The 288,358-nt window shown below is 39.3% G+C and overlaps 6 protein-coding genes across 9 annotated transcripts; 2 read left to right on the forward strand and 4 right to left on the reverse strand.

Annotated features, from left to right (window-relative positions):
- Positions 1–17,316: 17,316 nt before the first annotated feature.
- MSANTD1 (Myb/SANT DNA binding domain containing 1) lies at positions 17,317–43,728 on the reverse strand (the record flags this gene model as incomplete). Its single annotated transcript, XM_079535066.1, is given in 5 exon segments — positions 17,317–17,557; positions 20,927–21,211; positions 29,840–30,104; positions 43,453–43,635; positions 43,638–43,728. Coding segments are annotated over 5 exon segments (1,065 nt in total).
- A 28,146-nt stretch (positions 43,729–71,874) lies between these two features.
- Positions 71,875–146,754, reverse strand: HTT (huntingtin; the record flags this gene model as incomplete). The annotated part of the gene is made up of 67 exons (XM_079535092.1): positions 71,875–72,088; positions 72,830–72,990; positions 73,616–73,778; positions 75,848–75,953; positions 76,112–76,325; positions 76,550–76,664; positions 77,457–77,647; positions 79,027–79,182; positions 79,941–80,070; positions 80,265–80,395; positions 81,223–81,305; positions 81,460–81,599; positions 81,968–82,122; positions 82,809–82,909; positions 83,339–83,465; positions 84,642–84,829; positions 85,697–85,792; positions 86,086–86,263; positions 86,780–86,925; positions 87,137–87,350; positions 88,775–88,897; positions 90,245–90,383; positions 91,543–91,619; positions 91,836–92,012; positions 93,448–93,627; positions 95,000–95,141; positions 96,296–96,503; positions 98,959–99,101; positions 100,304–100,542; positions 101,117–101,239; positions 103,001–103,117; positions 105,013–105,149; positions 105,640–105,788; positions 106,438–106,493; positions 107,438–107,599; positions 107,748–107,826; positions 108,399–108,622; positions 109,245–109,322; positions 109,838–109,948; positions 110,750–110,877; positions 111,331–111,457; positions 112,159–112,361; positions 114,053–114,204; positions 116,906–116,982; positions 117,162–117,282; positions 118,227–118,373; positions 119,149–119,249; positions 119,660–119,723; positions 120,243–120,382; positions 121,891–121,988; positions 122,080–122,238; positions 123,086–123,226; positions 124,547–124,658; positions 125,901–126,019; positions 126,288–126,411; positions 128,265–128,629; positions 128,990–129,070; positions 132,189–132,236; positions 133,093–133,297; positions 133,789–133,967; positions 135,050–135,191; positions 135,424–135,562; positions 135,991–136,070; positions 137,747–137,806; positions 140,708–140,828; positions 141,306–141,389; positions 146,654–146,754. 67 exons carry the CDS (start codon positions 146,752–146,754, stop codon positions 71,875–71,877), a joined length of 9,291 nt encoding a protein of 3,096 aa, XP_079391218.1.
- A 7,406-nt stretch (positions 146,755–154,160) lies between these two features.
- GRK4 (G protein-coupled receptor kinase 4) lies at positions 154,161–184,148 on the reverse strand (the record flags this gene model as incomplete). Its single annotated transcript, XM_079534531.1, has 16 exons — positions 154,161–154,214; positions 155,545–155,667; positions 156,539–156,676; positions 157,219–157,356; positions 158,126–158,334; positions 158,718–158,807; positions 160,738–160,775; positions 164,804–164,994; positions 165,365–165,505; positions 166,229–166,292; positions 166,798–166,890; positions 168,195–168,295; positions 169,422–169,499; positions 173,264–173,376; positions 173,969–174,055; positions 184,097–184,148. 16 exons carry the CDS (start codon positions 184,146–184,148, stop codon positions 154,161–154,163), a joined length of 1,710 nt encoding a protein of 569 aa, XP_079390657.1.
- Positions 184,149–184,868: 720 nt separating this feature from the next.
- On the forward strand, positions 184,869–206,671 carry NOP14 (NOP14 nucleolar protein; the record flags this gene model as incomplete). Its single annotated transcript, XM_079534340.1, has 18 exons — positions 184,869–185,066; positions 187,758–187,892; positions 188,729–188,870; positions 189,395–189,540; positions 189,993–190,130; positions 191,527–191,649; positions 192,791–192,922; positions 194,155–194,485; positions 195,789–195,919; positions 196,160–196,245; positions 197,838–197,973; positions 199,113–199,214; positions 200,066–200,219; positions 202,911–203,070; positions 203,811–203,958; positions 204,795–204,913; positions 206,070–206,225; positions 206,572–206,671. 18 exons carry the CDS (start codon positions 184,869–184,871, stop codon positions 206,669–206,671), a joined length of 2,637 nt encoding a protein of 878 aa, XP_079390466.1.
- Positions 206,672–213,657: 6,986 nt separating this feature from the next.
- On the forward strand, positions 213,658–234,784 carry MFSD10 (major facilitator superfamily domain containing 10; the record flags this gene model as incomplete). The annotated part of the gene is made up of 12 exons (XM_079534735.1): positions 213,658–213,828; positions 215,949–216,045; positions 219,463–219,566; positions 220,505–220,663; positions 222,800–222,988; positions 227,400–227,508; positions 228,298–228,409; positions 229,755–229,863; positions 231,481–231,571; positions 233,004–233,051; positions 233,861–233,950; positions 234,678–234,784. 12 exons carry the CDS (start codon positions 213,658–213,660, stop codon positions 234,782–234,784), a joined length of 1,386 nt encoding a protein of 461 aa, XP_079390861.1.
- A 3,287-nt stretch (positions 234,785–238,071) lies between these two features.
- On the reverse strand, positions 238,072–265,255 carry ADD1 (adducin 1; the record flags this gene model as incomplete). 4 transcript variants are annotated; one of them, XM_079534271.1, is made up of 16 exons in its annotated part: positions 238,072–238,424; positions 242,349–242,444; positions 243,179–243,361; positions 244,111–244,267; positions 249,399–249,491; positions 250,347–250,436; positions 251,808–251,909; positions 254,882–255,226; positions 256,994–257,170; positions 257,537–257,635; positions 257,766–257,909; positions 258,156–258,305; positions 259,366–259,446; positions 262,550–262,701; positions 263,814–263,976; positions 265,061–265,255. In XM_079534271.1, 16 exons carry the CDS (start codon positions 265,253–265,255, stop codon positions 238,072–238,074), a joined length of 2,580 nt encoding a protein of 859 aa, XP_079390397.1. The 4 variants fall into 4 exon arrangements, with proteins under 4 accessions (XP_079390397.1, XP_079390398.1, XP_079390399.1 ...); XM_079534272.1 differs by lacking the exon at positions 249,399–249,491 and having other exon boundaries at positions 243,179–243,279; positions 244,083–244,267; XM_079534273.1 differs by lacking the exon at positions 243,179–243,361.
- Between the last annotated feature and the right edge of the window lie 23,103 nt (positions 265,256–288,358).

Genomic DNA, 288,358 nt, shown 5'->3' on the forward strand with positions numbered 1-288,358 from the left:
CAGTTCTTAATGTAGCATGGTTTCTGCAAATTGTTATAATACACCAATTATCCAGTTTCAATGACCATGGTTCCTCTCTAATTTAAGAAAATAGCTTTAAAAAGCAATGAAACTTCACACTTAACCTTCAGACAGAAATCATAACATAAGAAATGCTTTGAAAACATTTCAGCAGACTCAAACATCAGGAGAGCCCTCTCAACTCACATCCAGCCTCGTGTCTTAAAAACAGGTTCACCTCTTCCTGCTGAGGCAAAACTTTGGACCTCAGAGACCACTGTGCATATAGCTGTCTGCACTTAGGTCTGGCACAGAGTGTAATCATTCAACACCAACGCACCTTTGCGAGAAATATTTCTTCAACAACAACAAAAATAACCAACGATAACAACAAATGCCCAGCCATAAATATATATTAGCTAGCAAGAAGCATGAATATAAACATGTTCTCATTTGTCTTTCAATGAAAATCTCTGTTCCTGATTGTCTGGAAAATACCCTCGTGTTTCCCTTGGGTACAACACAGCACTGGGCTGCTACACTGGTTAACAGGAAGCACTGTAATTTCTGGCACCTAGACGTGTGTACTGGTCTGAAGAGGAAAGGAAAGAATTAAAAGAAAATTAGATTATAGATAATCTGATCAAAAATGTAATAAAAAGCAGGAGCTGCAACAAAAAAATCAGTCGTGTAATACTAAAGCAACCGATTTTGTCTTTCTAATAAATAAAAAACTATTGTAAATATGACTGAAAAAAAGACAACGTAGTTAGTCCTGCACTTGCTATGTGAGGATTTCATTTAACTCTACTCACAAGTCAATCTGTCTGCCCTCCTAACCTGTGCCACCTACACATCAGGTTTTTATTCCAGATGATACATGCTGATAGGGAAGATCATTCCAAAATCTATGACCATCGTAAGAACAAAACAGCAGGCTGCTTTTACTATGTCACTTTTCTCTAATGATGATGTTCCAGAGCTGGGAACAACTACAAATTTAATTGTGTGATTTTGCATGTGTAAAGTTGAAAATTCAACATTAAAGGACTTTTCACTCCTAATATATATAGATATCTCTATATACACATGCACACTAAAAGGCATTGATAGACTGTGTTACATAATTGGAAAAGCCATCATTTCCTTACCTCGGTAGCTGAACACTATTGTGCATTAAATATTTGTGCCTATCACATCCACAGAAATAGCAGCTCACCAAATTTATCTAGGAAACTTCAGGACAAATGTGGTTCTTCTGCAAGAACCCACAGCACTGAAATATGCTCTGCTACAACAATGGCATCACAGGCAAATGGAAAAATTACAGAACTGATGTTTTTCATAACCAGACTCTAAGAGAGATTATTAACAAAGGAGTTATAAAAATATACACATCTTACAGCCTGATTTCAAACCTAAATTACCTAATTATCTCATTGCCTAAGCTTTCTTTTTAGTTCTTCACAGACTTGAAACCTGGTGCTAAGGAGGGATGGCATAAAAATGACACAGACTGCCACAGTTTCAAAGCAATTATATCTGAGTATTATTTTACTAGAATAACTTATAAAATGCGTAGCATGTACAGTGAAATAGAGTCATTTTCCTGGTCCTGACAGAAAGCTTTGCATATTTGCATGTTTACCAAAACATGAAATTGGTAGTGAATGACATAACCTGTGATAATCGTCATGAGTAACCAAAGATAAAATGGTCTGAGCTGTTGATTTTCAGTACAAACCAAACACTGAATCTTAACAAGCCTATCAGCAATACACTGCTGTAATTACTTCTCATAGTAATGGCCCTGAATTTTATTAATTTGATAGCATAGCTACATACTGCGATTCAATCAAATACAGTAGGTTGGAAAAAACAGTTTACACCATGACACAACACGTGGGCAGGCTTACTTTGACCTTCTTCTATTGCTAAGGATGATAAAGCCGTCTTCTTAAAAAAGAAAAGCACGTCCATACAATGGCAAAATACATTAGCAAATATCAGCCAGGAAGATATATGCAATTTAAATGAGAAATGGGCCAAAAAAACCCCACCAGAATAATACACACTAATGAAGTCTCAAGCAAACAACTCAGCTTTGTGAAGCACTGAATGTACAGAATTACTGCTATCATTTGAAAAACACTGAAAACAAAATTACTACGATCTGAGAAAGTCTAGCAAAGTTTGCACCACACCAACACAGAACAAAGAGAGTTTAGTAACTATAAAAGATTTCAAAGGACATTTCAGACAGAAACACCAACCCATACCAATAAAGAGTTGTCCACATATGTGGAATGACATAACCTGCCCATATACCTCATCTTTATCACACAAAACAAACTTTCTTTTGAAGCTTTCTGCCAGCATCACACCAGTCTTCCATTTCAATCAATTGTTTTCAAGGTAGAAAACACCAAAAATACCCATTACTGTTGAGTTATATTTTACCCCACAAATGCAGCATTTCTTTATGCCGTGTTTTCATATACCCACACCAGCTTTCATGTCATTTCTGAAACCCCTCTACCACAGAGAAAGCAGTACTTATTTTCAAAGCAGAGAGGCAGTTTGCTTCCTGCTCTTGTTAACTCATGGCAACAGAAAGTGCAAACAGACAGAGGAGATACACTCCTAGGCTAGACTTTAACCTTAACAGAAGTTAAAGCAGCAACATGAGGGAATGTGTGGCAGTGACACAACACTGCTGACCATCAAACCATGTAGGAAAGCCTTTGACAATGAGCTCAGCACCACGATACCCATGTTAATATGCTTTCTGTGGTCAGGGGTTTTGGAAAGGCAGAGAACTGGTTGGCTCCGTTCTGTTTTTCAGCGTGAAGGCTGCTGGAGGATAAACCATGGAAAGCAGAAACAGAGGAGAGAGACTACCCAAGTCCCAAAGTAATGCAAAAGACTCCTCAGCACCTTCCTCCACTCACTGCCACTCATTAGGGCAGAGCTGACTTTAACAAACGATGCCACCGCAAAGATCAAATGGAGTTATGCCATTTGAATGCCACTCACTATTAAAATGGGGTAGGTGCTTATAGACAGGTTACACAAGAAATGTAACAGGACAAGCTGTGGAAGACGGCTACCAGTTGTGCGGGAACTTGGGTGGGACGGTGTTTTGATAGAACAAAACCACCAGCGTTCCAGATTTGACCAAACACACCATTATGTCTCCTGTACAGACAGCAACTGCGGGGTGTACAAAATATTTCTCAGTAAGAGCAGCAGGGTACGAAATATTTGTTCATAGAAACTCTCCGCAGTGTAGGGAGCATAAGGAACACAACGCAACATTTGCTGCTCTGTTTGACAACATTCACGCGACCGAGGACAAAGTTTGCTAAAGCTGTTGTATAAACAGCCGCGTGTTTACAATCCAGACTCATTTATTTGTTGCATGGAAGGAGGCAAAAAGCTGCCGTCGGTAGCCGGGCTTCTTATTCTTAATTCTTTTCAACAAAACACGTTCCAGAAGCGGTGGGGAGCGCTGCGCTCCAGCCTGAGGCAGCTGCGCTGTGCCACAAAACGCCCGGCACAACTTCGCCTCAGGGCACTTCGCCTCCGGGCGGATCCCAGCGGGGCGCCGCTCGAGCCCCGTCCCGCCGCGCGCTCCAGGTGCTGCCTTCAGCCCCCGGCCGGGCCCCGCCGCCCCGCGGAGGCCGCTCGAAGACCCGAGCAACGGTCCCGGAGGGGCGGAGCAGCACCTGAGCCCGCAGCGACGGTTCGAAGCGCAGCGAGCGGTAACGGGACGCTCCCGGTCCCCCTCCCCCTCCGCCGCGCCCCCCCCCCCCCGCTCCGTTCGCCGCCCCTCCGCCCGCCGCAGCCCCAGCGGGGTCCCGGGCGCCGAGGGGGAGGGGAGAGGCGGGCGGCAGGAGGCGGCGGATCCCCCCGCCCAGAGCCACTCACCTCCGTCCCCCAGGACTCCGGCTACTCCGCAGAGGCACCGGCTCCCCCGGTCACCGAGGAGACGAGCGCCGGGCTCCGCCACACCGCGCGGCGGCCACTGGCTGCGTGGAGCTGTCACTCAGCGCACTCACCCGGCAGGGGTGGCGGTCGGGTTCCCGGACAGAGAAAGGGGAGAGACAATACCCAGCGACAAAGAACTACAACTCCCGGCGTGCTCCGCGCGCGGTCGGTTCCCTGCGGCCGTACGGAGCGGGCCGCGCGGGGCATGCCGGGAGTGGTAGTTCTTTCCCCTTCCCGAGCCGCCTCGCCTCCAGAGAAGGAGCGCAGCGCGCAGGCGCGGAGTGCCGGCGCCCTTTCGAATGGAACTGAGGCGTTCTGTCCAGAATGGAGCGTCCAAAGTGCAGAACTGTGGATGGTTTTGTACGTTAGTTGTAATTTTCTACCTTGCAGGAAGCTGCGCCGTCCAGACAGAACGTGGCACGAGTGACAAATTCTCAGAATAGGGGATTTACTCATTTCCATGTCTATCTCTAAGCAAAGGAAGCCTAATATAGAACTGAACCTGTCAGTCAAAAGCTGAAAGACAGCACTAATCTTTCCTTCCTGTATTTTTCCCCAGAGTAGCACATATATATCCTACAGCTTGCTGCTGGCTTCTCTGTAAGAAAAACTGTGGCTTGGTGGTTTCGCTTCAGTATTTCCTCTAATTTTTATCTTGTCTAGAAAGCTTTCACAGTCTCTCCTGCCCCCACATAAACATTCACTACATGCTGCAGTGGAGGCTTTAGAGGTTAAAAATAAATAAATAAGTATTAAAAACAGGCCAAGAGAAAAATCTCACTAAAAAGATAAAGCTCTTCCACTCCTGCCTCCTTCATTGTGCTGTTATTTTCTTCTTAAGTCCATCCCAAGCTGATTTCTACCAACATAAAACATTTCAGAGCAATAGATTCCAGTTGTATTCCATCTCTCACCAGTTTTTATAAGCTTCAAGGGGGAAAAATAATTGAATAAAATAAGCATTATTTCTTTTCCTCAACCTTACAGATGTTGTGGCAGATGAGTGTAAAATTACAGATGACAGACCTGCTGCCAGACACACTATTTTCTATAAAAGTAATTACTCATCCTTTAAAGATGGTAAGAATTCAAAACGTTGAAAAGAAAAATGATTTTACACCTCAGATGAAGGTACAATACTCATTAAACTCTTTGCTCAAAATATTCTTTAGAGATATTTGGATTTGCCCCAAAAATAAGATATTTCATAGAATAGAACCATAGAATGACCAAAGTTGGAAAAGACCTCCAAGAACATCTAGTCCAACTGTCCACTAACCAGCAATATTTCACCACTAAACCACGTCCCTTAGTACAACATACAAACATATCTTGAACCTCCAGGGATGCTGACTCACCCACCTCCCTGGCAGCTTGTTCTAGCGCATGACCACTCTTTCAGAGAAGTATTTCCTAATATCCAACCTGAACCTTTCCTGGCACAACTTGATGCCATTCTGTCTAGTTCTATCGCTAGTTAAATGGGAGAAAATGCCGACCCCCCCACCTTTCCACAACCTCTTTCTAGGGAGTTGAAGAGAGCAACAAGGTCTCCCCTGAGCCTTCTGTTCATCAAGCTGAACAATCCCAGATCCCTCAATCACTCCACATTAGACTTGTGTTCCAGACCCCTCACAGCTTTGTTGCCCTTCTCCAGATACACTCCAGGGCCTTGTGCCTCTCTTGTAGAGGGGGGCCCAAAACTGAACAGGGTACTCGAGTACTCAACCTTAGTACATGAAGACAACCACCTCCCTTCTCTTGCTGGCAAAGCTGTTTCTGCTAAAAGTCAGGATACTATTGGCCTTTTGGCTACCTGGGCACACTGCTGGCTCCTGTTCAGCCGAGAGTCAACCAACAGTCCCAGGTCCATTTCCTCCATACAGTCCTCCAGCCACTCAGCTCCAATCCTGTAATGTTGCCTGGGGTTGTTGAGGCCAAAGTGAAGGACCCAGCACTTGGTCTTGTTGAACTTCATCCTTGTCTAGATCCCACCAAAGGGCCTTCCTACCCCCCAGGCAGATCGACACTTCCTAGCATCTTGGTGTTATCTGCAAACTGTCTGAGGGTGCACACAGTCCCCTCATACAGGTCATTAATAAAGATGTCAAACAGGCCAGGTCCCACTGCCGACCTCTGGAGAACATCATGATCAGTCACCAGCTGGATTTAACCCAATTCACCACCACTCTCCTGACTTAGACTTCCAGCCAGTTCTCACAGCCTGCCTGTAGTCAGAAACACTCAACTAACTCATGAACGAATATTGTGCTTTTCTTCAGCATGTGTGGAAACGATGACTATGCTGACAGCAACACAGGTGAAAAAAGTGACTAATGGCCCTTCAAAAATCCACACAAAGTTTCAGCTATAATTTCCTTACTGCTTTGAAGACAATACAGAAAGGAGTGTGAAACAAATAAGGATTTGTGCCTTTTGGGCTTTAAAAGCTTTAGCTTGCAAGCCTAAGTAGCTTACTGTTAAGTGTAGAGACATCTCTATGTTAACTGATAGTGACTGTCACAATATCGTGTGTCAGACTTGATTTGGAGTGATTGACAACACACACTTTAATGAAGTATGGTTATTGCTGTCACAGACACCAGGTGAGCAGTCAGAAAATAAAACTAAGTCCAGCATCTGATCCAAAGTCTCTGCTTCTAATTACCATTGTTTAATTGCCTTTGTTAAATGAACAAAGGTGATGATTGCACCAAAAATGATTTACCTTAGACATACAGAAATATCCTTGCACAACTGTCATTTTTTTTTCATCTGATGCTTTCAACATATTCAAAATAATAAAACAATATACAAATGTCATCATTAAGTGTTCCTTCATTATATAAACATCAAACTGATTTTCCTAGCTTAATTTTGTTCTTAACAGCAGGGAAGATTATATATAAAATACAGTTATCGTTAGCTTCGTGTTGACAATTTCACATGCAGTTCAGAGCTAAATTTTCACTAAATAACTTATTTTCTAAATCAGAAAATCTAGTCCCTCTTCAATCAACAGAGTCCAATCCAGAGGATCACTGAAGGCCATGTTCCTCACACTGCGCACATTGCAAAATGAGCACATTACCATCAATATCTCCCTTGTTTTACTAGTTAACCCAATCTTTTAATGTGCCTTTTTCTTCCTTCTGAGTACAGTTTTCTCCCCAGTGGGAGATGCTTTTGCTAGTGAGGAAATGGTGAAAATATTTTTATATAAAAACAAAATGATTTGGATTATCGCGTTTCCCATCCTAGCACAATGGTGTAAATAAGTCTGTACAAGGAGGTGTGAAGTAGTAGAGCTAAACAGAGATACTGATCTTGTTAAATCTTGATGGGACAGTAGGGGCTCTATCCTCTCAAATCCTATTTAGACATAAAAGGATTGATTTATATACCACTTACTTGGCTTTGTGAATGTGTCCTTATCTACAGTGTTATTTAATTAAACATTATAACATAGTTTTTTTCTTAAAAATTGAATTGAAAGATTCTTGTGTGCACTTAGATGTGTGAATAATACTACTTGCAAAACAGAAGGTTTACAATGGTAACAGGCTGGAACATCTATGTGGAAACAGGCACAGGGTACTGACTGAATGCTCCTTTGGATAGCATTGAAATGTAAAAGAAACATCCAGTATTTTAAGTCATCCAGTATTGTAATGTCATTACAACAGAATGTGCTCTATTTGTTTGTCCAAATTCATGAATATAGAATAAACATTTGTTGTACACAAAAACTGAAAACAAAAATCATTTCTCATTGAGCTCCAGTTTTCTTCCCTTACTGATGACTAGATATGAGTAAAGTTGATGTCTTTCTATATATACAACCAAAAAATAACTACTTCAAGCAAACATAAATCACATACCTTTGCCAAGTACTGGAGACCCAAGAAGTGGTTTGGGTGTTCCTGGGGTCACTGGAAGCATACAAACCTCTACCCCAGCATTTCTTGAAGGCAAGCGGGAAGCACGTACCCTGCATTCCTCAGGTATTGAGGAATACCCTGCTGAGCCAGAGTATCATGCAATGGCTGACATTTGTTCTGAAGAAGCACTGTATGTTTTTGTTATTATAAGGAAAAGAGAAGCATTCCTTGTGATTTTAAGTACCTTGCCAAAAAGTCATCATCTCATACAGCAACAACTTCGGCAAAAAGTGAGCAAGCACTGTGCACTGGTGACCTATCAGAACTCTGCTGGCTAAATTTATTACTAAGCACATTTTCTAAGCAAAGAGGCAGCACAAATCTCAGTATGAATGTGTCACTTTTATCCCTAAATCCAGGATAAACATGCTTAGAGCTCCTACATGCTTCCAATGAAAAGAAACCAAAAAGAAAACAAGAGCCTGAAGCACTATTTAATACATCCCCTGATAAAAGACCTTGACTCCACGAAAAATGATGTAGGATGCAGCATTAAAATGAGGAGGGATCCTCTCCTCCCTGTTGTTAACCCTAGAATCAGAGAACATTTTATTAGCCTCTCCCCAGTTAGGATGTGGCAGAGTCAAATTCAAGGACTTTCCTCATATGATCTCTTAATCACCAAAATTTGGGGACCAACTGGGTTGGGGTTCCTTTGAACCAAGTTCACATTGCCTTCGGGATCCCCAGTAGAGATACTGCCCTGCCCACAGCGATCTCCTGAGGTTCAGACAGAAAGGCATAACATTATCAATAACACTTAGGTCCACCCTGCTGAGGCTTTCTTAGTGCTAAGATTTCCATGCAGAATTATACGATTGTGCTCTGTCTCAAATCTGACTTACACCAGACTGACTTCAGCTTTTTCTGCTTCATAACTAGATTCTGAACAACTTTTAAAAGTACAAGACAACCCTCATTCTGAGTAAAAATCATGATTATTAGCATTAAAAAAAAAATTAAGATACACGTACATAAAGTTGAATATTTTTTATGCTCCACCAAAATTTTGGTTTCATTTTATATTATGCTGCCAGTTACTACAGAGCTTTAGGAATGCAAAGAGACCATTAAATGCATTTTTGAGAGTTGTTTTGGCCTTGGCAGCATGTATAGAAGTCTTCTTAGCACCTTCAACATTGTTTTTCGAGGTTCTTCTAAGAACTAGGCTAAGGTCTCGCTGCCTACCAAAATTTCTATTCCACAATAAAACTTGAGTCCTATACTAACATATTTGACAGATTAATTCTTTGAATCTGTAGCAGACAACTTCCTTCTTTATGTTTTAAGTGTACAGCATCTCTGGTGGTTACTGCAAGAGCCAGCTGATCCACGTGGATCCTGCTATAATCCAGAAGTCCTGTGTATGGCCATATAGAAACAGATGACTGTCAGAGAGGAATTTTATTCATGCACAGAACAGTGTACCTGCATTCAAGAAGCTTAACACTGGGCACCATGCCACTCATGTTGAAACATTGGCTGCCTGTCTTCATGTAAAGACCTTCAGTAAAAAAGCCTACTACGTACATGGGAAGTTGCATGGAGCAGCCTACTCACACAAGAATGTGCACACCAGAAGTTCTTGCCAGTAAGGAGACATGAAAGAAACACAGAATCAGTGCAATCTGTTTTACGCTGTTTCAGTTGTGGTGAAATTGTTGGCCAACATGAGCCAGCTCTAAAAAGGCTGAAATCCTTGCATACAGGTGAGATGCACAGATAAAGCTCTGTGTGGATAGCTTTATTTTTTGAGAAAGACTTACTAGTAATGCACTTCATTTTCATCTGGTGACGTAACAAGCTAAGCTAACTGAAAAAGAAGTATTTAAAATCTTATTCATAACAGTTTAAAGAAAGCATGCTGCTAACGTTAGCGCTGCACAAGTTCATGTGGACAGCTTTTATGTGGCTATATAGCAGAATGAATTTGATCTAATTATATTAAATGAAATATAAATTACAGTTAAGTCTGTGGGGCTGATGAATGAGGCTCAGGGAGAGTTTTTAAGTAGTTTTAATTACTTTTCTAAATATATTTGCTTTGTAGTTCATAAAAAATTGATATTCTTGTAGCTTCCCTCACTGACACAAGCCTACTTCAAGCTGTGATAAATACTCCTCTATGTTTAAGTAAGTAGAAAATGTTATAGCTTCAATTCTATGCACCAATTCACTCCTTACAACTCACAGCATTGCAGAACTTATCCCTAAGATCACAACATATGATTGGGATATAATCCAAACTCGGATTCTTATTCTTAACATTTTAAATACTTCAAGAATTATTTGCCAAATTCTTAGAACGTAGTTAAAGAAACATATTTTAAGAAAACAGAATTTGTATAGTTATAATAATGATTGATTTTCAGACGACTTTCCTTTTGAAAGATACTTCTGCATGAGCTATTTTTTGTTTCTTTAGAAAAATGTTTCAATACCGGATAAAAGATTTTGAATACAAGCAGCACCTTTCACTACACAGCAGATATTTTACAAAGACACAGCCTTCAGCTGGGATCAAACTAAAATCTAATTTGTAATAATTAGCCAACTCTAGATAACTGGGTGTTGTTCACTGCAGATGACCAGCTGTTGCTCAAAAAGAATACTGGAAAGTGTTCATTCTCATTTAAAACGTGCTTCAAAAATATGCTTTAAAACAAAATAACCTGTAGGAGAATTAAATGTTTCTACTAGGATACAAACAATATTTCACCCCAAATTGCCAAAGTATTTGTTTTTTGTTAAAACACTAGAAAAGAGCAATTCAAAAGTTTAATGATGCAGTTTCAAGCATGCAGACACAGGAAGCATGCTACCCGTAGAATGACGGGGAAAAGATTAGCAATCTAGAGACCAGATGGTTGGTATTTACTTGCTGACATAACATTGCCAAATGTTCTGAAGTTTCTTTTTCAAATTTGCCTTTCACATTACATTATCGGCATAGGAGCTGATCCTGGAAATACATACATACACAGATCGTTACACTTACTCATCCAAGTGGTCCCATTGATGCTACTACTGCTAGAGACTTCATTCACAGTAGCAGGGTGTCAGCTTAGAGTAAGGCTACAGAGAGCTGTAAGCTCTTTTTGCCCACACTGAATTGGGCAGGCAGTCTGGAAAAGAAATAAAAACTCCGGGTGCGTTTTCCTGCTGGTTTTGTACTCTGCAAAAGATACGATAGCCACTTATGGAGAAAACACGAAAGAGATTCCACATCCATAAGCACATTGCCTGCTTTTGTGGATAACGAAGTTGGCAAGGCCTGAAATAAACTGAAATCTTAAACTGATAGGAAATCAAGGAGAAAAAAGAATACAATTAATTACAAACTGTATTAAATAGCAAATGGTTACTACCAACGTATGAAAATGCTGTTCAGTTATAACAGAATCCTCTTACAAATTATTTAACTTCTCTGTTTTGTGAATAATATATTTGCTTCCAAATACTTGTCCAGAGACTTATATATCTTTTGTGAGAAAAAAATGTCACTCCTTACCATACGCTATTTTTTACTTGACTAACTTATCTGTAGATGCCTACTAAAAACACAGAAATTCACTGTTAGCTCTTACAATTTTCTTCTTCAACACTGATTTTCCTTTCATTTTCATTTTCCTGTTTTTCCCATAATTAGTACTCTTGTTTTGAGACATTTGCTTTGCCCCTCTACCCAACATATATTTTCCACCCTTCATCACAATCCCCTTCTACTCAATTCCTTGCATGTTTCCCACTGCCTCCACAGGTTCATTTTCGTTCTATTTTTATATCTCTTACAAAGTCACCTGCCTCCAGGCAGTGTTTTTCCTCCCATATTTATGTTTTATATCTGCACCATCTGTAGGAGTGTATGTAATACACGTACTTCACTTTGTGAAAATGATATCATGCTGTGTTGACCCCATTACTGCCCTAAAAATAACAAAGTTGTTTTCCTGCACTACAGTTTATTTGTTGATCACACTTCTAGAAACCATGAGGGAGTTCCCTTAATGTCACAGTCGCAATGCTAAACTCAAGTAACCCCTCACGTTCTCTCCTTCAGTGCTTATTACACTCTCAGCTCCCTACTCATACAGATCCAGAACAAAACTGGAAATTCCAACAACCATTTCAATCCTAAGTCTTTCAACTTATAATTGGTTTGAATATCTCAAATATTCAGTTTATCTATACCCGCAGCAAACTGTCCCACCTAGATGAGAAATCTGTGCATATCTTCAAAAAAAGGACCATAAAAATCACCCCAGCCTAATTTTTCCAGTCAATGTTCAGTCATTCCTAAAACAAAAGAAACAAAAGCAGCAAAAAATGAACAGTGTACATAGGGAATTTTTAACTTATTAACTTATAACAGAAAGAGAATGAGAAAGTAATTATATGGAACTACTCATACTAGCCTGCAGCACTGCCGCGTTCAATCTCTGGATAAAAATGGGGGAAATTTGGATAATCTGAAAGGATGAAAATAAAGCATTTTGCTAAAGAAATGGTTAAAAAAAGAAAAAGGAACTGCTTTAAAAATGATCACAGAATCACAGAATCACAGAACTGTAGGGGTTGGAAGGGACCTCCTGAGATCATCGAGTCCAACCCCCCTGCCAAAGCAGGTTCCCTACGCCAGGTCGCACAGGTCGGCATCCAGGCAGGTCTTCTAAAATAAAAAGGGGGGAATTTTGATTGTAAAAAAGCAATCCTTCAGATCAATTATTAACAGATGCCATGACTCCGGGACCATCAATGGGTTTGGCAATCCCGGTTGCAATGCCCCCATTGCTTGCATTTGATTATTAATAGCACGCAGATCATGTAGCAGCCGATATTTCCCTGATTTTTTCTTAATCACAAAAATAGGAGTATTCCAAGGGCTGGTAGAAGGCACGATATGCCCTTGCTGCAATTGCTCTTGTACCAACTGACTGGCATACTGCAGGCTTTCCTGTTTCAACGGCCACTGATCAATCCAAATGGGATGATCAGAAATCCATCGCAATCGGATCGGGAAAGCCCATGCAGTGGCCGTTAGGGAAAACCCGAAGACTCTGAATTGGTGAGGATAACACCCAGCTGGTCCAGTACGTCTCGGCCGACTAGTGCTGAAACACCCACCGGGAGGGGCATTACTGTAATTTTGCATTGCGCAGAGCGGTTTTCTAATGTCACTGTAATTGGATCCAAGCTGTGAGACACCGAAATAGGCTATGAAAAATCATAGAATCATAGAATCATAGAATCACTAAGGTTGGAAAAGACCTAAAAGATCACCCAGTCCAACCGTTCACCTATTCCCAATAGCTCCTACTAAACCATGTCCCTCAACGCAACATCCAGTCTTTCCTTGAACACCCCCAGGGTCGGTGATTCCACCACCTCCCTGGGCAGTCCATTCCAGTGCCTGACCACCCTTTCTGAAAAGTAATACTTCCTCATGTCCAGCCTGAATTTCCCCTGGCGTAGCTTGAAACCATTCCCCCTGGTCCTATCACTAATGACACGAGAGAAGAGGCCGACCCCCAGCTCACTACAACCTCCCTTCAGGAAGTTATAGAGAGCAATGAGGTCTCCCCTGAGCCTCCTCTTCTCCAGGCTGAACATTCCCAGCTCCTTCAGCCTCTCCTCATATGGCCTGTGCTCCAGACCCCTCACCAGCTTCGTTGCCCTTCTTTGAACACGCTCCAGGGCCTCAATATCTTTCTTGCAGTGAGGGGCCCAAAACTGGACACAGTACTCGAGGTGCGGCCTGACGAGTGCTGAATATAGGGGAACAAATGATGCTTTATACAAAAATAAAATCTCTCCAATAAACATTATTTCCTTCAATACATTTATATCACAGAATCACAGAATCACAGAACTGTAGGGGTTGGAAGGGACCTCCTGAGATCATCGAGTCCAACCCCCCTGCCAAAGCAGGTTCCCTACATCAGGTAGCACAGGTAGGCATCCAGGCAGGTCTTGAACATCTCCAGAGAAGGAGACTCCACCACCTCCCTGGGCAGCCTGTTCCAGTGCTCCGTCACCTCACTGTAAAGAAGTTCTTGCGCATGTTTGTGCGGAACTTCCTATGCTCCAGTTTCCGGCCATTTCCCCTTGTCCTGTCTCCACTCACCACTGAAAAGAGTCCGGCCTCGCCATTCTGCCCCCCACACCTTAGATATTTATAGACCAGGATCAGGTCCCCTCTCAGTCTCCTTTTCTCAAGGCTGAACAGACCCAGTTCACTCAGCCTTTCCTCATAGGGGAGATGCTCCAGGCCCTTCACCATCTTCGTGGCCCTCCGCTGGACTCTTTCCAAGATATCCCTGTCTTTTTTGTACTGGGGAGCCCAGAACTGGACGCAGTACTCCAGATGAGGTCTTACCAGGGCAGAGTAGAGGGGGAGGATCACCTCCTTTGACCTGCTGGCCACGCTCTTTTTAATGCACCCCAGTAAGCCATTGGCCTTTTTGGCCACAAGGGCACACTGCTGGCTCATGGCCAACCTGTCGTCCACCAGGACACCCAGGTCCCTTTCCGCAGAGCTCCCCTCCAGCAGCTCATCCCCCAACCTGTACTGGTGCATGGAATTATTCCTCCCCAGATGCAAGACTCTACACTTGCTTTTGTTAAACCTCATCCGGTTTTTTTCTGCCCAGCTCTCCAGCCTATCCAGGTCTTGCTGAATGGCAACACAGCCTTCAGGCGTGTCAGCCAATCCTCCCAACTTCGTATCATCGGCAAACTTGCTGAGGGTGGCCATTATCCCCTCGTCAAGGTCATTGATGAAGATGTTGAACAATGTTGAACAATATAAGACAAGTTTGAGAGTTTCGTCTTGAATTCTCAATGTCGTTCAGCTCATTCATTTTAAAAAGGATGAACTCAAAAAAAAAAAAAATAGGAAAACAGTCATCAAAATAATCCACACTTTATGAAGAAAAGAGCATTATACTTCTGGAGGACCACACATGATTCGACCATTTGCTTTCAGGAGTAATTATTGAAGCAGCAGCAAAATCACTGCATCAACACAAGAAGAAATAGATTCCTGAACCAGAAATAATCTCAGAAGCAATCTTCTAAATTGCAGCTCACCAATCAGTTATGTGGTTCTTCTATAATTCTAGAGGCAAGACCCAAACTCATTTAAGGTACAGCTCCATGCATTCACAAAAAGGATTATGTGACATGGTTGCTCATGGTAGCAGGCAAGGAATCAGATTTCCTTCATTCCTGTGTTCCTACGGTTCTGGAATTATAATTCTCATAGCCTGCAGGGAGACAGGCTGAGTACTCCAGGGTGCAAAGTTCAAATATGCTGCCACTGGCATGGCTGTTTAATTGGATTTAATTACTATATGGTTTGTGCAAATAATACCAGTAAATACTATTAACTCCTTGGGAGTCAAGGGAGAGTTTCTTTCAATCTTATTGTAAACAAGTGTTGGAAAGCACTACAGCACAGATACATCAGCTTATGTGAATCTGTAATGCATCTATGTTTGGAATGTGCAAAAGCATGACAAAGCACAAAGTACATTTTCCCTCACACATATGCATGTAGGGCAATACTCTTGCAAGTGTTCTAAGCACCTATACAGCAATAGGAATAGCCCTGATTTCAAAGTGGCTGTGCAGGCAGACGTATTATAAGGTTTCATGTTTCTCTTTCAGAGCAAACCAGTTCAGGGACTCCAAAACATTTGCTGCATATAGCATACTTTTGCTGTACAATGCTGTATAATTTCACCCTGTGAGAAATCCATCCTGAAGAATCCAGCCAGACATTTGCCCTTTTTCCAGTCATCCGATCACTGTAGCAGAGGTGTGAAGGAAAGCTGCTTCATTTATCCTTGGAGAGCCAATGTTTGCTGCAGGTGTGGTCAATTACTGTGGCATTTGCATTATCCTGTTACAAATTAAGCTCCATAGGAATAGGCCACATTTACATACAGTAATCATATTTTAGAGCTGCATCATCCTTAACTGTCACACCTACTGGATCCTTTAAGAACTACTTCCATATATTATTAATTTGTTGAGTATAACCTTTATCTTGTTCACCAGGCTTAGTTACAGATTAACTGGTTGGGTCTGGGTCCAGAAATAGTTTAGATAATATTAGTGTAGCTAAAAATATGTTAAATTATATAGCAAAAAGCAAACAACTTCAAAAACAAAATTTCAATGGAAGACATTATTTATTACTGGGAATGGAAGGTGGCCTTGGTTTCCAGTACTGACATTAATCCTGTACCTCTATATCTGAATCTGACCTTGGATACTCATTCTTGCAAATGCAGAAGTATGCTTTTCAAGGAGAAAACAGAAAGAAATGTAGAAAGGAAACGCAATCCCTTATGCCTTCGGCTCCCTCTTGTGGTGTGTCGATGCTGATCTGCATTACGTCTGCTTGCATATATATTATAGTTGTGTCACCAGCAAACGCTGAGGAAGAGTTACTGAATATTCTGTAGGAGTTCCATGAATATATGCACCAGCAGAGGAGATCTTTACCCAGTAGTTAAGAATTAAAAGCTTTTGACTGTGATAGCCTTTTCACCAACGCAAAGCGTATTATCTATCCAGCAAGAAGTACGTTTCTTCTTTTCCTTTATTTCATTTGATAGATATATATTTGTATATACATACAGTACAATATTTTTCTTTTGTGATAGAGAAGAAATGATAGTTTTCATTGCTGGTCGCTCATTAAGTCAACAGATTCCAGTTAATAATGAAAAAAATTAAACATTTAATATCAAAAGCACCTTCAAGTATCGTCTATACATTTTAGTATCCAGTATATAGTAAGGATTTGTTTGTATTTTATGAAAACTGTATTTGAATAGACTATTTTTACTCTCATACATTAGAGTACTATTCATATCAGGCATGGAGTTTAAAAGGACATCTTGAGGTCCCTAGTAGCTCTTCACAAGAACCACGCATAGGTCACTTGCACAATCACTGTGTATGTTTCAAACCAGGGCTTAATCATCAGCAAAGTCAAGATGCAATTAGCATGTTTAAGAACACATTACTTTGTTCTTCAACAACAGGTCAGGGTATGGTCCTTGATGTGAAGAAATACATAACATCTTTGTAAAACAATATCTGACCTAGGCGTAATAGTATTGAAATTCCTAGAGCTATTCATCCCTTAATCTTTCTGTATAAAAATAATTCAGTTTAGGCATATATTGCACTATTTTTCTCATGCCAGATAGCTCTCACCCTGCATTATCTGTTCTTTTTGCTTATCTAAGAATACACTAAGATTTTAATTTCCATGGAAAACCTAGGAATAGGGCAACAAACACACATAAGGTGTGCAGTAAGGGGATGTCTATAATATCAATGATAATCTCAGAGGCATTCACAAAGGAAACTACACATTGGATTTGGAAATCATTTTCTCCAGTAGATTCATCATTCTCTCCTGTAGCTGTAAGCTTTGAACTTGAATGATGTTTTGCTGATCCAGAATCCTGCGTACTTCTCTACAGGTTTCTTCCATAGCTCTGCTCAACTTCTTTTGTTCTTCCAACATAGCCTCCATTAATTTTAGCTTCTTCTTTTGAAAGCTGCAGCTTTGCATTTTCCTTTTCTTAACTGGCCTTTCTTCAGTTCTGAAACAAGAAGATTTGTTTACAATTAAAATCACATTTATGGAAAAGGAAAAAAAACCAAAAAGCTACGTTAGGACCTAGGACAAGCTATAACTAAGTTCAATTAATAAAAAATGTTCTCCAATAAATTCACTCTCAGAATTGTGCCAAAACAAAAGTATTTATTCCATTGTTTTATAACATTACTGACTGTAAAAATAGGTTTTAAAATCTCATCATTTTTAACAAGATTTTTTTCCCACAGAATCCTAGGTATAACATTGTCTTTTTATCTTGCTTTTTACGTGCTGAGTTTCTAAACTGTGCTGGGGGAGTCTTTTTGCTCACATGGTCATTATATCTATTGTAGTTCAAGCTGTGAGTGAACTACTCATCTGAAAAACTTCCAGTTACACATGGGCAACTTCCTTTCAATCTTAGCATGACAGTCTATGTATCTAGAGTCCCCAGCATCAAAGTTATCCAATGATGGGTCTCAAATTCCCTTTACACAAACAGCAATCTCAGCTGTATTCTGCCAAACACTGCATTCTTTCCAGGGGAAATCCAGTAAAAGCACAGTTTTGAGCAGAATGCCATGTCAACAACTTGTAGATTTCAAGACAACCTTGAATGAGGACATCAACCTAGCACTAGAGGAATGTTTTTACTGATGTGAAGAAGGAGAGTCGGGAGGGAGGTCACTCAGCTGTGACAACTCTGTATTACATTTCCATATATGTTCTTATCCTACTTGACATTCAGTTCTCTCTGCAATAAAAATAAACAGACCTAAGAACCTGGAAGACTTGCTGCAAATATAACAAAAAGACACAATTCCCTTGATATTTCCGGGTGTAGTAAAACACAGAGGGTGAAGCCTATGAAAAGAAATAAGTGGATTGTGTTAAATGTTATTAAAATCTTAGAGGAAGAAGAATAGAATAGATCTTGAAGGAAGCTACTTCACTACTGCTTGGTCATACATCCTCCTCTGCACAGGTAAGAAACCATGACTGCTATGTACCAATCTGAATAATAACCCATTTTTAATGAAAAAGAACTATCAGTGACCTGAAAATAAATATTAGTATTAGAAATGGAAGATCTTCATTGTTTGAGGACTGAGAATCAGAACAACTATGCCTTCTGATAAACACAGGCTCATTCAAATACAGTCAAATGCATCCATGAATTAATGAGACTCATCCTTGAATTGAAGAGTACAACCACAAAAAGGTCTGATCTTACTCTTTTGGTGTGTAAGCCTTGTGTACCAGTCAATTTACCTTTCAGAAATTGAAGAATAGCAAAGATGGAATGAACGCAATACACAGCTACTTCAAGGAAACAAGCAAAAAACACTGGGAGGGCCTCAAAATCAAAGCTTAACTCACTATTTTCCAACTAGAACCATGACACTGGTTTAAACAAGGAACAGATTATTACAGTGAAGAATGAATTCCCCATCTTCTGCATATATCAGTACTAGGCTGGATGTGTAGTGAAAAATTTCTAAGAGTAAAACCATAACAAAGAGGCAACAGAGATATGAAGCTCTGAGTCAGAAGTCACTGCTGTGGGGAACCATGCCACAGAATGCCCTCCATAACACCTTCGGGCTCCACATAAGAATAACTGAATTTAAATACATGGATGGTGTTTTTTAACAGGCAGCTGCTCCAGCTGGCATTGAGGTTTTATTATAGTCTATTAACCTATGAATGTAAATTATTTTCTGTCCCATTTTCAGCATGGTAGAAATGGCAAAACTGATGAGGTCTGAACCCCAGTCACAACCTGTATAATTATATTTTGTCATTATTTCAACAATAAAGAAACAAGGCTATAAGTTAGACCATGGGATGAAAAAACACTGTTTTCAATTAGATAAAAAGTCATTCATGAGTGTTGTTAGAAATTCTGATTTTAGAAGCTTAAGTTGCAGTACAAGACTCCATCACTTTGAATTATCCAACAATAACTCTATTATTGTCAGATGCTTTATTGACATTGCAATACAATATAAGCTTGTAAAATACTGAGCAAATACCAGGCATCACATTAAAAAAAAGTAGAAATTTCAAAGATTTTTCTGACCTTTGAATTGCAACAAAAATAGGAATTAATATGATCCCATGGTTAGGGAATCATCCCTGATAGGAACAAATCTAACATCTTGCAACAAAAAATACATCTTTATGTTATCAGATAGTCTAGTGTATGAAATACACCTCATTGTTTTAGATAAGCAACCTCTTAACTATTAAAAAAATATTAGAAACCAATTTAAGAATTGGTGAAGGAGTTCTTGCATGAGAGATGTCTTTCCATTCACAGATACTAAACCATGAGAGGTTGTTTATCAGGGGATATCAAGCCATTACAATGAACTGTGATGTAAAAAAATTATTGCCTGTGAACAAGACGACTGTTACAGGTCAGGATTTATAACTAGTTTTTAATATAGTCAGCTATTCAAGGACCATTTGCTTGAATGATTGAGTGGACTTATCCTAGTTTTACCCATCCAAGAGTAGGCCTGGAAACAATAATCCAAACTTGTTAGGTTGATTCTTCTTCCAGCATTACACCCTCTCAGTTGCGTGACTGACAGATAATTTTATTGTTGCAGTTAAACCCTCACAAACTCGTGATAAGATCTGCAGGACCAACTTTTTCCTGCCAGAAAACTGTAATCAACTCTTATTTCACACCACTCTGGATGAAAAATGAGACCGGCGAAGTCTAAAGTACATAGCCTGCCTTCTGCTAAAATGCTGCCTTCCAGACAACTCCAATCTTATCAGAAAAGGAAACACATTTGCATTCTCAACCAAGCATTTACTTTGAAAAAATGCCATTCTTCATTTTATATAATGTACGCAATGTTCTTTCAAACTGCATGACCAGCATTTCAGTGTCCACGGCAATATTTACTTTGCAACTTTTCACCATTTTAATAATAGCTGAAGCAAGGGAAATCTCATACCATTACTCCTACCAAAAAAACAAAACAACAAAAAACCTAGAGCAAGCCAAAAATCATCTAAGCAAAATGTGGTAAGAGATACAACGCTGCAGCACTATCATGAACATGCCTGTACTCCTATCACAAACACACTACCTCCTATGAGCACAGACATACATGCTGAATTTTGGCAATACTAAATGACTTTTTGCCCAGTCCTCCTATTCCCTTCCAATCTCTCGTGAAAAAAGGAAGAAATTGCCCAAATTCAGCAGAATGGGAAACGTAATCCAATTTGTGATTTACAGGAAAGCTGCAAGAGCCATTGAAGAAAAATGTTCCAGGATTTCCCTTTTGAGATAACAGATCCCATTAATTCTGTGAAATATTAGAAGGCGGGCAAAAAAATTAGATGCTACCTCAGCTTATAAGAAAGTAAGCTTGATGAGCTCTCTGAATGTTCATCTTCAAAGCACTCTTCCCTTCCTTCGTATGTAAACTGATTATATGGCAAATACAGAGGTGTAGACTTAGCTGATGGTGACTGCGAGGCCTCTGTCTGTGACGTAGAAGGACCTGGTTGCTGATTTTCATGCATTTTCACATCACTGTGGTCTGTCACTTTGGATAAGATCCTATCAATGGTTTTGTAGTAAGGCCAGTCTGGTGCAACAGTTTCACTGTCAGTCATGCATTTTAATTTCCTGCAAGAAAAGGCATACAGCATTAGAGCTTGTTTTCTTTTTTAAGTACTCTTCATACATATCTTCTATATGAGTATTTCCCATTATGAGTATCAATGTCTACAAATATCATTCATATTCTCCTCCTCACTTTGACTAAAAGGTCAACATCACCCGTTAGAACATTCCAGTAACAACAATAAGATATGGATGCCTGCTTATCTGTTATAGGGTAAAGATCAGTATGGGAAGAAATATAGCTTCATTTATTTAAAATAATAATAATAAAGCAGTTAATAATGCATTATAAACAGTAAACAAAAAGATTACAGTTGAAGAACTGTCAGCCATGACCTTGTCCCTCACATAAGTTTTGTTATAAGCTTTATCATTGAGTCCTAATGTGAAGTTCACCCATTCAACATCCACTGTTATTTTATTCACTTTTTAAAAAAAATATTTTATTGAGAAATAAAAAACCTGAGGTGAACAGACACATGTCAAAGACACTCCACTGGCCAGCTAATATCTCAGAATTTCCTCCTGTTTGCTTTTTGCCTTTCCCAGATGGGATCTTTAAGTTAGTCTAACCAAAAGTTCATCAAAGGAAGAAAACAGGGAAGGCAAGATTGATGGCGAAAGCTCCATTTTCATGAACCAGGTTTCATTTACATTAAAAAAAAAGAAAAAAAAAAAGAAGAAGAAGAAGAAAAAAAAAAAAAAAGAAACAAATCCAAATCCAATTCTCCCAGCTATGAAGAGGTTTCAATTTGCAGGGGAAAAAAAAAAAAAAAAAAGATGAAAACAATTCCTGGACACCTGGCCCAGCCTTTTTTCTTGAAGCCTTCCACATTTTCCCTCCTCTTAATCCATCCTGCCCACATCAGTCCCAGAAAGGATAGAATTAAGTAACAACATGTAAACACAATAAAAATGCTGCCAAACTTAAAAGTGGGAACTTGAAGTTCTTCCTTTTAGACACCACTGAGCTTAGGCTAAGGGGAAATCCACCAGTGAGAAAAGAAGGCAGAAAGATTTGCTTAGATTTTGCAGACATTTAAGGATTCTTCTTTTTTTTCTTGTCCTTGCAAGGTCTGATGAGCTTTCCCGGCTTTTTGGGAAAGTCTTTCATAGCAAAGCCTCCACAGCTGTCTGTTTTTTTCATGCCCTCTATGCATTCAAAATTTTAATTTCATACATGTTTCGCAACCTGCTGCTGCAATTTCATAGTCAGAGAATATCTAGCACAACTTACAAACTCATCTATATCCGTCAAGTACAGACACAGAATAGCAAAATATGGGGCTCAAAGCAACCATCATTTGATATTATTTTTGTCTAATTGTTCAGACTATTTGTATGCCAAACATATCAATTATGCCACTATAAGCTTCTAACTGGGTCTACATTTCCCATTTTCTTGTCCATGTTAAAACCTTCAGTCCATTTAAGCATTTTACAGTATCATCCTCAGATACTCGTTGAATGCATTCGCCATGGTCTGTCATCCTCATGGATAAGACAGCAAAAAGCCATGCATGAGCACATCCCTGTCATGTCAGAGCAGTCCCACAGTTGGATTAAGATATCACCAGACATGGTTTGAGCCTTCAGAATGGCAAAACATTCTCCCAAAAAAGACAAGAAATCTCAGATGTGGTATTCTGCCAACTTTGTTCCGGGGCAGGCAGAGGACTCGTGTTAAGCCTGGTGTCAGCCAGCTCCCCCATGTCCATGTGCAGAACTGCTGCCCAGTCAGTCCACCTTCAATCTGTGCAGAGGATTCAGTTGTCCCTGGGACAGGATTTGGGGCACCATAATATAAAAAGGACATAAAACTACTACAGAGCATCCAAAGGAGGGATATGAAGATGGTTATGGGTCTAGAGAGCAAGATGTAGGAGGAGCAGCTGAGGTCCCTTGGCTCGTTCAGCTCACAGCAGAAAAGGCTGAGGGAATGCCTCTATTTGGTCTAAGCTCAAAGAAGGCAGCTCCATCCAGCATTATTTTGCCTTGAATCAGTGTTCTGATGACTATTCTGAATACATAAACTTCCAAGCACTATTATGTTTATCACTATTCTTCCTTTATTTTTATTATATCATCCTGAACTAAATGTTAATTTCCTTACTTCAGCAAAACTTCTCAGGAGCAGGTATTTTACCAAGTTATATCAGAACTTTGGTTTCTTGTGTTTGAGCTCAGCTATGTGCCTAGACCCCATTTTTGCTAACGCTCAGGATTTTGAAGGACAGCTGTAGTTTGTTACCTGCCCACACAGTTCTAGGACTGCAGCTATACAAATCTAGGTATTTCTATGGCTCTGACTGCACTGGATGGGTACAGATTCTTCTACTTCTGTCTATTTAACATAGCTCTCGGCTAAAAGAAATAAGAAAGTTATCATTATCAGAAGGTTGACATGAGAATTTCATTAGCTTAAAAGCAGCACCAGCAGCAACCAACTACCTGTATGGAGTCTGGCTCATATACAAAGGAAAAAAGATGAAATAGATAAAGAGATGAGAAGATAATGGGCAAGGGAGCGTCTACTCCAGAAAACAGGTAAGGAATACTGTGAGCGGTGGAGGAAAACAGGGAGAACAAATCAAATAGATAACTTGGCAACATTAAGATCAAGCTTCAGGACTCACTGATTATTTTGAAACAAACCAGAAAACTGAGAGAGACAGCTGAGAGCTTCCTCCTGCACCAAGATAAGTAACCCTGGCAGAACTGAAGTCTAAGGCAAAGATGCATTTGCTGCTCCCAGTCAATCATTATCATAAATAATCACAACAGGTTGTAGTTGCATCCAAAATGTAAAGCTGCTTTTCTCTCTGTTTTGCTTTTGTGTGGCTTTGTTTCATGTTTCTTGTTGGTTTTGTTTTTTTCTTGAAAAGTGAAGAAGTTAGAAAGAAATAGGACAACATTTTTCAACTCTCTGAAAAGGTAGATAATAACAGGACAAGGGGAAATGGTTTTAAGTTGAAGGAGGGAAGATTTAGGTTGGATATCAGGGGGAAGTTCTTTATTATGAGAGTGGTGAGGTGCTGGAACAGGCTGTGGATGCCCCGTCCTTAGAGACATTCAAGGCCGGGTTGTACGGGGTGCTGGGCAGCCTGGTCCAGTATTAAATGTGGAGGTTGGCTGCCCTGCATGCAGCAGGGGGGTTGGAACTTGATGATCCTTGAGGTCCTTCTAACCTAAACCATTCTATGCTTTACACTGGGATGCAGCACTTTGGAAAAGAGAGGAAGACAAGCCAAACATTCAACACTTTGAAAACATAAATTGGGCAAATCATTGCCTGAGTGAGTGAGCAAGGCAGAACAATAAGGTAGGAGTAAGTGAGAAAGTGAACAGAGTTTGCAAAATAAATTCCTGCTGAGTTTATCTGGACCTGTCACAGTTTCATGAGGCTCTATTAAAATCCAGCTGAGAGCAGAGGCAATGGAGAGCTCTCTCCAAAAACTGGCATCAAAGTTGAGTTTCCAGGGGACAAATTTCTGAAGTATGAAAAATACTGTTACCCAGTTAATCTGAAAGATGGCTGTGAGTCTTACTGGAGGGAAGTGAACAAATTAATGGGTTTTGAAGTCCTACTGCCAAAACATTCCTCAGAATGGACTGCAACACCAGCTGAGTAATTTGTGCTGCCGTTGACCTTCCTTCAGACTTTGTTCTCTGTGCCTATTATCTGCCTTCTAAAGTAGAACTATTACAATATTATTACAATATTACATTGTAGAGAGTTTTTAAAAATCATTAAATCATTATGTCATCAGTACAGACGACAATTTGCTTTTTTTTTTTTTTTTTTTTTTTTTTTGCTTTTTTCACTCTCTGCTCAACACGCTATTGCTTTTTTATTATTATTACGGTATTTGATATTACTGCTTGCCTTAAGGAATGGATACAAGATTCATCTCTTGGGGTTTCTGTGAAAAGCTTTCGAAATAAATAATAAATAGCAACTGTTCATGAGCTAGTCAGTGGGGGAGGGAAAGAAAGATGTATGAAAGTACAGTACTTAAGTTGTGCATCTGCTATAAATTATCAAAATTAAAGAGAAAGCTGGTAAAATATTCAAATTTAACTTTCTGCATTAAATTTGATTCACTTACATTTCATCATTTGCTGTAGCACAGGTCAAATATTTTACTTGCTTAATGTCACAGAGGATAGCAACGAATTACACAAGCAACAATAATTAATTGCTATCATGTACACATGAAAACAAAAAAATAAACTGATCACATATTCAAATCGTGAGACTGATTCAAATTTACCAATCACTAACATTAATTGACTGTGATTCAAATCAAACAGCAACAGCTGCATCCTATTTCCTAGGCTTTGGGAGGGTGATGTTACTGAAAACAATAAATTTGCATTCACACAGCTCTTATTTTTAAACATCAGAGGGAATCAGTCAAAACTGAGAATGACTGTACAAGCTTTCCAAACCCTGTTTTGTTTCTATAAGCCAGAGCATGCTATGCCAGTAGTAGTACAAGAGCAGATACAGTGCATTAAGTGCAGTATATTAGCACTGATGAGGAAGTTCTTTCTTTCAGAATGACTAATGTCAGGGTTCTATGTGCTGAATGCCCCAAGTAGCCTATATAATAGAAAGAATTCAGCAAATACTCTAAGTGATGCTGAAGTGCAAGTAATGGCATACTAATCCCAGCAAAACTTCTGATACTCAGCACATCTGAAAGACAACTTGAATTCCAGCAGGCCTGGCTCAGCCCCTTGTCCCTCCTGACAGACACAGTGGGACGTTCATGCATCTTACTCCCCAGGTGATTTTAAAAATCAAGTTTAAAACCTGTTGGTTGCTCTGCCCACAGGAAGCATTTCAGCTTCAGGTGCGATTCCTAAAAGCAGAATTTCACCCAGATGTACCTGCAAAAGTTTTCCTTCTGGATGTGCAAAATTTTCCACTTAGACAAGCTAACTATACATTAAATCCCACAGTGGATTTAATTTTTCCTTAATATATGGAAACTACAGCAAGGATTACTTCTGGATAAGGTTGCAATTCCTCCAAATGCACTTGGGCTACCATAATGCAGAGGAGTGCAGATCATCATCATACTGCCTCCATTCTGACAAAGGTCCGTATGAAATTCTTGAAGAAACATGTTGATATTTTGGGGGGGGGGAAATTCAACTGGAACAGTACTTGTTTCCTTTTCCATTGACAGCAATATTCTGACATCCACTATCTTTTATGACTCTAATTAGAAGACAAATGATACCTGTATTTTTATTTAATAAATCTGATCTTTCATGAGAATAATAAAACAACCTACCACTCCGTTGGTCTTGGTGACTGTCAGTGGTAATGAGTTCCACATGCTCATTATGCAGCGTATTACAAACTTATATGGCTTTTCAACTAATTTTACATTTCTTACCTTGCAGTTTCAACAACTTCTTGTATTATGGTAAAAGAAGTGCCTGCTTTGTATTCTCAAAAATTGTGCAGTATGTTTTCACACACCTCTACAACTCGTTTCTGATTTTGGGGTTTTTTTCCAAGCAAATCACAGACTTTCCCATTTCTCTTAATGAAGAAAGCTTTCCACATCTTATCCCAATCATGTTTTCTAAACAGCTTCCCATTCACTTGTCACCTTGTTGAAATGTAGGGCATTCAGAAATAAGCATAATTCCAGGAGGGAATAATGAGTATGATAGATTTATATAATGGCATTGTAACATTTGCATGATGTTTTTACTACAGACTTGGAGGAATGAGATACGATAGCCCTAAAATTGTGTTAGTGCTCAGAAGCTCACATGCTCTGAGCTACCCCTGAACTAACTTTGTCAGCACAGCATTCCACATGGGATAAAAAGATGCAGCCAGGAACCCGGGCGAACACCTGGGCTGTTAGCTCAGCCCAAGCTCCAGGCCACCATTGGCACTGATGTATTTGCATTAGCTGCAGCTTATGCAATACCTGCTGGATAAATGCTCCTCCCCTACTTACGTATATGTTTGTCTCACTTCGGCTTTTTCAGCACTGTGAGTAATGGCTTTCATTGGGCAAAACAAGCAAAACAATATAGAACTGGATCAGAAGTCTAGGGGATCCTCAGAGTGGAAAACAACATTATGTCTTCACCATTATTAATGTGTTTACTATTTTAGATCCTTTAATATTTCAGAGAATTAATAATTGTTTCAGAGAGGTCCCAGGATGTGACTTGGCAGCAAGAACACTTACCACTGAACTTTGCTAACAGCTAGGAAAAGTACTCCTATTCCTGCTAAAGGAAGAATACACATAGATGTGTATACTCTTACATATATGTATGCGCTCATAAGTAGTTTGCAGGGCAAAAAAAAACATTTGCCTTTATGAAATTATGTCACAACACTATGTAACGCTATTTTCTGATTAATTATTCCACTCTTGTTCATTTCTGACTATCAAAGTAGAGACCATAGCAACTTTATGACACTACAGTTGCCTGATGCAGTGGGAAGAAATCACCACTTGGTGCAGGACAAAGCTGAGGCTTTGCTATTGGTGCTACATTCCCACATTGGGCTTGCTAACTCTACGTCATAATTATAGACTTTCTCAGATGACTTTACCCACTTTCAGGATATTTTTTCTTCATTGCAGAGTGCAGCCGTGATGTGTGGAAACACACAAAGATAAAGCACTTTAAGTACACTTTTCAGGTGCCTCAAAGCAAAGCCAGCAGTCAGTGGTAACTAACATAATTTGGTTTCACCACAATGTTTTCTTTTCTCACATGCCAACAAAAAGCCTCCAGAAAACGATGAATTTTAAGTCATATCTTATATTTGTCCCTGGGTTTTCTATCACCTCCCCTTGAAAGCAAAGCAAACAAACCTGCGTTGGATAGAAACAAACAGTATAGGAGATGCATTTCAAGTCCAAGAGCCCCGTGATGGTGCAAGGCAGTTTTATAACTCTCATAAATTAGCATCTTAATCAATGAGCGGGGAGCCGCAATGCACTGCAAAACAGAGCAGCAGTACGACAACACGCAGCTGAAGCAATCTCAGAAGTTCACAGAGACATAAGATTTTTTTTAAGCACTGCGTTTCCACACACGCGCACACACACACACAGACTGCATGGGTGTAAGGGGTTCATTTCTTCCCTTCCCCCACTGCAACTTTAAAGGAAAAACATTAATTAGAAAAGCTGAGACGGTCTGACTGATGATAACACTGAAAATTTAGAACAAAGGCTGACAGAGATAGCCTATTGTGCTTGGCAATTACGGCACTTCAATATTGCGCGGTGTTGCTAGCTAGACACCTGTAAAATCCTGGTGCTGCGAGCTGTGCTGCTCAGCAGGAAGGCTGCAGATCTAGCAGGCTAAGCAGGGGCCTGCAAGCCAGCAGCTCCCAGCTCTGCAGCTGAGTGGCAACTGCTGGGCGATTCAGGGCAAAAATGGATCGTGCTTCCAGCCTTCTCACTCAGTTTGGGAGAAGAAAATTACAAGGATTACCACAGGGTTAGTCAAACATTTTAGAGGCATTAGCATCTGCTGGAAAACGTGGATTTAATATTATGGAAAATGATGTTAAACATTGTGCTCGTGGGTCTTACAAATGCAGGAGGACACTTAAAGTTAAGGGGTTTACAGGATTCTCCCTAGTTTTCTATGTGATGAGCAGTGTCTGCATTAAGTACAGGAGGATGCCTTACAGAGAAGCAAGCAGTTTTAACATGGTTGCCTGCTGTAATAACCTTTTTTATTATTAATATGAGCTTTGAGGAGAGATTAAATAAAAGAGTCACATATTTGATTTTCTTGCATTACAAGCACACGGCTGAAATCACCACTCAGGATTTCCAGTATGAGGCAGTTTGTGCCTCACAGAGATAAAAATTTTAGAAAAAGAGAAAAGAAAAAAAAAGAGAAAGAGAAGCATTTGTTTCTGCTAAATTCCAATTCCTTTTCCCCTCAAAGCAACAAACGTCTCTCGTTTTCCAAGCCAACTTCCCCTCCTGCTCCATCTCATCTCCTCGCAGCCACCTCCGCCCTCCCCCAGCTCCTCGGGAGCGGTATTGACGGTGCACATCGATCCCCTCCCTGCAGATATAGCAGCGCTGCCTATAATTACAGCAATGTGTGTCACTCAGCAATAAGGCATTCCATTATTCCCGGCCCCTTGAAGTGTAACCCTTCAACTCACACGAATAAAACCCAGGAGCTTCGTTCCCCAAAAGCATTATTCAGTATTTATTATAAAGCAAGCAAAACTTTGCCTTGTCACACCGACCCTCTCTGGCCACTTCTAGCTGCAGGAGTTTCCTTGCAAGCAGCTGCTGCCAGGCTGACACAATCAGCAAAGAGAAAAAAAAAATCTGCTTTCCCACTAACTGCATTTCCGTCCCTCTACATCATAACACCGCGAGTTAATTACGACGCGACAAAGTTGTCCCGGAGTTTGCAATGAAATGGGGGAAAAATGAAGCATGACGTAACAGCGATGGCGAGAGAGAATTTTAAAAGCGATACGAACAATCTTTAATCTCTTATCTACACATTTGCTGAAGGATACTTCTTTCTGAAAGGCAAACAGCGCAGCCTTGCCCCTGCTAACATCTCTTAAAATAAAAAGAATTAACTGAAGCTTACCTGTACTGGAATGTCATATTTGTAATTTTTATCTTTATTTCCTCTCCGTGGCGAATTTCTCCCGTCATTTCAAAGAGTTTGTTAGCCATTTTCTCATAAACTTTGGCATTCCTTTTAGTTTGTTTCAGTTCATCAAAAAATTCTTCCCAGACCAGCATTAAACCTCTCATTTCTGCATCAGTCCAGTTTCTGGCCCTCCTGTGTTTCTCAGTCTGAGAAGAGACAATGTAACTGGGAATTTCTGCTGCAGCCATTGCTGACTGACCTAAAAGGGTTTTAAAAGAGGACACTTAATATAGATTGAGTTTTTAGCTTAGGTTTTTGTAGTGCAAGACATGCATATGTGGATAAAGAATTTGAATGACAACAGAACATATGAAACCTTTTTGCAACAGCTTGAAGCTTGAGTGCACAAAATGGGGCCTACATCTGACAGGCAGGAATTTAGTTAAAAGCTTTTAAACAGAGAAACGTCATTTTGATGTCACGTTTCCATAGCAACAGAGCAACTGCATAAGCTACAACAACAAAAACCTTTTAACTGAAAGCCAAAGAATCAGGACAAAGTTGACAGGCCATCAATATTAAAGCTTTTAAACACTTTAGGTTTAACAAAAAAAAAAAAAAAAAAAAAAAAAAGAGAGAGAGAGAGAGAGATCTATGCAGCCTTTCAGAAGCTACTTTTAAGTTTCTACTTCTTTTTCAGCTTTCCCTTACCTTTTAGGCAGACAATCTGCTGGCGGGGGGTCATGGTCGCCTGAACGAGCTTTTAAGTTGCGCCTTGACAGCCTCTCTGGGAGGCTGCAAGGACTGAGGCCATGTACACACACACACACACACACACACACACACAAAAAAAAAAAAAAAAAAAAAAAGCTTTTTTCTTTTTTGCAAAGATACTCTGCAAAAAGAAAAAAAAAAAAAAAAAAAGCATCAGCCAGCTTCATGGCAACTATACATCTCCCAGCTAATCAATGTTGGAGCGGGCAGCCTCATTAAAAGGGTGCCTGCGTCTGTTTTTAAGCACATGCACAAAATACCGTTTAAGTGTTTAAATATAGAGAGAAATGCATATGCAATTTTAATACAAAGCCACTTTTTTTTTTTTTTCTTTTTCTCCCTGAGATGTTGTGCTGCTGATAAGCGTGTACTGCAGTCCTGTCAGGATGAATTTGCCTTTGTAGGTATGTATTACTCTGTGTATTTTGTATTCTGGCAATTTAGATGCTATTTATGCAGCCTGTGTTCTGCCTTAGGACTGCAGCAGAAGCATTTCACCTGCTTTACGGGGAACCTAAAAGGATTATTCAACGAGTTAAAAAAAAAAAAAAAAAAAAAAAAAAAAAAAAAAAAGCTGCAAGATGCTTAGAACTGTGAATAAATTGCTTTGCTGTAAAACAAGCATTCTGAGCTGGGTTTTATACAGGGCTGAATTCTGCCAGCAGTTATACTGGAAAAGCACCACCTATTCATCATATTAAACAGAGTGTACCACGAGCCAGAGGGCCACATCCTGCCCCACGTACATCTGTGCAGGCAGTGCCTTTCCCAAAGCAGTGAGATGCCTGAAAGCATTAATTGGAGCAGCACGAGCAGCTAGAGAGAAAGATGTTAATTCCCTGCAGTCCAAATACCGCTGCGTTATGTAAAATATAAATAAATAAAGCACGGACCTTTCTTCTTATTATTCTCTCTTTCAGCATATAACAGCAATAGGGACCTCACTGCAGGGCACTTCCTGAAGATTAATGGCAGGCAGGGGTTAATGGCCTGAGGCTCACCCAGTCAGTCGTTAATCCCCAGGAAATGTTCTGTGCCTCAATCCTTAATGCTTAAGTATCCTATAAATTGTAAGTCTTCTCATAACCACATCCTTGATCTTAACAATAGTTTAAAAATGCACAGCTTGGTTTGCATCCTGGGCATGGCAAGGAGACCACATCATGTTCCTAAAGGTACACTATTAAAATCTGTGATGTTTTTTTTCCTTCTTTGCATTTCACGTTTTCTGCTGTTTATCACAAAACCAAGGAATAAGGTGGGAGATCACACATACTGCACACACGAAAACTTCTACTGATCCAGCCCTCGCCGATCTCTGTTAGAAATATACCTGCTGAGTCACTGCCTTCCTCAAAGAAAAGGGGAAAAAACCACCTAGCTTCCAAATAACTCCTTTTAACTAGTGATAGGACAGCCTAGCAACTATTACCTTTAAAATGTGTAAATAGCAGCATATGTTGTTGATCTTGCATGGTTTGTCTCTTGGGTGGCCAGCTGGGAGACATCACATGATCAGGGGACAGATGGTGGTCAGAAGAGGATCAGCTGGTGACACAATCATTTTATTAATTTATCGTTTTGTTTTGAAATTCCCATCACTTAACCTTGGGCTCTGTGCAGCTCTATCAGTACAATCGTACCAAATTCTGTTGACTACATCCATAGCCAGGACAAGTTGAAGAAATAAATATGGTGTTGAAGACGAAAACACCGTGGGTCTCTTTTAAGAGAGACTGGGGCTGTTCAGGGGCTGATGTACACTACTGTCAAGAAAAGGTTGCTTTTCAGCTTTTAATATTCTATTAGAGGTTTGTTTGTCTCCTCCAGTTCTTAATCCACCTGGACTGTGAAAACAGTGATAAACACTGCTGTGGGGGGAAAGTTATGCATGGTCTCTCCTTTAAAGATTTTTTTAATCCAGTTTCTAGCTCAGCCATCAGAACATGATGGGACAGAAAGCCTGTCCAGCAGCAGCCAGTTTGTTCTGTGTTGGTCCACAGACATTCCTCTTCTCATCTACATGTGCTGGGCACATGTGGGACTGTTCCTTCCACATAGCCCTGCCTGCGGGGCTGTGCCCCCATGGAAGGGAGGCCACAATTGCCCTGAATACACATTTCTTACTTCTATGCTGTTTCCTATTAGGGTTAATTGACAGATTGATATAGTGGCATAGTGCTATTTAACATCTGTTAAATAAAAGAAATGCTTTCAAATAATGCCTCCCTTATTCCCCTCCCTTCAGCACCAGAAGGGAATCTAAGTTTCCAACACTCAAGTTTTTAACCCGTCCTCTGAGAAAGTTATCACTATTAATTATAGAGACTCTGCCTCCTCTGCATTGCTGAAGGGCACGTGCCCAGTGGTTGGTGTAGTGCCTGTTTGCCAATGGGGACCTGAAAACAAGAAAAGGGATCTTTTTACCCCAGAAATCCTCCCTAAACTTCTCCCAAGAGCCGAGGAAAGAAAAAAATACCTCTCTATGAAACGCACCTATCTGCTGACCGCTCTGCAGATCTGCTGTTAACCCCTATCCTGGACACTGAGACTAGGGGAACAAACATGAGAGGAAAGACATCCTGTAATGGGAGAGTTCTCAGTCCCTAGAGTTGAGGGACTTGGGGAAGGAGCTCTAATAGCAACTTTAATCCACCAGCCAGATAAGATTGGTCATCTACCTCGGGACTGGTTGTTCACCAATCCAAGCATAACTGCTAGCCAGATGAGCTGCTCCTCTGCCAAACCCAATGCACTGATGCACATCACTCACATGCTCCACCTGGCTAGCTCCAATGACCCTACAGCCCTCCAGCACCAGCCTGGCACCAAATACCCACACTAAAGCGGTTGCTGTTCTCATAGCAAGGATGCTTTTCCTCTTAGAAGCTGTATGGGAACTGCTGAATCACAGCCTAAACCTCTGATTGATCACCTGAGGAAAGCAATGGGTCAGCCACCTCTTCTAGACCCATTTAAGAGCTGACTACCAGTGGGACAGAACCTCTTCTGGAGATCCCTCCTCTGGAGTTTTGCAGCGAGCCCAGGATGCAGGTAAGCTTTCTATCTATTCTCTTTTTGTTATTATAATCTGTTTTGCCAAACTCTCTTGTTTATTTTGTAATTATAACATCTTCATATTCATTGAATATACAGAAGCCAATGAAATAAATACCAGAGCTACTGAGTACCCTCTGTAAATAACCTCCCTCTATAGCTGAATGCCTTCTCCATTCTCGTCTTCACAATCCCTCTCTTTGTGCAGTGACAAATACAGAAGAACATTCACCTCAGTGCACCTGAAGATCTCATTCACGCCCTTTCTTTCAGCACACTCCTGTTCCTAAGACAAGAAATCATGAACCTAATGATCTTCTCCACAAACTGTCTAAACCTGCTGCCTTTTTTGCAATCATATATTAGCTTGAGTAACATCTCTCACAGCTGCTCCACCTTTCATGGTAATATTAAAGATAATGTCAGCCAATATCGGGACACCAAGTGTGTGACAAGAATAATTTAAGACAGGTCAGAGATAAGCTTAATTAACTATGATCATAATAAGAGAGCATACAGACAGCATCTCCCCTTGGTTCTCCGCCTAGTAATCGCAGAGACCCAATTGCTTCAGAAGTAAAAAAGGAAGAAGTGAAAGAAAACAACCATTTCAAGGTTACCAAGGCCAGATATCCATCCCTGGGAGAGATGGACTCAGGTAGCTTGCTAACTGCCACAATTCTAAGAAGGAAAGGAACCAAACAGTAAGTGTGGGATGATTTGAGGAGATGGATGATGGAGGAGCCTGTAGGAGTGGCACACCCAGTATTATCTGAGCTCAGAGGTAAGAGCTGGAAACAACCAGAAACTGCTACCTTCTGATACAAAGGTTTGCTCTTTTAGTTGGGATTGATTTCTTAGCCAGACATCTCAAATCTTAAACAATTTTGCCACCACGTTAACAAAATCCAAGTGCCCAAAAGGGCAGATGGGGATCTAATGAAGTTCACCTATAGATGTTTCTACCACAGTGTTCAGCTTCTTAAATCCTAACGTATCTGTTGACAGATACATTTAGGTCGGACATCAGGGGGAAGTTCTCTGCCCAGAGAGGTTGTTGATGCCCCGTCCTTGGAGATGTTCAAATCCAGGTTGGATGGGGCCCTGGGCAGCCTGGTTTAGCATTTAATGTGGTGGTTGGTGGCCCTGCATGTGGCAGGGGGGGTTGGAGATTCATGATCCTTGAGGTCCCTTCCAACCCTGGCCATTCTGTGATTCTGTGACAGTACTTCAGTGATCTGCACTGACTGCATACACAGCCCTCAGCTTTGCAAGTGTGGGATAATGCATGCCAAATGAAACTTCCTTTCACCAAACTTTGGGGTAAGGATTTTTTCTCTTGCATTTGCAGGGAGATAACAGTTATTAGTCAACCATCAGAGCTCAGCCCACAAACCCTCAGTCATTAAATAGTGACTACATAAGAGCATGTCTGATCCTGATGTTAAGGACTGTGGTAGAAGTTGGGCAGCAACCCCATGGCAAGATAGAATTTATTCTATGACAGCCTAAGATATTTCTCCAATTTATTTCTGATATCCAGAAGGATGGCTGCCTCTACAGAGGTGCTGACACAGGAAGCTGCCTATTTGGATTTCAGAAATGAAAGTGCATTACTTTGGGTTATTTTTAAGTCAGCCATGACTTTAAGATCTGAACCCAGTTTAAGCAACACTGTCAGCAAATGCCTTTTTAGGCTGTTCAGGCTCAAAGCCTCTGAGCAGTGCTGCTGGGAGGAAAAGGTCCCTGCTGGAGGGTGCATGGCTATTTCAGTAGGATGTCCTGTAATGTCACATATAAATCTAATAGCAAGCTTGTTTGCACCCTTCTGTGTTTTGGGCAAGATGTAGAAAGAAAGGTTGCTTAAGGCACAGGCCTGTCAATGCTCCATGAGCTCTTCAGTGTGGCTCATGAGGAGAGTAACACAAGCAAGCAATAACTAAACCTTGAAACAGGATTGTCACTGCAGAGCATATGTATGTTCATCCTCTGGTTACTTCAGTGCAGACACGTATAAAAGTATTCACCTGCTTAAAAACAAAAGCAGTTGTTGGTGCTTACACAGCAGTGGAATACTGAGTTTTAGGCTCAAAAAAAGCTGTCTGCACATTTTAGGATGCTCCTGGAGAGATCTCATTGTGTCCTTCCAATACTTGAAGGGAGCTTATAAGCAGGAAAGAGAGCAACCAGACCATGGCAGGGGGTCAGATCTTGATGATCTTTAAGGTCCTGTTGCAAAGACAAAATTAATTTATTCAGACTGAGGAACTACAGTATGCATCTCACAGTACATTAAAAGGATAGTCCACTTTGTCAGAAGGTCTACAAACTAATAGGGGCCCACCACAAAGGAAACAATAGAGTGGGAACAGGATAGACCTGGACAGACAAGTGACAGCAATACATTACAGAGCAAAGGTCACTGAATGGTTGAAAAGCTTTTATGTACGTCTAAAATAAATGTTTTATGCCTGCAAAGAAGCCTGACAACAGTAATGAGTGCTCTGAAGGAAGATACACAGGGCTGAGAAAAGCAAGCCTTCTTTGCAGAGAAGACCTTGATGATTTAAAACTTAGAACAAAAGAAGAGGAAAAAGGAACATTTCCACACAAACACTCCACTACTGAGCTTCGGGGCAGGTTTTCCTGCTGTCAAAGCAGGCAGCCCAGAAGGACAGTTATCTATGAGTTGGAAGAAGCTGGAAAGGTCTTTGATTTCATTTTGATAGGCCACATTCCTGCTTGAATTTCACTTTAATCAGAATCACTTCCCAAAAACAATTTGATCTTGCTGAACTGACAGATTCAGACCAAAATAATCTCCTTTGCCTATTTTAGTAGTAACCATGGAAGCCAGCTTTGCACGGATATTCAGTCAGAGGGAAGGATGGAGAGAGGCAGCAGGGTGAATACAAGGTGGGAAATGGGGCTTCAACATTTTCACGGTGAGACCAGTCAGACTAGGAATCATTAGCAACAGGGGGAATCAGAAGTATGTGGAACTTCAGAAGGAAAATCTCATAGGATGAAGGGAACCCAGGGAATTCACTGCTTGGAGAAACCAGGTATATATAGGTATGCTGGTAGTAATTAGATCAAAAGTTATGGTACTAAGTTTTTGTTTCATCTTACAGTTTTTCAGGGACTTGTGCTTCAGATCCCAGTCTCCCCTCCTCTGGACTGAACAAACCAAGGGACATCAGCCACTCCTCACACACCTTGCCTCTACACCTTTCCCCATCTCCACAGCCCTCCTTTGGATGCTCTCTAATAGTTTTATGCCCTTCCTACACTTTGGTGCCCAAAACAGCATGCAGTGCTTGACTAGAGGCCACACAGCAGAAAGCAGAGCGGGCAGAACCCAGCACTTATTATTGTTAAACTTCATCTGATTGGTAATTGCTCAGCTCCCCAGTACAGGGAGCAAAGACCGGCTCTATGCCTCACACTCCCAGTTCAACTAATGGCAAGCTGAGTGTTTCTGAGATTTGCTTGCCCTTCAGAAATCATTTGCAGTTTCTTAGCACATGGAGCAACCCTGCAAGATGTAGTAACAGACATGCTCCTTTTCTGAAAGGGAAGCAACAAATCAGATTACAAAGAAAAATCACTCTGTTCCCAATGAATGGTTTCCTGAATCCCTCTGAAAAGAAATTATTTTGGTCCTGCTTACATTCAGAGGTTAGTCAATAAGCTCACTTGCCCATGTTTGGTTGCTAGCACGCAGCACAATAAAATGTGCTAGAAAGCATCTTGTTCATTAAAACTGCTCCTAAAACACTATGCAAATATTTCTCTTTCAGAAGTAAATTCCTCTGAGAACTTATTCTAAACAGTGCATTTCAGATGTGGCCTTTAATCTGCTGCAGTTTGGATCTGACATGTTTTGCAGAGGAAAAATAAAAAAATCCTTGTTGCGCAGAAGTCTGTCCTTTGCTTTGCACTGAGCAACTTTTCTGCAGCTCAGCAGAAAAGCAGCCAAGCCATGAAAAACCAGACGATAGTGGGTTTTGTCCATGATTCTGCTGCCCACGGTCTCCTTTCTTCCCCAGAGAAAGAATTAATATCGCCGTTGTAATCCCTTTCTAACAGAAGCACAAAGGCAGCAATTGTGAAAAATAAATACTTCAGGAGGTTATCAATCCATTAGAGAGATGCTCAGCCCCCAGGTTTAAACAGATGAGATCTGGCCAAGTGTAAAGCACTTGGGATTCACACAGGATTCCCGCTAAGCAAGTTTTTACTTCGTTTTGGTAGCTAGCATCACAGCTGTGTTGAATAAATGGGTTCTAGCCTGCTGCTCTTCCAGAAAGGAGAGTGGTTTGGGCCCTTTTCCAGTAACCACCGGCCTTGGAGAATCTGCAGAGCAAGTCACTGGCAAGCCCCTGCCAAAAGCCCAGCCTCACTGCTCAGGGCTTGCTACCGGCTTGGCAGCCTGCTGCATCCACCTAGCAGCCGTCTGCATCCCCTCGCCATCCTCCTGACTTCCTGCCAAAGCCCGCAATGGGAGCAGAGCATGGGGAGGCTCTCAGCCCCAAGTTTTGAAAAAGAAAAAAGAGCATACAATCAAAGATATCTGCCAAGCTGAGGAACGCAGGAGCATCTCCAGCTCTCCTAGGTTTCTGCTCGATGTACCCAGGCTATCCCTGCTCTTTTCCCCTTGCAAAGTTTTGCTCAGCTATGCAGACCCGCAGAGGAAGGTTTACAGGATTAAAGAAATATTTCAGATAAAATATTTAGGGCACCGGAGATTTCCATATCAAGTCATAAAAGATTAAATACTAAAATGTAAATGGTGTTTAGGGTATTATTGCAAGGCAGCTTCAGGAATGGAAATCTTAGAAAAGTGTTTAAATCCATGAAGTTCAAATGTTACTTGTAAAAGACTGGCCTGATCCGAGAGCTGCCAAAAACGTAAGTAAAACCAAGCTCACACACACCACTAAGCTTATCAGCTGAGGTAGTTGCTAGTGGAAGTTGAGGTCTTACAAGAGGTAGCTGCAATTCCTGGGACAGACTGCCAAGCACTGCCAGTCATCCCTAAAGGGTTTTGGTGTCCTTTTATGAAAATTGATCACGGTTTTCAAGGAGATCCAACTGCTCAACTGGAATCATCATAGCAAGTAGTGCTTGGTCTTGACTTTATTCCCAATGCCGTGCTCTGAGTTTTTCAGGAAAGTTCAGTTCCTCAGTAAGAAACTCTGTGGGAAAGCCAAAAACATTCTGGGTTTCCAGCAGAAGTACGTGTTTCCGTGTCACCCAACAGAGGCCATGCAGCCATGTGGCCAGTGAAGTCTCGTACTGTCTGCATTTGCAAATGCAGGTTCAGATGATCTACACAAATTCTTCAGCTACCAACGCAGTGGATCAGATCTCCAAGATGAGCACAACTGGCAACTGAAGTGCTAGCTCTCACGCCTTGTGACATGCAGGATGAGGTGTCATCTCAACATAAAAGGTGTATCGTGATACACATATAATGCTGCTCCTTTTAAGTGGCTTGCCAGTATTTGGAGTCTTGTGAGCTTCTCCATTATGAGAAGACATTTGAGCCACTTTTTTTGCTAGGATGTTCCAGTTTTGCTCTCTGGACATTCTGGTTTGCTCTCTGGCCATTTCCGTCTTTTGCACCCATCTTTTGCTCCTCCAGCCTGCCTTCTGCCTGGAGACACCACATCTCCTCTTGCTGCTTTCTTCATAAGCTTGGATTGAAATTGCTTGCGTGTTTCCCATCGACTCCTGGCTTTTTCCAGCTGTTTTCCTTCTGTGTGGCTATCCTCTGTTTATCACACACGGTTCCATTCCAGTCACTCTCTAGCCACCAGGGTTCAGTTTATATTTCAGCTTTAACACACTCCTCTGATTTGTGTATCAGCTTCTATTGTTTCAGCTATCACTAAACAAAGGAGAGTGTGCTCGCTTCCTTCCACAGCCTCAGTGAAAGACAAGAAACTCATTGGTCCGTGGATGAAAGAAATATTTTCTAGCAGTTGCACCCAGAAGTATTCCTTCCAGCCTTACAGCTTAGAGTCCAAGGACATCACTCTGCCTCCTTTCATAAATTCTCCTGAACAAATGCAAACCCACAAACCGCTTGTGGATGCAAATTCCTCTACCTCCAACACTAGCTGTCCACTGCCACCAGTGATTTTAAAATCCTCCCCAGAGTTTTTCATTCAACACAGCATTTGGTTTTGTAAGCCAGAGGATATGCCTTGAATAAATATACATCTGCACAGAGAAAAGAAACATGATTTGCGTGCATAAAAATGCCTACTGCAATTTAAGTATTCAGATGCAGAGGCATGCAATGCTGATACTATACCAAAAGCAGCAGCTTTTGTATATTGGTACCTACCACCAGCCATTCCCCAGCTGAGCAGACCATCAAGCGAGTCACAGAATATCTCTAGTTGCGAGGGATCCACAGGGATCACTGAGTTCAATAGGACTATTTTAAATGTGGCAGAGTCATCATCCATGGAGGTTTTTGAGAAAAGGGTGGACGTCACACTGAGTGATGTGGTCACTCTGATGGTTGGACTGGAAGATCTCGTTGGTCATTCCAACCTTAATGATTCTATTGGTACTATGGCCCTGATTGCTGATAGATTAGTGAGCACTCAATGTTTTTTGCAGCAAAGCTACTCCAGTAGGTGAGAAAATAAGAAAACTGAGGGGCTACAGATCCAGTTTTCAGTAGTGCAGAGCCTACCTATTTCCTGCCAAACTCCACAAGAGTTGTTCACACGCAGCATAAATAAGAAACCTAATCCTGATGTTTCAAGGTGGGGGAGGGGGGGCTTAAAACATATGGAACCTAAAACAACACAGATGTAAGTGACAATCCATTCTGAAGATGTAAATAGAGAGAGTCTGCGGCAGATGTGAATGGCACAAGAGAACTCTTATCGTTTCATTCCTAAACATTCAATTGACAGACTTCTGCATAGCCAGAAGTAGATTGTTGGATCCCCATCTTCTAAGCAAATTTTCAATTGCTCAGGAATTTGGGATTATTTGATTATAAAAAATAGCTTTAATGACCGTAGGGCCAGAGATACTTTTAACCAAAGTAGTAACAAACCACCATCTGATAGCAGAGAGATCAAGACTAAACAATTTGGATAAAACCAAGTCAGCTCACAAGGCATTATCTCATTCTCTTAAATTATAGAAGTGGTCAGAGTTTTTCATTTGCTGTGCAAACAGAAAGTAATAGTGCATTTCCCACGGGAGGCACTCTTGTGCAACTATTTACTAGAAGCAATCAGGCAGCTCAAAAGGACTTATGGAGGTCAGTTCTCTTCACCTCCTACTTCACTGTAAAAGAGTAAAAACTACCTGGCTGTAGCTCCTGTTTTGCTGAGGGTTTCCAAAGAGCTCAGCAGCCTGATCAGCCAACCTTCTCATCTAAGGGCATAACAAGTATGACTGCTTTTTGTCAGCCTCTCATAAGCCACAAAAATGAAAATATTCTTTTTCTTTAATATACAGCAGCTTTAACCTAACAGCAATAGTTTTCAGGTTTGTGCAACATATTTTGTGCTCTTTTTCCCAAACTGTCTATAATGCCCTGTACCCATATTCCAGTGGCTGAAGCCACTCAAGGAGACCAACAATGCATAACAGTTGTCTAAAATATTCAATCCTAATGTCATGATTTTCTTCACTTGCAACATCTTTCCTCTCTGCACACTTTGCTTCACGACAGCTGTAAAGGCAGATTATATTAAAGCTCATGTCTACCTTTTCAAATGATTTCTCATCAAGTCTCAGTGGGAAATAATTGAAGATTAAGCTAATCATTCCTTGAGGCCACTTATGGAGTATTTCATCACTTCTTGTGAATACATTACAAGGAATTTCAGTGAAGTGCTCATCTGCCAGGACCACTGAACACATGAGCTGTGACGGCTGGATGGCCCAGCACACACCTGGGAAATGAGGATTTGGGTCAACTCCAGTACATGGGACAAGACAAAACCCTATCCATTTCTTCTGGCAACAGTAAACACTTCCAGAATATCACCCCACCTCTCTGAAAGCAAAACAGCAAGTCTGACACGAGCTGTTCAACATGACATCACATACTCCCAACTAACTTTCTGATCTTCACTGTCACCTAAAACCTGTACGATACCACATGGCCATGCCAAAGTGCAGCTACCATAACTTTTGATCCCTGCTGTAACCAGCTGCCACAATAAGCAAGTTCTTTCATCAACCAGTCTGCAGATCCTTTCTTGATCTCAGTGCCTCTCTGAGCATTGTATGCAGTTATCAGATAACTACAACTGACATCCAGACTCCCACCAGCCACTGGGTAAAAGCCAAAACATTGAGCCACAACAGATCCCAAGACAAAAATTAATATGCTTTTTCTGTCTTGCAGGAGTCAGTTAACCAGAGATGAAAGCCAAAAGAAAGGTCCAAAAAGGTTTTGAAGCAGTGCAAAATACCCCCTCGGAATGCGGGAATAAGATAATTCTTTCAGTAGTGAAGGTCCTTAAAGCAGAATCAGACACAACCTTATTAATGTTTGCTTTGACAGAAATAAACATTTTCAGTTTCCTTCTGCAGATTCTTCTGCTATGAGGAAAAAGAGAATCCATTAGAATGGTCACTACTAATATAGGGAATATTCTTGGAGTGTTTTACGCAGCTCAATACTTTAAACATATTGGAAACTCTATTCTACTCTGCCTCCATATGAGGTTTTTATCTTACAAACAAGAAATCCTTCAGGCAGGCAAGTTCCTGCCTCAGCATTTAAAATACTGCTGGCATTACCAGTTATCAGTCTTAAAGCTACTGGAGTCACTTTCACTTGTAAGATAATTTAGATTTTTCCCCACTGCTTTTGACATGACAGTAAGGGAAAGCAAGATCAACTTTAGTTCAGATTATGAACATGATGTAATATTGATATTATTCTGCATCCAAAAATGTTCCAGTCAATTCTCTTTCATTCCCAAATGCTCAATCCTGTATGAAACAGTAGTAAAACAGTAAGTAGATCTTTTGACTGAGATTTCTGTTTATATTTGACTAATGTTAATTATCTTCAGAGAACCAATATCTGTGCTGCTTCATACAGCACAATACATACGCATACATCTGTTACTTTACTTGGCTCTTTTCTAACAGGAACTATGCTAGCACAGGTAATGGCTGAGAAAATGAGGGGATAACTAAAGGGGGAATGAGCCATTGCCTCGCAGCAGAACCCCTCAGAAGGTAAAAGTGTTTTATTTTCCCTCCAAAATCCAGAAACATTTTGCATGTCCCTCCAGACTCTGCACCATCTTGGGACAAAACTGAGATTGTTAAAAATCAAAACCATTTTTGGATGCCATGAGCTGATTTTCTACATGCTATAATTTTGCATAAGAACCAATAAAAAGAGAAAATATTTTGTCTTTCTTTAAGCAATGTTCTTGTAGCAGGAAGGAGCTCGGGGCATCAATGAGATTACATTTCACTACACGACCATAAGAAGACATGTCCACCACAGGGCACCAAAATGTTGGAATCTCAAGACCATGAAAAAAAATGTTAAAAGCCCACAGCTCTAAAATATATCCCTCACTCTGTTGGTTAATATCTCTGATACATCCACTCACACAGCAATGTCTGAGCGAGTGCATCAAAGGAAAGCAAACAGGTTTCAAGGATAAAACATCAGTCAATTAAAGCCTATAAAAACCCAAATCAGCAATCACCACAAAAAGCAGGTATTATAATGTGAACTCCCCTAGTCACAACGTACAAACCTGTGAAGCAAATCTTTGCAAGGGTCTGCAACTGCGATGGCCTTGACCTCCTCCAGCTGAAGAGGAGACAACACAGCAACTTCTCCACGCACAGAAATTGCTGCCCCAAAACACTCTTCTGCGTTCCTTTGCCCTGATTTTCAGAGGTGGAGCAGTACAGAGGCACGGGCTTGGGAAACAGGCTGCACACACCTGCACATTTATAGCTTTGGGGTTTTTCACATTGTGGAAGAAAATCTTTGGTACCTGCTGTCCTGGGAATAGAAGATCCTCCATGAGCCTTGAAGTCAATGCAGGACTCGTCACAGCAGATCAACGACCCACAGCAGAACTTCGGATCTGGGGGGGAGAGAGATCAACAGAACAAGATATTATGCAGGGAGGGAAATGAAGAGGAAAGCAAGAGGATTTCAAGCAATCAAGGAGAAAAGTCAGCTGTCCTTTGGCAAGGTTGTCTTATAAAGTTCTAGATGAAGAGGGTCCAGTTCAGTTTGCAAACACCAGCCTTTGAAACAGCATGGAGACATACATTCCCTATGCAGTGCAGTCCCACCATCAACAGCTTGAATAGGTCCAGAAGCTTTCAACAACATAATTCCTCCATGAAAACTACTCAACCTTAAGCCAAACAGTATGACAGACATTCTTATCTGAACATCTTTGCTGCCAGAAGAAGTTCTCTCTCTTAAAAGGGATACCAACCCCATCCAGTCAAATAAAGGATACATTTTTTTCCCGCTTTTCTCTCATCTGCCAAGTATTTCCATTACCGTTCAGTCCTTTGTCCTTCAGAGGATCATAAATCATTTTGTAAACGCTGTGGGTCCTGAGGGTATCATTTGATTTACACAAGGAGAGCCCACAGATAACAAGAAAAAAAATTCAGAAGTTTCTAAATGACAGTGAAACTGAAGTAATTTTAAACAGACAACTGGACATTCCAAAGCTGAAGTCAAACCTGTGCATCCTTCTGTCACGTCTCAAAATAAAGCTGCTCTTAATTCACTCTGAGGCAAGGTCAAAGCCACAGTAGTACCTACAGTATTACAATGGGAAAAAATTTCCAAGTCTAAGACTCCAAATTAACTACAACTTCTCCCCTGCTCCGAGAAAATAACTGTTTAGGTGCCTGAGAGTCCACAGGCACCCAGATTTTTCACCAGAAGAAGGTATTTGTGTACCTCAGGTTTTTCTTACTCCATGCTGAGATCTCACCATTTTGGCTGAGCTGAACATCTTACCACTCAGGCACACAAAAGCCCACTTGAAACTGACAAGTCCTGAGCACAGCTAAGACTCCTCAACATGGCTCTGGAGTCAGTTTGAGAGCGCAGCCACCCCAGCTTTCATTTAAAGACATGGCTGGAGGAGGAGGGAGTGGTTGGGGTGGCATGAAAACAGCACCTGCCGCCAGGGCAACGCGGTTTCAACTTCTCCCTGCTCAGATAGGTGCTGGGTTTGGACTCTGCCTCCAGGGCTAGTTTTGATTTTTATCCAGAGATGTTTTTACACAAAATGTTTAGTAAGCAGGTTTGGGAATGGTGCCAGATACCTGCTCCCCACCTCTGTTCAGGGGAGGTCCCTACTGGTAAGCTGCAGTCAGGCTCCCACTTGCTTCTCCTTTCTGGCTGCATGAATCCTCTCAGCACAACTGAAGTGGCACAACTTCAATAGGAAGGGCTGAGAGGTTGCCTACAGCCTGGGAAGGGGCAGGTGGATTTGAATATCCCTCAGGAGAAAGAGAACCCAAACCCAAATTCAACCACTTCTGAGAGAAGTATTACAACCACTACGTTATTATACAAAAACCACCACACCAATCATTTGTATCTTAAGCAGCGAGCACACGGCTGTGAGCTGAGGCTTTGGCAACAGGGCAGGTTTGACTCCCCGGGCTGGGTTTAGAGCTTGTAAGTGTGGGACCTGCTCGTGGGATGCAGCAAGAAAGCTGGAACAGGGAAGGGGTGGAAGAAAGGTACCCAGGAACAACAATAGATAGCAGCACAGAGAGGTCAGCGGACAAGTTTCACGGAGGGAACAAGATCTGGAAGCAAGCACAGAAGGAATTGCAGGGATTAGTGTCTGGAGGGTGGAAGCTGTTAGCTGGCAGCAGACACAAAAACAGATATACTGGCTCAAATGCTAAGAGCCTGGCAAATGATAATCGGTGACCAAGGCAGTCACTTTCATCTCTACAGTTCCTGCAGGAGCTCAGGGGATGCAAAATTTTCCATGTCAATGCAAGAGCCAGGCAGATTTGGGTATGTTGAAGAGGCAAGCCTGGAATTTTGGTCAAAGGAAAGGAGTGGGCCCACAATTGTAGCCTAAGACACATAACCAAGTTTTTAGGGTTGCGTGGCAAGTCAGTGCTCTAAAGACAAGGAAACACAGCTGTGCAGTTAAGCTGAACATCTCGTTATTTTACAGTGAATTAAACTCAGGCTTTTCTTTTGCATAACCTGATGGGACAGATGTTCATCTGATATAAGTCAGTGTTACTCTCCTGAAATCATCAGGGATGCATCAGTTCTGATCACTTGAAGTTTTAAATAACTCCTTACTTAGGTTAAAAAGTCAAACCAAATCTCTAATATCATCATCAAGGTCCTTTTACCTTGAATTTTTCTTTGTTTAAGCTGAGACTAAAAACAGGCTGGACTCCTCAACTGTTAAACAGATTAAGATTCCATAATGCAACACTGTTGAAAATTTCTGCAGTTTTACAACCCATTCTGCCCTCTGTCTAGCTTCCTGCACCCCCTTCGTCCTCAAACAAAAAGCGTTTAGCTGCAAAATCATAATTAAAAGATTTCTTACAGGAATTTTTAAAGTAGCTGTTGGTCAACGTGTTTTCATCACAAACCAACACAGTTTAAGTAACAGCTCCCTCTAAGATTAATTAGTAAAAAAGAGCACGTTTATTATTAAAGAGCATGCATACACACGTGCTTCTAAATACGCTGAGCTTGATTTTCTTCAATTTTGTTGTTTCTTCCAATTCTTCAAATATGTGTTTGAGAAAAGCAGGGGACAAGAAGCATTTATTTGGAGATGGCAGGTTAGCCATTTGAGAAAATGTGCACATTTTAATCTCATCAAAATATACTAACCTTAAAAATAGAAGCTATGTGGTAGAAAAGCGACACTTTTGATGAAATAGGAAGGTATTTGGCTCTAAAACAGGACAGATGAGCAGGCTGGGTAAATGGCAATATTTGCAATTCATTTTAGATATTTGTCAAGATAATTTTGTAGTTAGGTGTGGATAAGAGCTGCAGGATTTGTTTCAGGCCCATTTAGGAAAGAAAAAAAAAAAACAAAGGCCAACACAAGATTTTGATTTAAATTCAGGCTGATCTCAGCGACACAATTATTAGCTTATCAACAGCATTAAAAGTGAGCAGCAAGTTCCACTAAACCTCCTCCCACAAAAGAAGAAAGCGACAGCTAACATTCAGCACTGCTCCACACCAGTGACTTTTAGACAGAGTTTCCACTCACCTTAAGAAAGTGATAATTTAGAAATCTCTGCCAATGAATACAACCTTCTCACTGGACTCCCACAGCTCTGAAGACACCTGGTGGTGGAGTTTAATATCCTATAATCTAGAGCATCAGAAAATGGCTGGGGAAACTTGTATTAGGAAGAAGTACACAGCTGAACAGAAATTAAATTAGACTATAATTAAAATATAGAATATTTAGAATATTCTAAATATATATAAATATATATATATTTATAAATATATAAATATATAGAATATATAGAATAGAATTAAATAGACTATAGACTGTATCTTCATTGACTTGCAGCCATTTTTTCCCATATTTTCCATATTTGCAGTGGTTTGGGATCCTTACAAAGTTTAGCATTGCTTTTGCTGTTTGGAAAACAATGCTGACCAATCCTGCTTGCACCACACATATTATTTAATTAAGTATCCAGAAATTAATTACGCCATATGCCAATACACAGTGTGCTCTTCCAGCAACACCTGCTACCCAATCCCAAAACTGGTACAGTACCACCACCCTCACTCCTTTATTCAGTGGCAAACATGCTAGCATTGTCCTATATCCCTCCTGTTTTGGCTCAGCATTAAGTCTTAACACTTTGGTGTAATCTGTGTTCTCAGACCCATGGCTGTCATTTAAATAAACAAACAATGAAGCAAAGATCTGTAAGAAAATCTACCCTCCTGTATAGCATTCCTACAACACCCACCATCCTGTACCTTCATGCCATCCTACATCCTCAAACACTCAGGCCCCAGCTCTTAGGGGATATATTCTTGGTGAGACATCCATTCACATCAGCAATGAGAACTCCTTCATCAATAAGCCAGTCACTTCTGTGGTGGCAAGTTACAAACAAAATCTGAAGAAATACCCCCTTTAGTTTACATTTCTATCCAGATCAGTAATCAAAGGTGCTCCACACATGCTAGAGAACAGGTGTTGGCTGCAGACCTCAAAAAGCTGACAGTCCCTAGTCAGGAAATAGACTCAGGATATGAGCCCAGCCTCTGAAACTAATGCATCAAATTAAACATTTGCTTTGATTCAAATAGGTATCTTTTCTGGGACTGGGAATCTCCAAGATAAATGTGTGCTTCAAAGAAGAAACATCAGAGCTGACAGCGTTTTCTCCACAGTTTCTCCGTGGGTCACGGCAGTATTTCTGTAAGGAAAACCAATCAATCCAACAAAAGAACACTTAACTATCATTACAGGAGTTTTCTTTTGTTGTTTTTTTTTTTTTGTTTGTTTGTTTGTTTGCTTAGTTATTCCATGACAGAAATTAACTATGAATCATTTAATTCCTCTCTCCCAACAATTATAGGTCATAGAAACAAATGAAGAGCAGCTACCTACTGAAGATTTAGCAGAACTGGACAAGTTTGTTGCATTCAAATCAGAATCCTATGGCAACATTTGATAAAGATATAGAAATACATATATATGACAGTGCCAGTGGTAGACAGGACTGGACACTATGACCACACAGGTCCTTTCCAACCCTGTGTTTAAGTTCTCCAGACAGGAAGCCACTCTGTATCTATGACCATTCTTACAGTTTTTCTGTGTACCATTTCTACTTTGACTGTATTCATGATAGCTCTCACATGCTTGGGCTTATCATGGATTCACACAGTCTGATTTTTTGTGTGAGTGTGAAGTCTTTAACATCCCATGTATCTTCATGATCACTACTAATGATTGAGTTCATACTTTCAAAGAACAATTCACAGTAACACCAATATATTTTTCCTGAGTGCCTTCATCTCCATGGATGCATAGGTTCAGTTTCCCTCTTGTGTGCTACTTCGCAGTTTTCTAGCTTGAGTGAGAAAATGGAGAATATTCAGTCATTTTCACAGAAATTTTTACTTCTAACTACCGTAAATAATTCTTGCAGGTAACATTTTTCTCTCTCCTTTCTTTTTTAAAGCATGGGTAGATAATGTAATGGTAAAGGTACCAACAAGGATTTTTGTAGCTAGAGACTTCCCTGCATTTGGAAAACTGATGACTCATTTCCTTCCCTCTGGGCTTGTTTATTTCATTTCTAGCTAATTAGAACCATAACCAGATCAACACTGCATGACAACTTTCCCTTTTTGAGAACACAGCAGGTTTGATGGTCATTGGTAAGGAACTTTGCAAGTGCAACTATACCTTACCAACCAAATCACCCCTACCCATGGGCACCAAAATACACAGATCTGTGACAGCTTCCTTCTACAAAATCTATTTTGACATTTATCCAATATGTCATAGTTACTCTGCAAATTCCAGACTTCATTTAAGCTTCCATAAATTTGCCCAAGGAAGGTTAGATTTACCAGTGTACAGAGCTCCATAAGCATCACATTTGCCATCATCACTTGCCACAATAATTATTTAATTCATATTAAAAAAAAAAACTGTTTGACAACTCTTCATTTGGGAGCCTTGGGTGGCAACCATGGGTACCACCTATTTTTATCAATAGTGTTATGCATTTTGCAGTTTGTTCTAAACTTGTCCTGTTGCTACTTTGATTTAAAACAGTTCTTTAGACTCTTCCAGATACAAAAGCTTCAGAAAAGAAGGCTCTGTGAGTTCCTTCATAATGATCAGTAAAGCAAAGATTTATTTAGCCTTTACGTAACAGTCCGATGTTCTTTGAGTGTTCTTATTACACTGCAATCATTTACCAAGCCAACAGATTGACAGGTTTCTACTCTTGTGTATTTGAGGAAGTTCTGTTTCTGAGTATGGCAAGTTGTTCCTCAAAATCGATTTTACCTGCCTTGTTTAACTTGCCTTGTTTAACTTGCCAGAATGTATGCTCTTTTCTGTTTTCTCTGTTCAGACTTGATCTCCACTTTCTGAAAATATGTTTTTACTCCTAACATCTCTCTGCTCTTCTATTTAACAATACCAGCTCAAGCCTTTTAACAGAAGCAAAATAATTCTTTGAGCTCCTATAATAACGTCCTCAGTTTCTCTGCCAGTACCTCACTCTTTCAGCCTGTTAACTACAGTTAAGTAGTTAACTTCAGTTCCTTTTAACTACAAAATCGTAAGAATCATTTCTGTACATTCTGCAATCATTTCACTGAACAGATTTTTTTCTTAGCATGAGAAAACTGTGTTGGTCCCGATCACCACACATCGCTCTTGGTTAAAATGGATGTTGTCTTTTTCCTGTTAAACAATCTGTTTCGCACTCATCCATCACTTTCTCTGCTGCCCCTTACATCAAATTCAGTCCCCTCCTCTTATGACCCTACTGTTTCTGTCGTTGCCATTTCTCCTTCCGTTATGCAGGCAAAGGTCCTTTCTTTCCTTGGACTAAATAAACTCCTGATAGAAATATGTCTCAGACAAATACAAAGCTCTCTTCCAAATAAAACTGTTGCACTTGCCAAGAAAGGAAGAGTCCATATTTCCAAAACAGAGTCCTCTGTTTTGATACAGAGAATTTTCCAGATGGCTTTAGACTATGTTTCAGTCATCACTCTGCAATAATACTAATTATGAGCTCATTCACCACCAATATCAACACACCCACCTCCACATCTCTTAGAGATAAGAAATGGACTCTCTTAACCGTATTCTTTCCTTGTTTCCCAATTCCGTGGAAGGACAATTTCCTGACACCTCTGATACACTTTGGATGACAAGTGTAAGAAGCTTAGTTTCTGTCACAGTTTTTAAAACCACCGTAAGAAGAATCAGTGACACAGATGACTGATTTTCATCCAGGAGATTCTAGCATTGTTCCAGTATCTCATGCATTTATTAGGAATTCATTTCCTTCTGGAGCCTCAAGGGAAATTTCTTAATCAGCACACCTGGTATGTATAGTATAAATAATTAAGGGGATGCCCTCTCTAACAATCTATGCAGAAAGGAAGTTCTGCTGTAAGAAATGGCCTGGATCACAGACTCGTTAGAAGAAGGAATTAGGGTTTTGAAATCCCCTCCGTTTTCAGATTCAAAAATCTCATGAACATTTACTTAATTTGGGGGGAGTCAGGGCTCTATCTGGTCCATGTAGGAACCTACTCAACCAGTTTGTTTATGAGTTATTTCAGCGTTATTCTTTCTACACTGTCAGCACAGATGGTGCTTTATCATCATTTTTCTATGCCAGAATATAATTTATTGCTTGCCTTAACAAAAAGTTCACGACACCAATTAAGCTAACAGTCAAACTAAGAAAAATAATTGTCACTTTTGACAATAGGCAAGTCACATATAAGCTGCTTTGATGACACAAAATACTCAAGGCAAACCATATTCAAAAGGACAGAGATCATGAGAAGTCCTACATGTTCAGTTTTACAAATTAAAAATTTTTGAGGACAGTAGAGCAGCTACAGCACAATCTCAAGTCTTCTGAGGAGTCTTTATCTGGAACATGAAGAATGCTGAAACCCTCACAAATGGGGCCTCCTAAAAAGCACAAAATACATAGGTCGCTCTGAAATTAATGCCTCCTATACATTTCCATGGAAACTACAGAGATGAAGAGCACAATAACACTATTTGATAGAGCAAATTCTCAGCTGCAAAACTGTTATTCAGCATAGTCACCACCATTAGCTGCGCATTTTCACCAGCAATGAAGAAGAGTCTGCATGCCACGCTCGTAAAAATCTGCACCTGCGGAGATGACACACAGTTTCACAGCTCCTGTGTCAGTGCCATTGCTGGGAAATTGTTGGCCACACACCCCTTTCATTGGTTTGAACTGACAGAAGTCAGAAGGCACCAATCCTGGACTACATGGTGGTTGTTGCAGGACAGTCCAGCCAAGATGGGTGGTGTGCTCCACACTGAGCACTCCTGGGACCCAGCCGACACAAACTTTGAGACATTTCAGCATGTTGAAGCCAATCATCAGCATAAGGTAATATTGATGGGGAGGTCCAAACTCTGCTGCTATCCCCGCACCATCTGCCTCTGACATTGTGAGCCGGCAGAATAAAATAGGAGGCTTTACTTTTGGAGCAGCCCTTATGTGTGTTCTGCAGTAAAATATATTGATTGTCTGATGACTCACAGGAACACATGGGTAGCATCTGCAGAATTTTGATCTAAAATAGGGGTTTTGTTCCTTTTTGAGGGCAGAGTCCCCCAGTGTCTGGACAACCATGCATCCACCAGCTTTATCTTAAATGCTTTGCATCTTTCTCTCCTTTACCATTAGAACACGTTGTTCTGATTTCTTTCTGCTGCCTTTGATTAATTCCCTGCCTTAATTTGTATTTAATACATAAACTACAGATTCCTCACTTGAAATCTCTTTTTTCTCCAATACTCAAGTTCTGCTTTAAAGCTTCTAAAACAAGCTCAGTCAAGGGAGGGTGCTTCACTTGAGGCCGCCATCTGCAAGTAGCAATGTTAAAGAACTGCGCAGCAAATGGCATACTTGTGATTTGGAATTCAGTCTGGCAGATAAAAGAGGTTAGACAGTTCATTTAAATATGCTTCTTTACTAAGTAGCTGAAATTAATTCAAACACTGAGATTTGCTCACCATCATTTCTTCTATTTCCCAACACATTAGCTGGATGTAAGCAGCTGGATCAAGGAAATCAGCTTCTCATAAAGGGCTTTGTTCTAAATTCTGGTCACTTTTTTCAGCTAAAAAAAACTAATGAGTAATTTATGTCCAAAAGTTTGAATCTTAAATGAACAAAAGCAAATGAACATGCAACTGTCATTATGTAAACATATTCCCCATCCCTTTGACTTGCTCAGGCCCATCAAAGTGTTTGCACTTTTTTCTAAAGCGATTAAATTTGAAAGACCTAGGTCTAATTAAATCTATTGCTATTAATGTCAGCAATGTGTTTCAATGGGTTATAAAGTAAAGCACTGTAATTAGCAGGATTTCTCCCTTAAGCCCTGGGCAGCTCTTGTGTCTGTTCACCGCTTTAAAAGGACTCTGTTGGGCTGCAAGGATGTTCTTGCACAGGTCCTCTAGAACCAGAGTTTGGTGAAACATCACAGGGTTACATGAGTTCTCTTAAAAATGCTAAAAAAAAAAAAGAACAGAGAGACCTTATTCCTCAGTTTAGAAAACAAAAAGCAGGAAACAGTTACCAAAACAGATGGATCCGCACACCCTACACTAAAATTGAGATTTATTTCACACTGCCCTCCTGTCCTACCTGAATCAGATTCATAGAAACATTAAGGCTGGAAAGACCAATAACATCATCCAGTTCAACTGCCAGCCTGTGCCTGTGACCACTCTAGACCACATCCCTCAGTGCCACATTTCTTGAACACCTCCAGGGATGGTGACCCCACCACGTCCCTTGGGCAATCTGTTCCAATACTGTACCACTCTTTCTGAGGAGAAGTTTTCCTTATTATCCAATGCAAACCTCCCCGGCACAACTTAAGGCCATTATCTCATGTTTTATCACTTACTTAAACCAAATTTAGAATCCTGAGAAAAAAGCAGGTTTCCATTGAGAAAAAGTGGTAACAGAAGGTCTCTGAAAATGCCTGAAGGAGAAGCCCACTGGTGAAGATTCACAAACAGCAATACTTTCTCCCCTATTTGGGAAACTATGTGATTTGGAAGCTTGCAGAGAGTAGATATATTTGGTGGGACTGCGAATGGATAACTCCAGGCATTTGGTGAAACTTGTAGGACGTATCTCTCCTCATCTGCATGCTTCATCCTGCTCTAGTGGAACCCTGTGCCCCCACACCCTGCTGAGCACATCAGCCTGCTACAGAGCTGCAGAGTGCTGCTTCCACACAGCGTGCTCTTGGTATTCCCCAGCTGCAGGCACTGAGGGGTTAATGCAACCCACAGCATACATTAAACCGTGCTAAGAGCATTTCACAGAAATACCATCCTGATGCCAGCAGCCAGAAGGAATAGCTAACCTCACATACGCTCTGTCGGGGCAACACACAAATACACTTGCTTTCTAAGCTCAGCATCAACGAGGCGCTTTGCAGGGCACTGGCAAATGCATGGAAACCCACGGACACAGAAACGCAGCACTTGTGTGGACAGCTGCACCAGAAATTGGAAAGCGATTCCTACAGCGTTAGCTGTGAAAGTTGTGGTCTGCTTTAAGCAGACTCATTTAAGATCGCACCACCGGTCTAAGAGAAGACATTTCCTATTGCATTTTAAAAGCTCTGCCTCTCCTGTTTGTGTGATCATACCATGTAGACACACACGTACAGGCAGATAAGAAATCCACAGCTGCAACCCTGGGTACTGATCTGTATCGGGCTGTATAAAACAGCACTGCAAGCAGTCTCTTTTTGCTGTAAAAGCAGTTAGAACTACAATTAACAACAGCACATCTCGGGATAGGGAAAGACGCATAACTAGAAGCTAATTAGGAGGGCAAACACTGAAGCTTGTTAGCCGAGATGCTAATGAGAATTATACTTGAGTGGCAGCAGCCTAGCTATTCAGAGTTAATTAGAAACCTCAGCTGATAGCGTACTGCTCTTAAGAGCTTTCAAAACAAACAACTTGGAAAAACTGTCCTGCAGCTCAGGATCCTGCACACCACATTGGGTGACTCGTGGGCACGAGGAACAATACTCAGCCCCCATGGTAAGTCAGCAGGATATGGGAAGGGAAAGGCTTTGGTGGGAGGTGTGTGTCCCCATGGCTTTGCTGCCATGAGGACTGCCATTGCCAGAGCTGCTCGCCCTGTGTTGCTGCCCCCAGGCACTGAGCAGAGTGTTGGGCTCTGCTCCACTTTGTGCAGAGAGGAGGCAAAAAACATATACATAATAGTAAATCAAGGCACTTTGAGGGAATAATCTTTCAGACATGGCAACGTGGCAGCAATGCAGATTGTGAAGCGGGGCCTTACCTGGGCTGAGCTGCATGGCTGAATCCTGCTCTGAGCAGAGCCAGGGAGGCAAGGCAGAGGGGCTGCGTGTTTAAATGTTTCCTCTGTGCCTGATTGGAAGCGCAGGAGCCAGTCAGGGACAGGGGAGAGGCTGCTAAACTCAAAGGAGGTTGATTGTTTCAGGAAAGAGTGGATACTGGAGAACCTGCAGACTGGTTCATTGTGAGTTGAAATACAGGAAAAGGTTCAAGTGTCGCACAGGAGGGAAATGCAGAGGAACTGAGGGAATTTGCAGGCTTGCCGAGGCCCTGTTTGCATTAAAATTTGCTGCAATTTCAGCAAAATCTGGTTTTAATTCCATTTATTGAAACCAATTGCAAACCCATGTGGACACCCTTTGACAGACTCAGCTTTGCAAAAGAATATCAGTGTAATTCAGGTCTCAGTTAAAACAGAGAGAAGAGTCTCCAACAATGATTTTAAAGCACCGTAATTAAACAGATTTCAAAGTATAACTTCAGCCAAAGAAATGCAACTTTAATTGCAGATGTGACCCAGCAGCCAGTAGCTGATGTTGAGAATGGATGGGAAACTGCATGTGCTAAAGTCTTCAGTATTTGTAATACAGCCCCACGTGAGGTTCCCATTGCAGCAGAAGGGTGTGAGTACAGAGCAGTAAGAGAGGACACTAGGAACTACAGCCCACAAACCCATCCTCTTCTAAAGCCAAAAATCTGCGTAAGCAGTATTCTGAAGAGAGAAATCTATCACATATCAGCTTTGGGAACCATTCTTTTCTCCTGATGCTTTCGAAGCAGAGTCAGGGATTGCAGTGATTCAGGTCTAACAGGACTTGTGAACACTGATTGAAGCCAGAGGCAAAATTCCCCAGACTCCAAAGCAACGTTGCTCTGGGTTTGACCGCACAGCTCACATGAGGACTGTCCCAACCACAAGCAGCATGCCTCAGCTCAGCCGGCAGCAGCCCACCAGTGACTCAGGACCCAAGAGAGGTTGGACTTATGCAAACCCAACCCAACCCCGCTTGTGATTTGTGCCCCAGTCCCTGGGTCACCATCTGGGAGTCTCGCCGCTCAGCAGCAAGGTTAGCTGCTCCGAGCACAGAGTACTGGAAGCCACTAGGCAACTCAAACCAGGCTAAATAAAAGAAAACAGAATGTAAATGGGAGAAACTTGAATTAATCCTGTGGGCAAGATTTGCTTGTGGGCAACTAAGAATATAGATAGCAATACCTGGCAGACAACCCTTGCAAACTGGCTCAGGTCCTAGAAAGAAGCCAGCCGGCACAGAGATCAAAGGGTTCTGCCTTCATCTAATTCTTGGGTCTTATTCCCTCTGCCACCTCTCTCCCACCACTTAGTACTCCTGGTAGGTTTTCCCCATATCAAAGAGTACTCGTATCAAAGAATTTTACAACAGCAGCCTTCCCAGAGCTGCAGCGCCAGCTGGAAACAAGTGGGGGCAAGGCCCAAGGCGTTGCCAGGGCTGGCTTTGCTGACAGCAAGCAGAGGAGACCATGAGCCTGAGCTGGGGATTGGTCATACATTTATATCTTCTCTGTGACTGCCCCAGTGTCAGTGCAAAGTGTGGTGTCAGACAGTGTGGTTTGCAGGGAATGGCATCTCCAAGGAGTGCTGTGTGGTAATTCCATTGCATGAGATGACAAAGCATGTAACCATATTTTCATCTCCAAACTAAGAAGCCAGAAGAGATTCTGCCACTTGCACAGCAGCTCTATTGGAAGGGACCCGTGAAGATCATTGAGTCCAACTCCTGGCTCCATACAGGACTAACCAAAACTTGTGTCTGAAAGCATTGTTCAAATGCTCCTTGAGCTCCAACAGCTCGGGGCTGTGTCCACTGCCCTGGGCAGCCTGTTCCATGCCCACTGCCCTCTGGTGCAGGCCCTTTCCCTAACCCCCAATTCATCTGGCTGGAGCCAAACCCTGATGCTGTATCTTCCCCCATGTGCTCAGCTCTAAGCACTTTGTTTCCCAGAGCAGCAAGTCTACTCACTGTGTCTTTCAGCCTCTGGGAAAAATACAGCAAAGCTGGGTTCTCTGGATGCATTACTGAGTGATCTCTTTTTTCTCCTAATGCAGCATTCACTTCACTTCCCCCATCAGTTCAGGAGGGCAACATACAGCTTTTTAATGTCTTAACAACCGTATGCTATTCCCAACTTGTTACATATACGTAGTTCACATCTTCCCTCTGCAGGGATAAGTGTGCAGCTCCAACACTGAATTTCATCTGTTTATCTTCTCCTGACTGCGTTTCTCTTCCAGTATTTCTAGCTTCACGCTGACTTACGCACAGCATCCAACTCAACAGGAGCTCAGTTCCCCTTTCAGGCTGATGATTCCCTGCTGCAGCAGTAGCAGCTCCTTCTGTGAAGGATTCCTGTGAGCTGTCCCTCCTCTCCTGGCCCACGCTGCACACCTGCCTGCAAAATGGCATCATCTGTTACGTATTTTACCTGCATCCCCCCCAGAACAAGGCTGCTGCTTCATTTTCAATGCCAATTGATCTCCCTGGGGATGATTGTTTAGCTCTGCAGGACACACTGCCCCAGGTCTCTGGCTTGTAATGAATTTAATTTTTTTATCATGCTCAGAGCACTGCCTGCTGTCTCTATGTTATCATACACACTGGGAATTTCCTTTGCTTGGCAAATGTTCATGGTTTTATCAAGGATTATATCTGGCTTTTCTATTAATGGCTTTTCTAGTAATGCCTCTGAGCTCACTTTTTTCTAATTTATAGGCTGATCTCTCACAACTGACATAATGCCCCCAAACTGCAATGCTGCATCTTTAATCTTAGATCACTCACCAGTCCTCACTTCTTCCAGAAGGAAAAAGGAAAAAGAAGAAAACAGTATCAGGAGCAGAAGTCTCTCCTTTGCTGAAGACTTAAGCCTTGGCTCAAGAAGGCTTTCATGGGAAGTCCCGCAGTTCCCTGGAGGACTTACCTCCATCCTCCCTTGCTGCTGCCACCTTTACTCTGCCTTTCAAAAGCAGTGACCACAGCTCATTTTCTCTGTACTTCGTCCTTCCATGTTTAATTTCTTGGTAACCAAGCATAGCATCCCATGGGTATAGAGTAAAGAAACTTTTACTCTGAAGGAACTATTGTGCCTATCATGCTGTTTTCCCTATTCTATGGGTTATTTGAGTTTGTTTCGTTTGTACATCTACTATCTAAGCAATCTGTACATTTTATTGGGAAGGCTCAGCTTGCACGTATACTAAGTAGTTCTGTGTTTAACATGTTATCTATAATACAAGCATGCTTGCTTTTCCAGGACCCCTGTGTACCATTTACTTTGTCCTTGCCATATGACAATCACACCTTCATTCAGCTTCTGTTTGGCATGACTTTCAGGGAGTTTATTCTTTTCTCTCACATCACAGGGAGGATGCCTCCATAGCCCCACTTGGACATTATCTTAGTGCAGCACTGAACACCTCCATATACATTCTCTGCCTGCTGATTTTGCTATGATTCTAGTACTGCACTTTCGCAGAACATGAATCTTCTTGTTGCATTTTGTCTTCTCCTTTGCATCTTTGCATTTTAGTTTTGCACAAACATAGGAGGATTTTTCAGTGTGCTTTGCAGTACACCCCAAATTTTCTTCGCCTGGTGAAGAAAATCTGGTGCTATAGAGGCTCCCATCTCTCAGGTTACTCTTGAACAAATGCAGCCTGAGTCTGCCAGGGAGCAGGACAAAGGCTGGTGAGCCAACACCACGTTCAAGTATTCTTCAGCATCTTCACTCCACTTTTTGTTCTGTTTCTCAACGTTACTGAGTTCATCTCTGAAGATTTCCAAGCATCAGCCATTTTGCACAGTTTGGCCATGAAACCAGCTGTGATTTTTTACTGTTTCCTGGTAACACTTGTCAGTAGTTCTCCTATCAATCCTATTCCTAATTTTGCTACAGAATGTGCATTGCTCATTGTTCTCAATAACACATCTACTTTTTCCTTTTTATGCACGACTGGCAGTTTTGTAGCTTTCCTCTTGTAAGCTAAATAAAGCCCAGATTCTGTACCCGTTTCATTCTGCACCCACCTCTTTCCAGCAAGGGTGAAAGCCCAGGGGCCTCCCCATTCCTCTGCTCACAGAACGGTTCTTAATTTCAGGTGGCCTTGATCTGCCACAGGCAGCTCATGTCCGCCTCTGGGCGCAAGCACAGAAAGGTGTCTGCTGCAGGACAGCTCTGCAGTCTTCTTCTTTTGTCTCAGTGTGCTCATCTCCTCAACCATGCCCTGAAAGCAGGCTGCTCCCTCCCCAGTACCTACATCCTGTTGCAGCCTCCTAAAAACTTCTGCCTTTCACCTGCAAGATATCCCATGTTGGGAAAACAAACAAACCAAAAAAAACCCACACTGCAGAATGTACGTGGGCACCCACAAAAGGCTCTGTATACACTTAATAACAAATTACCCATTTCACATTCAAACCCAGACCAAAGGACAGAAAACAAGAGCTGATAACAGCTCGGATATTGCTGATACAGCCTGTTAAGATGGTGATTGCTTTTTTCCCTCAGCTATTCTAAATATAAGCCTATATTTCAGGTTAAAAAAAAAAAAATCACAAGGAATTTTATAATAATTGGAAAAGCTTTCATGTCCCATCTGAAAGAGCTCCTTGAAAGAGATTTAAAAAAAAAGAAACATCAAGGAAGACATTAGCACTGTACCTCGCTCTTTCATCAGTATATATAGTACATAATGCACATCAGGTGCCACAGGAACTGCTGCTTAAGGTCAAAGCAAGGTCCTTATGAAAGGGACAATTACTCTCCAGTGACAGATAAGGAGAAGAAAGTGAAAGCTAAACACTGAGAGAGGAAAGGCAGGAGTGCTCAAAGTCAAGTGAAAGAGCTACAAAAGCCTTTACATGAGGAAGAGATCAGTTCAGAACCTGGCTGTGAATTGAGGCTTTACCTGCTAGGAAGGGTCCCCCAACCACATTTCCCTCCTCGCATCTGAAGGTAGCAGTGGTACAAGCGCTAACGAGCGCAGTGCGGGGCCAACCTCACACCTAGGAGCTGGGTCAGATGGCAGCAGGTCATCCTGCTCCTATTGCCCACGGGGATGGGGTGAGGGTTCACCTCACGTTGCCATTCAAAGAGCCTGGATTCAGCATCTTCACTGCACTAAAACTCAATTAACTTGCATTTTAGAACAGTGAATGATAATTGAAGCAGAGATCCAAACCAGCAGCACATGTGGTGGAAAACAGTGCTACATTTGGATGGCTGCAAAGTTATTCTAACATCATTTCGTTCAGAGTTGATGTTAAAACACTTGAAAGCTCATGGCAAAACCCTTACTATACCTCCCTACATATGGATATATATATACACACACATATAGAATCATAGAATCACCAAGGTTGGAAAAGACTTAAAAGATCATCCAGTCCAACCGTTCACCTGTTACCAATAGCTCCCACTAAACCATGCCTCTCAACACAACATCCAGCCTTTCCTTGAACACCCCCAGGCTCGGTGACTCCACCACCTCCCTTGGCAGTCCTTTCCAGTGCCTGACCACCCTTTCTGAAAAGTAATACTTCCTAATGTCCAGCCTGAATCTCCCCTGCCGTAGCTTGAAACCATTCCCTCTGGTCCTATTGCTAATGACACGAGATAAATATGTTCTGGCATACCCTGATTTGCATTGCAGTTGATCTCCAGAATCTTTCTAGAAACCCAAAGTTCTTACAGGACTGGGAAGACAGGAGAAAAAAGATGCGTATGTTTCATTTTGTCATACAGACGCATTAGGCCAGCATACAAGTGAATGCTTACAATGGCATTGAAAACTTCTGTTCTTTGAAGAAACAGCTAAATTTTCAACTCAAGCATGAATCTAGATGTAGCTGTAAGATTATATATTTTTTTCTTTATGCATGAAAGCTCCATGTCTTACCCCAGAACATTCTCTTAAAAAGTCATTCTGTAATTCTCCACTAATGCTGTTGTCTTGCGTTGTTTCCTGTCTGCTACAGTTCACAGATCTAGATACACCAGCAACTGTTCTCTCATAGAAGCAACCCCACACAGGCAGTTCAACATGTATGTTTCTCAAAGAAATAAGTTAGGTCAGCAAAAATAAATAAGTAAATACAAAGTTTTGCTTCTGCAGATAAGCTTTCTAGCAAGCACAGATGTATGTCGATTTTCTCTCCCTCTTTACCAGCTGACAAAGATGAAATGGCCAAATTTAAGTTCACTTAAGTCATGTGCAGAAGAATTGCTCATATGTGAAGGGGCCTGAAACTTCTCTAGGCAACAGTAGTACTGCCTCTGTCTCTGGCCAAGATATGCTTGCTGTAGAGGTATAAGTACATAAGTCAAAAGCCAAAGGAGGGAACGAGATTATTTCAATTTCGAAAGTAAAAGGAACGAAGAACTGGAAGGAGCTTCTGCGATATCCAAACTTGCACTCTCCATTCAGCACGAAGGAATCAGATGTTACTTTGTCAGAAAGAGTCAGGTTCAGTGTCCTGTCTCTAACAAATGCTGAAAGCAGTCACCTGGAGATGTATATAAGAACAGAAGAAGCATATCAGAGAATTTCCCAAAGTAATCTCTTGGCCTTCAGCCATTCATTGCCCAGGGACTTCCAAAGACAGATGTGTTTCCTGTGTGTTTAATAATCTGCAGTATTGTACTCTTTGATCTTGTCTGGTCTCCTTTTGAAGCTCTCTGAACCCTTAGTATTCCAACAGCCACAATTTTGGCAAAGAGCGCTGTAGCTTAACTACTTGCAGAGTAAAAAACATCTCCTTTCGCTCGTTTTCAATAAAATTCATGTGACTTCAGATACGCAAATCTGGATTTAGATGCTCTGTTGCAGCCAACCTGTCCAAGCATGTAGCGATCAACTTAGGAAAGCTAAGCTGGAGTTAAACCTAGACCTCTTACTAGCAAGACATATCTGGGGAACTACAGGCTCAGCCTTACCTCGATCCCTGGGAATATGATAGAGCAAACAATCATGGAAACCTTTTTCAAACTGTCACAAGTCCACAGGGCCAGATGGGATCTGCCTGAGAGTGCTGAGGGGGCTGCTAGGTGTGACTGTCAAACCACTTTCCACTTATCTATCTGTTCCTAGTCAACTGGAGAGGTTCCAGGTACTGACAATGTGATTCCCATCTACAAGTAGGGCTGTGAGGAGGATCTGAGGAACTACGGGCCTGTCAGCCTGACCTTGGTGCCAGGGTAGATTATGGAACAGATCATTTTGAGTGAGCTCATATGGTATGCATGGGACAACCAGGAGATCAGGCCTAGCCAGCACCAGTCCACAAAAATCAGGCCCTGCTTGACTAACCTGATCTCCTTCAATGATCAAGTGTCCAGGTGGACAAGGGAAGGCTGTTGATGTAGTCCTTCTAGACTTCAGCAAAGCCTTTGACGCTGTCTCCCACAGTACTCTCTTGTAGAAGCTTGCAGTCCGTGGCTTGGACAAGTACACTGTTTGCTGGGTAAAGAGCTGGCTGAAGTTCCTAATGGGATGAAGTTCCACAAGACCAAGTGCCAGGTCCTGCACTTTGTCCAGAACAACACCCGAAAACATTACAGGCTTGAACACAGTGACTAGAAGTCTGTGCAGAGGAAAAGGATTTTGGGGCGTTTGTTGGCGCCTGGCTGAACACAAGCTAAGCAGTGTTTCCAGGTGGCCAAGAAGCCCAACGGCACCTTGGCTTGTATCAGAAATAGTGTTGCCAGCAGGAGCAGGAAAGCGTCCCTCTGTACAGGACAATAGGACAAGAGGGAGTGGCCTCAAATTGTGTCAGGGGGTCTCCTGCTGGATATTAAGAATTTCTTCTTATAAGAGTGGTGAGGGATTGGAACAGGCTGCCCAGGAAGGCGGTGGAGGCACTGTCCCTGGAGGTGTTTAAGGGAAGGGTAGATGAACTAATTAGGGACACAGTTTAATGGGCAATATTGGTGGCAGGTGAATGGTTGGACTAGATGATCTTAGAGGCCTTTTCCAACCTTAATGATTCTGTTATGCACATTTAGGATTTCAGGGATGAGCCTGGAGATGAACTGAGCTGCACAAGTTTACACTATGAAGGAAGAGTGAAGAAAAGATGGCAATGCACAGAGAAAGCAACTCTCAGAGCTGTGTTCAACTTTTGTATGACTGCATTTTTATGGGGCTGAGACACAAAAAAAGACTGGACAAGTCCAATTTGTACCAGAACTAAGAGACTATCCCTTTTCCAGAAAGCATTCTTCAACCTTTCTTCAACCCAGCAAAACTCTTTCCTAATAATTTCCCTGACAGCAGGGTTGCTAAGCACAACCCTACACATGTATTTTGGCTATGCCAGTACTTACAACTGATCTCTGATCAAATATATCTATAAATCATTAGATCAATACGTCAGAGTGCAAAACCAGAAATCACCAGGCTCTACTAAGAGAATATTGCATATGATGGATGCTGGTACATCACAATGTTACAAATTAAAAATAACATATTTACAGAGAAATAACATAACTGGAATGCAATCGAGAAACAAAATAATGCAAAATATTTTTATCCGAAAACCCAAAACATCAGATTATCCCTAGAGAAAATGCAGTAATGTGAATGGAAGCAACTAAAACTAGATAAAGCAGATTTACTTACTTATTTTGCTTTTATGATTGTCAGGAGAAGGGAAAAAAACACAAAAAACAACCCCAAAAACCAACTTGCTTGACATAGTTACATGAAAGGCACCAGTACAGAGATCATTCTGGCTGACTCTGGAGTAGTAATTCACAGGGAAAAAACTCTAGTTCAAAGCACAAATGAAGTATGTATTCCTTTTATAAACCAATATAAAGAAACACTCAAAGTCTAATTTATATGGGTAACAACACTACTCAGAAGCAGTTTAAGGTTCTGCAGCCTTCCTCATCTTGCCACAGCTCTCCAACTTAAAAATGCTTTTCCTTTCCTTGCTGCTCAGTAAATACCCATGCAGCCAAAGAACTAAACAGGACTGGAAGCAAAGTGGAAAAATACTCAGGACACATTTTCAGGCATAATACAGAGCCGTTGATGATGATGATACTAAATAGAACAAACAGGGTCTAGCCATTTGCCCAGTACTAAAGCTGCTCACATGCTCTGACTCACCTCTTCCTACTGTTCCTTCATCCCTGGGCTGTACCTTGCAGCCAGATGACACAAAACCATTTCCTGCTCTCCCTTCAGCTGAGGGCTTTCAGGCACTTTCTCACCAGCCAGGGCACTGTCAGCCTGGCTCTGTCCTACCACATCCCCAGAAGTGCCATCAGTGACCCTGTCCTGGGGTGTACCACAGCCCCTTGGTCTCAAGGACTGTTCATATTTGAAGTCCACAAATTGCCCCAATCATTTATACCCACCTGAAAGCTGCACACAGGAAAAGTAATGATTTCCCATAGGCGTCAATGCACTATTTAATTGCTTAGGGCTAGGGATTGCTTTTTGATTATTTTCATCTTAAATATACATTGATACTTTAAGTATCTGTAGCTGGTCATCAGCAGACAAGAAGGACCTTTGTTCAACTCTTGATCATTGTCATTTGAACGATGCCCAGCTTTTGTAACAGGCTTTGAAGTGCTCTTCAATATTATCTCATTTAGGGGTAAATTCATGTTTATGGCATTCAACTTCCAAAGTTATTCTGCATCCATGAGATTTTGTAGTCAGCAAAGCCTGAGTGAAATCAGATTTGCTCCCTGATTCCGAGATTTTTTTCAGGTAATAAAGCTGCAGAGTACAATACAGTTAAAAATCATTAATTTAGGATTGAGCATTTACGTTTCATCTCGAGTTAATGTAGTCAAACTGAGAATAAAAGCAGTGTATACAAAGGGGAGCCAGACTTCACTAAGAAGTTAATAATTAATAAGCACTTTGATGGTATTTACCCCATCAGCAAAAATGCAAAACAACCCCTTAAACGCTATAAATCTTTCTGCAACAAACTGTTTGTATTTTCAGTAGTAGATATAGCCCAGCAATCTTTTCTAACACAACATGACAGCTCAGCATGACTTCTTGCAGCATTCCACCATCACCACAATTAATTTCAAAGGTACAATACCACAGTTGGGATTTTTATGGCTTAAGAAACTTAGTTTGCTTAAACCAGTTAGCTGAGACCGATCAACTCAAACCAATTTAGGTTTGTGTAATTTCTCCCACAGAGGGATACTCTCAAACCTCATGGGCCAATGGTAGAAATGGAAAAATAACCTGTCAGCAGAATACAAGCTTCTGCTGTGCCATCGCTAATGTAACCTGGTGCCACACAAGGCTGTCTGAAGCAGCAGGTTCCTTTCACTTGCGCTGCTCGTGCTGCCTGCAGGTTTCCCAGCTGCCAGCTCACGTTCCTCACATTTCTTATGCTTTCAGATCACAGCACAATGGAAACGCGCTGTAGATCCACAGCCTCACATTCAAGTAACTCTGCAGCATATAAACATGTTTCTGTAGTGAGAGCAGGTGGAACCAAAAAGCAATGAAGTAAAAAGAACCACTTTTGAAAGCATTTGGGTACTGATTAAGAAACATCTTTTTAGATTACTACTGTCAGTATTTAAAAATAACAGCTTTATACACCTCCATTCTAGAGATTAGCTTCTTCAGGATCCAAAATTCATCCAAAAACACCAGGTACTTTGGATCACTCCATCTTACCTTTCATTACACAGGAATAACATAAAACTTTTATTATAAAGCATCAGCATGGTGAAATATTTACTTCAGGGGTCAAGGAAGAGGAAAGAAGGGGGGAGGAGAAGGAATAAGAGACGTAAAGATCAGGAGCCTTGAAATGCTTAGGAAAAAAAAAAAAAACCTCCCACTTCTCAAGGATTAACTTTCAGTTGAAATCAAAAACTGCTGGTTTAAAGCAGTTATGAAGGCAAAGAGAAATTCTGAACAAAGAACAACTGAAGGAATATCTGTCCTAACTTGCCTGAAACAAAAAGTTAGAAGACAAATTGTGTTCTTGCAGATGCAAACATAAACGCTGAAGATGGTATATGAAACATCAACACTAAGACACTTCAAGAAAGTTTTTAGCAAGGTTTCCACTTGCATTTCCATTGGATGATCAGGCAAATCGTTCAATATTCGAGTCACCCAACGGAAAGATCGTGCTGAAAGCCCACTTACTCCCTTTTCCTTAAGGGGAACTAAGAGGTACAACAGATCTCCATCTGGGGACTTATTTCAAGTTAGTGAAACACCGAAATGAATCAGAAGTTTTACAGGGCATGTAATTCAAGATGAGCTAGATTAGCAGAAACATACTATTTAAATGGTTTAACTTCACCTGGCTCAAATCTGCACGCAAGCTTCTGTGGTAGAGTCAAACCCAGCCCTCAGGGATGCATTTTGCTCGGAGCCCAAACACTGCAGCCTGGCTGAAAGAACTCCAGAATGTAAATAATGAGGGAAAACAATCAGGTTGCACTCGATCAAAATCTACCCATGGCATTTGCAATTGGAAGGATATGAAAACAGCACCTGGGGTGAGGATTATGATGCTATAACTTGGATGTATATGCCATGGGAAAGAACAGAAACAGAATTCATGTAGAATTATGGCTACAGTGGAAGAACAGGAGGTTTGGCTTAGAAGATATTCTATATAATGTATAAACCTTTTCATGCTTTACTTCCAACAATCCTAGAAATCACAAATCTTTTCATCTCTTCTAGCAGTTATGCAAAAGTTATGGTATAATTACGGTATAATTGCACATGCAATCAAAGCTTTTCATCTCCTAACTGGGGCAGAGCCAAGCCAGTTCCAAAGGATGGCTGCAACAGTCCGATAGCTGCGCTGACTCAAAAGGGGCAAAGCAGTATTTACATGGGACAGGAGAGGCAGTGGAGAAAATTGTTAGAGAGAACTGAAGAATTCCACTCTTAGAAGTGCAGTGCTTCATTTTCCTGCGTACATTAAACCACCTTCTCTCTTTTCAAAACTTAAGCTGCTGCTCTTCTCCAAGTGAAGAACAAAAGCTGAAGACTATCATTCAACTAAAACAAATGGTGACAGGAGCAGCTGTTCCTACCAGCTAGCAACGCTGACAAGGAAAAACGTGCGAAAAAGTTATTTTGACCAAGAATGAAACCAGCACGTGCTTGGTACATTAAGCTACTGCTTTAAAGCTTATTCCAGAATTTCCAAAGAACAGCCAAGAGCTGCAAAGTTAATCAAAACAAGATGTCTCAAACAGTCAAGTTCAGCAAGAGATCCTCCAGTGCTCGGCAGCAGGACCACCCAGAAACATCTTTTAAGATGGAGGCCCAATGGAAAGCCTAACAGCTGGGCAATCAAGCTTAGGCAAGTTAAACCATTTTTTCTCCAGCGTAACATAATCTCCCCCATAGGACTGCTGCAGATAAAAACATCCTCATCCAAAGAATACAGCTGTATGCTTCAATTTTGCATTTTCTGATCTCAAAGTTTTGGTAAGGGTGACTATATAAAGCTCAGTTGTAATACTTTTTTATTGCAAACAGCACTGAAATTCTGAAGCATACCTACAACCGCAGGTAGTTCGAGTATTCTTGCATAATGTTAAAACACTCCATATTTGATAGCTGCTGAAAAGAAGACACTGAGGAAAAATATAGTGAGAATGCAACAAGGTTGTTTTTTTGTTTTTGTTTTTTTTTTAAATAAACAGAGAAAAATGTCTTACAGCAATAGTTGTATTTTATTTTCTCTTTTAGCTTCAAATTGCAGTATTTTCAGCATTTCTTTAAACTTAAACAGACATCTAAAATTATATGCTTTCCTTTTATTTTGAGTACAATTGTTCTTTGGGTTGGGGCTCCAAGCTTTCGCTCATCACTGCCCTCGAGCTCTATAAGACAGCAGCACAGGGTGCTGTACATCACATGCCTTGGCCTTGTCCTTCGTCAGGTTGACCCAACTTGATGGTATGTGTACACAGACTGGTGGGAATGATAAGCTCACACAAATGCACATGACAAAGCAGCGCATGCTTCACAAATGCTCTGCAGCATTCATACCCAGTCAACAGGAACGCAACTAAAACCTGGCATGCTACAGAAGCTCTCCTGGCCATGACTGTGGGATTCTCAAGATTTTTCAATGGATGCTTCAAAGTAGCATGCACAAAGAGTTCACCTGAAATCTCAATATAAGAGTAGCATATTGAACTTCCCAGTAATTTTGCTACATTGCTTACTCTGGTTCTTACAGCAGCTTGCCTTTTTTTTTTTTTTTTTTAAACTTTAAAATAAGGAAACTATCTAAATTAAAGTACCGAAGTACTTTGCTCCTTTATAACTTTTATCATCTGTATCTCTGTAAACAGAACTTTTTTAAAAATAAAAGAGCAAAGAACTTACCACTGTCACATAGTTATTTCTATCATTAGTGCAAATTTTACTTGGGACTGTACATGGAAAGTCTGTTTTATGCAATGAATGTACTTGAACCAACACCTTTTCCTCCCACCTCATCCCTTCCAACCACTGGGTAAGATTCTGAATGACCAAATCTAATTAGACTGCTTATTGCTATATTTATTGCTCATTATAATCTAAAAATTTCTTTTATTTAGGAAGCGTAAATGCTTAGGTATGACAGCTCCACCAACGTGTAAGACAAAAAAATACGTCTGCTGCTCTTGGAGAACTGTCTTTGCAGTGCTTTGACACAACCTCCTTATCTGCTTTATGAAGTTAACAGCCATTTGTAAAGGAGAACGGGAAGACAGAACGCTCTTAAGGTAAATCTATTAAGTATGAATCCGAAAGCTTCCACTCATTCCCCACTTCATTTATCTAAATCTGTTCTATCATTACTTAATGCTTAAGGAATGCTCTATTTTTTAAGAAACAAAGCTTCTTGGTACTGAGAAGGCATTCCTACCGAAGCAGGAGTACTGCTCAATCACTTACTTTGGGGAAGAAATGACATCTGAGTATACGCTCAAGAGAAGATTTAAATACACTCACAATTTCAAATGGCAAAATGCATAAGTAGAAAAGAAAATACTCTGAATACAAAATACTCTGAATGCTTTCAATAATAAATTATTTTAAATGTTTTGCATTTTTTTTCTTTAAATCCAATATCAGGATTTCTTGGTGACCACTGTTCTGTTTTGTTCTGTTGTTGCAGTCCCCATCACAGACATCTTGATTCTTGTCACTACAAGCAGAAAGGAGTGACTTCAAGTACAATTTCACCCCAAAAGAAGGGAGAATGGAGAAAGCAAGTACAGGAAGAGGACAGCAAAGTGTGCTGCAGGTGACATGTTAGATTTGAAGCACTACTTGTGTGCCTGTTTCCACACTAGGAGGGCCCTTCTTCCCTACAGGTCACTGAGAACTTCTTAAAAGGAGCTGCTGTTCTTTAGAAGTTCCAGAAACGTGTTTCAGGAGGTATATAAATACTATGACAAATCTCCAAGAGAAGTCCAAGCAGATGGAGTAATTACTAGCAGTGAATCCACAAGTGTAAAACTGACTGCATCTGCTCTAAAGCTTGCCCAAAACTGAGTAATGGAAGTATTTGCTTAAAGGTCATTTGAGAGAAAGGGGCGTTGTCACATCAGGTGCTTCTCATCCAGCCATGCTGACTGCTTGGTTCAATAGACTCCTTTCAGTGGTTGGAAAGATTCTATGGCAAGTCCCAAATCGGTTGGTTTGGAAAGTTTCATAAAGGGACTAGCTCCTGTTTTCCCAAGATAAAGTAACCAACCATGTTAATCATGAGGAGCTTAAAATGACGAAGAATTTAACAGTTTGTAACACAACGTATACTGTTGGTGAGAATATGACTAACCTGATGCTTAAAAAATATATTAAAATCTATTTTAAAATTTGGAAAATAGCTTACAAAAATATCTTCACTTAAACTATATATCATACAAAAACTGACTGGTGTGTGGGTTTACAGTACAAAACGATTATTGGTGGTTACAAAAGGGAAGAGTGATCTATACTACCCTTAACGAATGCACAGGGCATTATATCTCACTGCCTTGAATTATTCTCTTGTCAGAATTAAGATAATTTCGATGCAACTCAAAACTTTCAAACAGTATCTATTAAATCATTTTCTGAACTCCTATTCAGCTTCTTTTAAAAATCACCACAGTGCTGTGGCCCAAGAAATAAGAGTAACCCAACTAAGGGCAGAAATAATTGCTCTAGATAGTAAGATCTGTAGAGAGCTAAATACAGCAATGTCTACAGTTGTTTCTACTGCCCATATTATCAGTTCTGCCTTTTCAAGAGGAAGTGACAGCAGTGGACAGTTCCTTTTAAATCAATTTATGGGCAGGAGTAACAATTTTTGGTCTAGATTGGAATTAGTTTAAATACATGGGTTTAATAAATACAAATATACATATCTGTATACATTAAATGTTGTCACGTGTATAATTTCCACATATACATTATATACAGAAATACATACAAGTACATGCTCCTCCTGACAACACTATCTCATTTTTCCAAGTGTCACCAAAAGGTGTAATAAGGAGTTGAAGAGAGGTTAAATATAGGACGTGACTGAAAACCCAGCTATCATTTTCCTATAATTAAAAAATGAGAACAAATATAACTGAGGATGAACGCTATGCTCTCCCCATGCAACTCACAAATCAATGGGGTTTTTTGGGTGGTAAGTAAAAGCTAAATCTGCCTTGTGTAGTGCTATAACATTGTGTGTCTAAAGCATTGTGTATGGCAGGTAATAAAAGCAGTTGTGTAATCTAACACTTTACCAGTCCCAAAGTAGACCACAGCAGCCTTCTGATTCTCAACTGCTAGTATAAATTTGTTCAAAGCGAGAAGCGGTTTGAATCCAGTTGACCCCATGGTCTCAGTTAGGAAAGGTCAAATGGTTACTGACTACTGGGGAGCTTGCACTATTGTCTCTTAAACGCTGTGCAACAGATAAGAGCCATTTCTTAAGTATACAAAAAGCTGATCCAAAACAACTAGTCCTCTCTTTTACCATAACATCTCAAAATAAAGGAATTCAAAAGCTACAAGTGGACCACAAGAATGCCTCCTTAATACAGTCACTCAAGACACATTAAATCAACATATTCCAGTTTTAAAGCGCTTTAAGAAAAAGTGAGATGCAAAACAAGATGTAATCTGTACATTAAGATGGAGTTTCAAAAAGAACATAAATTTGAGCACAAGGAAAAATGAGGACAATACAGATGTCAAGACATTCAGTAGCGTGGCTTCTGTTCACCTCAAATTACAGCACAGCTCATGCATCACACATCTTACAATTTTACATACTGTACATGATATAGAAATAGAAATATTTAAGTTAAAATTTCTTTTACTGATATACTGTACTCAAATTTTGAATCCTGAGAGGAAAAAAACAGAAAAAAAAAGTGTGGTTACGTATGTGCACCACATCTCCAATACCACCAACACGTGCACCACAGGATATAAGAAAGTCTGGAGAGGAATTACATGCTGGAAGTGTAACTCACGAAAGCCACCTTCTGTTGTCCTCGTTTGGGAGAGACAATTCAATTCAGCAATCTCTGTTTTGTACTACACAACAGTACATACATGTACATAAAAAACTAGGAAGTTTTCTAATGAATGCAACTTGCAATAACAGAGTGTTTCTGTCGGTTTCTTACCAGCTGCAACACAGTGGCTTCAGCTGAACGTTAGGAAGAAGAGCAACACCAGCTATCTTGCATGTAGCACTTGCTCATAGTTTACAGTTAGTAAATCCTGTCTCAGGTTAGTCCCAAACATCACTTGTAGAACGTGGACAACTCCACCCATAGGTGCCTCGTGTCAAGAACAAAAAAACTACGCTAGATTTTTCAGGTGATTTCAGTGCTGCAAAACACTTCTCCATGCATTCTGGAAGAAAATAAGTGGCAGGTCCAAGTTTATCACAAATGCAACCGCAGATACTTCCTCGATCTCACATTTCCTACAGTTTGTATCAGATTCCAACGCTAGTCATGCAATTTCATTATGCATCAGGACATTCAGCATGCTGTGACCTTGTGGACATTTTGCAAACAAGTTAGGAGGCGATGATATGGAGTTCCTGGAGATGCTACCACCTCAAACACTGACTGAAAAGCCCTCCGATCTAATTCTTCATCAATCTGATGTCGGTAAAAGTCCATGGCCACCAAACAGAAGATGTTAACATCCACTTGCTCCAGTTTTCCCATTCTGCTGATAATATGTGGAAGACTGAGATACAAGTTAAGGTCATAAATGACAGAATTTAAATATATTTGGTTTACTACATTAAACACTGCTCTCCAATGAAGTGGTGTATATTTGAGCTCACTAACAACGTGAAAAACACTTTCATGTATTCACTGAACTGCTCCTACAGGAATCCTATTTCTTCAGTAGCTTATCACAATTTTTTATTTCCAGAAACTTACTTTAACCTAGCAGCCGTTTTTACCTAATGGAGGAAATGGTGCAATTAGTCTGAACTGCCCACAGCCAAGGAGCAGTGCTGTCATGAGGAATCATTAGATTTCAGACATGATGACATTTGTTTATTTCCTGCCCAGTCATGAAAGGCAGCTTTTTTTTTTTTTTATTTAATATTTTGTAGGAGGAATACAAGACAAAGAATTTAGAAGTGACTGCAAACATATCCAATGAAGCTTTTTTAAAGCCTCTTAACCATAATGAATTTCCAAATCAACCTGAACAGTCACAAGGAACAGGAATTTAAAAAATAGTTTTAGGTAACTGTATTCTCAAAAATCTGTTTAGAAGTTCTTTCTTCCTGAAACCTGAGGTACCAAAAGGACAATATCAAGCACAGTACAGATAGAATAAAAGTTTGTTATTCTGGTTAAGGTTTCTTTTGTGTGTGTACTACATTGTGTATTAAGCTCTCCTAAACTACCAGTGTCCTTTACAGAATCACATTTACCCAGAAGTGACACACATTCAGTCTGTTTAGGATACATTGCTGAAATCCATTGACTGGTGGAAGCACTGACAAAAAAACAGGAAAGACTCCACACTGCCATTGCCACAGGTGTTCTCTGTGTGAAATTAGAGAGAGACAGCATCACCCAGTCACGGACCATTGAGGACTGTCCAGTGGTATGCAGTGTCTGGAATACCTGCAAAAATATTTCATGTAGGAATAAAGACAAGACACACAGACACGGGAAGGAGTTTAGTTTCTCTTTTAAAGGTTTACCTCATCTACAAAGCTCTGAGATTCACAGAATTGTTGGAGACAACTCTGACTAAGTGATTCTGCAGACTGGACTCAAGACACCTGTGGCAAATTGAAGTGAGTACACAAAAAGCAAGACCTGCATTGCATCTCTGTTTTTAAAACATGAAGGGAGGTGCATACATGCACTCTTAAGCAATGCACGAGTTCAATACGTAGGTGATGAAACACAGGATACCAAGAAGCCCAACTATGTCTGCCAGAAGCTTGGCTGGTTTCATAGAACCATATGACCTGGAGTGCCTCCTCAAGACCAGAAAAATCTGAGCAGCAGAATCCCCGCTATTAATTTTCTCATTATTTTTCCTTTATCAAGGTGATTCTAGATCCTCCATTCCCCCCACAACACAACGTTCACAGCAGTACACCTCAAACACTGCTGAATAGCTTTTTAGATCTAGTGAAAATTATATTTGCCCCTTGTATTCAAGTACTGAAGACTGAAGAGCTGTCACTTACTTAACAGTTCTCTGAAATACGTAAGGAAAAAGGTAGATATACATTACCTTATAAACTACTGTTGCCATAAATTGTGGATAAGGCTGCTGATTGGAGAGAAATTCTCCAATAACTTTATTCATTACATCTTGTGGAGGAAAAAAGTCATCAAGGAACTGTGGAAGGATTCGGGCCACTACTCTAGCTTCAAAAGGAAATCCCTTCCTGATCCTAAAAAGAATAGAAAAATAACATTTTATTATTTAACTCCAGTGATCATCTTGTTGTTTTCAAATTAATCGCAATATGAAGAATACTTTATTTTCATCTTTACATAGGCAAGTCTTAAACAAGAATCAAGACTTCACCTCATCTTACACTAACAGTCTAGCCTAAGAAATCTAACAAAGCTATAATAAATTCTATAGAAATTATTCCCTCACCTGCCCCTCCCCAACTTTTTTTCCCGCTTCCTTTCTCAAGTAGCCAACATTTTTAAAGTACCGGTTTAGAAACAAGATTTCACAATACAATTGCTGAAGAAGTTAAATGAGAATTAAAAAAAAGATAGGGAGATCACTACTACTAATTATCAGAAAAAAGATCATTCTCTTCAACATCTTTTTCAATGACCTGTAAAGTGGGACTGAGCACACCCTCAGTAAGTTTGCAGACGACACTAAGCTGAGTGAAGCCGACATAACAGAAGGAAGAGCTGCCATCCAGAGACAAGCTTGCAAAGTGGACCCACAAGAACCTAATGAGGTTCACCAGCGTCCAGCACAAGGTTTGTGTAGACCAGGAGAAGAAGAAATTGAGACCAGCACTGCAAAGGACTTTGGGGTTCTGATGAACAGATAGACGTGAGTGTGTGCTTGCAGCCAGGAGGGTCAATTGTATCCTGGGCTGCATCAAAAGAGGCGTGCAAGGTGAGGGAGGGGACTGTGCCTCTCTGCTCTTGTGAGGCCCCATCTGCAGTACTGCATCCAGGCCTGGGGCCAACAGCACAAAAAGAACATGGTTGGAGCAGGTTCAAAGGAGGCTACAAAGGCTGGAGCACCTCTCCTATGCAGAAAGGTTGAGGGAACCGTGATTGTTCAATTTGGAGAAGAGGAGGCTTTGGGGAGACCTCACTGCGGATTTCCAGTACTTAAAGGGTGCTTATAAACAGGAGAGAGACTTACTTTTTACTGATAGTGACAGGACAAGGAGAAATGGTTTTAAATTAAAAGATGGGACATTTAGATAATAGGAAGAAATTCCGTACTCAGAGGGTGGTAAGGCACTGGAACAGGCTGTCCAGAGAAGCTGTGGATGCCCCATCCCTGGAGGCGTTTGAGGCCATGATTTTCATTCATAACATCTTTGCATATTTTTCAATCAACACCAGAATGACTAATATAAAAACCGAGAAAAGCACTGTAAAGAGGGAGAAATCTTCAATTTACAGACTATCTTATTTAATGAAGACTGACTGGAACATCTTCCTAATAAATGCTGCATCTGTCAATGTGCTAAGATCAAGTCAGTAACTGTTGTAGGGAATAATCATAAGAAATTTTCTGCTTCTAGTATTCTTGTTTGTTTTACTAACTCTTAGGAGTGACTTTTTCCAGCACTGCTCCAGCTCTGTTCTCACTGAGTGCAGAACTGAAACCCTCATCCAGTTTTATGGAAAAACCACTGAACCCGCACAAAAAAAAAGCCAGCCATTATGCCACAAGCTACTATGCAAAATCTAACATGCTATGCTCACTTAACACAGCTTGAGATTGTCAGATCAGAACAGGGGTTATGAAATACTTCCATTAAATGAGTTCCATGTGAATACAGAAATGCTTTGTACCCTTCCACTGCAGTTACTTAACAGCCTTGGAAAGAGCAACATGTGGGTGGGGGAAGGGGAAAAGAGGTTTTAAACTCTTAAGGATGGTTTCAAAGATTATTTCCCGTAAACTAGGATTTATATCCTTGATTACACAGAAGACATCCTGAAAAGCACTTAAGAGTTTGACCTGAAGGAAGCTGGAAATACATTTATAAAGAATTACAGTTTGTGCAACACTGAGGATCAGTTAGGACATGTCTGTTTTCCATTTACATTCCTGTACATTTGAGCTGTGTTCAGCAATTCCATCAGTGTTACTGTGTATACTACAAGTATCAATTTTAAGCAACAGTAAGCAGAGAAATAACATTAATTAAATATTAGAACTGTCAGAGAAGTGAGGAGACAGTGCCAAAGAATCATTTCCCCATCGGTGCCCCACGACACATTTTACCAGGTTTCATCCTCTCACCTATCAAAAAGAACAGATACTCGTTCCATAGCCACGATCACAGATTCACTGTCGGGGGCTGCAGGATTTGCATCTGTGGAACGACTGGGGCTGACTTTTTCCTTTCCTAAACCAAAATAATTTGTTACAAATTTACTGCAAATGCCAGAATAAGACCTTTTTATCCTTGCTAGCAAGAACAATTGAAAAAAAAAAATTAAAATTAGCACTGTTAGTAAGCTAGTCTTTCAGCACATCAAAAGGTATTTAAAAAACATAAGATACCTGTGTACATGCAAGTCAGCATTAGCCCAAGAGCTGCCATGGCTCTGTGGGGGCTCTGCACATTCACTCTGTCGACACTCAGTTTAACCAGAGATTCACTATCCAGCCTGGAAAGCTGCTCTGAAAGGAGGAGTCGTTCTAATCCCCTCAGGACACAGTGGTAAATAATGGATGGTGTTGATTCATCACTTCCAGACACCATGACTCCGCACATCTGAAATACAGAAAAAAAGCCATCTGCTTGTTTTTTTGAGGTCACCTTCTAGCAGCGTGCTTTTACAACTCTTCTGTGAGGAACTGCATGTAGGACTGCTGTTTAAAGGAAGCCTGATGAAAATAAAACTTCCGTCACAAAAATTAAGTCAAGAGTTAAAGATATCATATGGTGGGTGATCCCAAGTTACATAATTAGCTGTGATTGTGGGAATTTCAACATACCTGTATAATTCCTGCAGAGAATTCAGGTCCTACATCAAGTGGATAGTTCTCTATCAAATAGAATGCAGCTGCACACATTACTAAGATATGCTGTTGGTTATGGACAGTCACACAACTGTAAATAAGAAAAAACACTAGTAGTTACTTACATAAGTTATCGAGGTCAGGAATTGAGACAATACAAACAAGCCCTAGAAATAGCAGGTATTTTTTCCACATCAAATTTATGCCGTTTTTAAACTGTAAACTGCACAATGCATCTCCAAGTGATTTGCACAAACTTGTCACATACTATAAGGAGCAATAGTTTTCATGGAAAGTCAGTGCAACATTCCCAAATATTTTTTCAGCAATATAATTTCAAACTATCAGCGCTTCACTTGTTTAGATGAAATTTATTCCATTACTGATCCTGCAAAGGTCAGTCAAGAAGTATGACTTTGACAGAAAAGTAACAAAAGGTTTAGGGAGCACAATTTACCAGAGACAAGAGTCTGAGAAAACAGCTTTCTCACTCTCAAGTAACTAAAAAAGTTCTGTAAATAAAATCTTAAGCTGGCTAATTTTCATTTGTAAAGTTTCAAAGAAAATGACAAGAACTTGAGCTGTCTGAAACAATAACCTGCTCTAAAAAGGAGTGAACATGGCAAACCATAAAGGAGCATGCAGCACATCAGCATGGAACAGATCCAGTCAGATGCAGAAAGAGTGGCACTGCAAGAAAAGCTATTCCTAGCTTTTCCTAGTTCCAATAAAGCAAGCCTAAAAATCTTAATAAACTTTTTTTTTTTGTTAGTTTTTAAAAGTCAGACTAAAGTAAGCTAGTTTACTTACACATGTATTCTTTCACTTAAACAAAACCTCTCACTTATATTAAGAAGATGGTGGGAGGAGAGAAAAGTCTTACTGTGCTACTGCTCTCAAATTGGAGAGTAAATACTCGCAGATGATTGGAATGAGTTGCTTTGCTGTCTCATCGAGGAGGTCACACTCAAGGATATAAAGAATTCCATGCAGAGCCCCGATTCGACTGGGCATATGAGTGCTTCTTAAGGTAGATTCCAGCAGTCGACTCACTGGTTCAGCCACAGCTTTATCCTAAAACATTCAAAAGAAGTACTTATTACAAATAAAAACTGATAAATGTTGCCGTTTGGAAATACCTGGAAAAATTAAAGATTAGCAAAACAGAGACTGGCTTAAAATAGTACTTTGAATCAATGTCACAGGGTAATACATCAGATAAGAGATGATTTGCAGATTAACTGACTGAATTTATGCTATCAAAATAATCTGCTACAAATAATACACGCTATCCCGTAATTTATAACCAACAAAGTGTGCATAGTTATACATGCTATTAGGGATTCACTGCTTATAGATCTTGGGCTGGAAACCGTCAGAATTATAGAATAGCTTGTGTTGGAAGGGACTTCAAGAATCATCAAGCTCCTAAACTGTTTTAAAAGCTGGTAAGTGTAACAGCCTGTGTACAAACAAATACTCTGCCATCTACTCAACTAATCGTAGGGTGCTTCCACTTACTTTTTTTCCCCAAAACCAATGGCACCTAGTTCTACACATCTTTCTGTCCAACACTCCTACATTTAGCTAGTATAGTATGCTTTACCAAAATACAACAGCCTACTAGAATACCTAAAAAACATCCTGTACTGCTAGATTTGAACAGTGAAGTCTTATTTTTCTTGCAATGTATTCTAAGTATTTAGTAGAAATTATTTATTTTACTTTATTTTGGTATTTGTGAAGCATCTAAGATACAGGCCAGTTTTAAAACATGTGATCTTAGTTGCTCTTTTTAAGCAAGTTTTGAACATGACAGAGCATGGGACAGCACGCAGCCCTCGACTGGAATTAACCTTTTATTTTCTCCCACTTACAGAGATATGCAGCTGTTCACTTGTGAGAAAGTGTCATTAACTCACTGAGTGGGTATTTGCAGCGCAGTCAGAACAAGATGATCTCTGCAACTCCTTTAGTATGTCTGGCATCATTTCCACAGCACTCCCAGTACAGGTGCTGCAGCAGTAGCTACTCAAACTACTGTCCCAAAACATTTCAAAACATTTCTTATCACTATTATCAATACAGTTTTATGTTAGTTTCATATGGAGTTTATAGAAGCATTAGCTCAAAAAGTATCATTTTTTTTTCAGAAGTAGTACTCTCTGAAATGTCCATTGAAAGATACTATTCTTCTCTGGCATACATAGTTAAAGAGAGTAACATTAATCTGCATTGCTAAATGTCCATTCCCTACATATGGAATGACACAACAGAAGTAAAAAAAAAATAAAAAGAGCAAGGGAAAGAAAAGAGATACAGGACTATCAAGTCAAGTGTCTTTGTATCTTAAAACAAGAAGGATCAACAACTGTCAGATTTTGCAGTGGAAGATAAGGACTAGTACACCTACACTCATCAACTTGAAATAAGTTTCCATGAGAATTTCTTACCATCCCAAGAACAGCTGCAGCCTTACAAGTAGCTGGTATCAAATATTGTATAAGAATCTCATCTTCTGATGGATGCACCTTTCGCAATTCTGTCAACGTTGTATACATCATCTCAAACTGATTTCTTTCTGTAAATAAGTCCGACACTGCCAGGAGCTACGCACAAATTAAAATTGAACACACAAAAAGCCCTTTAGTAGTCCCTTAGAAGAGGCATCTCCTTTAATTGCTAGCAAATATCCTTTAATTGACCAGATGTTTGGAAAAACAACTACTAACTGGTGCAGAATTCTACCATCCATCCCAGTAAAATATTACCTCAAAATGATCTTTTTTTTCCCCACAAAGTTTACAAAATCAAATCCACTACAGTAAGTAATTCTGTAAAACGAATGAATGCTGCCACTTACAGTGTGTTAGAACTCCCAAAACTACACAATAGATAATCTGCAAAGACAGTTTAATCTAGGCCTCCTTATCAGCACATAATGCCTATCAAAACACATTCTTTAGTCTTGCTTGTATACTTTGTCACTTTAGTCCTTCAATACATTGTTTTTTGACTTTTTTTTTAGGGAGAAAGAATAGGCAGAACCCTGAAATATGTTTATTGTAAACAATCAATTTTAAAAGGACTGTCACATGACATTAGGATGTCTGTAATGCAGTAGCAAAATACTCAAATTCAGGTGCTTACATTGTTTCAAATGTTGTAATGTTACAATTGCACAAGTTGTATTTCCACACTAACCATGTAATATCAATGCCAAGAAAAAACCTTCTCTCTTTTTTTTTTTAAAAAAAAAAAAAAAGTCAGCATTTCTTACATATTAAAAGATCCTTTACAAATGATGTTTAACTCCGAAGATTTGTTAACATACACTCAACAATTCAGAACAATATTTTAGACTTACTGATCGCACAACTTCACTGATCAATATGACTGGCGTTCTCTTGTTAGGGTTTGATGGCAATATCCACTGACTATACAGTTCAAGTAAGAACTGAGAACAAGAATGTATATCTACACCAGCCCGATGCTTCCTGCAAAGCACGATAAGCAAAGGTTAAAATGGCTGTTTTTAAGTTCTGTCAAAATGCTCAGGTTAAAAAAGGTTTTAGTACTTACATTTTTATCTTATTTGCATCCAGTGTCCAATTAAAAAAGCTGTTTTACTCAACTCTGAATTTTGATTATATAAAAGGTTATTTGATAAGTTAAAGGAGAAACAACATACCTGGTGTTAATAGGAGAGGTTGGTGGTGAGGAAGGAACAGGTACATCATTCTCATCTTCCTCATCCTCACCCCACTCTTCTTCTCTCAATGGAGTGATATTATTTCCTAACCATATGGAATGTATAGAGACCTTACAGCAAGATTAAAAAAAAAAAAAAAGGGAATTCATCAATGTCCTCAGTCAGATTAGTAAAATTCCAGAAGTCCAGTATGTTTTTCATTTAAATTACAGCACGTGAACATAGCTTCAAACATCATCTACATGAACTGCACATCACAATTTTTTTAAACCTTTTTCAATGTTTTAGTTGAACTTGATGATAGTTGAACTTGAACTACGATGTGCACACATCATTCAAAGTTAACACATTAGATCCTAAATCTGAAGCAAAGTGAATGTATTCGCAATTCATACTGAGCAAGAGAATAATTAAGAACAGTAATGACTGCAACTCAAACTAATTGCAATTTAACCTTTCTTCTGAAACGAGAACAGAATGCAATGTTAATTACTTTCACTCAGGCTATCTATAAAGAAAGCCTCTATGTTCCTCAGGTTTTCTTTATAAAATTTAAGAAAATCCCTCTGCATTTAAAGTTAAAACAACACTGCACAGTTGTCCAGTAATTTCTCTTTTCCTAAGAACAGCTGTATGCTTGCAATAGCAAATTAAAATCCAAAAGCTGAAGTTAAGCCTAATACCACATGGGCTTTTTAACACATAGGGCTGAAGAGTAGAATAATTCCATAACTGGCTCAAAGGCCGAGCACACACACAAAAGCAAAACTTCTGAGAGGTGGATTAACTGGCTGAGAGGAATCATGCAATTATTATCTACTCTTAATGTCAGAGGCCTTCATTTAAACTTGATGTTAAGCAACATTTCTCATCTGGATTTTCAAGAATTAGAAGAAAATGTAATAAAAGTCAAGTTCAAAGTTAAGTTTTAACAAACCTGCCCCAGTTTATAATCCATATCTCCTATTTCTCGTTCAGTATTGATTTGCAATAAGAGTTTTTCATGGCTGATAAGAGCACCTAAAGCAAAACAGAAGGCAATTTAAAAATATATATATATCTTAAAATGGCTTATTTACTTGCAAAGTGGGTTTCAAATTCCTAACAGTATCATTTCTACTTTTTAAATCGAAGAGAAGTTTACTCACTCCCTCACTCCAACAAAGGCACCTACCTGTGCTAACAGGAGAAAGTGATGGAACAGGGTCCCAAGCTTGATATAAGTGATGAGTAGCAATATTATCTCTCTTAGATACCATTGCTTGAATTTCTTGTTCAACAATTCCCCTGATAACACTTAGCTTCCTCCCAAACCTGAAAACCCAACAGAAATTGATTAAAGCAGATTTTCCCGTTAACAATTTTGTGCAAGTCTGACTAGCTTACTCTACAATGTTGCGCATCTACGCTTACTGGCATTTTAAGGGATCCTAAAACTGAGAAATGTTTAGAGATACATTCTGCACACTGTTGACTAGATTTTACATTCATTGTCTTCTTCCAGATACTGTCTTTTTACTCAGCAAGTTTATGCGACTTCTGTGCAAACAGATCCACCTTTATACACACATTAAAAAAATACAGTCTGTGCATTTTTGCTATAGCTAGATTAAGCTAAATGTAACTACATATTACTCACAAGTATAAATTCACACACTTCAAAGTAAGTGGAAAAAAAATACCTTGTGTCCAGAGCTTTTAAAGCTTTGTTGCGAGGCTGCTGTTCCAAACAACTGACTGCTGGATTGCCTGCAACAGGTATTGTCATTGCACTCAGCACCAAGGAAGTTATGGCTTGTACTGCAAGAACATTAATTTGGGTCCTCTCTGTATCTTCCTGTAAAATGAACTTACTGTAATTTGAATCGGAAAAAAAAAAAGAGTCCTGAAAACCCTGAATATAAATTACCATTAACAAGCCTGGCTACTAGACTTCCTCCTAGCCAGATATCTAGCTATCTAGCTGACACTGACAGGCGCAATGCATGCAATGCACAGCAACTAGATGGAGAGGCAATCCTTCCATCACTGAAATTCTACATGGACACTCTTATCCTAACAGCATTAAAACCTCAAGGTGTCCATTTCAGAGCGTTCAAATTGTATATTTTTCTTGTTTGAACCAATCCATTAGTTTCCTGTTGAAACAAAGCATCAAATGAGACCAAATCTGAGTTGGATAGCTTCTGAAGTTTCCACATTAGCTAATTTTATTCACAACACTTTTAGGAAAACAACTCAAACTGATCACTGATTTTTCAGCAGCATTTTTCTGGGTATCTTTAACTAGATACAGTCATTACTCTAATGCTGCTTTCAAACCACAATGCTACAGATTCAGTAATTTAGCACCACTGATTGACAGGCCTAAACTCACATGGACATGCAGACAAGGAACTAAAACCAGAAGTAGTCTCTCCATTTTGGTCACTACTTTTCTGTTTGACAGACTTATTAACAGAAACAGCTTTCCTTAGTTCCAATTAAAATTTAATTTAAAAAGCACTCAGTGAGCAACATTACCTCTTGTTGGTTCTCTTCTTGGTCCATTACAATAGGCTGAGTCACAAGTACACCAAGTAAAGTAGCCCAAGTCTCTTCAAACTGGGTACGGCTGATCCATCCTAAGAAAACACAGCAAAAGCCATTTATGTCTTAATACAAAACTAAACATGAAACATTAAACCTGTGGAAACAATGTGCTATTTCACACCGCTTCCTCTTCAACTGATAATTTTTGTAATCATTACAAATTAATTATAAACTGTTCTATTTCAGAAAATAAAAAATTGGAAGGGCTCTGAACAATATCATCTTCATATCAGGTTCTTTTTTTTTCTCCTCTTTCCTATTTTTACCATACATATAGATAATTTGACTGTCCAGTGTTAAAAAGTATGGCATCTATCAGGTTTTCAAAATAGAGAAGCATCCAAAAGCTGGACTTTCTTTGAGGACTAATGTAGCACCAAACTCAGTCATCTGCTAACTTCACAGCACAGGCAAAATGCTCAGTAAGAGCCAACTGCATTCAATTTTAATTTTGTACATACCTAGTGTGTTAATGCGATAGATGAACTCTTTAAAGATTTCTTTTTCTTGAAGAAATTCTACTGGGATTTCAGGAAAAACTGTGCCAAAGTCACCTGCAGGCTTTGGCGACCAGCCTAATTTCCAGACCTGAAATACAAAGTAAGAAAGATTATTACTGTTCGAAAACAGTAACAGCACTAACATGACAATAATACTTGCATATAACACTATTCAAATGCAATGAGACACAAATCAGTAAAATAATTCTCCAAATAAAAAGACATACAGAAAGATTACATAGCTAATGCAAGTAGCACATTTTGCACTTTCTCTCTGCATATTTCTCACTATGAATTAATTATTTAATCCTACCTTCTGAGCTAAAGCATTAAAGAAAATGTTGCTGTCACATATTACAGTTTAAAACTTAAGTTATGCTAAGTACCAGGTAACACCTGGATTGAGTACAGTAATACAAGGATAACAAATAACAGATGGCTAAAGAAGCATAAAAATGCATCTGAGAGTGGCCAAAGAAGTCTTCATGTATGAAATTAGTATCTTTTGCCATCCCCTCATAAACACAGTGCTGAGAAACTCTACATAGGGATCAGGAAATCCACTTCTGCTTTACCTCATAAGAACTTAGATACATTTCAGATGATTGTTTTTTAATATATCAACTTGAAATCATTTCACAACATTAACAATACTTTTGAGGTAATCATGAAGTGTTATTAAATCCACATCATGTCTGCCAAAAAGGAGAGACTGAAATACTTTGTCCAAAGGATCTACGGTAACTTAGGAAAAATGCACAATCTAGAAGTACCTGCATGGGATGCCATGGTACCACCACTGAACACCTCACTTAGTTTAGACACTGGGACCACCTCAGCATCCTGCACCACTTTGGCATTTACTTAGCATGCTATCAAATGAACTTGTGAATCAATGTCAAAGACATCCATGTATATTTTGCACTCTTCCCAGGTTAAACAATTTTGCAGAACAGAAGGAAATATTAAACCCTATAAAAAATCCCAAATCCTTGCCTAATTTTCTTTCAATTACTGCCTGGACATTCATCCAAGAATGTAAGGAGCAAATTACACCCCTTTCTAGTTAGAATTCTTACTTCATAACTTTGTTTCACATCTTTACAATGTTTTACTATTTAGAGTTTCAAAACCTAAACTGGGTGATCAAACCACATACTGCTTGAGTCCTAATAATATATAAGTTAAGATGCCATCTGGTTTGTTTATGCAAAAAGTTCTCCAGAAGCTTTTAGAGCCTGAAAATTAAACATAACAAACATACCAAGGGAGGCACTCTTGTGTAACTGTTCACTAGAGGCAGCCTTGCTAAACTGATGATGATATTCTTGAGAACAGGAGTAAGAAATGCTGGGATACCGCTGTTTCTATGATGACCCAAAGCCAGAGCAGTCTGCAAACATTCCACCATCTCAGCTATCATTTCACAAGCTGCAGTAATGTGTTTCACTTCTTTTGGGGGAGAAAAAGAAATTTATTTTTATGAATCTATTTCAAAACACACCAGTTAAATTCATATAAAAAGAAGTATAAAAGCTTAATTAAAATATATGCTAAGCAGTACAAAACCATGCTAAGGACATAGACAAAAAAATGTTCTATAGCAGTTAACGAGTTAAAAAAAAATACTACCACCACCTCCCCTGCAATTCTTTGTATTGCTTGCCAGTCTCAGGGCTAGAGAATATCAATAGCTGAGATCCGCCAGAAAAACATGCAAGAAAAGCAGAAAATATGCAAGTTTGCTAACCCCAGCAAGAGCAAGCCACATTGAACAGAGCTTTTCTTACAATGTAAAGTGATGAAACTCACTTATCTCATAAGAAAGCACTTTCATAGCTGGCTCTGAGCTAGATCTGATAAACAGGTCCATTCTCTACATGGAAATGAAATCTTACACTAAACAACCACAGCTGGATATAGAAGACAATGCTGACCATTCTAGAGGACTTGACTTTCACCCAGTACTGTACTCCCATTAGAGCAGAAAGACAGAAAATGAATCTGTCATTTGTTTTTAAAGATAAGTTAATTTTCAGATTCTACCCTCATGGGAAATTTAAAAATCCTACAGCATTTTAAAAAGCTCAGTCTGCACAATGCTGCACAGCTGACAAAACTGCCCAAAGAAAAATCTCCATTAACGTTTCAAGCTTTCAAGTAAAAAATACATGTATGAAAACTGTCAATCTATACCTGATAAGCATTTATCAAATAGAAGCTTTCAGATGAAATCTTGTTAAAAAAAAAAATAATCAGTAACTGAAATTTTTCTTTTGTGAAAATCTAAAACAAACGTGGAATTCAATGTTTACTTACTGTGCATGTTTGAATCAACTTCATTCTCATTTAAGCCTTTTGAAACATTCTTCTTTCTTTCTGGACTAAGAAGTTGATTTCCAGGTTCAACTGCAACTGAATTTAGAGAAAAATATATATAATGGTAGTATCTTTTAAATATCATACACTTTTTTTTTTTTTTTTTTTTTTTTTTTTTTAATACTTACAGCAGTAAAAAATTTACATTTCCAAGGCACTTGCTGAGATCAAAAATATACACAAAGCTTTAAGTGTTAAATTAAAACACTCAAAATAAAGCATCACAGAAGTGACTGGAAAGGACTCACAGGATATACTGCAAACACCTAGCATTGAATCAGTGGAACTATTAAGAATTTTTGTTTCATAGCTGTTCAAATGAGACTCACCTGCTTCTATGATAAACTTAATGCAATTAATTAAGGAGCAAGCATATGTCACATTAACTGCAGAAGCCAGCAAATTCCAGAGGCCAGGCTGCTGTAAAGTCAGACAGCAACAATCCAGAGCAGCTTGCAGATCTATACTTATTGGAAGTCGGTCATGTATTAAATGCCATGATAATGCCTATGAAAAAATAAACAATTGCTATTGGAACAAGATTCTCAAAGCATATTACTTGATAGTTGAAGGTTTTTGTTGGCTTTTGGTGTTTTTGTTTGTTTCCAGCGATACATAATATATATATTTTTAATAAGTAAGCTGTACAGAAAAAATGATTTTGTTTCTTGAGAAAACAAGAAAATGAAGAGCATTATACAGAGGGAAAAAAAGAAAGCAAAACAAAAATTAAACAAACAAACAAACCCTTGTATATCCAATGTCCCAGAAACAGTGCAGGGCATTTTTCCAAAATGTCAAGATCACTGTATCTTTCAGCCAATTTCTTTTTGTAAAAAGCTACCCTCGTCCAATAAGCCCACCTGATTTTCTGGCACAGATCAAGTAAAAGAAACACTGAATAAACTTCTGCAGTAAGACAAGTAGCCTAGATTAAAATTCATTCCATGGTGATCAATTTAAGTCAAAGTTGGTTCCCTCCCAATATTTCATCACATCTTTATTTACGCTTTAGTTTCTTACCTCTATTGACATCACGACAAATTTCAGGATGTCATCCTCTTTGTCAGGAGGAACACGGAGAGTAGTTGGTAGTTTGGAGAGTAACAACAAGTACTGAGCGAGTGCACGACAAAGCGTCATCGCAGACTGATACATCATCTCATCACCTACAAGAGAAGACAGGATGGAATCTACAAGTTTGAGTTTTTTCTGTCAATAAATGTTTTTTTAGAATTATTTCATAGACATTTTTAAGCCAAACATCTTGACTTTTTTTTTTTTTTTTTTTTAAATAGTAAGTTCATGCATTGACAGGCCATCTGGAAACCACCTTTGTAAAGGAGAGAATAAACTTAAAGAGACCATTATTTCTATTACCAAAGATATCGTTTAGTTTTTTCCAGTAGGCTGATGGCTCAGTTGGCAAAAGCGGTTGGAAAACCTGGTGGCTGGCAGGAAGGTTTAGTACAGTGGCAGACACATGATCCAGTGTTACCCTCCGAGCTGCTTCAAAAAGGCTACTCTTCTGGTCTCGTGAGATTTCATGCATGCCAAGGCTTAAACAAGGTGCTAACAAGCTCAGGTTGAATTCCTGAAATTAAACAGTAAGTACAAAGTAAATAAACTGCTTTTAAAGACATGCAAGCATTTGACAGAACTGCTCTCCCAATTAATATAATGGTAAATTAACAGTTTATTAATTTACAAGACCTCCATTCTACTATGGTGTAACAACACCATAACTTAGATCACATTTGTCTTCAGTTTAAATTCTGAACATCAATATCCTGGTCTGGAAGGAAAAATCAATATGGCCAGTACAATTTTTCAGAACAGAATATGAATAAAGCTGCTGAAATGCATACAAAGAATCTTCAACAAGTAAGATTTATTTGTTGATAAACTGATGTTAAAAAGATTTCATCATAAATTAGTGCAAATTTCTCAGTGGGGAGAACAAGAAAACTTCTGCTGTATACTTCCCAGATAAGTTATATCCCTGTTACGCAAATAAAACAGCTCTGTGCATTCTGCCTGAAAACTTAATGCATTTCCCTTTTTTCTTTTTCCCTAACCTTATGCTCAGAAGTTATTTAAAAACACTTTTGCTGAAACTTTCCAAAGACATATCAAGGAAAACAAACAGCAATTCAGCCCAAAATATTAAAATTTTAGAAATATTAGTTAACAGAGGGTTGAAAAGTACAAGTTCTACCAGTTATTTGGTATGCATGCTCGGACAAGTCACTCTCCGAAAAACGACAGAAAAACTACCACCACCATCATGACCCATTTCACAAACATCACAGGAATTTTTATCCTCTTAAAGAAAAAACAGTAGAAAAAAAAAAGTTTGAAAATAAAACTATAAGCTCAACTTTGCTTAAATTTAAATTCTGCCTTCTCCAAAAGTACCTCTAGTAAATTGAATCTTAAATTCTAAGAAGTCTGAAAGGCATTGTGACTCCACAGGATCTATATTTGAACACTACTCGCTTCTCCTCAAAATGAGAAACTATAAAATACCTTTAGTTTCCTATTATCATTTCAGCATGCCAACAATAAACGTACTGTAGAGAATTTGAGCAAATTATGCTCTTAATAAACGCAGCTGTGCCTCACTGCAGATTCACCATTTGTGTCACATGAGAGCTATATTAGAAGTAAACTAGTATAGATGATCAAAAGTTTCAGAATCATCTGGTCTTGTAAAAGGCTGTACAACAAAATTATGTAAAATGATAGAACTGTGGATATGTGAACTTCCTCTTCACTTCCACTCCATACACACAATCTGTACTATTAGAAAACTATTAGCACCATTGCTAGACAGAGCCAAAAAACATTCAGCATTTCCCAAACCTAATGAAATCCAACAGGTGAAGACCTAGCATTACGTAAATCTGAAAGGTATGCGTTTAAGGATCTAATCTATTAATACTACCAACTAGAATATCCGAAACAATTTGATACAACATCTTCAGCTGATACTGTTCCATCAGACAAAAAAGTTACCTTGCTGTTCATGAAGGAGTTCAGGTCAGGCTGAGGAATTCTGTTTAACAGTTCTGCACCTTCTAGTAATGCTGAGTCAGACTTGATGCAGCACTGAGACCTCACCAGTGACATATACCAGTCCTTTAATAATTGAAGAAAACAAGTTCATTACAGATTTTATTTTCACAAAATTAAAATGATTTCAGGGGTGGAGGGAGAACTGCTTAATGTCATTTAATTGTGGTTCTTTTAAGAGATCTCCAGGCCACATTAACGTCAACAACAAGAACAAAAAAGAAACTGCAAAAAAAAAAACAGCCATGAGAAAATGCAAAATAGATGACTGATGAACAGACCATCTTCAAGTAAGATAAATAGACAAGTTGTCTATTTCCATGGAGTCTGGACAGGAAACAAAGCCAAAAAAGCTTAGCATATGGCATAGGTATATTAGGATTGAAAAGCTGATGACAGCATTTAGAAAACCTGGAATATTTGGTAATCAAGTATAATAAAAGGAAAAAAATACGTTAACAAGGAAAGAAAAGTCTTCAGAATCAGTGCTCTATCATATCAGATGAAGACAGCATCTACACTGAAAGATGCACTGAAACAAATTAAGACTTACTCCTTACATTTATAGTGCTGAGCCTAGAGGAATAAGTTAAAAACATAACTAATTTAACTGAAGAATATTAAGAGCCAATTTTTTTGTTTCCTTTATCAATTAATGAACATCTGATACTAATGAACAGCTGATACTAATTAGAATCCAACTGTGGAGGAAGCATATGAGAACTTCCTTTGTGCAAGACTTGAAGTTACACAGAGGAAGAAGACAGAAATCCACAGGCAAATGGTTTCTGGGCACAGCCTTTCCTCTTACTATCTAAGTTGTTCTCAGTCCTTCTATTAAGTCAGTGTGTTCCACAACTCACTTGGACAGCTCTAAATTATCAGCTAGTCAGTAATTTTTGCCATCTCTATTAAACACGTTTAAAGTTTCTATGCATCACTATAGAACATGAAGTAATGAAAAGGAGAAATGAACTGTTATGGGACAAACTGGAAAGAAAGGAAGACAAAGACCTCAAAATCCTCTTAGCCTTCCATCCTGCACTGAGGTAAATGTATCTAATTACATGTCAAACAGAAGTTCAAAAAGAGAAAGCCAGCTATTTTCAGCCAACTAATTAATAGAGAAAGAAAACAGATGACAGCATACGTCTGTATGAACCCTCTTGTAAATCTTTTGTGTAATTTTATGGAGAGAAAAAAAACTTGATAGTTTTTCATGGCACCATATATGTAAGAAATATGCATGCACATTTTAATTATTAATATTTGGCCTAACTATCACATGAAATCATTCACTGATCCCTATTTGAGATTGATAATTTTAAGAGCATAGTAAAAATAAGCTGTTATCAAATATGTCATAATGAGTAGAATACTTTTTGAGCAAGGCATTTCTAAACAGAATCTTACTTTATCTAGAATTACATTCTCTAAACCCGGTTGGTCTTCTCCATCTAGTGGGTGCAAGGTAACCAGAGGTGAAGGACTAGTTGTGTCTGGTGCCACCATAAGACGAAATCTATCCAAGAGTGAGTAAAGTCTTTGGTGTCTGAAAATAAAAACAAGCATCAGCAAAGAGCTAACTTAGTTTCATAAAGCATTTAAAAAAAGATACTCATCCAGTGAACTAATGCTCATAACTGGGACAGAAAAGCACTAGCATCATGAGATTTTTGCTGGATCATCCACATGATGTAAAACTGCAAAATTCATCAGCTACCAATAGACACAAAAAATCAATCCTGTACCGCCAACACTCAGGATTTGATTTAGACTTTGAGCTTGTACTTTGTACTTATGCATAAAATGCAAGCTGCTCAATTTCTCTAAGTAGCATCCCTTTTTAGTGAATAAGAATAAAATTTAACGCACAGACTTGACTGCATATGAACACATTCCATCAGACACCAAACGAGAATCCACTTTAAGAAAACGAAGTAAAAGTAAACTGATATTTAAGATGAAGAATTTATCTGTGGATTTAAAAGATACTGCAATCAATGTTTTTTTTTTGTTTCTTTTTCTCATTCCAGTACTGTACTGGTACTGTAAAAGTCATTTGGAGAATTCTGACTAGTATTATATTCCTAAGTTAAATCTCATAAGTGCAGGCACATTGCTATTAATCTACTGCTGTCTTAGGCTTCATGTTCTTTGCTCCTGCTTCTATTTCCTATTTCAGTCAATAGATATCAACCTCAGATAGCAATGACATCAGGAGAAATAAATTACTCTTTTCATCATTGAGTAAGGCTTTTGAAAGGATTGAATGCTTTGTTCCTTTTATAATAGTAGTTTACATATAAACAACAGGAAGATTAAACCAGTGAATAAAAAAAACAACAGCTGGAACAGACAAAATCTGACAAAACAAGTCTGAGGAAAACAAAGTTGTTTTCACAGCAATGTAGTTTGTGATTTTTGCCAAAATTAATTTCGGCTAACTTTAGAAGTTAAATACTTTTAAGGTCTGGGATAGAGTCTGATGTCTCCTAGCCTTTGGCTTTCTTGAAGTTGCAAAATGCATTTAAGAAGTAAACTCATCCAAGCAACTGTCTTCAAGTTACAGTAAGCATGCACCTTACATGATGCTTCACTCATTTCACCTCTTAACAGGATTTGCTATCTTAGCTTAAAAAAACTCAAACCTATCATAACTACTACTACAAAATTCCTTAACTTGATATTTTAACAGGTACCGGTATTACCTCGTTGCTAATCCACTGTTTTGAAGGTATTCCTGAATTCTATCCAGTTCTTCAACTGGTAACTGAGTAATGCTGTTCTATAGGAGTCACAAGAAAACAAGTAAAATACACATATGTACTTAGAACAAATTATGAGATTTATATGCAGATAAAGTGAAATGCAATCATTCATATCTATATACAATATAAAGTGTTATTTTTCCATAGAAATAACTTTAATTTAAACACTTACATTTGATTGTTATTGCTAGCACTAGTCAAACTGATTTGCAGATAAACGTATTTATCTTTACCTGTAAAGTTGCAGCCAAAAGCATTTCTACCCGACGGCAAGCCAGTGTGTCAACCATGCGCGCAAGCACACGGAATGGAGTACAAAGAAGCTTATCAACATACAATGTCAAGACTGCTCCAGACTGGCTGAGATGTATCCCCTCTAAGCACTGTAAAGTCTTCTTCAGAGTCGTAGGCTAAACATTGAAAGAACACAAAAAGGGAAAATTACATGTCTAACACTGATGGCAGCAGGGTTAAATAGGAGGGTGTTGAAACAAAATAAGTCAATTGATTGGAATAACAAAGAGCTTAAAGGAAAAGGTACTTATAAAAACACTACAGCAGACAACAAACTGACCAATATAATCATCTGTACGCTAATAAGTCCGAGTTACTGAGTTAATTTATATGAACACTGGTTTGCTTGGTGATTAACTGTAAGAACAGCAAGTACAAAAAAGAGGAAGAAATTAAATTAAGGAAAAAAACAGAAGTCTTAAGCAAAATCACAGAATGATTTGAACGCTGATAAACTTGAGCCAGAGTCCAGACATGAGCGTAAGGGTCAAGAAAAGCATAAGGGATATTTGGAGCTCGTAATCATAGAAACAGTGATGCATGATTATAAAGGAGCACAAGGAAATTCATATACACATGTTTTCAAGATGCATTCTAAAGGGGAAAAAAAAGACAAAACAGTGACTTATGGAATTTTTTTATTTTTTTTTTTTAAGAGCAGACTGTGAACATTATCTGTTTTAATTTTACTAATTTGACTGATAAATTACCAGTATTTCACCAAAATACAGCTTCCATTCAAACACGTGCAGTCAATTTTACCTATTCTCAGACAAGCATACTATAACTCAGACTTATCTCAGCTTAAAAGCATTTTACTCAGACACTTAGGGCACTACAGCAGTTGCAGTGGACTTGTCCATAGACAATAATGAGAGAGAGGAAATTTTACCAGGTTGCTCAGGGTGTGGGAGCATCTCTCACCATTACCTCTAAAAGAAACCCAGTAAATAACTTTCTCACTGAGCTAGTTCCCAAGCTTGAGAGGGATGAGTACAATCCTACATCCCTACAATTAATCATCCACTCCTTTTAATCTGGAAATTACAATAACCAACAGAAATCATAAGCTGAATTTCTGAAGCTTATAAAGAGTCCAGCGTCAAGACCCTGTAACTTCTGCACCAGATTAATGAGGGGCAACTTGAGCTTGCAATTGATTTTCATGCTGCTAGGGCCTATGAAAATGGATTAGCTCCTGTTCCCAGCTTTGTGGTTAGTAGTAGTCACCAAGGTACTGAAATTGAAGTTGGAAGTTAAAGCTTTACTTCAACTCTCATATCTACTATGTAGAATAATAAAAAAGGAAGAACAGCAGCTTAATCAACTCTAATTGAATTTACAGATTTGATGAAATGGAACACACCTGATACTGAAGTTGCCAATATATTATAAGGTTCATTTCTTGCTGTTTTTTTCTTTCTAAGCGTCTTCAAAAATAACATTACAATTTGATAGATGACACAGAAATGTTAGAATTTGCATACTTACTGGTTATAATTATACTAGAATCTAAGTGATTTCTTTCTTAAAAAATTAAGTTAGACTTACAGCTGCAAGATTCTCACACCGTGATTGAATGGCCTGGATGAAGAGACCACTGGCTGCTGAATTTCTGTGAACAGCACTAATGAAGTCTTGCACTGGAGGCTCATGGGATAGATTAATCAAGTCTTGAACATGATTCACAATAAGCCAAGTCAAGTGTTCTGAATCATGTAGGTTTTGACACTGAAAGGGAAAAAAGTAACATGCATAGTAAGTATCTAGTTACTAAACACGATCTGACACATGAAGACTTTTATACATAATTTCAGTAATTTTAAAATAATGGTACAAACTGTCCGTATTTTAGTACTGCCACCATTACTTTTGGATTAGTTTTTTCATGTGCTTTTGAGCGTGTTCAAATTAAAAGTCATAATGAATTTGTGACCAGCTTTTTCAGTATCATTACACCATGATATGAAAAGGGAACACTTTGAAGCTGTATCATGGGAGAGTCACACTGGATAATAGACAAAGGTGAGACAGTAGTTAAGCACTGGAACAGGAATTCCAGAGCAGTGGTCAGAGCACTGAACCTGCCAGAGTTCTAGGAGCGTTTGGGCAACGCTCTCAGACACAGTGTCTGTTTTTCAGGTGGTCCTGTGAGGAGCTAGGAGTTGGATTCGATGATCCTTGTGGGTCCCTTCCAACATGACAGAAGTAAATTGAGAAGGACATTTCAGAGACATTGCTTTTAACAAAATACTGTTTGAAAGAAGCACACATACAGTCATCTTGTAGAGGATGATTTTCATTTAGGCTTCCCTTTAAAGATTTCATACTACTATTTGCCCTAAACACCAGATAAGTGGAAAACATATCCAAAGAGATCTTTCAGTAATTTTAAGCCTACAGAGGCTACCCATATAACAACAAGGAATGCAACACAACAGACCTGTAGAACTAACCACACGATGCCAAAAAGCCAACACTTCTCAGTAAAGAGGTTTTGAAGAGTATTAACTTGGACTAGGCTCAAATCTGACCATAGTGACTCAAAGCCCATTGGGGGTTGAAGTGCTTTTTAAGCATAGCTTTTGGCCTAGTTGAATCTGAGAGGATTGAGATTGCTTCCCCAAAAGTGCTTTGCAATGCAAACTGAAGTGCGATACTAAGTATTACAGGAAGCTTCACTTCAAAGGTATGATTCCAATGAACTAAAATGCTAATACTGTGGCTTCAGCCTTTTCATGCCTCAGAAATTGTTCTTGTTAGAGAACCAAAAATGGAAGTGAAATGTTAATGTAAAACCTTTTATTTTATTTATTTTACTTATTATTACTGATGATGGAAAATCCAGCACTTAGTACACTGGTAGCAACACACAAATAAAGGATATAATATCTAGCAGATTATTCTATTACCTACCAGGTACCCTCAGACATGCCAAGAGAACTAGTTCAGAATAGAAAAAATGCAAAATGAAGTTGTACATAAGTGTCCCCTAGAAAGAAAATGGTCAGTTTCACATTAGTCCTCAATTCTCGCTTTTGAACCGGTAACTTAAGAAAACAACTCAGAACCACAGTTAGAAAATCCCTAATTCAAAACTTACCACATAGTCACAAAAAAGAATGAGTGCTCCTCTTCTCACTATCTCTCGATTGCACATGCCACGTTTAGATTCTGAATCTGATTCATCAGTGTCTCCAGATATCTGAGGGCTAAGTAATTTAGTAGTAGAAAGACTGTGTCTCCTGCAAGAAGTACATTATATTTTATTACCATGTAGAAACATCAAAAATCAAATTGCTTGGAACATTCTACTCACTGTAAGTCTTTCTATTAGAAACTTCATTTAAACATTATACTGCTCTGAAATAGACACCTCGCTTTCCATCAGCTTTCTAGCAACAGTCATATTACTTTTTGTTCAATGTTTATTTTTTCTTCATGCTGTCTAAGGAAACAAACTGGTTATTTACAAGAAAAAACCTTGGGCTATTGCGTCGTAAGTAATAACAGAACCTAATTCCGTGTTTTTTCAAACCATGAGACTGAATTAAGGCAACAGTCTCACATCTGAGTGCGTATCTAAGTATTGATCCACACATTTTAGAGCACAATTAGTCTTCACATTCACTGTGCAAGTATCAGAAATTTCTCTTAAGTCAGCTGTTACTCTTCCTCTACAGTTGGCTACCCATCCCACACAGTGGAGTATCTTTCACACCTGCAGACGACATCATCCTAATGGCAGGTGTGTCTGACAGGTGGGTTGACCCATTCACAGACCAGGAGTTAGCTCAGTTTAGAAACAATTTTTGAATTTCAGACAGCTAATATTGATATTACTAACATCTACTTTGACTACTGCTAATGAACCAGCGTGGTGCTTTGACAGCATTTAGTAGGAGACCCACTGACAAGTGATCACAGATGTACCTGCATCTTACTGATCAGACCATATTTCCATAAACACTAAGTGTAAATCACCTGCACTAGCTGCTTATCTGCTAGAAAGTGAAATAAGAAGTCCCCATACAAACAGCTATAGCTTTTTCTATAATTTTTCATTTTTAGAAGGACAAAGAAGGAATTTATTGTCTTCAAAGTATAGAGATTTACCCAACAGTTCTTTCGAGGAACAACTGAGCACTGGGTGTGCTTCCTTAGTTTGAAAGGCATACTAACATCAGAACAGACAGTATACACACAAACACACGCACACACACAAAACCATACACACAAAATAAATGCAGAACTATCTATTTCAGAACCTAAGCAGTATTATTCAACAGCTGGCAGCTCTGAAGATTAAAAGTTGTTTGGTTTTTTTTTTTTCATATAGCTGTACCAAATACAACTGGGAGACATGGTAGTACTACTAGGGATCAAAAACAAACCTTACTTTGGAGTTTGATGCACTTCTGACCACCAGTTGTAGTTTGTGTAATTAACAAGAAGCAGGATCTGACACCAGAGGAGAACTAAGGAAGGATGTGTGGGAACCATGGACTGAACAAGGTCACTCAGACTTTCAAGGGTATAGAAACTACCATCAGATCCATCTCCTGTAAAAAGCCTGGTGGCTGCAGCTGTGATTCTTCTAAACATCCCTGAAAAATATGAAAGCATATTAGAGAAACTATGTTCTGCATGGAATTCTGAAGTTTCAAAATAATCCTGGGTACCCCAAAAAATACAGAAGTTCGCTCATAAGTCAGTACAATTCCTGAAATAAAGGCATATTCTTTGTATTTTATTTTAAATGTAAAGCAAGTCATGCATTTTTACAAAGTGTAGTGTGTAAATCAGTAGTAACAAGCTCTCAGCTCAATGAACAATATTTTAGATCAGATCAGAACTGTAATGACACCTAACTTTTCCTCTGTCATCCATTAAATAGTTACCTAATACATGAAAACTTTAATCAATTTTCAAATTGTTAATTATAGATGAGGATATTTTTCTTTTTGAAGTATATCACAGAAGTTCTAAATAAAAACCATGCAGTAACTGCTATTCTATACACTATTAAGACAACTCACAAGTCTCCTACCACGGGTACCAAATATATTTAGTTGAAAATAAACTGAAACTATTCCATCCAAATTCTGAAGTATGTGCACGAAGGACATTATTTTAAGTGACAAAAAGTCATTGCCCAGCACACTGAACACTCAGCACAAAAGCTGAATTTTGCTTTCAGACTTGCTACTTACACATTCATGTAACAAAAAGAACAGAAGGAAAACAAGGAAAATGGAGAAACTTAAAGTTGTCTAAATTTACAGGACCAACTTTTCAGTTTATCCATCCCTTTTATTTCCATTCTGTTTCAAAGTAGCACATTGTAAATCTTCATTTCTAATCTGGTAGTTTTCCATAATTGAACATACAGGAGTTAGCACTGTTTATGTTCTGACAAAATCTATAATGGGTGAGAAGATAAGACACCCGTGTTGAATAGTGGTTAAAAATGAGAGAAGATCACAGCCTGTGTTCCCAAACACAATTCAGAATTAAGGTGCAGTTGTAGTAAAGATGAAATAACTTAAAGAGATGCAAAATTATGAAGATTTTCACTGAACAAGCAGCATAAAACCACATAATTAAATCTATGCCTAAACCTGAAAGGAAATGCTAAAACATGAAAACACAACTCACACATTTGAAGAACTTTACTTCTACTCTGTAACACCATATATGGCAACTACATTACTATTAGTCCTTAAAATGGATTTGTAGTGATTTTGAGAGATCTTGCAGTACATGTATCCCAGTGCTTTGCATGAATGTTTTAATATTTATTTTTTATTCAGTATGACAGTTTCTACATAGCTTTTGCCAAGACAAATGCATCTTGGAAGCCAGCTGCTGCAGAAGAACTAGTTGGAGCCTTCCCTTTCCTCTGTCAAAAGCTCTGGCTGAAGTTACCCACTTCCCTGATTTCAGTCACCAGCTTAATTGACTAATTTCATTGGTCTTGGCTCAATTCCATTTAATCACTTACTCCAAATCATTTTGGCAAAGGTTATTTTTCATAATTTGTATTGGAAATTTTTGCTCAATAACAGCAATTAACAGCATACATATGTGCCTGTCACAGCAGTAGAGCAATAGTACTGGGCACGTGGAAATACAGAATGATCACTAACTACATCCAGAGCTGCAAGAAGCAGCTGCTAGCAACGACAGCAGCAGAATGAAGATTTTTGTCAAGAAAGGACTTCATAATTGACATCTGCAGGAAGAGCTTAAAAAGATTAAAGAGTGTTGGACACAAAACAGAATCATGCTAAAAATTTAGAAGCAGTGTTTGATATTCACTTTTTTGTTAATCACATCTACTAAGGAAGTGCTGTATAACTTCTGTTCTACAGACGGGGCTGTAGAAGGAAGAATTACTTGTCTGATTTCTAACATACAAAAGAGGAAAGAACTTTTTGAGAAGGAGATGGCTAGGACAGTGACACAAAAAGATCTGCTTAACTTACTGGGGAAGAACACTATTCCAGGTTACTCCCTTAGATAACTAGTAAGAATAGAATAGTAAGACTGCCAGCCAGAGAATGGAGTGGGTATACATGCACAAACCCCATAAACCTTAAGAACAGTGCACAATGCTAGTTAGCAGAAATAGTACCATTTTGACTTTCCTGGTTCTTTGTTGTTGTTGTTGTTTTTAATTATGATAAAGAACAGAAACCTACCTTGTCATGAAACTGCCCCCAGGGTTCAGTAACTCAGTAATTTGAGTATTTTGATTTTGAGCTACCAACCTCCAAATTAAGATTAACTACAGAAAATGCAGCCATAGATTTGGAACCCCTTGCATTTGTAAACTCTAAAGTATTAGACAGTTAAAAGGAATGATGAAAAGTCACTACATTTTTTACATAAGTAAAAGAAATATGAAAAGTGGGCCCTGTATTCATGAGGATAAAATTTCAAAGGTTCTTCACAGCATGTAGGATAGAATGTCTTATGCACCTACACACTGCTTCTCATTAGTTCTTTTACTCAAAAATCCTTGCCACAGCAAACAGCATTCACTGCTTCAAGTATTACCTGATTTGAAGATATGTATTAAGCACATAAGCAAAGTGCCCAGCTCCTGGCAATAGAAAGTGTGTTGCTGCTCATTCATGTCCACTTTCACTTGTTTGGTAACAATATCTTCGAGTAGAATTCCAACCAGCTGTAACAAGAACCTTGAAAACAGAAGGATACAGTCAATAGGGAAACCATCACTGCAACCTATTTCAGAACAACATGATGTCTGCCTATAAAACTCGTTAAGTTTAAAATCAAAACAAAAAATTACTCTACTTTCATCCTAAATAAAATGGTGAATTACATGCTATATTAAAGGTTTACCTAAAACATGATGTTATTGCTATGGCCAGGTAATCACAAGTATTGAACAATTACACAATGGAGCTGTGTTACCTACTCGCCAGCCCACCACAACTTCCACAGCAAACATTCAAATTGACATGGCGTCTTTGTAGTGATTTGCAATGAGTTAAACACACTCTACAGCTCAGCTGAGGAAGGAGCAACTCAGTAAGTCACAGTAATTCAGCTGTTTGCGTTCTCATTTGCTCTCATTCACTCTACAACTGTACCAAACCCTCAGCCAGGTAAAAAGACCAAAACAAAACACCAAAAGAGTGTCTGCAATGAGCAATCCTTGCTCCCAGCCATGATCATCCTCCAACTCACTCCTGTTGGACATAAGATCATTTTAAGGAATCCAGATGTCCCTTTTCCTTCTACCCATCACCCTCACAGTAAGCTGAATGATAAACAGGTGAATTTTCTTTTTACCTGGAATTCCACACTCAAGTAAAACTTTTTAGTTTTTCAAAGGAACAGCTCTTTCAAAGGCTTCCCACCACGTCAAGATGGGATATCTTAATGATAAACATTTTGTAAACATAATAAAAGCACTAATCCTCCATGCTTCTTTTGCTTGTCTTTCTTGGACAACTTAAGAACGGGAAGCTAACTAGACAAAGCTAGCCCTCAAGAAGTAGAAAACAAAAAGCAGGACTAATTTAACCACTTTGAATCTTATTTGCAGGCAAAATCCTAGTTCAGAACACAGGCTTCTATTATCGGGTACATTGGAGTTGATTCAACTTTTAGGACCCACAAAAAAGGATGGAATCAGTTAAAGCTTTGGACCCGATTTTAATAAGGTCAGAATTCACCCATCTTCATGGCTGTGGTAGGTCTTTCACTTGGCTTAAGAAGAGGCACCAGAATACTGCAAAGTCCCTACTAAAAACTCATCCAAACTTACTAAAAACTCAACTTATTAACAATTATGTATGTATGCATACACATTTCATATTCTTGATGTCTCAGAAACCTTAATCGTTCCCTTAACTGACCCAAGACATCATACCTAGAAAATGTCTCTTCAGGCAGATATTTAGTCTGTTTAACCTCAGTGTGATCCTCTTGTGCAGGTATGTTATTTTCACCATGCCTCAGTCTATTAATTGCTTGACGTGAAATCAAATACGGTGAGAAAGAAAGCTCTTGAACACGAGATAGAACTATGTCTTCTGTGGATTGTGAAATGAGAACTCTAAGGATTGCTAAAATTCCAGAAATCCATAGCTGGACAGTGCTCACCGATGCCTAACAAACAAATGAACAAACACAGATTGTTAGACTGGATAGGCTTGACCATTACTATGAAAACAATGTTTTGAAGACACAAATATAAAAGGTTTTTCTGCTTGCTCCATTCTCGTATGTCTGATTTTATACAACTTCACATGTATTCAACATAGCATTGGAATGTATTCAAATCTACTAAAGCAAGTCTTCAAAGAGATTAAAAATCTCAATTGTCAAAATAGTACCAACGCTGGCTTAAGAAAAATGTGATTTACCTATTATACATTGCATTCTCCAATTTATTATAACTATGTTTCTCTACATTTCTGATCCTAAAAATACGAAATGAAAGTAACCTATCAGCAGAAGATTTCTGTATAAAATGCACCCAGATGGTAAATTATATTAATTGTCATGAATTCTTTCCTAAAAGCTTCAGCTACTTCAGCATCACATTGCAAAATAAAAAGATAGAAATACATACTGTTTTGTTTTGCATTAAAGACACAAGAACCTCTCTTCTCTTTAAAATCCACTTTTACTACTTATCTAGAAATATTTTACTTGCATTATCAGGTTCCTGCTTGCTTACCATTGTTTTAGGAGTAACAAACATACTTCTTAAAAGCATGTCAACGGGGCGAAGGGAAGAAGGAGCCAAAATTTCAAACAGAGTATTCAGTACTCCCAAAGCATCATGAGAATCTATGTGCATCTGTAAGAGAAAACCACAAAACTAATCTATAACTATCACTACCTCTAAACGCACTACAATATTATCATCTCAAGTTTTAAACATTTCTATTACAACTTGAACATAATAAGGTTGTCCTTTATAAAATTTATATCAGTAAAAATCTATGAAAAATATAAAAATGCTTCATCGCAAGCCTTTCTACATAGGAAGGTTGACAATATGGATAAAAATCTATCACAAGAAATTCAACATATGTACAACTTTATTTTAGGAGAAATATGTTGTATGTAGAGAATGAGAGCAAAAGTCTGACTGTCACAAAATTTAGAAACTTATCTCTTCCCTGCACATCCTACCAGGCATATTTATAGACAGAAGTGCTGGGACAAAAACAACAGAATGCTTTGGTCATGACTAAGCTGAAGGAGATAACTAGGAGGAAAAAAAAAATCCCAACCCTCAGAGAAGTGAACAGCTACAATGGAATTACACTGCAGAAACTGAAGTAGGACCTCAACTGTTCAGCTATAAAACAGCTGATCACAAAAAGCAAGGGTCTGAACTCAAAATCTGGGTGACTTCTTGCCAATTTAATTTGACAGTTGATTTGATAGTTGAAGCACATGCACAGATTCATACAAAAAAAGAACAAAAGCAACTTAATTCGTCAGCATTTTAGCTTCTCTCAAAAACTACTGTCTAATCCTCATTACTGCCCATTCTTCCCCACCATATAATCTTCTCATAGGAAGGAGAATCTGCCATCAAAGAGCGAAGAACATCTTAAGGGCAGAATTTCATGGCTTTACTTTGTATTCTGGAATTAGAAATACATACTTCAAAGAAAGCTGTATGGTAAGACAAACACTCTGCTGCTTAGGAAGCAGAAAGGAAAAAATTTCCCCTCAAAGAAATAGTGTCTTCTTCCCAGATACAAAAGGTCTACTCTTTAACTCCTAGCTTGCAGTCCAGTTCTGGGCTCTCCATTAAGACAGACATATGCACACACTAGAACAAGCCCAGCAAAGCACCACACAGATTATTAAGGGCATCTGTCATACAAGGGGAGACTGGAGAAGGCTCAGTGGGAATCTTAACAGTGTGTACAATTATCTGACCACCGGGAGACAAAAGTAGTGAAGACACAAGTAGCTAGAATCTGCTCAGTACTACCTAGTGATGAAAAGCAACATACAGAAGTTGAAATAAAGAAAGCCCCATTTAAATACAATTTCTTTCTCCCACCTCTTTTTTTTTTTTTTTTTTCAGCTCCCTATGAGGACGTTCTAACACTGGAAGAGGTTGGAAGTAATGAAGTCAAAATCTGACTGCACATGTTCCTAAGCAGTCTACTCCAGTAGACAGTGCTTTGAGAAGACAACAAATCTCTAGAAGACTGCTTCAGCTTCAAATACTCTGTAATTCAGAGATTAATAAATGCAGTTTTGGGTGATGCTATTTCATTCTCTTCACTAAAACAAATTCCATTAGACCCACTGCAGTTAAGAAAAAGTAATTTTTACATTCTGTAACAGAGAGAGAATCTTCACACCATTATTAAGTGCTCTGACTGTGTACAGAAAGTAGTAAGAACTTTACCTATGAACAGTCTAAAAGGTGCTGCACGTTTTCAACAACTTAATCTACGGTAATTATCTTCCAGGTAAGGTGGCCACACTTTAAAGAAAATACAGAAATCACAATACTCAAAGCTGTAATTACAGCAATTACTGTAATGATGAGTTGGGATGTTTATAGTTTAAAAAAAATACACATTACCTGTTGTTTTGCAAGCATTGGGAGAATAATGTCAGCGATTTGCCGAGATAATCTTTTCCATTTGTCTTCATTTTCTTTATGACACTGTTGCAATACTAAGATAAACATTTCCAACACCTGAGGAAAAGTCCAAAAGAACACAAGTAAATACCCATACTATCAGGAAACATTCAAGTAATACAGTAATATGGAAAATATTTACTGCTTTATCAGTTTGCCAAAAAACAAAGAAAACAAAATTTGCATGAGAAACCAGACAATATTTTAAAATTTAATTTTCAGATTTAAATTTTGTTCTTAGTTGCAGGGCTCTTTTTTGTTTGTTTTTCACTTCTTTTAAAAATAATTTCCCAGGTTTTTTTTCTACAAACTTGAAATAAAATGCTTTCTAGTCCTTCTTAAACTGCATTTGTCAAAATACTGTGAATGGAAAAAAAGGCAGTAAAGCTGAGTGCTGCATCACATACTCAACAAAAGGGGAGAGGAGAGAAGAAAGCGATTTTCCACATTTATAGTCTTTCTTATAGAACTTATTTATCTTAGATAAATAGCTTTCAAATAAAATTTTAAAAGAAAGTCTTTAATTTAGCACACTCAATTAGTGTGGCAAGGATCACATTCTCTAGCTGAATGTATTTCTGGCTTGAGGGTTATGGAGACAATACTTTCAAAGGGAGCCAGGCCAAAACCAGAGCAGGCAGGAATGTTAATGCAATGACTGGGAAGTGGGACACAAGAATCTGGTTCAGAAAATTAGTTAGGCAGAGCAGTTATAAAACATAATCAAGTAGTCCAGCATCAGAAACATAGCCAATAAAAAACACCAGGTGAATTTCTTTCCAAGAGCTTTCTTGTGAAAAAGGTGATAGGAGCAATCCTGGGCTGAATTACTGTAACTCTCTATCTCCAGCTCCGTGGATGGTAGTTAAGCAGTTCTAAAAGAACAAAAAGGATGAAGAAGTGTTCTGTAGTGGAGAACATCCCTAGCACAGCCAAAGACCTGCCCAGAGGTCAGCTTATACACACAGTATGAACAGAACAGGAGTAGTAACTACAAATAGAATGGTGAGGGATGAAGAGCGATGCAGAGGTGATCTTTAACAGATTAAGTGTGTCAGAAGAGGATTTGCAAGCAAGTGCAGTACCCTTTGTAACATAAAAGTTATTCACCGTTTCACATCATGTGTCCAGAGTGTCATTTCATTTAAATGTTAGCCATTTTATGATTATAAAACTACAAATTCAAAAGAGAATGTGGATACACAAAATTATCCCAAGAACATGCAGTTCTAACACATTATTTTGACAAACTGTACTGCCTTTTTCCAACTATTCTCAGAAAACACATTGCATATGCCAGAATTTCCATTCATCGTGTGAAAAGGCAAAGTATGTTAAGTTTTATCATCAGCTGAAATAGCAATAAGATCTCATGGTAATTAAGTCACTTCTCTTAAAATTACTTCTTTGGTTTTATTGTAAAGGGCGAGTATTGAAGAAAGTAATTCTAACACTCCCTCATAACATAAAATTTTCCAAATCCATGAGATCTGGGTGGTAAGTAGTAACAACTGTGTAGCTATCAGTCTCAATGTCTTATTAACATATATTTGAGAATTTTAACATGAAGATATTACAGGAACATTTGGATAATCACTAAGCAGCATATTTCCTACTTCTAATCCTACTTCTCTTCAACTTTCCACCCCATTCTTTCAAATTTCTTGAATCACAATTGCAACACTTCACTAGAGCTTCTCAGGGCTTTGGTACCTAGGTTTGTCTGAGATCTAACAGACATTTATTTGACTCGCAACACTGATTTGTGGTGCAGAAGCCTCTTCCTACTCCAAAAATCTTTGCATACTCTCCACATAATGATCACACACAGAGTCTGTCTGTTCAAGATCTGTGTAAAAAGATCACCAGCATGGCCTGATACCTTTTGAACTATCAAAACAATGTTAACGTTACCAGAGAACACAAACAGGGATATCAGCATCCTCTTTTACCTGATGGTACTGAATAAGTCTCAGCAGCATTGACACCACCACCTCCTTCTGGGTTTCCAACTCTTTTCCAGCATCAGCTTTATTTGTTCCTCTTAACACAAACAGATCGTGAACGATGGGCTGCAGAGCTGGTATTGCTAAAATGAGATTTTTTTGTTGCTTTAGCATGAGGCAAGCCATTCTTGAGCAGCACGTAACAACTACTAAAAGTAAACTGCACTTTTTGTTTTTTCTTTCCCTTCTCCACAAAAAAAAAAAAGCTTCTGACACAGAAAAAAAAACAAAAAAGGATTTTTCAAAAAGGTTTTCCAGCAGAATCACTGGTAAGTATAACATGGATGAATACTTAAAAGATGAAAGTAGAGGAAAGGAAAGAAGACTAAGAATCAAAATCACGGTCTTCAAAATATTGCTTAGAAATACTGTTGTGGACTAACGTTATTAGGATATAACAAACTTCCTGAAGAATTCAAATGAAAATTATTTCATGTATTAAAATTGAAAAGCTAGCATTTTCTGATACAATCAGTATGATCTCCATTCTCTACAGCTTAGTACTCAGTAGTGATTTTAATTTATTGCTAAACTCTCACTAATTTTGCAGAGTTGTCTTGTTTTTTAAATTACCATGTGTAACAGCTTTCCTCCCACTGGCCATGATGCCATCACACAGCTGAATGATCTTTGGAATTCCAATTATCTGTCTGGAATGATACCGCTCGTAAGACAGCAACACCAGAAAAAAGAAGATATTTGGAATAACTGCTTCCGATTCTCTGAAAATAAAAAAATGTCAAGCTTGAATTGCACAACTCTGTTTAGTAGAAATGAATCTGTTTACACTAAGAATCTTTTAAACAAATGTGGTTTTTTTTCTGCTTTTACACAGTATTTCAGTAATTTGTGCCTCATTCTTTAGTACGATTTTTTCCAAAGGACTTCATTTGTTTCAAATTTTGACAACTGCTCAGTTACTAAATTACAGCATATTAACTAATGCACACAATAACAGAAATGGTTAACAAAACTTCCATCGCACTGCTTATGATGATAGGTGCAACAAAACAAAGAATAGCAGATGTGCAGAATACAAAATGGATTCATCCCGAGTCCACAGTAGTTCTCCCTTCAGCAGGTGAATCTTATCAAGAGCTGATTTCTGAAAGCAAAACCTTGGCAGATTTCCCAAATACATAATTTTAAAATACCGAATTGAGAAACAGCACAACATAGCTTCTTCAACCACAGGGAATCTAAATCTTCGGAAAGGTCTACAACTGGAGGCAGAAAATACACACATTCATTGCCTAGAATGCAACTACTTTTTCTCATAAAGCAGAAATAACTAGCAAATCTAATCACTGCACGCTTCAGAGTAAGAAATGTTAATTCCCACTGTTCAAAGGATCTTTTCTAATTTCGTACCTGAATTGTCCTACTTCAATGTATTCAAACTGCTTTAGCACAAATCCAATGAACACCTGAAGAGAATGAAGAGTTAAAACTCAACAGAAACAAACAAATTCACATTTGAAATTGTTTTGACAGAGTTACAGAGGTGTGAGCTTTGGCAGGAGAAAAAGAATAGGCATACACTGAAAATCATTCATATTTACAGTTCACAGGTATTTTAAGAAATGCTTCCTCTAGAGTTACAAAAGATCCTGAGAATCTCATTGGTGGTAATGACTACTGCTATGCTCATTACAGTTTACATGAACTTAGGCTGAATTTTAGCTGTAAATGTTGTATATTTAATAATATAATTTTATCTCTCACTCTTGTAACATGATATTTGAGGCATTAACGTCAAAAAGCCAGGAATCAATCAAAAAGCCTAAGATCCAGCATTCATGTATTGCGAATCTGTGCAATAATTTACAAGAAAGTTACAACTGCAACTCATACTTGTTTATAAAAATACTAAAAATACTGTAGTGAATAAAAATTAAAACTTCACTGTTACAAATTCACTGTTTTTATGGACAATCACAAATACTTTGGTATTTACCTCTACATTCTCCCTCGCCATCAAAATCAAATAATGTCTATCAACCACAATGCTCATTACCAGTCCATGCTCTTAATGTAGGATATTTCCATTTTACTATTTGTAAATAAACTTTTAATTAAATATTATTAAGTAAAACAATACTAGTTGTATCATCCACATCATCTTATTTCTATAGTCAAACTGATTAACAGTTCCTCTATGCTTGTTTCAGAGAGTACAAAGTCATTTATATTGATATAAAGCCAAGAATCTGAAGCCCCTTATAGTTGGTGGGGCACTTTCATCTTGCTTCATGTCTTTGTTTTAACCATTACAATGAATGGAATGTGGCAAATATATATTTTTTAATGTACGTAATTACCCTGCTAGTGGTATCCCTGTATTACAAATTTGCAGAAATAAGGTACCAACCTGATCCGAATCCAGAAGACAGTAGTTAACTCGTAGCTGAACCAGTTGAGCAAGCAAGTCTAAAACTTGTCTCTGCAGCTGTACTGATGTTGTTGTTGTGTATTGTTTCAATGCTTTTATGACAAGGGGTTCAAATAAACGAATGTGATTGTGAATAGCATTCTGTAATAGAGAAATTTTGAAGTAATCTAATATCGGAAAAGGTCTCATTTAATACCAAATTACTTTTTAAGAGTAAAAAGTAAATGGGGGGAAAGTATTTTAAAACAATTGTAAAGCACATTCAGAAGGAAGTACATAACACGAGTACCTTATCAGCACGGTGCTTTGCAGCACTGGAAATATTAGTTTTCAGCTGTGTAGAAACTTTCTGCAGCACATCAAACCACCTGTGATAAAACAAGAAAAACATGCTCTAAAAAAAAAAAAAACAGAGGTATAAACAAGTGGTGCTTAGAAGCATTTTTACCTGAAGCCACTTTTAATTAATTGACTGCTTCAAGAATCTTAGTAAAAGGAAAGATGAACAGAAACAACCCACAGTATGCTATATCAGAATTATGCAGATATGAAGACAACAAACTTCTAGTAGAGAAAGTATTTCTGGTGTCTTTTAGTTATTTTCCAGTCTTTCCTTTAAGATTATTGACTGTTCATTATAGGCAGAAAATTAATTAAATAGTTGTATTCAAATCTATTTTAAACTATTTTATGCTTTGAAAAAAATTAAGCAATACCCATTTTAATGACTTAATTTTGATTTGGGAAACACATTGGTGATAATCAATAGAATTCCACCCAGGACTGCCATGAAAAGATACTTCACTCAAATCTACAAGAAATAACACACCACACTGTAATTTCATATTACAATACCCCCTTATGATATTTACGTTTATGTAAAACACCAAAAAAATACTCTACTTCAAGCCAACATTATGTTGAAAGAGAAAAAAATTACCCTGAAGCATCATGTTCTTGCTCAGCCTGAACCATATTCCTTAGGCTTGCATCAGCAAGTGCCTGTGTAAAATGTGTATATGGTGCCATGAAGCAATAATGATAGAGACCAGGTCTCAAATTGGAAGAACCTAAGCGTTGAGCTTTGCCTTGAGCTTTGCTGGTGTTTGAAGACAAGCCATCATACTGAGAAGCCAGATTTGTCCCAAATAATGTTTTCAGTAACTAGAGAAAAAAATGGGGATAAAAATATTATGGTTTTAGGACTACACAAAACTTGACTCCCCACCCTCCCAAAGAACTACAGAAGGAAGACCATCACAAACTGAACGTACAAACTGTGCATCATGTAGTCAAATACGAGACAATGGAAGAAAAGTTGGGAGAATTCAGGAAACAATCTACATCTCAGCCCAAAAAAGATATGGAAACATTTCACTTGCAAAAACAATCACGTAACAATTTAGAACAGTCTACTGAAGCTCTCTTCCCACCAAAATTAAACTGTGGTAACTTGAGCCTAGATGCTCACTGGAAACTTGCAGAAATCTATCATTAACACTGTTCTTTGCTTCCCAGGTCTTCTGATATAGTTAAATGGCTACAGAACACATTTGGAAAATAGGAAACAAAACTTATTTTCTTATTTTCTTAGATTTTAGTAAGATATTCAAACTGGAAGCAGTTCAAGAGGAAACTGAGCTATTCAGATAGCATCAAGTTTCAGAACAGATGATGAAAATTTCCCCACACTGCCTCCAAGTATGAGGGGCCATAATCAGAATCCAGCTGATACGCACAGGATGTCAGGTTAAGCCTTAGAGTAACCAAAAAGTTACCTCCTTACCTGCTGTACACAAACTGTTGCCATTGTTGGTTCTCTGTTGAAACATGATTTCAGATATCCCAGGATTTCTTCCACACACTACCAAAAAAAGCAGAAAAACAACTTAATAGTATTTTGCTTTATTATAAAAAAGCATTAATATGAAAATTGGACAATGCAAGATCTGCTTCACTATTCTTGAAATAGCACAATGCCCAACATCATAGATAATGAAAATTTCAAGACACAAGAAAAGAGAGGAGAAGGCTTGTTCTTCTCATATTTAACGTGAGTGTATTTAATTACACTTTATTGCTGCAGTAAGAATGACTTCAGGGAAACTATCTTGTTGAAATAAAAAATAGAGAAAGAGAAAAATTCTCCACATGAAACAAAGGAAGTATGAATTTACTACAGCTTTCAGGAGCACCAATTTAACACAGTAAATTTGGTTTAGTATTTTACCCAGCCTTCTGGTAGTACAACATCTTCTTGGAATACTGTCTTTTACAACAATTTTTAAATCCACGATACATGCTTCTTCCTGGTAAAACAACAAACAGGAACAACTCAACTGCAAATAAACACAAACAGAAACCAAACACATCTTGTACCTTTCCAATGTCTTGAAGAGTTGCAAGTTCCAAGATTTGTGACAGAACATCTAAGGCAGACCGTAAGAAGCATCCAAACTTTTCATTAGTGTTCTGGAGATCCAAAGTAACCTGGTAACAAAAATAAAATAAATCTTTTTCTTAACAGTTAGAGGAGAAGGAGACAGAAATTGCAGAAAGAAACAGGTATTGACACAAAACAGCCTCCTAAAATTTCACTGTAGTTCAATTAGCATCACTGGAAGCTTAAGCTCCCATATGAATTGCTGGCGATAGAACTTTATTTTGATTTCAAAAAAGGCATCTTTTATCTTGCAGTAGTTGCAGTATCTGGGAAAGCCTAGAATGCTGACAAATAATGGAGGAGTGATAAGGTATTTCTCAGAAACATAGTAGGTGTTTAAGAACCCACCCTTCTGAAGTGCAGAAATCAAAATACTACACCTCCAAGGAATTCATCATTTATTATCCACACTAACGAGGAAAATAATTCACCCATCCTGGAATAAACTGTTGAGAGATACTGTAATTCATATGGCACTGCAAAACAGTGAAGGATCGCTTAGTACAAATAATGGCAACAGAGAAACAAGAAACATGGTGACAATGCTTACCAGGTTTTGGGGTTGTTTTCTTGGTGACAGAGTGTTTTTATTTTGGTTTTAAAAGGTGGATTTACTGCTTACAAAATCAAGTAAATTAGACCCTCAATACTACATGAAATTTGGACAGTTTGAGCCTTTCAGTGAATCTCGCTCCCCTGTTTAAGTCAGTTGAACCAATTTTACCTGGCTTTGTAAATTTAGTAACAGAATGCTGGGGATTACTGCCTCAGCAGAGCCAGAGCCATGTTTAAGGTAAATAGAGTAACTGCTCAAGCATACTCTGAATCAATCAAATATCATACGGTACCTTATAGTTAGCATGGGTTGCTTTCAAGACATCGTATAACTTCAGATATGATGGAAGATGATAAAAGCTTCCTACTGAAGATGATTTACTTGTTGTAGCAGGAACACTAGCATCAGTTTGCCTAGTAGCTTAAAAATATATTATTTATTAGCATAACATACTTTACCTAGAGTGCTCATTACACACAACTTAATATAATTTAACATATCTGATTTTTAAACAAAATGTCCAAGTTAACAGCATGAATTTTTGGATCTGGATGCATACTTGAGAACTGCAGAAACCAAACGGTATAAATCGAAAGTTGGCAATCCAAAACAAAAAGAAAAAAAAGAGAAAAAGGATTCAGAAGTTGCTTGTACCTAAACAGCACAGTCGCTTTCCATAGAAAAAGAAGCACTCCCACCACAGCTGCTTCTGCTACACAATACTGAAAAGAACCTGAACTTCTGAGAATAAACCAGACAACCTTTCCACCTACAATTTAAGACAAGCTGCTCAATTATTTCTACTCTCTATGTTGTTCCCATACACCTATTAAGCCTCCCACCTAATGTCTCCATTTTAGTATGTATGCCTACCTGGACTAGTTTCACCACCTTTTTTAGGGCTCATTGGCACAGAAACCTGCTCTACTGGCTCCTTCTCTTTCCCCTTCCTCCGAATTGGACTAAGAGAAGGTGGGTTTGTGAGAGAAGGCAATGCTGTCTAGAATTTAAAAAAAAAAAAAAAAAAAAAGCATTATTAATTATGTATGCAAAACTAGCTTTTGTTCTTCTATAAAAATATAAAGCATATTCACACTTTGTTTAAACTACCTTTTATTTGACTGTCAGTTTAATCAAAATGTCTCAACTTTTAGGTTTATGACATGGATTTCCTGTGTGAAAAGGAAGAAGTTTAATATATTCCCTACTTTTCTTTTCAACTTTAGCACAAGCCAACCAGACAAACAGAAGTCAATGGCCAAAGGTTCTTTTGATCCCAGATAAAAGAATGTTTAAAAAAAAAAAAAAAAAAAAAAACACACCCTACACTTTTCTAAAACATTAAGAAACCACTAATCCTAATAACATTATCTAACTCAGTCTCAAAACATAGATACCTCAAAATAATAAACATCAACAAATCTCACATGACTTATCTCAGAAATGAGAACTTTTTCTGCTGGACATTCAGAAGACAAGAGTTATTGCTTGATCATTTACCAATAAGCCTTTCTTCATCCCCTATATTTTTTACAAAGGGGAGTGAGAGCGGTGTGGTGGAGTTCAGCTGCCTACTGATGTGAAACCACCACACAATGAAGGCGATGAGACTGTTGCCTGTGTCAGCTCTAAAATGCCTATCCTCGAACAGTATTGAACTCAACAATATTTAAGTCACGCAATTTTGTTTGTAATGCATACTTTTACTGCTGGGCCAGGAGCAACATCATCCATTACATGTGCACAAATATTAATGATCTTCAGCAGATGAGAAAAGAGCTGTTCTACCAAAGTAACAAGAGTTCGATCTGCCAGAGCTGGCCATGGTTCCTCCTGCTTTGCAGCTCCTTGGTTTGAATCTTCTTCAGCGCTCCAAGGGTTCTTTAAACACTTGGGTGCACTTGCTGTAACAGGAATCAGATCAGTTAAAGAAAATAAATTTTGTAATTAAGAATGTTTATCATCTTTAAGAATAGATATTCAAATAGAAAAAGAGCTTATGTTTTCAAAAATAGCAGTATGAGCACAGTTTTAAACAGATTAAAAGAAAGATAGCTCTTTATATCCAGCTTGCAATAAACATACTGGAGTTTCCCCTAAGCAAATTAGGGCAAATTTACAACTTTGAGGTAGTATCTAAATGGCCTGCCTTAGCTGAGAGTAGTGAAATCTAAGCAAATAGAATTCCTCTTTATAAAAAGTTATAAAACTTCCTCTATCAAGGAAGAAGAGAATTAAGGTCAAGAGCCATGTTAGTGCTAAAAAAAAAAAAAAAAAGAAAAAGAAAAAAGAAAAATCAAAGCAAACAAAAACAAAAAAAGAAAACAAGAAAAGGCAGAACTACAGCTAACTAGAAGTAGCTTCTTGTCTACTAGGACTGATATTCTGAAGTGGCTGTTTCCAAGAGCACTTACATGACTTTTCCATGCTGTCTCATAATAAATCCATCAGAAAGCAATATAATAGTAGAACTAAACAGCAATTTAGCTATTTAGCAAAAGAAGTATCAGAACTACACTGGTTTCAATTTGTTTGCTAAAACTGAAAGAAACATTTATAAACCAACAAATAAATGGCAAAATATTTGTCAGTTGCGTGAGCCCTGGATTAGTTTTTCTCTGGAGAGCTCTCTCCTCCAAAAGCAGCATAGGAAAAACCCAAGATGCACGTGCCAGATCTAACTAACCTAACATGCCTTGCCCTTCCACGCAACAGAAAAAAGAAGGAATCTCATGAGGTCACTTGTTCATTCCACAGCTTAAAAGCAGAGTTAGTTACACATATATGAATCTTAACATGTTTTGAATTTACTTTCAAAGACTGTTTCACCTCCAGAAACTTTTACAGAACTTCAATGTTCTTACAAGAACACCTGAAAATGCTTAGTAAGCAGTTGAAGTACTTACCCTTACATGATTAATGGAATAAAAATGTTTTCTTTGTCTTTGCTATGTTGCTGCTTTCATAAATACATGTGAATGCATATTTAGTCATTTAAAAATACAAGACATATTTTTGAGTGTCCTTAAGGAATTATGTTCTTAGAAGACAGCTCCAATTTATTAAGATACTCTGAAGTCCAAAGTCTGTCATTTAAAACGTTGGCAACCACTGAAGGCTGGTATTGCCTATACATTTTTTAAGTGCACACTATCTGATTGCTATCAATGAAGCTATAAGCAACAGCAAACTAGTCAACAGAACTCTGAGGAATCCTTTAATATTTTTTAAAAATTACTCTAAACCTAAAAACGCATAAAGCTCTTACAACGTAAAAGAGGTCTTACAAAACACAAGTAGAACTTTCAACTTCTAGAACAAACAGAGGAATGGGAAGAGATGATGACCAGATCCCAGTTAGCATTTTGGTTTTCATGGCTGCAGAAATCAATCCACACTTGTAGCTAGCAAATGTGGATGAAATTCAGCTGTTCAGAAGAAAAAAGCCTACTGTCCAGAAGTGTTTCAAACCTCATGAGTGCAAAGTTCTGTCTCTACTTCTCCTCAATCTTCCCAGTATTTTGCCCAAGAGGGCAAGATAAAGATCTTCTGATGCTAATAGTAAAAATGATGGGTTACTTCTTTTTTTCCTTACCCGCAAGCAAGTTTCCAGTCAAAATCAAAGCATCCTGATGAGCAGAAAGGTCCAAAGGGAACCATGTTGATGAAAGAAGAGAGAGGACCATCCCGGCCATTCCAACAGTGCAGCCCTTCTGAGTGTCATCTGAAGGACTTGTCTGGGAAACACTAGAGGTACAATTTTAGAATGTCATGATTTCTTTTTTGAGAAGCCTCAAGAACACTAACAGTTAAATTAAACCAGTACTCCTAAAAAAAAAAAAAATAAAAACCAGTACTAAAGAACAACACATTTAACACTTGAGTATGAGTTTCAAAAAACACATCTACAGCAGAGACCTGAAAATATTTTGTATTCTTGAAGAGCTTTTTATTTATTTATTAAAAAATAGCAAGTATCAAAGGTGCTAGTGACATCTACTGAACAACAGATGAATTCAATATTTACTTGCTATATGCTATGGTTTAGAACTATCTCCAGTTAAAAGGATTGAAAATATGCAAAGTAGGGACAGGAGATGTAAGCTACTGCATAAAAATTTTTTTGCTACATAGCAAAGTAGGAAGAATTTAGGCCATTGTAATACTAAAATCATCCAGCCATCAACCCATCTCCACCATGCCCACTAAACTATGCCACTCAGTGCCACATGAACGTATTTCTTTAACATCTCCACAGCTGGTGACTCCTCCACCTCCCTGGGCAGCCTGTTCCAATGCCCCACTACTCTTTCTGAGAAGAAATTTTTCCTTATATCCAACCTGAACCTCCCCTGGAGCAAATTAAAATCATTTCTTCTTGTCCTACCACTTTTACCCAGGAGAAAAACTGACTCTCACCTCATTACAACCTCGTTTTCAGGCACTAATGGAGTGATAACATCATCCCTGAGCCTCTTTTTCTCCAAGCAAAATAATCCCAGTTCCCTTAGCTGCTCCCCATAAGACATGCTCGAACCCTTTACCACCTTCACTTGACCCTCTTTGGATACACTCTGGGCCTCAATGTCTTTTTTGTGTAGCGAGGGGCCCCAAATGGGAACACAATACTCAAGGTGTGGCCATCCCCACACAGAGTACAGAGGGACAATCACTTCCCCCTTCCTGCTGGCTACACTGCTGTTAGCCTTCTTAGCCACGTGGGAATACTGAAGGCTCATGTCCAGCCAGGTGTCAACAAGCATTCTCAGATCCTTTTCCTCTGTGCAGTTTTCCAGCCACTTAGCCCCAAGCCTGTAGCACTGCACAGGGTTATGGCCAAAGTGCAGGATCCAGCAAAACAAACATTTAGACCTGTACAAGACTACAGCTTTATTTCAGGAAAAGTCCTTATGTCACCTCTGCATAAAGGGTCTCTTTGAAGATTATTTCTTTTTAAATTCAAAAGTCTTTTAATCTAGCCTTTCAGATTTAGCACAATTAGAACAATTTCAGAAAATAAAATTTACAATAAGCCTTTTTTTTTTTTTTTTTTTTTTTACAAAACTACACTAGGAATTACAGTGCAGTTCATTTAAAAATGTATTTTAATATATACTTAATATAATATATTTAATATCATGTCTTTTAATATGCAGATGTTGTTTACTTTACATACAGATTAGAAACCATAAGTCGTACAATGCTGAATTTTACATAGGAATGCAGCAGTTCCAATGGCTGTTAAACCATAAAAATTTCAAGACTTCGAAAGACAGAAAAGAATTTCTGTAAAAACTCTCGTGTCTCACATAAGAGGTCCAAATTTGCAATCTTACTTTCCAGTACGATAAATGCTCACATCACGCAACAAAAATAAAATCCAAATTAATATGAACATAGGTTCAAAACTTGTAAAGAAAGGATCAGAGCAAAGGGTAGAGGTTATGTCACTGCATCAGCTATGAATGCTTGGTGCATCTTAAATATAGGTTTTTTAAGCTATGTAGAACAGAAAACGTCATTGCAAGTCTGCAAAAATAAGGAAGGAATATTCAAAACAAAGCAAACTAGGTTAAAAGTTGAAAGGATAAAAAAATAGAGTGCTAAAATTCTAAGCAGCTTGGATGAGAAACATTAAGACCCATACAGACATACATTATTAGATAACCAACCCAGCTCCTAAAAGCGCTGTGCATTAATTTTGTTTCTTGGCTAAACACTGATCACATACCAATGCATTTCACTTGTTATAACAATTTATAAAACTAGACCCGCAGTCTAGTCGTCTATGACAAAAGACATCTTGTAGAGCACATACCAAACATGACACACTTATGCCCAGAATGGGAATTGGAAAGAAAGACTTGAGGACAAGCAAAGGGAGTATTATTTAAAAAGAAAAAAAAATTGTAATAAAGCTTCAGGATACATAAGAGTTAAATAAGAGTAGAAATGCCTCCTAAGAGTCATACAAAGAAATGCAAAACATATTTTTAGCAAGTATGCATACTAACCTAAATACGAAGGTACTATAACCTACTGAAGAAATACCTGTAAGTATACTTGCCCTGGTCTCAGCTGGGATAGTGCACGACCTGACCATTCTTATAAAAGGAGACAACTAAATGCATAACTCCACAAATCGGGCACCAGGTTGATTGGAGGCAGTAGAACGGCTAACACTTAGTACCAGCTCTCCAAAATTTTAACAAAATCATCAACAGTGATGAAGAAAGTACATATGTGCACATCTTCAGTAGCTAGTTTTACGGCTCATGTGGCACAGCTCACTGACAGAGGCAATAGTGAACAACTTCATACAGAAGAGCAGCTCCTAAGATGAGCTTAACAGTAAATATCTAAACTGGAACATTTGATACCCAAGTGAGAGTACTATTTTTTCATATGCATTAATTTTAGAAGCATGAATACTGGATGAAGAACATACCCACAGTGCCATCCCACAGTCCAGGTGCAGACTGGAAAGGTTGTGGAGAGAAGACACAAAGCTTCACAGCAGCCAAACTGAAAAGTCAAAACCAAGCATGAATCACTGGAAGTGTCAGCAACAACAAAATACCTTAAAAGTGAGAATTCAATATATTGTTATTGTCACAATACCAAAGCTGCAGATACATATACACTGGAATTTTTAAAAAATAAAAAGAAAAAAGTCAACCGTTATAGCAACTCAGAAAACTCACTGTAAGTGATCTTGTAGTGGATATTGTCAATGCATGGGAAATTGCAGCAACAACCCTTGAAAGATTGTTTTCCATAGTGACATCTGTTGGACTTTGCAGCATATTGTAACCTCTATATGTTCTGAAATAAAAATATTTATAGTACTAAAATGCACACTTAACGCTCAAACATACCTTAATAAAAAATGGTCATGGCCTAAGTTACTATTGCAGGTTTTATAGACAGCTTGCTCAAACGTATTAAGAAATACAAAGTATGAGAACATTCTAAATACCAGCTAATTCTATTTTCATATTTAGTTTATTAACCAAATTTCTTTGTTAGCTAGCAGAAACACAAGACCAACTCAGCATTTAACTATACTTCAGAAATCCTCACTAGTTCAGCATAAATCTCTGCTACTCTTTGCACTCATCTAACATTTCTGCATGCTCACACACTGCTGTAGAGAATGTGCACCTCACAAAGCTCCACTGTTTCAAAAATGCAACATATGAACCTTGAGTTACATGAGCAAGATTATATATTGAAAAGATACATAGTTAAAAACTTCTACAACTGATAGAAGCGAAGAGGTTTCATAACCATACAGCTCAGGCTGTATTTAAAGACTGAGGAGCAAACATTAAAGTCTAGTTGGCAGCAAAAACACAGCAACAAGACTCCACTATCAAAATTAGGATTTATACAAGTAGTACAGACTTTTGCAAGACAGTCACTTGATGCTTAGAGCTATAAGCCCAGATTAACATATCTGAAGAACACAACTAGCTGGCAACAGTGCACTTATGCAATTGAATGGACAGATAGAGTGACCTTGGGATGAAGAGAAGGAAGCTCATCACAGAATGACCACTCACTACAACTAATGCACAAACATATCACTAGAAACTCACACACCAGTTTATCCTTTAAACCTCAGCCTGTTTCCATGGAGCCTAAAACTACCATAGATGCTTTTACAATTTTGATTAAGAATGCATAAGCAGGATTTAAATCTGATTTTAGGCATTATGAATTGAAATGTATCCACATTTTAAAGCGAGACAAGCCACATAACATACCTAGTGATAGTGCTCACTGCAAAGTGAGATGGAGGCTGTGTTTCATGCATTAGTAGTTTCAGATAGACGTTGCTTTGGTCCCTTGCTACTGCCACAACTGGATCAGCTTGTCCTTGATCACAGTTATAAAATAGCTTTGGAACAAGCCTTGACAAAATTGCCCAAAAGAAAAATATTTAGAAATTATGTAAAACACAATTCAGAAAGCTGCACATCCTAATCAAACTGTAAATTAAAATAGTTACTAAAACTCATTGGACTGTTACACTGAATTCATCTTTACACAACTCGTCTCTACTGCGATTAAAGAAAGAAAATGAATGTTCTACACACACATGGTAGCTTAAAAATATGTATGTCTTTTCAATAGGATCTCTACCATACAGATTATAACAACCACTTATCTGAAGTACTTCTCTGTCAGCATTCTTGAATTGAAATAAACTAACTACCAACTAATTGTTACTGTTTGGGGCCTCCGGACAGTAAATGCAGCTGTAGTAGCATAGAGGCTGCAGCCGCTTTTTAACAAGTTTTAAACAAAAAGCATGAAAACTTTAAAATATGCTACATAGAAACCATGTTTGCAAGTTAGGATGACCCAAAAGAACTGTTTCACTTTAAGTCCATCAACTACTGTGAGGATACTAAACAAATCACTCCTCCACACAAAGTTTTAAGCAGAAAATTAAACTGAAAATGATCCCCAAAACATGATTATCGTTAAATGTAACTGTAATGCTAATAAAAGCAAAACAAACTTCTCTGATAATTTAGAATGATGCATGCTCCACATACAATGAAGCTGCATTTGTCTCTTCTGCTTTACTTAAATAAAAACGTAACAACACTGTGAGCTTATTTTACTTCTTATGTCCACAATGAAAATGTTCATAAACTATTTTTTGAAATACCTACATACCTCATTAATGAAGCTGCAGCAACATGTCGTACTCTTGGATCTTCATCTCCAAGCAAACAGATTACAACATCACTGAGCACCCTCTCCTGAAGTTTTAGTAGCTATAGAATAAATCAGTACAGTGAAGTAAATGGAACACTTTCATCATTTGACCAGAATGCTAAAAGAGTAATAAGTGAGATTTCTTTTGTTATACAAGTCCATGAAATAATCTTTAAGCTAAATTGCAAAAAATATTAAAATTTAATTAAAATTAAAATTTAAATTTAAATACAGAAATGCAGACAGGTTTTTAACTTTAAAAACAAGCAAAACCACAAACAGATCAGAGAACACGAAGATACTGGTATCTCAGTAGCACAATATCTTTCCAATTGTAGTGTCAGAACATGAGTCTAACACATACGAAACATTTATCTATCAGTGCTGACCAAATTTAAACATGAAATACCAAAATTTCACTGGTATTTTAATCCAGAAACAAAATATACTGATTGAACAATTTACTTACACCAGTATAATGATGAACACCTTTGTGCAAGCTGTCAGTTTTTCCTTCCAAAAAGCTGACTAGCCTATGATAAAAAACAATTTAAGATATATTAGCTAACATTGTAGGTTATTAATCTATCTTCAGCGCTGTGGGCATTTGGTTTATATGCTTATTTTTGAAAACACAGCTGCAGAGAACACCTGATAAGTACACACACACGGTTGGTTGGCTTTAGAAAAGGAAGGTTACTTGCTGAACTACTATCTGAGTAGTGCAACAGAAGAATTACATTTCCTTAATAAAAACCTTTATTTACCCTTTAAAATTGTATCAGACAGTTTTGAAAAGATGGTAACACGTTCCCAACATCACTGTTTAAAGACACCTTTAGATAAACAGATTAAACTAAAATCTCCCATACAGTATTATTAATCCCAGTAACTTGACAAAGGAATTTGGATATTTGTTACACAAATGATTGGTCTGAACTAGTTTTATGGAACTCAAATTTTTCAGAAGGAAAAGCTCTCCACTGCTGTTCCAGCATCCTACGTACAGCATCTTTGCTGTTACAAAGCTCATGGAAAATATAAACACTCACCGAAAATCCACCTCTGCAAGTGTTTCCAGAAGTTCTGTCCTCACTAGCCAGTATGAGCTGTTCTTCAGCGTAAGAAGGTCAACAATTAATTGTAAGCCTAGTTCACTATAACTGCTACTACACAGGCTCATGATGCAATGCTAAAAAGAAAAAACAACTTTCAGTTATACCACAGAAAAGTTTTTCTAAATTCAATTGTGCTTGACTACCAACATCTGTTTTATTTAACATACACTGAAAAGTTATTCCTTAAGAGCTAGCAGAAAAGGCACCAGTGGTAGCTACTTGGGAAGGCTAACCCCATGAAAACTTCTAAAACCTGCTGCTGAATTTAAACTCTTAAGAGGAATCCAAGCTTCAGAGGACACCCATCCAAATAAGGGAGCTTAAGAACACTTACTATTATCTATTCAAAAACAACCTCAGATAGTTTCCCTGGGATATTTCAGCTGGTTCTGATTTCTAGATTTTGAAGAAGTCCTGCTTCTTCATTTTAATGACTGCTCAACAATATGAATGTGTGACCTTTTCCAAAAGTTACAGAACTTTAAAAAGTCTGAGTCTCATTTTACTACACAAAAGCATACTTTCTCATTTGAGGATTAGCAACTCAAAATGCTTCTCAATATTTTTGCTAAACGGTATGTAGTCAGACTGCCCTATGTACTGAGAGTAAGAAGTCATAACTGACTAGTGTAAGTTGTCTGAACTGAGCAGTATCTACTGAAACCTTCTAAAATCAAACTAAATCACAAATCAAACCACTACATATAAATAATGAGATCATGAAACAGTTGCTTAAAGGGATGGCATCATTCCAGTAGATGAAAAATCCCTCAGATGTGCCACAGATCCCTCTTATCTCATAAAATCATCATTTCACCCAACAAATATCTACGTCACACTAAAAGCCACAGTGTCTCACTGACGCCTAAGCTGTAATTCAGTCGCACTGTGCCTTTCACTGGTGTATTAATTTCCTTTGGTCTCCATTTTGTCTTCACTCTCCTATTTTTTTTTTGAGTATTTTTAAAAATTCCTCAAGGAAATATCACTCTGCTATTTAACAGGACAATTTTCAATGATTTTATTACAGAAATAAAATTTTCAGATTGTAACCTGAACTCATAAATTCAGCTATCATTTCTATTTTAACAATTGCCTGAAGGATCTTTCGCCCATTTTACAGCAATTATTTTTCTAAGATCTGTCTCAGTTTCATTTTTATTTTTTAATTATATCAAAAAACATGATTATTTTCCTTGTCATTACTCTCATTTATTCTTTGATTTCCAAACAGAATAATCCAGGTGACAGACATTCGTACTTCCCTGCCAAGCCCAAGTAATCTTTATACTTAACGCGCTCGCCCTATGCTGATTAACTTCACATTACAGCTCATACCTGTACATTTTTCATTACCCAAGATACTGTCTTTATACTATTACATGATCTACCAACATTATTATTTTCTAGTTGTTTGTTCCTCTGTGTTTATGCCTGAAATCCACGTTTTCTAGAACCAACTTACTGAGGAAGAAATCTTCTCAGCTCCACGTTCACATACCTGAGAATAGTGGATCCTAGACAGCAAATAATGTCCCTGTGGTCTGCATGGTAATGCAAATAGATAATTACTTCTGCTTACCCTCACAGCTGTACAAGCCAGCTTGCATGTAACAGAGGACTCATCTTTCAGTGTTTTCTGTAACAGAGGTATGCAGTCTACCAAGGAAAAGAGATTTCCTAACAAAAAAGAATTCAGAATAATGAAACAAAAGAATGTTTTGGCTACAGAAAAGAAGAGATACACTTAAAAAAAAAAAAAAAAAGTTACCTGTTGAGCTTCTGACATTTACTAGCCATTTCTCCACATCAAAGCGTGATTTAAGTAGAATAGAATTGATAATTGTTCCACAGAGAATAGCAGTAGCTCCTCTAATCTGGGGATCTCCATGGTCAATGTAGTTCAGAATATCTGATACATACTGCTCCTCTAGGAAAACAAGTTACAACTACTTTATTTTAAAGATACTTGTCTTAAATTCAACTGATCCCTAAAAATGTTTCAGTAGAGGTACTGACCATATGGATCAACACCAGCATATTTTCTCAGTAAACCTTTCTTTGGTCTAACTTACACAGATCTCTTAAACATATTAAACATATTAATCACACCACTCATACCAACTACTATATCTAAAACCACTGGTCAATCACATCAGAGAATCATAGATCGGCTTGGGTGGGACCTTAAGGCCCAACCAGTTCCAATTTCCTACTATGGACAGGGTTGATACCCATTAGATCAGATCACCCAGGGCCCACCTGTCCAGCCTGGCATCGAATACCTCCAAAGATGGGGCGTCCACAGCTTCTATGTGCAGCCCGTGCCCATGCTTCACCACCCTCTGAGTAAAAAATTTCTCCTAATATCTAATCTAAATCTGATGTTGTATTGCAATCAAAACCAAAATTCTCCAGGGAATCTAAGAAAATGTTCTGGTCAACACCCCAGTTTTACCACTATCAGCACCGAAACAGCTGAATTCTCCAAGTCTGTGTTGACTATACTGTATAATTTTTAAGATTACGTTTTATTATTCATAAAAACTAATCTAATGACATAGAAATTATCTAGAAATTAAAATGAAATAAATTGGAAGCAGCTATGTGAGAAATAAACAACTTTTATGTAGAAGTTGTATTAAAATAACTTTTACTCGTCTGAGTTAATACAAACTGATGCAACATTTGGATTTAAAGAGTTTTCAGTACAGATGCTGCCTCACTTATTTGAAAACCCAAACATATTATTAAAAAAGATCTGAATTACAACATACCATAATCTTCTCCCATTGCTTCCAGGGGTATCTTATACAATTTGCTGAAGAATGACTCGGGATGAAGGGCAACAGCTGCTCCAACACAACTTACTGCCAAGGCTTTTACACTGACTCTCACATCTCTATCTGGAACTAAAGCTAGTAAAAGAAAAATAAAATGTTGAAAAGCTTCCTAATTTGCTTTCTAAATTAATTAATAACTCTTTATAATATAAATAGCTTATAGTCTGAATAAAACAGAAAAAGATATTGAGGCCAGAGCAAGTACTTCCAGCTTATTAGTGGTAGCAAGCAATTATTTATTTACTTATTGGGAGGAGGAAGAAGAAAGTATAATAAATAATGACAGTAACCCCTCACTTCTAGGCTCACTTCCTTCACTGCTGAGAACACAGCTGCTATGTTGCCTTTCCAGGAGTAGTACATTAGCAGAGCAGTTAACAAGTAAAAGTTTAGAAAAAGAACAGACAGACTTGAAATGCTCACTTCAGTCATAATTACATACACACGTGTACTCGTGACAGACTTCCCAGAGGAAAAAACTAAAACAAGTGTGTGTATCGTACAGGCTTCTCAGAAAAAGCCTGTATGAACATTTTCAAGAAAGGTAAATGATTCCTCTTTCAACCCACGCAAGCCTCTTCTAGCAATTGCTTGCTCTCAAAGAGGTTTTACCTTTCACTGTCATATATATTAAAAAAAAGAAAGAAAAAAAAAAGGCCACACTAGCATACACAAAGGCATCTAGATGTTAGAAGCGAGAAAAAAGTTGAAATTGGAGTTCCAGCTAGGTCTTTGAAAACCTTAGCCCAGTTCTCTGCTTGCTTATACTGAAATCACTTAATTCCTGGAGGTACATTTCCCAAGCATAAGAGGGACAATCATATTACTACCTTGGATTATATTTAAAACAAACAGACAAACATCCCTGAATGAAAACACAGCTAGCAGATAAAGCTAAAAAAAAAAAAGATACTGCGTATCTTGATTTATGCATCACAAATTAAGCGATACAAACAAACTATTGTAAAAATATTAGAACTATGGTCTTCTAAACTTGTTTTTAGGAGTTTCTGTAAAATGGACTGTAACTGAGAAAATCACTTCTTTAGCTTTTAGGTATTGATAGTTTTTGAGACAAAAAACTGAGCACCTAACTATCAACTGAAATCACATACTGATTATTCGGTTGTTTTGCCAGGTCCACACAACCTATAAACTGATGGCCCCACAAAAAGGTGCAAAGATGCAATAGCCCCTTAGGTTTATCTCTCAAGAGTTTATAAATGATAGATATACTTAAGTATTAGACAAGCAAATTACAGCAACACTTTGTACATCAAATAATTCAAAATGGGACTCACTATAAAAATTGTGTATGTTTAAGTGTTTCTAGGTTTCTCTGCAGTCTAGCATGAGCATCTAAATCAGAACCATTATGAGTCTAGAGAAACTTACCTCCTTTCTCCCCAGTAAGTAGAAAAGAGGCTGACAGAAGTCTAACACAATGTACTAAAGGCACAGAATTTCCATCAGTGTAGTGACCTATGTCTCCTTTTACCCTGGAGGGCTGTTGAAGGCAAATCACAAGATTTATGGAGATAAAAATTAATTTTTGATTTAAATAAAACATTAAGCACAACATGATTTAGAAGTACAGCACACTCCCAAAATTTCAGAGGTTATACTATGAAATACATTTAATACATATTCCAAAAAAAAAAAAAAAAAAAAAAACCCTTTTAAACTTAATGCTTTTGACAAGCTTGTCTCAAGGATCAGAGTTTAATACAGTTTAATTTTAATTATAGAAATTACTCAAGACTTGCATTAATAAGCTACTTTCTGATACCATACAACGATCTTTGGAAACTCTGTATGAGAAGCAATTCATCCTTAAGTTGTTTCCAAAGAACACCAATAACTTTCTGCAGTTTTACACTTACACAGTATCCCAAGTAAATCTAAGCTCTGCCTGTCACAAACCTAGCTCCTCTTGTCCCAGCTCAGAACAAGACCCAACACTAAAGTCAAAACACAAAAAAGGAGATAGCCACCAGTCAGAACTGCACGAGCATCTCTGCTGAAAGAGAGGCTACAGTAAGGCATAGGTAACTTCTGAGATCAGTTATGTATTGTATGGGAACTGCTGAGTCACGGCCTGAACCTCTGATTAATCACCTGAGGCGAGCCATGAGTCAGCCAGAGGAGCACAGGTGAAGGCAATTCACCTGTGCTGCCGGAAGGGGTGGAGCCAGGCTCCACCCCTCCTAGACCTATTTAAGAGCTGGCTACCAGAGGGGAAGGATCTCTTCTGGAGATCCCCTCTCTTGGTATCTTCTGGTGAGCTCAGCCGAAGGGTAAGCTCTTCCGCTTATTCTCTTTGTGATCATTGTCTACCTTGCTTGATTCTCTCGATTATATTGTGATTACAACATCTTGATATCTGTTGATTAAACAACTATATTGCAATTATAGCATCTTGATTATACATGTATGCAGCTAGCAGTAAAAATATTTCAGGTAATTGGTGTATACTGTTACTGTGCAGACAAAAGAGGTTTCTATTCTCAGGAGCTTAAGTATGAGACCGGTTATGGTTTTGCTCATGGTTGCATTCAAGATTAACACTTACGTGTTCATCTTACATTAAATACTACGACTCAGATTTATTATTTAATGTTTTTTACTTTGACTCATAATGAAGTATCCTACATATAAAAGCTACCCATGCTCATCACTGATTTACACAATCACAAACTTTTTTTTAAACTTAGTTGCTTTATATTTTAAACAAGACTACTTTTCTCACCTTATTTTCATGATCAATAGGTTCCACTGCATCTTCTTTTGATGGAAATCTGTCAACGCTGCTATCAGAAGGCTGCCTGCTATGGCTCATGGTTTTCAACAGGTGAGGCTGCTGAAGAGCTTTAGAAAAAGGCAATTCATTAAATACCACTTTAGATGTAAATTAAAAACACTTGGATTGAGCTTATTTATAAAACACAAAAAATAAATTAGCAACGATCAAAACAAGTTATTCATTAGAAGCATTTAGAGTTCATTTTGATCTGGCTGTTCATTTTTCACATTCATTTCAGTGAGTCTTCAGCCTCTAAAAACAGCAGGTTCACCTGTAACATCTATCCTAAAGATATTTCTTTTTTTTTTTTTTTCCTTTTATTTATCAACATACCAATAGAAGAACTCCTGAAAGACTCTGATGAATCATCCTGGAGAATATTTGCAGCTTCATCTTCCTCATCCTGCAGCTGTCCAATTTGCATTCCAGAATACTGTCCTTCAGCACCCTCCAAAACCTATGGAGTATAAAGACAGTACTTACAATGACTTAGTTTAACACACAGTAATAAGGTTTAAATATGCAGTGTTAGTAATCTAGAAATAACGTGAAAGCAAACGTGAGCCTGATACATTAGCGTACAGTTACGTGCAGGCCCCAAAGCAGATTCCCTCCCTCCTCCAACGTTTGAGTTACAATAAGATCATTACATCTGATAGTCTTCTAGTCAAGTCAAGAACTTGGATGTTAGCACTGAGAAAGCTGAACGTGTAAGCAAGTAACTTTTTCCACAACCCTCTCTGCCTCCTTATTCTAAACACAGTTGTCCCTCTGATTTACTAGCTACAAACCACAACTAACAGCTTCACTGTCACAATTTGAACTTTACCTTGCTGTCAAACTCTCCATAACCTCATTTGTCTTGAATACAGAAAAATCAAACTCAGGATACAATACGTAGTTAAAACTAAACAAAAAAAGACAAGTGAGTCTGAATATACTTTTATTCCCTCACTCTAAATCAGAGTGCTAAAATCAACACATCTGAAAAGGATTTTAATCCTTTATACCAATGCAGTTTGTGGACAGTAGTTTGGGGAAAGTAATCATAAGAGACAAAAGACTAAAAACATAACAAAAGACAGTAAAAAAAAAAGTCATGATCAGAAAAACAATATACTTCTTTGTTTACCTCCTGATCTTATAAGCACCTGGAAATCATTACTTGAAAGGCCCACACACAGGTAAAGGGGATGCCATTTAAGTCTGTCAGTTAGATTAAAAAATATGTATATATGTATTTGTCATTACAGTTATTAAATATTATGCAAACTGATATACAGAACAGTGGAAAGAATTTGCAAGATGCACAAGTTGTCAATTCATCAACAAATCTAACTTGCCAATTGTGAGATGTCTTCTCACTTTGACCTTTTACTGCCTAAGTTTTATTCAGAGAGTGCAATTACCAACACTCTTTTTGATCTTGTATCCTCACATTTGCAGGAGCATTTGCTTGTCAAAACTGTAAACTTACTATTTTACTAGGTATTAGACTATTAATCTTCCAAAGATGCTACCAGTGAACCTAAGTCGAAAGTTCGGAAACTTGAGGGGGAAACAAACCAAAAACCCACAACCCTGAAGAAATTTCATGTTATCCCCCTAACTCATTTTCTTTTCTAGCTCCAAATAATTATATTTTTGCTATTTTATTTACAGCCTCATAATACACTTGCCTAATAGATTGATTTCACACCATACCTATACTGTATGCATACTTCAGCTATTTATTAAATACTTAACTGCTGCATTAGTAAATCATGCAACATACATCCAAGATAGGAGAAATTCGTAAGACAGAATAGAAAGAACAAAAATGCTTTGTGTTGTCAAGTGAAAAAGCAGAAGCAAAAGACGATGTGAAGCATTAGGTTCCAAAAATACTCCTCTAGCATTCCAAATTCTGTTCACCCTTTAACACTTCCGTTAGTCCTTCTGCACCAAAACAATTATTAATGGATCTATACAAACTGAAGTTTATGTTAAGAGAACATATTTCCTTTAATATTCACATTCTTCCAGTGAGTGGAAAACTGCTGATGCTTGCCTTCTTACAACCTACACACTGAACAGATTGCTGATAGCTTCTTATTTTTTAATTATTGCTGAATTGAAAGTGTTAAAAGGAGGTCAAGCTCTCCAATAGAGGTGCGAGCTGCTGACCTTTCCATTGTTATTAGTTGAGGATGGAAAAGTAGAAGACGAGTAAGTAGAGGAATCCAAGTCTGGGCCCTCCATGGAAGAGCTCTGAGATATGTCAGGACCCTCAGTAGAAGGGGATCCCCCCTCTGCCCGTTGCACACTTACAATTTCAGAACTGTCCGAAGGGGTTACAGCAGAGTCTGGACCTTCAGTAGTAGTCTGAGAGCTATCACTAATTGGTGAGGAAGCCTGTGTACCATCATTCAAGTCCATAGTGGGATCTGACTGGACAGCACTGATCTGGCTAGAGCTTCGACTAAGCACATCATCATCTTCCCCTTCAGTAGCTGTACTTGTCAAATCACAGCTTGACAGGTCTACAGAGTCTGACTGCAACGTATGCTGAGAACGTGGCTGTTCAGTAATGATATCGTGTCCGGTAGGATCAGCAGCTGAACTCCCTACTGACCCAGCTGTTGATACACCCGATGAAGAAGCTAGTTCACTCGTTATCTCGCCTTTCACAGAAGCTGCAAAACAGAGATTTTTGAATCAATCGTTTTATTCTTTAAATGGACACTTCAATATTATGTCCTACATTACTACAGTAGAGAGGTAATCGTCTCTAAGGCATCTCCTCCCTCACCTTTATTTCACTATATCTATACCAGTACCTCAATGATGCTTTAAAAAAAAAATAGGCAGTCAACTTCATTATGTAAGTATATATTGCATACCAAAGAGCATTTAAGGTTATCACATCCTCTGAGTGCCAATCCACTTAGTAGTTATCATAACAGACTTCTATATTTTATGTACCCACAGTAGAAGAAATGTTTTATAATAAAGTAACACGGGTTGGCAGCAACACTAGAATGAATGTTTACTACCTGCAAATGATGCAGCGCTGACATCTGATCGGGTTTCAGCATCATCTTCCAAACCTTCCTCTTCACCAAGAAGTATTTTACCTGAGAAGTAACAGAAGAAAGAGGTCTACAGTTTTTCAGAGTCAACTGGAAATGGTTATGAAATGATTAACAGTTGAAGATACTTAAAAGTTTACTGCAAATATTGTTTTCAAAGCTATGACAGGCAACAAATGGAAAAAAGAAAGGAATGAAGAAAGCAAAGATCCAACCCCTCACTATCTTTCTTCAGGTAAGAAACAGCAATGAAGAAACACAGCTAAGCAATTCTACTGAATGGTCTAACCACTCAGGAACCACTTATATCTTTATTTATTCCAGTTTATTTTTGTGGACTGTGCTTAAAATCCCACTAACTTCTTCAAGTATGTCACCTTACTAAGGCATCTGGATGTCTGCCCTCAACTCAGAGGGACAATAAGCACCACAAATAATAAAATAGCCTCTTTCTTAATGGCTATTAAAATCATCAGTCAAAGGCTACTCCCAGGTTGGAGGCTGAAATTCCAATGATGAAAGAAGTGAAAATGCTCAGGGGAAGAAGCACAAGACAACATAAGTGGGAAAGAGTGATGAAATATGGACAAAACCCATTAAGGTTCAGGAGCCACTAAGGCAAAAATCTTTAGTGAGGCTTTTGCCATAGGAAGAACGAGAACCACTTACAGCCTAACACAACCATCTTACAGTTCCTTTACTCACAGTTTAATGTCTATTTAAAATAGAGACAGTGGAGAGAGAAAGATACCTGCAGATGCTCACTGCCTGGGAGTAAAACAGAGATTCAACTCTACTGAAAAGAGAGAACAACTGAAGCCCATCCTTCTGCATCTTGCAAGCCATTTGCTCAGAGGTATTCATGACAATTGGTAAGACATAAGCCTGTTTTGCACTTTAGAATAAATTTCACCAGCAGTCCAATATTTACTATGCAAGATATCAATGTTCTGACAAATGTAGGTGAATGGTTTTATATTTCATATAAGAAATCAGTGGAAAAAAGCATTAATAGACTTTTGTACTCATTTCTCTCTCTATCGCAACTGCACAACTCTATCTTCCTCCACAAAAGTATGTTTTATGCCATTCAAACCTGTAAGGCAGAAAGGTAACACGAAATTTTTGTGCATGTTCTGTGCAAAACAACACAGCAATTATTGAGAACTGCTCATTCCCACAAGAATGGGTAAAACTGCACGAGGAATTCCCAACCCCAAGCAGGAAAGATAGCACATGATTCTCTACTCTTTCCAAAACTCAAATCCATTTCACTGAAACAAACCAGAGTTTTCTTCTGTTTTCCACAGCTGATCACCTTTAAAAGGGTGTAAAAGAAGAAGGACATTGAAAAACACCGATTGGGCATATTACATTTTGTACGTTTACATCACTTTATAGAACAAGCCATAGGAAAATGTTCCTCTGAAATAAATAAATAAATTTAAACCAGTTAGGATACAGAACATATTCTTCCATTTAAAAATGAGTTTTCAGCCTTCTTTCCAAATAATTTTCTAAGGTTGAAACAAACAAGCCGGCATAGGCCAGCTGCTCCAAAATAAAGATGTTCTGAAGTACTATAACTGAAAATATATGGCATGGATGAGTTCCGACATGAGGGTCACAGATTTCTGTACATCAGTTTCACTTTAAACATACGAAAGAATATCATAGCTAGAGATGTTTCACCTATGGCTAGCAGCTCAACTCTAGTACTGTGTATGTCATTAAAATGCAAAACGACTTCAAGAAAGAGGATAATCTCACTTCTTCCCTTCTTCCTATAATGAAGAGTGGTAGGAAATGAACAGTTCAGAATTTGAGATTAAAGCTGTACAAAATGCAAAACCTGAAGAGATATCTTTAAATTCACTTATACCATTTTCTATACCACAAAACAACATTTGCATCTTGATATTAAAACAGGATAAAATAATGGCTCAGGCGTGTTCGCCAGCAAAGTGAAAGGTTACTGTTTTAACAAGTTAATTGAATTCACACTATTAGTATTAAATCTCCACCAAAGACTACAAGTTCAAAGTATCAACGTCACAATTCTACCATCTTTTAAAAGTTATATGCATTGTTATTCTGATTTGTCGCATTCTGTCTCACCTTAAGATGCTGCAGCAATACCTATATCCAGAGCAGCTTTTCATTCACTCTGCTGTTTCCAAACAAGTGCTCATTGTTGCAGTGATAAATATTCTACCTCATTCTCTACCGAGCTCTACCCTCTATTTCATATTGAGGTATCTTGTTAGAGCAATAAAGCATACAGAGATTCCTTGCATGCAAAGATGGAAGGACACATTTGAAGAAAAAAATTAAGCTAGGTGCTAGAGCAGTCCTTTGAGTCTGTTTAATCCTGTTTAGTTTTAAAATACCTTTCCCTGAAGTTTACCTTTTCATAGTACTCAACACCTTTCTGCCTACTGCGCTTGCACTGACTCACACAGTTTCACTGCAGTAGCAGCACTATCTTGGTCAGATGACAAATCTATTGCAAACTGTATCTAGAGTGATTCCATCATGGATGTGACTTACTAATCAAAGTATATAATAACCAAGTACTTTTATGCACAAACTAAGAAAAGATTTCAGAGTAAGATTTATTTTTTAAAATCCTGCTGAATGAATTGCTTGCTAAAGAAATGAAAATATACACAGTATAACACAGAATGAGTATTCACAGTTATCAATGACAGGTCAGAAAAATTAATAAAAAAGCATCATATCAAAGCATGCAGACATACACATGCATTAGTGAAACAAGAAAATATGCCTACCAAAAACAGGAAGGTTAACTGTTTTGTCAGTTACATTAAAGATTAAGCACTACTGACAAAAGGAAGAACACCCAGTTGAATACTTCTAAACATGGTCTTAAAAAATTAAAATTTCATCAGCATTTATCATCATAGTTTTGCTATTGCACTACAGCAAAAATAAGAATGAGCTTTGAATAATTTTAGAATGTCTTGGTTGTAACCACCAGAAATTATCTCAGAATTATTTTAAGATTTACTGCGATTAAAATCAGCTGAAAACAGGAAGGCATTTGTGAATGAAGACCAGAGCTCAGCAAGACAATGAAATGGGAGAGGAAATAAAAATCAGAGAAGAATGCAATTAAAGATTAGATTTCGGAAATAATCACCTTTATGCTTTCTTGCAAGAACAGGGCTGCATGAAGACCCCCCTCCAGCTGCAAATCACAGAAAGTAACATATCAGGGCAAAGAGAGAGTTGCTGCAATCATGAAGGAATTCTAACAACCACAAATGGGAAGTTAAAACAAAAAAAAAAAAAAAACAAAGCCAGGAAAAAAATAGCAAACTTTTTCCTTATGAAGTTTGGGTGTTGTTTTTTTTGTTTGTTTGTTTGCATCATGCACCATCAAATGACTTTTTAATTTTCTATGCAAATTGAGCAAAGTTTGCTTTTTTAAAAAAAAGTGTTTTTAATTTCACTGCTATGATTGCTCCTGGCTAATGAATTACCTTCTAAGAGCAGCAATACTAGAATGATTCGATAGTCCAAAGAAGTCCTTATAGAAATCCAGCCAGAGATTGATTCTTTTTAAAGAGGTAAGTAGCATTTAAAACACAATTTTAAGAACATGCACTTCACTAATAACTGATTTTAAAAGTTATGGATAAACTAAGGTCATGCTTTAGTTTCATGCTAGTTTTCTCATTCAGCACAAAATGCTTAGTTAACACATGTTAAAACATAAATTCTGGTTAGATCAGCTTTCTATGAGTCACAATCGTCAGGTGCTTAGTGAAAAGAACATAAATGTGAAAAGAAATCAGTCACCACTGTTAACTTGCTCTGTGTAAACAAGAAAACACCAACAAAAAAAATTTACTTTGGAGTTTCTCATTACTCAACAGATGCATACCCACTTAAAGGGGGGATGGCAGGGGGTCTTATCCCGTACCTGGAAAAATGCTACATATACTTTCACAACTTCTATTTTACACTTCACACTTTCAGATTACATCAAGGAAAGAACCCGTCACCTCAATTTAACTCAAATTACCGAAAATACAGCTTACCTATGAGCTCCACTATGCTCCCACTGCGGTTCCTGATGGCAGATTCATCTTTGGATACACTGACCTGTGCAATGCCACCTAAGGCAGTCAAAGCATGCAGAAGTTCAGGTGGTGGTGTTCTAAAGAGCTGCTGTAGTAATTCTAAAGCTCCAGTTACAACATTATGGTCCTGATGCTGAGTGTAATGCAGAGTCAACTCATAAACCTGAAAAACAACAAAGTACTGGAGTAAGTTTCTGTAAAGACACAACGTACTACATTTGCTTTCATATGCCACGTAAAATCTCATTAAAAATGCATTTAAATGCATTAAAAATGACAGATAGGGTTTATCTAATCTTCATTACCCTTTTCCCACATAAAAGTTTATTTAATTCTAGCCATTTAACCTCCTTTCCAGTAGAAGCTTCCATTAAGACGCTCGCTTAATTGTCAGAGAAAGAAGAATCAAATAATGCTTTAATGTTAATGAAGTTCATTGGCTTCCTCAGGAGCACCTAACAAGCACTTTTCTCAGATTTCTTGTTATCAAAATTATTTACCAGGAATGCCAAACAATAGACAAACTATCAATTACCAAGATGAAGAGACTGAAACCTTCAATGCCAAACTAGCATTTCGCTGTATTACATGAAAAATTATCCTCCCACTCTACTTCGAATGTTCTCCAGGTTAGTTATTCCTCATAAGTTCTACCTGTATAAGCTGTTCTGGTGAAGGTGAAATCTCTGCTTCTTTCCTTGTTACACCAAAACTGCCTTTCAGGCTGGTATCCTTTACTTGTTGTTGCAATAAGGGTATGAGATACCTCAGTGTAAGTAAAACACCCAGAATTAAAAGTGTAGGATGATCATCTTCTACAGGAACCAACAAGCCTGGAGGTAAAAATAGAATAAACTTACTGATGATGGTTAACTTCAAAACATGATTTTTTACGTACCCATATAATAGTTTCTTTAAAACAAAAAGACCACACCACCATCCAACAACTACAGATTTCTTTAATGTAGAAACACTTAAAAATATGTATTATTTAACACTCCTCACAATGATGTAGGCAATGAGGGAAAATACCTCTCCTCCCTTATTCCTTACTACTTTCTGTTCAATAAAAATACACCTTTTTTTTTCTGAATCATCCCAGATGCTCTTATTAAGTGATTTTCTCCACTTGTCCTTTTAAGTGAGGCCCAACAGAGCTCCCCCCTTCCAAAGCACAGGCACACACAAAGCACTGTCCTAACAAATAATATTTACTTTTCTGCTTCTTGTCTCAAGTACTGATCAAAGCAGTAAGTTCAAAATATACGATGATCAATATTTGTTACATTCGCATTAACACTACTGTCTGAATTCATTGACAACATATAAAACAGTACCTTTAAGATAGAAAAGAACACTGTGCACAAATAACAGAGGACTGAGAAGTAGCACACCATCTTCAAGATAGAATCAGGAAAGTCACTACATGGCATTTGCATTCATCATCTTTTCTTTTACGTAACACGGCTAACGCCTCATGCATCTGCCTGTCTCCTTACCTCTCCATCTGCAATGTAGTCTACTTATGAAAGAACCTCATAACTGCATCACAACCTCAGACCTTCTGCACTAAAAACCAGGCTGCTAAACAATACGAGTCTTCACAGACTTTTGCACAAGATCTTTGACAACGCCCAGATCTCCTCATTTTCCAATAGGCTACTTGCTTCCCTGGCTTGGGCTGTTTCTTTTCAACATTACTGACCTCATAATTCCACACACAGAGAGACAAATAACATTACTATCTGCATAGGCCCAACAATACAGTACAAAGAAAGCATTAGCTGTGTAACTGATGTATAAGCATCCTTTTTTTGTCTGAAAACCACTTTCAGGTTTAGCAACATACATGAGAAAGGAATTTCACATTACTGATATCTGAAGCAAATGTAATTTCCCCCCTCCCAAATCTTACCTAAAAGTACATTCAATAACCAGGCATAAAAATACTGCATTCTTCGTGAATGTTGACAGATGCTTACTGCTGATCCCGCAGCTGTTCGACGGATAGTGGGGGAACTGGACTTAAGATTAGCTATAAAAGCCTTCAATAAAACCTAAAACCAAGATACGTTACTTCACTATTAACGATAAAGAAAAGAGGAGAGGAGTTCTGAAGTCAGCAAATATCTTTTTCAACCACCCAAAGCATCACATCATGCAAGGACAACATTTGCCTTGATTTATACGTGCAGCTATTATACCATCCACTGTAACATCTGATTGGTAACAGTAGTAGTTTAACTGTGCTTTGAGATAGAACAGGAAGCACTACTGTGTTGAAGATACCTTAATCTCATTGTCGTTTGCAAAATTGCCAAATGCTGCCATGATTTTTGGTATTGCTGCAGCTAACGTTTCTTGTACGGATTCTTCAGGTCTCTTACTTATTCGTGTTAAACAGGGCAAAAGGTTCACTAAGTATGGCCTAAGAATGACAAAGGAGAAAAACAAATTTGAGGTAAGAACAATTGTACTGACTTAAATGTTTTTAATTCATACTCTTCGTACTCCTCAATAATTAATATTACTAAATCACACAAAGTGCATCTATTAGCTACGTAAAGTCTTCTGAATATGATTTGCAGACAACATTAAGCAAAAAGAACATTATGAAGTACAACTCATTGTTTTTATAAGCTTCCTTCCCTCTCCCACCAAATCACATACAGCATAGAACTAAAGATCTTCTAAAAGAATACCACCTAATCCAATCAAGCCAGTTCACAGATAATGTGACGGGGATTAGGGAAGGCAGAGAGGGAAGAAGAATCTTTGAAATCTGAGAACAGTAACACTTTGCTAATGCCTATATTTTGTTAAAGTTTGGAAAATTCTTTGCTAGGATGAGTTTACCTGCATTTCTGAGGCCGAACTAGATGAGCAAGCTCAGCAAATCTCCAGAGCGCAGCACGCAGGCTTCGGGAAGCACCATTCTATAGAGAATGTAAAACCATTTCATCAAGCAAAACCAATCCTTACTAAAAAGGTCTATAATTGCTTTAATTTTATACAATTTTACTTCGATGAGAACAAAAGGTGCCTACAAGCCCTAAAATTCTTCTAGCCAAAAGGAAGCAAAGTTAGCTCGAAGAATGCCTTTATTTTTCTAGTTGGCATTACGATTTTCCAAGTGACCCAAAATGAATAATAAAAACAACAAAAAAAGAGAAGGAAACATCTGAGATCTCCATTTTGCTAAAATCAGCTTAAAATACCACAGACAGAGTCATCAACCAACAAAGAAACTGATGATATGAGAATTTAAAATCACCGGAACACTTGCAGAGATACAAATCCAGCACAAAACTGACAGCAGTGGAGCTATGCAAGTAAATAGCCTTCAGCTCTTGAGAACCTCAAAAATTCCATATATTACTTCATAATGGCTTGGATTCTGAATTCAGTATCTATATAATCACCTTCAATAATGCAAGTGACCTGCACCAGAACATGATTAGATACTGAGCCTGAGGATATATTGGAGCTCCTTAATGTCGCTGGCAATGTGGAAAACTATGCAAGTTGAAAGGTGCCAAATTCACAATCTCCCTACTTGGAGAAACATCGTGCTTTATTTACCTTTACCTAAATACTTCTCAAATTAACACCTCCTGGTTTAATGGGAGCTATTTGTAACAGGTGAATGGTTGGACTGGATGATCTTTCAGGTCTTTTCCAACCTTGGTGATTCTATGACTCTATGATTCTCCTAAAAACTGAGCTGAGGCGGTTAGAAATTATTTTTTCTTGTTTTCTTTTAGTGTATCAAAGCTTCGTGGTAACACTGTTAGCATGAAAAAACAGAAAAAACAACCACTACATCTACAGAAAAGCTACCAACATTTTTTTTTCCTATTTATTTTATTTTCTGAAGTTCTATCAATTGTAGGGAATACCAGTAGTGTCTGACAAGCCCCACCTATATTTTCTCTTTTATACCAGTTGCTACATGCTTATAGATGCAAAACAAGATTTTCAGTGATACCATGCTGAAAACAGCATTTATTTAATATCCATACACTAATAAAACAAAAAGATCTTCAACTGACATAAAGACTGGCATTAAATTGCACACTGTGGTGCCAAGATATGCTTCAGTATTTTTACTTATGTTTCTTACATAAGCTGTAAATATATATCACACAGTCACAAAACAACCTAATTAAAACTTGTATCAGACCACTTCAGGTCTTGGTCAAATAATTCCTGCATGAAACTTTGGCAAATCAAGAATTTCAGTGTCCTCCACCTATATTTCACCACCTTCCTCCTTGAAGTTACACATTCCAGCTCACTCAGTGAAGCAAACATCATTAATATGCTTATTCATTTGACTGCAGAGTTACTAAGGCTATCTCAGACTGCTGTTCGCACCAAATGCTCACACGTTTTCTGCCAGATAAGCTTTCGAGGTGGAAAAAATCTAAGTAAATAGGGCCAATAGTAAGGAACTGAGTCAAATAATTTTAAGCAGTCAGATATTTCAAAAGTGAGGTTTTGATCTTGACCTTAAAAAAGTAAACATGCTATTTACACTAAGGCTACAATCTCATATACTAAAACACTAAATATCATACTGCAGAAGGACATGAAAGAAGGCAAACCTCACCTTTTTAATCTCCTTATACAGTTCTAATTGTAACCTAGGTAGATTGGAGTCCATCAAAGCCTGCAATAAAATACACTGTCAATACATGTCAGAGTGGAGGCACTTCAAAGGAACAAAGTTGCACATGCAATAAAACAGCTTTAAAAATACAGAACATTTCTCCCTCCGTTATCCTGTATTTAACACATTCTGGTTGTACAAGAGACATTCCATCACCTTTTACCCAAAGAACAAACATACACAGACAATCCCACAAATTAAACTATATTATAGTATTTAAATTAGTTGGTATTAGCTACTTGACCTCAATCTGTCCAGAAAAGGCCATATGGCATCACACCACAGGTACAGCCAACTTACCATGCCTTCGGCAACAGCCAGTAATAGATACTCATGAACAGACTACTAAAATACCAGAACTGTATTTGCAAGCAGTGGGAGTTATTCCTTGCTATACACAACCCCACTTTCAAACAGCCACAAACTGTCAGATGTATCCCAAACCGAGGCTGCATTTGTACCATAACCTTTAATAACCCTTGAGAACCCTTTTTATGCATTAGCCTGTTTTCTGCATCCATTTATTACTAGTAAGTATTCTGGGCAATAATCCTGTTTCAGGATCTGATCAACCATGTTGTGAGAGAGCACACATTTTACTCTGCTCTAAACTTGAAGTGCAATTAAGGATTAGAGTATGTGAAATGAAAGTAAGTGCTGAGAAGTGTTCATTTTCTGTTCATTTCAACCCAAATCATTCTCCCTACACCTTTCAAATGGCAAAATGGGGAAAAAATGAGACTAGTTCCACTATACATAATTTCCTACAGATTATTTTGTTTACACATGATTATCCTTTCTTCCTTTTTTTCCTAGCACATACCACTATGAATATTTCTACCATAACTCCATCAGCTGAAACAAGACCTTCATACAGTGTGCAAATGCTTGCATTATGGATTTAACAGTGCTATGCTCCCTCTTTGATTCTTTACTCCTTGTCCAGTTGTTCAGTGATTTCTAGTCTCCTATTCACCATTTTTGACCATCAACCATTAAACTCACATCTTCACAGGATTACTCATAACTATAAAATCTTCATGGCAAGTGCTAATGTGGAGGCCACAACTGCTTATGCATGGTCAGTGAAGGTCTGTTGCTCCTCCTCTATCCTAAAATTGTATGCCCAACATCTTTATGACTCCCAAACTACACTAGTCATTGCAATAAAATACTACCTTGTTTGTATCTTTATACTGTTAGAAGCACTCTATTAACTGCAGGTGCCTAGGCTACTCTATGTAGGGACAAATCTCACTTACATCCCCTAAAAATTAAATTTTCCTGAAGTTCACTGCCTCTGCATTGATATCAGTCAACACAAAAGAAGCATCAGCTATTATTTTGACTTCAGAAGAGTTAGCTATCCTTACAACGCATTCAACTTGAGACCATTTCATTTATCACTGGCATTACTGATACTTGCACAAAAGAAAGAAAACTGTAGATTTTTTTCCCTCTTAATTTATATACCAGACTGGTCTTCCTGAAGACTGAGTTGCTTCCACAGAGCATAAATACTGAAACAGAATAGAAACTATTGCCACACAGCTATTGCCATTTCATAGCTGTGGTCAAACTGCAAGCTTAATGACTGATAGAAGACTCCATCATTTAAAATAACCTTTAGAAGAAAAACTACTATACAATGATCTGAAAAAAAAAAATGAAAAAAAATAATGAAGTGTTTCAAGTTTCCTAAAAGCTCTCCAGTCAACAACAATGTGAAACAGACCAGTAAACATAAGAGGAACAATTTCATGAAAGAAGGAAGAAAGGAAGGAAGTCTGCATTCTTTAACACAGTTTCAGAGCATCTCCTTAAGTAAATGTAAGCATCTCCTTAAGTAAATTATGCTACTTAATGGTGAATGCATTTCATGCAGTGCTAAACTCTTGGAAAGGGAAAAATGTTTACATTAGAATGAATAGATGAACAGAGCAAAGTGCTACAGGACAAAACGAAAAGAGTAAAAAAAACATTTGCATTACTTCATTCCCCATCAGTATGGGATAAGCCTTTACAAACAGCAAACTTCCAGATCACTAATTCATACAGACACCAAACAAATAGAAAGAACTGAAATTGCTACAGAAATACAGATTTTTTTGTTTGCTTGCTTCTACATCTCCCCTTCAAGCTAAGGAGAATTTTTATTTACAGATTCATAAAGACTTCATTTTGTATCAACTAGATTAATTATGCAGGCACATTGCACAAGAAGAAAAAAAAAAAAAGAAAGGAGAGGTGAAGATAAACCTGTTCTGGAAACGGCAGCTCACATCAGTTCCTCATAAGGTTCATTTTGTATGCTGAATCCACAATTTGACCTTGACTGACCTTCTATCAATATCCATCTGCTGTCTCCACCAAGTCCTCGTTTCTGGATTGCAGTATGGTAATAAACAGACTCCAGAACACTGCTTTTATCCTAATTATGCCTAAAAGCTCCTCTGCCAAGTCTCAGTAAAGCACTATCACAATTACAGTATGCCATTAGTCTGGAACAAGTCATACCATCTTACAGTCAGCTTTTCAGTAATATTTTTAGCTTTCCTACATACTACATAGCCTCATGCTTATGAAACAAGAGTATTCCTCCCATCCCAAAATGATTTTTAACTAACTTAAAGAGAACAGTTAATGAATTGCTGAATAAAAAAAACAAACCAGAGCAATAAATTACCACAGACAAGTTCAAATACCTTCATCTGATATAAAATTTATGTAACTCCATGCATAAAAAGCTCCCCTTAGAAGACATAATTTCCTAAAGTTTACTCTTGCATTACAAGAGATTATCAAGAATAAGTAAAGCAATTAAAAGAATGTGTGATTTCACAAATAACACTGCATCAAGAAGAAGTTGAACATGTTAACACAATACCTAAAAGTTCTTACTTTAATAACTTTATTAAGGCATTCATCAGCAACCATCCGGACATCAGATTCTGCATCCTCACTGCAGAGGAGAAAAACTTCCATAGCAATCCCCAGCAGTTTCTGAAATTCTGGAGAATTTCTAGATAAACAAATATTAAAAAAATCAGACTGTGCAAGGCAAAAAGCAAACATCAATGCTATTCATAAAGGGGTTTCAAAACTCTACTATGTATACACTGTACAGTTTTACAAGAGGAGAAATGATCCAGCAGATAAGTGTTTCATCAGGAGTTAGGAGATTATTTCCCTGCTCTTTCCCTACATAATTAGGCACCCTATTTGACAACTTTGCCTCGCTTTCTTCTGTCTGAAATAGAATAGTATCTACTCTACCAATGTTTAAAGAAAACTACTACATTTAGGCTTAGGTAAAAAAACACAAACAACAAGAAGCAGCAATAACCAACATTGTACCACTGCAGTTTAAACAGAAGTTGAGCACTTAAAATCAGCAACTACCAAGAAGCCTACACGTATCTAGCAACCAGAAGCAGCTATTCATATTAATGCAGCAAGTTATATTAAAGCAACAAGTTTGAGATAGACGTTGCCTTACCTTAAAGACTGAGCAACAATGTTTTCACATATTGTCAGGCAATGATTCACTCGATCTTTCTTTGTAGTTGAAAGTTCCTTCTTTCTAAAACGAAACAATTAAAATAAATCTAAGACTAAAAGTGAGTAGTAATTATATGAATGCAATTCTGTCATACATCACAGCCCCCCAGATGATTCTGACATCATCCAAATAGCAGAACTCTAGACGTGGTCCATACCTGTCTATAATCCTGTTCTCATAGTAACACTAAGGAGAAGCTTAGCCAACTAGCAGCAAGCACAGAACAGACAACTGAAGTCACAGAATCAAAGGATGCGTATCTACAGAAGATGCAGAGCCCAGTGTGTAAAGCCTGGCATTTAGAAAACTTTAGCATTCACTCTCATATACTATAAACTCATAAATAACAGAAGCTTCTTCCCTGCTCCATCCTCAATCTTTTTAATACATGAAATGGGGGAAACAAAGCCACCAAAAAAAAAAAAAAAAAAAAAAAAAAAACCACTAGAATGAGGCAGATTGACAACTATGACTGTGAATTTTCATTTCACTATATGCAAAGTCTCCTACTTTTAACTTACCTGACAGAGAACCACCCCTAGGAAAAGGGAAATTACTTATCAATAATTAACCAGATGAAACCCAGATGCTGAAAAACACACCCCAAGGTACCTCTCGTGTGTACCAGCAAAGAGGCACCTGCTCACTCACTCCCAGATGAGTGAATGCTGGACTTCACTTCTGCTTTCCAAGTGAAAATAAGTAATCTGTATTTTTAACACTTAGTTTTCTGTCTTAAGAATAAACAGCAAAACCATCAAAGAGCAAACAAGTGTTTCTAAAGTAGAAGTTGGAAAGCAGTCAGAACACCCTTGAACTACGTTAACATAGCACAGCTCTAAGGGGCAACAGTAATCGGCCAATAAACACTTCATAGTAACTGAAAATACACCATTAAGACAAAAACTGGTGAATTAAGCTGTAATTCCTTCAGCTCAAACATTACTACATTTTTTTTTAAATAAGTACCCCTGTCCTTTTCCTTCTGTCATACTGGGAGTGGGGATTTATTTCATCCCAGCATTTCAGTTTTTCTTCCAAATATCTGCTTATTTCTCCCCTGCAAACATTTTAGAGAACACTAATGAGGAAAACAAAACAAAACAACACCATTTTTCCATTAGATCTAAAAAAATATTGTCAAATGTAAGCTTCCGTATTCCTCAGAGAGGATCCTTTCTTTAGCTAATACAGCCCTGGGCAAGGCAGGGAGCAAAGCTCAATAATAACAGATAAGCACCATCAATCTCTGGCAGATTTCTGTAAGCAAAGGGCTCCCCTAACATGAGCCTGCCACTTCTGAAATGGTTAGTTGAAAAAAAATAATTAAAACAGATAAAGAAAAATGGCCTGAAAAATTTCAAGTGAAAACAAAGATGGTAACTTCTGAACTACACACATTCCATTTAAATTGAAAGAACAGAAATTGAGTCACTACCCAAAGGGAAAGAAGGAAAAGCATCAAACTGCCTTTGCTGCACTGCATCCTTCATTTGCCATTTGGTATTTGCCTTCCTAAAAAACAGCTTCAGAAGGGGAGAAAGAAAACATTTAACGTATATCATGTGCACACAGATTTAATATGTCTACAAAGGAAGAAAGCTAACACAATGATATTTTTGTCTCTGGAGATAGGACACAAGGGATTTTTTTTTTACAGAAAGGTTTATCCAGAAGCATTATGAAGACCTCAGGGAAAGTACTGATGAGCCACCCGGGGGCTCAACAGCATCATGCATTTCTCAGGAGAGAGCTGAGGCAGTGAGCTCAAGTGTTTGGTCAGACAGCACTTCATGTTTCAAGAACAGAAGGCAGGAGATACCAAACCAGCAGGTACCAACAGGAAAGCCTCACCCCACAGGCACTGGAGTTTAATCTTCTGCAGGCTTCTACAGACAGCCTCAAGCCAAGAATATTAACAAATAACATAAGAAAAATCAGCAAGTCCTGATAATTCTGCACTCTGAGCCCAAGAAGAGCTGGCCACAAAAAGATCCAACTCGCTTTTGTTAAGCCTTGGAATTAAGGATGTGTAAAAGGTCTAAAGCACTGGTGCTGAACTAACATTTAAAAACGTCAGGCCAAACAGCTTGACATTAACCTTGAGAAAAGCAATGGGAAAACTCAAGGTTCTACTAACAAACAGAAATACCAGCACGTTAAAAATAAAGCTAATAAAGCTGAAGTACAGCAAAAGATTTGAACAATACAGTAATACAATCAACAGTGGGTAGACCAAGAGACTGGAAAAGGAATAAGCACCCTAGAAATATTAACTCCAAAAACTCATCTTGGAATTACCACTGACAAGCAGGTCAACAGCTCTTACAGCCTTAGCTAAGCAGAGAACTTGTAATATTTCTACAGACTGTGCTGATAAAACCTATCTACAATCACAGATTCACTCAAACAAAAAGCTAGGATAAAAAAAGCAGTGAGTAATGAAAAATGCCCATTACTGGAAAGTTCTTTGGCTCCAAATGTAAGGGTCAGAACCAAATGTAAAACTGAAATGGGTCACAATTTAACATGACTACAATAATTAACTATCAGAACAGGTAAACAAGAGAAAACTGCTCCAAAGATGGGGAAAAAAAAAACAACAAAAAGACAGCCTTTAGAACAGTCAAATCAAAACTAGTTACTTCTCCAGAAGAAACGTGTGATTAGCACAGCATTCTGGTCAGCTCCGTGACAAGGGGTGAGATGAATAAGATACTGGATGCTGTATGACAGCCCACCTGCTCTTTCGTTTCACTGAACAAACTCAATTTTTAAATCATACTGACCACGTTTTCAAGTCTGGGGGAACTTCATTATCCAAACCAAAACAAACCCAACTCCAACCAAAATTCAAGAGACAGAAAAAGCAAAAAATTGAGATGGGAGACAGTAAGGTGCCTCAGCAGAAACTTAAAGAAGCAATTTGAGGACAGACAGCTCAACCTAAGTATTCACAGAAGAGTAAACCTACCACAAAAGAGAAGATGAGAGAGGAGGCCACAACCTGACATGTCTATAACATGCACTAGAACTGCAATATATGATTACTGCTGATTAAAACCTCATAAAAAAAAAAAAAAAAAAAAAAAAAAAAAGCTCTTGGGTTACCAATAAATGTTTGAATTCAAACAATATTTTAATAATAAAAGAAAAATCAGGATATTATTTTCATCAAGATCTCAAAAGTCATTGTCACAAAGACTTTCAATACACTTGTGCAAATGCCCTCTATGCTCCAGCCTCTGTGATCTTAAAATATTACAGGTCAGGAGAGAGTTTGTTGTTGTTGCTTTTTAATTGCAACAAAATATTGAGGCCATTTTCACTCACTCCAACAGGAATGCTTTCTGGGGTATTTTTCACTCATGCAGACAGAACACTGAACATTGTGTTGTAACAATTTAAGGTGTATGTTTAAAAATGAGAGGAAAACAAGAAATAGAAGTGGATTTTACTTTACTTCACAGAAAACAGCAGAAAAAAAAAACAGAAAAAAAAGCCTATCAACACCTGCGATAACGTGATTCTCTCCAATTCAAGATACTGTCTCACTCATCTAATTTAAGCAACATGACAATTTTATCTGTTTGGATAATGCCAAACATATTTAATTAAAGAGCAAACCAGCAGCATTTATGCTATGAAATTCACCAATTTCTTTATTGTCTCAATACTGACAGGTAAAGCAACATTGTTTTCATAGCTGCAAACAGATAGGAGGATAGGAAGTTACTGTACAGCACTACAGAATATTTGAGGGTTATTTGTGCAGAATGACAATTAAGATGAGCGCTTTGCGTGTCCCCATGTGCAAAGAACACAGAAAGGCATTTCTCTTTTCCAATCCAATGGATAGAAAATGCAAACAATACTGAGAGTTACGCTCAAGATGTCACCTAATATTTCACTAACCATTTTGGAAACTTCACCAAAGATTGGCACAATATCCTTTCACAGGCTTTTATGAGGCTCAGTGCCCTTTCTGAATTGGTAAAGCTCCTGGGGGCATGCAATACTATCAGCTTTCTGAAAACATCCAGTCTATTTTTAAACAGAAAAAACAAAGTCAACTAGGACAATTACAAGCTTGATTTCTTAGTGCTTTGACTATGGTATGCCTAAATGCAAACCTCAACATGAACCATAACATCCCTCTGCAAGCATCACAAATTATTTTCAAGCACAAATTATTGTCTTTTGAAATAAGATGATCTAGCCTAACAATATCTGCTTAGACTTTTTCTGGTATGTATAGGAAAGAATGGAAATAGATGTCCACCTATTCTCCATGCCACTCAAAATAATAGTACAAATAAAATACAAAACAGCAATTAGTCCCTGAAAACACTGACGTGTATAAAAACAATTAGCTTATGAAGAAAATAAGGTTTTTCATCTGTTGTGTCCCCAGAGTATCAACGACACAACAAAACTGTTTGAGATGAGAGTCTCCAAGCAGTGTGAACCATGGTAAATTCAGCTGGCATCCGTGTCGAACCATACTGTTGGACCAGGTGGCCAAGAGCCACCGTGGATCAGCTCTGCTAAAAGCACCTGAAACTGCTGATTTTGAAGTTATCTGCTCCTCAGCCTGTTTCTCTGGTCCCCCTGGCCTCTGGAGAAACAGCAACAGCGTGACTCACTTACCAAGCGCACGGAAATCCTTAATGCCTTTTCACCCGCTCAATAAAAGTTATTTTTAGAGAAAGCAAACCCAACAGGCAGCACTGGGGCACTGAACAGCTCCTGGGCCTCCAGCAAAGCTGCAGGTTCTCTGACTCAAAACCAGAGCAATGCACAGATAGAAACAAGCGTCTTCTCAGTGCCTCCACCCCTAATCTTTAGAGACACAAAGAGATACCAGAAGCATTTGTGTTGTTTCCTCTTAGAGCTCAAGACATGTGACAGTGCAAGACTTCAAGCAAAGTTTGCCACAAGCAGTCATCCATCCATGTCAACTCCTTAAAGACAGACAAGCCCTAGACTTAAAAGTTATACTTAAGATTTTTTGTCCCCTTACCCCCAGCAGCGTATCCAGCCAAAACCAAAACCACTCTGCAAAAGCCAGCGTTCCCGTACCTCTCATTATCTAGGCTGCCACACTTGCAAACCTTTGCCTAGAAACCTGCAGCCTCCTGAACTGCCACAGCAAACGGGCAGCACCTCCAGACCCGTCCCCGGCAGCAGCCGGAACCCCGCCCGGCCCCGGCTGCGACTCAGCCCCCTGGGGAAGAGAAAGCTGAAGCACCGAGGAGCCCCCGGGCCCCGTGCCGCTCACTTACGGTCTCTGCAGCGACTCCTCGGCGATGGCGGCCGGCACCTGCTGCTGCTGGAAGGAGCGCAGCGACTCGAAGGCTTTCATCAGCTTCTCCATGGTGGCCATCGCCGCTCCGCCCGCGCCGGCGGCACCGGCCCGCCTCTCACGGGCGAGCTCCCGCCTCCTTGCCGACGCGCCCGACTCTCCGCCTCTCCCTCCTCGCCCTGCCCGGCTCTCCCAGAGACCTTCCCGCCCGCCGAGGCGCCGCCGCCCGCGCAGACCGCTCCGCGCCTCACAGCCGCGTCGAGCCGGGGAGCCGCCGTAGGGGGCTGCAATCTCCACCCCGCTGCCGCGCCGCCATCTTGGGGTTGGCCCAGCAGCCCCCGCGCCACGGCCCGGCCCCCTGCCCGGGTTGCTCCTCCCACCACGGAGCGAGTATTCAACGCGGGGCAACGCTGAGCGCATGCCTGGGGTCACGCAGACCGTCACGGCCGTACACAGGGCACGCGGGCTATCGAGGGGGGCGGGGCAACAAACAGAGCGACAGGCACTCCGACCAATCAAGAGGAGAGCTCCGCCTCTTTCCGCCTCTCATAGAGCGGGAAGCGGGGCGCCCGCTGGCGGCTCGTGACGGGCAGAGTGGGGGACCGCGCCGGCCCTAAAGCCGCCTCACCCCTCAGCCGTCCGCCCTCACCGCCGCCCCCAGTGCCAGGAGGTCCTTATCGTGCTGAGGTGCTTGCCAAGCGCTACCGCACCTCGTCGTTATTTTGGGCTCTGAGGAAAAAGGGAAAACACTTACAGGAACCAGGCACTTAGCGCTTGGCAGGGGCCCCGCTGGCCTCTCAGCATCAGCCTCATGATGCTGGACCTGCTCGGTCAGGACAGCTTTTTGCTCTCTTAAAGCACATATTAAACATACCTCTTTAAAGCCTACTCTCAAAGATAGTGTAATCCAAGCATTAAGATTTTTATTTTTTTTAAAACTAAAAATACTGTAATGAATTCAATTACAACTAATGCTTTAATGTACCTAATATTGCTGAGACATCAGAATCATAGCACAGCCAGGGTTAGAAAAGACCTCTAAAAGATCATCCAGAATACCATCCACCTATGACCAGTACTTCCCACTAAATCACGTCCCTCCGTACAACATCAAAATGAACATCCGCACTGGTAATTGAGCTGTACCTCAGAAACATGGACTTTGTCCCTGTGATGGAAATGCAGAACGGCTTCTGGCCCTTCACACCTTTGCACACGTCTATATCCCCATAAAACTCTGATTCCATCAGTGTAACTGCTGGAAAACCACAGGAGACGCACTGATCATTTATCGCCAAACACTCATTAAAACATTGCTCTGCCAGTTAATTATTAGCATGTGAATAAAAGATGCACCACTTGGATTGTTTGCCTGAAAATAAAACTACCTACAACACTAAAAATAACAAACTATGAAAAGCCACTTTTTAGTTGTAAATGTGTAATAAAATATGAGCTTTTAAGGTATAAAGAATAAGACATTTACACTTTTCCTGGTTTTAGAATAAAGCTTGTAGAGCTTTCTCTAGAATGTAGGGATTACCACAAATTTTTTATTTAGCAAATGGTACAAGAAAATATGACCATGTAGCCAGAGTGCTGCATGCACCATGTGATAATTGCACATGCCACACCATGCTTCAGAATAAATTAAGCAGATCAAAACGAGCACAAGCTTTTATCAAAGATTAAACAAGCCACCAAGTCAGTGTTTGCAAAACTCTTCTGAAGCTTTAAACCAAAATGTGCACCATTCCTCTAAGGGCTGCTGACTCACCGGTACAAATGCAATGCAATGCATGCCCACACTCCTTGCTCTCTTCTTCCTGACTGTGCTGGCAATGCCTGCCCTTCTGCTCATTATCCATACGCTGGGGTAAGTGGGAGAGAAGTCTACGGTACCTTGAGTTGGAGGCCTTTGGCAAGTGTTTTATCAGGAAGCTCTCCCAGTTTAAATTCACTGATACTTGCAAAAACACAGATCATGTCGTTGATCCTACTCAAAGAGCAGCCCCACAAACAAAATGACCAAAAACGAAGTGGTGGCAAACGAGGAAAGGACAAGCAACAGCAGGAAAGGTTGGATAACAGGTATTTCTGTAAATCCAACTCTAACACAAAGGAATAAAACAGTCACAGTCTCAGTGGAGTAACAGCCACTACTAAGAAGTTATATATAATTCAGTGGATGACAAATTCATCTCCACTTCCAGAAGCAAAAAGAAATATGCTTTAACCTAGTTTGAAAGAAAGGCATGAATGCTGTGGATGTTTCCTAACCATATGCTACCAACAGCTGTAACAATCTAACTCTTCATTTCAGTCTCAGTACTGGGTTAGATAAGCATGCCAAAAATAAATATTCTCTCCCAAAGGCAATCTTAAGCCAGCATTGCCAGAAACAATTCAGCAAGTCCTTGATTCCAATCATTAATCCAACAGACTTTACTGACCCACTAATTCAACATACGCACACAGTCTACAGTATGCCAATAACAGTTACGTTATTGTTACAAACCCTTAAATGGAAGCGGTTCTAGATATCAGTTAAAGTCTTAGCCCTTGAACTCATGTAATAAAATTACAGTGAAAGACTTTTTCGAAAGGCAACATTTTGAAAACACAAGCAGTGCACCACTGAAAAAAGTTTGATGCAAATAAAACAAATCTAATTCCAAGGTATAATTTTTTTTTAAGTAAAGTGAAGCCTGCAAAATCTTTTTTTTCTTCAACAATGGAAAACTCAATGTGCAGACAACAAGCAACTGCTGAACAATCTTGCATTCACAGTGTTATCACAGTAAACGTGTTAAAGTAGCATATCCCCATAAACATGTATGAAATTCATGCAGAAACTGAAAATCAGACTAAGAGAAAAGGTGTAACCTGAGCAAATACTCAGGTAATTTTCCTGAATTCATCAGTCTCACATTGGTAAACATCTTAAACATTTTCTATTTCAACAAATTGTGATTTTTATTTTTAAATTACAACTTCACCTACCCCAGCTACCATAAAAGACCTGGTAAATAAATCACATAAGACAATAAAATACATGTGTTTGAAAGATGTGGCAGTGTTTTGCTTTTATTTCAAGAATAACAGTGCTAGAATATCCAGGAAAACAGCTCATACAACAATTACTTGAGTGGTTTGGAAATTCTGCAACTAACACGTCACATTTAACAGTCAACACTGCTATAACTGGAAGGAATTCTGGTGGTTTGGACATACGTGGAGCATGGGAGGATGGTTACCTATGTGCCATATGCAAAACTTATGATAAAACACATGGACAACTCTGAAATAAAAGAATTGTACATTCAGCAAAAGAGACATCATTATTACCAAAAGGAGCCAGGCGGGTAATTGAAATCAAAATAAACATAAATTTAGCTTATCTTTACTTTAAAACAAAAATAATCCTTTTTCAGTATATCTTAAAGAAAAGTTCCTACTGAAAAATCTTCAAAAATGAAGATGACATCTCCACTGTTAACTTAATATAAACCACGAGATCAGATAAACCATGAGAAAAAATATTATTTCTGCTAGTTTACTTTAGTAACTTGTAACTAGTTACAGTTGAACATACTGATGCTTATGTGAATCAAGATCTTTCTTGCTTATTATGACTACCAAATACAATCTGTATCAGATTTTGCTTGAACATGGAAGATGTTTTCTGCTTTCTTTAAAATAAAGCAAACCAGCACATGAAGAAATGAGACCTTCGTGAGAAACACTGAACAAACATTCTTCATTTTTAGCAATGAATTTTCTTACATCTATATTGGAAAAATAATTGAAGTACCTTCTAAAAATTGTTGGGCTTTCTTTGCTTGTTTTTAACAGCTTTTATCACAGATTTCTCAAATTAGGCAATTTTATTCTGAGGTTGGTTTTTTTTCCCCCAACTAGACTGGTTTGTTGGTATTGTTTCTAGACTGCAACATCTTTATTATGATCTTTACAGCTCTAAGGAAAAAAAAAAAGCTGTCAGTTTCTTTTGAAGAAAGACATCAACCCTGAGGCATGAAGACTGTGTTCTGTTGCTCACAATAATCATATTAAGTAAACCAATAAGATACTGGTACATTGTTTCACAGTTTGAATTTGGAGCTCTAGATGTTGATTCATGAGGTATGCACAGACATGAAGACTTACACAAACAAATGTTCGGAAACAAAAGCTACAGAGAAGGATTGATCTCACTGAAATAACTCCACAGAACTGATAGATCTTTCCATATCTCACACCAACAGAACAAAGCAGTTGGGCTGCTGGATTGTCTCACTGCTATTAAAATCTTATACTGCTTATAAGCAGTATAGCTTATACTGCTATTAAAATCTGAATTCGTAGAGGTGTAATGAAGGCATTCTGAACAAGAAATTTTCTTTGTTTAATTATAGCTTCATAGAAATAAAAGTCTATATCATCAGTAAATACAACCTGCTGCCTTCTCTCATCTGCATCCTATGAAAAAAAAATCAATAACAAAATTCAAATTATATTTACCATACCAGTGTTTTGCTTTCGTCTCCTTACCCTTTTCACACTTCTCAAAGTGTATCTCCAAGCTAGTAATATTAGCCACTTTAGATTACATAGCATAACTTCATCTTCAAGTACCATGTGAAAAGAATTACATTGGTTCCTGCAATTTCTTGTCCTAGTTGATGATATACATTAAGTAATATCCAGTAATTATGTGCTTATATTTCTAATTGCTTACATTTTAAACTTTGATACTTGTGCAGATTTTGACAGCTTTAATGTATTTATTGTTCATATAAATAATAAAGTTAATAAACTGTGCAAAGAAGAAGGTCATACTTATTATGGTGAATGGAGATAAAAGGAACAAATTTATAATATGCTGTCTTGACCTGAGTGGCAAAAAATAGAATTTAGAACTTAACCCTGCTACCATGTAGTTACCCTTAAAAAATACTTGGAATTATTATTCATAACCCAAGGAAAAAACTTGTGAAATGAAAGCTTCAGAAAAACATGCAAAAAAGTCACATGTGGTCAAAAGTTCCTTGTCCAGAGGAGCATAAGTATAAATAATTGTAAGAACCAATTGTGAGAAACAGTTTTCCTGTTTATCTAGATTCTTTTCTTGGGAGAACCCTGGAGAAAAAGTGTTATACCTCTGCACTCCAAAGTGGGGGAACATTTTTTATTTATTTTATGTTAAAATTCTTCTCTCTCTAAAATAGAGAAGAAATTTGAAATATGTAATGAATATACTTTCACATTTTCTTTAAGTCAGTTCATAAAAGTTACTCAGTTTGTGTCCATGGTATTCTTGCCTAAGTCTGAAGTTCCTCTTAGCAGACATTAAATCCAGACAGTTGCTCCATGTGTCTAATGTTAATTCTGTCACCTTTATTTGACTCAGAATGGTACACCTAAGATATTTAAAAATTAAATCCTTAGTAAGAGAAACACAATCAATAGCCCGATCAGGTAGGTATTGCCCGATCAGGTAGGTATTTCTAAAACACTTCCATTACCTCTTTAGAAAGGTGGGAATGGAGAAATGTCCTTCTCTTATTATTGTACAAAATAAAGAGGGTCAGGTCAGACTGTGCCAGCTCGCTGTCTCACACATAATGGTTCTAGCCAACACCCTTACTTCACTTATTTCTCTGTCAAGTCTCCATTCCCTCACTATTGCATCAGATTGTCATGCAGGAATTTCTCTCTCCCACTGCCAATTTCTCTCTTCCCCCACAGACATTTTGCTGTCCTCTGTGTCATGTTAGACATCAGGAAACATGCACTGAAAACACAGAAAAAGAGTGTAACCATCATTTCTGTGTGGCACAATATTCATGAGGAACAACGTCAAAGAGGCACCCCAGCAGAATTTTGTAAAACTTTAGTTTTCCAATTTATTTCAAATTCTAATTTACTAAAACATTCCTGCACAGAAACAAAATACTGTGAATTTATACCCGCAGTAGGCTCAACTATCAGATGTATCTTTGGAGCATTCTGAGTTTCTCCTAGGGAGGTCTGTGAATCACAAGCAGAAACCTATTGAGGTAGATATTCAGTTGGTGCATATAGAACATATGCAGTCTGCTTGGTTCCTAGAGATTAGAAACTGAAAAAAAAAGCATGCTCTGTGGAGACAATCGTCAGAATTCAGAACATAACGTATAGCAAAAAGTCATGGCTCCAACTTCAAGAATATTTCAAGACTAATTTAAATTTTGAAACAGAAAAGGCTCATGAAATGTGCTCCCTAAGTTTCTTCTCCTACACGGATAAAACGTTTTACACAGAGCTTCTCAAAAAAAAAAAAAAAAAAAAAAAAAAAACAAAAAAAAACTGGCATACTTTGAGCCCAGAAGAACAGATATTTTACAAGCTTCCATCAAACTGGAAACAGTTTTTACTCACAAACATAAGGTAATCATAACTAAAACTTTAACAGCAGCTCCACAGCTGCATTAAGCAATCTTATGATCGCTAAAACCAAGGAGATTTTAATCTTTATGCTTTTGAGAGTTATAAGAAAAGATTATTTACACTGTTAAATTTAATACTACCACTAGCTTTTCCTTCCCTCAGTGGCAGTGATCGCTGTCAACCCTATAATGTTGCATATCACAACATGATAAGCAGAGAAGATAGCATTAAGAGCCTGTGGTTTGTTTTCTTACCCATTCTAAACCCCTAACATCCTACATGGAGTTGTAAACAGTTTCATTTACAGAAAAAAATAAAAAATGAGTTCCCACAGGTAAAAGAAGTCCTTTCAGTAAGGGCAACAAAGTACACAAAAGCAGTTATAAAATTTTGGCATAGGTCTACTTGCATGGTCCATGTTAAGGAACTGTATGGAGAGAATGTGTACGAAAGACAGAAAGGAGTAGGGGGTGATACAGTTGGTCACAAGATTAAGCTAAATGTCCAGAATTCTAGATAAAAGTAAGACCAAGACTATTTCAAATCTATAAGCAAACAGCACTTCATAATAGCTAGCCACAGTGCACTGAATTCCTTTATTTCCTTAGCAGTTTTCTTGAGATGCATTAGATGATGGCACTGCCATGCAGCCAGATAATACAAGAATTATGAACTTTTATCAGTACAGCAATTTTACTCTTAAGAAAACAGCTAATAAAGGTCTAATGAACAAGAAGATCTTTACCAGGAGCAAAAAAAGTCAAATTAAGTTTATGCCATAGATGTTCTTTCTCTCCTTTAAAATCCTATTAATATTTCTAGATTCATTCCATTGCAGGGGTAGGGAGAAGAAATAAATCAAATACATACAGAAACACACTCAAATGGCACTCGTTTTTTGTACAATTAAGCTTTAGTGAAAAATATACATCTTAAAACAAATGAAGTACAAATGTACAAAAATTCTTGAACTCATAAAAAATATATATAATACACTTTGCTACAGAGATATAAAACATTTAAAGTTTGCTAATCCTTTTTGATGACAGTAAAGTGATTTAAAGTCTAGAGGACTCCTGCTCCTCATCACTGCAATCAGATTTAAAGCAGACCTGCAAGAAAAGACAGAAACATAATTCAGTTGCAAAGATAACACTATTGTAGGGTGTTTTGTTTTGTTTTTTTTTTAAACCTTTCAAACCAGCTGAAGGCTTGCAAGCCATGCTAGTATTTTTAGGAACCTTCTCAGTAGAAAGGCCTTAGGACAGTATAAACTGATTCAGCTTGGTAAAACCATGCTAAGACACAAGCTTTAAGTTCAGTTACATGAGATTATTACTATACTTAACCATTCCTTCTATTCCTTCAATATAAATGTGGAAAAAGTGAATTCAGAAAGGTGAACTAAAAATAGCAGTACTCTTATACATTCCATTAGCACTGTACCATTGTACAGAGGCAAATTACCAGCTGATGACAAAAATCATCATCATGCAATTTTAATGTGGCTCTGTTGTGGCTACTTAGCAAATTTAAAATTCTATTTCTGCTTGAAAGCCAAAGAAGTCCTAGAGGAGTTCCTCCTTCTGAAATGTACTAAGCTTCTGAAGAGAATTCTACTCCGTAGTGCAGGCATACTGAGCAAGCAGAATTATGCACAGTATCTTCAACTGAAAGTCTTTACAAACAGTTTACTTCTCAACAGCAATAAGCAAGGATATTGTCATGCCTTTTAGACAGTATTTCGGTATTCAGCTCATATAACTTCCGCTTCTACTTTTTAATAAAGTTTTTCTGTAAGAGAGGCTGTGCATTATCAGAAGTTATGTAAGCATATGTTGTTTTGGTAAAGGAATTAAAGCTTCGTGCTGAAGTATATTAACATTTGTTTCGTAACAGTTCTTCACACTCATTCATTTAGGAGTTATCTTTGCATAGCTTAATACACCACAACAATTTACTGGGAGTCCATCTTTATAAAGGAAGAAGTACTATATTGCTGTGCCCAATCACACTAATTTTGGAGTTCACTATTCAGTTCTATACAAGTTTTTGCAAAAGGAGCCCTCAATTATCTCTCAAATCATTTACTCATAAGTTCTACAAAAACTATCAAAGGAGCACGACTGAAGTTAGTATCTCCAGAAAAGAAAGATGTGCAATACAGCGTTAGCAACATACAGTACTTCTTTCCCCTCCACAGGCAACAGCTAGCAAGCTAGAGAAAGCAGAATGCTGAAGGAGGAAAAAAACCCTGGATTTTATATGGGTTGTCACAGTTTCTGAAATGCAGTGCAGGGATAAAGGCATAAGCCAGGTTTCATTAGTTTAAGCATTCAGGGAAAAAAGCTTTTCCTATCATAAATCAACTTTAAAAACGCTCAAATTGAACAGATTTTAAGGTCTTACTGGTAATTTTCTTATCAAAGAAAACACCCTTACCTCTCCACTAAAAAGTCTGTGAAAGAAGCCTCTCTTTGGTTTAGGAGACCTCTCTCTGTCTGGTGACACAGTACCATCAGTTTCACAAGCATTAATATCTTCAAAGCATCCTGTTTCAATCATCTTTGAAACATATAAAACATAAATTAAGTATCCATACAAGCCTCTCAAACACACTGCATTCATCACCCACTTACTCTGAGTGGTTACTCCTAACAAGCTAAAAATATGTCAGTTTCATGCTACTAAAACTACATCATTTGCAAACCTACTTGAAGGAAAGCACAAAATCTATATTAACTCTTCTTGAGCACTGAGACAAATTTAAAGAACAACAATATAAGCACTATCATGCAGGCAAGCACTAAGATGCTCCTTCCCTTTTGTAAAGAATTGCTCCTGCCTATAATGCAATGAGCATACGTTTTTAGAATCAGAATGGATTTGCTTTGTGTATCATTAAATACTTGCTTTTCTTTTTGTCTGTTCAGCTCACTTCAGAACGCTCTAGCCTAACATTTTATACTATGGACTAAACTTCGAATGAGAATTATCAATACAGAATCCCAGACTGCTCATTCAGCAGCCTTAAAAGGAAGTCTTACTTTACTAATGTTGAATAGTTCGCTTTGAAACCATAGAAGAGGTAAGCTGTGATTCTGTATTACTAAGTCACTTGGATATTCTATTGATGCTTGGGCACGATACAGTGAAACAACAGCTTCCAAGCAAGCCTATTAGCTGTTTGACAGTATGAAAACTATCTGCCTATGAAGAGTAATACTTCATACATATGGCAGAACGAAGAAAACATGGTGACAATGCTGCTGAAGTCTTGTTGATCGCAGTAAGATGTCACCTTTCATTTTACACATATTGTGGTCCTTCAATTTTTAGTAATTAATGTTTTTTGGGGAAAAAAAGTATTGTAAATTTATCCCACACTAAGTCTTTTAATCACTGCACTAAAGAAAATCTTTTCTGAAATATATACCTCATTTTGCCAAGGGATTGAGACACAACCCGTAACAAATTTGGAATAGAAGTCATCATCTGTAGTATCCAGGTTCACTCCTTTTACTGTAGAGAACTGCTCTATGTCCAGGACATCTTTACAATACACGGCACGTGGCTGCAGTACAATACAAGATTACTTCATTAAGTTCTTTTTGCCCTAGGTGAGCAGACTAAATTACATTATATTACACAACAGAAATGCAAAAAACTTAACAGAATCTTGTCATAATGCATTTGGGGAGTTCCATCCATCCTTTAAGTAACAGAACAAGAGCATCAAAAGAAGAGCAGCATGCAGCATCTGTGATTTTCTTACTGGTCGTCACAGTCTACTTGTCCTCTGGCAGCTTCCTTTCAGCTCCAGAGTTGAACTCCTCAAAGCCAAACTTAATATGTTTAGCACCTGATCTGGGAAAGTTGAGTTTTCAGGGCTAACAGAAATCAGGTAGAAAGCTCTACAGTGACATACTATACTATCCTGTAGCAGTATTCTCAGATGAAATGCCACAAAACAACTAGCCGAAAATACCTACAATGGTAATCTCCAGCCAATGTGAATAACTGCAGAAGTTTATCTGCAGTTCACATGACAACTGACACAGAATTATGCAGTTCATGCCTTTTTAGATACTAATCAAATCTGTCTCACCTACTTACATCTGGCAAAAATGGAGGCTCCAACATGTTAGCTTCCAGCCTCTTGAAGTTAATATTCTTGAAAATAGGATGTTGTTTCACAATAGCAGCTCCATTTTCCGTGCAACCCAGTCGCTCCCCTGGATTTTTTGCAAGTAACTGCAAAGATATGAATAAAGAGGCTGTCCTAGTGATATGATCTCTCAATTAAGAAGAAAAAACACAACCCTTCCTTTCTTGGTCTTTTAGAAGATGAACTTTATTGTGGTATCAAAACGAACTGGTAATTCAAATTACAACATTGTAGACAAAAGAATCCTTAAAGAAAGATTGTTACTTTTTCTGGCAGTAAGGACTAGACCTAAAGTTGTATGAAATTATTTTAATTGATGCCACATTGAATAGCTTTTGCAGTAGGTTCTACTTTCAGGAAAAATCATAGAAAAAAATGTAGATCTGTGTAAGTAATTTATTTATTCTGCATAAACTAGTGAAGAAGTTTTTGAAGCTTTCTGTACAGGCGCACTCCTTAATAAATTTAAGAGCACAGAAGATTAAAAATACCTGCTGTCTTAAACAGGCTCTTTTAGAGAAGGAAGGTCATGTACAACTGCAATTTCTCCACATCCAGTATCAAAGCTGTACCCTATGGTCTAAAAAATGCTGCATTTTTCATTCACATGAGAGAGAAACCACTTTATGCTGCCTACCTTAAGTTTTAAAAAGTTCAGAATTATCAAAATTTGATAAAATAAACAAGTCATGGATCGTCAGAAATGTCCACTGGAACCAAAGAAAGATTTTGGTACCCTCACTACACCTCACTCCAGCCTTGAAAAAAAATTCAATAGAAGACTAAAATAAAGCAGCTCATCTCTACAAAGGGATTAGAAATTTAATTTTCAAACCTCTATGTCTCTTCACCCACCATCCTGCAAATGGATTTTGCCTCCTCAGAGAACTTGTCTGAATATGTTTCTTGGTCCTCCTTTACTCTCCGGTCAATCTCATCCCGTTTGACCCTTTCCTTATGCTTCCTGAATGGTGACTGTCCTTCAATCATTTCATAAATTAAGCAACCAAGACCCCACCAATCTGGGCTGAACGTGTATTTTTCATTTTTGAGCACTTCTGGAGCTACAAAAATAAACAAAAAACACACAATAATTTAATTAATACTCTTTTGGTACTGTACAAAAGGTCTTTAAGCAATCCCTTTTTCTTGAAGAAATGTTAATTCCTACACTGAATACTGTGTGTATCCAACAGAAGCATTTAAGTGTTTTAAAACAATCAGATTTTTTAATAAGATTAGAAGAAATTAGGTGTTTTCTTAGAAGTTCTACCTAAAGTTACAGTTCCAAAAGTTAACTTTTCCCATTTATTAAGAAAGTTTAAAACTGACTACCAATATCTTCCACCATGTATTAAAATCTTTCTCTGCAGAACCAGTGCAGCTCTTTGGACAAGTCATTCAAGCTTGCTGGTAAAACATAACTAGCAAAGGATATTTCACATACCCATGTAACCAACAGTGCCAACTCGTCCTCTGACCGTTTCTCCTTCTGGAATCTGCACAGCTAATCCAAGATCTGAAATTCTAATATGTCCTGTTCGTATTAAGATAAAAAACAGTCAGCAAATAATAAAAATATCACTTTTATAACAAGAAATTTCTCTTGCACACCTCATCAAAAACACCTAAATCATTAAAATATTCATATATCTCATAGAACTAAGCTTCTTTAACTAGAAAGAAGTCCCCTCTTTTTTTCCCCCCTTTTTTAAACTTGTAACAGAAGAGAAGTACCAAAGGTCACACACACAGAAAAAAAAAATGTTAAGTGCTCTATTCCTAGCTTTGGTATTGGCTGCAACTCCAGTATAAAAAGAAATTAATGCCTGCTTATATGGAGTTCTGTATGTACACATTAGAGATTTTTATTTTTCCATTCTGTATTCCCCTCTACAAAAAAATCTAGCTTTCTTAACAAAACATCAGAATTTAATCCATTTATTTCCAGTCAGGGAACTGTAGCCTGTACTGAAGTATCAGGTCTTCCTCTAATGAAGAGCACCCTAATAATGCTAAGTGCAAGTAATATGCTACTTTTCTTTCTGCATAGGAGTAGGGACAGAAATTCCTAACCAGAACCTACTCAGAACTGTTGATGTTATAACATGCCAGAGTCAGTCCAGACCATTCAAGGATTTGTTTGTTTGTGTTTTTGTTTAGTTTTATTTCTGGTCTAGAAAGCTTCCTAGATACAGCATCAGCCCTCTAGGTATCCCGTTCAAATGCCTGACATTCATTTGCACCTGTTTTCTTTGTCATTCAAAAAGCAGTGCAGCATCAGCATTAGTTATTGTTAGCATACTAATTTCTTTTTTACATATGCTATATAATCATGGTGTGGGGAAAGACTAGAAAAACTTAAGTGCCACTTTTTATGCTGGTTAGAAATAATTAAATGCTCCTGAGCAGTAAATGCTATTTTAAATATTCAGATGCTCTTCTGTTCCCCAGCATCTGATGAACCCCTTTGTCAAGTGCAGGATCTGAGCTCCTGAAGCCATTTTCTAATTAGCCTCCTCTGCTCTCTGGAACAAGATCAGAATATCCCTGCCAGAAAGAAAGCATTCTGGTGCAGTCCTGCACAGCTACATTTTTCCTCAAAGAAGCCTGTCACTTTTGCTAGACATTGCTGGAGAGAAGAATTAAAGAATGTATTTGATGTGTACCAAAGCTTTAGCTGTTGCAAAGTGACTTCTCCCAAGCACCTTCTTTTTCAAAGTTTATCAGTCAGAACACGCTGACTTCAAAGACTAAAAATAAATCCTGCGTTAACGACTCCAAAAGAAGTTTTGCCTTTAACTGAAATACTCAGCAATTACAAGATCAAACTGGTAATATTCAGCCTCAGCTTAAGAGAAGGTAATTGCTGCACATGTTCTACAGTGAGTTCAAAAGATTTCGGTTAAAGAACATTAATTTGCCTTCTGGGGAAAAAAAAGAAAAATGTATTTTTTCATATTGATTTGACTCCCCCAAGCCACATCTACACTAGCAACCATCAGAACTTCTGTTTTTGTTGAAGTGTTGAAACGAACACTCACACCTCAGATTTCTTTCCTCTTTATTGCTTGACATCATATTTTACTCTTTAGGTGTAACTCTGACCTCAAAGCTAATAAATTAATGTAGTAAGATAAACAAAAAGACAAATAAAAAGAAATCCAGCTAAGTTTTAATCATATTAAATCAAAGGAAAGGGAGAAGGAAAGAAAAAAGGTCATTATGAGAGGAGAAATTGATCCCTTTCACATTACATGTAATTTCTCACTCTCTTAACCCCAGTATTTTTTCACATTCTCTAAGAAATAGGGACAGTTTTAATTTACTAATGAAAATACACTACACTTAGTATTTGTCACTCAAGTCCCTCCTATTACAAAGATACACTGAGCAAGAAATTAAAGAGATTAAAAAGTATGTTCTGTAATTCCTGATTTCAAAATTAATTTCAATTATTTACTTACCACAGTCGTCAAGGAGTATATTTTCAGGCTTCAGATCTCTATAAATTAAAATAAATAAAAGCGTTAATTATACAGAGGACAAGATTATCACTTATCATGAAATGTAACTGGGGCAATATAGGACTTCTGATAACGATTCTGATTAAGGAGGTTTTTCCAGATCATACCTACATACAAAAAAAAAAAAAAGCTGCAAAGTTGAGGACCTATAAAACAAACAGTATAACCACAGAACTCGAGTTGCCTCAATCTTTATCCTATTTAGGCTAAAATAGCAATTTCACAGATGAGAGTCTCAAGATAACACCAGCATCTTTACACTAAAGCAACTTACATCCAGCTTGTGCTCATAAACTAAAGAGAATTAAAGAGCTTTCTCCTGAGCATATCAGCCATGTAACTTCACAAGTTAAAACAAGCCAGTACTTGCTGCAGCATGATGCTCTACTCAGTTTGTTTCTTTTGGATGCGCAGCTTCACTAGAAACATTCTTCTGCAATTAAATGGCAGCAAAAATCAGGAAAGAGTTAAAGAGGTACTAATTTTTCTTTTTTTTTAATGTTACAATTGTACCCTTACAGATGCTGAAAAAGAAGCTCTTCGTGTACAACTACAACAAGATAAGGTACTAGTATAAAAAGCAGGAAACTGAATAACTTAAATAGTTTTAGAAAGGATCATTCTAGCAGTTACATTCAAAATGAAACATACAAACGTTTCTTCAAATCTGCGTTACCTTTTCTCTCCAGATATTGCTAAATTCATGCTCTAAGGTATGTGCATTTGTGTTAGTTTCATTACTTCATAAAATAAGCATACAAAAGAATTTTCCTATAAATCTTTAAGTCTGAACAGTCCCTGTAATGGGACCTTCAATTCACATCAGATACAAGTTTGTATCAGGGAAACCAGGAGATACTGAGATTAAAAGGAAAAAAAACACAACAAAACTCATCTCAAATTTTAGGCAGAAGCAAGTCTACTGTAAAACACATAATGCACATTCAGATGAGTTCAAGTAAACAGATCTAAAAACTTCCATCCAGTTCCCAGAAATCTGATTAAAGCATAACCTAAAAAATAATACATAGAGACACATCTTAATCAAAGCTAATTCTGTTCTTCAATCCACTAACAGTTGATATTAGAAGTTACTGCAGCTAGAATTCTAGTTGTGTAACGCTATTAGTTTCTAGGCCAAACAGTTAACAATAAGTAAAGCTCTGAAAATGTCAAGAATTTAGCTACCAATTCTAGCTTTGGGATGCACTGGGGCATCATCTTTCTCCCTCGTCTGTTCCTCCACTGTGAGAGAAGCCAAAGTTTCGGTGGAAATACACAGGCTTTGGTCCTGCAGTGGACAACAGACTACCTCAACTGAAAAGCAAGCTCAGAATGAGAGCCAAAAACAATTCTAGGAACAGGAGCTTCAGCTTTCCTCTCATAAAGCAGACTTTACGTCTGCAATCTTCACAAAACAAAGGCGCATGTTGAAAACAGACTGAAAAATATATATATTTTTTAAATTGAAGCAAGCATGCACTGCTCTGTTTATGCTACAGCTTATACCATCATGCCTTTTAGAACAGAGGCATTTGCTCCGCACTGTCTCATGCAAATCCTGATTTCAATCTACCTATTATCAAACATTTTGTGTAATGGATTAACAACTCTGCTACTGCTTGTTCCTGTGTTTACTTACTTTTCTGATGGCACCAACACATGGCCAGTTACAGAGAGTTTCACAAACTAACACAAAACATGTGAACTGGCTCAATCCCTATTAGGCAGAACAGGGCCCTCCTTCCAGATCTGCACCTGTTCTTCTAATCCAGTGGGAACTCCTCTCACAGAATGGCACAGCCACCTCCAGGGTACTCAGGACAGCTCTGATAGCACTGCTGACATTGAGCAGTAGCTTTCATACTGACATGTGGCCCATACTCTAAAAACTGATGTTAAAAGAGAAGAAAGATAGGCCTGGCTTTTGCACATTGAGGCATTTTGCTACTGATGGCAACACGTGCCAAATATAATAGAATTTAACATTAGAACTGCCTTACATTAGAACTGCCATTCTAGATATGAACAAACTAACAAGATGAATTGATTTTAGTTTCATCTACTGATGCCTGCTTGCACTGAGGAATTTCAGAATTTCTGAATTTTCCTTCTTCCACTGCCTTTACAGCACACTGAACTGTGATCATATATGGATAATCACAAAAATATATTTTCAATAGAAGAATTAGCTGCTTTAACAGTTTATGCTGTTTACCTTCAGAGATAGTTTCATTTAAAATTCCTTCTTTAAAGCTAAATAGGTCCCGTGATCTTATCAGTATCAAATATTTATAAAACAGCCAGAGTAGAACACTCCTTGCTCCAGAAAACAAACAAATATTAGTTACCTCCACAGGAGAACAAACTGCAGTATCAATGAAGATATAGCTCAGGTGGTTCTGCCCCCCACAACATTATGACTGCAGGTTACCAGAATTTTATTCTCACTGAAGAAATTATAATTATGGCCAATTTTTCCAACCCTTTTGGTTCATCAATCATACACAGTCATGTACCGATTTCTAAGTGCACTGCCTTTAAGACGCTTACAGAGGATTTCAATCACATAAGATATCACTGCAATTAGCGATAGATTATTCCTATGATCCTTTTTCAGTTTATGATTATAAAAACGTAGAACTTAACACAATGCTCCTAAATAGATTATACAAAAAGAAATAAAGAAATATGAGGCAAAAAATCTAGATCAGGATAAAAAAAAACTACTTTCAGCAAAGAAGAAAAAACAAGACTTTTGCATGAAGTTGGTCATTCTTTATTAATAGGAATAGGGCAAAAATAGTTCTACAGAGAACATAAAATTATCCAACCATTTTCTAAATTTAGCCCTCAAATGCATTTGAGCTGACATCGTATAACCAGAGTCACCTTTAATCTGTTTACATTTTGGGCAGGAACCCCCTCACTATGTTCTATACCTAATTGTTTAAATAATGACATAATGCCTTCAGGTATTATGATTAAATTTAAGCCCTTTCTTCTTCCCCCTGAGAGTACAGATTATTCAATTGGTAACACCTGCACTGTCTCTTTGTCCTTCATTATAAAATGAGGACTAAAAAAAAAAGTCTTATAAGATGCAATTTCACTCAGGAGCTGCTTGTGAAACTACTTTTCTGCTTCCTCAACTTGTAGCAGCACATACCAATTTCTAATAATTAGAAATCAGTTGCATAATAGCACAAAAAAAGGGACACATTTTGACTCCAAGACCACTCCAAAGTAAGCAGTTAGAGACGATGCTAGGATTCAAGGTGTTTGATTATCTAGTGTGCAAATTGCTAACAAGTTGAACACAAGGGCTGTGGGTTTGGGTTTTGGTTTTTAAACAATTACTTGTTTGGGAAACATGAAATGACCTGCTTGTAGCTGATTCACACGAGAACAATGAGGAAAACCAAGACTCTTAAATTTACCCTCTCTTCCCTTTTGCCAAAATACACTGCACATCACTGCAAGACTGGCCAAATCTCTTTAGGGAACAATGCATAAACAGCCTGATTTATTCTGTGGTTCTGCACTTTCCATGAGACTGACTGCTGTGTAGGTATGTTAATTTTCCATACTGAGGACAGAAAAGGCTCACTACATTAGCATTATGCAAGACTAACTTTTTTACCCTTTTACATACCAAGCAAGGCAGCAAAGCACTTCAATCTCCTGTTAACATCTACTTTAGAATGGACATGCAATGCCATGTTCCCAAAAAGTATTTATTTATTTGTACTGATAATTAATTTGGTTTATAATATTCTATCACTTTGCAATTGTTTTTAATGTTTTAGGATAGATACATCAGGTATCAGGACTGGAATAAACAGTAAGATGACAAATATTAGTAAGTCTGAAGAATGTCAAAAAGACTATTACAAATTACTGTGAAGTTGAAGTACAAGCTCATTTTAACAAAAAATAATTTGTATGTTCAATGCTGAACAGACATGGTGATGCCAAGGTATGAGTTACAGAAGACTGTACTGACCTGTAAACAATTCTCTCCTTCTGCAAATCCTCCAGACCACAGCACAGTTCTGCAGCATAGAAAATAGCCCTTTCTTCATCAAAGCCAGGATTTCCCATGTTATATATGTGAAACTTCAAATCCCCTCCATTCATTATGGTTAACACTAAACACAGGGCATCTTTTGTCTCGTATGTATAGGATAAACTAACCTAAAAAGAACAGAAGGGAGATGACGACCATTATTCACTCTAACTCCAATACAATTCTCAGATCCTTCTTCCAATATAAGCAAAATATGAAGTCGTTTAAAAAAGCAAATATGAATATACCAGCAAACCAGAGAGCTGTTACTGCCCAGTAAGATTACACCTTGAGACGTCCACCTACAAAAACTCTGCACAGAACTGTTTGTAATCACATACAACACATTCTGGTTATTACACCAATCATTTATCTTTGCAGTCACACATTCTCAAAATCAATTACAAAATGTCATGCCCATAAGCCCCTGAAAAGACTGAAACTGAGCAAACAATGCCATACAAACTCACAAGAACAAGATTAGAAGTAGATACTTACTACAAACCTACTATTCACTTTTTCCAGAATTCTTTTTTCATTTAGAGCCATGGATTCTCCTTTCCTCTTCTTTATTCTCTTTTTTTCTAGCTTCTTACAAGCATACATTTTTCCCGTTGCACGTACTTGACAAGCACACACCTAGAAAGGAGATGGAAAGCATGTAAGAGACGTGAACTTTATGCATACATATATACACACACCCCCCAAAATTTATTCTGCTTTATTTTCCCCAAGCTCTTAAACAATTTCAGAAAAATAAGGGGTCTGTAAGTATCTATTAAGTACTTTCACCCAAACAACTTAAGAGGGTCACAAAAACTGTAACAGAAGCGGAAAAGAAAAGAGGTTACACAGGAGCCAACGCTTTTTGCTAAAGCTCAGTAAAACTGCAGATCTTGTGTTGATGAAACTCTTGACTTTGGAAACTGCAGGACATAGGACTAACATCCACATCATATTCAAGGAGAAGAAAGGTTAGTTTAGTAATCGTCCTGTCCCTTCAAAACAGAGATATATTTGTAACATCGAGAAAAAAACAGAGCCTTATAAACAGAGTGAAATAAATCTAGGTTTTCACACTGAGTTCAGGAATGTAACTCATAATTACTAGGTAGGAACAAAACTACACTCTCATCACCAATCAAATTAAAAATTTTAAACAGAAGGAATTATTGCAATAGACGGGGCAGTTTCCTCCAGCTTTGTGCATGACCTACAATATTGAGACTAGCACATTAAAGTGTTTTAGATCAATGATCAGTTGACATCAAAATTTAGATTGTTAGAGACAAGAGTTAAACCTGCTTTTCCTCTGTATTAACCTTTAAGGATGGCCTCACAGAAAAATGCCTCTGTACTCACCTCTCCAAATCCACCTTTTCCAAGAACTCGGTAATGCCTAAACGTGTGTTTGGTTACTGGTTGCCTGATAAGAAGGAAACAAATAATGCAACAAGAATTATAAGAATTTGCAGACCCCTTTCCACCCCAAAATCTGTCTTCAATTTGCCCTTCCTGTTCTTTAACATCTGGCTGAATAACAGTTGCCTTCACTTCATGAAGATAGCACATAATAAATTGAATTCAAAATGAGAGGGGAATTCTGACTGGAAATACGGGTTCCCTTCTGTAAGTAAATACTACTTAAACCAAATATGGAGCTAAACACTAACAGGAGTTCCCAGGATTGGTATCCCATTACACACTTAACAATAAATTCGCATTTACTTTATGCAGATTCACTGCATAAAGACTCTTGAACAAATACTTCAGTTAGCTCATCAGCACTTCCATTGTCCCAGAGTCATCCTTGAATCTTGTCTTTCAGATCATGATTTTTCTAACAGGCATTGTGTAACAAGCAGAACAGTTCAGAAAGTTTCAGAAAGCCTAACAGAATTATAACATCAAAGTTATTGAAGTACACTTACTTCTCCAGCCATTTCCACTGTAAAAACCGGGAAAAATACACACTTTCTTGGTAAGCTTCAAAAGGTCTCCTGCTTAGGTATTCATGGACAATTCTAGCAACAGGAAAATAAATTCAGACTTGCACTGAAAAACTGATGATCAGCGTAATTAGTGTAGCAGTAGGCAGAAACACTGTCACTGCACTTACTAATGGTTTTAACCTAGATGTCTCAAAATGAGCTGCAATCATAGGAAACTATTCCTTGCCAGACCACTAGTAAATGCCAAAATAACTGCTACATACAGTAATCAGGAAGTTTAACCACTGTATTCACATTATCTGTCTTCAAGCCCACCTAAACATCAGCCAACCAGCAGCTACACAATGCAATTATGACCCCAAAATATGACCTACGAAAGATATTTACAGGAAAGGATCTACGAGATTTTATACGTCCTTTTGACTTGGATGAGTGAAGTTTCACTCTATGGTTTGAAATTGGAATACTAAATAACACATGCAAATCTGAATTCCATGCATCTTTATTGCTTCCCTCTTAAACTAAGCACACCTTAAACTAAGGTAATTAGGAACACAAGCCATTCAAACCATATGCAGACATTTACTGGACAATGGAAAGACAGATCTTCCATTTGAGACATGTTTTAGTAGGTGTTCTGACACATCCCTTTCGATCTTCTAATCTCAGGTAGTTATAAAGCACACTTATTTTTGTTGCCACGGTGATGACCCAAGCAGTGACAAAACATGTTGTAAGCCTCCAGACGTGATCAAGCATGCCTTGAAAAACCAGTAATATTAGAAACATGAAGGCTTTCCAAAGACATGCAACACTGGTAAACAGGTATCGTTCCTCCAAGAAAAGCCTTCACTGCTGCAGCTGTGTGAAATGTTACTGCATGATTTCAGAACAAAGTCTGTGTGCGATAAGTATCATAATCAATCCTCTAATCAGTCACGTTAGGGGAAGAATAATTAACCTGTTTTCCAGAACCATGAATTGTCTAACACTGCTCACAAACCTTTCACATGCCAATTTACAACTTTATTCTTTATAAATGCTTCCATCGTGGAAGAGAGCACACTCAAATGTAAAATATACAATGATGAAATAGCATTCTAACTTAAAGCATATTACTTGTTAACAGATAAAATAGCATTAGATCTTCAAGAGACTTCAGCAAAAATAGCGTTAAGAAAAGAACTCTTAAAGAAAAAAGCAAATGAATAATTTACAAAAGAAACTCAGTCCTTTTAATGAATCTCTTTCAAATCTTTCATCTACACTCATGTCAGAGACACACTTCTGGGAGTAATAATTTCACCTTTCATCTGTCTCAGGAACAGAAGTTTACCTTGTGATATTAAAACATAGTACTGTGCATTTTAACCTACCTAGTACAATCCACAAAAAGATCTTTAGAAGGGTTCTCTTCCAGTCTTGCTTTACATTCATTTACTGTTTCCTGAGGTATTTCTGGCAAGTGTGCTGCAGACTTAATTTAAAAAAAAACAATAAATAAAAAAAGGCAACAATAAAAGCAATATTGTAATTAGTAGAATGAGTAAAAGTTCTGCTCCAGGAAAAGAAAAGGAATGTTTTGGCTAACAAGGAAACTAAGAAAGTCTTTTTTTTTTTCGTCCCCCCAATTAAGAACTGCAATAACATTCAATGCATTTCTGTTTCAATAACCTGAGAAACAAGTTTGGCTATAATGCAACAATTTTCTTTTTCTTTTGGTAGGCCTACCACCACAAAAGTAAGTAAGTTACCTATTTGCTTTGGAAGGATGGAATGGAGAGAACAGAAACACCCAGTCTGGGACATGATTTCAAACTAGCCCAAAATGTTTTTCACCAAAACAGCATGTGAATTATGATAGCCCCAAAGAAAATATTTGAGGGGATAATGGTAAACCTGGAATCTGCTTCTAAAGCAGCAAAAAAGGTATTAATGTGGGGCAAGGCCTTTTCAAGAGGGCCAAATCAAGAGAAGCAGAAGAAGAAACTAATATAGAAAGCAAACGTGCTATTATATATCAATAGAAAAGCCTCCATTATACATCAGAGAACAAATCTTAAAAAAAAATCTGATTTAATAATATGCTAAAAGTTAGATCTGAATGATCTCCATGCAAGACGACAAACAGAATGTTCTAGAAAAAAAAATCCACATCATCTGACTTTGGAAGGACCTGTAGCAATTCTGAAAAATTGCAGTAATCCAACAATCATTGAAAAATAAAATGAAAATTCTAAGAATTTCAAAAATTCCTAATTCCCATGTCCTTAAACTAAAAACCTCTAGCTAGGTTGCTAATAAGCCTTTTTCAGATGCTGAATAAGTTTGCTGTATGTTTAAAAAATACATACTTACTTAACAGCAGTATTTTAATTTGGAAATACGTGAGTAAATCCTAATGGCAATAATTGTAAAAGCAGACACTGGTAAAGGTTTCAACACAAGCTGGTAAGTTTCACAATTTCAGAAAGCCAAAAATTGGACTAATGAAAATTAGAAGTCAATTTAGTAACAAACAAAGCAACTACTTCGGTGTGCAGCTTGTCAGAAGTCTCCGGCACATTCACACGTATCTGATGCACATCTCACACTGCACTGACCCCGTTAGTGAAGTAGGTCTCCAAGACTTTCAGGCCGCAGTCTATGCGCTTTTCATCTGAAGATACCTCATATTCTGCCTATGGGAATAGAATAACATTATGTTTAGTTTCTTTCACATTATGCTAGCTAAATTTTAATCACAAATAAGAAAAGCTACCAGTGTAATGGGAAATAAAGGATCCCATTAAATTTATTCCATAGGAACTACTTTTAGAAAGAAAATATTAAACATACTAGTACTGAAAATCTACAAGGACTGGCAACTACAAGTAATTCTAAGGAATAATCTAGAAGCAGACATCAGAAGTTACAACATGTAAAGATAACACAAAATCTGGGGAAAGATTAATTGAAACGTAACAATCTCAAACAGCAACCTGTGTTAGCTTGGTGGGCTGATCCAACTCAAAGCTTATTTCAGATCTCTAAATGTGAAAGCATGCACATAAGAGCAAAGAAAATACAGCAGGCATCCAGAATGGAGGACTGCATCACACATAACCACCGTTTATTATGACACTCATTAAAAATCAACAGCCATTAAAAGCCTCAGAGTAAGTTCCAAGTGATTGACCTAATCAGTGGAAAAAAGAATCACAGAATCATAGAATCACCAAGGTTGGAAAAGACCTAAAAGATCATCCAGTCCAACTGTTCACCTATTCCCAATAGCTCCCACTAAACCATGTCCCTCAACACAACATCCAGCCTTTCCTTGAACACCCCCAGGGTCGGTGACTCCACCACCTCCCTTGGCAGTCCATTCCAATGCCTGACCACCCTTTCTGAAAAGTAATACTTCCTAATGTCCAGCCTGAATCTCCCCTGCCGTAGCTTGAAACCATTCCCTCTGGTCCTATCACTAATGACACGAGAATGGATGTGAGGGCGATCTGGCTGCGACATCTATCACCCCATTGATCGCCAGGGTTGATTCAGCTGATCTGGCTGGCTAGGCGGGTGTCCCCTTCCTCCCTCATTGCTCCATGTGTGTCCCTCCCGAAGCTGTGCGCTCGGTCCAAGAGGACGACCTTCCCCGATAGAGACAGTACCGTTCATCGGTCAAGGGTATACAGTAGCTGCGCTCCCCTGCTAGAACCTCCAAACAAGCTCAAGAAGCCATATACCTTTTTAAAGCATCCATGAAGTGACAGTTAAAGAAAAAAATAAAACACCATACTGGAAATAACAGAATCCTTCAACTTCATTTCTGCAATCAGCTAACCCACACTGACTCACTATAAAGCTATCAACATCATCTTCTGATGACACATTATGGTATCAGCCAATCCATCACATTTCAATCCAAAACAACTGCAAGCCAATGGTTTTGCTACTTGAATTCCAGAACATTCAAGTCTAATGGTAAGGAATTCTTCTTCAACTACCAAACAAGCTTAACTTTTCTGACCTGCTACCCAACCACAGCACTTTCCACTTTTAACATTTTCAGTTATGCTAATACTGTTGAAATACTGTTTTAAACTTGATATTGTAATTTAAAAGGAAGTTTAAGAGACTTGTCAGCTAACCTCTGTTACTCACACAGCTTGAGAGGGAAGTCTGAGTTGCTATTCCATTCTTATTCATACTTGAGTAACCCTGTCCCCAGCTAGTGAAATGAGTCATTTAATGATTGGATAGCTAATTCTGCTTTTGAATTTGTTGGTTTTATTCAAGGATTTCACAACCCTTCTTTCTGGGAAGCCACAAGCTTACTCCAGACTTCAAGGTCACACCTTCCCAAGAATTAAAGCTTACCAAGCTTAGTACTCAGAGCACGCAGACAAAGTACCACTTTAATCTTGTCATTTTGGCCTCCTAAATTTAACATGCACCTGAAATCATATGGCTTTATACAAGAGAATGGAGATTAAAAGTCCAGAAAATAAAATCAGGCTATTCGGATCATCCAGAAGGGGTAGCAGGCACTACATCTCACTTTCTTGACCGAGAGAGCAGGCTAGCTTTCAGATGATGAGACTCAGAGTAGAGGTTATCTTAGCTCTTCCGAGACTTCTCTTTTCAATGATTCCCAAGTGTTCTTCTTCACAATGATTTGTCAAATGGAAGTTTGAAAAAGGAAAAGCAAATCACAAAGTCATCCCTTACATCAGATTATCTCAGCCATGTCAGACTTTGTTACATTCACAAAAGCATTACAATCCACAGGCACATTAAAACTACTCAAACTATTAAATTAGTGTAAAACGAAATTACTTCTTTGAAACAATTCCACCTGAAAAAATGGCATCTGCTAAGCAAGGACAATGATGCCTCACAGACATCACATTTTTTTCCCTTTTATACTGTTTAAGATTCTATTACACCTTACATAAGCAACCTGTAGGGATGAAAAGTACATACAGAAGTTGTAACAATAACATTACATCCACATTTGTCAGCGCTCTCTCCACTGCGTGCTGCCCATCAATGGCTTCTGTTTATGTACACCTAACAATACTTAGCTCCACTGTTCTGGACTTCCATTTATTTCATTCTATGTATACCGGTGACAAATTGGTCTCTGGAATTTGGTGCTAGAAAATGCTGCTAAGAGTCACAAAATGATGGCGAAATGTACCGGGAATACAGGCCTCATTGCACAAAGATTCATTGACCAGAGGAAAACAGTTACTACTGTCAGTCATCACGCAGAATGAAAATAAGATGTTTTTTATTTTACTAGAATAAATATTATTTGGGATTCTATAAAAGAAAATGGATACCAAATGACCACAAATAGAAGGCAATTCTACTTCTCATTTCATACCAAAAGTTTCTTTAAGCTGACCAAGTGTGAAGGAAAAAGGGAGATATGCAGAAGTGGGGGCATGGCAATAACCTCGTGTGCTTCCTTACACCCTGCATCTTTCAGGATCATCTCACATTCTCAGAGTGTAAATTGTTGTGTGTGTAAGCAGCAGTACTTCCCTACTTCTATCTTCAATCATCTGGTCCCTGAACATAAATTAGAACAAAAATGAGTGGGAAAGTTGTTATTTTGACAGCAACCTCAATTTCGTATTGTATTTCACAGACCTTGGTTTAATTATGAGGGAAATGCACAGAATAAATGCTCTGATCTGCTATACACTCTTCTCCTAAGGACAGTTGTATACACACATACTCTACACACTGTGTTCTCCTCCCCCATGTGGATGCAGTGTGAGGTTGTGTTTTGTTTTTTACCAAACATGGCTGTGGGCACACTTCCTCTTTCCCCTCACTCTTTACAGTTAGATACCAAAATGCAGACGGATCAAGCCAAAGCACTTCCTTTTCCCTTGCTCTCTAGAATTTGATTTCCCTCCTTCCACAGTTCCCTAGATACTCACCTCCGTATATTTTTACAATTAGCAATGTCTGACCAGTCTTGGGCTTCCATGGCAGTAGCAACATTTTCAAGTCTGCATAAGTTACACTTATTGTAAACACACCCTTTCAGGTTCAAGAAGACAACAGCATGATCCCATCATGCCTATACTTCTGACCATGCCAGAACTGCAGAGATTTTAGAGCAAACAATTTCCTCTCTGCTGGGTCACTTTTCCCAGGTGCCTCTCCTTTCTTGAGCATCACCAGACTACTTTCTGGTGGTGCAGACTGACAAACAGAAGACCTTGATGGTGTATAAACATCAGATAGATAATACTGATATGTGTCTTACCAACAGCGTTTTGGCCACAAATCCAAAACATACGATCTAAAGCTACTACAAAAATAAATCAATTCTATCTCAGCCAAAATTCATACAAAAATTCAAACTTTATGTCAAAAAAAAAAAAAACCCAAACCGCCACCAAACTTTTTTATTTATGTCTAAGTTCTCACTGCTTACCACTGCATCCAGAAATTCAATGCATCTTTTCAAGTCTGGTCTGGAATCACAGAACTGCCTGAAGAGAAGTCTTCCTATCGGCTGCTTGTCACAAAGCTGGTTATAATCTTTTTCTGAGAAAAAGATGAGAAATAAATGTTTATCTTTTCCCATAGCAAGATCTTACTCCCATAACAATGACAGCAACGAAAAGAGTTGCAATTATTCCCCAAATACTTAAACATTCTTCCAAGCACGTTTGTCTATTATAGACTATTCACATTTAGAAATAACAAAAATCGAATGCTTCGCTGAAGTTTCATTCAGGACAAGGTCAGAAATAGAGAATGCTCTGAAACAGCAATGCCAAAGCAAACAAGATTACTGCAAAGAAGGAACATAGAATAAAAACAGAACAGATTAGAAAATTACTACAAGACTAAGACAAAAGAAAGAAGATATTTACACGTCATTCAGACTACAATAAGGATTTCCTTTTTTAGCTCATGGTTTTGTGAATTTATCTTCCACGAGCAGTTTCTTTTAAGAAATACAGAGCTATGATACAGCTTGTATCTTTTCATAAATGCTCATTTACAACTGTGGCAGGTTTCTTTTTTTTTGGTATTTCTTTTCTAATCTACATTGAAAGCAAGACAGCAGTCTCCCATTTAACAGCAGCATACTCCTACCTTTCCTTCTCACACTGCTCTACAGGACACTCACCAATTGAGCATCTAATACCTTCACATTGACTAACAGGCGGCAACTTCAGCATCTCCCTCCATTTTTTACTACGTCCACTCCGTTTGCCTAGAAGAAAAAAATGCAAAAATCAGTGTAAAACAAGACTTCAGAGTATGTTTCAATTCTAGACAGCATAACATCAGGTCATGATCTGTCCAACTGCTTTCTTGTCTGAAAAGAAACCTCATCTTCGAGGATATCCAAGCCAGTAACAAACTTGACATAGAGGAACTTTTATCTAAGTACTAGAAGTACAGGGTTTTTTTGTTCTTTTTGGTTTTTTTGCAACAGAAAGATTTTGCATTTTAACTGTGCACATGACGAAACTTCGCAAAGAAAAAGTGAATACAAATTTTGAGAATTGCAAATATCAGTAAAGTCAGAAACAAACAAAAAAATGTGGGAGTTATGTCTCAACCTTGGTGAAGAAAAGAAATCCTTACAGTCATGGAATAAAATAAATATGTTTTAAAATACATTCTTAGATAAACAAGTTGCACTTTTTTGAGAACAGTGAAGGTAATAATAGTAATAGATCATTAGTGAAGACATGATAGCAGACAAAACTTAACTGCTGTAGTATCCAGACCTCTTCAATGCTTCAGGTTTCAGTACCAGTTTTAAACTGATTTTAAAAATCTACAGTATTTTTCCAATTAGGAAGCTAATGCATTATGGAGAACCATTTTCTGTGTTCAAATTGAAATTTTACACATCACTTTGACCTGAAAAGGCCAAAAGCATTTGGAGAAGATAAGCACACTTCTCAAAACAGCAGCACGCACACAGGAACAGAAAAATTTCTCATTGCAAAACATTTCAACGGAAGACAAATTTTTGTGCTGCAGAATATTCTAAGAGATTCTGTTAAACGATACGGCCAGATGCATTTCCACATGACAGAATAGCAGCAAAAACACCAACTCACTTTCTAACTGCACCAAAGCAATACATACTGTTAACCACAATGGGAGAGAGAGGAAGGGAGTTACCCTGTGTAACCTGAATAGAAACCAGGCAGCAAACAGTACTGGTAAGTCTAAATCGTTAGAAAGGAACTAATACCTTCAGAATAATAAAACAGATAAAAGAGCCCTCTAGTATACATCTTAGTTCCACCAGTGCTGTCACAGCAGCTCAAAAAGTTGCAGTTCACTGGACCTTAGTTCATAGCAAAACACACTTGATCTGTGCTGAGACTGCTGGTCATTTTGTTGCTGCTGCAACACGACATCCTCAATTCCAAAATCAACAGATAAGGAATTAGAAACACAAAACCTTAAAAGCTGGCTTGTAGAGATTCTCTGAACTGATACTTACTGCCTAAAAACCTCTCATTTCCTAACATTTCCGCACTCTCATTTCCTAACGTTGCTTTGCAAGTCCTTCACCTTCTGAAATACTTTAGAACACAGATACATCTGTGTGTATTTTTGCAGTACCAGAAGGAAAGTTGAAGTTGTGATATTACCAGCATCATTAAAGCAAACACCTATCATTTCAACAAAGTATTTTTGATGGTCAAGAAAAATAGTTTATTATGCTTGGAAAAAAAACAAAAAACAAACAAACAAACAAAAAAAACCCCCAACAATTCAGAGCAAAGGTGCACTTCTAACAGAACTGAACACAGACAAAAATCGAGGAATACCAAACTCTGACAGCCTGTACACATACACCAAACAGAAAAGGACAGGGTATAAATCGATACAGGAGCATGAAAAAAACATTATTCTGAAGCATTAACCTGATTTCTAACCACACCACTAACCATGCCCAGATTATTCCAACAATGCCCAAATCATGCTAACACAGACTCATTTGTGCATGACACAGCATGGTGGGTATAGAACCAAGAAAGATAAATTGACCTAAATTCATAGCACTTGGAAAAAAATAAAACCAAACTGTGATGCATGCGTAGTCAAAACCAAACCAAGATATACATGTAAGTCATTTTCTGAAGCATGACTAATGAAAAATAGTACTAAAAGAAGAATTTGTGCATTATACTTCAAATCCAACACACAAAAGATTGCTTGCTATGTGTCACCACAAATATTTGGCAAGCTGGTCACTACATGACCTTTATGAACTTCATTCTGCAGGAGACCATACACTCTAGTACAGTTTTTACCATCTTCTAGAATTCAGTGGGTAGGGACTGTTTGTAAGGGCATGAAGCGACAGAACAAGGGGAAATGGCTTTACACTGGAAAAGGATAGATTTAGACTAGATATAAGAATGAAATTCTTTACTGTGAGGGTGGTGAGACACTGGAAGAGGTTGCACAGAGAGGCTGTGGATGCCCCTTCTTTGGGAGAATTCAAGGCCAGGCTGGATGGAGCTGTGAGCAACTTGGTCTAGAGGGAGGCATCCCTGCCTACAGCAAGGGTTGGAGCTAGATGTACTTAAAGGTCCCTTCCCAACCAAACTGTTCTGTGATTCAATAAAGAGAACTTTATTAATGATACATCAGAATCAAATAAATAAATGTTTTCTCTCTGCTCTGCACTGACCTTAAGATTTAAAGGGAATAAGAAGGAAAAGTCTTTACCACTCAGTAATTTAAAGAAGGTGCTCAGATGCATGTGTCGCCCACAGATAAGATCGCCTCTTCTGGTAAATGCTACCCAGTAAGTCAATTTAGTTGTCATATTATTCCCCAATTAAAAAAAAAAAAAAGAAAAGAAAAAGAAAACAAAACCACTTTCCCGTTCCTGAGGTAATTTAAAACAAGTGTCAAGTCAAGTCAAGTAACAGTTGTGGTTTTTAAGAGTGTCTTCACACAGAGCTTCTATTTGGAACCTCATTCTAGACGAAAGACCAACTGCTCGCTTCGCAACACAGCAGCAAGAAAGCCATTAGATCAGCCTGCTTTATGGTTAACCCACGTGTTTCAGATGAATTACCACTCTTTCTCTTTCAGATGCAAGCTGCACCGTTCTGGCCAGCAATTACAGCGACTCATCTTTTATAAAAAGAAGGGTGGATGCAGCAACACAATGAGGAAACTTTACATTTGTATTTTCACATACATAAGTAATAACTTGTTTTCTCCTACGCTACTTACTTGTTAGAGCTAGAATTTCAGCATTCACTTCTTCACATGTTTTTGCCTCTTAAAAAAGTACATGATAAATTCAGTTAGTTATATGAAAATTAATTTGCTTTCAGTTTTTCAACTTTTTTTTTTTTTTTTTAAATCTTCAAAGTAACAGCTGAAAAACACATAAGCTGGTTGGCTTATTCAGCAGTAAAAGCACAAATAATTGCCAAAAAAGAACCTGCTGCAGCAAAACAAAGTAATCTGGTGTGGAAATACATTTAGACAATTAAGAATGTTCTTCAAGTCATTGGATAGACTTGCCACAGTGATCTTCTTTACAGACAAGGTTTGCACTGAGGCTTCCATTTCACTGAGCACAACGCGCACTGAACATCATTAGCCAGTCTTCCTTGAGACAGAGATAGAAAACTTGAATTCTGTCCTACAGAACAAAGATCATGAGAAGAATTGTCCTGTCTTTGGCTAATCAAAGCACACAGACTGTATGTGATAAGATTCAGCAGCTCATTGCCACTGACATTCTACCACTGAGCTGCTCTGCAGCCACCCAGCTTCAGCTTCCCAGCCTGCAAAGGACAAGCAAAGCATCGCTTTGGTTGAGAAGCACACAGCACACCAGGGGTGTGATTGCTACAACACCATTCTTGCAAAACTCATTCCACAAACCAGATTGTCAGATACTGGCTAAGAAATTCCTGCTGGGTCACACCCAGATGAACTCTGAGAGCACACAACTGCATCAAGGACCCACAGCGAGCCCTTAGCTCTATAAATCATTTAAGCAGTTCAATGGAAAATGAAAAAAAAAAAAACCAACCCTGATGTGGAAGTTCTACATCAGCTACAGCAAGATGTGTGAGAATAACCCAGGTACATACTGATCCTTATAATAAGCCTGTCCCACAGCAAGATGCAGGCAAGTTTCCTACAAGACTTTAAATTGCTGTGAACTCAAGCCCCCTCCTACACACAGCTGCATCTTCCTCCAAACAGTTTATCAAAGGATTGAAGCCTTTCACTAAAGAATCAAAATACTCAAGCTCAATGAAGGCCTTATGCTACCAAGTTGTTTGTAAACACTGCATGTTAATCAATCCACTGGATGGCATGCCTTTACTGTGCAAAATTCACCTTGAAGGCACAGAACACCACAGAACCAACACCTCAGGTCCTCAGATCAGAATGGTAAACACTAAAAGCATAAAAGACTGCTGCTGACTCAGGCTAGGAGGCAAGTTCACACACATCACTTCACTGAAATGCTTGCAGCTCCAGAGGCAGCCCACACAGCCCCGCTTTGCAGGGTACCCACACCTCCATGGAGTAGGTCCTTTGTCAAGGGACTGAGGGCTCAGCAAATACAAGCCAGTCTGCTGCTTAACAACCAGGTTTATCGAAGTGGCATCTTCTAGTAAGCTTAAGAAAGAAAAAAAAAAAAGGTTTTCTGCAGAAGTACAATACATGTATCTGGCTGGCTCTTACTTCAGCAAGTATACTTGAATCCTCCAGCTAAAAACTCAGGTTTCAGGGCAAGGAAGGCACCGAACTCTTCAGCATTATAAAGGCCAAGGCACCTCTGACCACCAACAGAAGGAAAAAAACTGAAGTAGATCAATACATAAACACCTAAAAGATACCCACAGATTGTTACAACATTTAAAAAAATATTCCTCACACATCTGTATTCAAATGCCTTGAGATGGATTCCAGAGAGGTAAGCCTTCTGTGCTCTTGCACAACTGACTGCCGGAGCAGTAACACTGTGAGCAGCTACAATCACACGTATCAAGCTGCAAAAATATGCATCTAGATTGTATGTAACATCAGTTGGTGCTTCCAAGGCTAGAACCATTTGAAATGGTTCTTCTCATAAGCCCTGTATACAATTCCAGCAATCACATGCATGTTATGGAATGCCAGTGCATACATGTTGAACAGTCTCTACCTTTCTTCAACAATGATCTATTAAAGTCTTGTACCAACTCAAATAAATGCAACTAAGCTGAGCTGGAATTTATCCATTTAACCCTGCAGTCAAACAACATAGTAACAAGTCTATAACAATTATTGTAGAATGGTTTGGGTTGGAAGGGACCTTTAAGATCATCTAGTAATTCAGTGAACAGTTTGCTAGGGAAAAAAACAACAATAACAATAGTAAGAAGACTCCAATTTTACAGAGCACTCTTGATGAACAAGGAAGGGTTCTTTATCACAACAGTACGCACTGATCTCAGGACTGCATTAAAAGGGAAAGAATCAAAACTCCTTTCAGCAGACTGCGAATCCTCTAGTTACTACTGCTACATGTGAAACAACCCAAGCAGCAGTGCGTATCAAGAGACCTCTCATGTTATGTTTATTTAGTAAATGTAATTATTTAGATTCCAATATGCCCACATGCATTCTTCGCACAGTTCGTTTAATAAAGGACAAAAAGGCAGACATTGTGCATAATTCTGTACAAACACAGGAAGACATGTTTCCTGCCACAATGAGTTTACAGCAATTTAAAACACAATGCAATAAGGGAGTGCAATAGAATGCAAGAGGCAAATAAGGGAAGAACAGACAGGAATAACAGCAACTGCAAAAACTCACAGCACTCGCGTTAAGATCTGCATTTGCTACTAGTGAATGGACTTTGAAGAGTGAAATCCTGGTATGAGCACACCTCTGTTCCCCACTTGCCCACAGTCCTTGAATAACCGTACATTTTAGATAGTCAAGCTGCAGTGAACAAAGTAATCTACTTAGAATTTTATTCCAAGTTTCAAGTATCTACACTACAGGACATCTGCCTGTGTGTCATCAGTACTATATGAATTAATATCTTTTACTGCAAGCATAAGTAAGAATTACTTCGCTTGCAGAATTATTTCAGGTTTTTTTTTTTTTTAAACCTAGACAGACCAAACACACAATTTGAGTGGACTGCTTATTTCTTCTGCAGAGCTAAATCAATACATTTCAATCCAAAAACAAGACTCCTCAAGATCAGCTTTAACTGCGACTACACTGTTACTGAAAGGTTCCTGAAAGGTTCCTGCTACTTCCATCTTGGAGCTGCACCCAATGATTACCAGTGGGCAGGAACTTGCTAATGCTTGGAAAATTCCTTTTGAAGAAAACCAATAATAATAATAAAACAAACCCACCATAAGAATCTCTGCATCCTAGATTAGCTTTCAGCTATCTACAAACCACTTGACCCCATTCTGCCATCACAGGCTTGAACCAATACAACCAAGAGCTTCTGATTGAGGTACAATCTTAATCTGCTTTAACTAAACATGACATATAGGATATAACACACCCAACAGCAGGTTCAGCTCACATTTGCATACCGCTCTGACCAGGCCGCTAGAAATGTACTTTCAAGTGGATGCAAATGGATCAGGTACATTTGAAACGTACTCTTGGCATGGATCCCCACCTGAAGTAAGCTGCCACTGACTTCAAAGGAACTAGGGATCTACCCTCCAGAAGTATCTTTGGAGATGAGCTCTTCAGGCAATGAAAAAGGAAGGCTCTTAAACTGCTTAAAATATGGATTTCTTTCAAAACATTACACCGCATGAGGGATGCTGAAGTGGGTGTGGGGCTACAGATCTACTCAGAAGATTTACTGGGAATGACTGAAATGGTTGTGAAAAATAAGAACTACCAGTATAAAGAGAAAAGTGAATATGAAATAAGAAAAATGCTTTTTTTCACTGAACGTTTCTCTCAGAATAACCTGGAGTCTATTTATTATTTGGACACTTTCTTGTATAAAATTCTGGGATAAATTCTGTAGCATCTTTTCAAATAATTTCAAAACCGTTTCTGCTAGAGGAAAAAGGAATGCATTAATTCCTCTGCTCTAACACAAAATTCAGATGTATGTTGCTATATGTTATTTATTTAACACACAAAAATCTGTGTACAGAAATAACAAAAGGAGAATTACTATCTCACAACTCATACATCACTGTCACATAACTGTTTTCTGTATCTCAGCTCCTGCACAACAGTGCTCCTAAGATCAACTTCAGCTTTGCTTTTTTTTAATCTCTTGGTTTTTTTTTTGTTTTTTTTTGTTTTTTTTTTTAATTGACTCACTTGTGCTCTTCTACCACAGGATTCATCTTTAGAAGTACTTCTCTCTTTTTCTTTCTCTCATACAGATTTCCCACAAAAATCAAGATGAGGACCAGGAGCTGGATTAGCACAGAAGCTCTCTTATCTTAAGAAAGTGGGCCAGGGAATCCCAGAACACCTCACACTCAGCTTTCACCTGGAGGCAAATCCCACTGCAGGCAGCACAGTCAGCACAAGCAGGTCAGCTGGAAGAAAGAGGAGGGAAAAGGGAACTCCCACTATGGCTCCTGACTCCTCAATCTTTCATCCATAAAGCACCATGGGGCTCTGTGTTATCACCAAGTCTGGTAGTAGAGACGTACTATGAGCTACCTTTAACACTTGCGTGCATAGCTGGCATTTGATTATTTACAAAGTCATTAAAAGCAGGTAAGTAATCCTCACGGCTTTCCTTCTTCTCATAAAGAAGTATTGTAGTTGCTACAGATACATTATAAGTCATTATTGGAAAATTACAGGCTTATATTAAAACAATTGATTTTAAAATAGAAAAAACATACAAACAAACCTCTTAGAGAATAGCAACAAGCAAACAACATTCATGTGGGGAAGTACAAGCACCTAAACTAGAGAAGAGATTTGGGACCACAACAGGGAATGTCAGGTCTGGTGTAAGTGCTTGGTTATGATTTGTTTAGATGTGGCACTATTTACCAGGCAATACAGAACTGTCATTAAGCCTCACCAGATGATAAGTGCCAAACACACTTAATTCAGGTTCCGTATTTGCAAAAGGAAGAGAATAGACCTATAGGGCTGAAAGACTCAGTAAAATGCTTTCAAGGGTACAGTTTTCCCTACTTACTTCATTATGAAGGAATATTAAGTTAGACCATAAAGCCTAAATTAATTCTTTCAGCATGCCCCAGTAACTATAAAATAAGAGCACAGTGCTTTCTATCTTATCACTTTTGTTTATACAACTGAAACACAGGTAAACACTCTTATCAGGTCTTCCACATGCTGAGGAATTGGGAAAAGGATTTACTGATATGCATCAAGCCTACACGTGGAAATCAGTAAAGCTGTTATTTTACCTACTTCCATGAGAAACAGTAATTCTGTATTTTTCTACTCTCTCTCACCTCCCCATACACTTTACAGTAAGATATTATGGAGGTGGTAAGGAAGACAATCCAAAGTCTGCTTTTCTGCCCTACTTGTAAGGCCCTGTTAGCAAAGAATGTATTTTACTGAAATAAACTACTTCACCTTTGCAAATTCCTTCCTTCAGAGCATGTCACACTAGAGCTGGGACAGGGACTTTTTGTGAATGGTCCTGACAGGAGCAAAACAGCCATTCTCAGCCTAGCTGGAGCACAACAGACAGAAGATAATTTCATTTCAGGGAGCATTCTGAAGAAATGTGATATATAAAGCACCCCAAGTAGATGGGCACAGACCTGGACATGTAAGAGAGCTTCAGCCAGTCAGTCAATGGAGTTTGGGAGCTTCAAAGCCAGAAATAATATTCTTGAGAACATTTACACAAAAGGCCAATTGGAGGCACACAACTATTTTAAAAGTTTCACACCAGGTAGAACCGATCCTCACATCAGCTGCTGTCAGAGTTTCATTTACTTCATTGAAATATCTTGTTTGGTCAGTTCTACCACTGTAATTTACTTTAAACATAGTGAAACCTTAACTAAAGTGGCAACCTGACATTAAGCAGCCACTTAAAAGCAGCTCCAGATTACCACTCCGCTCTTTGTGGTGAGGCTTTGGGCACAGTAAAGCTTGGAGCCAGATTCCACTTTCCCTTCGTTTCTCAGATCCCTTCAATGCAAACTCCAAAGCCAGGCAGCACCACCACAGACATGTACTGTCAGTGGAACCAGCCAAAACATGCCCTCGAGTCTGAGGTGGTCTTTTCAGCAAAGGTTGGGAAATAGCCCAAAACTGCGATCGCTGTTCTGGTTTTTAAACCCCACTTCAAAGCCAAAAAGTTGATTTTCCTCTCCTGCTGCTTAAGGCAAATTTAACTGGATACACACATGGCGTAAGTGCCAAACCCATTTAGAGTTGGAGTAACTTGCAAAACATACAGGGGGAAGATTCTGTTGTTCTTACTCACTTTAAACAGCTCAACTGAACTAATGGGACTTCGCAATGCAATTAAGAAAAATAGGATCCAATCCAAAAAGAATATGCACGTTTCATAGCTGGAAAACAGACTCCACACCAAGCACAGAAGTTATCTGGAGAGTCTTCTGAGTGGCCATTTAATGGACAGTTTTTTATGTGAAAAAGCAGTTGTACAATCATACTCCGGGACTTTTTTTTTTTTCTACAGCCAAGAGCTAAATGAAGTCTTGTATCTATCAGAAGTGTTTGCTAGCAGAGAGAAGCCTTCAAGAAGGGTGCTGTGTGGAAGAGCCTGTCAGCATTAACCCAACGGAAAACAACACACCTAACGTTACATTAATGCAAAACACAACAGCGTTCACCACAGAGAAGAACTTACACAAGATAAAGCGTGAGGCTCTTCCAGAGAAACCCCAGCCCGCTTTTACGCACATACACATCCATAAGTAAACCGAGAGCTACAGATGAACGACCCGAATACATCCGGAGAGACCCTCCTGTGGAGCAGGAGCCCGAAAGGCGGAGGGAAAGGTTGCTCCGGGGCCGCCGCTCGGCCCGGCAGCCCGGTGCAGGTGCCCAAGGGCAGCGCTGCGAGGCCGGCTCCCGCCCCACCCGCGGGGGTCCCCGCCGCCCGCAGCCTTCCCTCGCTCCTTCCCCACCCTCTCCCCCTCCTCCATCACTTCCTCTCCCCGCCGGCCCCTCTTCCCCTCACCTCAGCCCCTCTTCCTCTCCCCGGACGTCCCGCCGCAGCCCTCGCCTCGCCCTCCGCCTCCTCCTCCTCCTCCCCCCCTCCGCTCTCACTCACCCTCCCGGGCTTTCAGCAGCACCGTGTTGGCCACGATGTTCTCGATTTCCATGGTCGGGGGCTCCTTCCCCTCAGGGCAGCCGGAGTGGAGGCCGCCCCTGCTGCCTCCTTCGCCCCCTCCTCCAGCCCCGCCACCGCCGCGACGCCAAGCCGCCGCTCATCCGGCCCCGCGGGACCTCAGCGCCGCGCTCGCCTCTTCCCCATCACCCGCCGCTCGCTCCGGCACCGGCCTCCCCCCTCCCCGAGGGCGGAGGCAAGGAGCAGGCAGCGCCCGCCCCGACCATTGCTCAAGCGCCCGCCTCAGCCGGCTCCGCCCCGCCGCCGTCCCCGCCCCTCTCCCCTTAGAACTGCAACTCCCAGAAGGCATCGCAAGACAGAACTCGCCCTCTCCCAGGCGCGCGCTGCGCTCTGCATGCCGGGATACGTAGTGAGTGACCTCGTTCGGCCTCGTCCGGCTTTTCCCAGTGCGGCGGGGGAGAGGGTCGGCGAGTCTCGCGATATTTGGGCGAAAGCCTCGCGAGAGTGTCTCCCTGCCGGTGCGTGGCGGAGCTCGGGCACGCCGGCTGCGGGAGTGCCGTCGCCTCACTGCTCCGTTTACACCGTGCCGATCGCCCCACCGGCTCTCGCGGGGTTTCTGAGGCAAGTCTCGCGTAGCCTGGAGGACCGCAGTCAGGCCTGAGGAACGCTCTAGCTGTGGACTCCATTTTGGCTTCTCTAGATCTAGTCACCGGGTGCCGAGCGCGTGCTGAGCCTCTCCTCACCCACGTCAGCAATGGGGAAGGCTGCAAAGCGCAAGAAAAAGGCCTCCACATCTTCAAAAGCCAAGGGTTCAGCAAAGCCAACCATAGCCATGGTGAAGAGTAACCCCTTTGAGGTGAAAGTCAACAGGCAGAAGTTTAACATCTTGGGAAGAAAGACCAAGAACGATGTGGGGCTGCCCGGTGTGTCACGGTCCAAGGCTATCAAGAAGGTAAGAGGACAGCAGAAATGGGGAGGGAGGAGGGCGGCTGTGGATGGAGAGGCCATGAGTCTGGAGCCTCCACAGGTGAGGTAAGAGGCACATCCCACGTGACAGAAGTGATTGCTCACCTCATGCTGCTGCTGTGGTGAACAAGGGTGCACAGAAATGTCTCCCTCCTGAGCAGTCAAACAGTGCTGGTCTCAGTGCCTTACCATGCTGTGAGAATGACTCTGTTGTTACTGTGAACTAGAGTACAGCAGGAAGCACAGGGGTTGGTTGTAAGTGTTCATTATCTAGATTTAGATGCTGCAGGATGTTGAGCTTCTTGATGATGTTGCAACATCGCTGTAACAGAGAAAGCCTGAAAGAGGAGTAGGTTCTCATTGCAGTGGGAACTGCAGAGATACAAAACTACCGCTGACTGGGAAGACTAGATTGCTTTTTGTGTAATAGTTAACTATTGAACTATTACATTGCGAAAGAATGTTAAGATGCAAAATAATGGTATGTCCTCATTGATAATAATGTCCATGCAGCTTCAGAGAATTAAATCTCCCACCCTTGACCCTTTTAAAACTGTCCTCCCCTTTTTTTTGTTCCTTCTTCCCTCTACTGATATCACCGGCTGCCTGACTAAAAATCCATACTGCACAAGGGAAGCTGTTACTTCATATACATTCCAGCATTTATCTTTTCCTTGAGTGAAGCACTGGATTTTTTTTCTGACCTCTCCCTGTAAAGAAAACAGGAAAGAAATCAGAATTTCTGTAGATTCTGTTAGGATTAAAAACTTTAATGTAACAGCTTGTACTGAGGTTCTCAGTGATGTGGATGTTGGTGATGGATGCAATTTCTCTACAGCTACCTGAAAAGAGGTTGTAGTGAGGTGGGTAAGGCCTCTTCTACTAGTGGTGGATGAGATATAGTGACTTTAAGCTGTGCCAGAGGTTCAAGATGGATACTAGGAAGAATTTCTTTTCAGAAGGAGTGGTGAGGCATTGGAATACATTGCCCAAGGAGGTGGTAGAATCACTGTACCTGAAGATGTTCAAGACATTAGAGATGTGGCATTGAGGGATGTGGTTAATGGGCATGGTGGGAATGTGTTGACAGTTGGACTAGATGATTTCAAAGGTTTCTTCTAACCTTAATGATTCTGTGATCAAATCTGGATAGCTACATGTAAATTAAATCTGGATGCGTGCATGTCAAACATAATTTAAAGTTATAACGGAATGGAAAGGACAGCAATTACAGCAGAGCAGCTAGATCATAGGCTGCAGCAAATGAGGACTTGATTAAATACAACAGCCATAGGCACAGAGATAAAGAAAGGTAGCTGCTTACCTTTGGAAGACCGCAGGTACATAGGGCTTTCCAGAGAGATACCCTTACTTCCACTACCAGCCCTTAAATGAGATCTGGGAAGGGCTGGATCCTGGCTCCAACCCTTCTGGTCACTCAGGTTTATTGTATACACCTGAGCTCCCTTGAGTTGTCCCTGCCTTCTCACCAGGTGCTCAGTCACTGATTGAAGTCGTGACTTAGCATTTCCACTACAAAAGTACTTACTGTAAATAAAGTTATTTTAAAAACTAATGCAGTGAAAGGAAATGAATAGTTTGTCATTTTGAATATTAAAAGGTGAAAAGGTGAATAGGTTATACATTAAAATTCTATGAATAGAAATAATTGGTGAGAGAGGACATGAAATAATGATGAACAAAAGTGCTTTCCCATACCCAACTTAGTAAGATACGTGCACATTCTTACGCGTCATTTAAATTGTTCACTTGTATATGCTATTGAAGAAGTAAATTGAAGGTAGAACTTTAAGAATGGTAGATGAAACCAGGTTTCTGCAGTCAGTAGTGTTGGGGGCTGTAAATTGTGGATGCTCAGGGGGCCACAAACGCCTGTTGTAGAAAACCTGCCTTCTCCTTCAGCGCACAAGTCTGGGAGTTCATTGCAGTACAAACAGCATTGGAGTACAAACCTGTCCATGAGATATAGTTGACATCTCTTAAATTAGAGATAATTTTTTTAAAACTGAACACAGCCAGCATTTTCTTTCTTCAGAAACTGTTTAATAACTTCAGCATTTTAGAAAATCTGATAACATTCAATTTTACGTTTTAAGTTTTTCCTTCAACTAGTAAGGTAAATGAAATGTTTGTCATGAGTTACATCACTAGCACTTAAAAATAAGCCTGACTTCTTTGTGCCACAAGTACAGCACATGCTACTTCATACGTGCCTTACTGCTCTCATGCCTTACCTCTCTGTGCTCAGCGCTAAATGATAGAACTGTTATGTATGTACCCACTTGGGTTTATTTATGTCTTGGATGACAAGACCAGAAGAGGTACAACTGATACTTTTGTTTTCTTTCTTTAATACATTCTTATCTACTAAGCCTCAGACTGAAATCAGAATTCTTTGGAAGCAATGGTTAGTTTTCTTGTATGACAAAACAAGGACACGACACAGTGTATCGTATTTTGTCTTCTGGGCAGCTTGTAAGTGTAGTTCATTAGTCTGTGTTGTGTATTGCATATGCTTTCCATACCCTCTGAGTTTTGCATTATGGTAGACTGGATGATTCCATATTGTCAGGATGCCATGAAGCTTTTTTTGCCTTTGCTTTGAAAACATTTATTCTGTTCATTTTTTGAACTTGATCTCTTTTTTTTCTTCTAGCGCACTCAAACATTATTGAAAGAATATAAAGAAAAAGAAAAGACAAATGTGTTTAAAGATAAACGTTTTGGTGAATATAACACTAAAATAAGCCCAGAGGAAAAGATGATAAAACGATTCACTTTGGAAAGACAGGTAAAGTGTAAGAATGGGAATTAAAAAGAAAATTTGGGTTGGGAGGGTTACCGTTAATAGAAGGTTTTGCAGGCTAATGTTGTTTGTTTGTTTGTTTTGTTTGTATGTTTTGTACTTCTATGAAAAAATGTCTGTTTATGGGAATCCAGAATGTTCCATGAAAACTTCCTGGTGTTGCAAGACAGATGTTTTTCTGAAGAAGAAAATTCTTTGAGCACGTCTGAGCTCTGATGTGCAAGCAAGCCAATTTTAAGCAGTTACTGTTTTTCTTTGAGTGTTGTAGATTTGTTGTGATTTGGAAATTGGATTAGAAAAAGGCAACCACCAGCAAGTACAATTTGAGATTCTAGTCTAGCTGTTGGAGAACAGCCATTTCATTTGCTGACAGGAGGACCTCTGTAACATGCTGTCATTCTGTAATGTGAACTGTTTGTGTAGTACCATTCTTTCAGTTTTATGATACTCAATCTCCAGAACTGAATAGTGTAATATTGTAGCCTGCTGGTGATTTACGTAAGCTACATTTCTTCAGTCCAGAAATGGAATAATGAAGAATTGTTGCTAATAGTATACAGATAAAACTTAAGCTTTCTTAAGTGTTCTGAGTTGCTTCATTTCTACGTTACTGTAAGAATAATGGAAGCATCATACTTTCTCTCCTAATGTTTCATGTATTTTGGACAGAAATATTAACCTGGTAGTGTTCACAAACACTAGAACAGCAAAGAACTGGAACGAGAATCTTCTCAACTAGTGTTAAAAATGCTGGTCTTAGTTTGTTGCCTGAAAACTAGAAATTTTTGTTATTTAATTGTGGGGTTTTTTGTTCTTTTTAGCAAAATTATGGAAAGAAAAATATCTATAATCTCAATGAAGATGAAGAATTAACTCATTTTGGACAATCTTTGGCAGAAATTGAAAAACTGAATGATATTATTGATAGTGATAGTGACACAGATGAAAGAGGAGCATTGTCAGGTAAGTATCAGCTAATATCTCACTGCTCTGTAGTTTTTTTTCACTGTTGGTTTTGTTGTTGGTACATTTGCATCATTTGTTTCTTTCACTGAAGAAAAATGTGTAAATGGGTGGGCTGTTGAAGCCAGATTACTATTTAAATACATGTGGAACAACTGTCAAAATTTAGCAGAAGCTAAGTTGGAGCTACCCAACCGGCAAGTTTCTTTATCCTGTGTTTTTTTTCAGAATTAATGTGTACCTAGGTTTCAAGTGCATTGGGCAGCATCTGAAGTTTAAGTGGTTTTCTTGTACCTCTACACATAAATAGTAGTTGGAATATAGAAAAAATATTCCTGTCTCACGCAAAATGTTTGTCAGTATAAGTTGTCCAACATCTTTTTTAGGTGTGAATGTGAGTAGTATATGGCTGATGAAATAATTTTAACTGCTCCCATTCTCAAATACTAGGGAGATACTGTCCTAGCAGCCTAAGCACTTACATATGAGTTTGAAAAAAATGCACAATTTATTTTTTCTTCTAGCTGAGTTAACTGCTGCTCACTTTGGAGGAGGTGGAGGCCTTCTTCGTAAAAAAGCATCAAGTGAGCAGGAAGATGAAGAGGAGGAAAAACCTAAATCTAGGAAGGAACTCATAGAAGAGTTGATAGCCAAATCTAAACAAGAAAAGGTGAGTTTTTAGCTCAAAAGAATACTTTGATTTATGATATGGAGGACATCACAATTTGTCTTTGCAGAATAAAGTAGCAGTAGCACAGAAAATGATGTAGATAACTGTCTGGAAAAGAGTCTACGGTCCTTGAATGTCCATCTGTCCTTGTAAACACTTAAGGAAATAAAGTGAACGTCTGCCATGCTTTTGTATCTTCAAGTCTCTCCTTTTCTTGACTCATAGAACTCGTTTCCTGTATGGAGCCCATGTGGCATTCAGTACAACTGTATTGCTTCTACCGCTGTGGATGTTTATACCTTTAAAATGTTAAGCATTTGAAATTTTTTTTTTAATTTCTATTTTTTTATTTATTATTTTTTTATTTATATACATTAATTTGTTTTTATGCTGTAAGTGCTTTGTTTTATCCAGCTGGATCTAACTGCTGCATTTGTGTTTTATTTTTCTAGCAAGAAAGGCAAAGTCGGAGAGAAACTGCCTTAGAACTTACTGAAAAGCTTGACAATGACTGGAAGGAAATCCAAACCCTCATGGTCCGCAAACCCCCAAAGTCAGAAAGAAAGGACAAAGAGGCAGAAAAACCCAAGGTAAAGTTTGGCTAGATTACTTTCTTTTATTCTAATAATTTGTGGTTTTCACTGTCCTAGTGACTGAAGTATGAGGCAAAGTTGATTGCTTTGCGAAATAAAATGAGAGAGGTTGCATGTTGAGCAACATTATTGACTGTTGGTTATTTTTAAGACATACTTTTGCCTGAAGAATAAAAACTGTTGAGAACATTGTCTTATTTTGAATGCCTTTGCTACGTTTCTTGGGTGAAACAACTTCTATTTGACGACAGATTTTTTCCTTGTTGTGACCTGAGTAATGTCCCTACAAAAAGGGAATTAAGGTATTACGCTTATGAATAAATTTGTTACAGCCTCAAGGCTTTTCCTATTTGTTGTTCTTCATACTTCTTAATCTAAGAATTTAAAAAAAATAATAATAATAAATAAATAAAAATTATAGTCTTGTGCTATGTGTTTTTTTTTCTTGTAGGCATTTTGTATTATACGGTATTTATTACCTGGCAGTAGAATTCCGTTTTCAGAAGGCTGAAATAATGAACTGATCTCATGTTAAAACTGATCTTAAATAATGAACAGAAGATACTGAATCAGAAAGTCATATTTTGGCATATTGCTTTTTATTTTAAGATGCTTCATGATATACTGAATATTCCACTATGTCAATAATGTGATATCCTAGACAAAAATTGCTTCTCTGTGCTCTGCTGAAAAGGAAAATTATCTTCCCTTGCTTCATGTGAATCTCCTTTTGAGAGTTATCAGAGATGCAGGGATCAGACTGTGTACTAAATATAACATTAATGTTAAGTAGGAGAAAATTATCTAGTGACAAGTAAGAAGAATGATTACCAGAACTGAATTTTAAAGAAGCAGGTTAGTGACTTAAGCATCTATCAAGAGGATTGTAGTCACAAGCTCACTGTGACCTCTGCTAGTGACTGTTTTCCCATATATGCTGCTTAAATTGGCTGAGCATCAGCAACTCTTTTTGTTTCCTTTGAGGTAGATATATATGTAATTAATATGATAACAAATACGTAGTTTATTTCTAACAGTATTTATGAACTGAGTTATGAACTATAAATTGTTTCGTTTATTTTTTTTAGAAAACAGTATTTTATTAATAAATAATATTTTGAAGCATTTCAATTAATAAGTTTTAATTTAAGATAATGTTTGTAAGTTATTCATCTGTGAATAATTTAAATGGAGGGGAGTTCAGGGAAAATTTCTATTCAATCATTCAATCCATTCCTTATGTTAAAACTGAATTGAAAGCAGCTTTCTCTAGACAGTCTTTGCCTTATTTCTTAAAGGCCTTGTTTTCCAGTTGTTGTGTCTGGTAGAAGGGTGGATGCAAAGCAGAATAATAAAGCTAAGATAATAAACAACTGTATAAATATTTCTCTAGCCTGATGAATATGATATGATTGTTCGCGAACTTGGATTCGAGATGAAAGCAAAACCTTCAGAAAGGATGAAGACAGAAGAAGAATTGGCAAAAGAGGAGGAGGCGCGACTCCAGAAGCTGGAGGTACACCAGTATGGTTTCGGATTGTTTCCTAATCTGTTTTTTGGAGTGACCACATATACTTATTGCTTGGCCTTCAATTGAAAGTGGCGGTACTAAACTGCTGTTCATCAGAGGGCAAATGCAGGAAATCTCTTTGTGTTTTGTTTGGAATCTAATAAAGGAATGTTTGGAATATAATAAAGGAAGCATGGACTTAGTACATGACTTAGTGAGGTTCATGAAATAAGTAAATGTTCTTTTCGATAAAAAATAGAATATCACTTTGATTTGCCTTTAAACGTTTTAAATTATTCAGAGTTTAGATGCAATTCAGTAAGGGGGGATATTTTATTGCAAAGAAGTTGAGCTAATATGCTGCCAAGTCATGTCATGCTTTCTTCTGGTGTTGTAAATCTTCCAGCAGTAGCACATATATAGCTTTGCTTCGCATAGGAATAGGGTTCTCTTGGGAAATGTTTCATGCTGTTTCTTCTATACTGTGCTCTGAGTCCTATGGAAAGAATTAATTACTTGGTAAATGTTTCTCTCCTTTCCTTTTGGGATGTTAGGGACACTTCTAAGGTGGTAGAGAGAGGTGGTACCTTCACGTTACAGCAAAAGGGAAAGGATTTTTTTTCTTTCCTATTCTTGTTGTGTTGTTTGATGGATGATCTAGCTGAGTGCCAAAGTGAAAGTGCTTCTGAAAATGATTGTTTCACATGTTGCCCATTGGGTCTATTTGTAAATTCAGTGTAATGTTAAAATCTTAAGATTATGTTTTCTGCAAACTTGTTACACTTAGGAGAAAGAAATAAACTCTGCAGAATCACAAAACACCAATGGAAGTTGCATTTTCTGGTAAACCACACAGATAAAATAAGAGAACATAACAGATTTGGAAGCCCAGTTAAAAAGCTTTCCAAATAACAGTTATCACATATGCAATTGCATTAGGCTATCAAATCATACTGCCCAACAAAACAGAATATTAGGTTTTGTTCATAATTTGCCAAGTCACTGTTTTTAATTTTCACTTACTACTTGATAATTCTAGTTAGCTTTTTTTTCCCCTTTGCTTTTCTTAAATGCAGTGTTTGAGAGTTCTTTCATTCTTGTGTAAACACATGATCTCTCTGTGTATGTTACTTCTCCTAAAACACAGGCAGATCGACTACGTCGAATGCATGGAATAGATGAACAAGAGAATAAAAAGAAACCCAGCCACGTGTCAGCTGATGATCTAGCTGATGGCTTTATCCTGGACAAAGATGACAGACGTTTATTGTCTTACAAGGTAAGATAGGAAATCTCAGCGTTTTCAAGTTCTGAAGTGCAAATAGGAAAATCAGTTTGGAAGTGATCTCTGGAAACCTTTAGTCCAAATCTGTGCTCAAAGCAGGGTCAGTTGTGGAATCACCAGGTTGTTCAGCATTTTGTTCAATCTTGTCTCGAAAAATCTCCAAGAATAGAGGCTACACAATCTATTTAGGCATTATATTCTGCTGATTTTCTTACTGTAAAAAAAGTTTCTCAATCTGAACCTCTCTTGTTTAAACTTAAACCAGTTGTTTCTCTTTCTGCCACCACGGACTGTGATGCAGAGTGCTATACTGCCTTCTAAGTGACTTCCCTTACAGGCACTGAAAGGCTGCTGTTTGGTTCCAGGCTGAAAAAAGCCATGTGTTCCACAGCATCTCCTCATAGCACAGATTCTGTGGCCCCTGATGATCTTGGTGACTTTGTCTTGAACTTGCAGCTGTTTGTAGATAATCTTTCTTGTATTTTAATACTGTATTCTATCTGATTTTTAAAAGTGCTGAGGAGAGGAGAACAGTTGTTTCCCTCTGTAGTCCTACTGTGCTCTGTAGCCTTCTGTGCTCTGACTTAACTGGATTGCGGACAGGTCCTTAGCCCTTCCATTTGTTGCTTTTTATGTTTTTGTTTTTTTTTTTAATTTGCACTATATGCCGTAGCTTTGCTTAAGGTGGCAGAGCGAGTAAAACCTTAAAGCTGATGCAATGAGTCACCCTGACTGTGTGATGCATGTGTGTGCATACTGATCCTTTCATCTTCTTATATGGAAGTAGCAAGGGAAGTGCTCCTCTCAGCAGAGAATGCAAATTGTGAATATGCATTTAAATTTTTGATTAAGAAAACCAAGATGGGAACAATTATTTATCTGATACGCTCTTTAAATGCGTAGAAGTAGTTAAAATGTCTTTTTAACCAAGAATGCTTCTGTAAGTGATGTAGAAATTTTATGCAAGTATTCCTTACTTTCCCACTGGTACTATTGTAGTCCTTACATACTGTATCCTGTTCTTCCTATCTCTTACTGCTCCTCAGAAATACACTTCTATTCATTTATCTGTATACATTCTCTCTTCTTAAAATTCCTTCTTGGCTGGCACAGTTGCCAGTCACTGCTTGGTCATAATAACTTTTGAAGATACATTTCCATGGTGATTCTGGCAAATTGCTGTCACTTCACTGGTGTTTTAATTGGCTTATTTTCTCTACTGGCAGGATGGAAAAATGAACATTGAAAATGTGGAGGAGGAGGAGGACAAAGAAGAGGAGGAGGGCAAAGAAGATGAAGACGAACAGGAAGAAGAGGAAGGTGAGAAGGAAGATAATGAGAATGAAGAAGGTGAGGAAGAATCTGCTACTGAAGATGAGGAGGATGTTGCGTCAGATAACCACTCGGATCTTGAGTCTGACCTTGAGAGTGAAGAAGAAGCTGCAGGAAACAAAGAACAAAAGAAACACAAGGCAAATGAAAATGAATCGCACAATGTGGAGGAACTGGATCCAAAAATGGAAGCTGCCAAATCAGAGCTTCCATATACATTTGCTGGTAAGCAAAAGACTGATGCAGAGATCCCTGTTGTCTTTAAGGTTTAATAGCCTGTGTTTCTCTCTGTCCTGCAGTATCTTATATATTCCTGACAATCTATTGTAATCTAAATCTTCTAATCTGAAGTTTTACCTCATAATTGTCTCCTACTGTTCCAAGTGCAGACAGTAGCTGCTGTTCTTAGTGATTAGCACTGATCATGCTGTGAGCAGTGGAAACCGGATCTGTTTTACCCGAGAACATTTACTTCTGCTTCTATCAGCCTTAGAATTGACAAAGACATATTGAGGATGAAAACAGAAAGATCTGTACTTTTTTCCAAGTGCATCCAATCTAAAATGCTGTGTTTTGCATGAGAGAAGTTAAAATAGTATTCTGTCATCGATGTTTAAATGAGGAGAGCTTTCCTTCTGTCGCGTTTGGACTGATATTTTTGTCAGAGGTGTAGAGAGGCAGCATTGTGAGGTGTCATCCCTGCCATACAGCATCACAGCATTTTGAGATAGAGACAGTCAAAGTTTGACTCCTTTGGGACTTGTACCTAGGAGAAAGGAGGAAGCATGTTCCAAGTAGTATACAAACCAATCATTAATACTGAGTATTTAATGCAACTAGCTATTGTCCTAGTATAGGTTTCTCTAATAAAATTAACTGTTACACAAGATTGAACAACCTTTCAAACAACCTTCTCCTAGTGCTTGCTTTTTTCCCATCAAAAGGAAATAGCATACATTACCCAAAGCCTTTTAAATTGCATTCAGGATCTATCTTAACCAGAAAGCAATTGCATTAAAATAACTCAAAAACTGAACAGGTTAAGATGTTATTTAGCACATTCACTTATGCAGAAGACTAAAATACTACTTTTTGGGGAGGAGGGTAAAATTATTTTCCATTAGTGGCAAGTTTCTTACTTTATTTAATATCCTTCATACAAAAGCTCATTAGATGAGAATTAAATGTAGAGCTAATTGTATTATGGTAAATTTATGGTTGAATGAATGCGTAAGCTCACTTCTGGTGTGTTGCATGTGTGTGCATGTAGTTACACTCAGCCTGGGCAGCAAATACAGGACAAATTGCATCTCGGTTGTTGAAAAGCATTCGTCTTATTTTCTGACTTATGCTCATGTGTGCTGTGTTACACACATTTTGATAGGCTACCATTACAGGATTACTATTTAAAAGCCATGTGTTATCTTTTTTTCTGAAAGATGACACTTTCAAATTGGGAATCTGTTAGGTGGTCACTTGAATTAAATAACTGTTAGAGATTTGGTAATTTTTTGTTTTTACCTTACAGTTCCTGAGTCCTATGAGAAATTGAAATCTTTATTGGCTGGAAGAACAGTAGAGCAACAGCTTATTATACTGGAGAGGATTCAGAAATGCAATCACCCAAGTCTTGCAGTGGGAAACAAAACAAAGTTGGAAGTATGTTTTCATGTTTTGTTTTATCTTGTATTTTAAGGTTTGAAATTAACTTTGAATCCCTGCTTAAGTTTTACTAAGGATTCAGGAAGCAGCATAACATGTACATGTTCTTATAACAGTGCAATCAACATACTGCTTGTTTCTTTTCTAACTTTTTTATCACTGTTCTTTTGTGCTGTTCTGAAAAACATGTGTGATGAAAGAAAATTAATGTTTTTTAACATACTGTGCTCCTTGCAGAAACTATTTGGCTTTCTTCTGGAATATATTGGAGAGTTAGCAACTCTGGATCTACCAGAGCTCAAAGCAATTGACAAACTCATCCTGTAAGTAATAGATCGTGTTCACTTTTGCTCCTTTCTGGTCTAAAGAGAAAAGCTACCTAGGGTGAAGTATTTAATATGTAGCTCTGTCAGGATTGTAGGCAACTTAGTGTCCTAAATCTGTTTCATGTATTGTCTGGACTATTAACTGTACCAAGACATTAGAATGTAATTTTTTATCTGTAAGTGCTTTTCATGGGTAGTAGATAAATAATATGCCAGCTGTGCATGAAAACTTCTGTATGGAGTTACCCATTCAGCAGATTAAGGGCTTTACAGTTTGCAGTGACGGTGTGCTGTTGCCTGTACAGTTGTTTTTTTAACATGTGTTTCCATTCTGTGAATTCACTCTCATTAGGAACTAAGTGAAAATAGAATTAGAATGTTATAGCAAGCCCATATAAAAGTTCTGAAGAAACATTTTTCAGGAAATTGGCAATTTGGAATTGTTGTCTTCAAATATATAATGGGTATTTATTGTGGCAAGAGAGCCAAACTTGTCTCACAGTTACATGGCAAAGGATGAGGGTCAATGGATGCAAGTTGCAGTAAAGGAAATTCCAGTTACTTGTAAGGAAAAAATCTTCACAGCAATTGTATTGAACCCTAGAACAGGTTTCCCAGAGAAGCTGTGGAAGATTCACAGAATTGAACGAAACTGTAAGCAAGCAGATTCAGCGTTGAAGTTAGCTGTGCTTTGAGCAGGGAATTGCACCAGGTCCCCCCAAGGTCCCTTACGACCAAAATTAGTCTGTTATTCCTATCTTGACTTTGTGGCCGAGGCAACTTTTTTGTAGTGAATTATTTGTATGTACCTTGAAATAAAAAACAAACAGTGAAAACTAAAGGAAATAGTTTTTAATAAGCTGTTATGTGCAGGTTTAGCATGCATTACTCTGTTGCATTCATCAGCAAGAGCTGTTGATAGCCACACATGCTGGGGTTTTGTAAAAACATGTACACATTTTGATTGTTTTATAGAGCTGAGATTTATTAATATCACTGCAAACAAATGAAAATACTGAAAAGCAGATGCAGATGTCTGAGTGCACCTTCCTGTAGGCTTTAACCACAGGCCAGGAGCTGGCCTAACTTTGTGGGGTTGGGTTTTTTTTGTATTTTAAGTAATAACTTTGCTAACCACGTTACTGCCATACGTGTTCCTTAACACTGCATGAGAATATTTTGAGTTATGAGTTGCCTGATATGGACCAGCATATCTTTGTACAGTAAAATGAAGAGTTAGGTGATTTAGAAAGATGTGTTTTAATCATATGAGATTATTTAGGAATGTATTTCAAAGTTTTTAGTTATTTTTTTTTATTATTAAGATTTAGAAACCTCCAAATCAGAGGTTGCCCAATCTGCAAATCTCAGATTGCCCAGTGAAAATTACATCTCTGTAAACCCAAAGTATTACAGTCATAATCTGTGCAGGGCCATGGTGGCTATTTCTCTAAAAAATAATTTGTTTCAGGGAGTTTGTTTTTGTTATGGATGGAACACAAGAAACCACCCTGCAGATGCTTAAAAATCAGGTTTTTAGTTAACATCGCTGGTGTAACTTGATCATGACTTACATTTCTTCTTAATAGGCCATTGTACAATCTTTGCCAGATGTTTCCTGAAGCAGCCAGTGGCAATATTAAGTTTGTCCTTCGAGACGCTGCACATGAGATGGAAGAAGTAATTGAAGTCAAAGGCCGTGCAACGTTTCCAGGCTTGGACACGGTAACAAATACCTGCTGCTAAGCAAGCTCTTGCTCTTTCCATTAGTACAGAAATGCTAGTAAATGCATGATGATGGGGATGTAATTTTGCATTTCAAGTTATATAATGAGTTATTAGCATCTATGAAGTTTTATATTTCTTAAATTTAAATGTGCAGATAAAAAAACATTCTACAGAGTAGAAGTATGACTGATATATTAACAAGGGGCACAGATCTTAAAATTGCCTCTCCAGTTGATGTAGTAGAGCATTATTAGTTTTCCTGATGAAATTTTCGTGGATATTGATGTTGTCTGTTATGTCCTGATTTCTTCAGTTACAGTAAGTGCAAATATTTTAAAAATGCTCCATAGAAGTGCAGTATCTCTTAGTTTCAGAAAAATATCAAGGAAATAACATAATGGACTTAAAAGTACCATTTTTAATGCTGTAGATGTGAGTCATGCTAAATTAATGACTCAGAGTGAAAGGACTGAACTTACTTTCTTGTATTATTCTATGATTAGTAATACTCCAGAATTTCGGTAGCCATGCTAAATCTGAACATACTCTATTTTCAAAGTTCAGGTAAATGGCTGTTAGAGAATTCACATGGAACATATAGAAAATGAATATTTGTTTATGTAGTAGACTGTTTTCAAAGAGCAGACGTAAGTCAGTTATCCAAAGAGAACTACTCGTTTGGGTTTTTTTTGTCTCCCAGCTTGAGAAAACAATGTTGCCTAATTGGATATTTAGAGTATTGAAAGAAAGTGAATTAAAGAATTTGATTGGAAGACTTGCTTCTTATAGCTTGGACAATATTTATATGGAGTTCTTTTCGAAGAGTCTTCAGGATGTTTTGGGTTTTGCAGGAAATGTATTGTGGAGAGCTTTTAGCTTCTTAGTATGTTTTGTCTATCGCTCTTACAACATGCAGTTCGACACACAGTGGATGTTCTATTTTCTCAGGTACCTTAAACAGTCATTTCAGTAAACAGGTTGTAAATATATCCGACTTCTGAATGATGTTCGCCTTGATATTTTTAGACCTCTACATGACAGCTACTCATCTATCACAGTTACATATGTGTAAAATTAAGATCCATGGAATTGTCTTAATGCATTTTCTCTCCATTCTATGTTGTATTCACTATCAGCTTATTTATTTGAAAATTACATCACTGCTGTTTCCAACATCTGACTTCTGGCATCCAGTTGTAACTCCTGCATTTATATACATGAGTCAGCTGCTTACTAAGGTATGTCTACGATGTTGTGTCTCTGTATACAACTTCACTTCCTTGTTTCTTCCTAGCACTCCAGCTATGTGTTATAATTAATGTGTATATATTGGAACTGCACTGAAAAGGATGCTCTATGTTTGGTCACAGATAGTAAATGCAGAAAAAAATTAAGAGAAAAAACTCTCATAGAGTACAATCCAACTCAGAATTTGATCTAATAATTTTTGTGAGCTGTCATGCAAGAATATCTTACATGAGAAACTATGTGAAACTAATGGAACAGAGTGAATAAAGTACAAAATCATTTGTTAGTGATCTCTCTTTCATATATTGCAATTGTTCCAATTCAAGAAAGGCTTTTATTTAAGAAGCAGTAATGTGTGTTTTCCTTAAAACTTTACCTAGTACAGTGTATTGCAGTGTATTTAAGCACTTACTTTTCTATCCAAGTATTTTTCATATAGGCTTTGAAAGTTCTGAGCTAGTTGTTTTGTTACTGTTGCTGATCCAAGTTGCTTGGAGCCTGATGTTTCTTTGTTTCACTTACGAAAATGGAAGTGGGGTTGGAAGCAAAAAGTAGGACTAAAATTGACACATAGTTCAGATGGCAGAGCAAATGAGCAGTAAGAACTTTCTGGTGATTGAGCACCTTCTAGTGGCTAAACCTCATCTTTCTCATCAACTGTGCCTATGCTCTTTAGTAAGAGCTAAGGGAAGGCAATATTTTTCACTTAAATCCAGAGGGTTCCATTATACAGATTTTAAAATGTGTACAAGTTCCTGAATATTTATGCTTTTGGAGGGATGCTGCATTTGTGTTGGACAGACATTTACTAATAATGTGCTTTCTTTTTTTCTTTTTATAGTGCCGCATCACAACATTGCAGGATGTTATTAAAGGTTTGTTTGTATGCTCTTTGCTCCTGGAATATGTATCTCTCTCCAAACGATTTGTACCAGAACTCATCAATTTTCTTCTTGGAGTACTTCACATATCTCTACCCAAACAGCAGGCCCAGGGTGAGTTTGTTTGAGTAAATGAGTAAGAAATTTTTATATTAGTGATTTTCTTTAGAATTCCATTAATTAATTAATTGTCTTTCACAATGAATCTAATGTTTTGAACAGAAGAGCCCAACCATCTGCTAGGCTAGCTTTCCATAGCTTTGATCTTTCAGGAAAGAAACAATGTTTTCAAACTTTTAAATTGCTCACAGTGCAGTACTTTTGCGGTATTGTTCTAAGTAGACCACACTGTAGGACTGCAGCCTAAAATTCACAGTTCCTATAGGATTATAATGAGTACCCTGTTCTTCACAGCAAGGAAGCAGTTAATGCTGCACTCTTCCTTATCAACTAATAGCCATTTCACCAAGAGAAGTATGTCACAAAATTGTTGTTTTTCCTTTTTGTTTATGTGTCTGGGATTTGTTGTAGTTTAACAGAGGGCAGCTAATCCCCACAAGCAGATTAGTCTGTGCTGTAACATAACTGTGTAAACTGTGTAAATGCAGACAACAAGAACAATAAAACTATCTTTTCAATGGGATCCAGCTGCTAGCAAGTGATTTTCTATTGCCAGTCTTCCAGTCTTTGTCTTTCTATGACTTTTTTTTTTCCTGTGTGGACTCATTTCTAGGTTTAAAATTGCTCCAGATCTGAAGCTTCTTGTTGAAGTGTTTAGTGACAAAAATTCACCTAGAGGAGCTTTGTCAGAGCACAGTGCTAATTCATGTGCTAGTGTCTCTCTCTGGGTCACTCATAATGTCTTTGAGCACTGCAGGAAGAGTATTCTCAAATGAAAATTTTCAATTATTTATTGGCAAAAACTCAGAGAAGACATCTGGGATTTAATGAACTTACAGAGTAATTATTACTGTGTTCATTACTGTTGATGAAACACCTCAAGTCTTTGTTCTCTGGGCAGTCATCAGTCAGTCATGGAAGGTTCATCTTCTGTTGTTCCAGTATTTCAGTTTATCTTCAGCATTACTGAGTAGCTGTCTTGCAGTTCCCTTTTTTGTTCCTTCAAGACTTTCATGCCTTCCTGTGCTGGTGTTCTTTTCTTCTTTTGAGTTCTTAAGCTACAAATGATCCCTTTCTCAACAAGCTTAGTATTGCATTTTCACCTTTATTAGCTTGTGTGGCTGTAACCTGCAGACTCACCCAGCTCCTTCTCACAGTGTAGCAGTTTCCTCTGAAGTGTGAGCCAAGGTTACACAGCTGGGTTGCATCAGAGCTAAAGCACTGGATTCGTAGAACACCAACAACTGAGCTCTTAGAACAAGGTGGGAAGAGACTACAGAGTGGATGGGTTACACTGCACTTAAACTGTTTTCTCCTTTGTGTACTCTTGTAGGAATCTATGATCTACAGAGGTTTTAGATACCATTAAAATACGGGTTTTTGCAAAATCAGCTAAGCTTTTTAAAAATAATTAGTGGTAATTATTTAAGTTTTAACCATTTTTTAATTTCGTTTGTATTTCTGCTAATGTATTTGCGTTAGTTAAATTTTCACAGTGTTGTTTTCTGTTAGCAGGGAAGGAGAGGTGAATAAAGTATATACTAAAGGCACAGCATTCTCTTTTTGAAAATTTTTCACTCAGTGTTGATGTTTTGAAGTTACCAGATATTCCATTGTGTTTATAACTATCCCTGAGGGAACTGTTACTTATAAATGTGATGGTTTTGCTGTCAGCAGTGAATATTTTAAAGCAAACTGACATCCAGCTCTCTGGAATATTTTCTGTCGTCACACCAAAAAATTTCTTGAGGTTTTATTTTGACAATGAGTAACATCAACAAGTAGAACTTACATTGTTTTCATTTTATGAGTTCAATCCATTTATTTTTCACACGAAATGGTACGGAACACAACTTCTTGAAAGACTAAAGTACACTTTCTGATCTGGTTTAGTGTTTTGTTTTGGTTTGGTTTTTTTTTTGTTTTTTTTTTTTTTTTTTTTAGAAAAACTGGAGGAATAGAGTAGGAAGGGATCGCCATTGTTGATAGCCTGTTAATGGAACTCTGATTTAGAGCTGCTATCCTCTCACAAGTAAAAGAAATAATAAACACTTTTGAAATTAGTTCCATTGTAAGCTTGCAGAACTTAAAGAATAAAGAGAAAAGAAAAAGATCCAGCATGGGTACTGCAAATTATTTTCTACCTTAGCTGTGAGATTTAGCATAGTAATTCTCAAGTCTTTTCAATGTGCCCTGCCCCAGTTCATGTTCTATGTTTCCTCTTCTTGTTTTAAAACTACTTAGGTGTAACAGGAGAGGACTTTACAATGTGCATCTAAGGGCCTCAGCTGGAGAGGTTCAGTGATGTATGGTAACTGTGAGCTTCTCCTGTTCACACTCACTGTTCTGCTGGCCCACTTTCTGCTCAATAAGCCACAACTCACAACTCCAAGGGAAAGTTCTGTTCCTTGCCCTTTCCACTGAAGCATGTCCAATACTTCACCCTTGCCTGCAGTTTTAATTGTGCATCTTGTTCCCCACAGGGCAGATACCTGCTCTCTCGTCATACATAATTATGATTGTGCTTGTAGTCCGTTATTTCAGAGAATCCTAATGCTGCTGAAGTTTGGGGTGTGGTTTTTTTTCTTTTTTCTTTTTTCTTTTTTTTTTTTAAGACCGTGATTAGGAACTTCTAAAGAATTAATACTGAGAACCTATTTGTTGATCACTATTCTTGTTTCTTAGGCTATACTGTAGTCCATCCATTCACACCAGTGGGGAAAAATTTAGAACTGCTTTTGGTGTGTGATAAGAAGGATCTGGAAAGTTGGCAGAAGCAAAACCTGCCTTTGAGTGTTGTGACTAGATTAAAGGAATTGAGCAAAACAGAAATTAATCATATCAGGTATGTGAGAATAAGAGCAGCGAGCTGTTCTGCTTTATTTGTATCTTACTATTCTGTAGCATATGGAATTATGAATCTTATATTAAAATGTTATGTGGAGCACTCAACCCCTCCATTCCTTTTCAGTACAGTTGTGGATTGATTGGATGATGCAGATACAGAGGATGTGCTCAATACTTTGAACTGTCATGCTTTTCAGAAGTAAATACTGCATTTACCTACAAGGGCTAGAAGAGTCACAGAAGTAATCAAGCACCACAGTTAGGAAAGAACGAAGTTAAACATAAAACATGTTAGACCACATTTTTCACCTTGTCTGTGTGTCATTTCATAACATCTCAGGGATGAGTAAGTGTTTTGTGATGAAGTTTAAAAAAAAAAACAAAAACAAAAACAAACAAACAAAAAAAACCCAACATAATTCTGTTCTGAGTGTGACAGTATTAGAACCAGTGTAAAAACCTGTTACTCAAGCAGCAAAGACACAATACTGTTTTGTCCTTTGTGCACCAACATAAGTAGTTTTTGCTGATGGCTTTCTTGGGTATTTGCTTGCATAAAGAGAGTAAAATTCTAGTCTGAACTAACAACCAGGAACAGACTTGTAACTGATTGTGTCAGACAGTCTTAATAATAGACACTGCTAATTCACCAAAATTTAATTAGTGTAATACATTTTATTTGACAGTGCAGTACAGCTTTTGCAAGTGAAATTGTTACATTATTTTCTACATTACCAGGTTGTCGTGTCTCGCCTTGTGTCTTGATCTTATTAAAAGATGTGCAGTTCTATATGAGTTTTTACCATCGTTCCATGAAATAATGCATCCAATAAGAGTACTCCTGACACAGCATGTGTCAGCGAATGAATGCCCTGAACAAATGCAGGTATGTGCTCTTCCAGTGTGAAAATTGATACAATTGGCTCATTAATAAATGCTGTGATCTTCATCTGTTCTTTGGAAAGAAAAAAAAAAGTAGAATAATCTGTGAGATGTTTTCAAGGGTCAGGTATTTGCTATAAGTGATTTTCAAATATCATAAGTGATGTTTTTGTGGAGAAAACAAGGAGGAGTAGAGAATGCTTAGAAGATATTTTTCATTGTCTATCTTGTCTTGCACTTCTAATTGAGGAGAGCAGAACTTGCTACAACCAAATACACACACCAAGCTAATGAGATTGTAATCAACATATGTACACCTGGTCTGCTACTTCACTTAAAATAAGTCAGTTTATTTACCTAGCAATTAAATTCAAATATATATGTATTTTAATCTGTCTTTAGGATATAGCAAAATTGTCCTCTCCTCAAAGAGGCATTATGAAATAAAGAGAACAAAGTTTTGTAATGTTGATGATGCAAAATGGCCTGGTTTTTGCCATCAAAGTAAAAAAAAATTAGCAGTTCTACTTAAAATGACTCTGAAAGGTGGCTCTTGAATTGATCTAGCTTTAGTCTCGCTTATTCATCTGTTAGGTAAAATTATCTGTAGACGTTTCTGATTGCCCATGTTTCCATCTTAGTGAAATTCCTGAAAAGTTTAAAGAATTGTTCGGCCTGGAAAGTTTACAGCATTTCAGTGTTGTCAGTATCCTAACGAATAGCTGTTCTCAGAAGAACATCGTACGGGGAGAAGATTGCTGTTGATTTAATTTATAGGAGTTTGTGAATTATGGTGTCTCTAATACACTTTTGAAGTTGTAATTTGATTTGCGTTTTCAGGAATGGTATCACAGTGCTCTGAAAGAGCTGGAGAATAAAGCAAAGCACTATACTCCACTGATATGTGAGAAAAAGAAGCCAGTGCCATTGAAACAGTATACGCCCAAGATTGTGAAAGTGTAAGTAAAGCAAGCTTAGTGCAAAAGAAAAAGTGCATCTAAGCATTCTGATGCTAAGGCTTCAGGCTAAAAAGAGTTGGAAGGCAGGACATAAAATGGGCAACTTGTTTCTCTATTGCATTTTATGCACCAGCTGCAAAGGGCCAGGTACTTAGGTGGTAGGGAGAGGAAGAAAAGGGAAAGAGGGATTCTAAGAAACAGAGCAGAAATTACTGTGTGAGGGAAGAAACAGCACTGGAAACCAAGTCCTGCCCATCTAATCAGTTATAAATTAATAAATTTCAAGTTGAAAAGAGACCTACTACACAGTACGTTACTGTGTACTCTGCAAAGCACTTGAGTCTCAAGGACAGTAGTTCATAAAAAATCATACTGAAATATATATAAGTAAAGATGAATGATGAAATGCTGTGGGATTTTTAACTGATGCAAAAGAGCAGGCAGACTACTACTGTACTCTGTCTCACAGACCATGGCAGATAATGCATCACATTAAGCATTCTTACAAATATACCAGGCTGCACAATTCCTTTTTCCTCCCACACGAGCAGTTTTCTGCCTTTCAACAACAGCAGGCACAAAAAACATGGAGCTTTCTTTCTCTCTTTTTATAGAGATAAAATGGTCATGTACATTGTGATGTTCTCTCTTGAAATTAAATTTAAATAGCGCTGGTTCTTTCTGTAGATGATAGAACTGTATTCTGATTCAGGAAGTCTGATTTATATTGACTGCTGACTCATCTGGGCCTGTTTATTATCTGCAAGGGCAAAAACTTGTCTTACTCATTCTAATTTAAGGAGACAGCTTTTCCTCTGCCATGCACATTTATTCCCTTGTAACTGATTGGGCTTTTTTTTTTTTTTTAGAGTTTATCTGTAGAGAAAGTTTGCAAAAATGTAAAATATATTGGGAGATTCCCTCTTTTCCAGGTACCTTTTGTTTTTCTGCTCCAGCTTTTTCAATCTGTTTAACAAAATGCAGGCTGTGTGGGGTATTGAAGTGTATCTGTTTTCTGGAAAATGTTATCTGCTTAAAATCTGCATGGTGATGATACGTAGCTGATCGGTGACCCTTCTTCTGGTATGTTCAGCCCCTTATTTTTACAGTTGATCACACAGTGTTCTGTGTTCACATATACATATTTTCGTTTCAGTTTAGAGTTTGGAAGAAAGCAGGGAGGCAGCAAAAAGGAGCAAGAAAGAAAGCGGTTGATTCACAAACATAAACGTGAATTTAAGGGAGCCGTTCGTGAGATCCGGAAGGACAACCAGTTTCTGGCTAGAATGCAGCTTTCAGAAATCATGGAGAGGTAACATAGCCTTTGCTTCAGCAGTAGTTTAAGAGTTGTTATTCTGTGTGTTCATTTCTTTGCTGTGTGGGGAGACTGAAGTGATGATAAACAGTATTAAACTTGAAATAAAAATGGACAGTTTGGGGAAAACAAAAATTTTCATTAGAGATCATTTTAAATTTCGACTTTGTAGTTTCATTTCTCTGGATAAGAACATGCAGAAAGTTCTTAATTAAAGTATTTGGTGACATCTAAGATTTGTGGGGCTTCTTATAGATGAATATGTATAGTCTAAATGTACTTATTTACTTTCCCTAATATAATCCTTCTGAAATATTTAACATATTAATTGCTTCCTTTGCAGAGATTCAGCCAGAAAGCGAAAAGTGAAAGAGCTTCTTGGTAGTCTTGCTACACAGGAAGGTGAATGGAAAGCTATGAAAAGGAAAAAGGGGAAGAACTAACTGGGACTGTCTACACACAGAAAGTTTGGTTTTACTGGTGTATAAAATACCACAATTGTATGGCTTTTGCACAGACTTTAATTGCATACTTTGGATGCATTCCTTTTGAGACAAATAACATCATCAGATCTGTCTGAAAAAGTGAAAGAAAAATAAAAATAACACTTTTGTATGTGTGTGGTGTATTTCTGTTTATTTTAATAACAGTATCTGGATGAGTAATCAGAATTATCAGTGTTTATTTCTATCGTAAATCACACAAATATTGTACAAAAAATCTTCTGATATCTCTTTAATATTGAATAATTGCAAGCAGCTCTCATAGTGGTAATATTCTTGAAACTTTAACAGTAATACTGTAACTATTCTGTAGCATTTTTCATTCTAATTCATGGCTTTGGTGGAGTAATGGAGTTGCTTTTCAAGCACTTTTTTCAAGTCCTTTATTAAAGTTATGCATCCATTCATCTCTTCAGTGATTTTTGGATTGAATTGAGCTCTCAAATTCTTGGTTATCTAAGGCAGTTAACTACAATTCCTCAGCATATTCGTAAACATCTGATTTAAGTTGACAGTAACCTCTTTAATTCTATTTGTTTTATCATATATGTGTAATTACAGTGAACTGCCTAGCATAACTGTGGAAAATGTCTGCTTTTCAAGTAGAGCCAGTAAATACTTCTTTTTAAAATACTGTGCTTCTGAGGAAACATTGAATTGAAACAAAGAACACTACCGTTGTTTGAAGGTGCTAGTCTAAACCAGGTCATAACTCAGACATTCATTGTAATCTGTTGATAAATCTAGAGACAGGGTTGGGTTTTTTTGCATGAAAGAAAATTACAAGTTTTGAAGGAAAGCATTACAAAAATTAAATCCTCTATCACAGTAACATTTGAGGATCAATGCAAAGAGCAAACTAGAAAATCTTTAGAACAAATGAAATAATTAGGCAGGGTTCTTTACGAAAACCCCATCAAGAAAGAAGAACACCAGAAAGCACTCTTCTGGCCTATGGGTAACTCAGGAATGGTAACATCTACTGTTGGTGAAGAAAGGTTTGCTGGAAGTAAATCTGATTTTACAGTTCTTCTCGTTTCAGATTGTCTTAGAAAGTTTTGCTTGTGCTGTTTTTCCAAATGAAACCTGGAAGCATGACTAAAACTAGGAGGGAGTGAGTTAAACTCTTCGGCTTTGAATTTAAACTCATGGCTAAACTATCTTTGTAAGGTAAGACTTAAAGATTTACCTATGTATGTTTCTTAAAAGAGTATTCTTTCTTTGAAGATTGTAGCTTTTACTGAATCTCATTGCAACTGTAACAAAGTAATTAATGTGTGAACATCAAGTCTACAAAAGCAATACCAGTATTAAAATGGGCTGGATACTGAGTACCAGTGGGGAGGTACTCCTGTCACATACAAATGAGGTATCTGTATTTGAAATCTACTCATGCTTTTAAAAACAAAATGTATTTTCAGTTCTCCTTTCCAAAATCAGTAAAGCTATCTCCAGAAACTTCAAAGAGATCTCAGCAGATCAGTGTGCCTCCGGTTTTGTTTCCATTTGGCACAGCATGGAGGTTTTTTTTTCCTTCCTTTGTCCAAAATAATAAAAGATAGATTATCGTTATCTTAAAAAGTATATATGTATATATACTGCTTGGTTCAAGACCAGAAGTAAGAGTGAAGCAATGAGAAAGAAACCTAACTTCTTATTTCATATTATAAATCAGCATTTTCCATCTTCAGTTTTTGTCCTTTGCACAATTAAACTGTCAAATAAGTATTAGAGTTTATCTGGCTTTATTTTCCAACAGCAAGTAGCTTCAAGAGGATTTGCACAGCTGGGTATTAAAATCACAGAGAGTCTGACAGCTGCATTTTGATCCTGGGGCGGCAATTTTTGATACTTCTTGCAGCTGCTTATTATTCCACCATGAAAGAGAGAAGTAAAAAATAGATGTGAATAAGATGGGATGGTAGTGTTTGTGGAAGAGGCCGTTTATTGGGAGGAGGTAAGGAGAAAGGATATCTTAAGATTCTGAGGAGAGAAGATAAAGGATAGGGAAATCTCAGCTGATAAATTCATGCAACTGTTTTTGCTAGATTGAAATCAGAAGTACTTGAGATGCTGGGTGAAGATTACTGTGTGCAGTTTAAGAAAGGATATTGTTAATGTTTAATATCAGTTTTAGTATTATATACCATTATATAATAGTAGTGCATAACAGGTAATGGTTTATGTGCACAGAAATGAAGGATTGCCTCAGCTTAATGATCAGCGTGGTGCAGTTGTTTTCCATGCTAGGCAGATGTGGTGATACCACCTGATACAATAGAAGGTGCTAAGAAGTTCTGGGCTTTCATATGAACAAGATTGACTCATCACGTTTCTTGAACACATTCACCAATTACTCTCTTGTCTCAGTGTTGCTCTTAAAGCAGGAATTGTCATAACATGCCTTTTGTGATGCATCTGTTGTGAATTTTAAATCTGTTACTAATTAAGGGGGAAAAAAAAAAAGAAAAAGAAAATGCAACCAAACAACCAAAGCTATTCTGAAACTACAATCTCAACATGAGACACACAAAGAAGGAAAATTACCATTTTGCCTTCAGTTCAACTGACTGTTCAAGGTAGTTTACCTGTCAACATCAGCTGTCCCAGAGAACAGCCATTCTAAATATGAATACTGTAAAGGAATGGGGAGAGAGAACAAAACTGTTCAGCAAGAAATTGCATAAGTTAACCTTATTTATGCAAGTATGAAAGCTTTTTCTTTTATTTATTTTTTTTTTAATCAAAAGTTCAATCTTCTGGTTGCCAGTTGGAAGTTAGCATGCAGTTCAATGTTACCAGTCACATCATTTCATGTAAGCTATTGCTTTCCACCGCCAGCTTCTGCTGTATTGAGGCACTGGGGCTGCATCAAACTCAACATTAAGCTTATTGCAAAACAACTGTACTCCTGCTCCTGCTGGGCAGAGGTTGATGTCTTCAAGTATTTGGCATAGTACTAATATTCATTATGTGACATTCTGATATGCTATCTTGAATGCTATGTACAAAACTCCTTTGTTCATACTGAACTGGGTATGTGAATGCCCACATAAGCAAGAGAAGACAGCTTTCTGTTTGACCTAATTGTTAATCCTGGTGCCACATTTAGGTTAGATTTGGGTAATCTTGTCTATTGAGGAATCTGCAGTGCACTATCAGGTGTGAGGTCCCCTTTTAAGTGTTCTTAAGTATAAGCCCACATCACCAGCAGGAACACGTTTCCTTGAAGGGAACAAGAAGGTCTTTTGAAAAACATATTGCTTTATTTCCTTACATAGTTAAGATGATGAAGATGCATGTTTTCAGTACGCTTGTGCCCACATACTTGCGTTTTATTCCAGCAGGGCAGAGGCCAGGAATAGTCAGACAGCAGAACAGCTTTGGGCAGTGGCATTAATACCATATCCACATTCTGTGTGTTCTAAAACTCGGTGTTCTGAAGGAGCAGTTTGCTTTAGGAGCAGTCCCTTTAGAAATAAAAGGAACTTTGCCATTTTCTGCTGTTCAGACAGCCGGAAATCTGGGCGTACCAAAACCTGGCTAACCGCTGCTGTCTAACTGCAGCAATAGTAGAACGTCTTTCTCCTCTTGGAACAGCCGTGCTCTCGCTTCCAAAGTCGTTAACGCAAGAAGGAACTGCTGCAGCGTGAGGTAAAGATTTCAATCACAACATGCTGTCGTTAGTTGTGACTGAAGGCCGCTGTAGCGGCGCTCCTCAGCAGCTCGGCGCTCCGTTTGGGCGCTGCGGCGGCGCACGCTGAGGGGCGGCCGTTGCTCCCTCGCGGAGTCGGCACGGCACGGCGGGAGGCGGCTCCTCCTCAGGGCGCCCGGCAGCATCCCCGGCCGGAAGAGGAAGGCCGCCGGGCGCCGAAGAGAGCCGGGGAGGAGCCGCCGCCCGCAGCATCCCTAGGGACGGCTCTCGGCGGGCGGAGGAGCGGTAGGTGGCCTGGCGCGGGGCTGGCTCTGCCGGAGGGTGGGAGGGAGAGAGAGACGGAGGGCGGCCGGGCCGGGCGCGGCCTCGCCTCGGCGGCACTGCGGCTCCCGGCGGCGCTGCGGGGCACTGCGGCTCTGCCCGGGCGGCGGCCGGGACTGCGGGTCCGCGCTGAGGACGACGCGTCTCCGAAGGGCCGCCCCTTCCCCCCCCCTCGGGTTTCCTCTGCTTTTGTGCCGCTCTGGGAATTTTTTTATATACTTTTTTTTTTTTTTTTTCCCCTGGTTAAAAAAATTCCTCATTTAACCTGAGCCAGGACTTTGTTAAACACTCAGAAGAGCCTCCCCGAGGCTCGGGTGGGTTAAAGGCAGAGCTGGGCGATTTCAAGAAGGTTGGTAAAGGTGTATCAGGTGGTAGAGATATCAGGAACGTGGAACATCCAAGGAGCAAATCTCCTTCCTGCATTAAACCGTGACTCACAAAGATCAAATGTTACGGTCGAGGTGAAGTGCTTTGTTTTTGCTGACGGGATGCCGGAGCCTAATAAAATGTTTTGTGGTTTCCTGCCTAGCAAAAAAAAAAAAATTTTAAAAAAAGTAAAAAATGGAAAGATTGGAACAACAAAAGCAATGGAGCACAAAGGCAGAAAGATGGAGTGCTTTGGAGGTTGCATAAGGGAAACAGCAGCCATGTAGCCCAAACTCCATTCCCTGAAAGGTCAGTGCTGGCATCAGCAGGTTCAAGCTGCACACAAGCTGAAATGGCAGTGATTTACGTGTAAAGGATGTCGCCCTACGTAAAGAACATTGCAGTAAAGTTAAGCTTGGTGATTCAATTCTGTGAATGAACACACAAATTGTTAGGAAAAACAAGATAGACGTTGCCATAGTTAGTTAACCCATCCCTTGGCTAGGCAGACGCAGAGCCAAGGATTATGTCTAAACAAATGGCTGCTTTGGGTTCCAGAGATTCTTAAGTCATTTCGGTAAATAAGTACTACTAAATATTTGTAGTGTTGATGACATATCATTTTAAATAAAAGGATATTGCGTGAAGTTTAAAGTACCAAATTCTGACCCCAAGAAGAGACAGCCATGGCTCTACGTACTGAATGGGGGATGAGACTCAGGAGGGCAACCCTGCTGATGGAGATTTGGGAGTTTACTGTGTCCAGTTTGGCATACCACAGTATGAAAAGAACGTAGAACTGTTAGAGAGTCTCCAAAAGGGAGCTACAAAGATGGTGAATGGTCTGGAGGGGAAGACATGTGAGGAGCAACTGAAGTTGTTTGGTTTGTTCAGGCCAGAGCAGAGGAGCTGAGGGGAGGCCTGATGGCAGCTGCAGCTCCTCATAGGGAGCAGAGGGGAGCACTGAGCTCTGCTCTGTGTGACAGCGACAGGGCTGAGGGGAACGGCATGGAGCTGTGTCAGGGGAGGGCAGCTGGGGGTGAGGGAAAGGGTCTGCACTGAGGGACTGAGGGCGGTGGGCATGGAACGGGCTGCCCAGGGCAGTGGGCACAGCCCTGAGCTGCTGGAGCTCAAGGAGTGTTTGGACAGCACTCTGACGTAGGGTTTGGGTTTGGGAGGTCCTGTGTGGAGCTGGAAGGTGGGCTCCATGATCCTTGTAAGTCCCTTCCAACTTGGGATATTCTATAACTCTATGGTCTTGAACACAACCAAACTGCTCTGCTCACTAGCAGATTTAAATGTATTATGCTAACTTAAACAGATTGCATGTGGCCCCCTTCCATGGTTACCTCATGGTGTTTGAACTTTAACAACACTTCAGTGCTGGTAAATTGAATCCACAAGTAAGGAAATGTCATGAAAATATTTATAACTGAGCATAACAAAGTGTTAGATCTTTAGTTAGTATAGCAGGATGTTATATACACATTGACTTGTATGTAGAATACAGTGTGTCTTGTCTAGGATAGGATTTGTATAAAAATGTGCTCAGTGTTTTCTGTCCTGATTTATTAAAAGCAATGGGTTTATTGGTATTGAAGGACTTTCAGCTGAATTAAATAGTTTTCTTTTTTCCTCTTTTAATGTAACAAATAATCAGGGATTTTTGCAGTAGATGGGGCTTCACTGTCTTATCACTGTGATGTATGTACTGTAATGTTTTACAAACCTGCAATTCACAGTTTCGTGGTTTTTTGTATTGCTCCATGTGTTTGATGTCTGTTGAAGTGGAAGTTTTTCAGAATATGGACGGACTTTTTTATTTGTTAAATGAACGTCTGCATCCTTGTTTAGGCTTTTAACACTGTTTTGGAATGTTCTCAAAGAAAGAGTTCCTTCTGATAGTTCTGATAATTCTGTCAGGGTGAAATGCTGCCTCAGTCATTTGGTGCCCCAATTCATATCCTGTCAGTGGCCGTCAGGCAGAAATTAAGAAGAGAAGTTTTCAAAAACTGCTTGTTTCTGAAGTATCTGCTGCTGTCCAGCTGTAAGGATTTGTCCCAAGGGCAGCATTCCTGCAATAGTTTGGAAGTTTACCTTCTTTTTTTTCTTTTTTTGTTTTCAAGTGATATTATCATAGTCATTTACAGTGTACTCTGAAAGTGTAAAAAGTCTATTAGTTACTTGAATGCAGATAATCAAAATGAGAGCACCTTGTCTGTTTTAAAGCAATGCTGTGTTTAAAACATTTGGTAAAGCTTAACAAACTTTAAATGCTCCTTAGTCCTACACTATATTTGGGACGTTAATCTAAGAGAGTTCATAATCTTATTGCCTTTGTTGCTTGGTTTTCATGAGGGTAAGTTTGGTACAGAGCTAAGAACTAAGTCTAGAGAGATGAAGTCCTGTTCCCTTTGAAAACCAGGCAGTTTAATATAGCCATAACTTATGTTTATTATTATGAGATCCATAAAAAGCAAGAATGAATCAGTAAAATACTGTTATGAAAGGCCTGCAAAATGTTTTCTATCTTTCTATTAACTGGATATAAATGTAATTGTTTAGGATCAGAGCGCTTGGGAACATGGCTCTGAGAGAGAGAGAAGCCAGCAGCAGCTCTGCTGATGACAAGCAAGAGCAGAACTGCAGTCGTGTTATTACGATCGTCTTCCTGGCACTCCTCATCGACTTGTTGGGATTTGCTCTCATCTTGCCGTTGTTTCCTTCCATCCTTGATTATTACAGCCAGACTGAGGTAAGCAATAGAGGAAGGCAGCCTGCTCAAAATGTTAGGCATGAGACATTTAGGGAAGGATAGAATAAAATTCCTTTGTTTCAGGGCAACCCAAATAGCTGTAGGCAGAACAACATCCAGCACATTTAAACTGTTTGTGGAGTGATGATTTTTTATTTTTTTGTGAACTGAGGTAAGGTTGCTCTTTCTTGCTATTTCACTGAAATTAGAGATTTGTTCTGAGGGAAAATTCAGTTATTTCCTGGGGGCTGTCCTTTGTAATTACTTTATACTGGTCCTGGCTCTTCCTATTCGTTTGATTGTTGCAGTGATCTTTGTCTCATCTAAAAGATGAATGCTTTCATGTATCATAATGTGTGTTGCTTTTGAGTGCTGTTTAGTTCTGAAAACGGATATAGAAGATCTGGCTGCAGTATAAGATGCACTTGTATCTAGCTGATAAATTCGTTTGCCCCAGGCTTGTTTATCAAAACAAAGAGCCAGACACTAATGCCTAAATGCATGATGTGCTCTGTAATCGAATCATACATTATTGTATGCAAAATCCATCCCTTATCATCTGGCTGCTGAGAGCAGTGGTATCAGCAAGAAGTCCCTGAGAGGTTTTCGTAATTCATTCACCAGCAGTAGCTGAGGACTGGATTGGGTGGAGTGGATGGGCTGAGAGCTGGGCTGACGAGAACTTCCTGAAGTTCAGCAAGCGGTGCCAAGCCTGCAGCTGGGGGGAACAGCCCCAGGCACCAGGACATGCAGGGGACATCCATCTGGAAAGCAGTTCTGGTGGACACCGAGTTGAGCATGGAACAGCGCCTTGCCCTGGCTGCCAAGAAGGCTAATGGTATTCTTAGCTGCTCTAGGCAAAGCACTGCTGATGAAGAAAGATGATCCTTCTGCTCAGCTCAGTGTTGCTGAGGCTGCACCTGAGTACTGTGTCCAGCCCTGCACTCCCCCAATACAAAAGAGCCATGGACTTGCAGAAAAAGTCCAGCAGAAGCCTCCAAGATGACCACGGGAGGAACTGGCACACCTCTGCTATGAGGAAATGCTGAGAGCTGGGGTTGCTCAGCCTGGAGAAAAAGAAGCTCGGGGGATTTCATCAATGTCTATAAAGACCTGTACGTGAAGGGAGAGTGCAAAGAGGATAGAGTAAGCTTTATTCAGTGGTTCCCAGTGCCAGGACAAGAGGCAGTGGGCACAAACAGGAACACAGGAGGTTTTATCTATACATCAGAAAGTACTTCTGTGCTTCGTGGGTGGTGGAGTGCTGGTACAGGCTGCCCAGAGAAGTTGCTGGGTCACCTCTTAGGAGACTGTACTTTCTCCCACCCCCAGCATCACATACACTATTTTCAACATCTGTTCTTAGAGGAGAGATGACTACTATCTAGGAATGAAGGGCAAAAAGTCATATTGTTTCATGCTGTGCAGCTGCTCATGGCTTCCACTGTCAGGTGTTTGTTAGCAGATAAGATGAAGTTGTCAGGGGAAAATTATTTTTGCAGCCCACACCTCTATCTCACAGTCCCTTTCCAGCCGCACTCCAGCTGCAGCTGTAGGCTTTGTCTTTCCTCCTATTCTGTCTCTAACCCTAACTGTAACCACTGGGATCTTTCTCTGCTTCCAAAGTATTTCTTCTAGCCAGGATTTTCACCTTTTTTTCCAGGACCCTCTTTTCAAGCCCTCCTCCTCATATCAGCAACCATTCTTTTTCACTCCATCTCTTCTTTTCTGTGGAGCTAACACCCCTGGCTCTCCTAGTCTAGATCATCTGTACTCTATCTGTAGAGGGATAGAGTGTCTCTCGGGCTGCTTTATTAATTGAAGGATGTGGAACATGCCATTTTTAGTCTAGATTTTAGAACCAGTGGGACCGATATTTTAAAAAATTCTAATCCAGACATCTGCCCACCCAAAGACATATCCTCAGTCACCTGTTCCATGTTAGCATTCACAGTTTAAGCTATTTTTAGCCTGTGACAACAGGAAATTTTCCCTGGGAGGAGAAGGAGAGGAGGAATCATTTAACATCATGACTAGTTCACTAAGCTCTGATGCTGTCTTTGGAAATAAAGCAGAGAAACAGTCTTCCTGCTTCTATTTCCCAGCTATCTGTTTTGCAGGATGGATTCTATTTGTCATTGCAACGTGGTGTGGACTGGTTTGCAGCAATGGTTGGAATGCCTCCAGAGAGGAAATACAACAGTGTCTTGTTTGGAGGTATGGAATTAAAAAATAAAAATAAAAGTTAAAAAAAATTGCAGTACTTTCAAGTTACCTCAATGTTGTTGTGAGGAATGATGAAAAATTGACCAAAAACAAACAAACAAAAACGCACAAAAAAGTCACCACAAGTAGCATACTTGCATCTCTTGCAGTAGACTAAAAATGATTTTGTTTTTGTAAAACTAACAAAGAATTATTTGGACAGCACTTCTCTGTCATTTGGAGGCATCTAGACAGGCAGGAGGAATGGTCCAACAAGAACTTTATGAAATCCAGTGAAGACAAAATGAGGTCCTGCCCTCGGGAAGGGCTAGTCCCTGTTGTTGATATGGGCTGGGCACTGACTGGCAGGGAGCAGCCTTGCTGAAGGGTCCTCAGGGTCCAGGTGAGCAGCAAGCTGAGCCTGCAGTGTGCCCAGCAGCAAGGGCACCAACAGCAGTGGGGCAGTGTGAGCAGGAGCAGAGCCAGCAGAGGGAGAGAAATGCTCATCTCCCTCCACTCAGCACTTGTTAGTACGCATGATGTGCACTGTGTACAGTTCTTACTCCTCAGTACAAAGATGACATCCATAAACTGCAGTGAGTTCAGCAGAGGACTGTGAAGATGGAGAGGCTGAGGCAGCCTAGAACTATTGGCAGCCTTACAGTAATAATGGAAGGGTTGATGTGAAGGCTGTGAGGCTCTTTACTGAAATGCATGGTAGCTGGAGAGGCAGCAAGGCATAGGTCTGAAGGAAGAGATGTTCGGGCTGGAAATAAGGAGAAACTTTTTCACAGCGATGATGGTCAGTGGAATGAACTGCCCAGAAAGGTGTTGTGGTCTCCATCCTCAGAGGTTTTCAAACTCTGACGGGATGAACCCGTGAATGACTCAGTCTGACCTCAGAGTTGATCCTATAAGCCACTGGAGCTGACTTTTTTTCAGGTCCCTTTTAACCTGAATTATCCTAATTTGTTCTTCAGATTGCTTCAGAAATACAGGCCTTACTGTTGGACTGCTAGCTGAGAGTTAGGAGCATGCTGTGCTAGACCCTGCACGGTCACAGAAATTACTCTCCTTTCTCAACTGATTGGAAATCAGTCAGTAGGAAACACCGGAACTGGAAGCCTGTGAGTTCAAGTCCCACCTCCCCTAGGCAGCTACAGTGCAGCACTGCTTCTAGGTCTTATTAGTCCTGTTAAATGCAGCAGGGCTGCTGACTTGCATGGTCCAAAATCCTTTGCTGTCACTAAAACACTCCAAGGTGGGTGAGCTCCTACAGAGGTAGTACAGGAAACCCAGTGCTTACATTCATTCCAGTTACTGGCTTTGAATGGTAGGAAACAGTTTAATCCCTCAGAAACTGTTTTCTGTCTCCTCTGAGGCCTGGCTCCAGGCCTTCTCCTCCTCACTCCTCTTCACAATCTCAGGCTGTGTTCAAACAAGGGGCTGGAGCTCACAGTCATGTCCAACTTGCTGCCTTTCATTTTCCTTGCTGTGTCCTGCACTCCTGGGAGTGCTGTATCCCTGGGTTTGGCTCAGTGACTTTCACAGGGCAGGAGAAATCTCTCTTCTCTTTCCAGAGATGTCCACCTGACCTGACCTTTTTGTTCACTGAAGAAAATATAACGTGTAACTGGGAACATACAGATAAAATGTCTCGGAAAGGAAGTTTTTACCTCTTGATAGTATCTGTTTAGGAGAAAAGCGTTCAGGAGCTGTAATGGGCCATGATGGGAATGTCCACTAATTACCTGACAGCTGCGGGCAGTGAGAGTGGGTGCCACTTTTGATTCCATCTCTTCTGCTGGCTCTGCTGACAGCCCCTCTTAGCCATCTGATTTTCTAAACCAACAGAAGCCTTTTCTTTATCCTAGATCAGCTCTCTGCCAGATTGAGTTGAATTAGCTCACTGGAGAGCTGACCAAGGCTGCAGGAGCAGGGAAAGATGGATAGGCTTTCTAAGTTGTAGTCAGCTGCTCTTTCAGCCCATCTTTTCTGACTGCACCTTAAATGGTTATAGTGGAAAGATTCATCACGCTTTGATGTTAAGCAGAGGCAACCACGATCTTCCTGTTGCCTGGTGCAGCACAGAGCATAGAATTGGAAAGATACTTGCAAGGTTATCTTGTTTCTCCCAGTGCAGGGTATATTATGTTGTCTTTCAGCATTGCTTAGACTGCAACCTCTTCAAGGCAGAAACCTTCCTTGCTGATGTCAGGACTCTTGCCTTGACTGCCAAACTCTAACTGCCTTGACCAGCCGCCGCCTACACCTTCTGCCCAGTGACTCAGGAGCTTTATTTCAGCTCAGGCTTGGGCCCACACTTAAGCTGTATCATAGGTACAGCCTCATTTCCACTTGTTTTGCCTCAGAATGTCACCTGACAGACTCTGCTTGTGGAACCCTGCTCTGCCCAGTCCACACTGTGTGGCTAGCGAGGGTACTGCCAGTGTTGTCACCCCCAGCTCCCAGCTTGTTCCTTTGACATAGCTGGGCATTTGTGGTGCTTCTCTCCTTAACTTAAACTTAAGTTAAGGAAACTTCTCTCCTTAACTTAAACTGCCAGTGTGTGGAACTATAAGAATCTTTTAGACTTTTGAGCTGTTAGGAACTGCTCCCCCTGAGGTATTCAGTATCAATATTCTGCCTCCTTTAAGCTCTGTGGGAACAGTACTGCTCATCTCTCTCTCCTCAGTCTTTTCTAGCTTTGATAACAGGATGATCTGAGATGCGTAACCCAGTTTTTTCTTCAGAGGAAAAATTGTGACAGCAAGGCATTTATTTGCCTGCTTGTTGAGAGCGTGGTGCAAATTAATGTTATGTGAAGCTTGAGATGGCAAGAGAAAAGAGGAATTAAAGATCACAGAAGCTGGAGGCAGATTTCAAAAGACCCTTGGAGTCTGTTGGAATCACTCCTACCTCTTAGTGTGTCTCTCTAACAGCAGTGCTTATGTCTTTCTTTCCATGATAAGAAGGAAAGCTAATTATAAGTGGCAGAATCAGGTTCAAACAATCAAAAAATTCTTAAAAGAATTATGACTATTAAAGGCTGCATTATCTCTGCATTAGGAACAGAAAATATATGAAGTCAGTTCGGAAAACATTGGAAAATCTGTGTACCATTATAACCACTGAGTTTCAAACCACTCCTCCCCCATGAAGTAACCAATGACTCATCCAGCTTATCCTTGTTACTCTGGTCTGTCTGTGGATTTGCCTCCTCAGTGAAATAACGATGGAAGATCAATGTTCTGAGGGTGACTTGGTTTCAGAGAGTATGCTATTCTTTGTAGATGCTGTTCTACATTTAATTGTGTGCTTTTAATGGACATAATGGAGTCATAGGTCTGGGACAGTTGGACTTGGTATCTGAAGATGAAGGCAGCACATCTGAAGATATGCATTTTTATCTTTTATTTATTTTTGTAGGTCTGATTGGCTCAATGTTTTCCATCCTCCAGTTTTTCTCCTCTCCCCTCACTGGAGCTGTATCAGACTGCTTGGGCAGAAGGCCGGTCATCTTGATGACAGCGGTATGTGTCTCACACTGGTTTTAGTCATGTTCTTTCACTGTGCAGTTGAAGGCACTATGATCCTGTGGCTAGCACAGAAGATGGGAGCTTCAGTCTTCTAGATCTGGTGGTTGTTGACTACCTGCCAAGTCACTTGGTTACACTTCCAAAACAGATTGCTTAAACTGAAGTTCCCAGATCCATAATTGTACATAAAAGGCACCAAAATACCAGTTTCTGGGATTTTCCAAAATTCCTTACCTTTGTGTGTGAGAATCTGAATTCAGGTGTACAGTTTGCAAATGTGAGACGTAATCCCTGTATATTGAATTCCCCAAGTGCCTGAGGGCTGATCACTTCATGACCTGTTTCAGAGAGCCTGGGGTTTGTTGGTTAGGCAGTCCTATATTACTTTTCTTATGGAAATGATCATTCTTCAAGAAGTTTTCTCTCTTGCTAGTCAAAGTACAGCGCTCTAGTTACAGAAGCATGTACATACATATATGGTGGAACTTGGCAACGAGTGATATCCAAAGCCAGCTGTCCTGTAGGGCTGTGGAGACTGAACTAAAGAAGTATATGTGTTTATGATTGATTATGAAATTTAGTGGCTAGAACTCTTATTTTGAACTCAAAATTCTCTTGGGAACAAATGGAACAGCATGTACTAAAGTGGTCTTATGCCTGGACCGATTTAGCTCCATTTAGTTTTCCTTGATCTTTTTATTCTATTGGTAGTCTTACAATTATATGGAGATTTTGTGGCTTTGTTTCTACTCTTTTGTATTGCTCTCCAGGACATTGCCCTGTATCAGTATATTCATGTGTGTCTGTTGTATAGTTTTTGGATCAGCTGTTGAAAGTCAGGAAAACAAAACAAAACAAATGTTGAGCAGCAAAATGTGCAGAAACAAGATACATTTTCCTGCCCTTTGTAAGAAACCCTTTCTTACTTGCAGATGGGTTTGATAGCATCTTATGCACTATGGGCTGCATCTCGGTCTTTCGGCGTTTTTCTTCTGTCCAGAATGATAGGTGGAATAAGCAAAGGGAATGTCAGCCTCTGCACAGCTATAATTGCTGACTTGGGCTCTCCAAAAGCACGGAGCAAGGGCATGGTGAGTAACACATGTGAAATATATACTTGGCTTTATTGGTTCACTTTTAATTGATTTCAGGTGCTCAGGATGTCTTCCTCAGATGTGTGTTCATTGATCAAGTGAAAACATGACTTTAATATTATGTTGCTTTTGAAAACATGCCAGGTCACTTTGCTGGTGAGCTCTCAGCCTTTACGTGTCTATGACTTTTACCTACAAGTGAAATGCAGGTGTCCTAGACGTGGAAACAACTACAGGCCTAAGTGTTAAATCTATTACTCCTGTTGATAACTTTAATCCCGATTGTAACAGCTGAGAAAATAAAAGATCCTTCATCTCAGAATGGCCCAATTTTGGTAACAGGAGCCCAGTTACAGGACAACCCATTTTTCTAAGCTTTCTAATCTGTGGAAGTGCAGCAGAGCTGCCCAGTATGCCTCCTTTCTTCACTGGATGATGCACTGATTTTAGGATCTGGGCTCAGCGGGTGGTGGATGTGGTGTTTGGCTGACTGAGCAGCAAGTGTTACGAACATCTGCCCTTTCCTCTTCTAAACAGCAGCAGACCAGATGGAAACACCCTACAGGCTGAACTTTGGCTGTGGATTGCTAGTTAGATCTTTTATTTTATAAAAGCCTCAGGGCCCCAAACCTCTATTAACAGCTCTATAAATCACTGTGTGGCACAGCTGCTTCTTGGGAGGGGATTTCACAGTGATAGCTAATGAATTTTCCAAACTATTTATTATAATCCTGGTGAACAAAAATACATTTATGGGGAAGGACAGCCATACAGCACCAGTAAATAAAATGGGTCACATCTTATTTTTAGGGCTCGAGAGCAAGTAGTTTAGTACAGCATGGCTGACATCCATATGGCTAAACTATTTCTTCTCTTCTTTTTCAAAGCAGAGTAGGCATGTTCATTCTGCTTTTTGGAAAGAGTCCTGACTGATGCTATTCCCAAACTGTGCTGTAGCATTGCCTGAGAGGATGCTGCTTGAGGAGGCTGAAACAGAACAGGACACATGAGCATGATCTCACCTCTTTTAGTTTAGTACTACAAGTAAAGTCAAATAGACTAAAAAAAGCAAGAAAATGCTCTCGTGGGGTGGCACAAGTTTAGGTCCTGCATGTGTGAATGCATATGTCTCAGCATATCTCTTAAAAAAAGTGAGGCACATTCTGCACTGTTGTATTACACCCAGGTAGTTCTGAGAAGCCTCTCATTGTTTGCTATGTTCCTAAATACAAAAATTACCAAATCAGTTTACAAGTGATAGACATTGTGGAGCTCTTGGAGCAGGTCCAGAGGAGGGCCACTAAGATGATCAGAAGGCTGGAGCACCTTTCCTATGAAAAAAGGTTGAGGGAACTGGGATTGTTTAGCATGGGGAAGTGAAGTCTCTGGGGAGACCTCATTGTGGCCTTCCAGTACTGGAGGGGGAACGGCTGTTTACGAGGGTGGATAGTGATGGGATAAGGGGGAATGGTTTTAAACTGAGACAGGGCAGGTTTAGTTTAGATATTAGGAGGAATTTTTTTACACAAAGGCTGGTGATGCACTGTAACAGGTTGCCCAAGGAGGCTGTGGATGCCCCATCCCTGGAGGCACTGAAGGCCAGGCTGGATGTGGCTCTGGGCAGCCTGGTCTGCTGGTTGGTGACCCTGCACATAGCGGGGGGGTTGAAACTGGATGAGCATTGTGGTCCTTTTCAACCCAGGCCTTTCTATGATTCTGTGATCACTGTGTTTTCCTACCACGGTGCTATCCTTCCTTGTCCAAACAGTTTTACACTACTAAAGTTTATGCTGTGGCTGAAGGATCTGCTGGCTGAGCAGTTCCTGAGGTGAGAGTCATTCTTGCCTTTCTCAACTTTCTTTAACTCATAATCATATAAGGAATGGTATCCCTAGATATCCTTTCATCAAACTGCAGCTTCTCACTGCCACTTTGCTGCTAAGGTGAAAATAAAACGGGATATTTGGAAATAACAGCTTTTTCACATTCAGTGCTGTGCATTCCTTACATCCTCAAGGTGGTTACATTTGATGTTTACACTTCTTTAAGGCAAATAAGGGTCTAGTTTTAGAACTGAGCTAACTTAACAAACTGGGTCTATAACTGTGTCAGTGTCTGTTTGTATCTTTGCAGGCAATGATTGGTGTTGCTTTCTCCCTTGGTTTTACCCTGGGTCCCATGATTGGAGCTTATCTAGCCATGGAGACAGAAAAAGGAGAAGTCTTCTATCTCCGTTCAGCACTATTAGCACTCACGTTTGCTGCAGCTGACTTGGTTTTCATCTTCTTCCTGCTTCCAGAGACACTTCCCAAAGAAAAACGGGTAAGCAGGATTTGAGAACTGCTGAGATACTGGATGTAGTGAAGAAGGGGCTAAGCCAACATCTCAGGAATTTAGCTCATTCCTGGGACTAGCATTTAGTATTATCAAAGTGGTTGTAAGATGGTCTCTCCTCCCAGCCCAGGGCAATATGAGAAATGTTTGTAATTAGCATGAATGATTAATTGCTGGTATTGCTGTGGTCAAAAGCTAATGGGAACCTGGGAGGGAGAGAATAATTTTTAAACTATGATTGGAATGGTTCCCTGGAGAAGAATTTCAGGCAATCATAACAGTGCACACATCAGAGTCTGTGGATCTTCTTCCAGTTACCCAGTATATATTAGAATTTTTTAAAACTGTTGTCTTGTCTGTGCTTGGTAATTTTGAGCTCTGAAGTAGCAGTGACTCTTATTTCTGAGCTGTTCTGTCTTCCACAGATAAAATATCTGCGTATGCTAACATGCAGTGACTTTTTGCATTTGTGGAGCTGAACACTTGTTAGCATTATGGTTTCATATCGTGTGACTGGGTGCTGTCCAAGCTCTGTCTCTGATACAAAGTCTCTTGGAACATTCTCCTTTGGTGTGGGAGAGACTGAATTCAGCCCTTGGTATCTGAGTGAAACACTTGATTTGAGGTCTTCAGCTGGATCGATTCTTTCCTGTCATGCCTTGTTTCTAAGCAGCACTCACCCGCTGAATCATGCGTGGTCTCTCAATGGCCAAAGGAATTTGTTGTTACTAAGTGCTGTTCACAAACCTTGTCTGCAATGCTCCTGCCCAGGCAAAACTTCAGACCTTCCCTGATTGTTTGCCAGCAGGGTGTGTCTGATGTGAAGTTGTTTGCTTGTGTACCTTCCAAAGCACTGCAACTTCTGAAATTCATTAATTAATTAATGTTTTTAGAGCTCTTCCATGTGTCATCTGTTCCCCTTTCCTATTTGGCTGTTTCTAAGCATTCCAAATAAAATCCTGCTGTTGGTTTGAGCTGTACATTCTGAGCTGATGGCAACATATTTACTGTAAGGAAGTGCTGTGGAGTCACGTTCTGTAACAATTCCATCTTAGCTGAAGAGAGAAATAGCCACGGGGCCTCACCGCGTGGTTGTTGACCACTTCTCTTCCCATTTCATTATCCTCTTGAGAGTTCTACTGGTAAACCATCTGTGTTAGTCAACATGACTGAGCCATGATAAGAAAATGAATACTCTCTTCCTGCACTTCATGCAGCAGCAAGTATTAAAAGAGGAGGATTAACAGTTCCCTCTGGGATCAGGTGGCCAAATCCCAGTCATGCTAAATACAAGGTGTTTAATTGCTAAGCTGACCATGATTTGTCCTCCCACCTGGAGTGCAAGAGGAGCAGTTTTCTTACACTCTGCATGGCAAGGACAAGGCAGGCATGTTGTCTGCCTTCTGGCACTTGGCTGGACAGTGGTGGGGCAGGTGTTACTAGAGTGTCAGAATGGAGCGCACTGGAATGACATGGCTCTAAAAAGGGGGAAGTGGTAATGACAACCGGTAGGAAGTTGCATCACTGGGATCACACATCTGTTTCCTTGACTTATTCTGTGTTCTCATGATATTTGTGTTCTTCTCAGTCCTCTCTTTATAGAAGAATAATAGAACACCCCAAGCTGGAAGGAACCCACAAGGACCTTTGAGTCCAAGAGGCTCCAGAAAAGAGCAAATCTTCCTTTCATTCATGTTGGAGTTAACTTGTAAAACCAGGAAGGTGACAGGGGTCAGGGTGAGAAAGCATGAAACATCCTCCAAAGAGTTTTTGCTATCCTTCTTACTCTTTTTCCCACTATTCCTCGAGTTTTTCAGGTGAAAAGGGACCAGAGACTTACATGAGGTGGCCAGAAGAGATGGTGCCGTGACTTGCTTGATAGAAGGGTTGAATGGAAATGTGCCAAGTAGAACCTGGACCCTTTCAGAGCTTTTGTGTCATTTTAGCTAAGCGGGCTGCAAGCATTGCTGACTTGCTAAAGGGAAAGTCTTACTTTTTTCTCTGGTGTTCAGCTACTCATGTAAGAGCCACATGTAGGGCCATGCAGAATCACTAGCAAATTCAAGATAAAATAAGGGTTCTTTTCTATGCATGATAATCAGTGTCTGAGTCAAAGGTTAAGGCTGCAAGGCCCTGGCTGCATTCCTCATCTGGACCCACTGTTACTTTAGGACACAGTCCTTAATACCTCTGCAATGGAAGAAAGCAGCAAACAGACACTGTGAGAAATGCTTGCTGTTCGAGGTGCTTTGGGTGATCATGAAATAAAACTGAGCAATTCTGGAATTGCTCAGAAGTTATGAAGAAGTTATGAGCATAGAGGTTAATCACAAGGTAAGACACTGCAGATTTTGAACCTGCAAAGAATCTAAACTGTACAGCACATAACAGTCACAGCAATGGGCAGTGTGTGCTTTGTTGCTTGGGGGAGCAGAACGCTTTCATCAGTTGTAAGAAAGTTTTCATTTATCAGTGGATGAAGTCATTTCTAACTTACTGCTTTAGGGCAAAGGTAGGAGAATTACAGAAGAAGTGTATTTCTACAGAGATAAAATCAACTTTGTAGTAGCCGTATTTGTATCTGACATGACCAATCATTAAAAGACATACAAAGTGCAGATGTTTTTTAATTCTGGCAGACATTCCTGAGGAGACTTACTTGCTACTGGGTTCTGTATGCAACACTACAAACTCTGTGGTGCCAACAAATGCAGGAACTGAGGATTGTGACAAGCCAGCTTCAGGAAATCCTCTTACAGACCTCATAAAAGCATGAGGAAACTTCTTCTTGGGAGTGTCTACCCTCTGCAGTACGCACAGTGGAGGGGAAATAAATAGCCCAGTTTGCCTTATGTGGATCAGCAGCTTTATGGCTTTACATAATACCAGCCTGCTGTATTGAACTGACTGCTGTGCTCCAGAGCTATGCTGCTGGATGCTCACAAGCTCTGTCCATCAAAACAAGACAGAGGTAGAGTTAAGAGCATTTTGAAGATTGATTTGTTTACAGCCTTCTTACAGAGCAAGCCCTCAGGCTGTGCACTGAGGTGAAGTCCCCCTGATAATGCGACCTTTAGTCTCAGCCTTTGAAGGGCAGTGTTTTCTGCCTTGCCCAGCTGGGCTGAGAAGGAAGCTCATCACATAAAGCCAGTGCAGTGCTTTGGGGGTGTTCAATGCCAGCTGTGACAACTAGGGATTCTTGAGTCTCTCTTCCTGTGACTGTCATGCAAAGTGACAGCCTAAATTCTCCTATTTCAAAGGGAGATATTTCCTTAAGAATTTGCAGAGTATTTTTTCTATGTATGTGTATTTCATATTTAACAATAAAAATAAACAAAAAATTAAATTCTCAACAGATGAAAGAATAAGCATCTCCAAAATTGTTGATGAGGCACAGGAATGGCATTGCTGGGTACAAAATGAGGTTGAGCTGAGCAGTACTACAAAATAAGTTTTGTCCTGTAAGAAGCCACACAGCACTGCTGTTCAGAATCTCACTAGAAATATCTCTGAAGAATGACTCTCTAAAAGTGGTATTTTCTGTTGCTTCCCCAGGAGGTGTCACTGGCTGGCTAAAAGAACCACCAGTGCCCACACAGGCTGTCACTTGATGCACTGCTACCTGCTGTTCTCACAGCTGTAGCACGCTGCAAATCCTCACCTTCCCATGAGCGTGCAGGCAGGTGTGCCAGTATTTACCCAACATGCATTCACTGGACAGGAAGGATGTTGAGAAAAGCCACCAAATCAAGCCACCTTTGGGCTGTGGAGAATGAGCTGTTTCTGCTTTAAGATCAATAAGCACACAAATGTTATAAAGCAGTAGATGGTCACTAAGTATACAGAAAAGTTAGGCTTAGTAAGATTATCACACTGTAAGGATAATCAAAGACAAATGGAAAATGCTCACCAGTGTTGCAGGCTCACAGTAAACTCCCCAAGGAGCAATCTGCAGAAAGAGATCCTTCCTCACTGGCAGTCAGCCCTTAAATGGAGTCTTGGAGAGGTGCAGCCAGGCTCCCTTCCTGGTAGCCCAGGTGAATTGCCTTCACCTGTGCTCCCATGGCTGACTCACTGCTCGCCTCAGGTGGTCAATCAGAGGTTTGGGCCGTGATCAACAGTTCCCACACACTGCTTTTTAGGGAACTCAGGGAAAAATCTATTTTCTTTTTCCAGAGAAAGCTGCTAGCAGTGCTTTGCCTTCTGGTTATAGTGCTGGAGACCATTCTGTGTTCAGAAAGTCTGGGATGTTACTGCGTGTCACTCAGATTTCAATAGCAGTTGCATTGTTTCATTTCAGGTAGTTTATTTATATATCAAAGCACTTTTGAATGTTCCTGTCAATTCCTTGCGGCAGTAAGTGCATCAGTTTTTGAAATAAACTTCTTTCTTTGACCAGGTCTCCTCTGTGACAACTGGGTTTCAGGCAGCAGCTGACCTGCTCAGTCCTTTGGCTTTATTTCGGTTCTCTGCAGTCACCCAAGGAAAGGAGGCCCCTTCAGATCAGAGTAAGCATTAGCTGGCTGTTTGTGTTGGATTGGATGACTTTTTGTATGTGGAGATGGTTTCTGTTCAGAGACTTTAGTCATGCCGTTTTGGAAGCAGCACTTCGTTAACTGTTCTACAACTCGCTCTCTTGATTTATGTGCTCAGCCTGGTTTTAGAGATCAGTGTTTTGAGGGCATCTGACTTGCTGCTCCCTTGTCCTTCAGGCAGGGGCTAGCTGGGGTAGGCTGCAGTAAGTGAAGGGCTTTAAAAAGACAGAGGTATGAGTAATGGGCATTTGAGTACACTGGTCTGAGCTGCAAAGCGGGAAACTTCAGCCAGATTTTTCTTATTTCAGAGTATGGAGATGTGGGTTTAAGCTGGACATTTCCGTTCATTGAATTATTTAAACCATAAAAAATAAATCAGCATTTGTTAGGTACACCTGGCACATTGGCTCTGCTTTAGCCAATCTTGTCTTGAAAGCAGCATTCAGGTGTTAGACTGCTCGCAGATATTGGTTAAGAAGAAATACATCAGGGGATGTATAGCAGCACAAATGTGAGGCAGAGGAACCGGACTGGGTGAGTGAGAGCACTGTGACACAGGGAGAGATCAGGTTTTTTGGCCCTCACAAGAGGGGAGGAAATGTGCAGAAACCATTTTGTGGCATATCTTGAATGGATGTTTAAAGTGAAGATCCTTTTCCTTGTACAGTTATTAAACGTTACTCCACTATTGCTGTTATATTTCCAAGCAGTGCCTGAACAATACCACCATAACTTTTTCTGGGGGGTGTTTTCTTTATTTAGATCTTCAGAACCTCAAAATCTTGGGCCTGGCTTACTTCCTGTACCTCTTCCTGTTTTCTGGATTGGAGTATACACTGAGTTTTCTTACTCACCAGCGATTCCAGTTCAGCAGGTATAGTATGCATAAGAGATAAATGTTGTTTATTTTATTTAAGATATTTTCCAAGATCTTAATTTAAAGTCTTTTATTTTCAAGTGAGACACTGAGGTTAGTAATAGGCAAAAAGCACTCACTGCGTTCAGTTCCACTTGGGCTCTGCAGGAAGAATTTAAGAAAAAATAGGTATGCTATTTATCACAACAGGAAATACTCTTTGAATTCATAACTTCTAGGACCTAAAAAGAAAGTCAATACACAAGATTAAATTAAAGCTCCTGAATTAGCTACAGCTGGGGGAATGTACTAATTGATTTGCATAGAAGCTTTTCTCTTCCTCCCCAGAAGAGTTCTTCAGTATCAGAGCACAAGAAGGCCAAGGATGAAGGGATAACTATTGACCTATGCTGCTCATCTGAGTCCTGTGTTGCATATGGCGTTTGATTGCCTTTAGTCAGACACTAGAGAAGAAAGAGAACAGAATCCACTAAAAGAAGCTCAGCTTGAAATACTTTTCCTGCCAGCTCATAGGACGATTTCCAGCCAGGAACCTGATCTTACAGCTTGATTCCTCATGTTTGTCCTCATGTTTGAGTAATTCTCAGGATTTTGTTTCATCTCTCCACGTCTGTCTTTCATTACAGTTTGTGGCTTAACGAATGTGTGTGCAGCAGGGAAAGGTCTTCTAGTGTGCTAAGCCTGCATCTGCACAGTTCTTTCAGCATAGACACACAGTGTGATACAGAGCTTAATGCTGACTGTACAGGCTGTGTGACAGACAAGCTTGTTATAGAGGCGAGAACTTCCAGCTGTGAATATCCACGTGGTCAGGTAGCTAAGAGAGGTGAAACTGGAAGAATGACCTGAGGGTGGAGGGAGTGCTAATGCACACCTCCCAGAGTGATCCACGATCAGCACTGTGCCAGTGCCCATCCTGTGCCTTGATCCTCAGTCGATCTCTACATGAGCAGTGACAGCAGTTGTGAGAAAGCAAAGTGCTCACTGCTCAGAAGCCAACAGCTCAGTGCGTACAGCAGGGGCTGCCATGGCACAGGGTGAGGGTTGGCTCTTTGTGTGCCACCCTAGTAACAGATCAGCTCCATCGTTGTACTCCAAGAGAGCACTGCAGTACTTGCTGGCAGCCATCCCATCTCCACATAAGATCTCAGCTGTTACCTTCTTTCTGTTTTCCAGCCATGGAAATTAACATCAGCTGTAGTAAGAAGCTGTGCACTGCCCGTGTGAACACCTAAAAGCATTTTCTCTCTCACCTTCAGGAGAGGGTCAGCACTGCACCTGCCAATCCCAGGGTGGAATTCTGTATGCATGACTGTGTCAACTGTTTTTGCCTCCCTTCCAGTATGCAGCAGGGCAAGATGTTTTTCTTTATTGGAATAACAATGGCTGTGATCCAGGGAGGCTATGCTCGCCGAATAAAGCCAGGAAATGAAATCAGAGCCGTAAAAAGGGTAAATATATATGTCAATATTTTCTTTCTTTTCACTCACAAATCTGATGCATCCATTTTCAGTCTAAAGAGCAACGAGAGATGGTTGGAGGCTATAGCTGTGCTCGTCTGATCAAAAGAAATCTATCTGTTTTCATTGAAATGACTTCTAGATGTGAATGATAAGCAGCTATTGCTCTAACTGAACTTGGGAATCTCAGAGGTGTTTCTTAGCATATCAGCTATGCTATGACTGAAACTTCGTGGATAGCTGCAGTAGGAAATGTGAACAGTGTCTGTGCAAGTTGAGTAAAATGCTGCGAAGGTTATGCTTTGTTTCAAAGTTTTCTCTTACATTGTAGACACTGAAACTACTAAAGCAGCTTCATGGCTGATCTGTCATGCCTTTCTGGTTTTTCTTGAAAGCTCTTTCAGCTTATGAAACCACCCTCATCCTGCTCCCTGGCGGGCAAAACATAGGATATGCCCGTTGTGTCGTAGAGGAAACATTTCCCTGTGAAAGAAAGCTGGCACAGCCCTGCTAGCACCACTTTCTCCTCTGCATCCGCTTCCTCTACGCTCTCTGTCACCCCGCTGTGTTTGCTGCCACTGTACTGCAGTTTATGCAAGCCGAGGCTCACCCTGCTCATTTCAGTACTCCTTCCTTCCTCTTCCCTGCACAGAGGGGTGTGGGTACCTTGCTGAGATCAGTTAGCTCAGCTGGCCAATGGCTGTTTGTAAACACACGTGCACTGTGCAGGACCTGCTGGCCCCTGGATGCTCATCCTGCAGGTGCATGTGGCTTGAGCAGCTCGTATGGGAGCTCCTCCTTTTGCTGTAGTAATTCTGGTGATTCCTTTACGAGCCTGTACTGTATGGCTTATGCGTCTTCTCTTGGCACAGCAGTTACAAGAGGCTTTAAAACTGAGTTATCAAAACGAGACATTCAGCCAGAGTGGAATTACAACATTCAGTTGTGACACGTGCAGCAGCCTTTAGCTCTCATAGGAAAAAAAACAGATCAGTTACGTATATGAGGCAGGGGAGCTGGAGTTGTTTCTTGGAAGAGAGAAATGATGTTGGTTTCTCCTGTAGCGAATCCATTTCAAATGCCATTCCCCTCATTTTTTCTTCTTGGCTCCATAAGTACGGACTCCAAAAGCTCAAGGGCAGGATGTGGTCCTTCGAGCCAGCCAGCTCTGCTGAGAAAAAACTGAGGAGCTGTAGTCCTATTGCTTGCAAGCTTCTTCATGTCTTGGTTTAGCTCAGGAGGTAAAGAGTTGAAGTGAGATTTCTGGACTGTTCGACTCAGCATGAGGAGGGGGAAAAAAGTAAATCATGCGAAAGAAGTGCCCGATCCGATTTTTTTCAATTGCAGAAAATCAGTCATGGGCTGTAACTACAGCCTGCCTGAAGGGGTGACTTCAGCACATGGATTGTCTGCAGTGTGATAGGGAGATAACTGAGAGGTGAACTGTGTGGCCATCCAGCTAAATTTAAAATGTCCATTCAGGAAGAAAGGGCTTTCTGCTTCTGGTCGAAGTGTAAGGCATCAGCAGAAGAGACGTGGCAGCACAGCTGGGGTTAGGCTGTGATAAGGATGGCTTACATGTAACGCTGTGACTCCTCCATTCTGCAGGCCATTTTGTTGTTGATTCCAGCATTCCTGTTAATTGGATGGGCTGCAAATGTGACCCTGCTGAGCGCTGGACTGTTGCTGTACTCGTTTGGTGAGCTATTCAAAAGCACAAGGAATTTTTTCTGCACATTAAAAAAAAAAAAAGCTGCATGTCTTATTTCAACCTATGTAACAGAAGCTGATGTTCCTGTTTATTAAATCTAGAAGGAATAGTGTCTGTTGTTTTCTGACGCTGTTTGTATCCAAGGAAGTTGCCATGGTGACGGCTGAACGCATCCCCAGTGCTCCTGCTGTCCCATCTCACTGTGGGGCTCTTGAGGTTTTTTTTCCTTCTCTTTCAGCAGATCTTAGAAGAAAAATATTCACTGAATGCTCATCTCAGGAAAAGCATCGAGAGAGCATTTCTTTATGTTTTCCATTATTCAGGGAAACAGCTACAAATCATTTGGGTTTATCTGTGATGGAGCATTGCTGAAGTGCGTATCTGGGAAAAAAAAGAATAAAAAAGAGAGACATGAGATATTCCCAGTACTGGCAACTATTGCTAAGCAGCTTCAAATAAGACTAATTATGAAAGAGGAGGACAGACTCATCTTCTGCACAATACAGCTTGATTTAAGAGTAAACAATCACAAAATGCATCTCCTTAGTGCCTTACTTGTGTAGGAGCAGCTGTGTGTTGGACAGGCTTCAAGATCTAGATCTTTTCTACAGTTCACCTTGATTTTGACAGCCTCAGTGAGAGCTGGTATTCATTCTGTGTGACTGTGCTTCTATGTTAAAAGCCTGGTCCTCCAAGCTATACGCCTGGGTGCAACATACCAGCTCAGCCATCCAGAAAGAGCCTCTTCTTCCCCTCTCTCCCTCCCCTGCCCCAGGAGTTACAGCAACACGTTTATCCTTCTGCTCTCCAGTTGTCCTTTCCTTCCCAGAAACGATTCAGCTTTGTATGCTGAAAGCATTTCCCTCTTGGCAGAGAAGGTCCCTGTTTCAGTAAGAGGGCAGTGCTGGCCGCACAGCTCTTGGCTTTTGTTAAAATGTTGTAACCTCTTCTAGTTGGACTTAACTCTTATTTCCCAAGGCAGCAGGTGGCTGCGGCTCTCATCCATGACTGAAGCCTTAAGCACGGCGCAGGGCCGTTCTGCTTACAGGCACCTCACAGTCTGTTGGAAACGTGAGCGATTCCTTCTCCCCGCTGCCCCGAAAGGTCTGCAGCGATTTGGAATCGTCCCAGTTAGCTGCTCTGACCTGGCCGCCCCTTTCCCAGGGGCTGCTGGAATGGAGCACTAATGGGAAACACCTGCGCAGTGCGTTCCTGGCTCTGGGCTCTTCCTGCAGGTTGGCTTTGAGGGGGTGTTTTCATTACTGAACGGGATTAAACCTTATGATTCATTGTTGGTACAATGCCTCAGAGCTCAGCATTTTTCTCTGCAGTAGTAACGAGTTTGCACCACATGTTTGTCACTGCTGCTGGTAACTGAACTCTGCTGTTCACTGACAGTCTGTTTTGTGGATTTTTCCAGCTGCTGCCATTGTTATCCCGTGTTTGTCTGCAGTGGTTTCAGGCTACGGTGAGTGCTCGTTCTGGGGGGCAGCCCTCAGTCACTTAATTCAACTTTCTGCACAATGGGCTCAAATGAGGAACTGACCTCAAGTTTTGAGACGCAGCAGCAGGAACTCAGGTCCCTGTTACACCTCTGGTACAAAAACGCTGGCCGAGTGACTCAGGCAGCTTGGCTGAAGTGTCCCCCTCCTCCCAGCTGCAGTTATGAAGAGGGAAATCATTCCTCCTTCATTCCTTCTTCATTCCTCAGAGAAGATGGGGATGTGTGGTAGTGGTTGCTTCGTTACCTCACAAAGCAGACGTAGCTGTGTTGGCAGCTGTAGAAGACAGCTCTTTAGCTTTGGTTCATAAGCAAGGTTGCCACACTGCAGTGCTGGCTGAGGGGAAAAGTAAGGTGATGGGATTTCCTATACCTGCACTGCCTCAGCAATTCCAGAACTGCTTTGAAATCTAGAGAAGCAAATGTAGCTTTTCTAGATAGAGTAAAGCTTTTTGTTGGTTTTGGAGTGTGGGCTTGGTTTTTTTGGTCTGTTCGGTTTCTGGGGTATTTTCTGTGAGCAGGGAGTCACAAGGTGGCCGTGGACAAGCACGCTTGACAAGTCCTGGTGTTTTGTTTTAATGAATGTTTACCTTAGGTGAGAATGAAAAGCACGGCTCAGGCAGTAAGTGTGAAATGAAAGGAAGAACAACGGCATGTGGGAAATAAGTCCAAAAGAAGCAGGCCCCAAGAGCTAGAGCAGTACCCTGCCCTTCACGCTGTCCTTGCCCCAAGCAAATCAAAGCTCCAGGCTGACTGATGGCTCTCTGCTTGTCCAGGTTCTGCCAGCCAAAAAGGAAGAGTCATGGGGATCCTGAGGAGCCTGGGGGCCCTTGCGAGGGCGCTGGGACCTGTCCTGTCAGCCACGGGTGAGTGGGGCTGTGTGCTCCAGCCAACACACAATGGCACTGTAGGTGCCAGCAGCCCGGCTGGGGAAGAAGGAAATGGGGAACCACAACCCCTGTTCCATGCAGCGTGTCCCAGCCTCAACTCTGAGCTCAGTTAAACGTGAGAGAGGTTGGAGCCACTTTCCTGACCATGGGGACAAACAGCCGCCCTGCGGTGCAGGCAGTGAACTTCTGGAAGGGAAGGGACAAACTTCAGACTACAGCAAAGCCAAGATGGCAGAACAACTGCAGGGCACAGCACGTGTAGTGCCCTTTCCTCCAACCCCAAGCATTAGATCTATGCACATCTCATTGGAGCAGATCAGTAGCAACAGCATGAGACACTCAGGAGCAGCAGACAGCTCTGACCAGGAGCAGCTGAGGAGCATGTGCTAGGGACAGTTAGAGCTGCCCAGTGACTGAAGCGGGTAAGTGAACAGGAACTTCCCCTATTTCTATACCAAATGAAAACACCCTATTTAAAATAGGTGTTTTTTATCGTGTTGTTTTGTATTGGAAGAGAACTATTGCCAGCAATACTATTAGCCACCTCCTGTTTATAACGTGCAAGCAAGAGCATGCATTAAGGATTGAGTGGTCATGGCTGTACTGGCACCTGTGTTCTCCATTTTATCAGCAGCTCTGAGTGCTGTTCACATATGTGCATGGACAGTTATGCTAAATATAACAAAATCTGTTTCCTTTTCAGTTTACTGGCTGGCAGGGGCAGAGAGTTGCTTCACCATCTGTGGAGCTTTTTTCCTCATCCCCTTCATTTTACTCGGTTCTATCAAACAGCAGACAAAGGAGGAGTAGGCAAAGGCAAGAAGAAACCAGAGCTATCACCAGTTTCCAAGGACCTCCCCACCACCCGATTCTCACCACCTGAGTCCACTGACCAAACTGGGAGAAGAGGATGTTGTGGAAAGCAAGGTGCAACGACCACATGCAGTAACAGCGGGCTGCAGATCTCTTATGACCTCCACAAACACTTCAGCTGACAGCCTCACAACTGCCTTGACCAGTTTTGAAAATGAAACCAAAAAAAAGAAAACAAAACATGCTGCAGTTTAGTAAAATATGAAGACCATCAGATGAGGCTTGGCAAGCTGAGACCGGCCTTACGGCAGCGCTGCTGCACACCATGCCCCAAAACGACAGCTGGACATCAAGTGCTGCTGCCACCACACTGCAGCCCATAAGGAGCTGCTCTCTGCACATCTCCTTTGCCATCAGCACAAGCCTGGTGAACCCCACTGCCCAAAGCCTCCACAGAGAGGATTCTTCTGCCTCCAGCTAGCAGAGAACAAATGTACAGGAGCTGTCTGACAGACACAGGACGCTGCACTGCCAGTGATGAGAGCCGCACAAGTTATCTGTGAGTGGAGCTGGTAAGAGCCGTATCAACTGCCTTAAAACCTGACAACCAAAAAGAAGAGCAAGCAGCACGCTCCAGGCTTCCTAAGCCTGACTGGTACTTTGGTCTTCAATGGATTGTTTTTACTACACTTAAAATTAAATTGAGCTGTTTTATATTTCTGGTACTGCATGTTTTTTGATGACCAACCCCTGTTCGTTTGCATTACAAATAAACTGTTACATTGTGCACTCATCCAGTCAGTAATCAGTGCGAACCCAACACTGCTACTATGATTTGGCACAGCAAAACTGGAGTCCAGGAGCCCACAGCAGGGACCAGAACCCTCCAGCAGCCAACAGTGCTTCCAGCAGGGCTGGGGCAGGTTCAGCAGAGGTTGTGCTGGAAGGCCAGGGGAGGGAAGGGGTTTAGGGGAAGGCGAAGGACCCCTCCACCTTCTCACCACACCCACCTTCTATTTGAGCTCAGCTGGTTCGGCTTTTTAGGGACCAGTTCCTGCCAACTGCTCAGGTAGAATGCCTGGGAAGGAAGCCCTGCAGGAGCCAGTTTAAGTATTGTTTCCAAGAATACATTAAATCAATGATAAATGACTAACAGAAAATGGAGCTAATTAATGAAATGTTCAGGTTTACAGCTGTAGAACAGTAGTTTTGAAAGCAAATAGGAATGTGCTTTTTTTAAAGAGTTTTATTTGTGAGTAGAACTTAATTGATACAAGAAAAAGAAAAATACAGGACTTTAATTTGCCCCAGAGTGTGTAACCATACCATACATGACTACATTTCATTTGTAATACAAAGAATTAAAAGAACAAACTACAAAATTTGAAATTAAAAGTCATTGCATATGTGGTCAAAGATAAATGGAGGGACTCCATTACTGAACTGAAACATTGAGCAATTAGTAATTTAATTACGACCCTGCAATAAAACACAATTTAGCAAAATAAGTATTGTATGCTTCCTAGTGTACAGAGGACATACAAGGTTAAAGTACAAGCTGAAAGCCATTAGTGCCATGCAGCCCTGACTAAACATTGCTGTTTAGGGGTCTCTCTGCACAGTGAGTTACTGCTGCTTCAGTTCCCACCATACCCCAAACAGGCAAAGCTCCATTCCTCACAGCATTCAATACTACTTGGAAAGCTCTTTGCTCACCTGAAGCCTTACAGCTCTGATTGCCATTTCTGCCGTTTTCCCTTCACTGCCTGAAGCCAACCCAAGGTACCAACGCCCCAGGCCTAATGTAGGCCTTTCTAACCCCCAGCTGCTGAACCCATCTCTTCTGCGATGCTTTCTACTACGTGAATTGTAAGGCATTAAGTTCTCTGCTATTCTTCCTATCGACGTCGTCCTGCAGTGAACACCCACCCTGTTTGCTGCACGCTGCGAGCCAAAGCGCTGCCTTCTCCCACGCAGGAGTTCTCAACTTTCTGCTTTAAAACCAGGAATGCTGCCACTGGGAGGTGAGGAGCGACCTTCCCTGCCTGGGGCTGGGGCAGTGACAGCGCCTGGGGGATTCCTGCAAGCCTCACCTCTCATCTTGAGACTACTTACCCAATTAGTGATAGAGCATAGCAGTAACTGGAGAAGAGTTAATTCAGTAGTGAAAGTGAGCTTCTTCACCATGCTACATACTAAACAAACATTTATAGCAAACATCTGTGAAAATACATCCTTAAGAAGGTTAGCTGGAATTCCTGTCCTTTACTGCTGGCAACAAGAACAACAAAATAAAGAAATACCAGTTGTGAGGTTCTTTGTAAGTGAAAATAATATCGAAACAAGGTTCAATGCTCAGTGTAACACATTTACATTTTTATCACAGGAAGAAATAGTTGCAAAATGCTGCAGATGGGGTTTCTGTGCAGCAGGTCTGCACTTGCACCCAGGGTATTTTTGAACAGGTGGAACAAATCTGTGCTAAGGCCTGAAATGCAGCCATCTGGGCTTCGCATCACTGCGGACTGACCTTTTCACTGCACCCAACAGCCAAATCACCATCTGACAGATTCTCAGGGAGCCGAGGACTGGTTTCCCTCAAGCTGCAATCCCTGGACAGAGGGCTCCATCAACACACATGGCGCAGTTACTTCAGTCCTACACAAGGATGGCTTCAAGCGCCAGGTGTAAGTGAAAAACACTTCCATTTTGTTACTGTAGTCAGAAGTGGGGAAAAAGTGAGGAAGGAACGGATGGTCACAAAGCTTTACTACAACCTGATCGGTAATCACAAGATTGCAAGCTTACATGTCAGTTCGAGAGCACATCCCCTGAAAACACCACTGCAAAAGCATCCTCGCTAGAAGTCACCAGTTAAGAAGAAATTTACTTATGACTTGGAGCAGAATTTTGAAACAGAATGCTGCTCATGGTAAGCAATTTGTGTTGCACTCTTAATGGCAAAAGCTTGGTTTTATTCTTCCGTAAAGCGGTGTAGGCTTTAAGGTATAAACAGTGATTCAATGCCTCTACATGGAAGTCATTTATATTTGCTTAGAAATTAGGGATCAGATCGGTGGTAGCTGCTGAAAACACAGGATTAGCACCTTTTTGGATGTTAATTTCTGGTTATAACCTTAAACGATCAAGCCATAACTTGAGGGGCTAGTTGGATTACTTGTTGCATTCATGTACATAATAAGACAAAACACTCAGTACAATCTGGTACATTCTAGTGGTTAATGAATTTTAAAATATGACAGTGTTTCTGCAGTGTTTGGCCTTTAGGAGTCACTCTTCTTTTTGCTCTTCTTCAGGAAGGAAGGAGTGCGAAACTTCTTTTTCTTTTTCGATGGGGACTTTCCTGGAGATTCATCACTACCTGCATCAGCTGCCGTCCCCTCCTCAGCTGTTGGAGTCGCTGGTTCTTCAGCAGGCTGAGGCTGGGGTTCCTTATCTGCTGCCGCAGGTGATTCTGTTTGGCTTTTGGACACATCTTCATCGCATCTCCCTTCCTCCTTTCCTAAGGGAGGGAAGCTGAGTGCTTCTGAAGGCTCATCAGGGGTGAGATCTGGGAGGGTTTGCTTCAAAGTTGCAGCATCACTGTCATCTCTGTAGGTCTGGTCCTGCTGTGTCTCTAATGGACGGACAGAGAACAGCACAGTTAGCTCATCGTGTCCCTGGGATAGAGAAAGCCCAGCAAGTGATGGTATGTGCTCTCTATAAAATAATAAACTAAAATATTTACTTCGCATGAAAGCCTTTGTAACAGGTCTGTCTTCTTTAGCTTTCAGCACAGAGACAGAAATAAGATATTTTTAAGTGTTGGGTTTTTTCCTTTCTTCAAACCACAGAAGAGCTAAAGCTGAACTCACTCTGTGGGCATCGTGCAGCAAGAACATAACTTGAGACTTCTCGCTTGTGTCTCACGTAGCATTTGCAAGCAACACGAGACTTAAGTACAGTAAGCAGGAATTGAACCTACAGTTTTCACTGGTATTGAAGACAGCATCACGAAGTTCAGCATCTTGATTTTTTTTTTTTTTTTTTTTTTTTTTTTTTTTTTAAACTTGCTGGGATAGCAGTAATTGCTGATTTGTAACTACTGTCCACCGCTGGCTTGCCAGCTTTGAACTGCGATACATGGATTTCCATAATGTTCTTCCATGAGAGCTAACAGATGTAGTTTATTAATGTCTTATCCTATCACAAAGGCTTCACTGCTTTTGCAAGATATGTGAGTACGAATGATGGACTCTTGTCACGTAAGTAAAATCCATGTAGTTTATCCAATTGAAAGAGCTCAGCAGGTTATGCGATACAGCAGCTCTCACCCCTGGATGAAGGAGGATCAAAAAATCCACGTCCAGAGGTGAATTTCAGCACTACACTCCAGCCTGTAGCACCTCTCCCATGAACCACCATGCTTTACACAGGTTCTGTTGAAAGCTTTCCTTTCTGCATACATAATTTAACAACTATCACATCTAAAGTTCCCTCCCTGCACTGAAGCTGAGAAGTGTCTCCTTTGTGGTGTCAAACACATCTCCACTCATGTTATGTAAGGAGAAATCTGGAACAAAATCCAGGCCATTGGCATTGGCAGGCACAAAAGAAAGGCATCTATTTTTTCCCCAGTTTAAAAGTTCTATTATTGTTGGTTTTGTCTTCAGAACTTCATCTTCAGAACACTGAAGGCTTTCAAAAGAATTTACAGCAGATAGTTTATACTTTCCCATTTTCCCTAGGGAAAAAACAAACCGTCCATTTCATTTCTGCCAGACAGACCTGCAATCCTACTCCACATCACAGGGCTGTTCTGTGAACACCTGCAGGAAATCAACCTGTTTTCCCCAAAGCACCACAGCCATCTCAGATGTTAAGCAAACACAGCAAACCAGAGCTCAGCTCCAAATGCTCCACACATGTTAGAAGTTTAAAGGTTACAGTGCGAGAAGGGCATAAAACAGCAAAAGAGAGAAAGCAATTCTATTTACAAGCTGTCTCCTGAGGCTCTAGCCTAATGTGTACAGCTGTGTCATATACATGCACAGAATCATAGAATGGCCTGGGTTGAAAAGGACCACAATGCTCATCCAGTTTCAACCCCCTGCTATGTGCAGGGTCACCAACCAGCAGACCAGGCTGCCCAGAGCCACATCCAGCCTGGCCTTGGATGCCTCCAGGGATGGGGCATCCACAGCCTCCTTGGGCAACCTGTTCCAGTGCCTCACCACCCTCTGTGAAAAACTTCCTCCTAAGGAATGAAGCAGCACCCACAGCTCTCTGCTGCCACTACCATCTTCTTGGATTGGACTTCACTGAAAGCAGCAGCCTGGTTTTTAGAACAGGTGCCATATTTGACCATCAGTCAGATTTGCCATTTTAGAGCTTCTTACCGTGGGCACCTGGGAAGCTCCAGGCAATGAGACAGCATTTGCCAGCTGGCCTAAGCAGTGCATAAATAGAACCAGTTTTGTAACTTGTTAATCCAGGACCATCCTTCCCAGATTGCCAAATTACCGGCATCTCTACTGAACAGATTAGTGTGAAGCAAACATCTGCTCCCTGTGCATCTGGCTCACTAAGGGCACTGCTTTACCAAATTAGGAAAATTTATCAATTAGACAAAAAATTGCTGCAAAACCTATTCACAGTATAAGAATGAAACAATACCCCAGAAGTTTCAGAAGGTGTTCTTTTCTCCTGCCCCCTTCAGAACAGTCAGGCCTACAGTCATTCTCTCCCTTTCTATTTTGGCATAAGAGAGCTTTGAAAAGTAAAATTAATACTTTTATTTACAACCAGCATTTACGAAAATAAAGGTTTCTGTTTTTAAACACAAACTTATGAGGACAAACATACAAACTGGGCTATAACTGTCAACATGAAACACTTTTCTGACTTCAGCCACACTTTAACAGAAAGGATATGAGAAAAAAACTTGAGGAGTGGTTGTAGACAGAGAACACTGCCAGCCGGCAGAACTTCTGCCAGCCAAAATTGTCATGGCCTGCAATTTCAATTGCTTCCGTCTCTAAAATAAGCATTGTATGTTTGTCCTGCAAAACTTCTATGCCTAGAGGAGTCCGTAGAACAGCACTCTGTTTAAAAGAACGCTCCGGTTTTAGAAGCTCATTAGTAGCATCGCAGTTTTCTACACTATAACTTAATATTCATATCTATGACAAACACACTGACTTATGGATACAACAGGACACACAAGTGGAGCGGGCCAAACATCCTTGTTAATTTAAAGTATAATCTGAGGCAGCCCTGCAGAGCCGGCTGAAACAGCTGTCGTGTTGCTGCCACCACGTACTTGCTGTCATTCCTTGGCAGCCAGGCTGTGAGCAGTTCCATTTCCACTTCCACACAGACCCCTGCTGGATTATCAGTTTCAGCCCATCTCAGTGGCAACACTGTTGCTCTGGAGTAGATAAGGAACTTTCAGCACACAGTCTAAGTCAGGCAGCAGCAAACTTGGGGCAGAACTCTCAGACCTGCTTCAGCTACAGCTGGGAGACAACTTCAGACTATTCCTTTTGAAACTGTAAGGAATCGGACACAGGTATGGAAACACACAATGTCACTTCTGCAGCGTCTTTCAAAGGACAGTGCATTGTCACACAGGGTCCATAACTGCCTAGGACTTCATGAAACAAAGAAATCAGGGCCTTGGCTGAAAAGCTGCTTTTTAAAAAACACACAGCAACAACAACAACCAAAACGTAGAAACAAAGAAGCAAGAGTGAAGCAAAGCACGTAAGCCAGTCAGAGTATGGAATGATACTTACTATGGTAACAGGTACTCTTTAGCATATCCATCTCCTGTTTGTAACGCAGCCACAAGAAGAAAAAAGCACAAGTAGAGAATCTATGCATTCATCACAGCCATTGTGTTAAATTAGAAGAATGGTTGCAACCATTCTTATAGAAACAGAATGAGATGAAGTAGTGAATGAAAGACTAACAGACAAGTGATATATTCCATGTACGAGGTAAAGGAAACAAGACAAAAATCAGATTACACCCGTTCAAGAATGTTATTTTATCCTTTTGCAAGGAAATTACAGACTCTAACAGCCCTGTCTCATTTCAGCTTTAATTACCACGTAAGGTTAGCAAATAATGAAACTAATATGGAAACTGAATTGGAAAGTTATTTACTGAGGTGTAATCCAAGTACAATAACATTTAAGAAATGTGCAATCAGTGAAGATTTACCAAAGCATTTGATTTGTGTCTGGCTCAGCACCAGACTTTTCATTTCATAAGAGCAATTCTTTCTTGCAGAAAATAGACCAAAAAGATAAATCAGTTGGTAAACACAACCGATGACAAGGCAATTCTGCAGGGATAATTTTGTCTTTATATTACTGCACACTTCTTTATTATTGTAAGCAGAACTCCTGTTACAGGTCAGTGTCGTATGTTTTAGGCAGTATCCAAAGAATACCAGAAGAAATTGACCCTTAGTAGATAGTAGTTGACAGATGTTCATGCGTCAGTCACCAGCGATGCAGTTAGTGGCTGCCCCGGCCCCCAGAGCAGCACTTACCTTCCTCTGCCTTCATGGGGGTGCTCGGGGGCGTGCAGGCTGAGCTGTGCTCAGGGGGGCTTCTCTCTTTCTGTTGTCTGCCGTCTTCTGAAGGTTCTGCAGATGGGACAGACAGACACTGAGAAGGCACACAAAATATTTCAGCATGGGAGGACACCAATGTGTCCTTTTGCTTCATGCACACGAAATCTGAACACATTTTTTTCTGAATCAACATTCTGTCAGAATATTAAATACCATCAAAACAAGCAAAAGAAATTTCATATCGACAAAACTGTTCAAGCCATGGTTGTGCTTGTTTTTGTTCTGTTTTTTAAACAAAAGAATATGAATGATGTAATTGTTTATGATCTGGAACGGCACGCTGTCCTAAAAAAATTCATGAGAAAGATCACTAGGAAGTCATGGTCATAAATATGAGGGGAAGTGCTATCAGACCGATCCAAGACAGTGCTCTTTTGCTTGCTTTGAATGTTCTGCTGAAATTTGGAGTAAATAAAGTTGCATACTAAGAGCTAAGAATGAAGGATTGCACAGATGATCAGAGAAACATGCAGCAATTAAGTGATTCAAAACCGATTTCACAGTGGTTTGCTTATTTGCTATTAGTAAGAGGGCCCCCTCGCTGCCAGGTTGAAACAGCCGAAAACATTAACAGAGTGGTACATCATACATCAGGAACAGCACAAAAACATTGCTCCGGGCCATTCACTCAAACAATTATGAAGTGAAATCAGTCCCACAGATAGGATTCAAATGACAGAATCTCCGCATGATGTACAGAATTTGCTCCTTAGATTGCAAGTGCAACTGTGCCATATTCATAATACCTGAGGCCTGAGCCAAAAGGTCAGGATTGGACCTTAATGCTTTGATCACTGCCGTGTGAAATTCCTTAAGGGAGGAATTCAGCCCATCTGGCTCTTCTTGGCTGACACGTGTGATCCCAGTCCCCAGAGAGTCCAATACTTGCGTAACTGAACATAAAGAGTCTCCAGGGGTTCCTACATTTTCTTATCAAGAAGCAGAAGCAGGGAACACACACTGTTAAAGAAATCACACTTCTGCCTCCTGCATCAGTTTCAAACCTTAACAGCAGAAGACAGAAGCACTGTAACTAGCATCCTGTAAAACTTCACACAAGTAAAGCAGGATAACTCCTTTGGTGCAGGATAACTCCTTTAGGTGCAGGAACAAACTTGCTCTGCTAAGATTCTCTTGTCATAAGGGCCTCTTTTGCTGGGGAAGTCCTCATGATGTGTCATTTCCAAATAGCAATTTTGTTCTGTGTCTTCCCAAATCAACAGATTCTCAAATCCACAAATGTCAGCAAGTTAGAAAACTGTAGCTTTGTCACTAAAAGCTGCAGCATCATCTCACCCCAACCTCAACTACCTCTGGTGCTAAGGGGAGCACAGCAGAACAGAACAAACCACTATACTCTGCAGTACCTAAATGTTTTTTATGAAGATTCAGGCTTTCAGCTTCCTAACAGCAGCAAGTGACCATACTGAACATCCCAGTTTTCCTACTAGGATAATTTTTCAAATCAATTTGATGCCTTTTACCAAATACACTGTAACACTTCCATCGCACTTTCTATCTCAAACATTCTTTTAATATTCTTCATACATACTGGAAAAACTGTAACACACAAACAGAATAATGTATCCATAGCCTTTGCAGACAATCCATGTTCCAACGACTCGTAAACTTGCTTTTATTACAGTCTACCACAGAAAAAACACGCAGACAAACCAACCTTCTGGTCCCTTCTGCTTCCTTTCTACTTCTTTGCGATACTCCTCCAGCTCTCGATCAGTGAGTTTGTTGAAGGGGTTTGGTCCTGTTGTGCTCACTATCACTTTGGGCTGATACTCCTTCTCAATTATTGCCTTCGAAGCAGTCACCAGTTCTCCCTGGCAGAAGAAAATTAAGACACATCTGCAACCCAGCAGTAACTCGCAGAATGCTGAGAAGTACAGAGGCTATAAAGCAACCAAAATAAAATGATAATCTGAAAAATGCTACGCTGATTTTCATTTGTATTAATAATTTAAAAGAAAATATTCCATGTATGCTTTGTTTCCCCTCCTTTCAAATCTACAGCAGGTTAACATAAAGGAGAAGGCAGGTGCTGACTACTTCTAGAGGCACACCAGTATGCCCACTACCCACCACTAAGCACTAAGCCAAAGAGCAGCCAGCCTAGCTGAAGGACGGGGAAAATCACACAAGTAGCAAGTTGCTTTTTCTCCCCACAAAAGAAACAGGATAGTAGGCCCAAGTTCAAGGCCACGTGGGCACAGAATACCTGTAGAAGTTACATGACTCAGCTCATAGTTTCTGTTGTTTTGTTGTCTTAAAAAAAAAAAACAATAAGAGAAAAGCCATTTCTAGCAGCTACTGCATAACATCTAACAGATGTTACAGTAAAAAGCCATCTTGTGTGTGTGCTGTGTGCACTGGATTAACTGTTAACTATAAGCAATATTAAGGTTAACCATAAGATTATGGGTTAGCATATTTACATCTATAATACTTGCCACACAAGCTACGTAAAAATGTTACACAAATAAAGTTAGCAATTCTAAGCATAGCAAGTCTTCATGAACAAAGCAACTGCATCAGAGACTCTCGAGTGGTAGGACTGTAAGTCTGTTTTCTCTGCTCAAATAGAAAAGACTGAAGCCATTGGCTTTTCATCATCTCAGACACAGAAGATGCTTGCCTGGATACCTGCTGTATCCCCCAGGTCACTTGTTTTAGCATTTGTCTTTCCAAAGGACATACAGAGCTCTAGTTTAGCTTGACTTTTGGTTTGACATCACCAGTTTAGAAATGAGCCCCACGTGGTCTGCATCTCCTCTCCCTGTGAAGCCTGAACTGTCTTTGTTATTGAAAAGAGGTAACAGAATTCCATTACCAAAAAAGAATGGGGTATTGATTTGCTTCCGTCATATTCAAACGTTATTTGTGTCAATACTTGAAAGAGATCATGAGAAAGCAGAGTTCAAAAACCACCCGGAGCTGAAAGAAGACACAAACGTTCTATATCCACACTTGGTGGACAAACACAATGAGATCTTCACTGCAGAACTGAAAACTAAAAGAAGGCACAGTACTCTTCTGGATGCTAACAGCACTTCTGACAAACTGCCAGTACCAAGCTGGTCATTTTTAGTGCAATAAATAATTTGAAGCCAATGTATTTGTACTAGCTGAGTATGTTTGAACTGAGAGAAGTAATACTGAAAAAGATCAGGCAACAACAGAAACTGGATTAGGTACTGTGGTTTTGATCTCTAAAAGCAGAATTACATTAGAGACCAGAAAGGCAAAATTCACATGCTAAAAACTTTTTCCAGATTATCACACCAAATTTTGCTCAGTATCAATAATCCAGGACAAAGGTCACTAATGAAAATTGTATTTTCATTATGTATTTTCAATATGTATTAAATTGAAAAGTGTAGAGTGATCAATTTAAAGAGGAAAATAAATCCAAGTAGTAACCTGGTAAGGTTTGCAGAACGATTCCTCTAAATCACATAAAAATCCAAGAAGGGATGCACTGCTTCACAGAGAAGGCCACAGAGCAGCCTTCCAAGTCTAGTGCAGAGAGACATCAGAAAGCAGAAATGGAAAAAGTAACACAAGACAGAAGGAAAGGGAATACAAAGGACTAAGTGCTCGCAGAGGATGTAGTACAGATCTTTGAAATATAATGCTAAAGCAGACAGACTTTGCAGAGTCTGACCACGCTGCCTGGAGATTCCTACAAACATTTGCAGAAACTGAATGTGAAAATCAGTCTGGAGTTTCTTTGTGTACTGAAGAGGCTGCAGAGAAGGAATACATTTCCACACAGAAGACTGGCACCGTCTCATCAAACAGGGCAACGAAGGAAAATGAATGTTGTGATGATTCACCTGCATTAAGCTGATTCTAGCATTAGATCCATGACAGAAGTTTAATTACAGAATCACAGAATTGTAGGTGTTGGAAGGGACCTCCAGAGATCATAGAGCCCAACCCCCCTGCCAAAGCAGGTTCCCTACAGCAGGTCGCACAGGTCGGCATCCAGGCAGGTCTTGAACATCTCCAGAGAAGGAGACTCCACCACCTCCCTGGGCAGCCTGTTCCAGTGCTCCGTCACCTCACTGTAAAGAAGTTCTTGCACATGTTTGTGCGGAACTTCCTATGCTGCAGTTTCCAGCCGTTTCCCCTTGTCCTGTCTCCACTCAACACTGAAAACAGTCTGGCCTCGCCATTCTGCCCCCCACACCTTAGATATTTATAGACCTGGATCAGGTCTCCTCTCAGTCTTCTCTTCTCAAGGCTGAACAGACCCAGTTCACTCAGCCTTTCCTCATAGGAGAGATGCTCCAGGCCCTTCACCATCTTTGTGGCCCTCCGCTGGACTCGGATTTCCAAGAGATCCCTGTCTTTTTTGTACTGGGGAGCCCAGAACTGGACGCAGTGCTCCAGATGAGGCCCCACCAGAGCCCAGTGCATGTGCAAATAGCTGAGCATCGACATTCTCTCCACCAGAGGAGAAATTACATCCAGGAACAGCATGTCTTTTTACTCCTAAGAACTTTCTCGGGGCCATACAGTCCCACAAAGGTCCAAGAAAGCAACGGTCAGTTGATACATAATACATCTTCATTCTGAACATGGGACTTCACATATCCAAAGGAAATTTTTGATTACCAATTTTGCATTTCTCCACCAACTTTACTGCATGACTGTCGTTCACCAGGCAAGCACTTCATTGTCTTCTCAGGGACAGACAGGGCAAAACTGGCACCTTTAGACATGCCAATTTGTCTCTTAACCAGACACAGTTCACAGTATCTACCTAATGTTAGCAGTCACACTTATACAATCTGACACGAATGCAGTGCCATTGTCCAAAGAAAAAAGAGGAAGGAGAATCTTAGAGGACTGTTTGTATAAAAGTCACCATTAAAACAGTGCCACCTCTAAGGCAGAACTGAGAGGCTTCTCGCAAGAGCAAAGCCATAGAATTTTCATTTTAAGGAAACAGACAATTCTCCTGTACTCATAATTCTCCTGTCGAAAATTTATGTGCATTTTTATCAGATTGTAGAATGGTTATTGGTGAGAAGAACCAGCATTCCCTCTCGGTCCAGCCAACAAGTTCAGTTAACCAGCTCTGTAACAGAAATAACACTTCATGATGCAGCAGTTTGCGCTGCGACGCAGCAGGGCTTCTCAGAGCACTGAAAAAGCGAATGATGAGGCAAAACGGAGAACTTACTACTGCAGCCAAAAAGCACAACAGACTCAAAGCACTGCATGCAGACTGTTCACAAACAGGACTTTTTTCCAATACGACAGAATTTAATTCGAATCTTAATGTTAATTGAAAATGCAAAACATTTTAAGCCTTACTGCAGTTGGATGGGACTTTTTACTTTAATTGCAACTGAGTGTCTCAGAAATTGTCAAGAGATGACTTTTAATTATCTGGTACCCAGAAGTCCCCAAGCCCCCGGTGTGCAGGTCTCCTTAATGCTTCCTTCCCCCTCCTTGTGATGTTTATGTGGTGCCATAAGCTTTTATTGCCTTTTTTCCACAGTACTGGATTAATTTTCAGCATCATCTTTTAAAAATTTTATCTTTTAGAAACTTTTCCATCAACAGGAAATTCTCTAAGCACTCAAGTCACAATACCTATGAAGATAAGAAACGTAAGGAAATTGGCCACTCCTATGTAACTGCCATTTGGATCTAATGTTAGACATTCCAGGAGGAAAGCACTTTCACCACACTACAAAGAGGAAACATCACATGGATGTTTAAATTCTAACAATCAAACTGAGAACTATTTGACCAGTTTCACAGAAAGACTATTCAATAGTAATGCTTGAGAAATACTACAGATGTCTGCAATGAAAGAAACTGCCTGTGTTGTGATTACCAATGAATATTGATTATAAAAACCATACTTCACTTTAAAGTTATTATTATCAAGCAGAAAAGCTGCCAGAATAAAGAGCAGGCACTGCCTTGAAGTATTTTATTTACTTCTCTTCTTAAACCTGGAAATAGTATTTTACCAATTTTCCTTTCAGAATATGGATAAAACAAATTGTAACCTGAAAAATCCCTCAATCAAATCCTCACCATGGTGTGTTGACCTGTAACCCAAACTGACTGATTACACAAGGAAATGCTATAAAGTCATGGGATTTGTAACAACAGCGTAATTCAAATTATTCTGTTTTTTTAATAGAAAAACTATTTTTATATTCTTACAATGAAATGCCAGGCACAGCCTAGACCGAGATTTTAGCTAAAATACTGCAGTAGATGAGAGACAGATGCTCATCCACACCCTGTGCTTCTGTGCTGTATCACTCCTAAGAAAGCCCTCCAAAACCTGGGAGAGAAAGACAACCAAGGGCTGAGTGTTTCCAACTTGCAAACCTGTTCACTCAGCTTCAAAGACAACCAGATACACATTTCTTGAATTTATTCTGCATTTAAAGCATATTACTTTAAGCACAAGTGTGGATACATTCTGAAAGCCAATATATTTTGGATGTGTGGGGCTTTAGTCAATAATCTTGAAGCGGGAGAAGTTTTAAGGAAACGACTTCTAACAGCGTAGGATCAAAACCTGACCCGTGATGTGACACCGGGCACGTGGATGCCTTTGGAATTACCCTGATGTAATCAAACTCACATTAAGCTAATTCCAAATGGACTTCAAATTAGAAAAAAAAATAATACTAATAGCATGCAAAAGAACCCAACTACATGCAGACCCTAATCAGCACCTTAATAGCAAAAATATTTCCCAATCAGTTTCTACAGACAAAGAAAGACAAAAATCCTTACAAGACACTTTAACAGGGTAAAGCAACTGCTTGTATAATTGCAAATACATAATCTGGAGATCAACCTTATTTTTTTCTACAGCTAAATCATGAGCTAACAGAGGGAAGAGGTCAGGGTAAGGAACAGGTACAATGAAGGGTGCACAACAGTATTTAGAGCAGTATGACAGGGCAGTACCTTTCTAACAGACAGAGATTTAGCGGGACTAAAGGCCTGCTCTGTGAGATCGAGCCCTTCAATAGATTCCGTACAGTCTGAGAGGGGAGCATCCTGCAACAGTAAATTGAGTAAACAGAGCAAACCGAGCCCAGGCTTTAAAACATCAACCAAGAGCATTATGTGCTTGCTAAAAACATGCAAAGAAACAGTAACTGGTAGATAAAACTGCAATGACAATGAATTGACATGCACACAATACGAAGCCCAACATAAGTAAAGCTATGGTCACAATAAGACTTGCCAAACTTCTTAAAGTGTACCACAAATGCGTTTCAGGGCAGTTACAGCACTCAGATGTACAGATTTTACAGTCTTTCAGGTGTGTTTAATAGAGTAACTGCATAGCTCTGATTCTTATTTTATTTTGAGCTATGATTCCAGTTGATAGTTGATGTCCATAGCATATTCAGATATAGCGCTTGGAAATTTTACTGATGTGTAACAGCTTTCTTTCCCCAGTCTGCTCTTCAAATAAAATATTATGTAAGATATGTTTAACACACAACACTGCTGCCCCATTGTAAGCCTGCTGTGCTCAAACAGATACATAACCTTGGAGAGCAAACAAACAAGAGTTGTCACATAGACCAACTAGTTTTGGACAAGAATCTAACCTATATAAATAAGCCTTCTGAATGTCATGCATTATGTTCAGCAAAAAATAAAGAAAAAAAAAAAAAAAAAAAAAGAGGAGCATCCTCCACAGACATGCTTGGGCTACATGACTGAAGCCTCTTAAATTTCTGATCCTGAGCACTCTTGCAAAGACAACAGTGTTACCTCTAAGACTTACCTTATAAAAAGTTACCCTCTGCCAATTAAAGAATAATTTTATAGGGACACATTAGGTGAAAGAAGAGGACACAGTTGATTAAATCAATGGTTTTAGGCATTTTGTTCTCTCACCTGTACAAGACTCCTGTCCACAACTACACCAGAAAGAACCTGCGACTGAGGGCCTGCAGTTTTAATATCTTGTAAATTTTGCTCTCGGATCTGGAAAGGAAAGCAGCAGAACACAGTCACGTAAACAACAGAGGAAAAACTTTTTTGTTTTGTTCAAGGGGTGGGTGAACCTGCCAGCAGCCTGCAACTAGTGTAGACAGCTATAGCCCTACCCATCACTAAACTGTGCTTATTAACGCCGGTTGGCACGTCCCACGTTTGTTTGTTTCACCACATTTCTCAGACTTTGGCCCAGAGGTACCACAGCACGTGCTGTCTCTTGTTTTTTAGTCGTGGTTTGCCGTAAAATTGTACAGATCAAGTCACATAAGTAAAGAGAGAAGCACAGAGGTCACTTTTATATGTTTGTTACGCATGACGTGTCCTTTACAGGTTGCTGTCAGCCCAGTGTACCACAATATCATCTTCCTCCAGAACTTACTGTTTATGTAAAAATACATGCACACGTGTATACAAACATAACTTATTACGATAAGATACTTCTTATTTCAGAAAGTGAAGAACTATAAAGTCCTGCATCTTCAGTACTTGTTTCTGAATTATTGCCTTTGTCCTCAGGAGAGCAAAAATTTCACATCTACCCTTTCAGACACTTCATTCAAGTTTTTATTACAACAATATTTCTGTTTCAAACAGGAAGAAACCACTCAGCAATTTCACTCCACCTCTTATTTCAAGTGATCATTATTTTACATTGCTGAAGCAGGAAAAGCAAAAGCTCTGTCAACTTCATACAAGACCTCTGAGCACAAATCTGTACTCCTGCCACGAACCCCGTGCAGAATTTACCATGACATAACACTGTCTCCTGTGTTCCATATGGCCATCACTTAGGAGTAGGCAAAACATCCAAGAACAAGCTAAGTACTAATAGGATGCTGGTGTATATATACCAGCAGTGAAATTACAAAACCGTGACAATAGTTTAAAGAAATAAAATGATAAAATGAATGTATTCAATGCTTTCCTGTTGGAAGACTGGTGACAAGAAGATCTGAAATCTGCATACTGGATAAAATACAATACAGAGAGAGAAATCTGTAAACTTTGTCTACAATTTCAACTGGTGAAATCAAAACAGATCACTCATATAAGAGCGTGATTTTAGGGATTAAAAGTACTGCCATGAACTCTGTGGTGCTCATCTCAGAAGTATCTGGTCTGACAGTAACAAAAGACAAGACAATAGAAGTCTTCAAGCAGTGGACAGTAATACCATCTTTTTCTGAGATGAGTTCAGAACAACTAGGAATTGTTTCTGTATCTAGCTAGAAAGGAGGAAGGCAATACCAAAGTCATCTTACTGAAAAAATTCCATCACAGTGAAGTTAGTCCACCAGCAGCATGCAACTTAACATAATAATAATGAAATAAATACAAAAAATTACTGCTATTACCAACCTTGTTCCTCATTTCTTGGACCTCCTTTGGATTAGTGTTCAATGGAACAAACAGGTTAGGGACAGCAGAGGTGGCAGTTCTATGTACATCCTCTTTAGTCCACTGTAACGTCAAGAACAGTTGAACAGTCAGAATTGCTGTAATGGCTATGGACACACAGCAGCAAATTCACATAAGAATTGATCATGCATTATACATAACAGAGAACTGAACCAATGATTGCATTCTTCTATTTGTTTCTAAGAATATTTAAGTTGCTTCCTTCTTCAGTAATATAAACTGCACCTTCAGATACATTTCTAGGTATCAGAATCATTTGATTGAGTCAAGCAAGTAACAATAACAATAAAGACCAAAGAGCTGGTTCAGCTTGCAAATAGCTTCCACCCAAAGCGATGCAGTTACTACAGCTATGTGCAATTCAGAGACTATGAAGACTAAGAGCTTTAAGCTCTTTTTCTGTGCACTTGACCACTCTGACAGCTGCAGGGTTTCATGTTTCTAGGCACAGTCTACTTCTCACTTTGTGAAGAGATTTATAGTAATACAGGAGTAGAACTCCAACAGGATTTGTTATTTGTAGGGACACTTATCAGAAATTTCAAAGTGAGTTCACACGCATTCAAAAAGGACACTGTTTCTCACCCAAACAAAGTACAGCAAGATCCAAGACACGAGTTCTGAAACCCTGTCACTGCCATGTTCATTTTCTGCACTTGGTGTTTTTACAAAATAGCACGAGAGAGACAGAGAGATCATTGATTCAATCCTCTGGTACTCAACAGACATCAAAGCGAACTTAAAGCATAAGATGACAGAAGTATGAAAAGCAATGTGATGCCACTAACCAGGTTTAGTGAATGATTCTGTACTGTGAAGCAAGAGTGGGCATCACCAAAGTTTTGCATTAAAATCAGCTATTTCAGCGAAATGTTCTGTTTCCAGAATTAGTTTCTGCACAGACAATGTGTAGCTGTATCAGCACAGCAACCTAGAGGAACAGTTTGGTGATGTCGAATATTTTATAACTTAGAGCTTAAAAGGTTACAAAAATATCCCAAACACAAACTGTAAGCGCTTTATGGGTTCTTCATAGAAGGTTGCTTTATTTGATCAGTGCATTTAGTATGAAGCTGCTTTCAATTTGCTGCATAATTAACTTTACAACTCGATACGTTTATTATATGTGGTGTCCTGATTTTCAATCACTATTGCATAGAAAATGCACTCAACAGTAAAGCAAACCTGCTTGTAGAGCAAATGCTATGCATTTTTCCTTAATAACTTCAAGAAATAATAAGATAGCCAGAAACTGTCAAACTTCAAAAAGCAACAGAATTTTAAAATGCTTTGCAACTGTAAAGTAAAAAATGGAATGAACATGGAGCTGTGAAATACTCACTGATGATTATCTTCTCAGATAAAAACTACTCCAGCTTTTCATTAAAGATAATTTTTAGTCAAAACAAATATAGAAACAACCTCAATACAACAAGCTATTTTTTCTTATGTTAATAACAAGCATTAAAAAATTCAAATATACAAACCTGTTGCAATGCATCAATTTTTCTACTGCTTCAGCATATCATTAAACAAGACCAGTTTCTGAATTTTGCTTCAATTTTTCACTGATTTTTCACATATAAAATACTGCCTACTCGGTGAGCAAGGGTTAAAAACACAACATGCTCCAAATGCATGCCTAGCTTTAAGTTTTCTTCCAGCAAAGGACAAACTATGGCTAAGTTTAACAAAAAGTTGATGGTAGAAACACTGTATGTTCACTTCTTAAGCCAAAATAACAGAACAAAAATACCACAGACAGAGAGATCCTTGATGGTATTTTTTCCAGGTGTTCCTGTATTTTAACACTGGATGTTTTAGTGCACACATTGCCTGAGTATTCAATGCATGGAGGTATTCCAAAGATAGAGAACTCTGACTGTAGTTAAAGTCGACTGTAGGTAAAGTTGAATTTTGAGAGGGTAAATAAGGGGAAGGAATATTTCCTTTTCAAGAGCACCAATTCTATCTTTCATAACTTATCTGTCACCACCCTACTACCATACATACTATTACTACTGGAACACCACAGAACTCATTTGCTAGGTATGAAGTCAGCTGTTACAAAAGCTTGCTCACGTGCAAATCCCTGCCTGCATTTTAGAAGCCCTGCATATGCCCAAGAAAATAACAAAACCACAGTTACAAACCAACAGTATTGATGTCCATTTGAAAGCATTTGATAGTTTTGCTTCTTAATTAACATATCTTTCAGTGCAAGATTTAACTGTAAGCAGCATTGATAAACAAAAAAAAGCACCGTTGCAGAATCTATCGATTAGTGCCTGCTGATGGCCTGAGCTGCACTTTAGTCATGCCGCACCCAGCTGGTACTGGAGGAAAGACTTTCCATTTATGGCCATCTACTTACATGCAACACTACATGCAGAAGGCAGCTGGTTGTGAACACTCAGAGGCTTTGGGGAAGACAAAAGCATAGTAAGCAAGACAGAAAAGGAAGCTCAAGAACATTGCAAGAAAAACTGCTTAAAGAACACTTAAGTACTTTGAAATCAACTCTATCTCTCACACATACTTACAGACCTCCACTGGCTTGCAAATTACATTGGCATATGTAACAGAGGGTAACATTTGTTTTGTTATTTGTACAACACACTGAATAGTTAGTTTCCATTTTTGCTTTCATTGAAAAGCTTTCGTGCAGATAGAATGAGCAGCTTCCTAACAACGTTGTCCTTAAACTATTTGAATGCAGAACATACTCAATCAAAACCATGAATCAATCTGTTTGGCCATCAGCTTGAAAAGCCAGAAGAAAAGAAGACCAGATGCTTCAAAGTTTTAAGCAGTTTTAAGCCTTATGAAGGGATAGGGTTTTATAACTCACATCTAAGAAAAGCCCAATGAAGTGGTTAGTAAAACGCAATTTAGTTTTTTTATGTGAGAAAGAAGAGAAGGAGAGTTATCTTTTTCTTCCCAAAGCCTCCGAGTGCCAGCCACCCCAAGTTGCTCTACATCATCTAACTATGAACAGTAAGGTAGGCACAGACCAAGCAGTTGGTAATACAGCTTGGCACGCAGACACCGGACGAGAGAGACTGCAGCAAGGGTTTCACGTGATCGTGTGTAATGTTCGTCCACACCTTAGTCTTCGACTTGGGGCTGCCACCATTCTGCCCTTCTTCAGAAGCATCATCCCCTCGGCCAGAGTTCAGCCACCTTGTCTTCTCTCGCTGCTGTTTCTGAAAACTGTGTCTGAGGGGGGAGCAAGTGCCTGATTCGCCATCGCTAGTGAAGGAGTAACCCGTGACACTAGCTGGAATCTCAACATCGCTGTACTTTTTAGATTTCTCTCTCAGAGCAGGGCATCGGTATGGATAGCCAGTTCTGTAACCCTGAAGGAGCAGAAGATAGAATTAAGCCTTCCCCATCACCATAGTTTTCCATAAGTTATTGCGTTTCATTGACTGCAGTAAAACGAAAGTATGAATCAAATTTGCTGGCTGTTTCTCACAGTGCTAAAAAGCAAGGACACAAAAAGCAATTGGATGATAAAAACTTAGGGCACGTAAAAGGATCTCTTCTAACTCGTAACAATCTAAAATGCAGCACGTTTTATAAAACTGAAGGTTTCTTTTTTCAACAAGATCTGCTTTTATATCTACATTCTCTATGTATGCTTTTCCACTTCCTCCAAAATTCTTTTTTTTCCCCCTTTGCCTCCTGTAATAGTAGCATCCTATTTCCTTTTGACTTTGCTTTCTCAGACATTTTGTTCAGCACTTTCCCTAAGAAAAGGACATTTAACAGTTTATCTAAGAAGCCTCCCCTTACCAAGTATCTCCAAAGAAAAACAGCATGAACAGTCTCTCAAAGCACTCAAATTCTTTAGAGACAAAACTGTAAAGAAACCCTATAGCCATGAATACCTGGACTTAGTTTTTGTTGCGTAAGTTTTATGCATTAAGCATATGTAAGCATATGTTATCTTGGCTGCTGTTCCATGTTTTAAATGATTGAAGTGTATCTTGACTCCTACCTACTGCCTGATGCAGCTAACTGTCCAATCTACTATGTGGCTATTTGTAACAGTAAGGGCCTATAACAGATGACAGTAAGCTTCTTCATGCTCTTATGCTCCTAATAATGCTGTGCTACTTCCCTTCATGATCCTGCTTTCTGTTTGCAATAAGAAACATATAACTGATGCTCCCTAGAGAAGATGAAATCCAAATGAATCTGCCAAAGATACCAGTCAGTGACAAAGGGAGCCCACTGTCCTTAGTTAACTACATTAATAGGCTGATTGTTGTTCACTGCATTGATGAGAATTTTTCTCGACTTCAGGATATCAATGATCAGTCCATCTCATAATGAAAATATTAGATATTCAAATTGCTATGAAGTAGGGAGATTTTTTTTTCCATACCACAAATAGGCCACTGACCTAAGGGGAAAAAACATTATTTACTACATAGTAGATATGATAAAAATGTTTCAGATATCATTGTCAGCCTGGATCCTGCTAAGGTCATATGCATTAGCATGAAGACTACAGTTTACTCTATAAAGAAAATCAAATTAAATCAGGAGTGTTGATCACCACTATTAACAGTCACCAATGGCAGCCATCTTATGGGAAGAGTTTCATCTTTCCCATCACAGCTGGATAACAAACTTTAGCAGGTGCTCATCCATCACAGACAAGATTTTACTCATTTTATCTGAAGATGAACTTATTTCTTTGTTTTGGAGTTTGCCTCTTGGGCTCTTCTAGGATCTGTAGTGTCTAATAAGTTAGAAATCAAATCATTCTGGGCTCTGCACCTAATATTGCCTTACACATTTTGGGAGGGGCTAGGAACAGAGGGATAAGAAACAAAGGACTGAATGGAAATGTTACATCACACAAAGATCTGCCTGACCAAAACGAAAACCATCAGATAACAGATACCAAGGAAAGTTGTGTCTCCACATAAGACACCTGAAGAATTCTTTGGATGCTTTTCATGTTGTCTCCTTTTCTGACAGCCTTTAATCTTTGGGAAGGAATGGGCTGCAGGCTGTATAAAATTACCCTAATCACCTGCAGTCCACTTCATTGCACCTAAGTGTTTTATACATCCTCATGCAAAACAATTAGACAACAAGGTCTCCCTTACCAGATTATCGAGCATTCGCATAAGAGCTTCAAATTCCTGTTCACCAATCTGCCATTTTGGATGGGATACAGAACCATCACCTGATGGAGACTCAGGGGAACGAGACTTGGCTTTATACTTTCCAGGATCTAACAGTACTAAGTTGTCTGGTCCACCTGCACTGGCCAGAGTACGTACCTTAAAAACAATACAATCAACTATTAGTTTCTTGAGGGAAGAGGAAAAAAAAAAACAAACAAGTGAAAATCAACAAACCAAAAGAAATCTACTTCATTTTCAAGGTAAGCCAATCAACTGTATAAAAGTTGCTTTAAGGTTCTAAAAAACACTCTTAGAAGGATTCACACCATAGCAATGGTTCTAGCTCAGTATTTGGATACTGCTGGTAGAACCAGTGCTTTGGATGTTTGGATGATATAATGATTTGACAGATAACTGCATTCATTTAGATCAATAGCTTAACCAGTAAAATGCACAACTATTAATCTGTTTGAAGGTCAGTATAGCAGACTGCAGTATTAAAATAAACACTAAAATTCTTACTTGGATCTCACAGGCAAGCACTAGGTTATGAATATAGTAGAAAGCCTCCTCAACAGTCTCTCCAACTGACACTAAGCCGTGGTTTCTTAGAATAAGGACCTAGAGAGTCATTGCAAAGAAGATTAACAAAAATGATGCAAGTATTTTCAGTGAATTATATATGGATCCTGATTAAATAACATCTCCCTTCCCCCCCACACCTCATTTAATTTCAGCTGTAACTACTGACCTTGCTTTTAGGTCCCAAGTTTTTCTGAATAACCACCTTTTCTTCATCATCCACTAAGATACCATGGTAGTCGTGATAAGCTACTTCCCCTAGAGAAAGGGCTTCAGGAGATATTGGCAATAGGCCACACTTCATTGCAGAAACCTGAGAAATATAGAAACAATACACTTAACTTGTTTCAAGAGGAAAAAAAAATTAGGTATATACATATCTGGAAAACTATTGCTATATACATAAATATAGATAGATAGATAGATAGGCAAATATTAGACCACTACAGAAGCCATAAAGGAAGCAAAACAATGATTAAGAAGAGACTGACATATTTATGCATTTGCATGCGGGGAGGGAAATGGAACACAGACAGCAGAAACTAAACAACGTGCTCACCGCTGCCCCTGCTGGGGTATGAATATGAACAATGCATTTAACATCAGGTCGAGCTGCATAAATTGCAGAGTGCAAAGTAAAACCAGCTTGGTTTACTCCCAAGTTAGTGCTTCCACGGTCAACTACATCTCCCTGAATATTGATTTTAACCTAGAAATGAAAAGAATTTGTTTCATAAATCAAAAACTGACAGAAATCTGATTTAACACAGCATCTACCTCTGAAACTTTAAAAATAAATTTCTTCTGTTATTCTATTTCCATTTTAACAAGTACTTACATTTCTGCTATAAAGATAAAAGCAAACAGAGAAAGTTAAAAATCAGCCCACCCAACAACACAAAAGCCAGCATGTGTTCCTTAATCTCTTCTAAAAGATCCGAACTAACAAGAAAGGGTAGGTCTTACCTTCCTCATTTCCTTTTCTTACAGTTTTTTTAATTAAAATTTTACAGGCTATTAAAGGTGGAGTTGTGTAAGGAACAGCCAAACTTCACAGAAAGCCAAAGGGGGAGTATTTAGGACCTTTACTGTCACAAGCAACACCAGTCTGAAAGGTTACTGCTCCACAAACACCTCATCCCTCTGCTAGAGGTTACTGATCTTAAAGGAGTCGAAGCAAAAGAGTAGTGTGAAAGCTTCCATTTTGTTCCAGCATAAGGAAGCCCACCGCATTAACTCAAGCTGCCTTCAGCAGCAATGTAAACTTAAGACAGATGCTTACAAAAGGCTTCCCATGAGCTAACAGTTAAGAGTGCAGTGTCTTCAACTACTACCATCAAAACTCAAAAAGAGTGTTTATCTGCAGTCTCAGCTAATTGTTAAATGATTAAACAATGTCAACTGAATTAAGTATCTGACAGAATGTCTTGACACTGAAACTGGCATTTGTGTCAAAAATACATGTTGTTTCCCTTAACAAGCCTGACTCAGCAGCCAATGCTTTTCAAGGGTATGATGTGGTTAATTTACTCAGAAGATCTGGTTCCTGTTTACATCTTGATCAGCTGGAGGACATCTGATGATGAACACGGGGAAAGAAATCTTTCTTAAAAGACACCTCAGCAGTACCAAAGCCAACCATGCTCAATAAAGCAATCCTAAACATGTAAAAAAATAATTTAAGAAGTATTCTCTAGGATAGAATTTAAACACTTAGAAAACATTCAACTGTATGTATTTTACAAATGTGAAAAGTTATCACTGCTTACCAGACTGGAGGCAGTAACTTCACTGTAAAGAAGTCCAAAAGGTACAATGAGGAAGTGCTCCTGCTCAGAATTTACTCTGGCCTAAGGATAAGAGTAAAAGTTAAGTTATTGGGAATATTTTAATAAAGCATACAAGAAGGCCCAAAAACATGGAAGTTACTTTTAATTCCTGAGTATGGAACAAGCAAGTATGGCTATAGCACATGCAATACAACTTTCAGGTATGCTGTGATAGATGGTCAACATGCTTATGGCACGCTGAACAGACTCAGATGGTAGGTGCAGGCCAGCTGTTCAGGTTGGTGGAACACTGCTAAGTCCTTACGTTCTGTAGAAAAGACAACTAGATAACTATAGATAAAAAGAATGACATGGTGATAAATGCAAAAAGGTGTTGCATTTTTTTTTAAGAATGAATTTATACTTCAACTGTATTTACACTCCAGTAAAATAGAAAGTATAAAAGAAAAAGTAAGAAAATTTAAGAATTTGGCCCACAGAGTTAAAATCTCTTGATGCTGAGTAGGGTTTCACCACTGGTCCTGGAATGCCATGTGAGATAACCAAGTTCATAATACAAAAATAATGCTGACTTCAAAACATTCACAGCTCGGAATGCATCAGTTTCAACACTGCACCATGAAAAGTACTGGACAGATAATTTAGGAGTTTCTCAGTGGAGAGTTAAAATGGAGAATTAAAAGAAATAAGTCATGATAACAAAACTGCTCATTTCAGAGATTGGGCCAGACGTGTGTTTCTCTGAGCTCACGGAGATCTTTTAAAATGATGTTTAGATACAATTTTATGAAGTTCCCTGCTTTGCTACTTGTCAACACAGAGTGACTGAAGTTTGAAGGAAGCTCTGCAGGTAATTTCATCCAACCCACAAACGTTCCACTGCCTCAAGATGCACCTACTTTTTGCTCACTCAGGTCTTCTACTACTTTCAACATTAAATGGATCCGTACTTCCTACTGCAGGAAAATAATTTTTTTAACAAGTAATTGATCGGTGTCCTGAAAGTTTATGGTACAAATCTGCCTTCCTTGATAACCAGCTGATTACATGCCATAGCACACAAGCACTGAACTGCACCAGCTAGTTCAAGTTAACCTGTACCTTTATGAATCACCAAAATAATTCTCCATTGCAGAGTTTTAAATGATCTAAAAAATCTTTTACTTAATTATGCAAAACAAAAAACAGGCATTATTAAAATGCCCCAAAAGCTAATGAGAAAGCTTGAGCATAAAAAGATAAACAAACAGCAGCATCTCCCAAACCACCCTACTTCAGGATTAGATCCAATAAACAACTCATGCCCTCGAAGCAAACCAAGGCCAAGTGAATGAAGTAGCTGCAGCAAACCTGCAGTCTCAAATTCTGCCTAGCCCTGGAGGCCCCCATGTTTACTACAAATCCTTTTACTTGACATGAAAGCTCTTGGTAACTCTGTAATTTCGCTGCTGCGTCAGGACTGCACCAGTCTGAACACTTCCACACACAGATTGATAGGGATCCAGAGAAGCAGAGGTATTGCAATCAGCTCTCTCATATGCTCACAAAGCATTTCTCCTCCATCTTACGCAGTGGCACTCCTCACAGAAGGTTGTTTTCATCTTTTTAGTCTATTTTCCAAGAAGTACACTAGTGGCCTTTAACTTCAGTGTGATCACCTACAAATTACATCACTCATTCACAATGAAAGGAAACCTGGAGTCAAAATCCAGCTCTGAATCAGGTGATAACATCTGCCACATTCTAAAGAGCACCCTACTTCCACAATACCACTTCATATATAAGCATACAGAACAAAGATGAGACTATTCTGTCAACGCAACAGCCTTGTTCCACATCAACTTCTCAAGGTAAATTATATCTTAGTCACCTTCCAGGCATAAGAGTTAACTATCACTTGTGATTGCTGGTGACAAATGATTAACCAAAAACTTTCCAACACTGCTTTGTCCTTCAAAAGCAAAATACATCCAAAACATTTCCAACATCTCATACTCCAAGTGCCCTACCTTCCAACTAAACTGCTAACACGTTATCCAACTTCATTATCTAAGCTCTCTTTCCTTCTCTTATGTAAAAGAAAACAAACTTGATGCATTATTTCCCAATTATACGGCCTTAGTTGTGCCTCTGGGCACACAGCTCCTCATTACGCTTAACTTAATATCTAAACTCAAATATTCCCAGGGCTAAATATGACACTAGAAAGCCATCTCTAAAACTGCTTGCCTGCTATTCTTTCACAGCATTAATATTCCTTTTACAAAAGCAATTCTCACGTCATGTATGAAAAATCAGCTGTTTACAAGAACCACTCTGTTGGATACGTTCCCTCAGTAAAAGAACAACATGGTCTAATCAGCACTGCCTGATCCTGCACCTACTCATATTGCTTATTATCTTCATCAGTTCATAATACACCTTGAAATCTCAAAAAGCAAAAATAATTAAATTGCCATATTTCATTCAGATTGCAATTAAAAACTGAAAATACATCAACGACCACCTTTACAATGTGGAACAAAACCCTACAACAATCCAGCTTTGTTAGGAAAACAATTGACTGAGTTGCACACCACAGCTGTGACTTCACTCATGAGACTCATGTTGATCATCCTTCTGGCACACAAAACCTCCTTGATTTGACCTCCTTGTCATTCTTACTACTGATGCCAGCGATTACTCAGTCACAAAGAAAACTGTTGGCATGCAACACTAAGCTAAACAGTCCACTCATGTTCTGAAATACTACAGTTTCTTTTACAAAGAAGTCTGAAGAGAATTGTCAATGAAATTGAATAGTATTACCAATGAAAAGATGGCTTAGCACTTCGAAAATGAAGACATCAGCTTGCAGAATAATACATAGAATTACTCAAACCATTTAAGATACTCAAAGATTCAGTCTTTTAAGAACCTTAAATTTCATTGTAAGACTTTTCACGTTCACTCTCCTAAGACACTATTCAGACTATGTAGCTGACATCCAAGCCATTTCAGTTCTTATTCTTGAGATGCAATGACTAATCTCTTCACTATTATACTGCTTTCAATACCACTTTGCTCTTCTTCCACACAAAGGGAAAAAGACAGATGATGGAGGGAGTCAGTTCACTTGTATTCTAAAACAATTGGTTCAGTTCTCCATTGATTCAATACTCACTGTTATATGATTGTAAATAAGCTGAGACCAGCCAAAGAGATCTGCTAATCTGTAGAAAGCCGCCAATTTACATCGTAATAACTTCTCCCCTTTTTCATAAGCAATGGAATCAGACCCCCTGAGATCATTCACTGGTGTCACCATGCCAAGGCCTGAGAAGAGAAAAAAGCACAAGGCAGTTGTGTTCAGTGTCAGCTAGAACACAATAACAGTCATCTCAGTTGCAATGGCTTTTCTTGCTAGTTAATATCAACATATTAGCCTTAGAAATGAAGAGCAAGATTTAATTACTGTAGTGTCATAATGTATATTATGACACATAATATTATCAACATAATTAAGATCTCTGACAAGATCTTAGGTAGAGCCAGCACAAGTTTCCTTCTTTAATGTTCATTGGGGTTAAGGTGACAATAAGTTCTTTAGCAAAATCTCATATAAAATACAACTGTTCATTGATAACAGAGAATTGTAACCTCAAATATTCCACTTTCTGAAACATACAGGTTTTTATCCCTGGAAAGAAGAATTATACACCCAGTGAGGTCATTTAATTGAGAAATAATAAATGCAAGCTAAATTATAGTAAAGCATTACAGTTACTATAAGTCTAGTTACAGTGCATTGACAAGCATGATTCAGAGGAGCTGTGATAAAGCAGAATCTGCCATGACATCATCTCAACTACAGATTTATTCTGGAGCACAGGATTGTTTTATCCTAACACAAAACCTGTGTGTGCACATATTCTCACATATTTGGGTGGTTTCTTCTTTCCATGTGTGCGTTTTTGGGTTTGTTTTTTTTTTTTTTTCTTTTTTTGTTTCTTTTCTCTTTTTTCTGATGTTTCTTTTCCCACTTCACAAAAGAAAGCTGTGAATAGTATTTCAATTGCAAAAAATAGTTCTCAAAGACCTTTGCTGTTACCAGACTATGACTGAGATTCATCTTCCTGTAGACAATCCAGCTGGTAAACATTATAACATTTACATTTTCAACTAATGTTCACTTATCAGGCTTATCTTTCAATTAAGACATTCTTCTTCAGATGGCTTTTGATATAAATCACACACACAAATTACACTGTATATCACTGTCACTTAGAAACGAATCCACTCATTTTCTGTTTGCAGTGTTCCAATGAGAGAACAAGGTAGTATGTGAACTTCAGAGAACACAATGAAATTCACAGCATTCAACGCTGTCTTCATGTTAAGCTTTTCAGACAAGAGAATTCAACTACTCCACGTTCATGTGCACTCACTCATGTTTAACGCAGCCATTCCGCCTTGTGGTGCTGCTGGGTAGACATTTGGCACATTTGTTGTCATAAAATCTGCAATCTGCTGCAAAGCCAATAAACCCGTTGGATTCTTCCCCTTCTTAAATTGTTCCTGGATCATAGACTCCAATTCTTCACAAAAAGCCTGCAACAGGACATTGCATGTTGTAAAGCACATACACGCGAACTTCAGCTTTTCAAACACAGTTTCTATAAAGTGCCTAAATGAAAATGTGCTGTAACTCTTCTCCAAAACAGCTCAGCATAGCACTACTGGGTGCACGCTTTCATTTGAAAACGATGCTGTCTGTAGCAACAGCAATACGGGAAACTTATTTTTTTGTAAATGGAAATTTCAATATTCTCTCTCCAAGTAACACACGCAATTGACTTCAAAGAAAACAAAATCTGGAAGAAAAGTAATTGGAAGAAAAAGAATACATCAGTATGGTTCAGAGGGAACTGAGTCAAGAAGGCATGCAGGAACACATGGTCACTGCATCTTGAAACAATACTTTCCTTTGTACCTGTGCATGCGTGTTTCTTTATCACTGGATGAAGGAAAACAAGATTTTAGATTGTTAGTAGGTGCTGCTTTTGAAAAAAAATACTGGAAATTGAAATATAAGTATTCCTATCAGTAGGTAAATTATAAATCAAAGAAGTTGGTCCCACCTGAAAACCAGCAGGTGTACCACCACAACCCTGTTCTTGCTGAAGACAGGTCATAACACATTCTGTATCTAAAGTCTCCCATCAGTTACGATAAAAGGAACAAAATTTATGAAATAAGCTTTGTTATGTGAACTTTCTCCATGAGGAAAATATCTATAATCCTCAAATTATTCAATATTTCTAATTGTGCACCTCTTCTGGAAGAGATGTATGATAATATTCCCAATGTCAGATGACAAAAACCTGAACATAGGACAGAGTTGGTTTGCATAAGCTACCCTCAGGAGAGTTACTTGATTTCAATACTTAAATGAATGTTAAATATGAAGCAATTTTAAAAAATGTTTTACTGTAAGTAAATAGATGATATGAAAAGAATGCTGACTGCTTACATACAGAATTCCGAAACCAAGTCTGAGAGGCTTCTTCATAAGCAGACAATAAAACTTCAACCAGATAATGAGAGAAAAATTGGGCTACTAACTTGAGAGAAAGTAAAAACAACAGAGTTAGTAAATTCATCGCCTCAAAGATGGAGCGTTTTCTTTTCTTACTGGGCTTTGAAGAATCATGGAGACTCTCTTCTTCTGTTCCATCATGTTAAAATCCTGGCGAAGATCAGGTGCCATATTCCTTTCTCTCAAGTAATCTGGATTATTTTCATCAACTCGATCGAAATATCTCTCTTTATGAGGGGCTGTTGTTGGAGGTGGTGAGGTCACCACCGCCGCACCAGAATCACCATTCATAGTACAGCTTTATGGAACCTGAAGAAGACAAAGATGAGCAAATTAAACAAGAAAATAATGGAGAACTCAGTAAGCATTTCCTGTTGCAGAGAAAAAGTTCATATCCACCTGCAGTTGGAATGGCCTCCCAAACTCAAAAGCCCTGTTTCTGCAGTTGAATAGCAATAACATAAAGAAAAAACAGTGTTAAAAGATGTGACTAGAAATGTAATCTAATACACATGCAAGTTGAATGTACTATATGGATACATGCTACACAAACCACCATAAAAACACCCACATCCAGCTCTTGAAGCTGACTCCAAAGCATGGTTTTCCAAAGCACAAAAGTCTTTCAAATCTTGTTACAGACAGCACTGCAACAGCACGATGTCTACATTCACTGTAACTTTTTTTACATTTCAGACATTTAAGTCGATGAAATGAGCCCACTGGCCAGGGCTCACTTCAGCTTTACACCTAACAAACAATTGCAGGTATTTACCAGAAAGCCTGAAAACAGCTGGCACTGCTCATCCACGCAGCTTTCTTGCACACACAAGAACCCCTTTGTGTAACATCAGCCCAGTTTTCACAGCACATTCTAATCTTCATTCAAAAATGAAGATTATAATGTGCCATTTTCAAAAACTGGAAGATTTCATGAAGCTTTCTAAGCTTAACAGTTTGATAAAGCAGCCCCTGCAACACCTTACAACTCGGATCTCTAATTCCCAATCATGTATCAAATTCAACATTTTCAGAAAAGATAATTTTCTTCACACATCACACACGATTAGCAAAATGTCACCAATGCAAACTGTACTTCACAGAACTGCAAATATTTAATTTGTTCAGCAAGCTGCAATGATGTACATTACATATAAAATATGTCAAGTTGAAATCCCATACCCTCGTGGTATTTAGCAACGTTACCAATAAATGTGCCAAGTGAACCTGCAGGTCTTTTCCTGCAGATACAGGAATAGATAAAGGAAATTGAGTATCAGCCTCTCCAGCTCCCTGCCCCACTGAGATCAAACAGACTCAATTCAGTTATACTGATTTAGACCAGGGACTCAAACAGGCAGGAAAAACTCAATCTCAGCTACTCATTTCATTATGTACCTTCAGTTTTGTAAGGATTTGTACCATCAGAATCTGCTGATACTGGAAGTTACTGCAATTCTTTTTCTGATGCAGTGGGAGAGGTTGTATGTATCATTATCTAAACAATGATTCTCCTGCTGCACGTTAGAGCTGGTAAATATTGACACACACCTCTGTTTTAAAATTTTCCTTAGCTTCTTGTCTTGAATTGTGCTTGTCTGTGAACTGGATTAGCCATATACCTGCATGTTTATTAGCTAAAACCACCTCAGATGTGGATGCACAAAGAAAAAGTAAGCTATTTTGCAATGCAAAATACGTTGAGCAAAATCAGTGCAGTGAAAAAAATGATCTACTTTGAGATATTAGAATCAGTAGATCTCATCCCCTCTAATTCTCACATTAGAAAACAGGTCTGCCAGCCATTCCAAAACGCAGTGAACAAATCACTCAACACCCACTACCCCATTCCACAACCTATTCTCTGAGCTCCACTGCCAATCCCAATGTCTCTGACTCTTTTTTGTAAAACAGCTTGCAGACCCAAGTAGGTGCTCTGCAGACCCAACCACCCCCACCGTGGCCCAGCACAGACCCACAACACGGCACATCCGCACTCTTGGCTCCACGCTGCTCCCAGCAACCTCACAAAGGCAATCCCCAAATGGGACCACGGCACTGCACTGAGCTTCTGTTATTCCTATTCTAATCTGGACTTTGAGAAGGATCTGGAATGCAATTATCAACAGGAAATTCAGCATTCATCTCCAGGCAATCCTTTTACAGCAGAGGTTAAACATCCACTTCATAGCTCAGTCCTACAGACATCCACGGAAGCCACTGAAATGTATCCACAAATTTCCTCAAAAACCCTTTGTGAGGAAGGCAAGGTGGACTCTGCCGTGAGACCTTCAGCAACACGTGTACAGACAAAAAATAAAAGGAATCTGAACAGTTAAGCAGAGCAGACGGGGAAGTCAGATAAGCTGCAGTGGACTTTTTGCCATGCTGCTTGTTTTTGGCACCAGTGTGTCAGGGACACCACACCCTTAACTGAAAGCCACGGCTGGAAGCTCAGTGCACAAAAAGCCTTCCTCTGGGAGCAGAAACTTTCCAACAGAGAGCTGTGGATGCCCCATCCCTACAGGAGCTCAAGGCCGGGCTGGATGGGCCCTGGGCAGTTGATGAGACAGCCAGCCCATGGCAGGGCTTGGGACTGGGTGGGCTGTGAGGTCCTTCCAAACCAAATCATCCATGATTCTATGATAGATTATCACCAGGAACAGCATCCATCACTAGGGGCAAACCCATGAAACTCACATCACAGCTTACAGCCACTGAAACAATTAAATCCATTTATCTCACATATGTGTATGCATAAACGCTATAAATTTCTTAAGGACACTGCACCAAATGAGAGCCATCAAGCCAGTTCTCAGCATATGGGACTCACTGTGTGCACAGCTATGGTCAGGCAATGACTGTCAGGAAAGCAGCTTTATACAACTTACAGTGCATTTACAGACAACAAACACTGCTGTCAAAAACATCCTGAAATTATTATTAATACTTAGGATTACTTCTCTTTTTTCAAAATTATAACTATAGTTTCACCTCCATTCACCTACGAGGAAGTGCTAGGAGGTTGAACCCAAACAAAAGAAGAAAGGTTTAGAAGAGGAACGACACAAAACTGTTCCTGCTAACATCCAGAAAGAAGAAAAATGTCAGTGTTTTACACAGCTTATGTTCCTCAGCACTCTGTAAGGAGAAGCAGACGATGCACTTCCAGTTTGATAATTCTACACACGTTAAGACAGAAACAGCCAACAAGAATCCATAGTAACTCAAGGGCACAGTAACACTTCAAACTAAAAAAAAATACACAGATTTTCAAAACCACAGTGCATTTGGGATGAGATTCCACTGTGGTCAATAAACACACTGAAAATGTTAATATTGCTCCTAATAATACCTGGAAGTTGAGATAGATATCTCAGATTTTATAGGTTCAGTGTTTCTTAGCTTGTAGCACCATCATGAATATCATGGGAACCTTGAGGAGCTCTTCATGGCTCACAAGAAGCTCTCAGCTAAGGCAGCTATCTGCATTTCTTGGAGGAACGCTGCAATCACTTAAAGGGCGGGTGGCTTTCTGTTGCTGGGGAGAGGCTGTGCTTTTTCTGTTGTTTTTTTTTTTCTTTTCAATTATTATGTTTTTGTGTGTTGGTTTTTTTTTTTGCTATCACAAATAGCAATAGCACTCACTTGTAATGAGTTATTTTTGTTCCTCCACATCCAAAGGAAAAGTATTTTTGCTGACGCTGCAACCAGACAGGACTTGATCTAATCGAAGGGCTCGCTGCCACCGAAGGACTGACCACACCTCTTCACATCAATGCCGATCAATTTGAGCCAGCTGCGGCCAACTGAGAATAAAAGCACTCTCTGAGAAGCAGGAAGGAGCTTGTGTCAAGACAAGGGAGCCCAAAAGACTTGAACCAAATTTTAAACATATTGCTAGCTCTACAGCAGCACGTGCAAAAAGAAACCCACTCCATTCTCCTCCTTAAACAAACAATTAGAACAGAGTCATACAATTACTTCATTCATTCTTATTATTAAGTTTAGAGTTATCTGATCCAAAATCTTGCAAAATCAAGTCATTTCAAAGAGGGAAAAAAAAAAAACCCTACAAAATAGAACACCAAAAACTTAGAATCATAAATGTGACTTGTTCTTGTCCTGGCAGCTTACAAATCCCCTGTGCAAAATGCTCTATGAGCAAAACACTCGTATGGGAGCATGTGTCCAACTTGCAAAGTGAGTCAGCAGAACTCAGCCCAGAACCACTACAACTCCAGTCACTGGCAAAAAAGGCTGAAGCACGCAGCTGAACAACGATGTAGTAATTTGCTTTGCACCCACTTGTTTCTGATGGTTTCTCTAACGAGTTCTCTCCTCTCTGCCAGAACTCACAGAATCAGAGGCATTGAAGGGAACCTGAGATCCCCCAGTCCAACCCCCTGCTAAAGCAAGTTCCCTACTGCTGGTTGTACATGAAACCATCCAAGAGGGTCTCGAATATCCCAAGAGAAGAAGAGTCTGCAATCCCTCTGTGCAGCCTGTTCCAGTGCTCTGTCACCCCCCAAAATAAAGAAGTTTTTGTTTGTGTTTAGATGGAAATTTCCAGTGTCTGAGTTTGTAGCCACTGTTCCTTGTCCTGCTGCTGGGCATTGCTGAAAAGAGCCTGGCCCCATTCACTTGCCTGTTTGAAAATTAAGCACTGATAAAATCCCTTCTCAGCCTTCTCTTCTCCAGGCTGAACAGCCCCAGCTCTCTCTGCCTTGTCTCATGAAGGAGATGGTCCCTCATCATCCCTGTGGCCTCCTGCTGGAATCTCTCTTAGAAGTTCTCTGTCCTTCATAAAATGGGGACCCCAGCGCTAGGCAGAACTGTGGCACAGAAAAAAGGTTTGACGAGAAGTTCCTGGAGGACGGAATGCAAAACAAATGGAGCTGGGGAGCAGTGCAAAACTGGGGCACAGAGCGGGAACTGGCAGAAGGGAGCAGGGGAAGGCTGGGGTGACGTGCTGCTGCTGGCAGTGCCACTCAAGGTCACCAAGTAGCTGTGCCACACTGACAGCACCAACACCAGGCAGCAGGGAAATGGTCAGGAGTCTGAACACCCACCTACAGACAGCAAGGATCCATCAGCATCTGTGCAAAGAGTTGCTTGCAAGCTTATGCTGTCACTACTTCACTCTACATTCTGATGCTTTCTGTATTTTTAACAATTTTCGTTTACTTGAGAACAAAATTTGTCCATCTTGCTCCCTGAAAAATTATTTTATCGGTATAATAATACAAAAATAATACAAAAATAAATGATTTATTGTTTGCACTACACTTTCCACCATGTTCAGTGAGAACATTTTGGCACCAGCGACATTGGATTTGTTCTTTCCATTTCAAATGTTTCCTACTGAACTCTGAAGAGGAAAAGTTGGCGCTATCTTAGGAAGTGCACGAACAAAGAAAGCAAATCATGACCGTACTTCTTAACAGACAATGTACTTTGCATCATGAATAACCAAATTATTTTCTTTACCAAATGTTCCTGGCTCATGCATCTTTGAAATTTCCACTCCTTTTTGTTTTTGAGCAGGAAGAGACTACTTCATGAACACAAACACTTCTTTATGTTGTACTGAATGAAGGCTCCACCATCCCACTCACCAACGGAGGTGCTGCCAGTTAAATACTGGGTTCCCAAAATACAGAGAAAACCAACTGCAGGCTTATCTCTCTAGAAATGCTGTGTTTCAGATGTATGATATCATGCCTTAGTATCTGTGACAGTAATTTAAGAAACAAGCAGGATGAGAGGAAAAGGCATTTCCAATTCTTACATTAAAGCAATCTCTTAGACTGATTACAAACATGCAAAAAGCCAATAACCCAGTTCAAATTCAAGCAAATTTCATATATTTATGAAACAGGACTGCTTTAGGGAAAAGATCAGCAGGAAAAGTGAAAGAATGTCACTGCTGAAAGCTACAGTCACAGCACAGTCTCAAAATTGGCAATTCAGACTAAGGACCAAACTAAATGTATTATTTCAAACAAAACACAGTGCTTTATATCACACTGAACTCCCCACTGCAAGATTTGTGAGCTTAGCTTCTACTGATCAGCTCTGCCTTTACCTGTCATGTCTCTGACTGTAGCCAGCTCACAGGAAAAACCGAAACAAACCCACCCGAATAAAAACCTCAAGGTCCTTCCTTATTATCTGGTCTCAACTATAGCAGTTGTTCTATTAAACCAGATAAATGCTTCCTACAGACTCATGTCCAGCTGCACAGAATGCAGAGCTGGTTTAGCTCTAAATAAATATAACACTTAAAAAGACCAAGACTGTCACAGACTGCTTTTCTTTTGAAAGGAAGAAGATTTAAAAAAAAAAAAAAAAAAAAAAAAAGGCATGACTCTTGAAACTGACAACTTGCATCTCCTGATGGAGGTCAATTTTTCCTCATTCTTTCTTCCCAATCCTAACTTTCTGCTAAGTAGTTTCTTTTTAAGCTTACATGACCAAAAATGTCTATTCAGCAGAAGAATTACCTTGCTTTCACTTCTTGGATTCAGTAATTTTTTCCAAGTGACTCTGATATTGCACTTCTGGAAAGGTTTGGTGCATAAATTCATGAATGACTAAGGACAGAGATGGCAGAAAGCAGGCTGGATAAGGCCCTGGGCAACTGACGTAGGCTGTGGATGTCCCAGTTCACTGCAGGGAAGTTAGGCTACACGACCCTTAAAAGTCCCTTCCAGCTCTAAGGATTCAGTGATCAGAAGCTATACTGTTCACCTAACAGAAAAACTCTCCCTACGTCAACACCTTGAACCAGGGGAGCACCTGTGGTCATGGTGGCTGCCTTTGAGGACTTTGGTTGCCCCTAGAATAACCCCTTACAGTTCAGTGAACAACGCGGGCTTTGGGATTGAGCTTCAGAATCATACCATTGCTTTTCAGACATGTTTCTTTTATGAAACTGTTCCTGCATTGGAACTGACACAGAATTTGCTGCTCACTGAACCTGGACTTAAGGAGCCATCAAATAAGCTCATACTGCCAAATAAAACCTGTCAAATACCACAAGAAGCTGATCTGTATGCATTTTTGTTTTGAAAACCTGGGTTCCAATTTAAGAAGCTTCTCAAGTAAAAATCTTAGAATTACCCAATTAATAACATAATACCACAAAACTCAGCTGAGCCCAGCTAATGCAAAGGAGTACAGCCAGAGGTGAAAATTATGCCAGAATTACTCAGTGTTGAAAAGGCAAAATCTGAATTCTGGAGCAACCATAAATGACTACCAGGAGGTGCAAAGACAGTGCTGTGACCAGACAGTCCACAGTAATCACCAAATAAAATAAAGAATATCAAGCAGCAAAATTAGTTTCCCTAACCTTGAAACAAAAACGCTGTTAAGATATAAATTCTGGTCCTTCTATACACACTTCAAAAAGGAATGTAATACTACAGAAGTGCAGTGGCTACAGAAATGAAGCAGAGGCTAAAGGACTACCTTAGCAGGATGAGCAGCTCCACCTGTCTGGGTACACAGAATGAGCTGCTCACAGGGCCTGTCTGTCCTGCCAAGAAAAACATGGAGAGATTTCATGCTGGAGAGCAAGTGTCAGACACATTTAGCCCTGAATCAAGATGGAAGTTTCCTATTCACAGACACTGGAATCCTGTGTCTTTGCTTCATGAGTCTTTTCAAAATATAAGCTTTAATCCAGCTTCCAGAATACATCTTACTGTGTCTGTGCTGAAATCAGAGTTCTGTCTGCTTCTGAAATCTCTGAATCTGCCTTCTTTCTTAGGCTTTGGGAAAAAAAGAAAGTTCCTACATGCACAATGTGCTCATGTATTTACTGCTTCCAAAACACTTCTAGTGCCTCCTGTTTATTCATACAGCACCTTATCCTGAGGGTAGGCTGGGGACAGGAGGAGACTGAATGTCAGGCAGAAGACTACCAAAAATCCTCCTTAATCCTTCTCTTGTGCTCAGGTCACACTGATCTAGCCTGTGATTAGTACAAACTTTCCATAAGATCAGGTAGGGCATCTCTATCTCTTTTTAATGAAGTGCAACCCTGCCATCAGAATAATTCAGGTTCATCTTACCTAACCAATCTCAGTGACCAAAAGGATGCACGTTCCTGAATACCTTCACCTGTGTCGCTGGTTGCTCAGATGCCGTTAGCTGTTTAGTCCAGAGAATTCCGTAGGTTCATTTCACTTGTTTGTTTCCCCCTTTTTATTTTTAAAGCTGTGTGAAGTTGAACAGCCTGTAGAATAGAAGTGGCTGTAGTAGACACAACTACCTCTGTCTCACTGACAAAACGATAACGTTTGTTGAACAGAAAGCAGTGGTGAAAAGTGTTTTCCTAGCCCTGCTTATCTGCGGCATTACATGTTGCCACTGATGTCATACAGGATCAGCTACACCAGCCCCCCAGTACAACAGAGGAATAGCTGCCATTTTCATCTTTCATCTTCTAATTAGTCAAAAGCATCTGCGGCCAGTGCAACATTAATTTTTTTCCCCCATTATTAGTATTCATGGATGGTGGTAACACCAGAAAGCTTGTGTTCCATTACACTCACTGCAATTAAAAAAGCTTCTGTTCCATTACATTTACTGCAATTAGGGTCACAAGCCCACACAAATAAAGAGGTTTAACCCAAGTCCTGTTATTTTTAGGTTTCTGTGAACCCACATGCACTTCCCAGGCCTTGCGCTGAACTCGCCAACAAAGCTGTGCCCACACATTTCTGAGCACAGGGCAAATCTTAGCTCCAGCTCTCCTAAGAGCAGGGCCCCAGCTTTATGCCAGGGGTATTGAGAAAGCTTGAGACAAACCGATCCAAGTGTCTGACTCAAAAACAGACACTGGTCTCAAAATGAAGTTGCTAATAGCTGCTAGGCTTTCAGTTCCAAAGCTAATTGTTGAAACCACAAACGCATACATCATTTAGAATAACAGAATGGCTTGGCTTGGAAGGGACCTCAAGGATCATCAGGTTCCAACTCCCTGTCACAGGCAAGGCCACCAACCTCCAGATCTATCACCAGACCAGGCTGCCCAGAGCCCCATCCAACCTGGTCTGGAACACCTTCAGGGACAGAGAATCCACAGCCTGACTGGGCAGCTTGTGCCAGCGCCTCACCTCTCCCTCTGTAAAGAACTGCCCCCTAACATTCAATTTATCAAGGGAAGAGCCCAAGCTGGCTGAAGTAAAAATAGGTATTTAATTTGCCAATGTAATAAATTGGAATGAAAAAAAAAAAAAAAAAAAAAAAAAAAAAAAAAAAAAATCGATCTACAGTTTTAATATGCACACCTGAAATCAAGTTTTCCTAGGAAACAACAGATCTGAAGACATGAAAGACCCCAAATCGCTCAGTGGTATTCCAGGCAGTCCCTTGGAAGGAAAGCCTCCTGCTTACACAGAGGTGGCACTCACACTCACCTGAGGGCAGCCTGCTGCTGCCTCACAGAACTGCAAGCCCAAGGAGACACACAGACACTGTGCAGGTGGCTTCGACCCAGTATGAAGGACAAGGTTTTACTAGTGTCCATCAGTAACTTGGGGGCTCTTCTAACACACCAGGTGAAGAGGAACAGTGAGGGTTCTTCCCCACTGCAGAACAGAGGCTGCAGTACTGCAAGAGAACCAGGGAACTCATAAGCAGCTTTAGGCAGAAACATAAAGCAGAGGCAGAAGACTCCTGTGCTTATTTGAATGCATGAGTATACAAGTTACAGGTTCCCTAAATAACAGCGGGCTGGGTGCAAAGACCAAAGACTGAGACAGAGTACCTTTCTCCTTCCTTCCTGATGTTCTGTGACCTCAGGGTTCAGCAAAACATCCAAAATTAACAAGACCCCTCTGCTGTGCAGTATGATGACAGTAGCATCTCCTCACTTTTTCTATATAGGAAATACTAATTACTTGCTTTAAAGTATTAAACCATTGGGAACATCTACTACTGTTGATGCCACCCGGACCCTGTGCTTTCCTAAAGCACTGTGAATAACAAAAGCTCTTCCAGATGACAAAAATTCAAAACCCATTTTTGAACAGGAACACAAATGCTTTCCTGAGACTTTAGAAAGACAATAAATTTCAGTGTCTGAACCATTAGACATACGATGCATAGAGGACCGACTGAAACACGCAGTGCAGGCTAAGTGGCCCCTTTTTGGGCAGGATCCAGTTATTTTTGCAGAGACTGAATAGTGAGGAATGAGATTTGAGAGCTGTGCTGGCAACAAACAGAACGGCATTTAACTTTTTGAACTATTCTGCAATAATCACTTTTAACAGAAAAGTTAGATTACATTTTGTATCTTGTTTATGGGAGAGGAAACAATAGGTCGTCACCTCCCTCACTTATACAAAGACAGCCCTAGACTTAGCACAGCGAGGAGCTCACTTTATAAAAATCAAGCACATGAGCTGGTAGATTGTTTTACAGTTAATTCCAACTCTACAGACACGCTGAACTTAGAGACTTATAAAAAGTTCCTCAAAGAGGACTGAAAATTCACAAACTTTCTAAGTTCAACTTCTTCATTCATCAGAAATTATTAAACCTCACTGACAGGTCTTACATAAGCTCTTACATCCTGATTTAGAGACAAGAGGCTCTTATTAAAGCAAGGCCAAGCTGAAATCCCATAAGCATATCAGTTTTGCTTTCTAGGCTGAAACCAAGTATTAGCACAGTCCCTACTTATTACAACAAAGAACAGTGTCACTAATGTTAGACTGTCAATACAATATCTATTTATGCCACAAAATCCCATTTGCTAATACGTCCGTTGCTCTGTCTTTTCCTCTACAGGACTTGCACGGACCTGGGAGGACAGAAGGGCAGAACACAACTTCTGACTGAATGTGCACAGAATTTGACATGACAAATGCTCAGACTTTTTTTTCCTTCTAATAAGAGCTTATCCTTCAATATGCATCTTATATCTGAAACAGAGGTACACTAGAACATTGTTTTACAGTATCTCATTTTTGTTTTGGTAACATTCATTGCTACTTACAATTAAGTAATGAACATTAGCAAAAAAAAAAAAAAAGTAGTAATATTAAGAAAATTATAGGCAATTAATGTAGCTGCTCTGGAAGATCATGAAATCACACAAAGAAGGACCAAGAGGCCAAATAACAGTGTACCACCACCTGGCAACAGAGCTGTGAGCCAGCAAGAAGCAGCACGCCTGAGCTCATGTTTGATGTACCTTTGAAGATCCTTAGATCCTGCAACAAATGCCTCCAAGAAAATGTAATCCTAGGTCTTGAGACTGGCAGGTTGAGATCTTTGAGAAGGAACTACCTGAATATGCATGGCAACGAGATGCATGAACCTCAGCCATTACTTTCTGGCAGAGCATGCAAGTGACTCAGGAGCTGCTGCAGTGATTAGAGAGCGTGCCGACATGGCGCTGGAACAGCAGGCTTGATACAAAAGCAGCACAAGCATTGCTGATGGGTGTGCTATCAGCCAGAGCTCGAAGAGAGAATTAGGGTACATAAATGAGGTTGATGCTAACGCAGAGACTGGAGATTTCATGCAGGCTTAGATCAGGCAGGTGAAGATGGTAGAGATTCTGAATTTTTCATGAGTGTCTCACTCATGTTTACCTGAGGCTTTTGTAGGTGGCACTCCCAGTGTTTTCAAACTGCTTCCTAATTTTGATGGGAGAGGGAGGAAAGGACAGAAATCCTAACAAGATCCAATACCAAATCAGTTTTTTGATGCAGCAGATTTGGAAAGAATGTTAAAATCCCATACGCAGAAAGAAATAAGTATCTTTGCTTCAGTTACTGTAAAATACACATCAATGTGATCCAATCTGACATACTTGAAAATTTATCCTCAAGAATCTAAGTATCTTGCTGTATCTTTCAAACCCACGTAGGAAACCTGGAGAACGCAAACCTAAAGACGAATTTTGAAGCAAATCTTCCCTGTGAGACTTTCACTGCACTTCCAAATGAAAAATGATCCAAATGCAGACCTTTAGTATGCATCATCATCCTATTTGCAAACCAGCCAACAGCCAAGCTTATTGAAATTCAAAACACCTCCTTTAGGAGGTGGTGAATCAGGCATTTCTAAGTCCTTCACGTAAATGCAGAAGCATAGGAAGTTAACATGGCTTGCATTCTTCTTCTTCAGCCCTACACTGAAAATTTCTGAGCACTGTCTGGTACACACGGCCTCTTTGAAGATGGTTAATGGCTTTCATGTAGGACTTAGAAGTTACTGCAAGACAAAGTTCACCACATTCCACAGTTCCCAAATCCAAGAGCGTGTTGTTTTCGCTCTCTTGGAGCAGCCTTAGCTTTAATCTAAAGATGAAAGACATGAACTATGCATAAAAATGTTACTGGAACTCATTTTCCTGCATTAGATTGTCATCTGTTCCATATGAGGAAACAACATGTCAAAATGCCCCAATGAATTCTATTTTAGGAGCAACTCATTTCTGTTTTTCTTTTACCTAGGGGAGTGTGAACCATGCTCCCAACTCCAAAGTTATGCAGTCGTGTTTCCTACTTCTGGGTAAACCTCTGGGGTCAAGCACACCCACACAGCAAGAGATGAAACACCACAAGGAAACAGCCTTCCTGATGATGCCACCTCCCCTGTTAGGCAACTATTGCACAAGCAAATATAGCTTCACAAACCAGCACCATGCAAACTTGGGCCTTCCACCCGAGACTATCACTGTCAAGTGGAAAAAAAAAAAAAAACGAGAAAGTGTTTGCTTTGCACTTTTTGCACTTTGGGGTTTTAGAATCAAACTGGGGAGAAGTGCAGTAATCCCACTTCTGCAGTCACTACAAATCACACTAACAGTTTGTGCCTACTTTAGCTAAGTTCCCTTCAGAAGCCCAGGCATCTACAGAAGCCCAGACTTCAGGAAGCCTGACCACTCTCACTTTTACTGGGACTATTTATTTGTTTCTTAACAAGGACCACTTTAATCTCCAGAGGGTTACATTAATCAACCAAATGAAGGAGAACAGACAGCATACGGAAAAACAAGCCACAGCAGGAAGACAAAAGCAAGCCTGATGATTGCTCAGTTACTGCAATGGAGGCTCTCCCACATCAGCTGGTAAACTGCAAGATTACCACCCGCACTCTGCCCTGCTGTATGCACTGAGTCCATCCATGAAGGCAGCCCTCATCCAAGAGCCTGAGCTGGCTGCACATACATTCAGCACTCTGAGACCCTGTGGGACGGGCAGCCTTGACAGAAGCAGTCCCAAGTCCCAAGGAAAGCCTCAACATCACGACAAGACAGAGATGCACACTTGCCCTGAACAACCCAAATATCCAAAGCTTTTGCACAGATATGTACAATTTTGAAAACTCAATTACAACCATTATTAAAATTGAGAGAATAAAATTAAACAAATGTATTCTGCATTCAAGTCACAATGTAAAACATGGAAGGTTCCTGCCTGACACATAACCATGCTTCTAGATCAAACTAACCACTATCCATCCTCAAAGACTAACTTCTTTAGGCTGGGATTGTAGTAGATAACAAGCATTTGAAGATTAAATGTAAAAATAAATAAATAAATCAAACGTTTCTACATGTCTTATTTTTGGTTGCCTAAAACCAACTCCAGTGACTCACACTGCCTTTATTCAGACCCTATCCAAACTCCCATCTCACATCTGCTTATATTTGCCAAGCAGTAACCAGAAATCAGAGAGAGAGCCTCCAACAGAACATCTCTCAGAACATCCCAAGTTGGAAGGGACCCACAAGGATCCACACAGAACCACCCAAGATTCAAACTCCATCTTTGAGAGCATTGTCCAAACATTTCTCAAATCCACTGTGTTCTAAAAATCACACAAGCCAGAGCTGTGCCTATCATCTTAGAAATCTAAGTTAAATTACTGAACATCAAGGATAGAGTCATGTCAAACCTGCTGGGAGTCAGACAGTGACCCTGAATCATTGGCACCCAAGTTGTCAAAGAAACTAGAAGCCCTACTGCCACTCCATGTTTCAGTCTATAGAGACACACAATAAATTATACTTACTACACCATTTTAATATTCCGTCTGTATCAAGATCCCACCACGTTCTATCACATTTCTCCCAGAAGCCTCCCCTGCAAGTGATGCACTTCGTACAGCCCTTTTAAATTCAGCTACCTTCAGCCCAACAAGTTACTCGCTTCAGATTTGTTAGGGTTTTGTTAATAACTAAACAAAAGCCTGTCAATTCCAGTGCTCAAGTATTAAGTCTATCACCATTATCACCAGTAATGGCTCACCATTACTTCCAACTTCATGACTTCATGAGGAAGAGATGGTTTCTGTAGCTGCCAGAGTAAACACCGTTCGGGGTATTATAGATTAAGCTTTGGTGTTTGCCTGAGTGGACAGGAATTGCCAAATAGCCAAAGTAGGGGCTTAACTTCTCAAACATTCCCATAAATACTGCCAGTAGTGCACAGTTTGAAGAACAGCATCTCTAACCCACACATCTGGTGTTCTACTTCAGACTGTGAAAAAAATTACACGTTATAACATTCCTCATATGACTGATACAGAGAGCGTAATCTTTACACTGAGTTGAACTCCTGAATGTAACGTGGCGATGCTGTAAGTGCCATGGGCCAACACAGCGTGTGACTTCACAAAACGGTGTGTTTGAGATACAGTCTGTGCAAATATCCTAGTGAAAATCCTCCATGTAATTTAACCCAGACTTTTAAGGGTGTTCCTGTCCTTATGGTATCAGTTTATTTTTTAATTCTATTTCAATTTATTTGTCTCATCTCTCTTCCCTGAACTAAACCAACGTCTCCTGACTTCTATTCGTCCACTATTTTCTTTCCTATTTGTTCCTGATTCAGTGCAGAATTCCAGAGGTCTATCAGCTAAGGAACGGGAAATGTTTCAATGTTTTCTTCCCTTTAACTTCAGGCACCTTAAAGAACACCACAAAAATCAGACAGCTTTATGAAGATGTTTAGTAATACACACCACATCTCACTTAAATTATTCTAATTTATGAAAGTTATCATTCCTACCCTTGATCTTCCTCTGTGTCAGCCTCTATTTCCTTGCTCTTTTCCAATGACCTATACAATATCATCACCTGAAATGTCATTTGTTTCAGCGCTTTAGATTCTAATAATAGTTTGAGAAAAAATTAATGGTAATAAAAACTGAACAGACCATTATCCAGCCATCGCAGCCTATATATTACAAATTTGTCCTGTGTACATAAGAACCTCTAGTCTAGATGAGCTAAAACGTGCTTTAAGAACAAAACGTCAAGGCATTCATGAGCCGTCTTAGTGCTCCTACATTCCTATGTTCCTTCAAAGCAGCAATACGTTCTCCTTGCTGAAAGAGCTGCAGTGTCTCTGCTGAGTCATCCAATCGCTGGATACGACTGCCAAACAGTCGTAGCCTTACATAGGACTTCTTTCCTTTTATTATCTGATGCTGTCTCTAGTTCACATATATTTAACAGTAAATGACAAGGATGAATGTCTCCATAAAAAGAGAGATTAAATATAATTTTAACAATGCTCATACAATAGCAAATAATGCCACACACACACGGTTATCTTTAAAACAGTACTTACTTTTGAAATATAGGCTGTCAAGCACTTTTCCAATCGAGTTCCACTTCTGGAATGCAAGTTGGCTAACTTCAACATTTAAGTGTGTGCAAAGTGCCGTTTAAGCCCTTGATGTTATGGCTAAGGAATTACTTGAAGCAATTTGGAGGACTAAGATCTAATACACAGTTTTATACATTTGTTCATAAAACATGAAAATATACTGAGTTTATGAATAATGAAAACATCCCACCAGAAGCACACAGACAGGTCACTTGGTGGACGCTGCTCTGGAAATTACTTCTACCTAAAATTAACAGGAAATTCAAATGACAGCTGAAGGGAAGTCTATAACACCGATTAAGCATGGTCAGGAAGAAACCATTCAAACAACACCATGTTTCTGTCCTGCTCTAACCAAACTACTTTCCACGCCTGAACTTCCTTCCAAAAATGAAGCTTTATACAAAAACACTTACAGAAAATAGTTAGAATAGAAGAATATATAGTTAGAAGAATAGATGCTATATTTCTACCTCTGTTTCTGTTCACATCCAATAATGTACACTATTGATACTGGCAAAACAATGGTATCTATGAGCATTTACAAGTTCTCCCCTGGGTCTGAAATACCTCAGCAGGAATTAAAGTGTGATTCAGTGTGTCATAACTGCACAACTTATAAAGCTATTTTGACCTCAGGCACCACCAATTCCCCAGTCTGCAGATCAGTATCTTTCCATTAAGCAGGGAGAAGGCAGCACAACCCTCCTCTTTGCAAACGTTCTGCAAAACCTCCAATCTTACATTGTGCAGAGACACACGAGTGTCTCTCGTTAGCCTTGGCATGGACAGTCTCAGTTCACACATGGCAATCCACAGGAACAGCAGCAGGATATCTCAATATGGATACAAGGTTTCACCACCTCAGGGCTCTTTATAAAGTCTGCTCATACTGTGTCGACTTGGGGTTTTACAGTGAAAATAGGAATTACATATAACATATAATAACATATATCCACTACATGAGATACAACGTACTGCGTTACATAAACCAGTACTTAAAGCCTCCTACTTGCCTACGCATTTTTTTATCCCCTGATATAAGCATTTACATACATCAGAATGCAAGCCTTCTATCGGCCCAACAAACAGCTCTCCAATGCGCCTACAGTCTCTGGTCAAGGAACTGTTGCAGTGACTGACAGGACAGGATCCAGAGGGAGATCCAGACCCTCAGGCACTGTGGAAAACTACATGTTACACCCCCTCCTCCCCTTACATAAGCTAACTAGCTCCATCTTAAAGACAGTTGTATGCCACCACTCCTAAGGGAAGGATTCCGCAGGCTCTTCTGCCTCTGTTGCTTAGGAACCATCTTTTCTAATTTCCAGACTTGGTTTATTCTTGGACAGTTTGTACCCATTTGTTCTCATACCTTCAGCTTATGAAGCTCATTTTACCCACCTGTGTTATTTCACTCATTTTTCTAGCGAATAACCTCTTCATGCTTTGTTTTATGGGTTCAAAAAAGACAAGCTTTCAGGCACCCTTCTGACGATAATTCTCGATTCTCTCAGTCACTCTAAATTCTCATTTTTCTCCCCTCGATGATGGTTGAGAAGAATTTAGGTAATACTCTCTACTGCTCATGTTCCAAGGTCTCAATTCCTTCTGTGCAAAACCTGCATTGGAGGCATCTGATGGCATTGAAAGGAATGCATCAATGATTAATGAAGAAACAAGACTTGGAGCTGATCCTTGACAAACTCCACCACCAACATACTTTCAATACGTTACCTTCTGGTCATCCAGCTCAATGCATACTTAACAAATCCTGACACCATCGTAAATGATTTTTCACATAAACATCACTCTAGTTTTCCAATGGAACCATATTGCACTGTGGGGAGATCAGAGAGCAACCCTGCAGTATGTAAAGAGGGGCTGTAGGAAAGAAGGGAACAGACTCCTCAGCGGGTTTGTTGTGACAGGACAAGGGAAACTGGTTTCAAACTAACAGAGGGGAGATTTAGATGGGCTATCAAGTTGTGGGTTTCTTTGGTTGATTTGTTTGTTTTTAATGACAAGGGTAAAGAAGCACTGGAAGAGGTTGCCCAGAGAGGCGGTTGATGCCCCATCTCTAGAGACAGGGAAACCTTTCGTGCAGTTTTCACCCACACTTACATTATTTTTAGCCTTCTTTCACTGTTTCCATGCTTCCTGACAAGATAGATCAGTCCTTCTCAATTTTCTGCATATTCCTCATGTTCTTATTCAATTTGCTATTAACCTCATTAGCTCTTGCATTTCCACTAAGAAAAAAAGTCATACTCATGTATAATAAAAAGTAAAATTTGATAAGAAAACAATTATTTTATTCACTTGCCAAAATTATCTGCACGTTTTGCTGCATCAGAAGTCCAGCGATGCCAAAAGTGGCTGAAAGTGCCTCATCTAACAGCCCTGAGAATTGCTGCAGAACTGGAATTGCAAGAACATTTGGATGCTAAATCAAGTTCTGGCCTTTGCACTATGTGTGTTCCCTGTAACTGCAATTATTAACAACTTTCTGAGATGCTCAGAGACGGTTTGAGTTTTTGGGGGCTTATTTTCTTTTCTTTATAATTTTGTGGCTGTTGTTTGGTGGTTGGTTTAGTTGGGTCTTTATTTGTTTGCCCACTCCCCAAAGATGCCTGCTGGTAACATGAAGGAAAACATGAATGCTATGAGGTGTCCCCAGAGCCACAACAAAAGAAAACAAGTTAAGGATACTTAATTTCCCTTTTACTTCTGATATTAATTCTAAATTTTAAAAAACCACCCTTCATTATCAATATTTGGTTTGAGAACGCACTGCACTGCAGCTATCACTAAGCTCAGTTTAAATAAAAAGTGCAGCAGTAAGGTTCAAATTTAGGATTTCTATAGCAACAGGGAAGGGTGGAGGGAAGGGATTACGAGATTACACACTCAGTTCATCAGATCTTTGCTTGAATAGATTTAGTGTCTCCAAATGAAATAACTCTAAATTTATCTCATTCATTAACGTTTAACATATCAGATTTAAAGACTAAGTTAAACAAGTAGAAATTGTAGAACAAGAAGTCACAAATAAATTCACATTAAACAACCTTGTTTATTCCTCCTACTGTTAATATCTGATTATTAGGACACATCTTCAAACCAGTAACTGATGTATCAGAAGTCACAATACCCCAAATGATGCTCTGTGTAACAAAGAGGCCTTCTAGCACTAATTAAAGGTCTGCAAAGATGCATTAAAAATCTGCCTCATTCTTAATTAAGTGCCTCCAGTAACTACACTATTGTAAGTGAGCAATACCCTGGCCCTCTAAGGCATGGTGCTGTCATGAATTTCCAAATGTTAGTTCTGTAAGTCACCTGTATATTTCAACAACATATGTGACCACAATAATGACTTAATGCCCTGTAAACCAGGGAATGCAGAAATAAGCTCTTTAAAAAGGTGACATTAGGATATCCTGGATTTGTGTTTATAAGAAACTAATTACTCTCTTCTCTTTATGCAATCTTTAGCATTCTTCATATTTCGGGGTGAGTAATCAATGCTTATATAAATAGTTAGTGATGGACACTATTCCAACATCAATAAAGTACATTAATGACCAAAAGAAAGGATGAGAAAGAGACTAGTCTGCCTTTTTGGGAGACCAGCTATTTCAGTTCACTAGCCCACTCACGTTAGAAAGGAATCCAAACCACATAGGAATGCAGCTACAAAGGTTTCTTTTTGATGCTTGTGGCACAGAGGGCTGCCTCCCCACTTCAGTGGCACGTATTGACCCATAAAGACTCTGCCCCAGGCAACTTTTCCACCAGCCAGAATGTTACATTAATAAGGCTGCCCTCATAATTTGCAAGACAGCCTAGAGTCCAGCTTTTCTGGCTGACATTCAGATTTTAACCAACCTCCCAACCTTCTGTTCACCACTTCTGGCTTTCATCGAGCAGCTGCCAAAATACCCTTTATTTTCCAGTTGCCAGGCAGGCCAGAGCACAATTTGAGAGACTATCTTCCTCTCATTTGTGCTGCTAGCAGTTCTCTGCTCATGGCTCCTGTCCACGTTGTTGCAGCGTGGGGAAACTGGAAGCTACCGGAAGGAGTACTGTCCCAAAAGTAACGAGTAAGTAGAGGTACAGGTACCTTACTGGGTCGCATTGCCCATCTCCATTAGAGATGGAGCAGCATCAGAGCGTGTCCTAGATCAACAGTAAAGCCTATGGCAGATGTAGAAGTGGAAGCCTCAGTTGCCAAAATGGTTACTCAGTGCTATGATCACAAATCCTTTCCTTCCAGGAGAGAGGGAAGAAGCTCAGTGTAAGATGACCCACATAACTCAGCACTGGAAGGATTAGCACAGGTTCTCAAGGAGATGGAAAGCAGCGTGGGAAAAGCACAGCAGCAGCCATCCAGATACAGGCAGCAGCAGCAAAGAGACCGGGAGGGTCCTCTGCCAACAAGGCAAGTCCACCACCTCTTCTTGATGTATAAAAGATATAACTTACCCCTAGATTAAACATATATCTATATTAATCTGTCTCTCCACTCACACCATGTACTCTGCTAGATCTACAGAATGGCAATACACAGTTTAATAGAAGCTTTAAGGTTGGAAAAGACCTCTAAGGTAATCTAGTCCAAGATCAAAAAAGCACCAGAACATTTTGCACTTGATCTCCCAAAGGACATTCACTTCCCTTGGGAAAGCTCTACAGAATTCACTGCTGCCAAAATAAACCAACCTTTCACCTACACTCATATACAAGGAAGCAAAAAAGATTTATTTCACAGCTACAGTTGAGATCTAAACAAACATCTAAGACCATTATTCTTCACAAAACTGAATGCTTCAGTTATAACCAGAAGTATCACAAAATACCTTTGAAAACTCACCATCTCATAAGTTCTACTTTAAGCTCAAGAAGGGGTGGAAAAACAATCACCTTGCTATATGTAGTAGTGGTCAAAAAAATTATATTAAAAAAATTACTCTGGAATCAAAACAGAATTTCATGCCTTATACTGAATCATACACAAACCATTTGGAAACTCGAAGTCACAATTAAAAAATGAAGCAATTCTTTCATTGTTTAGAATTTTACCCAAAAATGATCAAAATCTTCTGTAACCTAAAGAAAGATGACAGAAATGAAGAAACATGATTTCCTATCAGTTGAATTCTCCCACATTTCCCTTTTTATCCTCCCTTATCCCAAGTCCTCATGTTCTTCCAAATGACCTATGTCTGTCCTTGCTCCTCCATCCACATGAGCACAGACCCAGTTTAAACCTTCTTGGATCCCTCTAGAGAGACCTGCACCCTCTGCTTCTCTCAAGTGCAGGCAGTGAAGGAAATAAACAGGAAGAACTAGAGATCCATGTGCAGGGATGGAGCCATGATCTCACTGTGATCATAGAAACATGGTGGGATGGCTCACATGACTGGAACGCTGCCACGGATGGCTATGTCCTCTTTAGAAAGGACAGGCTGGCAAGGCAAGAAGTGGAGCTGCTCTTTATATGAGAGAGCAACTAGAATGTACTAAGCTCCACTTGGGGGAATGATGATCAAGTGAAGAGCTTGTGGATAAGAATCAAGGGCTGAGCTAACATAGGTGACACTGTTGTGGATGTGTACTACAGCCCACCTGATCAGTAGGAAGGAGTGGATGAGGCCTTCTACAAACAGCTGGAAGGAGCCTCACAATCCCTTGCACACAGAGGACTTCAACCATCCTGCTATTTGCTGGCTAAGCAACACATCCAGGTACACAAAGTGTATGCAGCTCCTGCAATACGCTGATGATAACTTTCTGATGCAGGTGGTGGAGCTGCCGATGAGGGGGGGTGTGCTACCTGACCTTGTTTTTACTAACAAGGGCTGGTCAGGTGACTGAGGGAAGCTCGGGATGCAGCGATCATGAGAAGGTGGAGTTCAAGAACTTGTGTGGAAGAAGCACAGCAATAGGTAGAATTGCTACCCTGGATTTCAGGAGAGCCAACTTTGACTACTTAGAGGTCTCCTATGGGTGAGAGTGTTAGAAGGTAAGGGGGCCCAGCACAGCAGGTTGGTGCTTAAGCACCACTTTTTCCAAGCTTTTTTTTTTTTTTTTTTTTTTTTTTTTTGAGGGCAACAAAGCTGGTGAGGGGTCTGGAACACAGGCCATATGAGGAGAGGCTGAAGGAGCTGGAAATGTTCAGCCTGGAGAAGAGGAGGCTCAGGGGAGACCTCATTGCTCTCTATAACTTCCTGAAGGGAGGTTGTAGTGAGCTGGGGGTCGGCCTCTTCTCTCGTGTCATTAGTGATAGGACCAGAGGGAATGGCTTCAAGCTACGGCAGGGGAGATTCAGGCTGGACATTAGGAAGTATTACTTTTCAGAAAAGGGAGGTGGTGGAGTCACCGAGCCTGGGGGTGTTCAAGGAAAGGCTGGATGTTGTGTTGAGGGACATGGTTTAGTGGGAGCTATTGGGAATAGGTGAACGGTTGGACCGGATGATCTTTTAGGTCTTTTCCAACCTTGGAGATTCTATGATTCTATGAAGCTCAAGATTGGTGCACCCCTGAGTGCACCCCTAAGAAACTGGGGCAAGGTGGCAAGAGGCCTGCGTGGATGAGCAAGGAACTCGTGGACAAGATGAAAGGAAAGAAGGTGGCCCATTAAATGTGGAAAACGGGCCTGTCCACGTGGGAAGAATATAAGAATGTATAAGAATATAAGGCCTGTAGGTATGCAGCCTTGCAAAGGATGTAAAAGATAACAAGAATGTTTTTTTTAAAGTATGTCAACAGTAAAAGGAAGACTAGTGAAAACATGGGTCCCTACTAAATATGGTGGCCTTGGTAATGGAATGCTGAGAAGGCAGAGCTTCTGAATGCCTTGTTTGCTTCAGTCTTTAATGCTAGGACTAGCCTTCAAGAATCCCAGACTCTGGAGGTAAGAGAGTGCCCAGGAAAAGGAAGACTTTCCCTTGGTTGAGGTGGATCTGGTCAGAGAGCACATAGCCAAAATTAACACACGCAAATCCAAGGGCCCCATTAGGATGCACCCATTTGTGCCAAGAAAACTGACAGAGGTGACTGCTGAACCACTATCACCTTTGAAAGGTCCTGGCTAATGGGAGAGGTGCCTGAAGATTGGAGGACAGCCAACATCTCTCCTGTTTTCAGAAATGGCAAGAAGGAGGACCCCTGAAACTATACGAAGCTCACCTTCATCCCTGGAAAGGTGATGGAACAACTTGTTCTGGATGCTATATTTAAGCAATCGGAAGAGAAAAAGGAGTAGTTAACACGGATCACCAAGGGCAAGGCATTCAACACCATCTTCCATGACATCCTTGTTATGAAACTTAAAAAATGAGGGACAGATCAGTGGACAGCAAGATGGATTGAGAACTGACTGAGCTCAGAGGGTTCTCATCAGTGCTGCAAAGTCTGAAGTGTGCCCTTTTTGAAGAAGGTCATTGGTATCTTGCAGTGTATTAAAGAGTGTGGGCAGCAGCTCAAGGAAGATCCTCTCCCTCTACTCTGCCCTGGCAAGAACACACCTGGAGTGCTGTGTCCAGTACTGGGTTCCCCAGTGCAAAAAAGGTAGGGATGTCCTAGAAGGAGTCCAGCAGAGAGCCACAAAGATGGTAAAGGGCATGGAGCATCAAGACAAGATGCTGGACAGCATGGACTAGTGGCTGGCAACCTGCCCATGGCAGGGGGGTTGAAACTAGGTGAACTTTGAGGTCCTTTTCAACTCAGGCCATTCTAT

Source organism: Tetrao urogallus, assembly GCF_951394365.1.
Source record: "Tetrao urogallus genome assembly, chromosome: 4".
NCBI classification, from domain to species: domain Eukaryota; kingdom Metazoa; phylum Chordata; class Aves; order Galliformes; family Phasianidae; genus Tetrao; species Tetrao urogallus.